This window comes from Eptesicus fuscus, chromosome 10, assembly GCF_027574615.1.
Source record: "Eptesicus fuscus isolate TK198812 chromosome 10, DD_ASM_mEF_20220401, whole genome shotgun sequence".
Taxonomy (NCBI): Eukaryota; Metazoa; Chordata; class Mammalia; order Chiroptera; family Vespertilionidae; genus Eptesicus; species Eptesicus fuscus.
This window is the reverse complement of record NC_072482.1, coordinates 86,997,416-87,245,403: the sequence shown is the minus strand read 5'-3', so window position 1 is coordinate 87,245,403 and position 247,988 is coordinate 86,997,416. Positions and strand designations below refer to the sequence as shown.

Below are 247,988 nucleotides of genomic sequence, written 5' to 3'. Positions count from 1 at the left end.
GGGCCATGTCTCTCTGTTATATGGGTCTCTTTCCGATTTGAGCTGGGCCAAGTCTGTGTATGTTGCCTGGGTCCCGATCTGAGCTGGGCATGGGAAGCACAAAGCAGCCATGGGGCAGGAGACCTCCCTCAGAAGGGGCGAGTGTTCAGGCCCCTGCAATGTTGGGGGGGTGAGGTTCTGTGCCCCACCTCTGTTGACCCCCTTTTTCTCTCCTGATGGCCCCTTGCGACTGTGCCTGTCTTAGGTTGTTCCTCCCTTGAGGAATCTTACCCGTCTTTGACTAACCAGCCATCCTCCGGGGCCAAGCAGGGTGATGTGAGGTTCAGTTCTGTCTCCTTGATAGCCTATGCCCCTATGGCCTCCATGCCCAGCACCTGCCTTGGGATCCCCTCGCCTGCTGGCGGGGCCCTGGCATTGATCACATATCTTGGGGAACCCAGGTGTCTTCTCCAGGGAGGGCCCAGCTCACGCCATTGTGCGAGAGACAGATCCATGGTACCAGCCACCATGAGGCTTCAACCTCAGCATGAACTGAAAACTCAGGCAACAGCTGTGGGAAATTGGATTGTGAGAAGAGGGTCCCTCTTGGCAAAAAGGACCAATATAGGATGCTCAATTGCCTTCCCAAGGGGCCTTCCACACAGTGGAAGGGATTAAATCCTTTCATATCCTTTTTAAATTGCTGCCAATCATTCAAAGAATTAGTTTGTAAGTTTGTTTGGTATATGCTGTTGTAAAATATCAAAAATTATAATGACATTGTAGAATAATATCATGTAAGGATATCCTTTGCTCTAGGCCATGGCAATCCAATTTCAAACTGGCTGTCAATTATTTAGTTACTCTGTTTTGCCATTTTTGGGGCCAAAACCTTCATAACATTTAAAGTATATTTATTAATTTTTATTTGATAAGGCTTTCCATGCAATTTCAAGTATATTAGATCTTTTTTTAAAAGATTTCCTTTAAGAAGAGAGGATAAATTTCTTGTATTACTCCGGGCCCTTGGAGCTTTCCAAGAATCATCTCTGTTAAGACCTTGAAATTTTAACATGGTAAAAAAAACCCATCAAATATATATATATCCGTATATGATTTAAAGATTATAATACTTTTTTATAATTATCTTAATATATCAAATTTAAACTTTTAGAGCTGGCCAGTCAAATATTTTTAGCATGTCTTAGATTAATAACACAATAACACTTTATATTTCTAAGAATAAATACAAGACATAATCAATTAAGAGCTTCAATTCTGTCCTCTAGGTTTCATGCAATGCATACTCAGATCAACATTTCAGTATTATAACAATTCAATACATTTAGATCTTTTAAATTTATCATTTGATTTAGTAAACTTCCAAGTTCTTTTTAAATTTCCAGCCGATAGGCCTGGACCAGCCTCTAAATTTCAAAATGGTCGCAATTTTCCTTTTGGGGAAGTCAAGAAGCAAACTCTCAGCCATTCATATGTAAACTTGACTATCTACTTCCTGCTGTTGCCTCTGGGCGGGAAATTTCAAGAGTTACTTTAGATGTCTTGGGAAACTAGCCTTTATTTCTTTCTCTGGTTCATCTCCGCCATTTTTAAGGCCAAAACAGTCTTGGGTTTTTATTCTGTACACAGCAAAAAGTCAAGTTCAGCTCAAAACTATGCGCACTCGTTTTTAAACTGGCCTTTTCCCTTTACATGTGCACAGAAATCCCAGATGCATTTATGAATTTGTAAAAGCTTTAAGTCATTAGCTGGAAAATAAATAAGGATGGCGAAGATGAGGCCTCTCAAAGTGGCCTTTCCCCCACCTCCTTGTTTCTTCAGGGGAAGTTTCAGTAATGGTCTGGAATCTACTGTTTTTATCTTATTTATTTTTTTCAATTTTTATTGTTATTTTTATTTTTTTAAGGAAAGAAAAAGATTTTTTTAAGATAAAGAATTATTGGCAGTTGCTGAGAAGTTCCTTTTAGACTTTTTCTACCTGGTTACAAGTAGTTTACACATGGAGGCAGAGGAGGTGCAGATGGTATTCTTTGAGACTTGCACCCTTCCATAGACATTCTTAAGCTCTCCTGTGCTGAATCAAGGCCATCACCATTTAAAATAGAATTTTTTTTTTCTGGACTTTTGCTGAGTATTGGTCACACAACTGCTTTCTAACCTTTTCCCAGGTTTCATTAACAAAACTTAAGAAAGAAATCAAGAATCTGACTACGCTTAACAGAGCATAGTTTAAAGCATTTTTGAGGATTACCCACGTTTTACACCCGGTTGATTTAATTTTTACAACAATCCACTCCTTCTTACCTTAAGTCTGTGGTGCGCGCACACTTCTAGGAGCGATCCCCTGCCTCTTGCCTCGCGTTGGGCGTCAATATGCGGGGGCCTGATGCGGTGGAGATCTCCCTTTTCCGTGGCCAGCACGGAGAGAGATGAAACTGGTTCTTGATAGAGGCGTCCAGGGATTGAGAAATAAAGAAATAAAGAGACACAGAAGTAGATGCAAGCTGGGTGCCAGGTGGGTCACTGACCTCCTCTGCTGGAGAGACAGACAACTCCCTGAGCCACGCAGCACATTTATTTATACTCCCATATACAAGGCAGGTTCACTGAAAAACTTAAGATTAAAGGAGCTTGGGAGGGCCCAGGTCTATTTCATTTCCTCTTTTCCTGTGCTAGACTGGTTCCACATCTCAAAGCCCTCTTCCAGAACCTAGACAAAGGTAAGCCAGGAAATAACAACACCTGCGCACTCCTGGGGCGAGGTGCAACTGACATGACTCTGTCAAATATCTTGGGCTTAGTCAACAGCAAGCTAAAGAATGTCCATGTGTCTTCCCAGGGGGCCCTCTACAGCGTGGCAAACGGCAATGGCGGCCGTCAGCCGTCTCTGCCTTTCTGCGTTTCCAAGTCCCCGCATCCCATGCTCCAGCGCAGTAAACACTGATTGCTGGGCGCACCTCTTCAAAAAAGTCACTCTCACTTTCTGACCCGATGGTCGAGATTCCAGCTTCTCCCTGTAGGCATCTGGGTCCCCTGCGTGTCCCCAGAAACTGGAGTTCAGAGTGATCAGGAGCTTGTCTCCCTTCGGGATGAAGATAAGCCAAGCGCCCATTCGCCCGCCACCAGCCAGATTTGTGCGCCTCTGTACCTCAGCTTTTCAGTGTTTGTGCTCCTTTCTCTTCTTAGTTGTAAATCTTCCACTCCGCCAGCTTTCCCATGGTTCTGGGTGGTAGAAGTTTTGTCTTTTAGTTGTATTTTTGAAATTGCTGTGCGAGGCAGCAGTTTAGTTGTTTAACTTTGCTGCCATCTTGGTTCCTCCCTCTATTGCATTTTTAGCTGCCACTACTGTTCTGCAGCTGAGCCCAGCTCCAGAGACAAAGAGGGCAAAAAACTAAAACAACCTCTTCAAATTTTGCCTTCCCTCTACAAAACGCCTGCCTTTGCTTACTCTTTGTGTCAGCTAGTTGTGAGGTTTGTTGTTGTTGTTTTGGTGTTGATCCAGACTTTCTAGATGTTTCCAAAAATGCCAGGACTTCAGTGACAGAGTTTGGTTTTCGCTGTGGCAGGCAGCAGAATCTGGATTTTCAGTTATGATTACTGGTGACTCTTCCGGTAAGGCCCAAGGGCCTGGGCTGAGGGTCCCAGCTGCTTGTGGCAGGCTGACCCCATGACAGGGACTACAGGGATTTCCCAGCAGCTGTTGAGAGTTCTTTATCTCGGGACTCTCCCTGCTCTCCCTCTCAAGGCATCAGGGGCCTGAAACACTTAGCTGGTGGAAGGAAACAGGTCCCTGTGGAGTCTGTGGACTCCAAGTCTGACTGGAAGTCAAAGTGGGGTGCACAGGAGGGGTCCTCTATCACTGCTGGCTGGTCTTTTTAGCCATCTAGGACTCAGCAAGGAGTCATCTGCGGTAACGTTTTGGCAGGGGGTAAGACTCTATGACTTTAATCCCAGTTCCTCAGGGGGAGGGAATCAGTGGCTGTCTGAGAGCTCTGGTCTGTCTGTTCTAAGTGCTCTCTGAGAGCCCTCACCTGTCTGAAATGAAACTTCGGTTACACTTGTTCTTTGCTTGTTTTCTTCTCTTTTGGGGACTTGCTTTGATCATTGCTGTTGTGTAACTCATCTGTTTTGACCTTGTCTTTCTTTAGATTTTTTTCTGTTTTGAAACAAGAGATTTGGTCTTGGTTCCATCAGAGAGTCCATTAGGTCGTATTTAGCTAACTGGTCAATTAAAGTCAATGACAAATCAGAATTGTTTTGCCAATGGTCTGATAAATAGGATACTATCTCTTATGTGCAGAATTTCAGGTTGTTACATGATATAAATTCTACTCTGAGAGACTCTACATTGATGGTTCAAAGAGGGGGAGGGCGAAAGGTCTCACCCCCAAACCCCAACAGTAAAACTCAAAATGATTAAAATAAAGAATGAAATGGTGATTTCTGAGGGGCTGGGAGGTGGAGAAAATGGGGAGATGTTGGTCAAGGGGTACAAACTTTCAGTTATACAATGAGAAGTTCTGATGATTTAGTACACAGCATGGTTACTATAGCTAATACTGTATTTTATACTTGAAATTTGCTCTAAGTGAAAGAGATAGTATTGCATCTGTGACCAAAGGAATTGTTTTAGCTTTCTCATTTCCATGCCAAACAATGATATGGTACATGCAGCAATTAAAAATATTATTAACTATTTTGTTTCCATGGAACTTCCACTGCTTGGTGAAATCTTGTTTTCTAAGATTTTGGAGGTTGTGTCCTATTTTAATAATGATCTGTCCAAACTACTAACTAAAAACAAAATAGATAAAGGGATTTGAAAAAGCCCTGTATAACTGTAATACAATAACTTATTCTTCTTCCTCAACCCACATAATCAATTCATCTTGTCTTTTTATATAGTTTAAGAACTTGAAGATTTCACTTAGAGTTATTGCCGACTGGCCTACTGAGGGACAACAGGAAAAACATCTCAAAAGGTACTTAAACCATTTAGTTCAATAATAATTTGGGTTATAAAATCAGAGGTAGTCTACTCCCTTTGATTTCTACTTTGTAGGTGATGCCACTCTCACAAAAGTGATTATTGTCTTAATTTATGAACATGATGGGAAACAAAAGAAGGCTGAACCTTTTATAAGCTTAAATTCTCTTCAGCTTAAACCTTATATTTTCCCAGTGAAGACTTGTTCATTGGAAGGATTAAAAACCTCCCCTAAAATCAAATTCTATTGCTAGTGGAAACCTGAGAATTATTATCAAAGAGTAGTTCATGTAGGTAACAGATGACTGACAAATGTGAGAAAGGTTCCAGGGAGACGTCAGGGCAGGTGTGAGACATAGTTCAATTATTGTAGAACTAGAGGCCCAGTGCACAAAATTCGTGCACTTGAGAGGGGGGGAGAGTCTCCTCTGCCCAGCCTGCACCTTCTCCAATCCGGGACCCCTTGGGGGATGTCAGACTGCCAATTTAGGCCCCATCCTCAGCCTGATTGCCCCTAACTCCTCCCCTCTCCCCCGCCGGCCTGGTTGCCCCATGCAGCCTGCTGTTGGTCTTTACTATTACTGTGATGGCATCCCAGACAATTTGCATATTCCTCTATTATTAGTATAGATGCAAAAGAGATAGGCTGCATCTTCTATAATGTGTACTAAAAATGCAATATAAAACAGGAGTGGAAGACCATCACTTAGGAAGGACAACCTTGGACATATTAGAAAATGAATTTAAATACACTGTAATTTTATAAAGTTCTTTGAACCTCCCATAGCCATAGCCAGTTTTACATAGGTTGTTTGGAGTAAAAACCTGGGAAAGGAATACCAGCCTTCTGAGATAGGTCTAAACAATGTTAGGAGCCATCCTTCATGCCCAAGGAAGATGTTGCTATAGCTTTCAAATACCTGTTGTTTTATAGTTTCTCCTTTAAGTAAATATAACGACTGGTTACATGCAGCTCTCTTTATTATTGCCACCAGTTTGACTCTTGCTTTGTCTGGAGTAATCACATGTCTATTTCCTAATATCAATAAAGTATTACCTAATTTATTTATTCAAACTGAGCTATCTGTTGACTCCCTAGAGCACTACTCATTGGCCAAAATACACTTGTAGGGAGTATTTATTTCTCAGCAGCACATCATTCCCTGTCATCCATGCAGTCATCCATGCAGAGGTGGATTTGGCTTCATCAGCTGACGTGTAACAGTGAGTAGTGAAAATGTAGACATAGAGCCTCTTTCAAGTCTTACCCTCTCTTCAGCATACAATGTATTTATTTATTTCTCCTCAATTTTCTGGTTTTTTTTTTTCCTTTTCTTTTGGACTCAGGGCAAGAATAGGGAAAACACCTGACATTATTTTTCTTTATACAAGTACTTTCTCTTATATTCATTAAGGAGATACACACAATATATGACTCACCAGTCCCGAGATCCTATATAAAAATGCATCCCACACTCTACTCTTTCCTCCTTGTTTCTGTGACAAAATAGCTTGTTCTCTCTTAAGACTGTGCAAGACATACTAAATATAATAAGTAGTTAAAAGGAGTGATTTTTTAATGTTTTTGTGGACTGCCTGACACCTTTCCTCTTTTCTCCGAATCAAAATTCCTGCAATTGGTGCTTTTTGGTGTGTGTGTCCATGTTATACAGTATAAATTCTTCCTCACCACACTCCAAAGGTTGAGTTATCCATGGGTTTTTCCTGGAAAATTTCATAATAGCAAAGTCATAACAGCACTCCATCTGTCTCTTGAAAGCGCTCTTTGTGATTTATCAGCCAGTCTCCTCTATCCTCAGTTCTCAATAGTTGAGGTTGCCTGGACTTCACCTTGAGTCAGGAAAGCTCTAGCAACTTAGTAGGGCCTTAATTGGATCTTTTAATTGGAGATCAAATAACATCCCACAAAGCCTACTCTGGAGGTTCAGATAAACATTCATTGAAACAGTATTTTGGTACCCCCCGCCCCTTTTTTTTTTTTTTTAAGTGTGATCCACAGGATTGTTAAAACGCAAGTTTCCAGGGCACACTTTCCAGAAATTCTAATCCTATCTGTCTGTTACAGGGCCTAGAATATGAACATTTACCAAAACCCAGGTAATTCTAATGCAAGTGATGTTTCTACTCTAACTCGGCAAAATTCTAACCTCTGACTTTCCTCTATCAGTCAGATGATTTAGATTGTTTGTAAAAGAATTAAATGTTGTTTTTTGACATGCAATTTAGACAAAGCCATATTTGCAACTTTAACAAATTCCTTTTCTAGGTGTGCACAGACATTTTTTAAAAGTACACAGCTAACATATGTGTTGGCTCTACACCCAGTGTTATTAGAATTTCTGAAATTTCCTCATCTATTTAACATTCAAGAATAGATTTCTCTCCCAGTTGGGTGGCTCAGTGGTTGAGCGTCAACCTATGAACCAGGGATCACCGTTTGATTCCTGATCAGGGAATATACCTGGGTAGTGGGCTCAATTCCCGGAAGGGGGCAGGCAGAAGGCAGCTGATCAATGATTCTCTCTCATCATTGATGTTTCTTTCTCTCTTACTTTCTCTCCCTCTTTTAAATCAATATCTATCTATCTATCTATCTATCTATCTATCTATCTATCTATCTATCTATGCTCTCAATAGATATAATAGATTTAACAGGTGGAGTTAATAGAGAAATGCCTAGCTGGTCCAATTTTTGAATAGATATGTCTTTAGACTGTGTGCTTCCTATTTATATTATGACTTTCTTATTTATTTAGGATTTCTGATAAAAATTCAATTGGAAAATGTAATAAAAACCATACAGTATCTTACAACTATATGAGGGTGACATCTCCAAAGTAAAACCAGTTGGTGTTACTCACACAGAGCATATTCCACAATTTATTTGAAATGGCAGACAAATCCCAAAGCCTCTGAAGCTTCTTTCAGGGACAACAGATTATTTCTGTTCCAGGAAGAAAAAAAAAAGTATATTTATTGGAGAATTTCCTATTCTATAGTAATAAAAATATGAAATACTAAGAAACTGTATTAGGTAAAGTGATTGAAGGCATGGGCTCTGTGGCCACATCGTCTGGCATCAAATCCTGCCAGCTCTGCCAGCTGGGCAACCTTGCACCTCCTTTACCTTATTTTCCTCGGTTCTATGTTTGGAATCATGATAATACCTCCCTCATGGGTTTTAGGAAAAGCTGTTTAACCTTTTAGTATCTTAGTTCCTCCTCTTTAAAATAGTGATAAAACTTCTATGAGTGTTTGGGTGCTGTTAAGAGTAAATTTTTATATATTCACTAGAGGCCCAGTGCATGGATTCATGCACTGGGAGGAGGTGAGGCCTCAGCCTGGCCTGCACCCTCTTGTAGTCTGGGACCCTTCAGGGGATGTCCACCTGCTGTGGGGGATCGGACCTTAGCCGGCAGGCAGACATCCCTCTCGCAGTCGGGGGGCTCGCACAGTCCAGGACCCCTCGCTCCTTACCGCCCACCTGCAGTGGAGGCAGGAGAGGCTCCTGCCACCAGTACTGAGCTTGCCACCCATGAGCCCAGCTACTTGCTGAGCGGCACTCCCTGTGTGAGAACTTATTGACCCACAGGGGGAAGCTCCTGGATTGAGAGTCTGCCTCCTGGTGGTCAGTGCACATCATAGCAACTAGTCATTCTGCCGTTCAATCAATTTGCATATTAGGGTTTTATTATATAGGATGCTGTTTAGTATGGCATGGGTTGAGATACATGACATTTAAAAGGTGCTTGACGTCCCTGGGTCCAGGTGAGACCATGTTTCCCTGGATCCGGGTGAGGCCTCATGCACCTAGGCTCGGGTGAGGCCACGTGCCCCTGGGTCTGGGGGAGGCCAAGCGCGCCTGGGTCCGGGTGAGACCATGTGTCCCTGGATCCGGGTGAGGCCTCGTGCACCTAGGCTCGGTTGAGGCCACGTGCCCCTGGGTCTGGGGGAGGCCAAGCGCACCTGGGTCCGGGTGAGACCATGTGTCCCTGGATCCGGGTGAGGCCTCGTACACTTAGGTCCAGGCGAGGCCACGTGCCCCTGGGTCTGAGAGAGGCCACGCACCCCTGGGTCCGGGCGAGACCATGTGTCCCTGGATCCGGGTGAGGCCTTGTGCACCTAGGCCCGGGTGAGGCCACGTGCCCCTGGGTCTGGGAGAGCCCAAGCGTCCCTGGGTCTGGGTGAGACCATGTGTCCCTAGATCCGGGTGAGGCCACGTGCCCCTTAGTCCGGGTGAAGCCATGCCCCTGGGTCCGGCCGAGACCAAACCAGAGGGAGTCGGACCTCCGTTACCACCATTTGTCCACCATCCAGAGCTGAGGGGTCAGTGCTGACATGTACACATAAGGAACAGGTGGACATTGAAATTGGGTCTCAAAAGAACTGTTGGTCCAGAAAGAAACTCACTACAGACTGATCCATCTGCCTGTCAGCATAACTATTATTGCTCGTCTCACATTCAGTTCTCATAAGTATATATCTAGTGACATATGATCTCGCTCATCTAGGGGAAATGATGAACAACATAGACTGAGGAACAAGAACAGAACCAGAAGCAAGGAGGCATCGATCGGACTATCGGGCCTCAGAAGGAGGATAGGGGAGGGTGGGGGGAGGGGGAGAGTTCAACCAAAGGACTTGTGTGCGTGCATATGAGCCTATCCAACGGTTAAGTTCAACAGGGGGTTGGGGCATGCGTGGGGAGGGGGGGCAATGGGAATGGGGGGATGAGGACAAATATGTGACACCTTAATCAATAAAGAAATTAAAAAAAAGGTGCTTGACATATATTGAGCACTCAGCAAGTGTTAGTAATTACTATAAAATACTAAGAAATAGAAAAGAATTTTATTTGTTTTTACTTGTAGGTGAATAAATATGGACAACAAAGACACATATTTGCTGAACTTTAAAGGCTATAATTTTGAATCTTCTTTAATTGATGCTGACTTTCTAGAAAATCTAGATGATTTTGAAATTAGAGATGATGATGTCTTCATAATTACATATCCAAAATCTGGTAAGTTTGGGGAGTGGACTACCTGTTACCAGTTTTCACTCTGGTTTGCTAACACATGTGTACAAATGAGCCCTTTTCCAGACATTACAGTACCCAGCCTACACTGAGAGCACCATTTAGGATTTTTAATAAAGTTAAATAAATCTCAAATTTTTCATATATAAGGTCACTTAAAATGCATATATTGTCATTTTTAAGGCACCTATGAAGGAACCAAATATTGAGCCAAAGCAGATACTAGGTCAAAGCTGACCTGTTGGCTTTCTCTGAGAATGGAAGAAAATATATTAAAAATCCAGCAGGATTTTGGTTAGCAGCATCTCTCAGTCAGAACTAATTCCTAATATGCTTTTCAATTACTCTAATTGCTTTTCTTTCCCTATAATAATGAAATAATTTTAAACTAAAGTAAATTGTTCTCAAATCTTACATTCCCCTTAAAAGCTTATTTTTTATATATGCTTTTTAGAACACAGGGTGATCGGTGTTCTTGAATCAATGTACAAAGTGGTTAATACTGGTCAAAAAATACATTGGAGTCAAAGTCAATGCAAAAGAAATCATTCCTGATTTTCTTGAAAATGCTCCAGTCCCTCCCTTTTACCAATGACTTTGAAATTCAGGACCCTGTTTACTTTCCCCAAATGAGTAATACAATGCCTTTCCCTGGGTTTTTCTACTCTGCAAAATGTGTTGGCACATTTGATATCAGGTGTTTTTTATTTCCCTCCCTTAGATGTTGGTGGTGCCTCAGTTTGCTTAGTTTTAGGTTAAGCAGCCCATAACAATTTTTCCTTTACCCTTAATCCAGCCTAAGTATTTGGCACACCACACACCAGTCCTTAGTCCAACATCCTGGGTTCTTGCTCAGCTTAGAGGGGAGATGAGTGACTCTCCAGGATTCCCCATAAATTTTATCAAACCTACTGTGTCTATTAAATATACTCAATTGAGTAGTAATGATTGCAAGATTATTGACACCTCACATTCTTTTAGAACATTGATTATATATTCATGAACATAGGTGCAAAAACCCTAAATCAAATAAATATAAGCAAAACAAATCTAGCAATGACAAAAAAAAAAACCACAAAAACCTCTGTGACCAAGGTGGCTTTATTTCAAGATTGGTTTAAAAATATATTAATGCAGTTCACCCACATTACTAGAGTATAGAAGAAAGCCTGAATTATCATCTCAACAGGTGCAGAACAAGCATTTAATAAATTCAGCATACATTCCTAAGGGAGACTATTAGCAAACTAGGGAGAAAGTGAACTTCTTTAACCTGATGAATAGAATCTACCAAAACTACCACAGACATCAAATGCAATAGTGAAACATTTAAAATCAAGTATGAGACAAGAATGCCTATCAGCACTGTATTGGGAGGCCTATACAATGTTAAAGAGAAAAGCTGAAAGGGGTCTTGAGCTCTTAAACTGTCTGTATTTCCAAAAGGTAAAGCTTTAAGCAAGACTAAGGAAGGAGGAACAGAGATAGCTGCAGAAAGTCACATGAACAGAATGTACATGAATTACAGGGAACAAAAGAGCTGAAGGATTGAACTAATCACTACTGTCACAACTCTTTTTGAGAAAAAGGGAACTTAGAACACCTAATTTTATCTTTACTAATTTTAATGTAAAATACATAGAAAAAAAGTTGGACACATTTCCTTGGCATAGTGGTTAAAAAGAAAGAAAAAGCTCCGAATAGTTTTGAGATAGATAGTATAATTATTGACATTGTTAATAAAAAATTAATTCAGTGTTGAAAATGAAATTATTTATTTTTACAGGTACCATCTGGACTCAGCAGATATTAAGCTTGATTTATTTTGAGGGACATCGTAATAGAACTGAAGACTTGGCAACGCTTGATAGAGTCCCCTTCTTGGAATACAATATACGCAAAACAGACTTTCTCAACAGACCATCTCCTCGCCTCTTCTGTTCCCACCTCCCATATTATTTGGTACCAAAAGGTCTCAAGCGCAAAAAAGCTAAAGTAAGTCATATAAAGTGCTTACGGACCTTTGGCACAAACAAAAATTCTTTCTTCAAATATTTTTTTCCAGCCCCACTCATCCACAGTCTTTCAAATGTGATAATTATAATCTTTGCTACTGTTTGACACATTAAATATATATGGAATTATAAGTATATACATAAATTGGGTCATCCCACACATTGCTTGTAGTGTGATTATATAGTATACAGCAACATTTCTTTGATGACAGCACATAAAATTCTATTCTTTTTTTATGGTTTAGTAGAATTTATTGTATGGCTCTACAATGCTTAGTGTATTGATGGACAGGTAAGTTGCAGCAAATGTATATATTACATCGCAATACACGTTCTTTTTTCTTTTTTTAATCCTCACCTGAAAATATTTTTCCATTGATTTTTAGGGAGAGTGAAAGAGAGAGGGAAGACAAAGAGAAATATCGATGTGAGAGAAACACATCGATTGGTTGCCTCCTGCATGAGCCTGTACTAGGGTCCAGGCCAGGAGGAAGGAGCCTGCAACTTAGGTACCTGCCCTTGACCAGAATCGAACCCGTGTCCCTTTGGTCCGCATTCCCACACTCTATCCATTGAGCCAAACAGACTAGGGCCAAACTTTTTAGTTTTTAATATCCTACCTAATAATAGACAAATATGCAAATTGACCGCACCTTCGCTATGCCCAAGCCACGCCCACCAGGCAAGCCACGCCCACCAAACAATCAGGACGAGTATGCAAATTACCCCAATAAAGATGGTGGCTAATTTGCATATCAAGACAGCGTAGAAAGAAGCCAAGAGCTGCAGAAGGGAGCAAAGCTGCGGAGAAGCATGCAAGCTGGGGGGAGGAGAAGGGAGGAGCGGAGGTGGGGCCGGAGGAGAAGGGAGAAAAGCAGGCGGGCTGGCAGAGAAGGTGGGGCAGGGGAGAAGGGAGGAGAGCAGGCAGGCTGGCAGAGAAGGCGGGGCGGGGGAGAAGGGAGAAAAGCAGGCAGGCTGGAGGAGAAGGCGGGGTGGGGGAGAAGGGAGGAGCGCAGGCGGGGCTGGGGGACAAGGGAAAAGCAGGCGGTCTGGCGGAGAAGGCAGGGCGGGGGACAAGGGAGGAGAGCAGGCAGGCTGGCAGAGAAGGTGGGGCGGGGGAGAAGGGAGAAAAGCAGGCAGGCTGGAGGAGAAGGCGGGGCGGGGGAGAAGGGAGGAGCGCAGGCGGGGCCGGGGGACAAGGGAAAAGCAGGCGGGCTGGCGGAGAAGGCAGGGTGGGGGACAAGGGAGGAGAGCAGGCAGGCTGGCAGAGAAGGTGGGGCGGGGGAGAAGGGAGAAAAGCAGGCAGGCTGGAGGAGAAGGCGGGGTGGGGGAGAAGAGAGGAGCGCAGGCGGGGCCGGGGGACAAGGGAAAAGCAGGCGGGCTGGCGGAGAAGGCGGGGCAGGGGACAAGGGAGGAGAGCAGGCAGGCTGGCGGAGAAGGCGGGGCGGGGGAGAAGGGAGAAAAGCAGGCAGGCTGGCGGAGAAGGCGGGGCGGGGGAGAAGGGAGGAGCGCAGGCGGGGCCGGGGGACAAGGGAAAAGCAGGCGGGCTGGCGGAGAAGGCAGGGCGGGGGACAAGGGAGGAGAGCAGGCAGGGCGGGGTAGAGTGCAGCAGGAAACCCTATTGCAGGATTTTTCCTGCAATGGGAATGCTAGTAAATTATAAAATGATATCTCAAACTAATCTGAGTTTGCATTTTCCTAATCAGTAATGAGATTAAGTACTTTTTGATATGTTTATTGGCCAAAATTATTTCTTACTAGAGGCCGGGTGCACGAAATTCGAGCACGGAGGGGGGGCATGTCCCTCAGCCCAGCCTGCACCCTCTCCAATCTGGGACCTCTCAAGGGATGTCCGACTGCCCGTTTAGGCCTGAATTTCGGGCCTAAATTAGGGATGTCCGGGATCGGGCCTAAACGGGCAGTCGGACATCCCTCTCACAATCCAGGACTGCTGGCTCCCAAATGATCACCTGCCTGCCTTCCTGATTGCCCCTACCCGTTTCTGCCTGCCAGCCTGATCACCCCCTAACCACTCTGCTGCCAGCCTGATTGATGCCTAACTGCTCCCCAGCCAGCCTGTTTGCCCCCAACTTCCCTCCTCTGCCAGCCTGGTCACCCCTAACTGCCCTCCCCTGCAGGGTTGAACGCCTCCAACTGCCCTCCCTTACAGGCCTGGTGCCTCCCAACTGCCCTCACCTGCTGGCCATCTTGTGGTGGCCATCTTGTGTCCACATGGGGGCAGCCATCTTTGACCACATGGGGGCAGCCATCTTGTGTGTTGGAGTGACAGTCAATTTGCATATTACTCTTTTATTAGATTATTAGATGCTTGAGCATGTGAAATGTCATGTGAATAAAGTTGATTACTTCAACAGTCTTTGTAATAGCAAAAAAAACCCAAAAAACAAAACAAAACAAAAAAATAGTTATAACTTAAATTATCATGAGTAGTAGGCTGGATGAAACAAATTGTTATGTTTTCACATAGTGACATATGTTGGTGTGAAAAAACAACAACAAAAAACCAACAACAACCTGTAAGGACAATGAAGAATTGTTAAAATTGTTTTACTATACCTCCTACAGATTGTTTACGTCTACAGAAACCCCAAGGATGTTATGACTTCATACTTTCATTTCTCAAATATGGTAATCCTGCTTGAAGCTGGGAATGATATGGAACATTTCATGAAAAGGTTTCTAGATGGAAATGGTAACTATGAATTTATGCATTCAACTTTTCATAAGGCCATGTTGCCATCTAGCCAAATTCTCAAACTTGGGGAACATATTTTAAGGAAATAAAGAAGAGCAATGATAGAAGCTGAATGCACACAGTGGTTACTACTCTGTTATCTTAATTTGCCACCCAATGGCTTTTCTATTCTCACCACGACCACTTTGGGGATTGTTATGGTTCCAAAGGCATATTGTTTAAGAAATACGTTGACCAGATCGATCATAAAAGAACCGCAGTGGTGTACCAATTCAAAGTGGATGTAGTTTTTGTGTTCTGTCGTGGACCTGTGGTAGGCCTTATATGGCAGCGATGGAATATTCATTTCAACACTGAGGAGGATAGATTGATGTCAGAGGCTTGTGGAATGTGGAATGGGGGCTCTCACTTATTTATATAATAAAAGGAGAAATAAAGAACGTTTTTCAGGTGGAAGAAGTAAGAAAGTAAGGAGCTCACCTTAAATCTTCACAATTAGTTGTTTGGGCTTCTTCTTTTCTTCACTGCTGCTTTCCCTACATACATAGGAAAGGCAGGTTTCCATTAAAATCATGTCATTGTTTCCCAAAGCACCGTTTTACAAGGTAACACAGATGTCTCGTGGTGGGGGCTCTCCTTTCCTTTCGGAGGACGCCGGAACAGAAAAGAAAGACTCTAGTTTGCTGTTTGGTAAGCGCAACATCTTCACCTTGTCACTTACTAATTTCCCCCCAGTGGTAGGAAGCCGTTGGTTTGATCACATCAGAGGCTGGTATGAGCACCGACATGACTTCAGTATTCTGTTTATGATGTATGAGGAAATGAAAAAGGTAAGAGGCGAAGGTTATTTTTACAAATTGTTTCTTTGAAACCCTCTTTTATTTTGGTTTTAATGACCCACATTTTCCCAGTTTTCTTGGTACCTAACTACTTCTCGTGCTTTTTCCGGGGTTTCTAATCGCCTGCCCCTCCCTTAGCTATTGGCCTCCTCAGGGCTCTCCTCTCACTGCACACAGTCATCTCTGTGGTTCCTTTTCATGCTCCCATCTGTGTCAATAGGGGCAAACTCACAAGACCAGTGATGGAAAAAAGAGCAAAGGCACTTCGAAATGCTGGGGCCAGCCCTGGCCGGTGTGACTAGTTGGTTAGGTGTCATCCGATGCACTGAAGGGTTGCTGGTTCGATTCTGAGGCAGGGCCTGGGTTGCAGGCTTGATCCCTGGTAAGCGGCACGATGTTTCTCTCTCTCTCTATTCCTCTCTCTCTCTAAAAATCAACAAGAATATTAAACAAACAACAAACAAAAACAACCCTGGCATGAGAAGCCACTAAGATTTGGCCAATTAGTCAGAGGTAATTGTGTGCCCAGTGATGCAAGTTCTTTGTGTTTCGTTGTTGTTGTTTTTATTAAAGAGAATCTTGAAATGTAGCTTTCGTGAAAATCACATAATATATGCATGTTGACATCCAATGAAAACTGTCTTAATACATTGTGTAAACCAAACCAAACACATCTGAAGTTCACTATTTTGTGATCTCTGATTATATGTTGACTCACTGCTACATATCTTACTTGCTCATTAATTCAAGATTATAACATGCCTGTTATGTGACAGACCCTAAATAATCAGGCAAAGACAATTGAACCCTTTATTTCTAGAACTTATAATCCAACAGGGAAGACAAGTATTCACTAAGTAGATATATATACTTCAAACCTGTGATAACTGTTATCAAGGAAACGCTCAGGTATGATAGTACCTGAAATATACTGATCTGGTGTAGGTAATAGGCAATTATTTCTGGAAAAGTAACATGACAACTTCAAGCTAATAGATATGAGTTGGCAGAAAAGTGAAAGAGAAGTCTAAGCCAAGGAAAGAGAATGGGCAAATTATCGGAAGCAGTCAGGTGCATGATACCTTGCAAGGAAGAATTTAAAGAGCAAGATGGAGGTAATGAAACATTAAGATAGAGAGGTGTGGAGAAACCAAGATAGTGGCATAGGTAAACACCTGAAATTGCTGCCTCGTACAACCACTTCAAAACTACAACTAAAAGACAAAACGGACATCATCCAGAACCACAGGAAGGCTGGCTGAGTGGAAATTCTACAACTAGAAGTAAAGAGAAAAACACACTGAGACTCAGAAGAGCTGCGGACGTAAAGTGCAGAGTTACAGACGCACGCGTGTGTGGAAAGGGCTGGCAACTGAGGACACGGTTGTCTTTTTCAATCCGGAGGGAGACACAAGCTCCCAACTGCTCTGAACTTCAATTCCGGGCGAGACTCTGGGGACTCAGATTCATACAGGGAGAAACTGAACTGTCTGGCATCGGGTGGAACTTGAGGGCGGCTTTCTCTCAGAGGTGCTTGCAGCAATTACCTAGGGACACTGAGACCCAGGGGCCTCTTAGGGCAGGGCCGACAGTCAGCCATTGCTGTTTGCTCCTGAGACCCCACCCAAGCTGTGCGCAGAGGTTTTTGCATATTAATGGCCTGGACCTTTGAAATCTAAAATTACCTAACAAACTGCAGCTGAGTCAGAGAGACCCAGAACATCCAAAAGAGGGCCAAGTTCCCACAGCAACTTGCATTGCTTCACAGCTGGGCCTCATCTGGGCACCTCCAAAACCCAAACAAAGAAGAAGAATCTTCAGATCTCTCTGTAGCTCCTGTTGGGTGGCCTCAGGCAAAGGCTAAATTAGCACCTCCTTGGAGATCCAAGAGCCAGTGTACCCAGTGGTCAGAGTGGGACCATCCAGATTACAACTCCTCAGATCCATAAGGGACACACCCAGGGGGCAGACTCAGTGAGCACCAAAGCCTCACTGAAGCAAGTCTTGCCTCATAAGGGTGTCTCCAGCACAGAAGTTCTCCCATCGCAGACACAGCTGATCCTCACAGCCAATTGGCCTGGAGGTCAATTTCTCCCAGTGATACCAACAACAATCAAGGCTTAACTACAGCAAGACTGTACACCCAGCCCACAAAGGGGTGCACCAAGAGTGTCCACCTCAGGTAACTGGAGAGGCTGAGCCACTGGGCCCTATAGGACACCTAGCACACAAAACCACTCTATCAACATGGGGAAGCAGCCAAATGCGGAGGCAAAGAAACAGGTCACAAATGAAAGAAATGGAGGATATAGAGTTCAAAACTACAGTTATAAGGTTTTTCAAGAATTTTCTAGAAACCGCTGATAAATTTAGTGAGACCCTCGAGGATATGAAAAAGGACCAACTAGAAATTAAGCATACACTGACTGAAATAAAGAATAATATATAGAGACCCAACAGCAGACTAGAGGATCGCAAAAATCAAGTCAAAGATTTGAAATACAAAGAAGCAAAAAACACCCAACTGGAAAAGCAAAAAGAATCCAAAAATGTGAAGATAGTGTAAGGAGCCTCTGGGACAACTTCAAGCGTACCAACATCAGAATTATGGGGATGCCAGAAGAAGAGAGAGTGCAAGATATTGAAAACCTATTTGAAGAAATAATGACAGAAAACTTCCCCCACCTGGTGAAAGAAATAGACTGACAAGTCCAGGCAGCACAGAGAACCCTGAACAAAAGGAATCCAAGGAGGACCACACCAATACACATCATAATTAAAATGCCAAGTGCAAAAGACAAAGAGAGAATATGAAAAGCAGCAAGAGAAAAACAGTTAGTTACATACAAGGAAGTACCCATATGACTGTCAGCTGATTTCTCAACAGAAACTATGCAGGCCAGACGGGAGTGGCAAGAAATATTCAGAGTGATGAATAGCAAGAACCTACAACCAAGATTACTCTACCCAGCAAAGCTATCATTCAGAATTGAAGGTCAGATAAAGAACTTCACAGATAAGAAAAAGCTAAAGGAGTTCATCACTGCCAAACCAGTATTATATAAAATGCTGAAAGGTATTCTTTAAGAAGAGAAAAAAGAAGAAAAAGATAAAGATAAAAATTATGAACAACAAATACATATCTATCAACAAGTGAATCTAAAAATCAAGTGAATAAAAAATCTGAGGAACAGAATAAATTGGTGAATATAATAGAATTGGGGCAAGAAAGGGAGTGGACTGACAATCCTTGGGGGGAAAGGGGTGTGGGGGGTGCAAGAAGAGTATGGACAAAAATCGTACATCTATGGATGAGGACAGTGGAGGTTGGGTAAGTGCAGGGGGTGGAGTGGGAACTGGGTGGAAGGGAGCTATGGGGAGAAAAAAGAAGAACAACTTTAATAATCTGAACAATAAAGATTATTAAAAAAAAAAAAAGATTGAGAGATGTATTGGAGCCAGATCATGCAAGGTCTGTAGACTTTGTTAGTGATAGTAATTTCTTCATCTATAAAGCAATAATGAGCCCTTTAACAGTTATAAGAAGAATAGCAATATGATAAAATTAGTATCTTTAGAATGTAATCCCCTCTAATGGGTTTAAAAGTGATAATAGTAAATATAGGCAAACTAGTTAGAGACCAGTTTGCTAAAGCACTGTTCATTGTTAGTGTAAATAAATGCAAATAATTTGAGGATGTTGGTTTTGTATCCTACAACTTTGGTTAGTTTTTTAATAGTTCGAATAGTGTGGGGTTGTTGTTTTTGTTTGTTTGCTTTGTTTTGTTTTTGTAGATCTTTAGTGTTTTCTATGTATATAATCATGTCATGTGAACACATAATTTTGTATCTTTATTTAAATTTGGATGCCTTTTTCTTGTCTACTTACTCTGGCTAGGACTTCCAGTATTAGGCTGAATATAAATGGTGAGAACTGGCATTCTTGCCTTGTTCCTGATCATTTGTTGTTGTAGTTGTTAATCCTCACCCAAAGATATGTTTCCATTGGTTTTTAGGGAGAGTGAAAGACAGAGAAAAGAAAAGACAGAGAGACATATTGATGTGAGAGAAACACATTGACCAGGGCCTGGATTGGGGAGGAGCCTCTAATCGTGGTACATGCCCTACTGGAATCAAACCCTGGACCCTTTAGTCTCTAGGCTGAGGCTCTATCCACTGAGCCAAAAAAACTAGGGCTGTTCATCTTTGTATTCCAGGAGTAAATCCCACTTGTTCATAGTGTATAGTTCTTTTAATACTTTACTGAATTTGTTTTGCTAGTACTTTGTTGAGGATTTTTGTATCTTATCTTTCATAAGTAATACTAGAGGCCCGGTGCACGAAATTCGTGCACGGGTGTGTGTGTCCCTCAGCCCAGCCTGCACCCTCTCCAATCTGGGACCCCTCGAGGGATGTCCGACTGCCCGTTTAGGCCAGATCTTGGTAGGGTTGGGCCTAAACGGGCAGTTGGACATCCCTCTCACAATCCAGGACTGCTGGCTCCCAACTGCTCACCTGCCTGCCTTCCTGATTGCCCCTAGCCGCTTCTGCCTGCCAAACTGATCACCCCCTAACCACTCCCCTGCCAGCCTGATTGCCCCTAACTGCCCTCCCCTGCAGGCGTGGTCACCCCCAACTGCCTTCCCCTGCAGGCCTGGTCCCCCCAAACTGCCCTTCCCTGCAGGCTTGGTCGCCCCCAACTTCCCTCCTCTGCTGGCCTGGTCACCCCTAATTGCCCTCCCCTGAAGGCTTGATTACTCCCAACTGCCCTCCCTTGCAGGCCTGGTCCCTCCCAACTGCCCTTCCCTGCTGGCCATCTTGTGGCAGCCATCTTGTATCCATATAGGGGCAGCCATCTTTGACCACATGGGGGCAGCCATCCTGTGTGTTGGAGTGACAGTCAATTTGCATATTACTCTTTTATTAGATAGGGTTTTTTTTGTGTTTTTTTTCCTGTAGTATTCTCATTTGGCTTTGGTATCAGGGTAATGCTGGCCTTATAGAATGAGTTTGGAAGTACTTCCTCCTCTTTGATTTGATTTTTTTGAAGAGTTTGAGGATTGGTATTAATTCTTCTTTAATTTGTGTTTGGTAGAAATAACCAGTGAAGTCACCAAACTTGAACTTTCCTTTTTTGTAGCCATTGTATTTAATTACTTGCTTTACTCTTTCTCTCATGAAATTGTAAATTCTTAACAAGCACAGATAGCATATTATTGTTCCCTTAAACTTCTCCAGCACTTATCACAGTTTCTGAAACACAAGATTCCAAAAAGTGCTAGTTGAATGAGTGAATGGGTGAATGAAAGTGTGTTGTCCTTATAAAATCAAACAGTAGAAAGCTCTAACAACGCTGACAACCAGAGCACTCATTTTCATAGAAGGAATAGGAAAGTAATATATCTTTGTCAAACTTTAGACTTACAGTAAGTCCAATCACCTTCAGTTTTCCAAAATGTAATCAAGATGTTGGGATGTAACTCGTGCATTCTTTGTAAGCTGAATAGTTTCTCATACCCACAATTCTTTCAGGATCTCAGAAGTTCTGTGCTTAAAATCAGCCGTTTTCTTGAGAAAGAACTGAGTGAAGAGGATGTGGAAGCTATTGTGAAACAGTCTACATTTCAGAACATGAAGTCTGATCCAAAAGCAAATTATGATGAGATTCTAAAACATGAAATTGGGAAAAGAACAGATGACGGACGTTTTCTGCGCAAAGGTGATGCTCAGGGGGTTTTAGGAGCAAAAGTGTTGAGAGTTCCGTGATTGCTTGGTCCCTACACTAATTAAGGGTGTGTTTACCGTGTCTTTCTAAGTACTGTCATTGGGACCTGGAGAGAATCAAAGATCTTAACTGCAAATGGCCCTGAAAAGTATCCCAGGACACTAAACAATTTTGTAGTACATAGTCTAACACTTGAACCTAATTAATCAATATTACATTCCTTCCTTTTAGTCTACGTGTCCCTACTCTTTAAAATTGGTTACCAAATCTTACCAGAAGGTGATATATATATGTGACCAGGTCAGCTCCAATTATTGGTTTTCTTTCTCTCTCCTAGAACATTCTAGAAGTAAACCTAACATGTATTTTGTTGTGGGAGTGGGAGTTTGAGTTAGAGTGATTTCCTCATGTATCAGATTTCTTCAGTGTAAAAAGCAGATTAATACTTCAAGAAACCAATATGCTATGAATTCAAGTATTCAATAAAAACATGCAATTAATTTTTATTTTGCTTCTATGACATGCCAGGAATTAAGAATGAATATATCTTCCCCCTGATACTTCTTAATTTCAATTAAAAAATTTTTTTGATCTTTTAATATACATTTTTCTAGAACATAATTTGTATTTCTTTTATTCATATTTTATTCACTAATTTATCCATAACTTAGCATTTTGATGATGGATATTTATTCTTAATTAATGAAGATCTTCTTGAAATTGCTCTTGATATTGCTAATTTTTTTAAAACTGTTTCTTTTTTGTCACATTTACTATCAGCTTTTAAGTCTCATTGCTTAAATAGATAAAGTACAAAGTAATTTTCATGCCCGTGAATAGCTTGCTAACTGTTCCAAATGCCAATGATAATGTTTAACTAAGAAAACTTGATAGTGGAAGATGCCCAATAATCTTCATTTAAAAATTGGCTTAATGACAGTTTCTAACTTCCATCAAGTAAAAAGCAATGACGGCTCTGAACACCCTCTGTGACCTTGGTATTATTACTTGAAAATCTTTGGGTTTCATTTTTTTTTTTTAAATTTTAAAGTATGTTTTTATTGATTTCAGAGAGGAAGGGAGATGGAGGGAGAGATAGAAACATCAATGATGAGAGAGAAGCATTGGTTGGTTGCCTCCTGCATGCCCCACACTGGGGATTGAGCCTGCTACCCAGGCATGTGACCTGACCAGGAATCAAACTGTGACCTCTTGGTTCATAGGTCGACGCCCAACCACTGATCCATGCTGGCCGGGCTTTCTTTTCAATTTTATTTATTTTATCTTTAGCTTTGTATTTATTTATTTTTTATTTTTAAAATTATAGTTGAAATTCAAGATTATTTTGTATTAGTTTCAGCTATGCAGCATAGCGGGTAGACATTTATATAATTTATGAAGTGATCCCCCCAATAATTATAGTACTCACCTGGCACCATCCATAGTTATTACAATATTATTGACCATATTGCCTATACTGTATTTTACATCCCCTGACTATTTTGTAATTACCAGTTTGTACTTCTTAATCCCTTCAGTTTTTTCAATTTTAAAAATGAAGAAATGCTGATATTGTGGAGTTGTGTTAATAATTATATTACATGATAGATATAGTTTGCCAAGTATGGTGCCCAGCATTTAGTTTTTTTATTTTTGGATATATATTTTCTCTTTATTTTATTCTTTCCGCATCTCCATTTATCCGCCCTATCCCATCTTCCACCTCTACCCACCTTCCTCCCTCGAACAATCACCACATTGTTGTCCATGTCCATGAGTTCTTTCTCTTTTTTTTCTCAATCTCTCCACCCCACACTCCCAATAGTTACCTCATACCAGCGTTGTCAGTCTGCTCTCTATGAATCTATTTTGCTTGTTAGTTCAGTTTGTTCATTAAATTCCACATATGAGTGAAATGATATGGTACTTGTATTTCTTTGGTGCCTGGTATTCAGTAAAATATATGAAAAAATTCTAACCTAGTCATCTCTTTTACTCTTGTTATACCATCTCAATAAAGGCTAGAATTTAATGGTAGTGGTTGGTGAAAGCATAATAGCTGAGGATAGTGAACTTTATAAGTGTTTTTAAGTTTGTTTCTTAGTTCATTTCTGTATAAGGGAACATGAAGTATCAAACCCATGGAGAACTAACAGATATTGGGGAGGCTGGCAGAGGAGATTGAAGTGGGTGGGAAGGAACACGTGCCCTGATAGGGCCACTTACTCACCCAGGTGCCCATCGTGTGCTTATTTCTAGGTACCGTTGGAGACTGGAAACATCACTTCACAGTGGAGCAAAATGAAAGATTTGACAAAATATTCCAAAGGAATATGAAAGATTTGCCTTTGAAGTTCATCTGGGATTTAAATGAGGAGTAAAATCAGTGTAAAAGAATTTTAAAAAAATCTACTAACTAGAGAGGCTATTTTAATAGACACATTAATTTGTGCTTCTTATGCAAATGTTAATTATAAAACTTTACTAATAAAAATTGAGTAAACTGTGCTTAGATTAGTTGCCAGGAGTTTGATAAACACTTTGAAATTTCAAAAATTAAAATGATTTAGGAGATAGTCTGCATTGATATCCTGTATTATAAATTGAAAAACAGGAAGCATGTAATAGGAATTATAAATGTTTTGAATTTACTGTAGTGTATATTTTTCTTTACCTACAATTAAGTTTAGTATTAATGAAACATTAAAATGTATTTCATTATTGTAATTAAATATTAATTCTTTGATTTAAAATAATTGTGAATGTTGAAATAGAGAACTCTTATGAAAGCACATGGATCTATTTAATACTTTAACAGATCACTAAAATTTCTTTTTATATATTGATTTTGAGAGAGAGAGAGAGAGAGAGAGAAACATGGATTTGTTGTTCCACTTTTTTATGCATTCATTTGTTGATTCTTGTATGTGCCCTGATGGGGATCTAACCCACAGCCTTGGTGTATCGGGATGATGTTTGAGAGATGTTAGGGAGAAGAGATTTCACATTATAAAATACTCTGTTAATAATAGTAATATTATAATTTAAATTTAAATACTTGTAGGGAGAATTGTCTTGTTGTATATTTACATTTTGTAGTAAATTTAACCAAAAAACTCTGGGTTTACTAAAATCAACGGGCTCACTTCGAGGATCTCTGTAGTTAAGAAAATTTTGAAGAAATACAGTTATTTTCACAGCGAAGTTTATATTCTAGTTTGGATAGCAAGGTAATACCAAATACAAAAGAATACATTTAAAACATAGAACTCACTGGTTGAATTTAAAATACACATCTAAATTAGGTTAAATTGAATTAAATGGCATAATGACTATAGTAGGTGATAAATTCTAAGATGAATTGTACTCTACTAAGAAGTGTTAACATAAAAAATCATTCAAACTTGTAAATAATTTTTTGTGAGTTTATTTGAGCCAAACTGTCGACAATTGCTGGGAAGCAGAACCTCAACGAAGTGAGATAATGCTCCAGGTAATGGGGAGTCATCTCTATTTTTATACATTGCAATCATAGGAGGGACAGATGGGTTACATGAAATCCATTGGTGATAGACTAGAGAGGCGGGAGAAAGCAAAGCAGGGAAACCTCTGGGATTGGATAAAAAGTAAAGTGCTAGTCACATACTTAGGTGGGTGCAGGAACAATGAACATGATAACAATGAAGGAATTTGTGGTATCTGTCCTGGAGCCCAGGCACATTAGTTGTGCCCCAAGGGGTCTGGCAAAAAGGAAGTTACAAGTTACCCAGACATTTCAAGGATATGCTATTATCCATACAAAAAGACAGATAGGCTCAGTTCAGGTAAAGGTTGACTTTGTTAGTGAAAATACTGGCCTAGGGTTTAACTACCCACCACAACTGCTTTTAAAGTTTAATTTCAGACCATCCTTTGTGGTGAGTTTAGGTCTCTGAGTTTGCAAGACCGCCATGCAGGCCTCACCTGAGCTTGTCAGGTTAGCATGTGGCCCCTATATCTAAATGGGATATAATCATTAAATTATCCTTCAAATTTGATGGTATCTTTAAGATTGATTCTTAAAGAACTTAGACTATTTTGAAAATATGGATCTGAACATTTTGCACCTATACTTTTAAGATAGCTTTTTAAAAGAACTTCCTTATATTTGGATGTATCTTCTGACATCTAAATTTTGTTTTTAAAATATCAGATCCATCTCTATCTAAAGACCCCTAAGACATTAGGATCTGTTGCTTAAATGATGTTTGTTTTTGGAGGTAAACATTGATTCTAAGGCCCTTGAAAATGACATTGAAGGAGGGTTTTAGGCACATTCTCAAAGGTAGGCATTTGATATCTCTTTCCTAGCTATTAACTAATCTTACGGGATTCTCTTTGAGATAGGAACTGCCTCTGTGCACATGTATTTTTATATGGGGAGGTTGAGGTTTCTGTTTCTGATATTGGTGCTCAATTGATGATGAACAGGCACACGTTGATCCTGCCCCAGGGAGCTTAAGCAAAATGGGGAACAGTGAAGATTAATACTTAATATTTTAGTGCACTACTGAAATTTAAAATATTACTTAGTATGAAAATGTAGCTGGTTCTGGTCAAAAAGGGTGAGAAATGGGATAATAGCTCTTCTTCTAACTGTGGGAGCTTGAAAAACATTCACTTATTCTCTGGTCCTCAATTTCCTCTGTAAGGTGGGGGTTTTAATATGCAAAATCCATTTTAAAAGGAAAATTAATAAACATGTTCAAAATTGGTCAGTTACCAGCAAAGTTCTTCCCTGGGCTTTGTCTACAAAAGTCGCACATCTTTCCTATTTCACCATATTCCACCTGCCCTACCCAAATCATGTGGAAGAAATAATACGCTATGGAGGTGAGTGCCCTTATCAAAGAGGCCCTGGCAAGCTCACTCGCCCCTTCTGCCATGTGAGGTTACAGTGAGAAGATGGCCAAGGAAGCAGGTTCTCATCAGACATGAATCAGCTGGTATCATGACCTTGGATCTCCCAGCCTTCAGAACTGTGAGAAATAGACGTCTGTGGTTTATAAGCTTCCCAATCCAGGGTATTTTGTTATTGCAGCCTGAATAGACTAAGATATATACTCTATGTTCTGCCATTATTTCATAAAGTCTAATTCGAGAAAAAACAAAAAATTACTTAGCAATGCAGGTAGCATTCCTTCAACTGCAGTTTCACAAATGCTGCCCCGAATTTGCATCTGTAGCAGCAAAACGGCTTCAATTAAAACATTTCTGATTGGCATCTTAGCTCCTTAGCTGTGTGTGTGTGTGTTTTCTGTTTGTTTGTTTGTTTGCTAACTGCTTTGCAGTCCAACTTTTCCCTCTACCCATTCATGCTTCCTTCACTCTGTCACAGCTGTTGTTCCTGAGAGCACTTTGCGTGTCTGCGTACAAATCTCAGTGTGTTTCCTGAGAGAACCTAACTTAAAATATCTCACAAAATGATTTAAATGAAAGCAGCATGATGACCAGTGGCAGAACAGCAATGGTGCAGAACCGGCTGAGAGCAGAGTTTGGGGATAGCTCTAGACTCATGCCCTTGGCTACTCATAGACTCCAAGTGTTGCTAGGGAAGTGGTTCTGCGTGGGGTTAGAAATGTGTAGGAGCATTTTTGCTTGTCACAATATATCAGGGTGGGCAGAAGCCAGAGACACTAGGCATTTTCTCGTGTGAGGACACTTCATGAAAACCTTGTGAATCCTGCATGCATTTCTAATGTTCCTCTGGACATTCATGGCTGTCAAAACCCCATATAACTACATTAGAAAACAGTGTGTGGAAAAACAGAGGTGTGGTGGGTATGATAAGGTTTAGAACTTTTTCTAGAATATAAAGAAATTTGATTAAGCTCCTATAACTGGTGAAGTGCTAAGAGAATCTGAGAAGAGACCTCTGGTCGGGATAAAGAGGCTCCTGAATAGGAAGATCTTGGGAAAGCAAGACCCATATCACCAGCAGTAGTTGCCAGTTTTCATGCAACAGACACCCGTGCTGGAGTCCAGGGGGAATGAGAGGCGTCTTGGTGGAGGTCTGCAAAGCTCAAGGAAACATTGGCCAGATGAGAAGAGCCTCCCCTCACCAACATGTGGACACTAAGCTTCCCTGTCATAGGCCTGTTTGGGAAGGAGAAATTAGAAGATTTGTTGAGTGTTATAATGTAAATCAGCGAGCTAAATATAAGACGCCTTAACAAGCCAAATTAATTAGGAGTCTTTATTATGCCAGCGGGCACAGAGGAATATTGCTTTTCAAATTCTGAGCAAAATATGGAGGAAGCTTTCCCTCTTTATATCTTTCCAGCCCTTTGTCTCCCAAATAAGTGTTTTTCTGGACCTTCTGCAGACTTTACAAAGAGCTCTGTGTAAGTTATTTTTGCAGGCAGCTTGTAACCTTGAGCATAGTACATTTCAGATAACTAATAAACACCTGGCATGAGAGTATGGGAGTATCATCAGCCCCTTACATTAGATGGCTAGCCTGCAAGGTCAGACAGCTAAGTTTATCTTCCCTATTATTCAATCAAGCTAAAAAAACAACTTTAATTTACAGTATAAGGGACTGTCTAAAAATAACAGTTGACTGATAGAACAAGGGATCATCTACAAATAGCAGAGAATTTTAAACAGTAATTTTACAAAATTGAGATTATTACGCTTCAGAGATGGGAGAAATAGCCCTGACAGGAAGTTTCAATTGTCATTAAATTTACTTGTCACTGTTTAACACCAAAAGAGACATGTGATCTTTAATCTATAGGCTTAAATTATTTTTATAGTGAGAAGGAGAATTTGAGAATAAGATGAGATTGGTTGTAGATAATAGAAAAAAATCTTTTCCCCCCACAAACTGCTGAGCAATAAGTGTAATCCTTTTACTGGATTGTACGAGAATTAAGACAGTATAATTAAAACCTTGGCTTGAATTTGAATCAGTGCTAGGAGGCAGATTCTAAGGAACAAATCCTTTAATTAATAGATAAGCATAGAGAATGCTCTATGAAAGACACCTGAGAATATGGAAATCATGTGGGTCCTGCAGTTACACTTCAAGAATATTAAGTGATAGTTATATATATTAAAAAAAGATAGTGTTGAAGCAAGTATTGTTACAGAAAACCGGAGAAGAGCCAAGCAATGCTTAGAGAGATGGAGTTACATTTATTACGCGCGGGTCCAGAAGAAAATGTCTCTCAAATTCTGGGCCCCAACATGGAGGAATTTTCCCTATTTATATGTTTTTACCTTCTTTGTCTCCCAAATATGGGGTGTTTCTGGCCCCCTTTGCAAGTTCTTAAAGAGCCCCTATGTGCTGGGGCCTTGAGACCTCAACCAAAGGCCTGGCTTGGTCCTCTCCAAAGTGGGGGTAGTCTTATTTTCCTTATTATTTCAGCAAGCAAGCATTTACAGAAGCCAAATAGCAGGGTTAAAATTTCAAACAGCACTTTTTATATAAGATGGATGCTTCAGTATGATTTTTTTTTCTTTTTCTCATTCCATATTTTTTATGATGCAAAATTAAGCACATGCCCAAAGCTTGTGTTGTGGTTGTGAATGGGAGAAATGAGATTTATATGAATTTTATTCTGAATTACCATATGATACAAATACATTTTTCCCATTTAATAAGAATTTTTTGTTCATAAGGAGTTAGTCCATTTTGCTAAAGACAGGGTATATTTCTCAGATTGCTTTTTCTAACGAATCCTATATAATAAAAGGCCAATATGCAAATCAATATGCAGAATGACCTATAGCGATGATGCACACTGACCATCAGGGGGCAGATGCTCAACGCAGGAGCTGCCCCCTGGTGGTCAGTGCACTCCCACAGGGGGAGTTCCACTCATCCAGAAGCCGAGCTCACAGCTGGTGAGTGCAGCAGCGGCGATGGGAGCTTCTCCCACCTCCATGGCAGCACTAAGGACCCCTGGGGGATGTCCGCCTGCTGGCTTAGTGGGGAGCGGGCCTAAGCTGGCAGTCAAACATCCCCGGAAGGGTCCCAGACTGCAAGAGAGTGCAGGCCGGGCTGAGGGCCCCCCTCAGTGCATGAATGTTGTGCACTGGGCCTCTAGTATCTAAATAGTATTAAATTTCCATACCTCTTTTAATCATGAAAAGGACACCATTGTCATCTATCAACCAAATTCAGTAAGTTGTCTTTAAAATATACTCACAAGTGCCATCTAGTGGTTAAAGAATCTATTGCATTTTTAGCTGCTACTACTGTTCTGCAGCTGAGCCCAGCTCCAGAGACCAAGAGGGCAAAAACTAAAACAAACAAAACACAGAAAAACTTACCTCACATCCTGGCCACTGCTTCCAATTTTGCCTTCCCTCTACAAAACGCCTGCCTTTGTTTACTCTTGGTGTCAGCTAGTTGTGAGGTTTGTTGTTGTTGTTTTGGTGTTGATCCAGACTTTCCAGATGTTTCCAAAAATGCCAGGACTTCAGTGACAGAGTTTGGTTTTCGCTGTGGCAGGCAGCAGAATCTGGATTTTCAGTTACAATTTCTGGCAACTCTTCTGGGACTGTGTGGACCCCGGTAAGGCCCGAGGGCCTGGGCTGAGGGTCCCAGCTGCTTGTGGCAGGCTGACCCCATGACAGGGACTACAGGGATTTCCCAGCAGCTGTTGAGAGTTCTTTATCTCGGGACTCTCCCTGCTCTCCCTCTCAAGGCATCAGGGGCCTGAAACACTTAGCTGGTGGAAGGAAACAGGTCCCTGTGGAGTCTGTGGACTCCAAGTCTGACTGGAAGTCAAACTGGGGTGCACAGGAGGGGTCCTCTATCACTGCTGGCTGGTCTTTTTAGCCATCTAGGACTCAGCAAGGCGTCATCTGCGGTAACGTTTTGGCAGGGGTAAGACTCTATGACTTTAATCCCAGTTCCTCCGGGGGAGGGAATCAGTTGCTGTCTGAGAGCTCTGGTCTGTCTGTTCTAAGTGCTCTCTGAGAGCCCTCACCTGTCTGAAATGAAACTTTGGTTACAGTTGTTCTTTGCTTGTTTTCTTCTCTTTTGGGGATTTGCTTTGATCATTGCTGTTGTGTAACTCATCTGTTTTGACCTTGTCTTTCTTTAGATTTATTTTTTTTTTCTGTTTTGAAACAAGAGACTTGGTCTTGGTTCCATCATAGTGCCCATTAAGTCATATTTTAGCTAACTGGTCGATTAAAGTCAATGACAAATCGGAATTGTTTTGCCAAAGGTCTGGTAAATAGGATAAGATCTCTTATGTGCAGGATTTCATGTTGTTACATGATAAAAATTCTACTCTGAAGGATCTACATTGATGGTTCAAAGAGGGGGGTAGGGGGAAGGTCTCACCCCCAAACCCCAACAGTAAAACTCAAAATCATTAAAATAAAGAATGAAATGGTGGTTTCTGAGGGGCTGGGAGGTGGAGAAAATGGGGAAATGTTGGTCAAGGGGTACAAACTTTCAGTTATACAATGTTCTGATGATTTAATACACAGCATGGTTACTATAGCTAATACTGGTTACTATAGCTTTGATCAAATTTTATACTTGAAATTTGCTAAGAAAGTATATCTCAAGTCTTCTCACCATAAAACAAGAAAGTGTGACATGCAGGGGGAAAAAGCCGTTAATAAAAACTGACCCAGTACCTATTAAAAATACATTGGAAGGGCTCCATAGCAAATTCGATCTGGCAGAAGAAATCATTAGGGAATGAAAAGATAACTTAATCAAGATAATCCAATCTTAAGAAAAGAAAGACAAAAGAATAAAATAAAATAAAAAACCTGAACATATCTTCAAAGACCTGTGGAAAAAGGAGAAATACGCTACCTCTAGCAGATCAGAATCTAGACAAGTTCCAATACCCAGGTTTCAACAAAACGTACCATATGCCAAGAAACAGTGTCTGAGTTTATCCTGAGACAGTTTCTGTTAACTGCTCTATTTTTTGGCATGTCACACTGCCCTGTTTCTCCTGTTTTGCTTTGCTGTGTTTAATTGTTTGTTATAGTGAGTTCCTAGAATTAATTTTATGGAAGAGTCTGTTTTCCCAGATATATGCAGTCTTTGGTGTCTCCACTAAGTTTTGTGGCTTTTTTAAAAAAAATAAAGTTTTATATTTAAGTCTGAGCCACCATAGCTCAGTGGTTCAGTCAATAATAGGACTAATATTTATATGCTTAAGTATCTTAAGTTTATAAATTTTCTACCTTTTCACTGTTTACAGTTGACATAAAATTTTAAAGTTCAACAACCATAAGTTTTAGTTTACTTTCCTCAAGCTATTTATTTTAATTATTGACTCACATTGTTATTTTTTTTAAATGAATCTTTATTGTTCAGATTACAATTGTTTCTCCTTTTTCCCCACATATCTCCCCAGCACCCAGTTCCCACCCCCCCTCTATCCTTACCTCCCCTCCCGCTGTCCTTGTCCATAGGTGTATGATTTTTGTCCAGTCTCTTCCCATACTCCCCACACAGACACCCCTTTCCCCCTGAGAATTATCAATCCACTCCCATTCTATGCCTGATTCTATTAAGTTCACCAGTTTATTCTGTTCCTCAGATTTTTAATTCACTTGACTTTTAGATTCACTTGTTGATAGATATGTATTTGTTGTTCATAATTTTTATCTTTCTTCTTCTTTTTCCTCTTTTTAAAGAATACCTTTCAGCATTTCATATAATGCTGGTTTGGTGGTGATGAACTCCTTTAGCTTTTTCTTATCTGTGAAGCTCTTTATCTGCCCTTCAATTCTGAATGATAACTTTGCTGGGTAGAGTAGTCTTGGTTGTAGGTTCCTGCTGTTCATCACTTTGAATATTTCTTGCCACTCCCGTCTGGCCTGCATGGTTTCTGTTGAGAAATTAGCTGATAATCAAATGGGAGCTCCCCTGTAGGTAACTAACTGTTTTTCTCTTGCTGCTTTTCATATTCTCTCTTTGTCTTTTGCTCTTGGCATTTTAATTATGATGTGTCTTGGTGTGGTCCTCTTTGGATTCCTTTTGTTTGGGGTTCTGTGCGCTTCCTGGACTTGTAAGTCTATTTCTTTCATCAGGTGGGGGAAGTTTTCAGTCATTATTTCTTCAAATAGGTTTTCAGCATCTTGCTCTCTCTCTTCTTCTGGTACCCCCATAATTCTGATGTTGGTTCGCTTGAAGTTGTCCCAGAGGCTTCTTACACTATCTTCAACTTTCTGAATTCTCTTCTCTTTATGCTTCTCTGGAGGAGTGTCCTTGGCCTCTTTGTATTCCAAATCTTTGAGTTGATTCTTGCAATCCTCTAGTCTGCTTTTGGGTCTCTGTATAATATTTTTTATCTCAGTCAGTGTATGTTTAATTTCTAGTTGGTCCTCATTGAATTTATCGGCCTTTTCCATGAAATTCTTGAAAAACCTTATAACCGTGGTTTTGAACTCTATGTCCAGTCGCTTGTTCTCCTCCATTTCTTTGGTTTGTGATCTGTTTCCTTGCCTTCTCATATTCTCTGCTTCCCTAAGTTGGTAGGGTAGTTTTGTGTACTAGGTGTCCTATTGGTTCAATGGGTCAGCCTCCCAGTTACTTGAGGTGGACACTCTTGGTGTACCCTTGTGTACTGTGTGTTCCCCAGCAGGAGCTACAGCAAGGGCTAGTTTTCTCCTCCTTTGCTTGGGCGGTTTTGGAGCAGTCTGACTGGAGCTGCAGTTGGTTAAGCTGCCACAGAACAGGCCATTTATATGCAAAAGCCACTGTGTGGAGCCGGGGCGGGTTTGTAGAATGTGCGGGGCAGGGCCTCAGGGCGGAGCAGGGTCAGGGCGTCACTAGGCTGGGGCGTGGCCAACGGCGATCGCTGCCGTCAGCCGTCTCTGCCTTCCCGTTTCCAAGTCCCTGTGCCCCGCGCTCCAGCGCAGTAAATAATGATTGCTGGGCGCACCACTGCAAGAAAGTCACTCTCACTTTCTGACCCGATGGCCGAGAGTCCAGCTTCTCCCCGTAGGTGTCTGGGTCCCCTGCGTGTCCCCAGAAACTGGATTTCAGAGTGATCGGGAGCTTATCTCCCTTCAGGTTGAAAAAAAGCTGCGCACCCAGCTGCCCGCCGCCGGCCCAATTCGCGTGCCTCCGTACCTCAGCTTTTCAGCAATTGTGCTACTTTCTCTTCTTAGTTGTAAATCTTCCACTCAGCCAGCTTTCCGTGGTTCTGGGTGGTAGACGTTTTTGTCTTTTAGTTGTATTTTTGAAATTGTTGTGTGAGGCAGCAGATTAGGTGTTTAACTATGCTGCCATCTTGGTTCCTCCTCCAGGGACCTCACATTGTTATTTTTTTTAAATCTTCACCTGAGAATATTTTCCTATTGATTTTTAGGGAGCGTGGAAGAGAGAGGGAAAGGAAAGAGAGAGAAATGTCAATGTGAGAGAAACACATCAATTGGTTGCTGCCTGCATGCGCTGTGACCAGGGCCCAGGCCAGGGAGAAGCCTGCAACTGAGGTACTGCCCTGGACCGGATTTGAACCCGGAACCCTTCAGTCCCACAGGCCGACACTCTATCCACTGAGCAAAACAGGCTAGAACCTCACATGATTCTTTATAATCACTAACATACTGTGTCTTCACTAAATGGGTTATTTATTTATTTTACATTTATAAATCACTGTGAGAAAAAGGCAGTCCGAATACTTGCAAGGTCATATTTCTGTCACATTAAACCCTTATTTTCTCAGCAGTAAATATTTCTCCAATTAAAGAGATTGAAGTCTTCTTTTGGGTCAAATTTTTATTCAGTCAAAAGTGACAATAGAAAAGATGAAACTATAAACTCCAAGCTACTAACTATAGTTCTAAGTAAGAAAGACAAGCTGACTTGGCCTGGTGTAGTGCCTGTAAAATAGGGGTGAGGGAAACGGTGTAAGGAAGAACTCGAGTTGTGTTCCAAATCAGATAGTGTGCCACCTGTCATGTCAGCAGAGGCAGAAGAGTCATTATTTATCTTGGTATATGAGAATAAATATTTGTTATTCAAGAATCTGCAACCGAAGAGAAGCAGCAGTGAAAGTCAAACAAACCAAGTGAATAGAGAGGGAATTTGAACAGGCTGTAGGATATTCATCTTTTGCAGTCATTCTATTTAGAGGACAAACTGACTGGATAGATTGTGTGTCTGTGAAAAAGATGCCACACAGGGGTGTCTCAAGAACGAGCCCCAAAACCTACCACTACCTCTGTGATATAATGGCATAAAGACCTTTCCAACATTTGCCCAATGAGGGTTATAATGGCTGATAAATGGTGATTGGCAGTTAAATGAGTATTACATTTGTGTCAAGAATATTGTAGAATTTGGGAAAACACCTAATCCTTCAAAGTTAATCCATTTACTATTTACAGATATGGCCTTTTCTGCTCATCTTTTCAGTTCTTCACACTACATTTTTTTCTCAATTCTGTTTCATAAGAAACAACACAAAAATCTAAAGGCCCCAATAGTAGTGCTATTGAAGTAAAAACAACTCAGTTCATTGTACTGATGATCTGTGGGCATAAGAGAGTCATGCGTGGGACAGTAAGCAGAAACATCCATGTTTTCTGGAGTTATTCCAAAGCAAGGACTTTGAACCCTACCCCCGGCAGCCCTGAGTATCTTTGAACCATTTATCATCCATTATTTGTGGTCAACCAGTCTATTGTGAGGTCATTATGTCAGTATCAGCCGAACCCCTCCTCTTGGGTGAATTATTGATTCTGAGAGCACTGCTAATTGGTTAATCATTAATGTGGACTAGTTAGTCTTTACCTGTATCTTTCTCCATTGGTAGCAACACCAAGCATGTCAAACTCGTGGCTGGCGGGCCACATGCTTTGTCAGCCTAGAGTTTGACATGTTTGACTTACTCAGATTCAGAGCCAAGTTCAAAAGGGAAACTTTCAGTCAGGGATGTAGGGCAAGTGTGATGATTCTCTGCGTCTGTTAGTGACACTCTGGGTGTTTTGCAGTTCATCTATTGGGATTTATAAATTGTCTTCAATGTTTAATACACCGTCTGCAATAAGCCATGTGCCACATGTTCCTCTTTATATACAAACTAGAGGCCCAATGCAGGAAATTTGTGCAAGGGGCTCGGCCCTCTCAGCTTCCGGCTTTGTCTGGAACAGGCGTCCTCAAACTACGGCCCGTGGGCCACATGTGGGTGTTTTTGCTGTTTTGTTTTTTTACTTCAAAATAAGATATGTGCAGTGTGCATAAGAATTTGTTCACAGTTTTTTTAAAACTATAGTCCGGCCCTCCAACGGTCTGAGGGACAGTGAACTGGCCCCCAGTTTAAAAAGTTTGAGGACCCCTGGTCTGGAAGGTCATCTGGATGGTCGTTCTGCAGTTTGGTCTAATTAGCATATTAGCTCTTCATTATATAGGATTGTTTCTTACACTAAAAGGTTGCTATCTCAGACTGTCATATCCTATAGGAAAGCAAAAATTTTTATCAACTGCATTTTAAGCAAATCCATAACCATACCACTTTTGAATTTTGTCATATTGGACAGCCATTGCTTTACTCTAAATTGCAGGCTGCTAACCAGGTCATATCTTTGAACTAAAAGAGGGTTCGTAGAACTTCAGGGAATTATTAATTAGAAATAATAACAAAAATGTAAAATAGAAGGTGGTACCCCTTCCCAGCATACCTAAGTGAAGGCTTAAGAAAGGGAAATTTAAAAACCTCAGGTCAGGTTTAATATGAGTATGATGTCTCTATATGAGAGATCAAATACTTGAATGAGGTTTTGGAAGACCTCAATATATTTGTCAGGGTCTTTTGAGAACTTTTCTAAATTACTTTTAATTTGTCTTATGTCCCGGGGTGAGAAGGGCATCTGGGGTAAAGTATGACCAGATCCTTTATTTGTCTTAGGGCAAGTTAAGGTCAGCTCAGCCCTAGGCGGGGATGTGGCCTCCACCTCTCCTCTGGTGGATTTTGAGTTGTTATTGCCAGGAGCAAGGGATTAATTTTACAGTTCCTGCCTGTCTTTGGCTTGTCCTCTAGAGTAAAGGAAGTCTGGACATATGGGACTTCTAGCCATTTTTCTTCCTTCCTATAGAAAAGATCTAATTGTAGGTGTTATACTTGAGGCTTCCCTCTGAGCGCAACTCTCCCCATTCGCCAGTTGGTATTGAGGCCAAACCTGAGTGCAGAAAAAAATCAGGCGCTATTTTTTTTTTTTTTTAAGGTTTGTGGGTCAGAATTATTCCAATTTTTGAGGGGCTGTTTTTACGTAGTGTGGGTGACACGCTTCCCACCTGAAAGGAAAAAAATGCACAAGGATGTTTCCTTTATCCATTGTGCTTCACAAAGGACGTCCTGTGTCCACTGTGACTACCCTTGGCAGTGGGGCGTCCCCTCACCTGGCCAAGGCTGGAGGGAGTCCCCACTCTTGTTACAGAAAACCGGAGAAGAACCAAGCAACGCTTAGAGAGATGGAGTTACACTTATTATTGTTGTTGTTGTTGTTGTTGTTGTTATTATTATTATTATTATTACGTGCGGGCCCAGAGGAAAATGTCTCTCAAATTCTGGGCCCCAACATGGAGGAACTTTCCCTATTTATATGTTTTTACCTTCTCTGTCTCCCAAATATGGGGTGTTTGCGGCCCCCTTTGCGAGTTCTTAAAGAGCCCTATGTGCTGGGGCTTTGAGACCTCAGCCAAAGGCTTGGCCTGGCGCCAACACTGATAACTTCATCTGGGGAAGGTTTAATGGCCTCTCTGAAATGGGAGTAGTCTCATTTTCCTTATTATTTAAGCAAGCAAGCATTTACAGAAGCCAAATAGCAGGGTTAAAATTTCAAACAGCAGTTTTTATATAAGATGGATGCTTCACTCCCACTCTAGGAGTGAGGGTTACCTTGCCCACATATGGTCGCAAATAGGCTGCTGGGTGGACTAGCCACACTTACCACCACGGTGACGACCCGAGCTCATGCAGAAGCCGCCTCTTGCCTCCCTAACCTGTGGGGGAAGCGTGCATAACCTGTGTCTGCTCTCAGGCCCCTTGTCTGTGATTACAAGTGCCTGAGGTACCCATTAATGTGTTTGAAGTACCCACTGAACTGGATGGTTAAGAACATACTGAACTTAATTCCCAAGGGGTTTACTCTAGGATGTGGACTTAAGAGAGTTTACACAGTACCTGGAACCCTGGTTTGGCCAGTATCCAGGGATCCGAGGAGAGTACAAACAGCTCCGGTCCCACACCTTGTATGCCCTTGTCGTTAAAGGATTTATTCGCTGCCTGATTTCTGGGGAAAGGATGGAATCTATTTCTAGCCAAGTTTAGTACTTTAAACCTTCTGCTCACTGGCTTAATTCTTTATTTTTACTGAACCTTAATTTCTGCTGTTTTACTTCCAAACCTTGAAAACGCCACCTCAGAGATTTTACCTTCTTTCAAACAGGGCAACTAACTTGGTTGCTTCCTAGAAAAATGCCTGGGAGAGGGACATGCTAGTTGACGGTGCAGGGAACAGTTTAGGTAAAAGGCACACCTTCTTAGTTCTTATTAATGGTGAGAAACATTTCAGTTACTCTGTGAACAACGGTGGAAGAGGTTTTTAAATTTCCCCTTTTTAAGACTGGGGTTCACCTGTATATTTTACTTAGGTATGCTAGCAAGGGGGTACACCTTCTATATACAGTATATCTTTTTGTATTATCTCCAGTTAATAATTCCCTGAAGTTCTACAAGCCCTTATCCAATTCAAACATATGACCTGCTTAGAAGCCTGCAATTTGGAGTAAGTCAGAGTCCTTTTTCTGGGTTTCTCTAAAGACTTAAATGCACCAGAGTAAAGCAACGGCTGTCCAATATGACAAAATTTGAAAAGTGGCATGGTTATAGATTTGTTTAAAATGCAGTTGATAAAAACCTTTACTTTCCTATAAGATACTAGAGGCCCAATGCACGAAATTCGTGCACGGAGCGGGGTGTCCCTCACCCTGGTCTGCACCCTCTCCAATCTGGGACTGCTTGGGGAACCTCCTACTGCCGGTTTAGGCCCCATCCTGCAGTGATGTCAGACATCCCTCTTGCAATCTGGGACTGCTGGCTCCTAACCGCTTGCCTGCCTGCCGGCCTGATCCCTAACTGCTCTCCCTTGCCAGCCTGATCCCCCTAACTGCTCTCCCCTGCTGGCCTGATTCCTAACTGCTCTCCCCTGCCGGCCTGATCCCTAACTGCTCTCCCCTGCTGGCCTGATCTCCCTAACTGCTCTCCCCTGCCGGCCTGATCCCTAACTGCTCTCCTCTGCTGGCCTAATACCCCTAATTGCTCTCCCCTGCCAGCCTGATCACCCCTAACTGCCTCTGCCTTGGCCCCGCCACCATGGCTTTGTCCGGATGTACATCTGGTCTAATTAGCATATTACCCTTTTATTAGTATAGAATAGTGGCCTGGTGCACGGGTGGGGATTGGTCTGCCCTGAAGGGGGTCCCGGATCAGGGTGGGGGTCTCCTTGGGGGGCAGGGCCAGCCTGGGCGAGGGGCCTGGGGCAGTTTACAGGCCAGACACCCCCCCGATTGGGGTGTGGGGGGGTCCCCGCTGGAGGGCAGGGCCGGCCTGGGGGAGGGACTGGGGTGGTTTGCAGGCTGGCCATGCTCCTGATTAGGGTGAGGGTCACCACCGGGGGATGCGGCCAGCCTGAGTGAGGGGCTGAGGGCTGTTTGCAGGCTGGCCACACCCCCATCGGGGTGGGGGTCTCTGCTGGGAGGCATGGCCAGCCTGGGTGAGAGGCTGAGGGCCGTTTGCAGGCTGGCCATGCCCCCATCGGGGTGAGGATCCCCACTGGGGGAGGGGCGGCCTAGGCGAGGGGCTGAGGGCCGTTTGCAGGCTGGTGATGCCCCCAGCTTTGTCAGGATGGACGTCCAGAATATGTCCAGTCTAATTAGCATATTACCCTTTTATTAGTATAGATGGCTCGAGTGTCCTTCTCTGTGGAATTAACCCCTCCTTAGGCGCTGCAAGCCTTTAATTCTGTCTTTACTGAAGCCAGTTGGTAAAAAACACTCGCACTGGGAGTGGAAAGTGGTTGGCTGACTCTGCCTGCCCCATCCCTCGCCTAGAAGCATTCCTTACGATCCTTACTCCCTTTATACTTAGGAGACGGAGGAGTTCGGTGTGGGTTGGATCCGGACTGAGGAGGCAGCAGTCCGACTGGCTGGATGCTATTTGACCTGATATCAAAGAGGGACATATGTAATACTTTCAACAATAAAAATTTATAAAAAGTGAAAAAAAATAAAAAGAATAAAGATTCCCTATAGTTTTCAATTCCCTGAAGATCACCACATACTGAAAGGGGAAAAGGAAACATTGAAAAAGAAAATTACACTGGTTCAGCTCCACAATCATCTCTTCATGAGAAGGCAAGGCTCTCAACCTTACAAAAGTGACTAAAATCTGAAGTTCATTCATAGCCTTATTCTGTAGTCCAATCATGCTAGAATATTTTAGGGAAATTCTGTCTTTTCTTGGCAGGCCCTAAATTAATCAATTGATTCTTTTTCTATGCCAGGTTGATCAAAGAGTGAGACATGAGGCAAAAGGGTTTCTTAACAAAATTTCTTTTGTTTTCTGTTCAATAGAAATTGCTGAACCTGGTTTCTGACCCTTTGCTGGTAATGTTTGACTTTAAAATTTTGCATTAGTTTTCTATTACTGTTGCAAGAAATTACCACAAGCTAAGTGGTTTAAAACCACATAGTTTTATAATCTTACAATTCTGTAGGACAGACGTCCAAAGCACGTCTTGCTGGGATAAAACCAAAGTGTTGGCAGGGCTATATTCACTTCTGGAGGCTCTGGGGGACAGTTTTCCTTGCCTTTTCTGGCATTCAGGGGCCCACCTGCACTCATTGTCTCCTAGCTTCCCACCAGCCAAGATGCATCTCTTTCACCTTCCTTCCTTCATCATGGTTCTTTCTATATTTCTTCCAGTCCAGGCTGGCAGTGTTTCTGCTGGTATAAATCTTTTTCTATAGCTGTATTGAGGAAAAATTAACAAAATTGTATATGTTTAAATATGTGGTATAGTAATTTGATATATGTATACATCATAAAATATTTACCACCTTGTCAAGTTATTAAACATGTTTATCACCTCACATAGTTACTGGGTGTTTTTTTTGTTTGGTGTGAACACTTAAGATCTACTCTCTTAGCAAATTTCAAGTGTACAATACAATATTATTAACCAAAGTAACCATGCTGTGTATTAGATCATCAGAACTTCTCATCATATAACTGAAAGTTTGTACCCTTTGAACAACATCTCCCCATTTTTCCCACCTCCCAATCCATGAGAAACCACTTTTCAATTCTTTTTTTTTTTAAATGATTGGGGGATAAAGACACTTATGTAATACCTTAATCAAAAAAGAAAAAAATATATGTATATAAAGAGGTCATATGCAAATTATCTGGGATGCCATAACGTCATGACCGCTCAGGAGGAGGCTGCACGTGCAGGTGGGCAGGAGGGGACTGCGTGCGAGGTGAAGCAAGCCACGGATGCCACAGTGGCTTGAGCAGGCCTGGAGTGAAGACAGACAGGGGGGCCTGCCAGCCACCGTGCACCAGCAGTCCCACCTCTGTGCGTAAGCTGCAGAAGAAACACCTTTTCTGACCGCTCACTGGCTAAGCTCCTGGTACCCCACTCGCAGTGTTCTTGGTAACTCAGGTAATAAGAATCCAAGAAGGTGATCCAGGGTTTTTCCACCTCACTCCTGGAGGAAGAAACAAAGGTCCACTGCTGGAGGGGGTAAGAAATGTCATATCCTGCCCTAGCCAGTTTGGCTCAGTGGATAGAGCCTCGGCCTGCCAACCGCAGGGTCTGAGTTCGATTCTGATCAAGGGCATGTACCTAGGTTACAGGCTCCTCCTTGGCTGGGACCCAGGTCAGGGCTCATGCAGGAGGCAACCAATCAAAGTGTCCCTCTCACATTGATGTTTCTCTCTCTTTCCCTTTCTCTTACATGCTCTCTAAAACTCAATGGAAAAATATCCTCAGGTGAGGATTAAAAAAGAAAGAAAGAAAGAAAGAAAGAAATGTCATACCCTATGAAAGAGACATCTTGAAAATGCCTAAATAAAGTTGTCATTTTTCCATGGTGAAGGGACTGGAGACCGTGTTGATGAAAACACTTGGCGGCTACGGCGGCCAGCAGTGGCAGCAGCAGCGGGGTGATGGGGGTGGTGCCTTCCCCTGATCAGCCCAGTTACCTCCCGCAGATGGAGGCCACACTGCAGCTTAAGCCCACTCCCCATGGGCACCCAGACTGTGAGAGGGGACAGGCTGGGCTGAGGGACCCACCCCCCCACAGTGCAAGATTTCGTGCACCGGGCCTCTAGCAAATAAATAAATGTTTATACATGTGTGATACCATACAGTATTTGTCTTCCTCTGTCTGGCTTATTTCACTTAGCATAATGCCCCCCAGGTTCATCCATGTTGAAAATGGCAAGATTTTCTTTTTTTTTTTTGGTATGGCTGAATGATATCTATCACATATCACATTTTCTATTGTAATTCATTTGTCAACAGACACCTAGGATGTGTCCAATGACATGTTTTTCATTTCCTTCTGAGCTCACACATTAAATAGTGATGACCTATGAGCTTCCCTTCCACCCTGATCTCCCTCTCATTCTACAGCATCTTAGGAAAGGTGGAAAAATCAAGGTTTATTAACAGTTAATTCCTTGAATGGCCAAGTCTGGAGCGTCCATGACCTCCAAGTGATGAATGTTAAGTCTAATGTTAAGATATAAAGTGATATGCTCCTAATTACCTCAATTCTTCATGTTCTTCAACTATATAAAAAGACAAGATGAATTGATTATGTGGGTTGAGGAAGAAGAATAAGTTATTGTATCACAGTTATACAGGGCTTTTTCAAATCCCTTTTTCTATTTTGTCTTTAATTAGTAGTTTGGACAGACCATTATTGGAATAGGACACAAACTCCAAAATCTTAGAAAACACGATTTCACCAAGCAGTGGAAGATTCCACGGAAACAAAAAGGTTAGTAATATTTTTAATAGTTGCATGTACCATATCATTGTTTGGTATGGAAATTAGAAAGCTAAAACAATTCCTTTGGTCACAGATTTAATATTATCTCTTTCACTTAGAGTTACTGCCAACTGGCCTACTGAGGGACAACAGGAAAAACATTGCAAAAGGCCCCTAAACCATTTAGTTCAATAAAAATTTGGGTTATAAAATCAGAGGTTCTTGGCTGAGCTATTCATTTTAATAAGTAATCTACTCCCTTAGATTTGTACTTTTTAGGCGACGCCACTCTCACAAACGTGATTATTGTATTAATTTATGAACATGATGGGAAACAAAAGAAGGCTCAACCTTTTATAAGCTTAAATTCTCTTCAGGTTAAGCCTTATATTTTCCCAGTGAAGACTTGTTCATTGAAAGGATTAACAACCTCCCCTAGAATCAAAATCTATTGCTAGTGGAAACCTGAGAATTATTATCAAAGAGCAGTTCATGTAGGTAACAGATGACTGACAAATGTGAGAAAGGTTCCAGGGAGACATCAGGGCAGGTGTGAGACATAGTTCAATTATTGTAGAACTAGAGGCCCAGTGCACAAAATTCATGCACTTGGGGGTGGGTGTAGTCCCCTCAGCCCAGCCTTCACACTCTCCAATCCGGGACCCCTCGGGGGATGTCTGACTGCCAATTTAGGCCCGATCCCCAGTCTGATTGCCCCTAACTCCCCGGCCTGGTCGCCCTACGCAGCCTGCTGTTGGTCTTTACTATTACTGTGATGGCATCCCAGACAATTTGCATATTCCTCTATTATTAGTATAGATGCAAGAGAGATAGGCTGCATCTTCTGTAATATGTACTAAAAATGCAATATAAAACAGGAGTGGAAGGCTATCATTTAGGAAGGACAACCCTGGATGTTTTAGAAAATGAATTTAAATACACTGTGATTTTATAAAGTTCTGTGAACCTCTAATGGCCTTAGCCAGTTTTACATATGTTGTTTGGAGTAAAAAACTGGGAAAGGAATACCAGCCTTCTGAGATAGGTCTAAACGATTTGAGGAGCCATCCTTCATGCCCAAGGAAGATGTTGCTATAGCTTTCAAATACCTGTTGTTTTATAGTTTCCAATTTAAGTAAATATGACGACTGGTTACATGCAGCTCTCTTTATTATTGCCACCAGTTTTGACTCTTGCTTTGTCTGGACTAATCACATGTCTATTTCCTAATATCAATAAAGTATTACCTAATTTATTTATTCAAACTGAGCTATCTGTTGACTCCCTAGAGCACTACTCATTGGCCAAAATACACTTGTAGGGAGTATTTATTTCTCAGCAGCACATCATTCCCTGTTATCCATCCAGTTATCTCAGAGGTGGATTTGGCTTCATCAGTTGACGTGTAACAGTGAGTAGTGAAAATGTAGACATAGAGCCTCTTTCAAGTCTTACCCTCTCTTTAGCATACAATGTATTTATTTATTTCTCCTCAATTTTCCGTTTTATTTCTTTTCTTTTGGACTCAGGGCAAGAATAGGGAAAACACATGACATTTCTTTCTTTATACAAGTACTTTCTTCCATATTCATTAAGGAGATACAAACAATATATGACTCACCAGTCCCGAGATCCTATATAAAAATGCATCGCACACTCTACTTTTTCCACCTCGTTTCTGTGACAAAATAGCTTGTTCTCTCTTAAAACTGTGCAAGACATACTAAATATAATAAGTAGTTAAAAGGAGTGATTTTAGAATGTTTTTGTGGACTGCCTGACACTCTTTCCTCTTTTCTCCGAATCAAGAATTCCTGCAGTTGATGCTTTTTGGTGTGTGTGTCCATGTTATACAGTATAAATTCTTCCTCACCACACTCCAAAGGTTGAGTTATCCATGGGTTTTTCCTGGAAAATTTCATAATAGCAAAGTCATAACAGCACTCCATCTATCTCTTGAAAGCGTTCTTTGTGATTTATCAGCCAGTGTCCTCTCTCCTCAGTTCTCAATAGTTGAGGTTGCCTGGACTTCACCTTGAGTCAGGAAAGCTCTAGCAACTTAGTAGGGCCTTAATTGGATCTTTTAATTGGAGATCAAATAACATCTCACAAAGCCATCTCTGGAGGTTGGGATAAACATTCATTGAAACAGTATTTTGCCACCCCCCCCCGCCCGACCCCCCCACCCCACGGCGCCTTTTTTTTTTTTTTTTTTTTGAAGTGTGATACGAAGGATTACAACGCAAATTTCCAGAAATTCTAATCCTGTCACTCTGTTATAGGGCCTAGAATATGAACATTTACCAAAACGCAGGTAATTCTAATGCAAGTGATGTTTCTACTCTTACTCAGCAAAATTCTAACCTTTGAATTTCCTCTATCAGTCAGATGATTTAGATTTTTTTGGTAAAAGAATTAAATGTTTTTTGACATGCAATTTAGACAAAGCCATATTTGCAACTTTAACAAATTCATTTTCTAGGTGTGCACAGACATTTTTAAAAAGTACACAGCTAACATAGGTGTTGGTTCTATACCTAGTGTTATTAGTACTTCTGGGATTCCCTCATCTATTTAACATTCAAGAATAGATTTCTGGCCCAGTTGGGTGGTTCAGTTGTTGAGCGTCAACCTATGAACCAGGGATCACATTTTGATTCCTGCTCAGGGAACATGCCTAGGTTGTGGGCTCAATTCCCAGAAGGGGGCCAGCAGAAGGCAGCTGATCAATGATTCTCTCTCATCATTGATGTTTCTTTCTCTCTTCCTCTCCCTCTTTGAAATCAATATATATATAATAGATTTAACAGGTGGAGTTAATAGAGAAATGCCTAGCTGGTCCAATTTTTGAACAGATATGTCTTTAGAATGTGTGCTTCCTATTTATATTTTGACTTTCTTATTTAGATTTATTTAGGATTTCTCATAAACATTAAATTGGAAAATATAATAAAAGCCATACAGTATCTTACAACTATATGAGGGTGACATCTCCAAAGTAAAACCAGTTGGTGTTACTCACACAGAGCATATTCCACAATTTATTTGAAATGGCAGACAGATCCCAAAGCCTCAGAAGCTTCTTTCAGGGACAACAGATTATTTCTGTGCCAGAAAAAAAAAAAAAAAAAGTACATTTTTGGGGGGAATTTCCTATTTCTACAGTAATAAAAATATGAAATACTAAGAAACTGTATTAGGTAAAGTGATTGAAGGCATGGGCTCTGTGGCCACATAGTCTGGCATCAAATCCTGCCAGCTCTGCCAGCTGGGCAACCTTGCACCTCCTTTACCTTATTTTCCTCGGTTCTATGTTTGGAATCATGATAATACCTCCCTCATGGGGTTTTAGGAAAAGCTGTTTAACCTTTTAGTATCTTAGTTCCTCCTCTTTAAAATAGTGATAAAACCTTTAGGAATGTTCGGGTGCTGTTAAGAGTAAATTTTTATATATGCCCTAGAGCAGTGATCGGCAAGCTGTAGCTCTCGAGCCACATGTGGCTCTTTGGCCCCTTGAGTGTGGCTCTTCCACAAAATACCACGGCCTGGGCGAGTCTATTTTGAAGAAGTGGCGTTAGAAGAAGTTTAAGTTTAAAAAATTTGGCTCTCAAAAGAAATTTCAATCGTTGTACTGTTGATAATCGGCTCTGTTGACTAATGAGTTTGCCAACCACTGCACTAGAGGCCCGGTGCACAGATTCGTGCACTGGGAGAGGGGAGTGGAGGGTCCTCAGCCCGGCCTTCACCCTCTCCCAGTCTGGGACCCGTCGCGGATGTCCGCCTGCCAGGGGGATCAGGCCTAAGCCGGCAGGCAGACAGCCCTCTCACAGTCAAGGGCTCTCAGAGTTTGGGACCCCTCACTCCGTACCGCCCACCTGCAGTGGAGGCAGGAGAGGCTCCTGCCACCGCTGCTGCGCTCACCAGCCTTGAACCCACTTTTTGCTGAGCAGCGCTCTCCCACTGGGAGCACACTGACCCCCAGGGGGCAGCTCCTGCATTGAGCGTCTGCCCCCTGGTGGTCAGTTCGCATCATAGTGACCTGTGGTTTTGTAGTTCAGTTTATGTGCATATTAGGGTTTTATTATATAGGATGCTGTTTAGTATGGCATGGGCTGGGACACATGACATTTAAAAGGTACTTGGCATATATTGAAAACTCAATAAATGTTAGTAATTACTATAAAATAACAAGAAATAGAAAAGAATTTTATTTGTTTTTACTTGTAGGTGAATAAGTATGGACAACAAAGACACATATTTGCTGAACTTTAAAGGCTATAATTTTGAATCTCCTTTAGTTGATGCTGACTTTCTAGAAAATCTAGATGATTTTGAAATTAGAGATGATGATGTCTTCATAATTACATATCCAAAATCTGGTAAGTTTGAGGAGTGGACTACCTGTTACCAGTTTTCACTCTGGTTTGGTAATACATGTGTACAAATGAGCCCTTTTCCAGACATTAACAGTACCAAGCCTACATTGAGAGCACCATTTAGGATTTTTAATAAAGTTAAATAAATCTCAAATTTTTCATATGTAAGGTCATTTAAAATGCATATATTGTCATTTTTTAAGGCACCTATGAAGGAACCAAATACTGAGCCAAAGCAGATACTAGGTCAAAGCTGACCTGTCGGCTTTCTCTGAGAATGGAAGAAAATATATTAAAAATCCAGCAGGATTTTGATTAGCGGCATCTCTCAGTCAGAACTAATTCCTAATGTGCTTTTCAATTACTCTAATTACTTTTATTTCCCTATCATAATGAAATAATTTTAAACTAAAGTAAATTGTTCTCAAATCTTACATTCCCCTTAAAAGCTTAGTTTTTATATGTGCTTTTTAGAACACAGGGTGATTGGTATTCTTGAATCAATGTTGTACAAAGAGGTTAATATTGCCCAAAAATACATTGGAGTCAAAGTCAATACAAAAAAAAATCATTCCTGATTTTCATGAAAATGTTCCAGTCCCTCCCTTTTACCAATGACTTTGAAATTCAGGACCCTGTTTACTTTCCCCAAATGAGTAATACAATGCCTTTCCCTGGATTTTTCTACTCTGCAAAATGTGTTGGCACATTTGATATCAGGTGTTTTTTATTTCCCTCCCTTAGATGTTGGTGGTGCCTCAGTTTGCTTAGTTTTAGGTTAAGCAGCCCATAACAATTTTTCCGTTACCCTTAATCCAGCCTAAGTATTTGGCACACCACACACCAGTCCTTAGTCCAACCTGCTGGGGTCTTGCTCATCTTAGAGGGGAGATGAGTGACTCTCCAGGATTCACCATAAATTTTTTAAAATATACTTTATTGATTTTTTACAGAGAGGAAGGGAGAGGGATAGAGAGTTAGAAACATCGATGAGAGAGAAACATCTATCAGCTGCATCCTGCACCCTCCCCACTGGGGATGTGCCCGCAACCAAGGTACATGCCCTTGACCGGAATTGAACCTGGGACCCTTGAGTCCGCAGGCCGACTCTCTATCCACTGAGCCAAACTGGTTAGGGCCACCATAAACTTTATAAAAGCCTACTGTATCTATTAAATCTACTCAATTGAGTAGCAATGATTGCAAGATTATTGACACCTCACATTCTTTTAGAACATTGATTATATATTCATGAACATAGGTGCAAAAATCCTAAACCAAATAAATATAAGCAAAACAAATCTAGCAATGTCAAAAAAAAGATATCATTGTGACCAAGGTGGCTTTATTTCAAGGTGGTTTAAAAATATATTAATGCAGTTCACCCACATTACTAGAGTATAGAAGAAAGCCTGGATTATCATCTCAACAGGTGCAGAACAAGCATTTAATAAATTCAGCATACATTCCTAAGGGAGACTATTAGCAAACTAGGGAGAAAGTGAACTTCTTTAACCTGATGAATAGAATCTACCAAAACTACCACAGACATCAAATGCAATAGTGAAACATTTAAAATCAAGTATGAGACAAGAATGCCTATCAGCACTGTCATTTAGCACTGTATTGGGAGGCCTATACAACGTTGAAAAGAAAAGCTGAAAGGGGTCTTGAGCTCTTAAACTGTCTGTATTTCCAAAAGGTAAAGCTTTAAGCAAGACTAAGGAAGGAGGAACAGAGATAGCCGCAGAAAGTCACATGAACAGAATGTACATGAATTACAGGGAACAAAAGAGCTGAAGGATTGAACTAATCACTACTGTCACAACTCTTTTTGAGAAAAAGGGAACTTAGAACACCTAATTTTATCTTTACTAATTTTAATGTAAAATACATAGAAGAAAAAGTTGGACACATTTCCTTGGCATATTTAGAGTGGTTAAAAAGAAGGAAAAAGCTCCAAATAGTTTTACAATAGATGGCATAATTATTGACATTATTAATAAAAAATTAATTCAGTGTTGAAAATGAAATTATTTATTTTTACAGGTACCATCTGGACTCAGCAGATATTAAGCTTGATTTATTTTGAGGGACATCGTAATAGAACTGAAGACTTGGCAACGCTTGATAGAGTCCCCTTCTTGGAATACAATATACGCAAAACAGACTTTCTCAAAAGACCATCTCCTCGCCTCTTCTGTTCCCACCTCCCGTATTATTTGGTACCAAAAGGTCTCAAGCGCAAAAAAGCTAAAGTAAGTCATATAAATAGCTTATGGACCTTTGGCACAAACAAAAATACTATCTTCAAATATTTTTCTCTAGCCCTACTCATCCACAGTCTTTCAAATGTGATCATTATAATCTTTGATACTGTTTTACACATAAAATATATATGGAATTATAAGTATATACATAAATTGGGTCATCCCACACATTGCTTGTAGTGTGATTATATAGCATACAGCAACATTTCTTTGATGACAGCACATGAAATTCTATTCCTTTTAGTGGTTTAGTAGAATTTATTGTATGGCTCTACAATGTTTAGTGTATTGATGGACAGGTAAGTTACAGCAAATGTATATATTACATTGCAATATACATTCTTTTTTCTTTTTTTGAATCCTCACCTGAGGATATTTTCCATTGATTTTTAGGGAGAGTGGAAGGGAGAGGGAAGACAGAGAGAAATATCGATGTGAGAAAAACGCATTGATTGGTTGCCTCCTGCATGGGCCCCCACTAGGGTCCAGGCCAGGAGGAGCTTACAGCCGAGGTACCTGCCCTTGACCAGAATCGAACCTGGGACCCTTTGGTCCACAGTCTCATGCTCCATTCACTGAGCCAAACAGACTAGGGCCAAACTCAAGGGTCCCAGGTTCGATTCCGGTCAAGAGCATGTACCTTGGTTGCGGGCACATCCCCAGTAAGGGGGTGTGCAAGAGGCAGCTGATCGATGTTTCTCTCTCATTGATGTTTCTAACTCTCTATACCTCTCTCTTCCTCTCTGTAAAAAATCAATAAAATAAAATAAAAAAAAGAAAGAAATATTTCTGTTTAGGAAATCTTTTCTTCTCTGAGACCAGAAATATATACTTTATTTTTAAGATGTCAAATGTTGCTTTCATATTTAAATCCTTAATCTATTTTTAAATGATTTCTTTTTGGTCTGTGAGGTATGAAGTAAAATTCCAATTTTATACTATACTAGAGGCCCGGTGCACGAAGATTCGTGCACTTCTGGGGGGTCCCTCAGCCTGGCCTGCACCTTCTCAAAATCTGGGACCCCTTTGGTAGAGTCCCTAGGCCTGGCCTGAGATCAGGGCCTATCAGTGCTTTCCTCCCTCCCCCCCCCCCCCCCCCCGGGCTACAGGCAACTGGCCCCAACCCTGCCACTGCCACTGCTTGCCATCTGTGCAGCCCTGCCCCCCTCCCCTGCCAACGGTGTCCTCCCTCTGCAGGCGACAGGCTGGGGTGCATGGCCTGGCTGGCCTGGGCCTCCCTTTTTATTTGCTGGGGGTCAGGGCCAGCCCTGCGAGGGGCCATCTGCCTACCTGATTGCCCCTAGCCACTCGCCTACCTACCTGATCACCCCTAACTGCTGGTCTGCCTACCTGATCACCCCTAACCACTTGCTTGGGGGTGGGGCCAACCCTGCGAGGGGCCATCTGCCTACTTGATCTCCCCTAACCACTTGCCTGTTTACTTGATCATCCGTAACCACTGGTCTGCCTACCTGATCACCCCTAACCCCTTTGCCTGCCTGATTGCCCCTTACAGCTTGCTTGGGGGCGGGCCAGCACTGACTTCTGGTTGGTCAGCCTCTGGTCATTACTCGTCATTATGACCCAGGGATTTTATATATTAGGATGGATAATTATTTGTTTCAACATTACCTGTTAAGTAGTTTTTCCTTTTTTATCTTGGCTTTTTATCAAATGTCACTTAACACTTACAGAGGGTACATTGAAACAGTTCCTTTTTTTAAAATATATATGTTTTTATTGATTTTTTTAACAGAGAGAAAGGGATAGTTAAAAATATAGATCAGCTGCCTCCTGCACACCCCCTACTGGGGATGTGCCTGCAACCAAGGTACATGCCTTTGACCGGAATCGAACCTGGGACCCTTCAGTCTGCAGGCTGATGCTCTCTCCACTGAGCCAAACTGGTTAGGGCTGAAATAGTTTCTATGCAGGGTAATTTGTAATATTAACCAACCTTAAAAATAAATAATTTTACTTTTAGAAATTATTCCTATATGCTTGTGCATGTAAAATATTATGTGAATAAAGTTGATTACTTCAACAGTCTTTGTAATAGCAAAAAAAAAAAAAAAAGGTATAACCTAAATTTCCATGAGTAGTAGGCTGGATGAAACAAATTATTATGCATTCATATAGTGACATGTTGGTGTGAAAAAACAACAACAAAAATAACAACAACCTGTAAGAACAACCAAGAATTGTTAAAATTGTTTTACTATACCTCCTACAGATTGTTTACGTCTACAGAAACCCCAAGGATGTTATGACTTCATACTTTCATTTTTCAAATGTGCTGGTCACACTTGAAGCTGGGAATAATATGGAACATTTCATGAAAAGGTTTCTAGATGGAAATGGTAACTATGAATTTATGCATTCAACTTGTTTATGAGGCCATGTTGCCATGTAGCCAAATTCTCAAACTTGGGGAACGTATTTTAAGGCGATAAAGAAGAGTAATGATAGAAGCTGGATGCACCCAAGTGGTTACTACTCTGTTAGCTTAATTTGCCACCCAATGGCTTTTCTATTCTCACCACGACCACTTTGGGGATTGTTATGGTTCCAAAGGCATATTGTTTAAGAAATACGTTGACCAGATCATAAAAGAACCGCAGTGGTGCACCAATTCAAAGTGGATGCAGTGTTTGTGTTCTGTCGTGGACCTGTGGTAGGCCTTATATGGCAGCGATGGAATATTCATTTCAACACTGAGGAGGATAGATTGATGTCAGAGGCTTGTGGAATGTGGAATTGGGGCTCTCACTTATTTAGATAATAAAAGGAGAAATAAAGAATGTTTTTCAGGTGGAAGAAACAAGAAAGTAAGGAGCTCACCTTAAATCTTCACAATTAGTTGTTTGGGCTTCTTCTTTTCTTCACTGCTGCTTTCCCTACATACATAGGAAAGGCAGGTTTCCATTGAAATCATGTCATTGTTTCCCAAAGCACCGTTTTACAAGGTAACACAGATGTCTCGTGGTGGGGGCTCTCCTTTCCTTTCGGAGGACGCCGGAACAGAAAAGAAAGACTCTAGTTTGCTGTTTGGTAAGCGCAACATCTTCACCTTGTCACTTACTAATTTCCCCCCAGTGGTAGGAAGCCGTTGGTTTGATCACATCAGAGGCTGGTATGAGCACCGACATGACTTCAGTATTCTGTTTATGATGTATGAGGAAATGAAAAAGGTAAGAGGCGAAGGTTATTTTTACAAATTATTTCTTTGAAACCCTCTTTTATTTTGGTTTTAATGAACCACATTTTCCCGGTTTTCTTGGTACCTAACTACTTCTCGTGCCGTTTCAGGGGTTTCTAATGCCTGCCCCTCCCTTAGCTATTGGCCTCCTCAGGGCTCTCCTCTCACTGCACACAGTCATCTCTGTGGTTCCTTTTCATGCTCCCATCTGTGTCAATAGGGGCAAACTCACAAGACCAGTGATGGAAAAAAGAGCAAAGGCACTTCGAAATGCTGGGGCCAGCCCTGGCCGGTGTGACTAGTTGGTTAGGTGTCATCCGATGCACTGAAGGGTTGGTGGTTCGATTCCCAGGCAGGGCCTGGGATGCAGGCTTGATCCCTGGTAGGAGGCACGATGTTTCTCTCCCTCTCTATTCCTCTCTCTCTCTAAAAATCAACAAGAATATTAAACAAATAAAACAAACAACAAACAAAAACAACCCTGGGGCGAGAAGCCACTAAGATTTGGCCAATTAGTCAGAGGTAATTGTGTGCCCAGTGATGCAAGTTCTTTGTGTTTTGTTTTGTTGTTTTTATTAAAGAGAATCTTGAAATGTAGCTTTCATGGAAATCACATAATATTTACATGTTGGCATCCAATGAAAACTGTCTTAATACATTGTGTAAACCAAACCAAACACATTTGAAGTTCACTATTTTGTGATCTCTGATTATATGTTGACTCACTGCTACATATCTTACTTGCTCATTAATTCAAGATTATAACATGCCTGTTATGTGACAGACCCTAAATAATCAGACAAAGACAATTGAACCCTTTATTTATAGAACTTATAGTCCAACAGGGAAGACAAGTATTCACTAAGTAGGTATATATACTTCAAACCTATGATAACTGTTATCAAGGAAAAGTGCAGGTATGATAAAAGATAGTACATGAAATATACTGATTTGGTGTAGGAAATAGGCAAATTATTTCTGGAAAAGTAACATGACAACTTTAAGCTAATAGATACGAGTTTGCAGAGAAGTAAAAGAGAAGTCTAAGCCAAGAAAAGAGAATGTGCAAATTATCTGAAGCAGTCAGGTGCATGATATCTTGGAAGAAGAAGTTAAAGAGCAAGGTGGAGGTAATGATTGAGATTAAGATAGATTGTATAGGAGCCAGACCATGCAAGGTTGGGGAGGGTCCTCTAATCGTGGTACATGCCCTTGACTGGAATCAAACCCTGGACTCTTCAGTGTGTAGGCCGAGGCTCTATCCACTGAGACAAAGCAACTAGGGCTGTTCATCTTTGCATTCCAGGGGTAAATCCCACTTGTTCATACTGTATAGTTCTTTTAATACTTTACTGAATTTGTTTTGCTAGTAATTTGTTGAGGATTTTTGTATCTTATCTTTCATAAATGATATTGGTTTTTATTTTTATTTTCCTGTAGTGTTCTCATTTGGCTTTGGTATCAGGGTAATGCTGGCCTTATAGAATGAGTTTGAAGTATTTCCTCCACTTTGATTTGATTTTTTTGAAGAGTTTGAGGATTGGTATTAATTCTTCTTTAATTTGTGTTTGGTAGAAATAACCAGTGAAGCCACCAAACTTGGACTTTCCTTTTTTTTGTAGCCATTGTATTTAATTACTTGCTTTACTCTTTCTCTCATGAAATTGTAAATTCTTAACAAGCACAGATAGCATATTATTGTTCCCTTAAACTTCTCCAGCACTTATCACAGTTTCTGAAACACAAGATTCCAAAAAGTGCTAGTTGAATGAGTGAATGGGTGAATGAAAGTGTGTTGTCCTTATAAAATCAAACAGTAGAAAGCTCTAACAACGCTGACAACCAGAGCACTCATTTTCATAGAAGGAATAGGAAAGTAATATATCTTTGTCAAACTTTAGACTTACAGTAAGTCCAATCACCTTCGGTTTTCCAAAATGTGATCAAGATGTTGGGATGTAACTCGTGTACTTTGTAAGCTGAATAGTTTCTCATACCCACAATTCTTTCAGGATCTCAGAAGTTCTGTGCTTAAAATCAGCCGTTTTCTTGAGAAAGAACTGAGTGAAGAGGATGTGGAAGCTATTGTGAAACAGTCTACATTTCAGAACATGAAGTCTGATCCAAAAGCAAATTATGAAGAGATTCTAAAACATGAAATTGGGAAAAGAACAGATGACGGACGTTTTCTGCGCAAAGGTGATGCTCAGGGGGTTTTAGGAGCAAAAGTGTTGAGAGTTCCGTGATTGCTTGGTCCCTACACTAATTAAGGGTGTGTTTACTGTGTCTTTCTAAGTACTGTCATTGGGACCTGGAGAGAATCAAAGATCTTAACTGCAAATGGCCCTGAAAAGTATCCCAGGACACTAAACAGTTTTGTAGTACATAGTCTAACACTTGAACCTAATTAATCAATATTACATTCCTTCCTTTTAGTCTACGTGTCCCTACTCTTTAAAATTGCTTAGCAAGTCTTACCTGAAGGTGATGTATAAATGAGACCAGAACAGCTCCAATTATTGGTTTTCTTTATTTCTCCTAGAACATTCTAGAAGTAAACCCAACATGTATTTTGTTGTGGGAGTGGGAATTTGAGTTAATAGTTATTTCCTCATGTATCAAATATCTTCAGTGTAAAAAGTAGTTTAATACTTCATGAAACCAATATGCTATGAATTCAAGTATTCAATAACAACATGCAATTAATTTTTATTTTGCTTCTATGACATGCCAGCAATTAAGAATAAATATATATTCCCCCTGATAATTCTTGATTTCAATTAAAATTTTTTTGATCTTTTAATGAACATTTTTCTAGAACATAATTTGTACTTCATTTATTCATATTTTATCCATTAATTTACCCATAACTTAGCATTTTGATGATGGATATTTATTCTTAATTAATGAAGATCTTCTTGAAATTGCTCTTGATGTTGCTAATTTTTTTAAAGTGTTTCTTTTTTGTCCCATTTATTTTCAGCTTTTAAGTCTCATTGCTTAACTAGATCAAATACAAAGTAATTTTCATGCCCATAAATAGCTTGCTAACTGTTCCAAATGCCAATGATAATGTTTAAATAAGAAAATTTGATAGTGGAAGATGCCCAATAATCTTCATTTAAAAATTGGCTTAATGACAGTTTCTAACTTCCATCAAGTAAAACTGAAGCAATGATAACTCTGAACACCCTCTATGACCTTGATTTCATTACTTGAAAATCTTTGGGTTTCATTTTTTTTTTAATTTTAAAGTATGTTTTTATTGATTTCAGAGAGGAAGGGAGATGGAGGGAGAGATAGAAACATCAATGATGAGAGAGAATCATTGGTTGATTGCCTCCTGCATGCCCCACACTGGGGATTGAGCCTGCTACCCGGGGATGTGACCTGACCGGGAATCAAACTGTGACCTCCTGGTTCATAGGTCGACGCTCAACCACTGAGCCATGCTGGCCGGGCTTTCTTTTCAATTTTATTTATTTATCTTTAGCTTTTTATTTATTTATTTTTACTTTTTAAATTATAGTTGAGATTCAAGATTATTTTATATTAGTTTCAGCTATGCAGCATAGTGGTCAGACATTTATATAATTTATGAAGTGATCCCCCTAATAATTATAGTACTCACCTGGCACCATCCATAGTTATTACAATATTATTGACCATATTGCCTATACTGTATTTTACATCCCATGACTATTTTGTAATGACCAGTTTGTACTTCTTAATCCCTTCAGTTTTTTCAATTTTAAAAATGAAGAAATGCTGATATTGTGGAGTTGTGTTAATAATTATATTACATGATAGATATAGTTTGCCAAGTATGGTGCCCAGCATTTTTTTTTTTAGATATATATTTTTCTCTTTTATTCTTTCCCTATCCTCATTTATCCCTCCTACCCCATCTTCCATCTGTACCCACCTCTCTCCCTTGCACAATCACCACAATGTTGTCCATGTCCATGAGTTCTTTCTCTTTTTTTTCTCAATCTCTCCACCCCACACTCCCAATAGTTACCCCATACCAGAGTTGTCTGTCTTCTCTCTATCTATGAATCTATTTTTCTTGTTAGTTCAGTTTGTTCATTAAATTCCACATATGAGTGAAATGATATGGTACTTGTATTTCTTTGGTGCCTGGTATTCAGTAAAATATATGAAAAAAAATTAAAGCTAGTAACCTATTTTACTCTTGTTATGCCATCTCAATAAAAGACTATAATTTAATGGTAGTGGTTGGAGAAAGCATAATAGCTGAGGATAGTGAACTTTATAAGTGTTTTTAAGTTTGTTTCTTAGTTCATTTCTGTGTAAGGGAACATGAAGTACCAAACCCATGGAGAACTAACAGATATTGGGGAGGCTGGCAGAGGAGGTTAAAGTGGGTGGGAAGGAACGCGTGCCCTGATAGGGCCACTTACTCACCCAGGTGCCCATCGTGTGCTTATTTCTAGGTACCGTTGGAGACTGGAAACATCACTTCACAGTGGAGCAAAATGAAAGATTTGACAAAATATTCCAAAGGAACATGAAAGATTTGCCTTTGAAGTTCATCTGGGATTTAAATGAGGAGTAAAGTCAGTGTAAAAGAATTCTAAAAACATCTACTAACTAGAGAGGCTATTTTAATAGACACATTAATTTGTGCTTCTTATGCAAATGTTAATTATAAAACTTTACTAATAAAAAATGAGTAAACTGTGCTTAGATTAGTTGCCAGGAGTTTGATAAACACTTTGAAATTTCAAAAATTAAAATGATTTAGGAGATAGTCTGCATTATAAATTGAAAAACAGGAAGCATGTAATAAGAATTGTAAATGTTCTGAGTTTTCTGTAGTGTGTATTTTTTCTTTACCTACAATTAAATTTAGTATTAATGAAACATTAAAATGTATTTTATTATTGTAATTAAATATTAATTCTTTGATTTAAAATAATTGTGAATGTTGAAATAGAGAACTCTTACGAAAGCACATGGATCTATTTAATACTTTAACAGATCACTAAAATTTCTTTTAATATATTGATTTTGAGAGAGATATAGAGAGAGAAAGAGAAACATGGATTTGTTGTTCCACTTTTTTATGCATTAATTTGTTGATTCCTGTATGTGCCCTGATGGGGATCTAACCCACAGCCTTGGTGTATCGGGATGATGTTTGAGAGATGTTAGGTAGAAGAGATTATGCATTATAAAATACTCTGTTAATAATAGTAATATTATAATTTAAATTTAAGTACTTGTAGGGAGAATTGTCTTGTTCTATATTTACATTTTGCAGTAAATTTAACCAACAAACACTGGGTTTACTAAAAGCAACGGGCTCACTGCGAGGATCTCTGTGGTTAAGAAAATTTTGAAGAAATACAGTTACTCCGCAGAGAAGTTTATGTTCTAGTTTGGATAGCAAGGTAATACCAAATACAAAAGAATACATTTAAAACATAGAACTCGCTGGTTGAATTTAAAATACACATCTAAATTAGGTTAAATTGAATTAAATGGCATAATGACTATAGTAGGTGATAAATTCTAAGATGAATTGTACTCTACTAAGAAGTATTAACATACAAAACATTCAAACCTGTAATAATTTTTTGTGAGTTTATTTGAGCCAAACTGTCAACAATTGCCGGGAAGCAGAACCCCAACTAAGTGAGATAATGCTCCAGATAATAGGGAGTCATCTCTATTTTTATACATTGCAGTCAAAGGAGGGACAGATGGGTTACATAAAATCCATTGGTGCAGGCTTTCCTGGCCTTGGGCTCGGCGGCACCCAGCGTCCCTGCTAGGGATCAAAGGAGCCGACCCCCAGTGGTTTCCTGCGATCTGTGCAGGCTCCCCGCTGGTGCCCAAGGCCAGGAAAGCCTCCGCCCGAGGCTTTCCCGGCCTTGGGCTGGGCCGCATCCAGTGTCCCTGCTATGGATCGTAGGAGCCGACACCCTGGTCATTGCCTTCGATCCGTGCAGGCTCCCTGCTGGTGGCTGGTGCCCAAGGCCGGGAAAGCCTCCACCCAAGGCTTTCCCAGCTTTGGGCTCCGCCACACCCCATCGTCCCTGCAACGGTTTCCTGGTGGGCGTGGCTTGGTTGATGGGGGTGGCTTGGGCGTAGCGAAGGTGCGGTCAATTTGCATATTTGTCTATTATAAGGTAAGATGAGCCCCAAATACTCGTAGGAATGAAATGCCTTGAAGTTTCATGGAGGGCAACTGCTATAAGCAAGGCAGCTTGCATACTTAATTCAGTAAGTATTCACAATCTTACACAGCACACGTTACAATGTCCATTTTACAGAAGGAAGTAGTGTAATAGCAATTTTTAGGGGTGAAATAGGCAGGTTTAGGGCATTTTTAAAAATTAAGGGTGAGAAACCAGTCGGGAGCAGAAAACCAGGATTACGGGCTTGATTAGGGGAAAGAGACCTGCCGGGCTGTCTCGCAAGGGACAAACAGCAACATGTGCAGAGGTGAACACGCTTTTTGAGGAGAGGAATGGGAAGGAATGGGGTTTAGAGTACTTGGTGTACGCTGATTGGTGGCTTAATGTATGGTCCATAGAGGAACAAGGGCTTAGGGTATTTGGCAGGTGCTGGTTGGTTAGCCAATGTATATGTCCATACAAGGTGCCTGGTTAGGTACTCAGGTATTTCTGGGCTGAAGGTAACTTCATACTCCGCCCACCAGTTGGGGTAAAAGGGAGGATCTATCATTTAGGGAGGATCTATCAAAGGGGACCCATGGAAAAAACACAGAGCTACAGAGTTGCAAAAGGTTACATTTCCTTGAGACAACGGAGTTGGAAGAGGCAGCAGTTACATTTCCATAAGACAAGGGAACTGGGAGTAGCAAAATGTCCATATTTACAAAATGAAGAAGGAGGTAGAAAGCTCAGAGGAACCAGGAGAACAGTGAGGGAGGAGGGCCTCACAGTCCCATGTGAGGTTTGACCTTTGAGCTCAGGAGTTACTGTAGTAACCGAATCAAAGGGGAGTACCCACCAATCAGAGGGGATATGGAGGCACAAAACACAAAAACAAACACACACACACACACACACACACACACACACACACACTGCAGCCTTTATAAACCATGGAAAAAGGAACTAGGTGGGACTCTTTCCCCCTCCCCACTGGGCGTCTGTGCTTGTTCTTCACTTTCCGCCTTTGCTATACCATCTTCTGTGGTTTCATTCTTGGACTCTGATGGACAAAGAGCCCCAGGAAACCACCCTGCCCAGGGAAACACCGCCTATTCCAGTCCCCAAATCCGGGACCAGAGCCGAGCCAGGATTTCACTCAGGGTTGCTTCCATTTGAGGCTGATCAGATTAGCTACGCGTGCCTCACGTTAGCGTAATGGGAGAGGAGGTAAGACAAGAAGGATGTGATTCTGAACTTTTAGAGGAAATGGAAATCCTCTGAAATGGAATGAAATCTAATAAATCCAATCCAATCTATTCCATCTAAATTTAGCGATCAAAAGTCTGGGAGTTAACCAGAAGCGGCCTAAGAATGTAACACATGGGACCAACATGCCATCAAACTAAGGGATTGTAGCTTTGCATGATAAAAGAGGGATCCCATCAAAAACAAGCTGTCTCCCACCAGGAGTTAATTGGGGGGTTGTGGGGGGAAGAGTAGGTGAATGAGATGCTGGGAAAATCCTCCGCGCGGTCCGAGAGCCGTTGGCGGGCGGGGGGGCGCGTGGGCCGGGACGCCTCGGCCCCCGGTGCGCCGCGGGCGAGCTCCCGCCCGCTCTGTGGGTCATGGTGCCCGCTCGCACCGACGTGCCCGCTGCGATCCCCAGAAGCAAAGTGAAATACTCAGCGCTCTCCTGCACTGACGATGGACCCGTGAACCCTCAGGAGGAAACCTCGCCGGCTGAGCGCTGCTGTGAACCCCAAAGATGCCCAGGTGTGGCGAGATCGCGCTTGCTCCAGTTGAAGGAAAGCCCTCCGAAGACCCCTTACAAGGCCATTGCCTGCTTCGCCCTGCAGTTTTTGATGGGCGCCTTCCTCGTGGTCGCCGGCTGCCTCCTGCTGGCCGGCTCCGTCAGCCGAGTGGGACCCGCCCGGGCCGTGGCCGTTCTGATCGTGGGCATCCTGGTGCTGGTGCCCGGGTGCTACCACCTGCTCGTCGCTTGCCAAGCCCATCGAGGCCGCCGTGGCTACTCCTACCAAGACCTTCCGGACTGTGGCGACTAGCGGAGCTTGGAGGCATTTGGCAGCAGCTGTAGAAATCCGTGTCGAAGGGTTAAGGAGTTCTGCAGTTTTGCAGCTACTGGCAAAACGACGGCCAGATTTTATAAGTCCCTGCCCAGAATGTTAAATGAATTTACAATGAGACAAACAGGAAGCCAGGGCGTGCTCTACTTTTATTTTCCTGGCCCTGGCTAAAACCCCGGGCAGATTTGTCCACGTGAATATGAATAATGGAAGACTAGCGATATTAGTTTTACGGGAAAGTAAGAAGTTGTACTGTGGGACAAAAATGTTGCCTCCACCACCCTATTTAGAGCTGAGCACATCTTTGAAATAGTCCTTATTAATATTTTTTTATCTTGTGACGAATGGAAAAATGCAGTCTATCTAATTTCCTATTACCAAGTAATTTATTTGGAAAATTTCCGAGGACCTTATCCCCCACATTTATCTCTAACTTGCATTCTGGATGATCTTGGTAAAATCACATATCGACTTAGGAAAAATAAAAAGAGCACAACACTTGTGTTGTGTGGAGGCCCCATGAGCTTTAAGACAGACTGGCTTTAAATCCAGATGCAAACTTTCTAGCAGTATAAGCTTATACAAGTACCTTAGTACTCTGACATAGAGTTTGGGACCATAATTTGTACTGTTTGGGGTTTCAGTAGGGGTCAAAGTATTTTCTATTAATAACCTGCCACATAGATGTTCCCCAAAGTGTTAATTTCTCACTGTGAAAGAGGCTTCTGCAGAAGACTTCACTCAAAATTAACCAAAGTCACGGTGAGTTGCATCTATTCGCTGGAAGTTAACAAAACCCAAGAGAACTACAGTAGACTGCTCATTTGCAATGTTATAATCTCAGGTTAAATCAGGACACTGGGTTGCTTTTTATTTGTATGAGCCTTTTCCTTTTGAGTCCTATATAGAAATAGGGCAGAAGCTTATATAATTTGAAGGGGTCTCATAAGAAAAAGAATACAAAATGAAGCGCAGGGCATGGCAATGGGCCTGTCCGAGGGTGGGGCACTAAAGCTTAAGTCTCATTAGTTTCGTGATAAATCTGGCTGTGATAGAGGTGAAGAAGGAATCTAGAGAAAAGGACTGAATATGGAATATGTCTACAGTTAAGGCTATGGCTCCAAATGAAAGGTTGCAATTGATAAAGCAGCAGTATTTTCTAGAATAAATGGTATTATCCCATAAAAAGAAATACTTTCTGAAGTGTTGTAAATAAAAATATAGACAGGTTTGTAGAAGATAAAGAAAAGAATGTATTTTCTGAAAAAGAATGTTGGCAATTCATAAAGGAGAAGAAAGATGCTCTCAAGTATGTTATGCCTAGGATGATAAACAAAATGTACCCAAGATAAAAAAGAGTTTGTGGTCTTCCATCAGTGCTATGTTAAGTACCCAGACTCACAATGAATGGGGGGGAAAGTGATAAATGTCTCATTATTAGTTTGAGATCCATCAAACTGTAGTAAAGAACTAGGGATAATATGAGCTGTACCTTGTTTGGGCTCTGATATCACCATCATATCCTCCCTCTTATAAGAACCCTCAGAATACATGGAAAAGTAACTGGTAAAAGTCCACCACATCATTCATGTGAATAATTAGTATTAAAAGTGACTCGGCCATGTAAAAAAAGTGACTTTTTAATATATAGAACAGTTAATCTGTGCAATGTTAGTTAAGGAAGGTCAACCCAGGAATCAAAGATCCAAATAAGGTCAATAGTGTAAACTTCAGTCCAGAGGTGAATCTTACCACAAAGACAAAGAGTATCAGAGCGTCATCATATACGGAAGATATTAAAAATCCAAGCATTGTTTTAATTCCAGACATGGTATACATAGTGTGTATGCTAACTTTACATTTTTAGTTAACCAGGTCACATATCTATCAACCCTCATTGAATTATAAATTATATATATTTTGCTTTATTTTTTATATCCAAAGTTGAGACCAATTTGCTAGAGCATCCTTTTGAGAGAATTAGGTTTCCAAACAGTGCCTGGCAGTTGTCAAATCACAGTTGACTGGCTCACCAAGGCAAGTCACAGGAAATTCCGGGAGAGAGAGAAGACTTCAGCAAAACCCATCTACAGAGAGGCTATTTCAAAGACCGTTCTGATACCTTATTGAGAAAACTTTTGATTTTCTGTCCTTCCAAGAGTGTAGGTAACCATGTCATATTTTGCTCTAGGGTCTTCATGTTTTTAAAAGTAGCCTTTTTCACTATGGATTTCACACCCTCATTAGTCAGCTGTGTTTCAAGAAACTTGCTGATTTTTAGTACAGTGCTTCTAGGCTTCTGAAGTGGTTCAAGTTGATCCCAGATGAATCCCATGATGAAGAGAAGACAATGTACGTACCAGCGTAAAGGCCCACAATGTAACAAATGTGTGAATAAGGACTCTATCAGGCAGGTACTGCTCAAAGATACATGAGTGTTTCTATTTATAGATTAAACAACTTGGGGAAGATGTTCAGGAATCAAGTAGAAACACGAGACAAAACTCTTTTCACTACACATTCCATTCATTTCTGCCTACCACTGTGTTCATGAGGCCTACCCTGACTACCCTATCTGATAATGCAACCTCCCCAGTGTCCCTCCGACACTTCCTCTGATTACTCGTTTTCTACATTACTTTTTTATTTCCAGAACATTTATCACCTTTTAATACACAAAACAATGTGATTATGTACTATATTCATTGTTTAGTGTCTGTCTTTCCCCACTAGTATGTTAGTTCTAGGAAAACAGATTTAAAAAAAAAAAAATCTATTTTGTTCAGTTCTTAGAACGGTACCCGGAATGTAACAGTCACTGGGTAAATTTGTGGATGAAAGAATAAGTTATTGCCTAACTTAAAGGGAAACGTGACGACCTGAGAGTAAATCAAACCTATGTACTAAAAAAAGAAAGACTCATGGACACAGACAGCAGTATGGTGATTGCCAGAGGGAGGGGGGAGGTAGAAGGTAAAGGGGGAATAAGTGATGATGGAAGGAGACTTGACTTGGGGTGGTAAACACACAATACAATACACAGATGATGTATTATAGAATTGTATACCTGAAACCTGTATAATTTTATTAACCAATGCCACCCCAATAAAATCAATTAAAATAAAACAAAAACAAAATAAAGGACTTTCTAATCATTTCACTCATTGATAACCTAAAACAAATTTCTATCTAAAAAGACCTTAGGTAAGTATATTTTAAAAGTATGTTCTCAGTCAGTCTCAAATAGCCATATACTATGTGATTACATTTATTTAACATTCTTGAAATAAAATTGAAGAGATGGAGAACAGATTACTAGTTGCCAGAATTGCGGTGGTGATTACTATACATTTGATAAAATTGCATTGAACTATATACACACACACACATACATGAGTGCTTGTAAAACTGGCGAAGTCTGAATAAGCTCTGGAAACTGTACCAATGTCAATTTCCTGATATGGATCATGTATTATAGTTATGCAAAATGTTACCATGAGGAAGGGAGAGGGAGAGAGAAACTTCAGTGATGAGAGCGAATCATCTGTTGGCTGCCTTCTGCATGCCCCTACTGGGGATTGAGCACAGAACCCAGGCATGTACCCTGACTGGGAATTGAACTGTGACCTCCTGGTTCATAGGTTGATGCTCAACCACTGAGCCACACCAGCTGGGCTAGTGCAGGAATTTTTAAGAGTATTCTCAATTCCCCTCTTTTGTCTCTTATTACATTACTGTCATCATTTAATTTGTCTATAAGCTATATTCATCCAATATATTATAATTCTAGTTTATCTTTTATTTTGTTTTTGGAAGAATTTCAAGAGTTCTAATCCAGGCAATCTGACTTCAAGGAGTCCCTGAACCAGCAGACATTACATGCAACATCTTGCTGTATGCACCCATGTGTATTTTGGGGTAAAGGTCCACAGCTTTTATGAAATTATTGAAGGGTTCTGTGCTTCTCCCACCCAGTTGGGTGTGAGGGGAGATAAATAGTATAATTCTTCCATAAAGTTAGAATTTATGACCAACATGCTGCTAATTGGAAATCATATCAATGCAGTGTCAAATACCAAGTGTTAGTTGGTTTATTTTTTTAAACGAGATACAGTACAAATTAACATTAAAGTATTTAATTAATTTACAGTTTATAGTCAATGCCAGATATGGTCCAATCCTTCTTCATGTTGGAGACCGGATAACATGAGTTAATAGCCATAGTCATGACCTTACATATTGCAAAATTATGAATTCACATTTATATTCTAAATAAGGATTATACTATCAAATGTAGCTTTAAGGTTAATTTGGATTTCAGTTATTACAAAACAGGTAACCCATGAACGCTCTTATTTATATAGGGTCACCTTCTGCATTGCCTTCTTGGAGGTAATATCTGCCTATTCATCTGCAGATTCCATATGAGGGGGAAGAACAAAAGTAGGATTTCTTTGTTTATTCTCCAAAAATTTCCCGGAGTTTGGTTCTTTGGTTCGCGCGATGAGACACCTTTGTCTTCTAAGTGTTAGTCTTGGCCTCTCCTGATCTGCACACTGGAGTCTCATGGTCACCTGTCCCTCAAGATTCTCTCTCTCTCTCTCTCTCTCTCTCTCTCTCTCTCTCTCTCTCTCTCTCACTCACACTCACACACACACACACACACACACACACACGCACGCACACTCTGTAAAGCTCTGTAAATGCACTGTCCCTCTACTAAGGAACAACTCGCCCCTCACTGCGCTGCTGGAATCAATCTATCAGACTTGAAAGAAAATCCTCTGCGCTGGGTCGTGGCTCCCCCTCCTCCGTGCTCTAGGGCCCTACCCTTTCTCAGGTTTCCAGCCACGACTGGGTCGACTGCAGGTCGGATTGGCTGAGCTAGGAAGAGGAGCAGAGGCTCCGCCAAATCACACATCCAGGATTTTCCTCTTTCTTGGTCTCCTCCCTAGAATCCTGGCAACAGGTGAGCTCCATTGCTGCTCCCGGCAGAACCCTGCCCGGGGTTGCTATGGAGATAGGACGCTGCAACTTGCAGAGCAAATAGGACCCAGAAATCGCTTAGCAGACCTCAGCAAAGCGACTGTCCTGCTTTGACTCTTTGCACATCTGCACAATCCCTTTCATCCAGAAGTGTGTTTTTTCCCCCCTTGATTCCTTCTATGGAAGACTCCACTGCCCTGGAGCAAGAAAAAGAAAATCAGGAATCGGGGGAAGAAGGGAGGCCCTGGGACGAAATGACAGCAGGTTCTGCCCAAGATCCTCAGCCTGGATTATCTGAACACCCGGAGTCAGAGCAGGGGCCTGACCCTGGGCCCCAGCCCGGGAGCAGCCCGCCTCGGAGCCCGGCCCGGAGCAGCCCACCTGTGGATGACCTCGCGGGTCCAGGTGCATCCCCACCTTCGCCTCCTCGGGAGCCCTCCTCCTCTCCTCCTCTGGCTCTGTCCGGACAGCACCTTGCTGCACCGTGGCAGTCAGACAAGACCACGAGTGGGATTCCTGAAGCCGGGACACCTCGCCCTGACCACTGGCAACAATCATCTGATAAAGGAGCATCAACTCCTCATCAAACATGCCAGTCAAAGGGGAACGCCTTTCAACAGTTTCAGCAAACGGACAGTCACCTGTATGAGCCGAGGGACGCGAACGGTAACAACTCTAAACAAGAAGACCTGCGATCTGACATTTTTCAGGAGGAAGACTCAGACAGTCAACACCACCTGGATGAGCCTGAGCCTGAGCCTGAAGCGGCCCCCAGCATGCTTGAGATGGCCATTCAGAGTGCTAAGGCTTACCTACTGAAGACCAGTAGCAAGTCAGGCTTAAATCTGTAAGTCCTGGAGGGAAAGAGAGAGAAAAGTATGGCAAAGAAAAGGGGGTGTGAGTATCTCGGGGTGAGAGTGTGTTTCTATGGGGAAATATACTTGAAAAGTCTGTATTAGTATGAGTTAGTGGCTTAATAACTTTGCATCACAGGGCGCAAAATAGGTCATTGGTGGGGATTCTTCTAGCTTCTTTAAAGACCCTCGGCACAGAGAAACAAAACCTAGGAACTGTGGAATCTTGGGTTTGAAAGAGACCAAAGAGATAGCGAAGTCCCAGCGTCTCTTCAGGAAGCTTGTAAAAGTAGCTTTCTGCAGTGAGGGAGCACCTGGCTCTAATATAAGCAGCAAAGTGCTCGCATGGCTTGGTTTTGAGTTCTCACCAGGCCAGTCCTCGGTGACCAGTTATATGTTTTTCTGGAACTATCCTGATGTGAGCATTGAAAGCTCTGCATCTTAAGAAACTCCTAGTCTGGGCAAACCGGGGGGATTAGTCACCATAATTTTAAGGTCTAAAGAATAAAACATTTTAATATTTTCACAAAACTCTACATTGACAATTTAAAATGTTATTTACAAATTACTGTCTTAAACTACAATTTACTTAAGTTTTAGGGATGTGATCTGCTGCTCAATAGTGGATTCTACTTGAATCTCTCATATAAACTATCATCATAATGCCCTGGGTTAAATAACAAGCAGGAATTTACAAACTTGGTTAAAAGTCCAAAAGAATCATTATACATACTGGAGATCTCACTAATTATTTAAAACCCAGTACAAAAACACAAAATGGGGAAGCTTCCTTTACTGATTTTTAAAAATATATATATTTTATTGATTTTTTACAGAGAGGAAGGGAGAGGGATAGAGATTAGAAACATCGATCAGCTGCCTCCTGCACACTCCCTACTGGGGATGTGCCCGCAACCAAGGTACATGCCCTTGACCAGAATCGAACCTGGGACCCTTCAGTCTGCAGGCCAACACTCTATCCACTGAGCCAAAACAGTTAGGGCTACTGATTTTTTTTTATAGTGGACATTGCTTAAGTATCTAACTTTTATTTCATTTCCAAATGCTCAGTCTCTGAGGTAATAAATGAATATCTTAATAGTCTCTGTTTTCTTCTAAGCACTTTAGAGCCAGTCGTTAAAAACTCCTTCCTAAAAATAAACCTCACTCTCTTGTATGCAGACCCTATTTGACATATATTGAGATAACAACAAACAAAAACAAAGACCTAATTTTGACGATGTAAGAACCAAAAGCAGTTGCTGAATGGGAAGTCTATCATTTACACAAACACAAAGCAGCGTATTTGTGATCTCAGAAAGGCCCACTCTACACTGAGGAAGAATGATTTTCAGGGCTGACCTGAGGACAGAGTGGTTTCAAATAATTTCTTGAGAGAAATGATATAAATGGGACACAGCAAGCAAAGGCTCTCAGGGAGGACTTAGCAATTATATTGAAGTGATTTGAAGTAGATTTATCTCCCTGGGGCAGAAGTTGTCACTGAACTAATTATTAGAAATGAAATCGGAGAGATAAAATGCTTAACTGTCAGAGAGAAAATTTGTGCAAGTTTCCTTATTGGTCAGAGGAGTTTCTATCTAATCTGAGAGCACATTGACAGACAATTCAGGTCTTAAATTCACATTGTAAGTCTGGTATTTGAAAAGGCACACTTTCACCATTTTGTATAAAATGTAATGAATTAATGGGAGGTTAGAGGCAGCTTCACTAATACAGTTATGAAATAAAAAGCTAGGACAATGTTGTTGTTTTTTTTGTTTTGTTTTAAAAACATATTTTATTGATTTTTCACAGAGAGGAAGGGAGAGGGACAGAGAGTTAGAAACATCGATGAGAGAGAAACATTGATCAGCTGCCTCTTGCACACCCCCTACTGGGGATGTGCCTGCAACCAAGGCACATGCCCTTGACCGGAATCGAACCCGGGACCCTCCAGTCCGCAGGCCAACGCTCTATCCACTGAGCCAAACCTGTTTCGGCTGGACAATGTTTTTAATAGAACAAAAATGCTGTATTAGATGTGTTACATTTTAATAAAGGTGAATAATATTTATGACCCTTCTCTTTCAGTTGCATGTGGGCAGGGGTTGCAATATGAAATGTATTTCTAATAGGTTTAAAGTACACTGAAGTAGATAATTGGCTTAGGAAATGAAACGGAAGAGCACATATCTTAAGAAAGTCAGTAGGATTTAGAAATCAAATTGGATTTGCCAAGGGTGGGGAAAGGGATGGAAAAGAAGTTAAGGTATAAAAAAAGAAAAAGAAAAATGTTAATCACTTTAAAATATATAACTAAGAGATTTCAATCTCAAAAAAAATGTGAAATGTTCCTGATATAAAATATGTATCTTTCTATAATATGTTTTCCTTTAATATTTTAATTATTCATATCATATTGGAGATATTTTTGAAGGAAAATTCTAGAATAGGTTTTTCTGGCAGTGGAAGTTACCATGTTTATTCACTTAAAATTTCTGAAGGTTTTGAGTTGTTGAAGTTTCCTAAACACCAGCTCCCTGAGTCTGCATGAAATGCTTCTTCAAACACTTTTGACGTGGGTAATACCTGGAATTTTCTCTTTTCGGATAGATATGACCATCTTTCTAATATGCTGACCAGGATCTTAGACGAGCGTCCTGAAAATGCTGTGGACATCATTGAAAATATTAGCCAGGATGTAAAGATGGCACATTTTAGTAAAAAATTAGATACACTCCAAAACGAGAATGAGATGCTTCCCACATATGAAATAGCAGAGAAGCAAAAGGCTCTTTTTCTCCAGGGAAATTTGGAAGGACCTGACCAAGAACTGGAAGACGAAATGGTAAGTCACCTCTGTAAATCTGAATAGTTCAATCCTAAGGTTTGATTTGAGGTGAGTGGGTGTGGCTTTAAATTCATATCAATACTCTCTTCTGGCTCGCTAAATAGCATTTTCAACCTCGTTTGCTCAGTGTAGGAGCTGTGGTGACGTGCACTGACCATTTACAAAGAAACGGCACCACAGACCTGGTGCTCACAAAGCAACACTTGGCTTCCCCCAGGTGGGACACAGGCCCCGCCACCACCCCCGAGCAATAGCCCACCAAATCGCAGGTGATGCTGCCAAGACCCCATGGCACAAAATGTGGCCCACAGCCCAGCCCAGCCCGGAGATGGTGGCTGTGGGTGTGGGGTAATGATGTCACAAAGCAATGCCCGGCTTCCTCTCCCTAGCGACTAGCCTCCTTGCAGTTTCTTCAGCCCAGGAACACGACTTGCCTTATAGCCAGGTGCAAACATTTAACCAAATGTCTGTGAAGCGTTTTCCTGTGCCTCATCTCATTTGATCCTCACAGAAGTCCTGGAGTAGGTAGATAGAAGACTCGGTGGAATCTTATTGTCTTTTCATTAGCTGGAAAATGGAGATTTAGAAAGCTTAGAAACTTGACCTGACTGAAAAGAAGTAAGAAATGATGGACCTTGCCAAAACCGGTTTGGCTCAGTGGATAGAGCGTCAGCCTGCGGACTGAAAGGTCCCAGGTTCGATTCTGGTCAAGGGCATGTACCTTGGTTGTGGGCACATCCCCAGTAGGGGGTGTGCAGGAGGCAGCTGATTGATGTTTCTCTCTCATCGATGTTTCTAACTATCTCTCTCCCTTCCTCTCTGTAAAAAATCAATAAAATATATTAAAAAAAAAGAAAGAAATGATGAACCTTGAAAATGACTTCAGGTTTTGTCACTGCACAGAAAATACTAAAACACTGCTGCAGTTAAATATTTTACCCTTTATTCTCCCTGTGTGATCTACAATAATAATTTGCTTTGTGTTGATATTTACTGCTGTGTTGTTGACAATTACCTGAAAGAGAAGTTGGGGTGCTTCACTGGGCTGGAAAGAGTTTAGCTAAATCAGAAAGCAGGTCTAATTAAGCAAGTTTATTCTATATCTATAAAAGGCTAAGTTGACTGGCACATGCGCGATACATATAAAGCTCTTGCTGGCGCCAATCGCATGCATGTGTTTTGATCTGTCATTGCCGATGGTGAATTTGGTTGACATTTCTATTATAGAGAAAGGGCAAATAATGATATTAAAATATTTCTTCTAGTTAATTTCCTTTCAATGTGCATGAATTTGTGTACCAGGCCACTAGTAAAAATATAATAATGAAAAAGTTTGAATATTCTTAGAATTACCAAAATATGACATAGAGACATGAACTGAGCAACTGCTGTTGATTAGTAAAATATGCGGTATCTGCAGAGAACAGTAGAGCAAAGCACAATAAAATGAGATATACCTGTATAAATATATACATTTACATATGTAAACATTTTCTAAAAAATATATGTGTAGATTGGTTATAGTATATTTTACTATTTCAAGGTAGTAAAGGGGCCACTTAAACATTTTTTATAAACAGGGGATGTTGCATATTTATTTTTCATAATAATTATTAAATTTTCTCTGCCTAAGATATGTACACACAATAAGATTATTATAATGATGAGTGTAAAACACAATGGCAGAAGCTACCTTTATAAGTGAGATGAATGAAATTTGCAAATTAATGAAGTGATCTAAATCTTGAAAGAAATGTCAAAGACATGGTGTGGACAGAAAGTAGAGCTAATATCAAGATGTTTAAAAGGGAAACAGGAAGCAAGCAGGTCTCTTATGGATAACATGTTAACCACAGCATTTGTATTCCCAGGCAGAACCCTCTCTCCCAAATGTAATGGAGTCAGCATTTTATTTTGAACAAGCTGGAGTTGGTTTGGGCACAGATGAGATTTATCGCATATTTCTTGCCCTCAAGCAGCTTACGGACACCCACCCAATCCAAAGATGCCGTTTCTGGGGCAAGATCTTGGGTCGGGAAATGAATTATATTGTAGCTGAAGTGGAATTTCATGAGGGAGAAGATGAAGAGGAGGTGGAAGAGGAAGATGTAACTGATGAGAGGGACAATGGAGAGAGTGAAGGTGAAGATGATGATGAGGATGAATTACCAAGGTCCATTTACAAGGCCCCACAGCCCGTACCGAAAGAAGAAAGCAGAACAGGTGCCAACAGATATGTTTATTTTGTTTGCAATGAACCAGGAAGACCATGGGTGAAGTTACCATCAGTTACACCTGCACAAATTGTTATTGCAAGAAAAATCAAGAAATTTTTCACTGGGCGATTGGATTCTCCCATCATAAGCTACCCACCTTTCCCAGGAAATGAGAGTAATTACCTACGAGCACAAATTGCCAGAATTTCAGCAGGGACCCATGTCAGCCCTTTAGGATTCTATCAGTTTGGTGAAGAGGAAGGAGAGGAGGAGGAAGAAGTAGAAAGTGGGCGAGATAACTTTGAAGAAAACCCTGATTTTGAAGGCATCCAAGTGATTGATCTAGTGGAATCCCTATCCAATTGGGTTCATCATGTACAACATATTCTCCCTCAGGTAGGGGCTTTGCAGTTCTCAATCTATCAGCCAATCAGCACATATTTATTAAATTCAGTTTATAATGCGTACATATATTCAGACTCTAGACAAAGAGGCCATTAAAAATCAAGCAAAAGCACAGAGTACTTAATAATTGCCAAGTAATATAGACCTGGGATCTTCAAACAGATTTTATTTCCAAACAGAAATAAGATAATCATTTCTATGGAGTATTGGACAAATTATTTAAGGATCAAGGTTTTTGTGTGTTGTGAAACTAATTTTGGGAACCGTTTTTAAAAAATTCTATTTCTATAATACATGGAGATTTTATGCCAAGAACAATAAAAAATATAATAAAAATAAAAACAAGCAAACAGTGCTAAATAGCAGCAATATAGCACATATTCTGCTAGGTGCTCTTAATAGCTTTTTATATGCATTACCTCATTTCATAATCATAACTGAATAAAAAGTATCAGACAATAGTGGGGTGAAGACCTGGGGGGTGGGTGTGGGGTGGAAGGGGTCAAAGGGAAAAAAAGGGGGACATCTGTAATACTTTCGACAATAAAGATGTTTTAAAAAATAATATTATCCTTATTTTGCAGACGAGGGAATTGAGGCAGACTTTAGGAAATGTAAAAGAAGTAATATGACTAATAAGCAACAGGGTCAGATGTGAGTAGGCTCCAGAGTTCATCCTTTTAATCACTCATCTGCAGGTAGAAAATCTTTATAATGGATCCAGAGTTCATCCTTTTAATCACTCATCTGCAGGTAGAAAATCTTTATACTTGGACCTACATATGAGATATTCTTATATCTATAGATAAGAGTTAATCAGGTGAGAAATTATAACCCCAAACCTCCATACCTAATCTTATATAATTTTTATTAATGTTACATTATCTCTTTCTTATATATTATTTATTACAAATAAGTAAAATGCACTATTGCTTTTTTTTTTTAAACTAAGGCACTGCTAATTTTAAAATATACCTGTTCTGTAACTTCAAGTAATTGGCAGATTCTTGAAATATATAGTACAATCTTTTGCTTGAAAAAAAACCTAGATCATAATAGCACTTGGTAAATGTATGTTGAATGAATGAATGAATGATTAAATTCCCACACAGTGAAACCTTATGCAGATAATTTCATCAATCCAAATGAATACTCTTATATTTTAAGATCCTCATCTTGCAATATTCATACTCAGGGTCGCTGTAATTGGTTCAACCCTATACAAAAAAGTGAAGAGGAAGAGGAAGAAGATGATGAAGAAAAAGAAGAAGAAAAAGAAGAGCCTGACTACATGGAACAGGAAGTGGGGCCTCCTCTCTTGACCCCAATCTCTGAAGATTTAGGTAATTTTACATAAACTTTATGTTGTTACTGTGTATATTATACTATATATACCTATACTGTGCATATGTATACTATGTAATATTACTATACTACATGCATAGTATACATATATGTATTCACATATGCACATACTACGTATATTTAATTCTATATACACATATACTATATGTGTAATACTACATGTACATATACTATGTAATATTACTAGTATGTATAGAGGGTATACTAGTACATAGTATATATAATGTACTATATGTTTTATATATGGTATATGTGTATATATCCTATCTATACCTAGGTGGTTGTCATGTCCTGACGCCGTGATGCCCTCACGCTGTCACAAGATGGCTGTGTGCAGTGGACGCTGGTCCCAGCATCTCAGCAGCCTCGTCCAGAGGAGGCGGGTCGTTGTGGAGGAGGTGGAGAATCCCTGCCGCCTCGCAAGGAGGAGGCGGGTCCCTGTGGCTGCTCTGCATGGCTTCCACACGGCCCCACATGCGCCGCAGAGGCGGGGACCTCCAGCTCCCGCCTACCTCTTTGGGGCAATCCATTGAGGAGCCCTGGATGGGTGGGCGGGGCCTACATCTTTGGGGCAATCGATCACGGGGCTCCAGCACTGTGAGAGGGCACAGGCCAGGCTCACGAATTTCGTGCACCGGGCCACTAGTGTGTATATAATATACTGTATCTACATGTCTACACACACACACACACACACACACACACACACACTATAGTATATGTGTGGAATAAAGAATGTAGCTGGCCAAACCACCACCGTTCTCTGACAGAAATGAAAGAAGTGCCACACAGGGAGGAAATACGTTGGCTGCAGCTCTTACTGAAATGCTGATAGTTATCTTATGTATCTTTCTTGTCTTGCATTCTGCACACCATGGACAGATGACCATAAACACTTGACATTATTATATAGTGTATAAACACTCAAATTTCATTGCTCCACAATGTTCATAAAATTCCTCCTGGTTTTATGTTAAGTTGCTGGTGTTTAACTTCTCTTTCTATGTCAAATGTGTTTGTGTTTTATGATTTACAAAAATAGCTTCTCTGTTATACAGTATGTCCTTGTCTATGTAGGCATTAAGCTTTTGATTTTCTCACTGATTTATAGAGATCCAGAATACACCACCTTGGACAACACGACTATCTTCAAACCTCATTCCTCAGTATGCTATTGCTGTTCTCAGATCCAACCTTTGGCCTGGAGCCTATGCCTTTTGCAATGGCAAGTAAGTGTCTGACAACTTTCAAAGTTATTATTGTGATTACTTAAGTTCTGGAAAGTGTAAGTTACCCCTGGAATCTTAGGGTATTATTGTTTTAACTCATTTTTAGCAAGATCTATTCAAACTTCTGTATTATACAGTAAAGCATCAAATTTAGAATATTAGAGTAATTTAGACTTCTGCCTTTTCTGAATTATTTAATTAATGAAGCTAAAATATGGTTTTCAATTGAATAATTGATATTCACTCAATTGAAGTCATTCTAAGCAGTGTTTAAATTAGTTTAAATCTCTCATTATTTTTTGTTGGATACCTTGATAAAAGATACTTAAAAATATGTATTATTTAGGCTATCATTTTCAAGAGAACTAGGATGAAGAGGATACTAAATGCCCTCATTTCCTTGTGTGTTATGCTTCCATTTCTTACCTAATAATCCAGCGTTAAAAGCTGAGCTGGAGAGCTGAGCTGCTAAATGTCAGAGTAGTCTTTAACGTAACAACCCAAAAATGAAAAAGAGAGAAAGCACTGTGACAGTATAAGCAAGAGAAAGCACTCGTTTCCTCCCCCACCTCCCGCCCCCTTTCCATTTTTTCCCCAGGGAATGGCACCTGTGGAAGGTCAGGTGGATCAGCACAGATGTGGGTGTCATCTCACTGCCAGAGGAGTCCCTGACATAAGGCTCTTGCAGTTTTATGGACCAGGGCGCCAGGGGAAATGGGGGAGAGCTAGGGAAAAGTAGTGGATACTGAGTGGGGAAGAGTGTTTTTAAGGTTTCCCCTTCTCTCTCCTAACACCTCCCCCCGCCCCATAAGGGGGCCTTAGCAGAGGTACCCTTAGAGCTCTACTGAAGGTCTAGAGACCTAGGAGTGACGGCATCTGAGCTAGGAACGGAAATATGTGAAGAGCATGACAGGCCAGAGGGGCCAGAGTCCTTGACTGCCACTCCCGAGACTGCGCTGACTGCACCAAATTGGAGCTGAGAGAGCAATTGTCCTGTGAGGCATGCCGGGAAAAGCCTTTGTGCTTGCCCATGGTTGGGCGGGGAAAATCACATAGGTCTTCAACCACAAGCCCACTCCTCCCATAGCCAAGCATTTGCTAGGTTGGAAACTTTTAAAAAAATATATTTTCTTTTATTGATTTCATAGAGGAAGAGAGGGAGAGAAACAGTAATAAGAGGGAATCATTGATCAGCTGCCTCCTGCACGCCCCCTACTGGGGACCAAGCCCACAACAGTGCATGTGCCTTGACCAGACTAGGTTGGAAATTTTTAAATTCTTCCTAACTAATGAAAGTAGTAAATCTCCCTCACCCGCCCCGAAAATAATTAAATGATCAAAGGCTATGGTTTGGGTGAAGGGTACATTTTGACAGGGTCAGGCCCCATGGTTTTCTTGACCAGCTTAAGCAGTTCGGATCATAGAAATGCCCTGTGCTGGAAGAATCATTTAGGGGTAGTTCATCTCTAATGCATTTTAAATATATTGCTTTGAAATTATGGGACCATGATATTTTAAGTACTTTATCATTACAGGAGAGGAAGGTCAACTTTTCTTACTAAAAAAAAAAAAAAAAAAAAAAAAAAAAATAACAGAATGACCATCTACACTTTTTTTTAACTTATAGAAAGTTTGAAAATCTCTACATAGGCTGGGGTCATAAATATAGTCCAGACAGCTATGCACCTCCAGTTCCACCATCAGCTAGTCAAGAATACCCCAGTGGACCAGAAATTACAGAAGCGGATGACCCCAGTGTGGAAGAGGAGCAGGCCTTCAGGGCTGCACAGGAAGCCGCGGCGCTTCCAGCCGAGGAAAACGAAGACACCGAGGAAGATGAAGATGATTATGACTAATGAAAATAAAATTGGGTGCTCACTTCAGCAGCATATATACTCAATAAAACTGACCCCGTTTTATAAGACTGATGCATACATACTACTTATGTGGTTCTAATTATATATATTCATGGGCAAAATGCCATTCCCTGAAATTATCAAATTTGGAATTTTATGTTTGGAATTATTATTATGTACTTATAGGAAGATGCTCAATGGATTTTGCAGAGGCTAAATGACATGTTCTACATCACTGTTCTGATAGCCACAACCAATGGAATATGTGCTTCTGTATTTTTTTCAAGTCTCAGGTTTAATTCCTAATATGGTAAACATGAAAATATATAACCCACAAAAGCTTCTTGGGCACTTCAATATATATATATATTTTTTTAAAAGTATATTTTATTGATTTTCTACAGAGAGGAAGGGAGAGGGATAGTCAGAAACATCGATGAGAGAGAAACATCGATCAGCTGCCTCCTGCACACCCCCCACTGGGGACGTGCCCGCAACCAAGGCACATGCCCCTGACCGGAATCGAACCCGGGACCCTTCAGTCCGCAGGCCGACGCTCCATCCACTGAGCCAAACCAGCTTCGGCTTCAATATATTTTTGAGCATCAAGGGGTATCAAGGAAAAAAATATTAAGTTTATAATTCCATCACCTGCTCAAAGCCTTTGGAAACACTCAAATTTTTAACCTTTTTACTTGTTACTTCTTTTTCATTTTTTTTTTTTTTTTTGGTTTAAAGTATTACATGTCTCCCTTTTCCACAATTAACCACCCCCCCTCTCCCCCGACAGGATACTTGTTACTTCTTAAAGAACTTCCTCCGTGTCTTTCATCTTATAGAAATTGGTTTGCAGAGATGGCTTGCTGGGATATTCAGAGACGTCAGAGTAATGTTTTCTATCACTACTTCTCTAAAACTGTATTTTCATTCACTAAAAATGTATTTTTAAGTCCTGTATGTGCTAGGCACCCTGAGGCTACTGACTGGCAGTCTGCAGATTACTGAGCTACAGACACTGCTTATCAAATACTTCGAAGGTGCATTTATTCAGATTGTGCAGTTCAGGAAGCACTTCCAAGAGGCAGAGAACTCAAGGTAGCAAGGTCCTCGGCAGCACCAACTATGTTTTGGGGAAGCCACTCGGGCTAAAAGGAGCGGCACTTTGAGAGATGAGCCTGGAGAGGCAAGCAGGGTCCAGGTTGTGTGGGATGTTCGGATTTTATACATGAACAGGGAAAAGGACTCAACTAGGAAGGGACAAAATCATATTTGTAAGGAACATTTGGCTTCTGTGAGGAAGATGGATGACAGAGAATCAAGACAGGGAGTCCAGTTAGCAGGTTATCTAGGTAAGAAGTAATGATGGCATGAAAAAGGATAACTGCATGGGGATATGAGGGGAAACCTGGTCACTAGTGTGAAGGACAAAATATTAGAAAGGATTATTTCTAGAATTTTCCAACTGGCAATATTATTCATTCTTGGAATGCAACTTTCAGTATTCAATGGTGTAGTGAATATTTATAAAACTTCATTCAAGTACATTCTTGTTCATTTTTCATGGTATAACAGGCAGTTGTTGTTTTTCTTTTTTGTTGTTTAATATCCATTTCCTCATCTACCCCGATTTCCTTTCTAGAAATTGCCTCTGTCCAGGGCATACACCCTGGCATCAGATTCCTCTCGGGAATCTGAATTGTGAGCAGACATTCTTCCTCGGCTCTTGCTATGAATCAGACCACAGTCGAGGAGTTGCCTTGGTTCCAGCAAAGTGCCCTAGTTACCAGGGGATTCTGTGAGCTTCTCTGATCATCTCTCAATGAATTTTCTTCTGCTTCATTTGGCCAGAGTAGGATTCTTTTTTGCAACCTTACACAGCACAGCCAACATGAATCTGAAAGTTTCTTTACTATAGGACACATTAAACACAAGACTCTAAATCTCAGTTGTATAGGTAAGAGTGTGAATATTGAACAAAAGCAAATCCCTCTTTTCAGAGCGACACCTGTTAAATATTAAGTTATTTCTAGGAGGTGAGAAGGGAATTTCATTAAATGTTTTACAACAGAAGAAAACAGAATGTTTTTAATTAAATTTATTGGGGTGACATTGATTAAATTTATTGGGGTGACACTGATTAATATGATATAGATTTCAAGTGTAATTTCTATGATACATGATCTGTATATTACATTGTGTACACAACACCCAAGCATTGGTAAGAATTTGAAAGTAAGACAGCCTGGGATTATGAAAAATTTTCCAGGTAAATTACTAATCTTGCAGTTTCCGCTTCCTCACACACTAATAATAACACTTGTCTCAGAGAACTATTTTGAATATTAAACTAATTAATACATGGAAAATACTAAGCATACCTAACATAAGAATGCAATAAATATAAAATATGACTACAATAGAAAATCATTTCTGAAACATGGGTAAGAAATACAAAACCCACAATGCAAACAAGATATTTTTCTAAATAATTTCTAAACAGTGAATCACTAATGATATATTTAGACATTTTAGAAACTAAAAGTTGAGTATTTAGAGAATTCACAGGTTCATAAGTTGCATTAAGGATTTAACATATGAATTGGGACATGAAGTTCCACACTCACTGAAATGCTTAATTCTTCAAGGAATCTTCTCGGCTGTAAACACTTGAGATGCTTGTCTCCTGGCCTTGAAACAAAATTAAAAAAAAAAATTGTTAATTGTAAGCAGAAATCAATTAGAATACATATTATTCTAATATTTTTAAAAATCTAAAAATAATTTCAAGATAAAGAAAATTTCATAAGTAAAACTACAATTTTGAATTTAAGAAATTAGAAATAAACAATTTAAAATCCAAGCCATAAAAAAAATTAAATAAAATTCCAGATAAAGACTTACAATTTTCTCCTCTGCAGTAAGAATGCCCTCTACTGCCACTATCTGGTACTGTTTATGCTTTAAATTTCCCACAAATTTCCTAAGTTGCTTGAGACTGTTAGCCTCCATGTCTTGCTTCAATAGTTTCTGCATTTCTCGAGACAGACATCCAGGATCAAATACTAGTAAACATAACGTTCGGTTTTTTCTCTCTTCAATTCCAACAACTGTTCGACTATGACCTATCAAAAAATAAAATAACAGCTATACGTATATGATTTACTTACAGCCATACATACAGATATAAATAACTATGTACACACACACACACACACACTGAATACTCTCTCTGCGTATACAGAGTGTGTGCAAATTAGTGTTCAGAATATAAATATAGTTAGTCCCTCTGACATAGTTATCTGACCTCGCTCATTCTTAAGACACAAGCATTCAGTTCTACTTCCTAACTTTCAGTTTTCCTTTGCTCAATTTTAGTTCTCTAAAGGCTTCATTACAAACAATTTTCTACTGTGTCACACATTTTAGTTTTTCTTTCCTAATCCCTTGATCCTTCCTATTCAATGATCTCAACTGAAAGGTTTTGAAAATTACCTACCATAAAACAAAACTCTAATGGTTCTAAAAGGTAAACAAAAATAAATTTATACTATATACTAGAATTTCAAAAGTTAAGCTTTACAGCGTGTATTGCTAAATGATGAAATTCCTAACAATTACTTTTCCTCATTCCTGTCAATTCAGATCACTCATTCAACATTTGTCAAACAGGCCTGTGCAGGGCACTAGTCCAGGAATCAGTGATACAGAGCAAGCAAACCAAACATTCCTGCCTTCATGGAACTCACATCACAATAGGAAGAAATCCTATCTAATAAAAGAGTAATATGCAAATTGACTGCCACTCCAACACACAAGATGGCTGCCCCCATGTGGACACAAGATGGCCTCCACAAGATGGCTGGCAGGGGAGGGCAGTTGTGGGCGATCAGGCCAGCAGGGGAGGCCAGTTAGGGGTGACCAGGCCTGCAGGGGAGGGCAGTTGGGGGCAATCGGGCCAGCAGCGGAGTAGTTAGGTATCAATCAGGCTGGCAGGGGAATGGTTAGAGGGTGATCAGGCTGGCAGACAGAAGTGGTTATGGGCAATCAGGCAAGTGAGCAGTTGGGACCCAGCAGTCCTGGATTGTGAGAAGGATGTCCTACTGTCCGTTTAGGCCTGATCCCAGGCAGTAGGACATACCTCAAGGGGTCCCAGATTGGAGAGGGTGCAGGCTGGGCTGAGGGACGCCCACCCCCCCCTCTCCCCGCCCATGCACGAATTTCGTGCACCGGGCCTCTAGTACTCTATAAGCAAGATAAGTAAGGAAAGTATATACTATACTATATCTAAAAAAATAAAGCAGGGAAAAGGAGTAAGAAATGTCAGTGGTGAGAAGTTGGGATAATGAGATGAACTTTTAGATAAGGTGGAAGACCTGAAAAAAATAAGGGATAAACAATAAAGGAAGAGTGAGCCAGCAGCTCTGAAGATACCAGGGGTATCATCTTTCATTACCCAGGAATAGATGGAAATGAAAATGAAACTATGAAAATCAGACAGGCTACTGTCACCATACACCCCATGATCAGACTTTTAACCTGTCCTAAAGCAAAAGCTAACTCTTTGTCATATAAAGATACACTTGTAAGTTACAGTTATTATCTCTGAGTTGCACTAACCTTGATGTTGCAGATAGATAGGAGGTTTAGATGTACACACTACTTTTGGACCCCCTTCCCTCTCTGTAGAATAATAGTTCAGTATCCATTCAAACAGGCGAGGGTGCGTACCCAAAGGACCAGTTGACTTGTGAAAATCCACAATGCGGCACCTAGAAAAAATGGACAGAATAAATTATTTAGAGAATATTTTAAAAATCATTTTCATCAGTGGAATTAATAATACAAAATAATTCTTAGTTTAAAACTAATTCTATCTTATTTTCCTAAGAAAACAAATGCAAATTTTATTGTTTATATAAAAAACTGTCACTTTATGAGGAAATAAATAACTTCATAATAAAGTTGATGACTGATAATTAAAGTTAAAAAGATTTTCTGACATGCAAAATCTCCATTAATAAATGAGAGTTTTAAAAATCACCTACATAAAAATCCAAGACATAGCCTTTATTCTAAAGCCTCTGAACCTCATTATCAATTAGAAGCCAACTTTTAATTTTAATTCCTCAACAACCATTCACATTTATCAAAAATATCCTGAGTACTTTTTCCTGTCAGCTCTCTCAAATTCCAATAATAAAAAAGAAAAGAATACCTGTAAAAATCAGAAAAACCTGTGTACCCCATCTATACACCTATCTATTGATCTCCTATTTGGCACCAGACTCCGGTTGTGGTATTGTTTCCTCAAGAGGAAGTCAACCTTGAATAAACAAAATTATTTTAACCAGTGTGTACACTTTTCAACAACTATTTTAAAAAGTCAGGTATAAACAAAAGCACTTTAAATACTTTATTTTCACTTTAAAGTAGAGCATAGATATCCTGTCCTTGTGTCTATTGGCAATAAAATCTCCAAACTGTAATGGTTGTCATTTTAACTTCATTAAGTTTAATGTTGGTAACTTTCAAACTGATTAGTACTGAGTTTTAAATGTTGAAATCAAGTTTTGGATAGTTGTTAAAAAGGAGAAATGACTTTTGGGTTAGCAGTTGACTGCGTGTTTATATTTAGGAATGTAAATAGAACCCAACAGAGTATAATTAATAGAGTGCAAAAGGAAGACATTTAAATAACTAGCAAATAAATTCAGGTTCATTAATAAAAAGGCTTTATTCGAAGGAAGACTAAACTATTTCAGGTACCAAGAAAAAGCTGGATACATCAGGTATTTTAGATGGAAATTTTCCTTTTCTTAAAACTTTTATAAACACTCAAACATGATATAGTACATATAATATGAATGTGTGAACAGATTGGCATAAAGAAAAAACGAAAGAAAAAAAAATTTAGAGGACATAAAACTAGTCCCTTCAATTTAAATCGTTCCAGTAAGTTATACACACATTCGTTATTTAAAAAATTTTAAATATATTTAGCAATAAATCTATCAACTAATATGGTACAAATAGTGTAAAACACTGGATAAATTACCTAGGAACAAACATAAAAGAACCTATGGAGTCATGAAGCTTAAGGCAAATTTTCCATTAAAGGTGATCAAAGGCATCTATCTCTGTTTCCTCTTGAAAACCCAACAACAAAATACTGAAGAAGGAAATGACTTAAACACTCAAGGACAAAGAGAATGGGGACGGATAAGAACCGGTCACACAATTCTGAAAAATGGAAAACTGAAAGCTTACAGGCCAAGGTATTGGGGAGAGTAGTAATGGGGACAACAATATGAGATTAATTGGAAGTTTGCATAAAGAAGGCAAATCACTTTTCACTTCCAACACACACACACACACACACACACACACACACACACACACACACACACAGGCAGGAGCTGTAGCAGAAAAGTGGAGAACTCTTCTCTGAATGGCCTCTGAGAAAAGATCTCTTTCTCTATACTAATATTTGAGAGTTCCCCAACCAAATAGCAAGTTTCCACCTAAGACTCCTTAAATGAAGTCTGTTATTCTGCAAACCCCATGCAATCCCACAAAACCTCCAATCAGCTTTTTAGTGCCTCATTCCTCACTCTAGGAATAGACAATTAAGGATTTACAAAAGGTAGAATGCCTTCAAAATGGAAAAGATTAAAATAAATAGATATGGAAAAAGTTAACATGGAGGAAACGAAAGTTTAAGGAACAGAAAGATACAAAGTGTTGGGAAAAAATTTTTGCAACCATATAAGAATAGGAGTCTATGAAACTTTACCCCTTAGAATTAAAAACATGATTGCTAAAGTAACATTTCAATAGAGTAGTTGGGAGATAAAGTTGAGTGAATCTAAACAGTAAAACAGCCCTAACCGGTTTGGCTCAGTGGATAGCGCGTCGGCCTGTGGATTGAAGGGTCCCGAGTTCGATTCCGGCCAAGGGCATGTACCTTAGTTGCGGGCACATCCCCAGTAGGAGGTGTGCAGGAGGCAGCTGATCCATGTTTCTCTCTCATCGATGTTTCTAACTCTCTATCCCTCTCCCTTTCTCTCTGTAAAAAAATCAATAAAATATATTAAAAAATAAACAGTAAATCAAAAAGCAAATATTAAAAAAAAGACATGACCAATAAACTTCCAGTTAACCTCTGAGCTCTTACTACATTCCAATCACAGTTCCAAGCGCTTTATTATTATCTCATTTGATTATCACTATAACTCTATGAAGGAGTTACTATTTATATGTTCCTTTATCAATGGTAGAATTAGGATAGAAATACTCTATAAATAAGATAAATAAGGATACAGACAAATGAAATCACAGAGCAGGTAGATAGGAAAGCTGGAAGCAATTACAGGCATCTGACTCCAAAGTCCAAGCTTTTAAACACTATACTGAGATCTTACAATTCACCATTCCAGATTAGAAAGGAAAAACAAATCCCCACACAATGTATCCAAATCCCACATTCCAGGTGAAATTTCATACTATCAGGGCTAACACAAGATGCAAAAAACTTCCAAATAAAATCAAATCAGCAATAATATTTATACAGTCTTGATGTAAACTCTAATTTAATAAAAGCTGAGATTTACCCATGTTAGAAGGATTGAGAGTGAACAGGTGGGAAATGTAAGGGGAATGCAGTAGACAATGTCTAAAACTGATAAACCAAGAAAAAAAGCATGAAAGCATATTATTTAAAAATGGGAATGACAGCTGCTTCCGATAAAAACTAGAGAATGGAAAGGAGCATGAGATAGGAAATGAATTTATTATTTCATATAAACATTTTAGTGTTAAATTTTAATTTTTAACTACTGCTTTGATAGAAAAACAAAAACAAACAAACCCAGAAACAAAAAACCTCTCAGATGTGACAATAATATCAACTTGGCTTTTTAGGTACATACTTTACCCTTAGGGAGGTCAGAAGTGTATATATTTCACATGCTCCAACCCAGGCCTTAGTTCCCTGTAGCCTGTCATTAAGTTGAGAGGCACCCTGAGGATCAAAACCTTCTCTCCATGCATCTTCAATCATAGACTGAATTTTTGGAATACAAGGAACTGCCATACCTAAAATCATTCAAGCAAACATGTTACATGGCAGTTACTAAAGTACTGAATAATATCATTTAGCAGTACACCATTTACTCTAGAGGAGTCTAAGACAGTTATTGCTGACATCTTTTATTGTATCAGTTTCGCTTCCTCCAACCAGAATTCAGGTTTTTAATGTAAATATCCTAAAGTATTTCTTCCTCAAAGCCATTAAGTGTCCCTACTATACATTATTTCATCTACAGCATGTACTCTAGAGGAGCCTACAACAGTTTGTAAGAGTTATTCTTGACATTTTCTATTGCATCAGTTCCTCTAAATGTAAATATCCAAAATACTTCTTCATTAACCTTTTGCACTCGGATGTCGAGTGTGACGGTTATTAATGTATCAATAATTTGAAATACAAAAAAATCCAAATAAATAAGTTTGTATGAAAAGAAACTCTAGTTTTTTATTCTACTGCCGCGCTTTGTAAAATCTGGGGTATTTAAAAAATTAAATCCCGAGTAGAATAAAGGAATCGAGAAAAAAGCAAGCGAGTGCAAAGGGTTAAAGCTATTAACTGTGCCCACTATATTTTAATTCATCCCATATCATATAAGATGACAAATTCAAAGTACTGTACTTCACATACCTTTCAAGCAATCATCGTAAGTATCATTTTGTAATAATGATGACAGTAGCATTTGGAAATTTCTGTAACCACAACCCCAACCTTTGTCACCAGGAGAGGAATGAAAGTGATCCACTGCTGCAGAAAGCCACACACGCCTGACATCTGGGGCAGCGTTCTGATAATGCTGAGAAAGTGCTTCAATAATCCCTACGGCAGAAGAGAGATTGAGAAGATTTAGAAGAATTAGTTACTTTCCTATGGCTGCCTAATATGTTTCTAATATCAATCTGTCCCTCAAGTGCCACATTTAAATTTTGTCAATTCCATCTCTTTTTTCTTTTTACTGATATAACCTTAGTTCATGTCCCGCTTTGCCATTAAATCAATCACTTCTAAACTTCAAGACAGCTTATCAAAAGGACATAGTATATTTTAGGGCTGTGCTCTGTAATCTTTTACATTTATATTTATTTTAAATTACATGTAAATTAGTGGTTCTTTAGTAACTCTTAAATATATGAACACTTAGAAATTAAAGAATGACACAAATTAAAAACAAATAGACGTTTTAATATTTTCTTACTGTATACCCAATGAATCATATTACACATTTCCTAGGATCTCCTACTTCACATAGAAACCTTTTTACATGGAGACCCTTACAGAAGTATAAGGGGAGAAAGTACAGATTCATTAAATGGTACTAAGATAAATAAGCAATAAGAAATTAAAGTACTGTTATAAAGGGAAAATATTTGATCCATACCTTTTCTTTCTCTTCTCCCTCTTTCTCTCTCACATACACATATGTACAAATAAATTCCAAGTGGATTAAAGTCAAAATATGAAAAGCAATTTTTCATAAAATATATAAATTACAAAAAAAAATCTCAAAGATGGGGGCGTTTCTTAAAAATGACACTTTTACAGTAATTCGAAAGGATATATGTAAGATATGGAAGCAATCCAAGTGCCCATCAACAGATCAGTGGATAAAAAGCTGTGGTACAAATATACAATGGAATATTTCTCAGCCATAAAAAAGAATGAAATCTTACCACTTGTGATAACATGAATGGGCCTGGAGGGTATTATGCTAAGTGAAATAAGTCAGTCAGAGAAAGACAAATACCATATGATTTCACTTGTATGTGGAATCTAAAGAGCAAAATAAATGAACAAAATTGACACAAACCCATGGATACAGAGAACAGACTAATGATAGTCAGAGGGAAAAGGAGTTAGACTCTGAAAAAATTGAAGGGATTGAGAAGTACAAATTGGTAGTTATAAAACAGTCATGGGGATGTAAAGTACATTATAGGGAATATACCAGTAGTCAATAATATTATAATAGGTAGATACTTCAAATATTTGGGAGACCACTTTGTAAAGTATGACTGTCTAACCACTATGCTGTAAACCTAAAACTAATACAAAATAATTTTAAGTATAAACTGTAATTGAAAAATAAAATTTAAAAAATAAACATACCACATATGAAATTTAAAGGCAAAATTATAGACTTGAAGAAGATATTTATACCTCATAAAATCAACAAAGAATTAGAATCCTGATGTACTTGAAGGACTTGCACAAATTAATAAGAAAAAGAAAAACAATCCAACAGAGAAAAGGACAAATGAATGGAATAGGTTAATTCTTGAAGAAACTACCTCAGGAATAAACAAAGAAATGTAAATTATATCATTTCGTGCCCTAAAGGCCAAAATTATATAGTGCCACCATACAAAGTGTGAGTGAGAATACAGATGCAAATGTGGATTTTGACCACTTTGGCAAACAATTCCATAATAACCATAACAAAGTTAAAAAGTTCATTTTCCAAATACAGAGTAAATTAACACAATATAAAAGTGAATTATTTTTAGGTGAACTATTTACTGTAAGAACAGAAGTTTAGAACTTTTAAAACAACACATTTAAAAAAATTATTTGAACACAGTCCCACCTAAACCTATATAAATTGTGGATTATGAAAATTGGGCAACATTCAAGTAATTCTGATTATTACTTCGGTGATACATAGAATATTAAAACCATGATTTTGATGTTTAAGAACTCACCAGAAGTTTTTGTTTTCCCATCATCAATACCAATAGCTAGTGATTCCATCATATCAGCTTTTCTTCTGTGAAATTCAGATGGATGCATTCTTCCACTATTTACTTCTCTCTCCATACTTCGTAGTAGCTGCTGTTTGTACCCTCCAGAATTATCTAAACCATATTGTCGCTATTGAACATAAAACAAATAACTTAATTTTTATGTCCCTTTGCCTCAGTGTGGAAGGAAACTTACCATAATTTCATTTATCTGGAAATGCATTTTGAAACATTTTGGTTTACAGACTTTTATAAAAATCAATTTAAAGATTTTTGTGAAAAATAAATCACACTCATACAAAATCCCTGAATTAGTAAAAGCCTTCTCTATAAACAGCCATCATGGCAAGAGACTTGCTTTTCTTGTAGTAGAGAAGCCTGTTTTCCTACTAAAAGTACAAGGCAGATGCGTTCTGAACATACTGATGATTTTTGCAAGGAAACCTGTTAGTACTTGTTATTTGGTTCCCAAGCTAGTCTGCAAAGGCCTACTTAATTCATAATTCATTCAGGCATTCATTCTACATAGTAAATGAACTATGTTTTTACACAAGGAACAGAGAATCTCAAATAATATGTATAAAACAGCCTTCTTGGAAAAAGTTTCTGATACCTAAACAACTAATTTGCAAAGGGAATAACAAATTCCCCTTAATATTGGAAGCTTTTTGTATTTATAATGTGCAAAATTATGTAAGGCAAGAAGAGTTGTGAAAAGCCAATTTTCTTTTCTCTTCTCAATCCTGGTGGGAAAATATTTTTGCAAGTAAATAAATCACCAATGAGAAAAATAGCCAAAATTAGATATTCTAAGGTGAGAATTAAATTTTCTCTCATATTGCCATGTGTGAGATGCCTGAGAAAAAAGTCAGAGGTCAAATAAGTTTGGGAAAATTATGATCCTATCTCATAAAGAGGAAATATGCTAATTGACCCTCACACTGTCACAAAGACAGTGGCGCCCACAGCCAATAAGGAGGGAATATGCTAACTGACTGCCACACTTTCAAAGATGGTGGCACCCACAGTCACCAGATGGCGGCGTCCAGTCCCCTCAGCCCAGCTGGGGTGCGCCTGCCCCTGGAACCCCCAGAGCCCCCAGTCCCCTCAGCCCCTCAACCCCCAGGGCCGGCCCGAGGCACATGCAAGCCTCAATGGCGGCTTCCCAGCCACCCAGGGCCGCCCGAAGCGCAGGCAAGCCTTGGATGGCGGCCGCCCAGCCACCCAGGGCCGCCGAAGGCTCAGGTAACCAAGGCTGACTGAGGCTTGCGCTGCCGGCAGTAGCAGCAGCAGAGGTGTGATGGGGCGTCACCTTTCCCTGATAGCTGGGTCGCATCCCGCTCCTGAGGGCTCCTGGACTGCAAGAGGGGGCAGGCTGGGCTGAGGAACCCCCCTCCAGTGCATGAATTTTCTAGTATGCACAATAAAAGGATTTGATATGTACTGAAGTATTTAACCTGTTCTTTTATTTTTCAATTGCAGCTTACATTCAATATTATTCTGTATTTATTTCAGGTGTGTAGCATAGTGGTTAGACAACGTATACTTTACAAAGTGTTCCCTCTGATATTTCAAGTACACACATGGCACCATATATTATGAGTATTGGTTTCTTAATTTGCCCCATCAACTTAACCATGGGTTTGAATCCAAGCCTTTCATTTAATACTGCCTGATCCTGAGCAAGTTAAGCTACTAAGCACTATTTGTCTTCATTTGTTAAAAAAAAAAAAAAAAAGAGGTTTAATATAATTTCTCCAGAGAGTTGAGTTGTTGTGAAGAGTTTGGGATATGGTATGTGAGGTGCTTGCCCTAGTACATGACCAGAATGAGTACTTACAAATGGTAGCTGTTAGGAACTATAAAATACATGTTAAAAAATATTTAGTATAATAATGAGGACAAAAGCAATAGGCTGAAGTCTTGACAGCATATCTGAAAATTAAGAATTCTACCAAACCAAAATATTAAAATATATTAGTTATAATTTATGTACCTGTAGCTTCTGAAATTCTTCCCTTTCTTGTCTTGATTCTTCAGATCTCTTTCTGTCTTCTTCTTCTTGAAGGTGGTGAGCCAATTCCAGGTCTCTAGAACATTGGACTCTATCCATGCCTATCAGATATTTTAGTGTTTAGAATAAAATAACTACTGAAATCAAAGCTCATTTATTACATGTTAATATATATATTTTAAAAAGGAGTAAAAGCTATTATTTTGCCATTTGTTCATGCTTATGATGTCACAGAAATTGAAAGTACAAAGTTAGCAGAACTTAAACTACCGTACTTCTGTAAGAGTGTAGCCTCCATTTAAATCACTAACATTCACTGAGTGTTTAGGTTGAGACAAGGACTTTCCATTTATTATCTCATTTGGAACCTTATAACAACCTTAGGAAGATAGGTACTATTATCTTGTGAAAAAACCCAAACTTAGAGAAATTAAGCCACATCCTTCATTTGTGTTCCTTATTAACACAAATCAGATAGATTGGTTTAAAAAAAAATCTGGGAAGGAAATAATAAAGAGCATAAAAATATGTTTGCAAAATACAGGTATCAGATCATACAGGTATTAATTATAGTACAACATCTTGCCCCGTTTCCCCTCTATCCAATGATCCACAGATCCACTAGCTAGTGGCTTCTGGCCAGTATCTTATCTTCTTGATCCCCCAATTTGGTGGTTTAATAATGTATCTGACTATTCTTTCTTTCCTTTCCAATCTCTCAAGCCTCCACTACATCTTCCTATTTGGTCCCCACTTCTATTGTTGGAGATATGCAATTTACAACGGACTTGTAGTGTACTTCTGAGGCTATCTACAGTGATATTAGTATATTCAGACCATATCTTTCTCTCATTACCCATTACAGGCTTACAGAATAATTTATGTACCAATACAAAGCCTATCCATAAACAAAGTAAGAATTATCAGATACTCAGCTCCCGAGGATTATTCTTCCACAATAGTTAGTCAAGAACAGAGTAGAAAACTGTTCCATCTTTTCTACACTAATTCTCATCTTGGGATTAGTCTTGAGTGAGCAGGTAAAGCTGTCTGTCCATGGAGATAACTGACTGGTACTAGGATCAATGACAGTGGGACACTAAGGCCCCTGCATTAACAGGTGGTATCTATGTACCTTAAGAAACTAAAATTCATTAAAATACAATTAGTTTCGCTTAGGGTTTACGTTATATTTTGTTTCAGTAGGACGTGCAACTCATATAGGATATTTCCACTTCTAAGTCACCATAGTGATTACTAAGTAATATCACATTTAAAAAAATAGGGCACAGAGGAAAACTTTCATGTCACTTATAAAACTAGTAAGTGGTAATGTAAAAAGTTGGGCTAGCAGCTAGAAAGACACTTGAAAAACTTTTTAGTCACATAGCTCACATTCTTTTTAAAAATGGTGCTATATGGCAGCATCCTAGTTCACTAACAATTTTGGCTGACCCAATGTTAAATTCAGTTACTTCTAGCTGCTGAAAAAATGGCTTCAACTTACAAATCAAATTGATTTTGAAAACTGCCTAATATTTCATTGTCTTCTAAATATTGGTATTCTGGGGCAAAACCCTGGATCTTCAAAATTTTTCTACCAAAAAACAAAACAAAACAAAACAAAACACTTTTTAGCCCAGCCAGCTTGGCTCAGTGGTTGAGCATTGACCTATAAACAAGGAGGTCACAGTTCGATACCTGGTCAGGGCACATGCCCAGGTTGCGGGCTCAGTCCCCAGTGTGGGGTGTGCAGGAGGCAGTCAATCAATGATTCTTTCTCATCGTTGATGGTTCTATCTCTCTCTCCTCCCTCTCCCTTCCTCTCTGAAATCAATAAAAATATATTAAAATCAAACAAAAAAACCACCCCAACTTCTTTTAAAAAGTTGGAACTAGATTTGAATTCTTTAAAGGGACAGACTTATTTTTGACCAGTATGCTTTTTTTCTCTATATATCACTAATCTAAAAATTAGATATGTGTCCTAGGAAGTGGAAATTAAATAATGACATTCTTATTTTTAAACATATAAACATACCTTGTCTAAAGCTGCTTTCTTCCAAATGCAAGTCAACATGTTCCTGGAGAATATGGTAATTTGTACAGATGAGCCCACACATAGGGCAGTCGTACAATGGTTGATCACAGTCTGTATTAGAGATATAATTCAATTGGTTTTATTTAGAAAACTTTTAGATTTTCACCCCAAGTCAAAGACTGTTTGGTTTCTTGCCAAAAAATTTCTACAACTTGAAATGTCAACTGTTTGAATGTTCCTCCTATGTGAGGGTTTGAAGCCACACTTTAAATGATATAAATTTACAGACATGCTCCAGCATACTCTCTTTTCCTACTTTCATCTTCTTTTAACTGGCACATAAGAGAAAATTTAAAAACAAAAAGGAAAAACTTGATGCAGCATATGCATCCTCAGTTTAGGAAAGAACTTGGAAATGTTAATTATATTATCAGTATGATAATAATAATAATAAAGCTAGAGCCTACCAAGATAAGCTAGAACACTAAGTATTTTTCTTTCAGTTTTGAGATATAACTGACATACAGTGCTGTATAAGTTTAAGGTATACAGCATAATGACCTGAGTTACACATATTGTGAAATGATTACCAAAATAAGTTTAGTTAGTATCCATATCATATAGAAATGAGAAAAAAAATTTTTTCCCCCATGTGATGAGAACTTTTAGGATTTACTCTTACGCTTTAGCAACTTTTAAATACACCATGCAGCAGTGTTAGCTCTAGTCATCATAATGGAGCTAACTGAGCTCATTAAATATAACTGAAAGTTTGTACCTTAGGCCACCTACATCCAATTTCCCCACCATTTACCTCTGCCTCTAGTAATCACAAATTGAATATCTTTTTCTGAGTTTGGTGTTTTATTTTTTAGATTCCATATATAAGTAAGACTGTACAGTATTTGTTTTTTTATGTTTGACTTATTTCACTTAGCATAACGCCATCAAGGTCCACCCAGGTAGATACAAATGGCAGGATTTCCTTTTCATGGCTAATATCCTACTGTATATATATATATATAAGGTGTCCATAAAAAATGTATACACACACTTTGAATAGTTATAAAGGCAGTGTTAAAATACAACTCATGCCCTAGCCGGTTTGACTCAGTGGCTATAGCGTCAGCCCTCAGAGTTAAGGGTCCTGGGTTCGATTCCGATCAAGGACACGTACAGGCTCGATCCTCGGTCAGAGAGCACATGCGGAGGCAACCAATCAATGTGTCTCTCACATAGATGTTTCTTTCCCCTCCCTTCTACTCTCTCTAAAAAATCGATGGAAAAATATCCTCAGGTGAGGATTAACAAGTAAAAGATGTTCATCACATTATTAGAGACTTGCAAATTAAAATAAGATACTACTACACACATTAGAATGGCCAAAATCTGGAACATGGAAAACAAACACCAAATGCTGGCAAGAACTGAAAGTGTGTTTTCTGATCACAATTAAATCAAACTAGAACTCAATAACAAAAAATCAGTCTGAAACAGTCCAGATGCCATTCAGTTGATGTTGTCTTTCTCTTCAGAAAGGTAATAAATGACTCTCTATTCTTTCCCATTATTGTATTGAATTGTATTGTATTGCAAATAAACAATGCTATAGATATAGACTGATTTTTGAAACATGGTTGTAGTAATCTGATTACAAACCAACTTTTAGGGCACCACATGTTAACTGGAACTAACATTAGTTATTATATAAAATGAACACTTTACCTTCTACTGGAGTGTCTAAAAGATTGGCATGATTTGTTTTCACATGAGTTTCCATATCTTGAGTACAATCTTCTATTTTCCCACAGAATGGACATTCAGGAGGACTATACACTGTGTCATAAATTGATCCTTTTATTTTGGATAGGTCACACTGTTTTTCCTTACTTCCCAGGAATTTTCTAGATTCAGTCAAGTTCTCTGAATAAAAGGCTTTATGTTCTAAAGTGCCATCCTTTGGCAGGCCTTGAGCTGAAATTTTTGGGTGATTAGATGCACAGGGTGAATGAATACTTGAAGTAACTTCCATTCTACTCTGCTGGGTGTTGTCCTTCCTGTTATCTGAAGTTCCACAGTGTATGGTATTGATCCTCTCAAAGTTCCTTCCTAATTCGTTTTGTTCAAAATGAGCAGTTTCAATATGGAAACACATTTCATCATAATTCACACCTGACAATTTGCAAAATGGACATATAACTTCATTTTCCATGTGAACAATTAGGAGATGAGCCTTCATGTCCGGTTCTGAGGTTACTGTTTCACCACAAATATCACAAGAAAGCATGGTACATTCGGTAGCTAGAAAAGAACACAATGTTATTTTAAGGTAGAGAACAAGAGTTGAAAACAAAATGCATTTTATAAAATGATTTGGAACAATTAAGTTTATCTAAAACTGGACTATTTAGGTGAAGACATTTTCAATGTACTTACTGTTCTTCAAATACACAAACTTAACAAATCTCAACCAAAATTTCCCTGTGTTTCAATTTAATGAGTCTAATAAAACAAAGGCAATAATAATAATGAAAATTAAAATAATTTTTCAACTATTTCAAAAAGTGCGGTCTGAGGTAGAGAGAAAGTAACATTTATAAAATTGTCAAAAAAACACACACAAATTGTCCAGGGAAGCCCTATCCGGTTTGGCTCAGTGGATAGAGTGTCAGTGGATAGAGTGTCCGCCTGCAGACTGAAGGGTCCCAGGTTGGATTCAGGTCAAGGGCATGTACCTTGGTTTCAGGCACATCCCCAGTAGGGGGTGTGCAGGAGGCAGCTAATGGATGTTTCTCTCTCATCGATGTTTCTAACTCTATCCTTCTCCCTTCCTCTCTATAAAAAAATCAATAAAATATATATTTTTTTAAAAAATTGTCCAGGGGAGATAAATTGGGTAAGAGAAAACAAGGAAGCCTCATCAAGATGTATCTGAATACAGAAACTTTAAAGTTGTTAACAATGGGGAGGGTAAATTAACACATCTTAACAAGGGCAGGTAACAGTTAAAGAGCTGAAGATATCTCAAACTAGTTTAGGCATCATTATTATTCCACATGGAGTAAACCCTAGCTCAGAGATGTCACCACACCAGAAAATGGTTAGCCAGAGTGCTCACCCAGTCAGGCTCCAGAGCTGTACTCTCAATCTGAAGAACAGAAGCCGACTGAGCAGAGTAGAAAAGAGACTGATTCCAGAGTCTAGAGAACTGGATTATAATCTCTGGTTTCATAATTTTAGGGAAAACATCTCACCTCTTGGAGATTAGGTTTATAAAACGAGCTGCACTAAGTCAGCAGTCACTTTTGAGTTCTGTGGACTAATCAAGCACTAGCTACCGACAAGTGGTGATTTTGTTAAGAAGTAACTTTTTGAAAAGCAGCCACCGCCACAACCTTCCTACTACAGACTACTATTCAGCTACGAACTATTGACAGGAAAACAGGAAAAGAAAGATTAAGGAAACTATTCCCATCATTTAAATAAACGTAGTTTTATAAGAACTTCCTAGGCTGTCCTTATTTTTCTCATTTCCCTTCAGACAAGTGAAAACAGTTCCTGATTTTAGAAGGAACCCCCTGCCCCCCACCCCCCTGGAGGGGAAAGAAAGTCACACCCCGAGAGTTTCTCTTCCCGTGGCTGGGACACGGCTGGACACGGAGGCGCTGAACTCCCTTCCATATGGAAACCCGCTTGGGGTGGCAGTGCTGGCGGGCAAGGGGCAGAGGGGCGGCAAGGGCCACGTCTGCCCAGGTTCGCGCCCACGTCCCGAGCCGGGACTCGAAACCAGCTCAGACACCAACCGGGTCAACGCTCTGCGCCTGGGAAATGGAAGTTGGGACCGTCGGTACCTACCTCCGGCCCGGCGACCCGGCCGCGGCCACCCTACCCCAGGCTGGGCTTCCACGTCGGGTCCCGCAGGTGAAACCGGCTGCCCGCAGAGGAGCGTGCGCCGCGTCGATGACCTTTCCCGGCCCGAGAGACGAAGGCGGGTGGCTCTCTCCACCCAGAGATTCACAGTCAACCGAGGAAAGGACCTGCGACTCCAAAAGGTTTCGGTTTCCAGCATCACATTCAAAAAAGCCTTGCCTCGGGTCCACGGAAGGGAGGGACTCCCAGAATGCACCGCTCCACGCCCGGCTGAGTTGTAGTGCATTCTGGGAGTCGTAGTCTTTTCCCACCTCCCCGCAGCGTCCGGACTTCTAACGAAAGGGGAGAGACTGGGCTCTGACGTCTTTCTGAACGAAAGGGCGGGTCCTGGAGCACTGCAGGAGTCCACAGAGTGAGCATGAAAATGCTACCAGATGTCACACTCCAAACTGCGCTCTGCTGGTGGAGGGTAGTTCTTACTTCAATGTTCTTGCTTCAAAGTTACAAGATCACACGTATCTTTTTTTCTATAGTTCTGCCCTTATTTCATTGAACAAATATTTAATGAGCGTCAAAGCATTCTGCTTGGAACTGGAGCTGCAGTAGAAATCAAAATACACAAAAATCCAGGCCATCTGAATCTTACATTATGAGATAGGGAGAAAATGAACAAATAAATAAACTGATCACGGCAAGTGCTGTAAGGGAAATAAAACTGGGTTATAGAAAGGACAAATGTAGGTAGCAAAGGTCTTTCTGAAGAGGTGAGTGTGCTTATGAACAACCTTGTACCAACAGGAGGAAGAGCATTCCAGGCAGAGAAAATGATAAGAAGAAGAAAGCCTCCAAGACTGGAGCAAAAAGAACGTTTTGTGAGCTGAAGTGGTTACAACATGAAGTCAGAGTTGTAGGCAGGGGTCAAATCATGTAGGGTCTTGTAGAAAACTACTGGAGTATTTAAATAGGAGAGTGGCATGATCTGATGATGTACAATATATATTTTAGAAATCATTCTAGGTGCTGAGTAGTTAAACATGGCAAACTGAACATGTACATTTATATACCCTGCCTCTCAAAATCTACTAAAATGACAGTAAAATAATAAAAATAAATGCTAATAAGATTTTAACAAAATTTGGAAGCTAAAAAAAAGGATGAATGAGTAGTAACTAACTTAGCTAAGCACAGAAATTCACTAAAAACAAGTCACTTCATATGCCAGAAGTCTAGAGATGTTCAGAATTAAAGCCCAGATACTTCTAAGAAAGATGTTAAATTTGGGCCTGAAAAGAGGAAAATTTTGCTGAAATTCTGTATAAGGAGCAATTAGAAGGTTATCTCCAGATGTCCTCTATCACGAGGTTGCTAAGTGGCTCCTCTTTCCCTCCCAGACAGAACACTACAGGTTTAGCTTATGAGGAAAATGAACTAGTTAAAAGGACGAGGGTCAAGGTATTGAACTGAAAATGGGAAATAATGAAAGCTAAATACTGAATTATGAGACCCCTAGCCATTTCCTCCCATCACATTCTGATGTCTGACTTATGGCTCCAAGTCAGGAGATTGGAACATTATTCTCCAGGAAAACCATTGGTCCAAGACAAAAGACTTACAAATAATGACTTTTAGAAAATCCTCCAACGAAATACCAAGATCTCATTTATTCTCTCTGTGGGGAGGCCCACAATCAGTGAGTAAACAGGCCCCAATGATACACAGGCTTCCAATGAATGTCTCACTCTTACATATGGATACTCACCAATCACCAGGCATTGGAGTACAGCCTGTGGCAGGAATGATGAGAATCAAAATGATCAAAAAGGAAAAAATAAACTCTGAAGAAACAGAGACAGTGAATACAGGAGGAAAAAATAGTTCAAGGAAACTATAATATTTTCAGAAAGACAAGAAAATATATTTAATCCCTGAATCAAAAATAGGAAATAGCTTTTGGGATTAAGAAAAAAATACAATAGCAGGAATAGAGCGCTGGAGGATAACCTGGAAAACAAGAGCTTCTTAGGGGTAGGAATTGTGTATGTGTGTGTTTAAATCTTGTATATTCTGTGCCTGGTATTGGGTCTGGAAAAGTCCATTTTTCAATACTGTTTGTTGAACGTCAGGATGGTTTACCAGGTTATTCAAAATGCGTTATATTAATTTAGAGTACTTTATCTGGAGTTATTTCATATAACAGTGACTACTGTGTGTGTGTGTGTGTGTGTGTGTGTGTGTGTGTGTGAAAAATCCACAGATGTTATAGAATCCACAAGTTTAAATGGCAAGTTGAAAAGCTTTAAACAAAGGGGAGCATATAGGAATACGCCGATGCAGCTGAAGGAGGAAAGACCCTCTGTGAAGCTCCATGAGGTTAGCATTTTTATCCCCTGTGTATACTGTTGCTGCTCCAATATCTAAAACAATACCTGGCACCCATTAGGCTCCATGAATACTGTGCTGTGGGATGGATGGGGGGATGGATGGAGGGGGAGGGATAAGAGGGAGGGATGGGGAGGAGGGATGGAGGGACGATGGGTGGGTAGGTGGATGGAGGGGGGGGATGGATGGAGGGGGAGGGGTAAGAGGGAGGGATGGGGAGGAGGGATGGAGGGACGATGGGTGGGTAGGTGGATGGATGGGGGGGATGGATGGAGGGGGAGGGGTAAGAGGGAGGGATGGGGAGGAGTGATGGAGGGACGATGGGTGGGTAGGTGGATGGATGGGGGGGATGGATGGAGGGGGAGGGGTAAGAGGGAGGGATGGGGAGGAGGGATGGAGGGACAATGGGTGGGTGGGGGGATGGATGGAGGGGGAGGGGTAAGAGGGAGGGATGGGGAGGAGGGATGGAGGGACGATGGGTGGGTAGGTGGATGGATGGGGGGGATGGATGGAGGGGGAGGGATAAGAGGGAGGGATTGGGAGGAGGGATGGAGGGACGATGGGTGGGTAGGTGGATGGACGGGGGAGATGGATGGAGGGGGAGGGATAAGAAGGAGGGATGGGGAGGAGGGATGGAGGGACGATGGGTGGGTAGGTGGATGGACGGGGGGGGATGGATGGACAGACGAACACATGAGTGAATGATCCACTGAGAACGCGAACGGAGGACCTGGGCAGTAGGACACACTCTGGCCACAGGGACCTCTCGGGTTTAAAATCCCGAAGTCGGAGCAAACGCCGGCTCGTCCTTCGGAGCGTGCGGCGGGTGGCGCGCTCCTCTCCGCCCCGCCGCGGGTCCCCGCGCCCGCCGCGTGCAAGGGCTTCTGGGAGCCGGGCCTCGGGGTCCCGGGGAGGGGGCGCAGGTGGCCGCCATCTTGAGCTGCGAACCCGGCCGCTCCGTTCCACGCTGGGGGCGGAGTGGCGACCCCGCTGTCAGCCGGAGCCGCCGCGCCGCCGGAGCCGGGGAGCCCGGGCGCGGGCAGAGCCCCGGCCCTGGGTAAGTGCACGGACACCGCCGGGTCCCCGGGCCCCTTTGGGAGCCGCTAGGTCCCGGCGCCGCTGTTTCCACGGACCCTTTTCCTGGCGAAGGTTCGGAGCCAGGCCACGCCGGGGTCCTCGCAGGTCCCCGGGGAGACGGCGGCGGGGGCGTGGCGGCCGGCCCTGGGCCTGCGGCTGCGATCCTCCCAGGCTCGTCCCGGGAGGGAGCGCCCGCGGCCCGTTCCCCCCTCCCGCCGCTCGGCCCCGGGTCTCGGGAGTGGCTGGCTCGGCGCGGGGTCTGGCCGGCGTGGCCGCTCCCCCCCGGGACCCGGCGGCTGCCTGTGGCCGGCAGCCGATGGGAGGAACCGTGGGGTCCAGGCTGAGTCCGGCGGCTTCGGCCCTGGGCCCTGCACGTCGCCCCGTCTCGCTCCGCCAGCCGCCCCGCCGCTCGGGCGCGGGTGCCGGGGAGGGCTCGCCCGACGCCGGCCGGCGGCGCGGAGGCTCGGCTGGCCGCTCCGAACGCGAACCTCGAATGGGGTCCCCCCTGATGCGCCGGAGGGGACAGGACCCGAAAGCTGAGGAGCGGGGCGGTGACACCTCCCAAGAGAATGACACGGGCACTCACTCCTTAACTTTTTGAACACGTTAAACAAACACACACACCCACACCTCTGACTTGATGTCTCCATGACAACCCTGGAGGACGCCCATTCTGCAGGAAAGTCACTTACCTCCTGGGTCCATGAGAGGCGGCTGTGTCCGTTAGATCTTTAGGGACCGCTTGTTGGGTGGAGGGCTGTCGGCCCACTCCCCGCTCTGTGCCCGTCCCGTGATGTTACTCGTAGGCACCCACCCCCACCGAGATGGAGGCTTACGGGTACAAGACATGCCGTGTAATAGATGCTAGGACAATGTTAGGTACCAGTTGTTTGCCCAAACTCAACGCAGGCTTTCAAAGAGCTGGGTCAGCAATGAGCTTAGGACGGGAGAAATGCCTCCGTTTTGCAACTTCAGAGTGTCTGAATAGCATTTCTTTTGTGTGTTTGTTTGTTTTCCTCCATTTTTTTTATTAAGGTATTATATGTGTACATATCTTACCATTACTCCCCCCCCACCCCACTCCCATACATGCCCTCACCCCCCAGAGTTTTGCGTCCATTCGTTATGCTTATATGAATGCATACAAGTCCTCCGGTTGATCTCTTATCTCCCCCACCTCTCCCTAACCTTCCCGCTGTAATTGGACAGTCTGTTTGATGCTTTCCTGCCTCTGTGTCTTTTTGTTCATCCGTTTATAATGTTCTTTATTATCCACAAATGAGGGACATCATGTGGAATTTTTCTTTCATTGACTGGCTGATTTCACTTAGCATCATGATGTTCTCCAGTTCCATCCAGGTTGCTGCATGAAGAGCATTTCTTGTATTTGAAATAACTTGTAGGAGACAGCAGCCTTTAAAGCAATAGGATTCAAAATTATTTTCCAGAGAACAAAACAATCCTACTGAATGAGGAACCTTTAGAGATCATTTTGTTTAGACTTTACGTCCTCTTTAAACTGCTGTGAAGACGCAGGCAGGAAGTTGGTACTGTAGGAGAAAAGGGAATCAATGTTATGTCAGTGCTGGAGCTAGATTTTATTTGGTTAACATATTTATGTAAAACAGTTTTAATGTGGTTACCGTCCTAGATTAATGGTCTGTTGTATGTGTTGAGGAGGCACAAGTGATTCAGTTAGATGTGAAGAGAAAATATTAGAACTTTCATTAGTTTACCTTTTAAAACTATTACTTTAAAATTGTTTTCTATTTGTGAATTTTGTAATGGGATAGTTTATTAGGCTAATATTACATGTATATAAATAAATATACTGAGGATGAATGTACAAATACGGGGGGGAGGGGCGAAGTAGGTTTATAGTTGCTTCTATGGAAAATAATACAATAATTAATAAATAATAATACAAGAATAAACTGTTTTTCATACTCACAACTGTAAACCTACTTTTACCCAACCCTGTATTTTTTGTATACATACCGACGTGATCAAAACAGTTTAGAGGTCAAGGGCCTACTTAGATAATGCCTTTTATATAGGAGATAAATATTTTTAATAGGATTATTGTTGTGAACATTTCATTTTGCTAAAATATTTTCTACTTATAGAACATGCAGAGTGGGGCAAAAGTAGGTTTACAGTTGTGAGTATTCGAAACATGAGTTTATTTTGGTAGTATTATTTATTAATTATTGTGTTATTTTCCATATGAACAACTGTAAACCCACTTTTGTCCCACCCTGTATAAGTGTCCACAATAAGCTAAGTACCATACGAGACATCAGACGTGATAATTAGGTCACTGGTAAAGATAGTGGTGGAGCTAGAGGTAGAACAGAATGGGCTGAGGACGCTAGAATGATTTAAAAGGTACTTTGTGTATTTGAATTTAACACATGTATTATGGCAATTAAGGTATATTTATAATCCACCCACATCCCTGTTTATATATTTAATGAATTGATTTCAGAAATAGTGTGTGCACCAACACATATTTGTCATTAGAAACAACTCTTTCAAGCTTTGTTAATAACAATGTTTAGCATTGTTCTTTATTTCACATATAAAAATTCGGTGTCATTAATAAGCACGTAGTCTCTTGGAGGGAAAAAATGGAGATCAGAGTTCATTACTGATCTTCAACACGAGTTATTGAATTATGTATTCTTTACGTTCACTAGGCCTCTAATTATTGAATCAGTTTCCAGATTACAGGAGCCATATGTGTTCTTACCTACCTTTCTAGCTTTATCTCCTGCTCCTTCTTCCATATGTTCTCTTATTCAGGCACACTCATTTTTTTACTGTTTTGTGTTTATGCCAGGCTTCTTCAAGAACTGTCTTTACAGATATTCCCTCTGTTTGAAATGCTTATTCCTTCCCTTTTCTCTTTTCTTCTCCTTTCCTGGGAAATTCTTGTTCATCCTTTAAGAGAGGATAATTGTGAGTACTTTCAGAGCTCCCCAAGGCACAGTTTGCTGCTATGTCTTCTATGTTCTCACAGGGTTTAATGCAGATGTTTTAGTGTATTTTACCTCTTACAATATAATTTGCCAGTTGAATAGTCTACTTCTTCTATATCAGGGATGGCAGATAAATGTCAACTTTTTCTTCTCTGTGTTTACTTCATAAGTGCTAATTGATCACAACATTCTCTCTGGTTGGACATGGGTATATTACTAAAATTTGTCAGACTAATGTTAGAAACAGACATTAATTATCTCATGTTAAATTCAAGTTGAAACCCTGCATTAGACTCGTATTTTAATGTGTAATTCCAGGATAGGTTATAACAGTGGTCGGCAAACTCACTAGTCAATAGAGCCAAATATCAACAGTACAACGATTGAAATTTCTTCTGAGAGCCAAACTTTTTAAACTTAAACTACTTCTAACGCCACTTCTTCAAAATAGACTCGCACAGGTCATGGTATTTTGTGGAAGAGCCACACTCAAGGGGTCAAAGAGCCACATGTGGCTCGCGAGTTTGCCGACCACTGGGTTATAATATCAGTAACTTAGTATTTATTTCAGATATCAAAATATCAATGTGATACTATTATTAAAAAGTATTTATAATTATTTTCCTAAAAGTAAAACTATTACATATATTTCAAATATAAAATTTCATATTTATATAAAATATTTTAAATATGCTTATAAAATGTTTATTAAATGTTAATGTTTAAAATACATTTGTAATAAGACTAATTTCCAAATATACAAACATTTCAGTATTTAAAAAGAACGAATTTTACTTGTAGTAATGAAATCTGGTATTGCAGTCATGACTCAAGTCATGCCGGTGTGGCCTTAGTTCTGAAGCAGTGGCTAAAGGAAGTGAGAGAGCCAGACTGCAGTGAATATGTGAGGTGTGCTTATTGAAGCCTGATGCCACGTTCCACTGGAAATAAGACACTTCATTGCTGGCTATTTCTTGATCTTGCCAGAAGCTGTAATTTAGAAGTTTTTTACCCAACTACTTCATGATTATTTCCTGGCTGACAGTGGTTTTAAAATGCATCCCACTTCAGAAAGGTTGCAATACCAGGGATGGGGCATGCGCCTTAGAATCAGTGAACTTAGGGTAATGACTTTGTGTTTAGGCCAGAATCAGTTATTTGTTTGATAGTTTAGTGCTAAAATATTAGGTCATTTTCCTCAAATTTGATATGGAAGTGCGGGAATGTGTTCTTTGTACATAATTTTCAGAATGGGTTTTATTGGACTATTTAATCTGTGAACCTGAATTTAGTTGCTGTAGGGTAAACATCTCATGTTTGAGAATTATCAGTATCTATTTTTTTCTTTCCTAACCTTAAGATGCCATGGCTTATTCAGGGAAAGATAACTATAGAATGAAAAGTTATAAGAATAAAGCCCTAAATCCCCAAGAGATGCGTAGACGAAGAGAAGAAGAAGGAATACAGCTCCGAAAACAAAAAAGGGAAGAACAGGTAGGTGTTTTAAAATAATTAATTATGCTTAACACAAAAACATTATATGCAGATTTTAGAAGTTGTATTATATTGCTAATTTTTAGATAATTTAAAATGAAAAGTGTTTTAGGAAATTGAATTTAGATAAATCTATTCTTTAATTTACTGGACTTTAGAAATAATATTAGCAAATTCATGAGTCAGAATCCTGTGCTATTTTTAATCACTGATAAGCATAGCTTTTCTGTTTTGTTGATAAATATATTATGTTAAGTATATTTCTACACTAGTGCTAAAGAAATTTTTACTTTTGAGTCTATTTAGATCACTTCCATTTGTCATTGTAAAATTTGCCTCCTAAAAAAACATTAATTATATTAATTTGTTGCTTTTGTGGTTTTCATAGCTTTTGCCCCTAAGTTAATTATAGTCTTTTCCCCAAGCTAATCATACTATTCCTCCTGTAGTTTCATTATCCAAATCTCTTAGCCTTCTCTGTTTGAACTTTGTCTATATGACATAAAGAATTGAAAAATCTTTTAAGAGTACATCTCAACATTTTTCATTCTAAGATATACTTAAATTTAGAAGTATCTATAATAATAAAAGCGTAATATGCTAATTAGACTGGACATCCTTCCGGACGACCTTCCAGATAACCTTCCAGATGAAGCCGCGGTGGGTGGGGGCTTAGGCAGAGGCAGCCGTGGCAGTGGTGGGGGCTGAGGCAGAGGTAGCGACTAAGGCAGAGGCAGCTGCTGGAGTGGCGGGGGCCGAGGCAGAGGCAGCTGTGGCGGCAGCAGGGGCCGAGCCCCTTGCACAAATTTGGCTCAGTGGATAGAGCATTGACCTGCAAACTGAAGAGTCTAGGGTTCAGTTCCCCGTCAAGGGCATGTGCCTTGGTTGCAGGCTCGATTCCTGGCCCCAGTAGGGACATATGCGGGAGACAGTCAATCCATGTGTATCTCTCACATCCATGTTTCTCTCTCTCTATTTCTCCCCCTACCTTTTACTCTTTCTAAAAATCAATGGAAAAATATCCTCAGGTGAGGATTAACAAAACAAACAAACTAACACTTGAAAACGACTAAGAATGAAGAAAATAGAGAAAAAGTCCTGTTTTAGAAATATGATTATGTTTTGACATCTCCCTATATATAGTATCTAGCACAGTCCCTTCTGTATTATAATAGGTATTGAAAAAGAAGAACTCTGTTGAATAAATTATTTGAAAGAGAACTATACAGATTGAAGAAGAGGAGTGTTTATTTAGCTATAAAAAATAACAATTTTTTTACCCTCGATTTTGATTTAGGAAATTTTTTAAAAAAATTTTGATTTAGGAAATGTACCTTTATTTATTTAAAAAAACTTTTTACAAGTCATTTGGTATCTTAAATGACAATTAATAAACCAGGATGAAATAGTAAAGGAACATTATTATGGCGATTTATATCAGTCATTCTTTAAATACCAAAAACATCTGTTATTTTATAATCCTATCTAATAAAGAGGGAATATGCTAATTGACCATCACACCTTCACAAAGATGGTGGCGCCCACAGCCAATAAGGAGGGAATATGCTAATTGACTGCCACACCCTCAAATATGGCGGCGCCCACAGCCACAAGATGGCGGCACCTGGCGATCAGGGGAAGGCAATACCCCCATCACACCTGCTGGAGTGACAGTCGCGCAGCACGCGGGTCCAACCGCTCTGCACGCCTGCCCCAGTTCCCTCAGCCTCCCAGCCGCCCAAGGCTGGCCAAGAGCGCAGGCAAGCCTCAGATGGCGGCTGCCTAGCTGCCCAGGGCTGCCCGAGGCAGCAGCAGAGGTGTGATGGGGGTATTGCCTTCCCCTGATCGCCGGGTCACCTTCCGCCCCTGAGGGCTTCCAGACTGTGAGAGGGGGCAGTCCAGGCTGAGGGACCCCCCTCCAGTGCATGAATTTTCATGCACCAGGCCTCTACTGTTACTGTAAAAGTCAATGCAAGATAAGCTAGAAAGTGAATTCCATCTACCTAAGTGGCCTGTCACATTTCCTTCAGCATGTTAGGGCTTTCAAAACAGACTATTCCTACAGTATCATAAAATCATAGGATTTTATCCTAGTTCAGTCTCTTTACTTGCAGATAAGAAAATTGTAGAGAAATCAAGTGTTGTATTTTCCCCCAAGGTCACAGAGTACTAAAGGCAGATCTTAGAACCAGAATCTGGAATTGTCCTGTCCCCAGATCCAGTGGTTTTAATGTTCAGTAGGCTCCCAAGGACCTTTATCTTTTTTGGCTTTGCATTGGTCTGTGGGGACCAGATGCACACGTGAGTAGATGAGTTGCAAATTCCAAAAGGGACAATTCTAGAGCTCTGGAGAGATGGGGACTAAATGTTCAGTATGTTATTCAAGTGATTGCATGCTCCAGTTATTTCCCAAAATAGTTTAAAATACAAATCTTAAATGCTTTATTTTAAAGAGGCATTAACAAAGTAAGGAAATGGAACGTTCATCTATAATAATAAAAGTGCAGTATGCAAATCGACCGAATGGCCGAACAGCAGAACAACCGTCCGGATGACCACGCTATGATACGCACTGGCGCCAGGCCAGCCAAGGGGGGTGCGATGCAATTGGTGTGGGGCGGGGGGCCCGCCATTGCCTCACGATCGCCCTGCAGAGAGAGGTCTAGGCCACTGGCTGGTGGGGCAATCAGTCAGGGGGGGGCTCTGCGATTGATGGAGGGGGGCTTCACTATTGATCACCCTGTAGAGGGAGGCCCTGCCCACCCGCTGCAGCACAGTGCTGATTGTGGAGCCCCAGCCAGATGGGCGGGCATACCTCTTTGGGATGATCAGTCATGGGCTCCTGGACTGCGAGAGGGTGCAGGCTGGGCTGAAGGACGCCCCCCCCCCCCCAGTGCACAAATTTCATGCACCGGGCCTCTAGTTATTTCATGTTTAGAAAGAAGAATGGAAATACTGTATTTAGGATGACTTTTCTGTTCAATCGTCCACTTCCTAGCTATTCTTCCAGCACTGTAATGCAGAGCACCATCAAAAAGTCATTCCTGTGTCATATTAGTCACATATGTGTACATATAATTTTTGTTATGCTTCATACACAGATGTTCCTAGTTGGTCTTGTTTGCTCTGACTCTCCCAGAAATGGGCAGGAGCAGACAGAAACAACATTGGGACTTTTTGCAAGAGCTGTCAGTTTACAAAACCCGTATTACTTCTCTCTTGCTCTTTTCCCGTGGAAGGTGTTTCTTGCTGCCTTGGCTGCTAGCACTCTGCCCCTCATAGGCTCAACTATTAGGACTAAGGGAGACCAACTGCTCAGTGGAAGAACTGACTGAAGTTCCATTGCAGCCCAGATATTCTACATATCCTGGTTTATAACTTATAAATACAATCCTTCCTATATGCTTCTTTGAAATTGGTAGCCCTGCTGATTCACACCACTAAAGCAGGGACAGTTTGATCAAGATCTTCCCTCAGGCCAAAACCGGTTTGGCTCAGTGGATAGAGCGTCGGTCTGCGGACTGAAAGGTCCCAGGTTCGATTCCGGTCAAGGGCATGTACATTGGTTGCGGGCACATCCCCAGTGGGTGATGTGCAGGAGGCAGCTGGTCGATGTTTCTCTCTCATCGATGTTTCTACCTTTCTATCCGTCTCCCTTCCTCTCTGTAAAAAATCAATAAAATATATTTAAAAAAAAAAAAGAAAAAAAAAAAAAAGATCTTCCCTCAGCTAGCTCACGTCAGTCTGGTTTTGACTTTCAAGCAGAAGAATGTAAAAGAGGGCAAGAGAGGGAAGAAGAGAAATGAAAGGGAAAGGAAGTCAAAGAGAGAAATGGAGAATGGAGTGAGGAAGAAGAAGAGGAGGAGGAAGAAGAGGAGGAGGAGGAGGAAGGGAAGGAAGGAAAGGAAGGAAGGAAGAAAAGTGTTCAAGAGGAGAGAGAGTAGAAGAAAAGGAGAGCAACGAATAAAGCACTGTAATATTTGGGATGGCACAGCATGAAGTTGGTGTGCTGGAATAAAAAGAACCAAGATTTTGGAGCCTGAATAAATGGGTTTTATGTTCAGCTTGACCTTTATTCGATGTTGAACAAACTATAATGTTGAACAAACTAGAGAAATCTGTTGTCTCTCAACTTCTCCATCGGACAGAGAAGGATAAAACACTGCCTATGTTATTTCGTGGGGTTCTTATATGATGAGGTGACCCATGAAATGTACCTTTAAATTTTCCTTAGTGACCTCATCATGTTTCATTCCTTCTCTCTTTTTTTTTCTTAACTTTTAACCTGAGTTAATAAGCATAGGGCCATCTTTTGTTAGAGGAGTTCTCTATTCCTTGTTAATCTGATATGATAACTGTTCATATACCACATTATCTCACCCATGTAATATTTACTTTCTAAGATTTTCTTGGAAAAGTTCTTAGGCATCTCATAATCTAGGGTGGTCATAATGTGCTTTCGCAAATGCTTTAAATTATAAATGTGTATTCTACTCATGAGACTAGCCTTTGATAAGACCTGAGATTGACTCAACACTGTCTAAAGGACAAGAGCTAACCTAGTCCAGAAAGTGTTTAACTTCTCATAGACAATTTAGGTCTTCATGATATAATGATTGGGAAATACTAAAATATTCAGAATTTTAAATAAGATAAAATTATTAGCTTGTTTTTTCACTTACATAAAAAATATAATTCCGTGGGAATTCACTGTTCTATGGAAAACTCAATGTTAGAGTGATTTTTCTTTATTACAGCTGTTTAAACGCAGAAATGTCTCTTTGCCCAGAAGTGATGAATCTATGCCAGAAAGTCCTATCCAGGATCCAGATATCAGTTCCACTGTACCCATTCCAGAGGTAGATATTACAAAAATCTATTTCAAATTATATTTCAGCAGTATTTCAGATCTTATCCACGTAAAGTTTTTAAATGAAATTAATTATATTTTCTTTTCTGTGTTTTAGGACGATGTTATTACCGCAGATATGGTTCAGATGATTTTTTCTAATAATGCTGATCAACAACTAACAGCGACACAGAAATTTAGAAAGCTGCTTTCTAAAGGCAAGAATTGTTTTCAGTATGCTTATTTGATATTATAACATTCTGTAGTACTGTTTTTATTTATGAGGTATTTTTTGAAGTACTTTTCTTTGCTAGAAGAGTCTTGTTCTAAAAATATATTTTTAAATAAAATCAATTTTTTAAACATATTATCAAAGTAACACATGTTGATTATAGAATATTTGCAAATATAAACAAAAAAATTACAGAACAAATATAGAAATCATTATTCCCACTGCCAATTTAAACTCCCATCTTTAGTTTGTACAAGTATTCCTTTCACTATATTCTTAACAGCATGATTATAAAAAAGAAAAAAAGTGCTCATATAATAGTAGCTCATTATGTAGCATTTTTTGAGTACTTAAATTGAGTATTTTTCTTTAATTTTTGACCTTTGTAATTTGCCTGTTATTTGTCCAATTTTATATTGAGTTTATAAAATTTCTTATTAAATAAAAATTTAACCCTTGTGTTTTAATTATGTAATTTATAGAATTAGTAATTCCAGTTATACTGAGTTGTATATATGAATTGATAAAAATTTGGACAATGCTCTTGGCTAGCTGTCTTATCTTCCTAAGAGAGACAGAATTTAGTTACTAGTGAGGAGTAAAAGAAATGTTATTTTCAGGTCAGCATAGATTATAAGACATTGCCTTTGCTTTCTTACTGTAGTTCTTGTTTATAGATACATTTAACTTTTGTTTTCCATTTCTGCCAAGCTAATATAGTTTAGAAATGTTAGGAAATCCTTATATAATCAAGAACGGCTTCCTCTTCCTCAACATACTCCACAATTTTTGGTTTTCAAATGGATTATTTTTTGAATCAGGATAATTAAAAGTATTTTACATTATCATATTCTCTTTAAAGGTTTCTTTTTCATATATGTATTATATTAAAACAAATTAACAGGATTCATTTAGATTTAATTCTGTTTAAGAATGCTAGAATATGCCACCAGTGTTTTTATACCACAACTTCCCCATTGAGTTCTTTAGTTTTAATACTTTATCCTCATTTGCCCTATTCCTCATGGTATTCTGTTTCTTTTAAACTATAGTATCTTTTTCATAGAGCCAATGATTTTTTCTGTTTCTTTATAGTGGGATTATGCTTGCCCAAGTTGGCACATAGCAGGTATTATAGGTGCTTTCTTTTACTGATTGTTTTGAGTTCCTGCCAAATCTTTTAGGCCTAGAAAAATGTTAGATTTACTGTCATTTTACTTGATCCATTACTGTAGGAAATATGGGAAAGGAGCTAGAACTAAAAGAACTCTGATTTAAGTCATAATAGTGACATTTTGCTAGAATATCCTATTTACTGTAACCCTATCATGGCCACTTTTGTAGATGTAAATCACAAGTTGTCCTTTCTTAAATTCCAGTTTTGTAGAAATTTCTCCAAAGCTCTTTGGTCATGGAGGACTCTTAGTTTTAAGTGCTGAAGCAGATAACTGCTATTGTACTTAGGTTTATACTAGAGGCCAGGTGAACGAATTCGTGCACAGGTGGGGTCCCTTGGCCTGGCTGGCGATCAGGGCTGCTCGAGGTTGGCCTGGTGGAGGGGCTGCGGAAGGTTGACCAGCCAGGAAGAGGTGCCATGGGAGGTTGGCTCTGGGAGCGCACTGACCACCAGGGGGCAGCTCCTGCATTAAGCATCTGTCCCCTCGTGGTCAGTGCACATCATAGCGACCAGTTGACCGGTTGTCGGTTGTTTGGTCGCTTAGGCATATATATATATACACACACACACTAGAGGCCCAGTGCACGAAATTCGTGCACTGGGGGGTGTCCCTCAGCCCAGCCTCCACCCTCTCCAACCTGGGACCCCTCGGGGGATATCTGACTGCCACAGGAATCAGGCCTAAACCAGAAGTCGGGCATCCCTCTCACAATCCGGGACTGCTGGCTCCCAACCACTTGCCTGCCTGCCAGCCTGATCACCCCCTAACCACTCCCCTGCCAGCCTGATCGATGCCTAACTGCTCCCCTGCCAGCCGATTGCCCCGAACTGCCCTCCCCTGTCGGTGTGATCTCCCCCAACTGCCCTCCCCTGCAGGCCTGGTTGCCCCCAGCTGCCCTCCCCTGCAGACCTGGTCGCCTCCAACTGCCCTCCCCTGAAGGCCTGGTTGCCCCCAGCTGCTCTCCCCTGCAGGCCTGGTCCCCCCCAACTGCCCTCCCCTGCAGGCCTGGTCCTCCCCAACTGCCCTCCCCTGCTGGCCTGGTCGCCCACAACTACCCTCCCCTGCTGTCCATCTTGTGGCGGCCATTTTTGACCACATGGGGGTGGCCATCTTGTGCGAGGGCGTGAGGGTCAATTTGCATATTACCTATTTATTATATAGGATAGACTAGAGGCCTGGTGCACGGGATTTGTGCACTGGTGGGGTGTGTGGCCTGTGGGGATTGGCCTGCTGTGGGAGCAGCTGCTCATCCCAGTCAGCCGAGTGGCTGTGGACCTGCCCTCTGAGCGGCTGCTCCCGCTGTGGGAGCGCTGCTCATCCTGGTCAGCTGAGCGGCACTCCCACGGTGGGAGCTCACTGATCACCAGCAGGCAGCTCTTGCGTTGAGCATCTGCCCATTGGTGGTCAGTGCGCGTCATAGTGACTGGTTGACTGGTCGTTCTGGTCGTTCTGCTGTTTGGTCGCTGGGCTTTTATTATATAGGATAGGATTGGCATATTCACTAAAGTCTTGTCTATAATAGTTGATCACCTTTGTAAGATAATATAGGCTATTATTCTGTCAATTAATATAATACCAATGTAAGAATTAGTAGTAGTTCATGATACATGTTAGATTAGCTGATGATCCAACTGCACTTTAATTGCTTTCATTTATATGAAAGTAACGATAAAGTTATTTTCCAGGAAGAGACCATATTTATGTTGTTAAATCTCTATCTATCTACCTACCTATCTATCTATATTATATCTATATCTATTATGTCTATTTATCTATGTGTTTATTTCTCTATATATTTAGCTATAACTGACAGTCTCAGTACACACATTTCTCACCCTATAACCAGAAAACACTATGCGTTCTTCCTTCTGTCAACTTCTTCTTTCTCTCCCCTCCAATAAAAAGAGCAAGACAAAATTTTTGTCCCTTTAAAAAAAATAGGAGAGTAAATTTAGAATTTTTTTTTAATAATAAAAGACTAGTGAGGTGAAGGTGGTAACTACCACCATATAATTTTGTTTTAATTTTTAAAGATGAGGGTAAAGACATTAATAATATGTATTGTTTTATCCTGTTGATTTAAAAAATATATATTTTATTGATTTTTTACAGAGAGGAAGAGAGAGGGATAGAGAGTCAGAAACATCGATGAGAGAGAAACATCAATCAGCTGCCTCCTGCACACCCCCCACTGGGGATGTGCCCGCAACCAAGGTACATGCCCTTGACCGGAATCGAACCTGGGACCCTTGAGTCTGCAGGCCGATGCTCTATCCACTGAGCCAAACCGGTTTCGGCTTATCCTGTTGATTTTTTTATAGCTATAATAATAGTTTAACCCTTTGTACTCGCTTTTTTCTCGATTCCTTTATTCTACTCGGGATTTAATTTTTTAAATACCCCAGATTTTACAAAGCGCGGCAGTAGAATAAAAAACTGGAGTTTCTTTTCATACAAACTTATTTATTTGGATTTTTTTATATTTCAAATTATTGATACATTCAAAGAGTAATTTTAATCTCGACATCCGAGTGTAAAAGGTTAAGCTAGGGTCTAGAATTTACATTTTGAAGAATTCAGACTTTTCATTTAGAACACTCAAACAAAACTTTATATTTATGGCTTTACTAACTGCAGAAATTTTGAACAAATGAAAAGGACAGCAAATTTGTAGAAAAAAGAAGAGAAGGGAGAAAGAAGTCCGTTTCTAAATAAACATTTCTTAACAATTGAGAACATGATTTCTAAGATACAACATAATAATAGAGTTTTTTCTATATCATGACAGGATTTATACAGGTCTTTTATGGTTATACTTTATTCTACTGATTAAAAACAATATTTTAACAACTATATATGGGTTATTTATGATTGGAAATGCAGCCAAACACCAGAATTAAGAAGAAAAGGAAGACTCAAAAGTGGAAATGAGGTTTTTTATTCTGTGAATAATAGGTGGACAGATTACTAAGTAATAAACAAATTTGGGTAGTGGGTACAGGGCAAGGGGAAGGTATAAGCAGTGATATTATGAGTTTGGTTTTGGTTATGCTACATTTTAAAGAAGTTGGGAATAAAAAATGGGGCAAAAGACACTTAAAATTTGGTCTAGAATCTAAGAGAGAAGAATTCAGTTAGGGGGGTTAGATTTGTGGATGATCACAAATGAGAATCACAAGTGACAGTTGAATTAACAGGTACATTTTCTAGAAAGAGAATAGATAACGGAGAAAACCAACCCAAAGAAGCATCAACAGAGAAGTTCCTGGAGAAACCTAGGGTCTGCTTTTTGTTGAAGCAAGGGAAAAGAAAGAGTTCTTGGTACTTAGATTGGAGTAACTGAGATATCTTTATTTTAATTTGGAATGTCTTTGTTTTAAAATTTCTTAAGGATTTTATGATTCTCAAAAGCCCTCTGCATTTCATGAAAATTTATCAAGAATTCTAGATAGTCCAATAGCATTTATGTAAATAATAAATAGTACCCTGAGAAAATGAGACATTAGGCAATTCATAGCTAATATGGAGACATCCCTGGAAATGTGGGTATGGTTATAAAGAATTAGTGGGGACATTATTTCTCAGTTGGTATTTTGAGTATTGGATTAAAGTAGCTCCCATGTTATAAAGGTGACCTCCTTAATAGCCTTCAACTTATGAAATTTAAATATTTGTACACATAAATTTATTCATTTATCTATTTTTCATATTTTAAAAAGACTTTATTTGGGGGGGGGGGGCATTGGTTCACAAGACCATACAGGTTTCCGGTGTACAACTCAATAAAACATCATCCGCACACTGCGTCGTGCACCCATTGCCCAAGCATGGTCTCTTTCTGTCCCTGTTTCTCCCCCCTCTGCCCACTCCCACCTACCCTCACCTCCCTTTTTCTAAATTTTCTTGTTATTAGTTATTGAAAAAGAATTTGCTTTGCAGTAAACATTGCAATTATAAGAAATTTGTTTTCTTCAATTATATCGAGCTAGAATTTTAAACTTGGTCAGTGAAAGCTAAGAAAGAGTTATTTTGTGTGCCTGTTAATTGACACAGACACCAGATCATTGTGTCTTTTTGTCTATGTAATAACTTAATTTTTTTTTTAATTTTTAGAACCTAATCCACCAATTGATCAAGTTATTCAGAAACCAGGAGTTGTACAGAGATTTGTGAAATTTCTTGAAAGAAATGAAAATTGTACTTTACAAGTGAGTTCTATAGTTTTTGTTCTTAATTCCTTTCTAGAAATGACATGATTAAAGTTTCTAGTGAAAGCAGCTTCTGCAATACTGAATATATTATAAGCTTCCATGATTACTTGGCAATGAAAGGAAAAGGTGGTATCACTTGTCTTGCCATCGTCATGATTGTCTTCTAGGAACTGTTAGTAATTTTGGAAAAAGTTTATAAAGTCACTCCTAATAACTTAATTGTTACTCCTTAGTTTGCCTGTGGATTTGCAGGTCACTTACTTTTTGTTTGGGAGACATGGATTGAATTTTCTCAGTTGCTTTTGTTATAAATCCATCACATGTAAGTATATACAGATTCTAAGTGAATTGATTTAACTAACTTCTCAGAGGCTCTGCTGCTTAAAGGAGTACCACAGGTCCTGCTTGTGGCCCTGTTAATAGTGAACTCTTTAACCTTGAACAAATCACCTAAATCTCTGGACTTCTAATTATCTTATTTCTTAAGTGAGGAGGTTGGAACTAGATGATCACTAGGGAAACAAAACTACCTTTTGTAGTTCCAAGTTTTCATAAATATACTAGAGGCCGGGTGCACGAAATTCGTGCGTGGGTATGGTCCCTAGGCCTGGCCTGCGATCAGGGTCATCTTCCCCTGCTGCCACAGCTGACCAAGCCCCCTGCCACCACCCACCCCCGGTTCCCTGTTTTCCATCGGGTGATGGAGCCTGCCGGCTGGGGAAAGGGACCCAGAGGTAGTCAGTGTGCCTCATAGTGACTGGTTGAGTGGTGGTTATGGTCGTTCTGCCGTTAGGGTCAATTTGCATATTACCCTTTTATTATATAGGATTTGTCTATTAAGTAGTGTGTCATTAAATTTAAACTGCTTGCTTTAGAACATCTGGCTCTCTAATAGACATTAACCCTTTGCACTCGCTTGCTTTTTTCTTGATTCCTTTATTCTAATGCTAACCGTGTTGAGTCACACTCGTCATCCGAGTGCAAAAGGTTAAGAGTTTTGTGAATTATAAATTCAAATGTGTTCACTTATGGTTCATTAGTTGTAAATTTTTATTATATTCTTCTCAGTTCTTATTTTCCCAGATTGAGAGTTCATTTTTTTAAGTTAAGGTTTATTTTTTTCTGTGAAATCTGATTTCAAATTTAATCTTATTAAATGTAAGGCTGTCCATATCTCAGACTTGACCCACTAAGTCTTTACTTCCACTCTTCTTCCATTCTTTCTTTTTCTGACATTTCTTTGGTGCTTTCATTTACTCTACTTTTATTTTTCTGTAGTTTGAGGCTGCATGGGCATTAACTAATATAGCATCTGGAACTTTTCTGCATACCAAGGTAGTGATTGAAACAGGGGCTGTTCCAATTTTTATCAAACTTCTAAATTCAGAGCATGAAGATGTTCAAGAACAGGTAAGTTTCTATTTGAACTGTTATATTTATTAGATTTTTAATTTTCTCATGAAAGTACCACTGCTGATTATGATTTGAAATTTATTTTTACTAAATTTCCTGTGTATTTCATTTGTTAAAATACAGTGGTTTCCATCATGTCAAATTGGAAAGAAAAATTAACTGTCTCAGGCATCATCCTGATTATTTATAAATATGATCTCAGCTATAGGGAAGTACTATACCCATTTATAAGAGCATACTGAGACCCAGAAAGTTAGTAATTTACCCAAAGTCACAGTGAATGGCTGAACAAAATTTTAAACCTGTGCTGTTCTGACTCCTTATTCTTTGCAAGAACATATATTATTTTGTTGTTTCCTTTTAAGAAATAAATGTTTTATATAATTTTTAGAGAGAGAGTAAGGGAGAGGAATTGGCTGCCATCTGCACACCCCTTACTAGGGATTGAGCCTGCAACCTGACCGGGAACCGAACCCTCGGCCTCTTGGTTCCTGGGTCGATGCTCAAGCACTGAGCCACACTGGTCAGGCTTGTTGTTTCTTTTTAAAAACATTACATGATTTAGAATAGAACCATTTTAAAATAAACTTTATTAATAAATTCTCATAGTTGTTGTACGAGGAAAATTTTAAACATAAAATGTGTACCATCCAAACAAAATAAAATGTCTTGGTATTTTGTTTTAAATGCTTTTAATGCAAATTGATCACATATATATTTATATTTTCCCACTTAACACTAATATTGGGAGCTTATTCTTATGGAATTAATTATATTCAAAGAAAATTTTACTGATTATTCATCCATTCAAGTATGTATCATAATTTATCTACTTTTCAATTATACATTGGAGTTATTTCTAGTTTATTAGTATTATTAATATTGTGATAACATCATTACATATTAGTTTTTATGTGCCTCATAATTATTTTATTAGGGGAAAATGACTTTACCCTGTCAATAGAAAACTTTTTAGAGTTTTTATTTCATATTTCAAAGTTGACCCCCCAAAAAAGTTATACCAATTGATATCCTCACCAACAAAAGATTGAGGATTTCACAGAGGGAAAATGTCGTTATTTTAAAAGGGTTTTCTTAAAAACACATACACAAACTTAGGTCTAAAGTAGATGTTAAAGATATTAACTCATGCTTTTAAACCTTAACTATAAAATTTTCCCAATTGAAAAAGTAACTTATGTCTACTTTTGTGCTTATATGAAGAATTTGACATGAGAATATAATAAAACTAGAGGCCCCTGTGTACAACATTCCCACCACCGCCGCTGCCCTCGCCAGCCGTGAGCCCAGCTTCTGGCTGAGGGGCGCTCCCCCTTTGGGAGTGTGAGAATATAATAAAATGATAATTCACATTTGCATAATTTCTCATCTAATGGAAATTTAACAAATGAAGAATTTGATCTCTTACTACCATTTATTTCTCTTATTAGCTTTACCTAACTTTCTATGCTTTGACTTTCCCTTTTACAAATTCACGTGACTGGATTCCTTGTAATAGGAGCAAACTTCCAGTATATGTAATTGGAAAATTCACTAAATAGATATATTTTGTCTCTTCTTGAAGATTTGGTATTTCTTTATAGAATAGTATAAATGTTTCAGTAGTACGTAAGAAAAAATTTAAAAATGTACTGTCCTTCAGTTTGATTAAATAACGCTTTTAAAGGTTTTGTTTCTTATTGTCCTACTAGCATTTTTAAATTTTTTTGTTAATCCTCACCTGAGGATATTTTTCCATGGATTTTTTTAGAGAGAGTGCAAGGGAAGAGGAGAGACAGAGAGAGAGAAACATCAATGTGAGACACATTGATTGGTTTCCTCCTGCACAGGGGATCAAGCCTGCAACCCAGGTATGTGCCCTTGACTGGAATGGAACCCTGGACTCTTCAGTCCGAGGGCTGATATTCTATTTACTGAGCCAAACCTGCTAGGGCACTGTCATTTTTTTAACATCTGGAAAACTTTGTTCCTTCTGTACTAAAACCTCAGGTTAAGAGGGAGCATCTTATTTAAGATACTGTTATAACAGAATATTTTTCTTTTTCTGAGGCTGTTTGGGCACTTGGTAATATTGCTGGTGACAATGCAGAATGCAGAGATTTTGTTTTGAACTGTGAAATACTTCCACCTCTTTTAGAGTAAGTACTTTAAATTAGTCACAATTGAAGTAATACTACTTTTGGAAAAGAAACTATATTATAACTACATTTTTATGTACTTATAATTAAGTTTTTAAGTAATGTTTTTAAATTTGGCTGTGTTTAGCCATGCCTGTAATAGCTTGAAAGCATTAGAAAAAGTTTTTCAGTTGTATCATATGTCTTTTACTAGTATGTTTTCTTAATCCGTACTTCACAGTGGTCATTGCGTACTTGATGCTTACTGTGTTAAATAATTACTCTACAAAAAAAGGGTATGTAGTAGTATTTTTATTTTATTTTATGTTTCTTTTTTTTATTGTTTAAAGTATTACATATGTCTCCCTTTTCTCCGATTTACCCCCCCTACCCCCCCCCCCCCCCCGCCACTCCTGTCCCCCAGGACAAGCCTCCCACAGCCTCAGTGTCTGTGACCATTGGTTATGCTAATATCTTTTACCCTGCCGCCTGCCTTCTCTCTGAGGTTGGATAGTCTGTTCAGTGTTTCTTAGTCTCTGGATCTATTTTTGTTCTACAGTTTATGTTGTTCATTATATCCCACATATGAGTGAGAGCATGTGATATTTATCTTTCTCTGACTGGCTTATTTTGCTTAGCATAATGCTCTCTAGGTCCATCCATGCTGTTGCAAATGGTAAAAGTTCCTTCTTTTTTATAGCAGCGTAGTATTCCATTGTGTAGATGTACCACCGTTTCTTAATCCACTCATCTGCTGATGGGCACTTAGGCTGTTTCCAAATCTTAGCTATGGTGAATTGTGCTGCTATGAACATAGGGGTGCATATGTCCTTTCTGATTGGTGTTTCTAGTTTCTTGGGATATATTCCCAGAAGTGAGATTACTGGATCGAATGGGAGTTTCCTTTTTAATTTTTTGAGGAAACTCCATACTGTTCTCCACAGTGGCTGCACCAGTCTGCATTCCCACCAGCAGTGCACAAGGGTTCCTTTTGCTCTACATCCTCGCCAGCACTTATCGTTTGTTGATTTTTTTGGATAGCCACTCTGACAGGTGTGAGATGGTACCTCATTGTTGTTTTGATTTGCATCTCTCAGATGATTAGTGACTTTGAGCATGTTTTCATATGTCTCTTGGTCTCCTATATGTCCTCTTACGAAAAGTGTCTACTTAGGTCCTTTGCCCATTTTTTGATTGGATTGTTTATCTTCCTTTTGTTAAGTTGTATGAGTTCCCTGTACATTTTGGAGATTCAAACTCTATCTGAGATAGCATTGGCAAATATGTTCTCCTATGCAGTGGGCTTTCTTGTTGTTTTGATGATGGTTTCTTTTGCTGTGCAGAAGCCTTTTATTTGGATGTAGTCCCATTTGTTTATTTTCTCCTTATTTTCCATTGCCCTAGGAGCTGTATTGGTAAAGATATTGCTACGACATTTGTCTGATATTTTGCTGCCATTGGATTCTTCTAAGATTTTTATGGTTTCCTGTCTTACATTTAAGTCCTTTAACCATTTTGAGTTTATATTTGTGTAGGGTGTAAGTTGGTGATCTAATTTCATTTTTTTTGCATGTATCTGACCAGTTTTCCTAGCCCCATTTATTGAAGAGACTGTCTTGACTCCATTGTGTGCTCTTTCCTCCTTTGTTAAATATTAATTGAGCATATTGGCTTGGGTCGATTTCTGGGTTCTCTGTTCTGTTCCATTGGTCTACTATGTCTGTTCTTCTGGCAGTACCAGGCAGTTTTGAGAACAGTGGCTTTGTAATATAGCTTGATATCTGGTATTGTGATCCCTCCAACTTTGTTCTTCTTTCTCAGTATTGCTGTGGCTATTTGGGGTATTTTTTTATTCCAGATAAATTTTTGGAGAGTTTCTTATAGGTCTGTGAAATATGCTGTTCGTATTTTAATGGGGATTGCATTGAATCTATGAATTGCTCTGGGAAGCATGGACATTTTAGTGATGTTGATTCTACCAATCCATGAACACGGTATGCTCTTCCATTTGTTTATGTCTTCCTCTATATCTTTTTTCAATGTCTTGTAGTTTTCCGAGTACAGGTCTTTTACCTCCTTAGTTAAGTTTATTCCTAGGTATCTTAATTTTTTTGGTGCAATGGTAAATGGGATTGTTTTTTTAGTTTTTCTTTCTGTGAGTTCATTATTGGTGTATAAAAAAACCATAGATTTCTGGGTGTTAATTTTGTATCCTGCTACATTGTCAGATTCATTTATTAAGTCTAGTAGTTTTCTGAAGGAGTCTTTAGGGTTTTCTATGTACAATATCATGTCATCTGCGAATAATGACAGTTTTACTTCTTTTCCAATTTAGATGCCTTTTATTTCTTCTTCTTGTCTGATCGCTATGGCTAGCACTTCTAGTACTGTGTTGAACAGCAGTGGTGAAAGTGAGCGTTCCTGTTCTTAGGGGAAGTGGTTTTAGTTTATGCCCATTGAGTATGATGTTGGCTGTAGATTTGTCATGTAAGGCTTTTATTATGTTGAGGTATGATCCCTCTATTCATACTTTGCTGAGAGTTTTTATCAAGAAAGGGTGTTGGATTTTGTCAAGTGCTTTTTATGCATCGATTGATATGATTACGTGATTTTTGTCTTTAAATTTGTTTATGTGATGTATCACATTTATTGATTTGTGGATATTGTACCATCCTGCATCTCCGGAATAAATCCCAGTTGGTCATGGTGTGTGATCTTTCTAATGTAATGCTGGATCTGATTTGCTAGAATTTTGTTGCGGATTATGTTTACCAGGGATATTGGCCTGTAGTTCTCTTTCGTTGTGGGGTCTTTATCTGGTTTTGGAATTAGGTTAATGCTGGCTTCATAGAAGGAGCTTGGAAGTGTGCCTTTCTCTTGAATTTTTGGAATAGTCTGAGGAGGATAGGTTTTAGTTCTTCTTTTAATGTTTGGTAGAACTCCCCTGTAAAGCCTTCCAGACCAGGGCTTTGTTTGCTGGAAGATTTTTGATAACTGCTTCAATTTCATCTGTAGTTATCTGCCTTTTCAGGTTTTTTTATTCTTCCTGATTGAGTTTTGGAAGTTTGTATTTTTCTAAGAATATGTCCATTTAGTCTAGTTTATCTAGTTTGTTGGAGTAGAGTTGTTAGTAGTATTTTTTTTTTTTTTACAATCCTTTGTATTTCTGTGGGGTCTGTTGTTACTTCACCTCTTTCATTTCTGATTTTCTTTATTTGGGTCCTCTCTCTGTTTCTTGGTGAGCCTGGCTAGATGTTCATCAATCTTGTTTATCCTTTCAAAGAGCCAGCTCTTGGTTTTATTGATCTTTTGTATTTTTTGTAGTAGTTTTTAATACAGTAAAAAATTAAATGTTGCTAAAGCAGGAAATCTTTAATACATGAACAGATGGTGTATTTAGAATGTCATGTTTTTATATTTGATTTTGAAATGTTCATAGAAAAAAAGCAGGTGTGAGTACTTAAAAATTTTTTTTCTTTTTCAAGACTGTTTTAGCTATTTAGTGATCCTTGCAATTCCATATGAATTTGAGGATTAACTTTTCAATATTTACAAAAAGGCAGTTGTCATTTTCATTAAGGATTGCATTGAAACTATAGATTACTTTGGGGAGAATTGCTATCTTAACAATATTAAGTCTTCCATCCATGAAAATGAGAAATCTTTTAATATACAGGAATACTTCATTTTATTGTTCTAATTTTTTTAGTTTCTTAAGATGAGGGTTTAGATTATTAATTTTAGATCATTTTTAATGTAGATGTTTACAGTTATAAATTTCCCTCTGAGCATTGCTTCCACTGAATTCTGTATGTTGTGTTTTCATTATAATTTATCTCAAAGTATTTTATAATCTTGTGAATTTTTTTGTCTCATTGTTTGTTTAAGAGTATGTTACTTAATTTCCACATTTTTATGAATTTTCTGGTTTTCCTTCTATTAGTGATTTTTAGTTTCATTCCTTGTAGTCAAAGAATATACTTTGTATGATTTCAGTCTTTTAAAATATATCAGATTTGCTTTATCAGCTAATAGATGGTATCTCTTGGAGAATGTTCTACATGCACTTGGGAAGAATAGAGTATATGCTGTTATTGAGTGGAGGGTTGTATAAGTTCTGTTATATTTAGTAGGCTTACAGTGTTATCGAAGCCCTCTATTTTCTTATTGATCTTTTATCTAGGTGTTCTATAATTATTAAGAACAGTATATTGAAGTCTCTAACTATAATTGTACAACTATCTATTTCTCCCTTCAATTCTGTCAATTTTTGTTTTGTATATTTTGCATTATTGTAAGATTTTATAAGTTTATGTTTTATATCTTCATGATGGATTGACTTTTTTATCAATATACTAGAGGCCTGGTGCATAGATTCGTGCACTGGATGGGTCCCTCAGTCTGCCTGCGGGGATCGGGCCAATACTGGCTCTCTGACATCCTCCAAGGGGTCCTGGATTGCGAGAGGCTGGTTCTCAGGTGACGCAACCCCAGAATCGGGCTCCCTCCTCTCTGGTTCTGGGTGTGTCACCCAAGAACCATAGCTACCAAGTCACTGCAGCTTGGCAGCTCCTGCTTTGAGCATATGCCCCCTGGTGGTCATTGCACGTCATAGCTACCAGTCGGACAGTTGAACGGTTGGATAGTCACTTAGACTTTTATATATATAGATAATGTTTTTTGTTTCTTAAAACAGTTTTTTTACTTAAAGTTTATTTGTCTGATATTAGTATAGCTACACTAGCTTTGAGTTATTGTTTGCATGAGATATCTTTTCCTATCCTTTCACTTTCAACCTATTGTGTATTAGAATCTGGAGTGTCATGTAGAGTGTATTATAGATGATTCATGGGTTTTTATTTGTTAATTTAAAAAAATGCATTCTGGCAGTGTGATTTAATTTGAGCGTTTAACCCATTTATATTCAATGTAAATCCTTATGAGGAAGGATTTCTGCCTTTTTTGTTGTTGTTTTTTATATGTCTTATATCTTTATTTCCCTCAATTCCTTATTAACTTCCTTTGGTTTAATTGATTTATTTTTAATATACTGTGTGGATTATCTTCTCTTTCCTCTTTCTGTATAATTTTTTTTTCTTCATTTTTAAAATTCTCACCCGAGGATATGTTTTTTATTGATTCCAAAGTGGAACGAAGGGAGAGGGAGAGGGGGCGGGGGGGAGATACATTGATTAGTTGCCTCATGTAAGCTCCCTGACTGGGGATCGAACCCAAAATCTGGGTATGTGCCTTTACTGGGAATTGAACCCTGGAGCCTTTGGTGCATAGGAAGGACACTTCAACTAAACCACACTGGCTAGGACTTTGATTATTTTCTTAATGGTTAATTTGGGAAGTATCATTAACATTTTAAACTTACAACAACTTTGTTTGAATTAATACCAACTTAGTCTCAATCTATATATATAAAAAGGCAGTGACCGTGATGACTGAAATGACCGATGACTGGTCACCATGTGGTGCTAGCAGAGATGCATAGACACAGGTAAAGTCTGTGAGTGAACTAAGAATGAACAAGACAAATGCTTGCCTTCACAGAGCTCGCACTGTAGAAGCTTAGGTCAGGGATGAGAATTCAAAATTGCCACCAGCACAGACCTGAGGTGCCGCTTCTCAGAGCAGCCAGAGATACACCTGGTAACAGACTGGGGGTGTGACTGAAGGGCTGACATGAAAGCGGGGCCATTCTGGATTTCCCAGAGGAGCCAGTGGCTGTCTAGGAGGTGAAGCTTTTGACGCTGACTGCCATAGAAACCGACCAATCAGAACCAAATCAGGGTGAACTGTGAGGAGCCAATGGCTGCCTAGGAGGTGGAGCTTTTGACGCTGACTGGCATAGAAATCGACCAATCAGAACCTAATATGGGTGAACTGTGAAGGCAGAACCTAAGGTAGGGGCTGAGGAGGAGTTTAAGGGCAACAGCTGTTTGGTGTAAGGTGTAAGAAAGCAGTTCAATTTTTTAATAACTGGTTTGGCAGTATAGTGCATATGGCTGGCTATTAGTTCAGATATAGGGGTTATGTATTTTTGTTTGCCAAGAGCATCTCCTCCTGCTGAAAAAGGCTCCCCCACCCCCATTTAAGCAATCCTGTCCTATATAATCTATCTATACTAATAAAAGGGTAATAAGCTAATTAGACTGGGTCAACTGGCCATCTTCCGGATGTCTGACTTCCTTCCGGACAAAGCCATGGTGGTGGGGTCGAGGCAGAGGCAGTTAGGGGCAATCAGGCTGGCAGGGGAGGACAGTTTAGGGCAACCAGGTCAGCAGGGGAGGGCAGTTGGGGGTGACCAGGCTGGCAGGGGAGGGCAGTTGGGGGCATTAGGTAGGCAGGCAGGTGAGTAGTTAGGAGCCAGTGGTCCTGGATTGTGAGAGGGATCCTGGATTGAAGAGGGTGCAGTCTGGCTGAGGGACCCCACCCCCCCCATGCATGAATTTTGTGCACCGGGCCTCTAGTATTATATAAGAACTCCTGTACATCTGTCCTACTTCCTTTAACTTGTTATTGTCACAAATTACATCATTATAAATTGTGTTCCATTAATATAGATTTATAATTATTGCTTTATATATTTGTCTTTAATTCGTATAGAAATAAAGAAAAATTACAATCCAAAAATATGATAGTACATCCTTTTATATTTATGTAATTATTTTTAGCAGTGTTCTTTATTTCTATTTATGGTTTTGAGTTATTGTTTATTGTCCTTTCATTTCAATCTAAATGACTACTTTTACTCTTGCAAAGCAGATCTATTAGTGATGAATTTCTTCAGCTTTTGTTTTTCTGGGTATCGTTTACTTTCTCCTTATTTTTAAAAAATAATTTTGCTGGAGATAGCAATTCTTGGTTGACAGTGTTTTTCTTTTATTATTTTAAATATCTAATTGCATTGCCTCTGACCTCTATGGTTCTTGTTTTATAATATATTTTTACTGATTTCAGAGAGGAAGGGAGAGGAAGGGAGATAGAAACATCAATGATGAGAGAGAATCATTGATCAGCTGCCTCCTGCATGTCCCACACTGGGGATTGAGCTGATGTCACTGCAGAATAAGGATTACAAAAATAGAATATACATAGGTCGACACTCAACCACTGAGCCACAGTGGCCAGGCTGACCTCTATGGTTTTTTTATGAGAAATTAGCTGTTGATCTTAAGGAGAGAGTACCCAATTAGTCAAAGGCGGCAAGTATCTTTCATTAGTTATTCAGGGAACACCCAGACAGGTCAAAACAGGCAAGCACAATTCCTTGAAAACAAAGTCTCCATAGCTCCTTTTGGAACCAGGAATTCATAGTGGGAACTCCAGATTTTGTTTCCAAGGCTGCTGCCAGACTGGGGAGGGGATTGAACAAGTGTAAATTATACTGCTAGAAAGCTCTCCTGCTACATCTCAGCTCTTTCCTGGTTAAAAGTTTTCTTGGTTATTGTAAACTTCTGACTGCCTTTGAGAGTTAGGATAAAGTTGATTTGACAGGATTTGTAAGTTTTTTTCCATATTTCTGGGAAGGTACGGACCCCAGAGTTCCCTTCTCCACCATTTTTGCTGATGTCACTGCAGAATAGGAACTTTTTAAAAAAAACATACTTCTAGCAGCTGGTATATCAAAAATAGTAAGAAGGACAATTTGTTAAAACACACACACATACACCCAATATCTCTTCTCAATACCTTATCTTCATTCAATTTGACCCCACATTCCTTGCTTATTGAATTTGTATAATATATATTCATGGTTAAAAAAAAGTAATCTATTACTCTTTGTAAAGTATAAAGAGACAAGTAAATTAATTTCCCATGGCACCATTTATTCTGAACATGTTTTATGTCTTGTAAGAATCCACTTAGATCATAGATTCAAAAATTTAAAAATAGAGCTATGCTATGTTTACTTTTGTTTCTGGAAATATAATGAATTTTAAAAACTACCTTTTCCTATTTTACCAGCTCATTTTGAAGTCCTTATAAAGAACTAGAGGCCCATTGCATGAAGAGATTCATGCAATAGGCCTTTCTTCCCTTGGCTTCCAGCACTGGTTTTCCTCCGGCACCCGGGATCCAGGCATTTGTTCCGGCTGGAGTCTGCTGCCTTTGCTGCACAGACTCCGGCCAGAGTCTGTCTTCTTCATCTTTACTGCAGACTCCGGCCAGAGTCTGCCATCTTCGTCTTTGCTGCTTCACTGCAGATTCCTATCTTTGTCTTCTCTGCAGACTCCGGAGTCTGCAGTCTTCATCTTCGCCGCGGCCGGAGTACTGCTCCTATAGATCCCTTCACACCCCCCCTCCCCTGCCCTCCCTCCCTCTCATAGCAGGCGTCCTGCCCACGGCTGGCCACTTCGCACCTGGAGCAGCTGGGCGGCTGCCATCTTTGTCCTTCTAATTTGCATATTCACTCCTGATTGGCTGGTGGGTGTAGCGGAGTGATGGTCTATTTGCATGTTTCTCTTTTATTAGTGTAGATATTGAGAATTTTTATGTTATGATAGAATATAGCTAAAGAGGAAAAATGAAAGTAAAGTGACAATTCCTTTTTTTTTTTTCCACCTTGGCAGGTTATTAACAAATTCAAACAGACTTACAACAACCAGAAATGCTGTATGGGCCCTCTCAAATTTATGTAGAGGCAAAAACCCTCCTCCAAACTTTAGTAAGGTATGAGTAAAATACACAAATTAAGGAATCTGTCTATATAAACCTTTAATTCTTTTAATAGATTTTTAGAGATTGAATGGAAATTATTTTAATTTTAATAATTATTTTCCTTATTGATTAGACAGTGTTTGCACATACACAAAATCAAGAGATATATAGTAAAAGGAAGTTTTCCTTTCTACCCCTACCATACCCACGATTGCCTCTCCTCAGGCAGCCACTGTCACTGATGTTTACATATCTTAGAGTTGACTTTAGGAACCTTCTAGTCTACTTCTTGTCATTTAGGAAATTGGAGCCCCACACAAGATTAAGGTAATTCATTCAGGTCCACTGTTATAAAATTAAAGTAACTAGTCCAGAGTGGCTTGTGCTTTCACATTGTACTGTTGATGTCTTAGAATATCTTTATCCCATCTACTAATATTCTGCTAAAATAATAGATTATTTATAAATTCCCAATCCCAGTTGTATTGTTTTCAATAGGATGTTGTTAGAAAGGTAGAATGTGGGTAAATTTTTGGGATACCATCTTACTCCTTTTGAATTCCACATTTCATCTCAAAAAGTAGATTAAACAATTAGCTTTGATTATATATTTTTTCTTTTTTTTGTTTATCTTTATTGTTGAAAGTATTGCAGATGTTCCCTGTTGTCTCCCCATTGACTCCCTCCTCCCTGCTCTCACTCCCTCCTCAGGCCTTCACCACACTCTTGTCTGTGTCCATGGGTTATGCATATATGCATGTAAGTTCTTTGGTTAATCTCTTCCTGCCCACCCCTCCCTTTGAGATTCATCAACCCATTGCCTGCTTCCTTGTCTGGTTCTATTTTGTTCATCAGTTTCTTTTGTTCATTAGATTCCACATATAAGTGAGATCATGTGGCATTTGTCTTTCTCTGACTGGCTTATTTAACTTAGCAAAATTGTACAACCACTATGAAAAACAGTGTGGCGTTTCCTCAAAAAATAAAAAATGAAACTGCCATTTGACCTAGTGATCCCACTTCTAGGACTATATCCTAAGAATCCTGAAACACCAACCACAAGGAATATATGCACCCCTATGTTCATAACAGTGTTATCTACAATAGCTAAGATCTGGAAGTAGTCTAAGTGCCCATCAGTAGATGAGTGGATATTTTTCCACTGATTTTTAGTGTGGAAGGATGAAGGTAGAGAGGGAAGGAAGAAGGGAGAGAGAAAGAAAGAGAGAAAGAGAAACATGGATGTGAGAGAGACATATTGATTGGTTGCATTCTGCAGGCTCCCTGACCAGGGTTGGGGATAGAACCTGCAAACCAGGTACGCGACCTTGACCTCAGTATCCAATAAGTGATCCTTTGGTGTGTGGGTCGATGCTCTAACCACTTAGCAACACCAGCTAGGGCACCTTTCCCTCTTTTAACTGCATGTATGGAGATGAAAAATACAAAGATCTGTGGTACATTTTGTACCACTGCCTTGATTTGTGCTAAGGTGCTGATAGTTTTACCCACCATTGCTTTTGTTACCTTTAATGCAAATGTGAACAAAATGAAAAAGACCTGTTATGTGTTAGTATAATTGTGAAAAAATTTTTGGCATAAAAAACCCCCAAATGTTTCAAGAATCCCTCAGGGGTTCATGAACCCCACTTTAAGACCCTCTGGCCTACAACATTATGTAATATCTAGTTGACTAATTCCCTGTATTTCTCTATCTTTTCCTTGTTTGTGAGAAGATGGTGGAGCAGAAATGTATTTATTTTGCTCTCTTAAAATAGAAATCTGTAGCACTTCATTGTTTTTTTACATAAGTAAAAAGATATATATCAGTTACTCTAGTTTTTTTAATTTAAAAGTTTACAGTTGCTTTTAAGAACTGATTCTCACGTTTCTTTGTTCAAGGAAGAGGAGGTGGTTGGCAAGGGTGAAGGCATGATTGTTGGGGTAGGATCCAGTTGTGCAGATTCTATTTCCTAACTTACAGATGAACATGTCTGTTTTGTAAGTGAACTGATTTCTGTTCCTGGGTCCTAGGGTCATTTTTACAGGAAGGTCCCAGCAGGGAAGATGAGTGTTTTCAGATGATTATAGTGAATGTACTCGCAATCTTTAAAGTAGAGGTGAAGAAAACATCAACCTAAACTATTAGAATGTAAAAAAGCTGTCATCACTTTTTATTTGTGGCATTTAACATAGAACTCTTATCTGAGAAGAGAGACTAAGAGATGTTAGGTTGCTGATTAAAAAAAAAAAAAAACTTCCAAGGAATATAGAATCAATACTGATTATGACAATAAAAAAACCCAACATCTCAGTGCTTACTATGTGCCAGGCATTGTTCTAAGATGCTATATGCATTCTTACTAATTTAACAATATTTGTATTATCCTGGTTTATAAGTGAAGAATTTGGGGTTTAGAGATATTGGGTTATTTGCCCATGCTCACACAGCTAGTGAATAGTGTTTAAACCTAGGTCTCTCTAATTTGAGAGGAAGGATCATAGAATTTATCTAATTCAGCCTCTTCATTTCACAGATTTGAAAACTGAGTCTCGGAGAGATGAAGTGACTTGCTCACCTCACAACTAGTTAGTTTTAGTTTTATGCTAGCAGGATTAAAAATCTCTATTGTCTTATGTATTATTTTAATTGAAGATTTAGGGTTTCAGTACATTAAGAAATGTTGTTTATTAGTGACTTCCATTAAAAAACCCTGCAGACTTCTTTTTGTACTTTTTACACTTTTACTTTTTAACTGATTATTATACATACTCCCAATAATGTATATGCAGTAAGTAAAGTGGGATTCATTTAAGTTGGATCATATTCCATGATCATTACATTAAAAACTTAACGGGAATAGTTTTACTTCTCTCAGTTTTAGTGTGCCATTTTTGGGGTGTGTTTGTGTATGATTTAGACATAGACAGAGGATCCCAAATATGTATTTCATTATTTTTAAATAACTTTAAATTATCAGGTATCTTATTCAGTATACGATTAATAGGGGTCATAATCAGTGTCATGTTTATATCTGATCATAATTTTAAAACAATAGAATGTTTAATTTCTCTACTATTAAATGTTAGTTTTAAAACAAATTTCTATATTTTCCTAAAGAAACTTGGTTTTTAGGTAGAGAAAAATTTTAAATATTGCCTCTTTCTTCCCCAACAGGTTTCACCTTGCTTAAATGTCCTGTCACGATTGTTGTTTAGCAGTGACTCAGATGTATTAGCAGATGTGTGTTGGGCCCTTTCTTATCTCTCTGATGGACCCAACGATAAAATTCAAGCAGTCATCGATTCTGGAGTCTGTCGAAGATTGGTGGAACTTTTGATGTAACTATAATTTATAATTAATAATTACATGATTGTGAGTTTAGCAGTTAGAGTAATGGCCTCTTAAACATCTCGAGAATCATCATCTATGGGAAGAGTTGAAAAGCTACTATAATCCCACTTTGCAGAATAGCTATAATATTGAAAAGTTGACCCTTAAACTTGTGTCTTATATCCTCTAGTTGAGACAATTCATTTTGTTAATGAATTTCATTAGTTTTAAGATTTTAATGAATGAGAGGTACTTAATTCAACAAGTATGTATGAAATGCCTCTTACCTGCTAGAATAAGATACTGAGTATAGAATGTAGTTCCTTCTCTCCCAGAATGAATAATTTAGTTAATTGTTCATTACAATTACTAATCTGTGTAAAAGATCACGTAGTGAAAATTATTTAGTATTTCACTTGTATTAAAGATATGTTTCTCTGTGCTGAGCTATTATCACTACCTTCTTTAAAAAGAACAGATTTTTAAAAAAATATATATTTTATTGATTTTTACAGAGAGGAAGGGAGAGGGATAGTTAGAAACATCGATGAGAGAGAAACATCGATCAGCTGCCTCCTGCATACCCCCTACTGGGGATGTGCCCGCAACCAAGGTACATGCCCTTGACCTGAATCGAACCTGGGACCTTTCAGTCCACAGGCTGATACTCTATCCACTGAGCAAGAACAGGGCAAGAACAGATTTTTGATACAAGGAAGTTAAAAACTTCTAAGAGAACTTATTTTAAAAAGCTATTATAATTTTTCATCCCTTTCTTTTAAAACATGTATTATCTTCCTTTCTTCTTCAGTCAAAAAGCCACTAGGTAAGCCCAAACAAGGTAGATGGCAGAAAGAAGAGAGGTCTGATAAGGGGTTGTGGCTCTAGCATGAAGAAGGTGGGCAGGCAGGTCCAGTGGGGGCATCAGGGCGTATGCTTGAGGATGGCACCAACTAGAATGGAGCAGACAACCAGGCTGGAGCAGGTGGGAGCCAGCACCCTGTGGCATAGCAGCCTAGCTAGATCAGAAGATTGGTCATACAGAGGGGAATTCTGATAATAGGAGCTATCTTATTCTCAGAGAATGGATTTATAAATATGGAAAGGAAGAAAGCCAGGAAAATCTTGTGTGATATTAAATTAGAGTTGGAAATGGACTCTAATGTGAACTCATGGCTTTCAACATTAAAGAGCTAGATCTAGAAACAAATATACTAGTATATGTAATTGCATGTGTGTGTGTGTGTGTGTGTGTGTGTGTGCGCGCGCGCGCACACACACACACACACACACACACACACACACACACGCTTGTCTTAAAGGGCTTGGGAGCCGTGACACATTTATGCTTGTTAGCTGAGCACACCAAATGCCCAGGTTTTTAAACACTGCTCTTCCTTAACAGGAACCAGGATTCTTGGAGAAATAGCTGATTCCAAGGCTGAGACTGATAAAAAAATAAGATATACTCAGAAAGTAATGACTGTTCAAAGAATGCATAAATGTTAAAAGAACATAGAAGTCCACTTAAAGGGACTGGTACTGTTCAAAACTGGGATGATCTGAGCATTGAAATAAATTCATAGTAATATATTAGAACTTACTGAATAAAATAGGAGTCCATGAGTCCCCACTAAAATAATTACATAGGTCAATAGATAGAAAAGGCATGTAGTTGGAATGATAATATTAGAAAATTATCATTTGTAACAATACTAATAATTATTAATAATCCAGACACTAAGCATCAAGAGATGCTAAAACTATTGGTGAAAGTGGGCTAAAGGATGGCATTTTACATAGCCTATAAGTATTTCCTCACAAAATGTGAATTATAAAAGGAAAAAATAGTAATGTCAAAGTGGAGAAATCTAACAGACACCATCTTAATTAAGCAAGCAGAGTTCAGTGCCACTATAATGGAGAAAACAGATACCATATGCTATCCAAAACTATGTAATAAGAAGACTGTAGCATTTTTGTTATCCCAGCCAAAGTATATAACTTTGTCTTAATCATGAGGAAACATTGGACAAAACCAAATCACTGGCTTGTTTTCATAAAAAAGGTCAAGATCAAGAAAATCAAGGAAAAATTAAATAATTGTTTTTAATTAAAGGAGGTTAACAGCTGAGTACCACATGATCCTGGATTAGATTCTTTATTATGGAGGTAATTATGGGATAATTAGTGAAAACTTGAATGGATTCTCTGGGTAAAGAGTATATAGGATTTTTTTGGGTACTATTTTTACAAATTCCTGTAAATTTTAAATTCTTGTGTAGTGTGTAAGTTAATATTTTTATTATTTTAGGCACAATGATTATAAAGTTGTATCACCTGCATTAAGAGCAGTTGGTAATATTGTGACTGGTGATGATATTCAAACACAGGTGAGTTCAGACTTTTTAATAGGATAAACTAACAATTATATAGGCATCTGTAATGTAAGCATATTCTTGATAATAAGTGATCAGACTCAAATACATCTATGTGAAAGTACTATCCTAGAGTTATATTAATATGAAGAAGTATATAATAGGAGTTAGGCTCTTGAGGGATTTGCAATTCAATTGGAGAGAAAAATATATATTAAAACAACATAAATTACCCTAGGTAGTATATGTTTTTTAAGAGCTGATTGGTCAGTAAATGCTATAAAAGTTTAAAGAAAAATCAGTGTACTAAGAAATCATCATAGATTCCACAGAGTTGGAATAAAAGCTAGATCTTAAAAGTAGAGGACATAAGTAGACTAGAAGAGATTTATGTGCCAGGCATGTATGGAGGTATGTTTAAGAGGCATTAAACTTGACTGGAGAAGAAACTGTTAGTGAGAGGATGATTGATTATAAATAATCAATATACTGACTAGAGGCCTGGTGCACGAAATTTGTGCATGGGTAAGGACCCTAGGCCTGGCCAGCGATCAGGGCCGATTGGGGCCTTCCAGCTGCTGGCTGGGGCCTTCCCTTGTTCCACGCCGCCCCCTGGTGGTCATCGCATGTCATAGCCAGCAGTCAAACTCCTGGCCGGTCGAACTCCCGAGGGGGCAATTTGCATATTAGCCTTTTATTATGTAGGATTGAAGACCTAGATTATGAGAATGAAAGGAAAGACAGCAAAGGAACACTTTCCGAATTGTTAAGTAAATATGTGTGTGAGATATCAAAAAAGGTGTGATATCAAGATTGACATCAGATCTGGTATAGATAGTCTTTCTAGTAACTTCAACTCTGTAACACATTATTCTGTTTTGTTTGCCACCATATAGTAAACTTTTTATTCTAATCTATGTGTTTTGTTTTCATTTTAATCTTTAAAAGTTCTATTTATATACCTTAATTATGAAATAATTGATCCTTAGTAATTGATAGTTAAGGAATGTAAAGAACAAAGCAGAATATACTTCTTTACAAAAGAAAAGTGTAAAATTTTAAAAACATATTTTTATTGATTTCAGAGAGGAATGGGAGAGGGAGAGAGATAGAAACATCAGTGATGAGAGAGAATCATTGATCTGCTGCCTTCTGCATGCATGCCCCCTACTGGGGATTGAGCCTGCAACCCAGTTATATGTGCCCTTGATGGGAATTGAACCCAGGACCCTTTAGTCCGTGGGCCGACGCTCTATCCACTGAGCCAAACTGGCCAGGGCTGCTTATTTATTTTAGGGAGAGGCGAAGGGAGAGAGAGAGAGAAATATCGATGTAAGAGAGAACATTGATTGGTTGCCTTCTATACATGTCCTGATTAGGGATCGAACCTAAAACCTTTCAGTATACAGAACGATGCTCCAACCAACTCACACTGGCCAGGATGGAACAGTAACATTTTTAATGAAACTAATAGACTTATTTCTACATGTTAAGGTTTCTTAACAGTTATGGAATTAGTTACTTTCAAGCCGTTTGATGTGTGTGTGTGTGTGTGTGTGTGTGTGTGTGTGTGCGCGCGCTTGTGTGTTTTCCCCATCAATTCATTTGGCAAAACTAGAGGATGGATCCTGACCAGTCACTATATTGTCTTCAAATAGTTATTTCAGTTGAACTCCGAGTGCATTTATAAATTTGAAGGACACAACTCTGAGTGTCTTGCTTATTTTCATTTTAATACTTTGAAAACAGGGCATTTCACTACACCAACACTAGAAAGGTTTTGGCAAAGTGGGATGGTAGAAGACAGCAAGTGCCTAAATTTTACTTTGAGAGGGATTTTTTTCTTAATTTTTTCAGAATGGTTTTTGTATTTCTAAATAATTTATGAGTATATTTTTGTTCAGTTTAGTTTTTTATTTTCTATAAAACTGTTTCCATTTCTAACTTTTGTTTTAGGTGATTTTGAATTGCTCTGCATTACCCTGCCTCTTACACTTACTGAGTAGCCCAAAGGAATCAATCAGGAAAGAAGCCTGTTGGACTGTTTCTAACATTACTGCTGGAAATAGAGCTCAGATTCAGGTAAATGCCTTTCAGATCTGAGAAAACAGGAAGATCTAGAAGTTAGATTGGAAAAAAGTCAACATTTTATCAGTGATGTGTTCTAGTGAGTTACTGAAAAAGATTATTGAAAACTTTTTGAAAATTATTTTAAAGAACATAGCCTTTCCTCCTCTAAAATAATTACTTATAGTATTCTAATTAGCAATTATATATATACACTAGAGGCCCGGTGCACAAAATTTGTGCACGGGGGTAGGGGGAGGAGTGTCCCTCAGCCCAGCCTGCACCCTCTCCAATCTGGGACCCCTTGAGGGATGTCCGACTGCCTGGGATCTGGCCTAAACGGGCGGTCAGACATCCCTCTCACAGTCCAGGACTGCTGGCTCCCAACTGCCCTCCCCTGAAGGCCTGGTCCACCCCCAACTGCCCTTCCCTGCAGGCTGGTCCCCCCGAACTGCTCTCCCCTGCAGGCCTGCCCCCCCAACTGCCCTCCCTTACTGGCCTGGTCTCCCCCAACTACCCTCCTCTGCCGGCCTCCTCTGCTGGCCTGGTCACCCCTAACTTCCCACAACTGTCCCTTTTGCCTCACTTCAATTCAGCTTCCATTTTTAGTCATCAATGCTCGTACCTTAACTAAGATGGTGGCAGATGGAGAAAAGGTTAGCAATCTATACTAATAGATTGTGTGAATGTGGTTGTCTCCCACATGTGCCTGTTATAATGGTTAGGCTTTAAAAAGGGATTGATTTTTGTAAATTTTAAAAAAGTTTGACAATGATCTCAAAACTATTAAATAATGATCTATTAGGACCCTATTAAACTCTTGAGTCAGCAATTACCTGATCCATCATCTGCCTTATGTTTTATCATCTTTAAAATTTAAATTCTGCTAATATATTCTCCAGTCTTGGTTTTGTTTTTCTGTTAATTCTCACCCAAGGATATTTTTCCATTGATTTTTAGGAAGAGTGGAAGGCAGGAGGAGGGACAGAGAGAGAGAGACATTGATGTGAGAGAGACACATCAATTGGTTGTCTCCCATATGTGCCCAGCCAAGGCCAGGGATCGGGCCTGCAACTGAGATACATGCTCTTGACTGGAATCAAACCTGGGATCCTTCAGCCTGAGGGCTGATGCTCTACTCACTGTCCCAAACCGGCCAGGGCTATATTCTCCAGTCTTAAAAAGAAAGTATGTGAACTTTTGTTGAAAGATTAGAAATAAAATATTTCCAAAAAGCCTGCCATTTTAAAGCCATTGAGTTTCAAGATTCATTTTCTTACTAATATGTTTAAAACGATATTTGCATTGATTTTGCTCTATCAATTTTTTCTCTTCAGTCAGTTATAGATGCAAATATTTTTCCTGTTTTGATTGAGATTCTTCAGAAAGCAGAGTTTCGCACCAGAAAAGAAGCAGCTTGGGCTATAACTAATGCAACATCTGGAGGCACCCCAGAACAAATAAAGTATGATACAGATTTTAAAAATTATTTTTAAATGTAAATGAGATATTTACAAATTTAAAAAATACATACTTTTTCTTTGTTTATAAAACGAAAATATTTCTGTCTACTAAGAATTTCTAATGTGAAATGACAGCGTTTGTTATATCAGTTATTTATTTAGAGTGGTTTTAATTTTTTATATAAAATATGATTAACATTCTCTTTGGCAGACTATGAAAAATCAGAATTTAAAAAGCTGAAAAAAATAGTCTGTTAATTTGCAAAATATACTGTCATGGGCATTATATTTATCTTAGATCATTAAAGTCATATACATGTAACTTTATTATATAGAAATGACTAATAAGTTCAAATATCTACTTATTTAAAATATAATTGAAATGGGAAATAGACATTTGTTTATATAATAATGCTCTTCCAATCACTGTTAGCCTTAACTGTAGATTGGATCTTCTATTTTTCTATAGTAGTTTTCTTTTAATCCAGCCCTTTTATTGTTTATTTGCTTCTTTTTTTTACTAACAACGCAAATAGTAGGTACATGGGCTTTGAACTCAGTCTGCCTCCAAATCCTGCTTCTTCAGAAAAGTTGTGACCTTGATAAAGTCATTTGACTTCTCTGATCCACAGTTTCTTCATTTTTAAAATGGATGTAATAATGGATAGTACCTTATAGTGGTATCTTGACAATTAAAAGCAATTTATACGTTTAAAGTGCTTAGCAAGGTATCTAAACATGTTCTATACTAAAATTAGTTGCTATTATTATTTGTATTAATCATAACTTTTATTATCAGATTGATTTCTAAGTTTCTTTTCATCTCGTGCTTTTATTCTTTTTCCCCCCACATAGCAAAGTTCCACTTTGCACTTCTATGAAAGCCTGACTTCCTACAGATTCTTCTTGTTCTGAGGATCCCTCCAAGAAACTCAGGACTTTTTAAGTTTGCGAAGTGACTGTTTAGAAAGTATTTTCTAATGAGTATTCAATTTGTTTCTTAATTTATAAAAGAAGTCAGGCTACTATGCTATTTTACAAATCACAGGATTTTGAAGTCTACCTATTGTGAAATCATTGTTTATTATTGCCTCCTCTCCTGCTCTCTCAGATTCATATCTCTGTATGTTAATGACATTCTTCTCTGCTTTTTATTTTCCATTCCACCTATTTGCTTTAAATCAATATTTCCACTTCATTTGTATCATCAATATAAGCAGTAATAAAACAAGATCTTTCTTTTGTTCTGGCTTGTATTTTTTTATTTTTAATGCTAATGTGATTTTTATCAGCTTTGGGACCCAAAGTTAGTTTGTTCACTAAAACAATTGTATTTTTAAAAAATATATATTTTCCCCATTATGTTTATTATTTTTTAAATTTATTAGTATGAATCAAATATCTAAACGGAGATTATTATTTTTCTAACCATTTCACTATTTCATTTAGTCTACATAAATGGGAAGAGGTCTCTTGATCTCAGATTAAGGTTAGTGTGCATACTGCTAATATTGTGGAGTGTTTAATGTTGCCAGTTGTGTTCAATCATTTCAGTTATTGAGCATCAGGTGCTTTCACATCTTTTATCTCCTTTTACTTCATAATTCTGTGAGATGGTTATTCATTCAACAAATATATTTGATGGGTTACAGTATAGTATATGGCAAGTGAGTGCTCCAGTAAAGGTATGTACATTTAAAAAAAAGGATGGAAACTAACTTTTATTGAATGCCTACTGCATTTCATAGCAACTCTCTGAGTTTGGTACTATTATTATCCCCATTTTAAGATGGGGAAACTGAGGCACAGAGCAGTTAGTCAAAGTCACACATAAGGAGTGAAATTGGGATTTGAGACCAGGCAGTCTGACTTCAGAGCATGTTTATTTTTTTATCTTTGTGTTTAAATGGACTATTTGTCAAGTGAACAAATCAGTTACTTTATTTACATTATAGAAAATGGAACAAGAGCTAGCAAGAACTAGAAAAGAACAAAGCATTTAAAAATGATTAATTTTCATGAACATTATTTATTAAAATTATTCACAACATGGCCTGTTTTGCCCCTAGAAGGCTTCTATGCTTCTGAAACAAAACATATGTTTCAGAACATTAGCTATGGTTATTTTTGTGGAAACTTCCTGAAGTTTTATTTAGATGCCCTCTTCTTTCTCATTTCTACCTCCCAGCTCATCTGACCCTTTAAAAACATAGGCCCACCCTCAAAAACAAACAAGCCTCTAACCTACTTAGTGTTGATGTGCCAGATTATGTATATTTTTGTAATATTTATAATACCATTTATTGCTAATTATGAGAACAGGAGAGTAAAAACATGTTTTCAGGTTTCTATGTAAGTGAATATTTAATTGTTTTTAATTTTTGAGTTAACAGGGATACTTTAATTGTTTATATAACATTTCACTAAAGAATATTTTCATGTTGTTGTCATAAATAATACTTAAGTCTTTTTCAATGTTATTTCTCCCCACCTTTTTTTTTTAATTACTCTGAAGGTATTTGGTAGCTTTAGGCTGCATTAAACCACTTTGTGACCTATTGACTGTTATGGACTCTAAGATAGTCCAAGTGGCTTTAAATGGACTTGAAAATATTTTACGTCTTGGAGAACAAGAATCTAAGCAGAATGGGATGGGTGTTAATCCCTACTGCTCTCTCATTGAAGAAGCATATGGTAAGCAGTCAGTTAAAAACATAATTACATTGATGTAATTGCAGTGCACATGTAGATTTGTGTTCCACGTTTTAACATTTTGGAGAAATCTTAAATTTCTACATAACATAAGTTTTAATAGCCACATAATGTTATATTGAGTGAAGATTGCAGGTTGCTTTAGCCATATTGAGTGCAGTTTTAGCCATATTCTTGCGGTTGATCCCTAGTTTGTTTCCATTTTCTTTACCATTTTACATATGCTAACATAAGCATCTTACTGAATATAATTTTTTCTGTTGAAGTAATATTTTGGGATGAATTTTTAGGAATGCTATTGCTGAGTTCTACGCATAGACTTCTTTTTAAGCTTTTGGTATGTTTTCTATTTTGCTTTCCAAAGGCATGTTACGTGGTGGTGTTACTGACATTGTATGAATCTACTCTGCAACCCCTTGTTTTGATGATTTTGCTGATTTAGCAGATGTAGAATGGTATCAACAAGTTACTTTTATGTGTCTCTTGTTTTATTTCATGTATAAGCTGGTGTGTATTTTCCATGTATTGATGTATTTATTCATCCGAATTGCATGTTTATTATACTTTGTCCAATTACTCATATGTTTCTCCTTTGCTAAAAATTTGAATTAATTTTATTTTACAAGTTGTTTACTTTAATATGGCCCTCTAGATTTTTACCTTTTTATTTTAATAAGACAAATTATGTTCATTTATATTTAATAAATGACTCAATCTAATCTATTCCTTCAAAATTTACAAAGTCATTGTCCCTATAGAGATTTGGTGAATTTTTTTTATTGAATAAATATTCCTTTTTTTTAATGGATTTTTAGAGAGAGAGAAAGGGAGAGGGAGAGTGAGAGAAACATTGATGTGAGAGCAAAACATCAATGTGAGAACAAACAATGATCAGCTGTCTCCTGCACACTGCTTACCTGGGATGGAGCCCACAACCTCAGGCATGTGCCCTGACCAGGAATGGAACCAGCAACCTTTTGGTCCACAGGATGGCGTCCAAGCAACTGATCCACACCTTCCAGGGCTTGGCTAGATATTTCTGATTGGTCTCATTTAACTTAACATTTAACTTAACTCACATGGAATCTATTTTAGGATAAGGAATAAATCTAAGTTGATTATTTTCCTTTTAATATATTTCTATTAAATATTCACTTCTGTCTTAAGTATTGTATGGTGATTATATTATATGGTGATTCAAGCTTTTATGCTTTTTTTTTTATCCTCACCCGAGGATATTTTTCCAGAGAGTGGAAGAGAGAGGGAAAGACAGAGAGAAACATCGATGTGATCGATTGGTTGCCTCCTGCACATACCCTGACCAGAGCCCAGGCTGGGGAGGAGCCTACAACCAAGGCAGGTGCCCTTGACTGAAATCAAACCTGGGACCCTTTGGTCCGCAGACTGATGCTCTATCCACTGAGCCCAAACCACTAGGGTTTAGCTTTTCTTTATGATGACTAGAGGCCCAGTGCATGGATTCGTGCACCGCTGGGGTCCCTTGGCCTGGCCTGCGGGGATCAGGCCAAAACTGGCTCTCCAACATCCCCCTAGGGGTCCCGGATTGTGGGGGAGCAGGCCAGGCTAAGGGAGCCCACTGGTGCATGATCGGGGCTGAGGAGGGACCACAGGAGGGCTTCAGGGCGTGTCTGGCTCGTCTCGCCCAGTCCCGATAGGCTGGACCCCAGCAGCAAGCTAACCTACCAGTCAGTGTCTTCCCCCTGGTGGTCAGTGTGTGTCATAGCGACTGGTTGAAGGATTGAATGAACAGTCAGACACTTAGCATATTAAGCTTTTATTATATAGGATTCTTAAACCAAACCTGGGATATTACTTTATTTTTATTTCAATTTATATAATGTGATTGGTTAAGACATTACATAATTATAAAATATTAATAACTGAATTAAGAATATTTCTTTACTACAGTCATTATCTTGACTCCAAATTATGGAAGAGTTTGGGCCATTCTATGTTTGTGTATAGATATGACTACTTTGCTAATTCTTTCAATCCTGCAATTGGATAAGTGAAGAGGTTTGTCTAATTAAATAAAAAATATTTTCAGCATTACCCAGACCTAAGTGTAGATTTCTTTTTCTTGTGAGCTATAGATTCTCTTATCAAAATGGTCTTTTTCAGTTTCATTTATTTAGGTTGTAAATTATACATTAGCTACATTGGCTTTACAAATAGTACTCTTTTATTATATATTGATACTCTGGCTCATTCTGTGAGAGAATTGTGTTTGCACACATTTTACTTTTTTTGTTTGTTTTGTTGCTTTTCATTTTTGTGCTTTCCATTTAGCATAATTACTCTGGAAAAGACCTGTGGATAACCTAAACTGTCACTTTAAGATTGAGAAACTAAAGTAGAGAGTGCCTAAAATTATTTGGACAAAATCACAAAGCTAGCAGAATGGAATCTGTGATCTTCTTACCCTCAGGCCTGTGTTACTTTCTCTTAAGCACACTACCTCATACTCTCATTTTTGAAGTAAAAAGCATAAGTGTTGACTATCAGTAAGTGCAAAAATTAGATAAAAATAACAGTCCCATTGCCAGTTATTGATTGTTTTTTTGGTTGAAATATACGTTGAAACTTGAGTAACAATTTTATGTGTATATGCTTTGAATAACAGGTCTAGATAAAATTGAATTTCTACAAAGCCATGAAAATCAAGAAATTTACCAAAAGGCTTTTGATCTGATTGAACATTACTTTGGTGAAGAAGACGACGACCCCACCATTGTACCTCAGGTGGATGAAAACCAACAACAGTTTGTATTTCAGCAGCAGGAAGCACCAATGGAAGGGTTTCAACTTTAACTCGGTGGAGGAAAGAATTCACGGCTAAAAAGGGTAGCTTCTGATATCTCCTCTTTGTGACCACGTCAGTAGGAATGTTTGATATGTTCTTATGTAGAATAGAAAAGGAGTTGATGCACTTTTAAAAGCAAACAAAAGTTTCCAGTCAGCTGCAACCTCTCAGAATAGTTTTGTTTTTATTTTGATGTGCCTGTATATATATCTTGTATTATTTTATCTGTTCCTTAATCTATTCATGAGCAATTAAATACATTATGAAGTTATTTAATAACTTAAGCTTGAAAAGGAGAACTTTGGTAAGGTATTACATATGGTTCTAAATTTTTTTCTAGCATTCTAGAAAACTGCATATTAGCAGTCCAGGTAGTTAGAATTGCATTGTGGCAGCAAGTCTGACAGGCCCAATCTCTACTAAATCTACCTCTATCTTGAAGCAAAAACACTTCAGAAGCATTAGTATAAAAGCTAAATTAAAATGTGAAAATAATCTATTACCTTAAATTATAAATCACTGTGCTGGAGGTTATACTTTACAAAAATAAATTACAACAGAAAAAGCTGTAACATTTATTTATAAAACACAGAAGAAATATTGATAATTAAAATGTGGCAATTGTGAAGAGAGAAGCTGTTCTTCATGTTGAGCACATTAAAATGATTACACATTAAATATTTGTGTTCTTAACATATAAATGCTATTGTATTAGCATATTTTATATTTTGACCAAATATGCTACCAGTTTTGAAATAGTGTTTTATAATTTTTCACTCTTTATTTTAAAAAAGCATAATTTTAAGGGATGCCAGCATCAGTCTAAAGTAGTGCTGCATAGCAAAAATAATACTGTATGTAATTCTCTCTCTGATTTTTCAGAGCAGTAATTGAAGTTTCATTTTCTGTGTATTAATGAATTTAGGTACTTGAATGGCGAAATTATCCTGAAGAAGTCACCTTGATATGTGCTAGTTAATATACTTAATGTTTGGACATGAAAATATGATATTTACAAAAATTGATAAGGATTCTTTAGTTGAAATTTGCATTAGGATTTTTTAAATATTCAGTTTCATACTGCTGTGTTATCAATCAGTGTATTACATTACATTTATATCAGATTGGTCAATATAATGTATGTGTTTTATGTGTTAAAGGCAAAACCTCTTCAAACTGAAACTTTTAAAAAAGTTTCAATAGAAAAGTTATATATATTTATGTGTGGATAAATATATATGTATGTGTCTGTGTGTTATTCTCACGGTACTTTACTTGGTAAAGTTTTCTAAGCAGACATGGTACTGTTGAACTCAGCTTTTTCATTTATAGTTATATGCAGGCTATTTACATTTCCAATTATATAACTAAAATACTTATTTAAAAATTAGCTTACAACTGTTTTAAGATGGGAACTGAAGCATTTTTTATATGATTCATAGTCTATTCTGTAAAGAAAGATTTCATTTATAATAGGATTTATAATGTTTCTGCTGGAAATCAGAGGCATGTTACAAGAAGAAAATTATACATGAATACTTTTAAATAGTATGAAACTTTATAAATTATGTATCATGAAATTAAGCTTTTGGCAAGAGACTTAGAGCCTACAACTATAAAGTACACGTTTAAATGGTGTTTAAATGCTGACTTTATCTGCCAAACTTTTTATATTAAGCAGAAGATTGTATTTGTGTCCTTTTTATTGTAGTGGAAGTTATGAAGTTTAGTATAAAAAGTTTCTTTTGCATTATGTATCTTCAAAAGAACAGGGTAGTTATATTAAAGATTAGCAAATTGATGGTGAATTTATGAGATAAACACTTTTTTGTGGTATAGATGATTCTAAGTATAAGGAGACAGGGTATTCCACTCTTTCTATTCAATTGAACTTAATAATGTAGCATAATTCATAAACTAGCCAGCCGTGCCTGCTTTTATCTTGAGGACCCTGTAATCACATCAATAAATCTCTAAGCCAAGACTTTCAAACTAATAGTTCCTATAGAAGGAAAAATTATATATATGTGTGTGCCCATGCACACACATATAGAATGATGTGAGGAGGATTTTAAATTTTTTGCCACGAAAATAAACATATCTCTAAGTACAGATGTGACCATATTTTAAGCATTCAAATACAAAATTATATTTAATTTCATGGACCTGTTATGTGGGTAATTAATTTGATTAGATTTGAATGCAAGAGACAGTAATAGTTGGGATCAGCTATTGGTGTGGTGGTGACTTTATTGAACCAAGACTAGCAAAGACTTTGTTCATAAATTTATTTTTCAATACTACTACTTTTTTCAAATGTACTATTTAAAGTGCTCCAAAATGCGTTTTCATTAATCTTCACTGACCCATAGGGGGGAAAATGTTTTAACTTATTTTCCTAACATCCATTATATTTAAATCTGAGAGAAACTGTACCCCCGCACCCAAAATTAAAACATGTAAAGGGGAACACATGCAAAATTAATGCAGAAATTAATATAATACTTGAAAGAGTCCTTTACATTTATTGTAGTAAATTTGGTGTTTTGTTTTGTCTGAATTTGAATTTTTAATAGTTAATCTATGCAATTGTGCTTACTGTTTTATATTTGTAAGTACTTGAGTCATTGGACTGTTTTTTTGTTTGTTTGTTTTTTTACTTAGTGTCATTTTGTTCTCTTAGTGGTAGCACCGGAACAAGAAAGCAAGAAAAATAAAAAATAAAAAAAATCTATAATAATAAAAGTGTAATATGCTAATTAGACTGGACAGCCGAACGACCTTCCGGACGAAGCAGGAGCTGCGAGGGCCGAGACAAGCCACTGCGGCTGCGAGGGTCGAGCCCCTTGCATGAATTTCATGCATCGGGCCTCTAGTAATAATAATAAAATAAAACCTGCTGGCATAGAAATAACATATCATTTGGTAACTATAAAACCTATTTGCAGTTAAAGCTTGATTTGTTTGATAAAGGACTAAAAGAAGCATTACCTTTGCCTTCATATTTTTCTTCTCTTAAGGAACATTATGGAAAAAATATTATAAAAGTCTTAGTGGATTTTGGTTGCTATTCTAAATTCAGCAATTTGCTGGCTGCTTTGTGAAACTGAAATCCAAGTATTGTTAACCTTTATTAATTTTAGTTCATAGCATTGTTGTTTTATGTAATGTGACATATTAGGAGCCATTGTGCTAGGCTCTAAAAGGGTAATACATCTTTTAAGTTCTGATTGGGGAGTGGGATGAGGCAGGGATATTGTTACCTAACTAAATAAACCAACATTTGAGCAGTATGCAATATTATGAAATGTTACAGCACTATATTAAAAATAATAAAATACTATTTTACAATTGCATTTATATATGTCTATTTCATTTGTTCTTACTTAGATTATATGTGTATTCATAGCACAGCAAAAACAGATGCCCTCATTGATTAAAATTCCATCCACTTTCTAAAACCAATAAGACTTGTTTGTTGTATATCTGATTGAAGCTGTGTGTTGCTTTTATTTTAGAATCTACAAATTTTGCTCTAATAAGGAAAACATCTAATATATTTTTGTATCTCAAGCTATGGCAATTACTGGACATTCACAGGTTTAATTGAGATTTTTCCCTTTTCTGTTATTTAATGCAATACAATGCATTCATCTAAGGAATAAAGTTTTAAACCTAATAAATAGAAATTGGAGCGTTTAACTTTCTTAATGTACTCTGGAACGTAAGGTCACACAGTAGCCAAGCCTAGGCCTCCCTAACCTAGTGCTTTTATCTTCTTTCACCACCATGTTTTTTCATTGCCTGGCTTCATTTCCTTCAGTATTTGAAACTATGTTGACCACAGAGTAGTGAAAGTAATAGGATCAGTTATTTTTAGGGTTGTTCCCAGTAAGGCAGTCTGCAGCTTTAGTGGCAAACGAGTTACTGAAAATGTATGAATGAACAATGTACAGGTCAAAAAATAGACTTCAGTGTGCAGTAGCGTTGTACTGGTCCCTTTATAAAAGGGGAAAAAAGTAAAAAAATTGTTTTCCCTTCACCTTTTTCCCCCATCTTCCTTCTGGCAACCATCAGTTCTCTGTTTTTATGAGTCTGGTTTTGTTTTGTTAGTTTGTTTTTGTATTTTTAGATCCCACATATAAGTGAAATAATATAGTATTTGCCTTTCTCTGAGTTACTTCACTTAGCATTATATTCCTTCCCTAAATCCATCCATGTTGTCACAAATGGCAAGATTTTATATTGCTAGGTAATATTCTACTATATATACAGGTGGGGCAAAAGTAGGTTTACATTTGTGAGTACACAAAACAAAGTTTATTCTTGTATTTATTATTGTATTATTATTTTCCATATGAACAATAGTAAACCTACTTTTGCCCCACCCTGTATTTTAGATATCTTTATTCAACTATTTTTTTAAATTGATTTCAGAGAGGAAGGAAGAGGGAGAGATAGAAACATCAGTGATGAGAGAGAATCAATGATTGGCTGCCTCTTGCATGCCCCTTACTGGGGATCGAGCCCACAACCTGGGCATGTGCCCTTGACTGGAATCGAACCCTGGGCCCCTTCAGTCCACAGGCCGGCGCTCTATCCACTGAGCAAAACCGGCTAGAGCTTTATTAATCTATTTATGGACACCTACCTTGCTTCCATATTTTGGCATTGTAAATAGTGCTGTTAATAATGCTGCAGTGAACATAGGGGCATGTATCTTTTCAAATTAGTGTTTTCATTTTCTTTGGTTAAATGTCCAGCAGTAGAATTGCAGGGTCATATGGTAGTTCTATTTCTAATTTTTTGAAGAACTTCCATACTGTTTTCCATAGTGGCTGTACCAATTTACAATCCCACCAACAGTGACCGAAGGTTCCTTTTTTCCCACATACTCGCCAACACTTGTCACCAAAAAACCCCACAAAACCTAAATATTTTGTCAAATATTCTATTTTATTGTTGCTGATAATAGTGACAATATTCTGATTAACAGTTCATCACTTCGAGTATCATTTAGCCTTAGCCTGTGCAGCCAGCGCAGCTTCTTCACGCCACTTAGCTTTCTTTGCCAGGTTCCAGCTGGTTAAAGATTCATGTCTTTCTACAGCCTGGAAAAAAAAGCAAAGCATTGTACCTGGAAAGAACTTGTATGTTACACATATAGAAGAGGTTTTGTGAAAAGGAGAAAAGTAAAGTAAAACATCTGTCACAATGTCAGAAACGTGCCCCATCCTCTCTTGGTAACCACATACATATATTTTGGATAAAAAAGCAACAAAAATATTAGTTCAAAATAAAGAGAAATGAAAAGAACTCAAAAGGCATGAACTGGAAGGGAATGAGAAGGATTGAAAACAGGATAGAAGGAAATGGTTTCATTGTGGGGGTCATTAGGAAAAAATATTGGCTTCAAGAGCTGTGGGCTTGGAGTTTAACCTCTGTACCAACAGGCAAGTCCAGGATTTGGATCTTGGCATAGAGTTGAGCTAGCAATAAAAAGTTGGAGTTACTAAGAAAAGGTATCCCTACGAAATTACTAAAACATCTCACCAGCCCTGGCCAGTTTGGCTCAGTTGGTAAAGCATCGGCCTGGGAACTGAAGGGTCTCGGGTTCAATTCTGGTCAAGAGCACATGCCCTGGTTGCCTGCTCCATCCACAGTAGGGGGCATGTAGAAGGCAACCAATCAATGATTGTCATCATTGATGTTTCTATTTCTCTCTCCCTCTCCCTTCCTCTCTGAAGTCAATAAAAAAAAAATAAATAAAAATAAAACAGCTTTCACCAGCCAGAGAAATTGGCAAAGAAAGTAGACATTTATCTACTTGGCAAAAACTTATGGGGGTGTATCACCTGTGAAAAGGTAATCAGCATCATAATTAGGAAGTCAGAACTCTAGCTAGAAAATAGATCTGAGGAAATAATTGTCTAAATGCAGCACAGAGATAAAGATACAAAAAATATAATAAAAAAAGAAGAGACATGGAGAATAGAATTAGAAGTTCCAACATACATTCATAATAGGTGGATTGAAAATAGATACACTGAAACTAGAACCTATATTTGAAGTTATGACAGCTTTTTCAGAAGTGAGAAAAGCTATAGGTCCTCAGACGATGAGCATACAATGTTCTTAGCAGAATAACAGTTTGACATTGGTGGATGTCTAAAATGCATCTCACAGTTAATATATCCAAAACAGAGGACTGCCACACCTACCAGTTCTTTCCCCAGCCTTACACATCTCAGCAATGCAGCATCATCTAGTTCAAGGCAGAAACCTGGGCTTTTGGGTTTCTTCCATTTTCTCTCCTCTCTTTGAATTTACCAGAAAGTTCTCTTCTTTGTACCTCCTCAAATATATTTCAAACTAGGGGCCCAGTGCACGAAATTCATGCACAGGGGGTGAGTTCCTCAGCCTGACCTGCACCCTCTCCAATCTGGGAACCCTCAGGGGAGCCCTCTCCAATCCGGGAGTTTCTGTCTGTCTTTGCAATCATATGAGCGAATTGTCTGAGACCCCAACCCAGTTTGGTTTGGTGCTCACAGAATAATAGAGGTCTTTTTTATTTCTTTGCTCCATTGGTAGAGATTTCCTAGACGTTGCAGGATATCCTCCTTTTAATTTTTCCTTGACACTCTGACTTTACTTATGTTTCTCACCTTTGCTTTCCCTCCATCCTCCACCCACAACAGTAACTTGCTCCAGGCTCACTTTGCTCTAGTGTCTAGGAGATCCTGCAACGCATCTGCCACCAAAACTATGATTCCCAGAATTCCTGGTGCTCCCTGCATTCTTGGTTTCTGCTTCCGGTCCAGGGGCTGCAGAAACCAAAAGGACTGGGAACTTCAGCTGTCCCCAGGCCGGGCTGACAGGACTGGACACTTCAGTGGCATCCCCGGAACCCCGGCCACTCGGTGCCTGCTTGCGTGCATGCTGCCCACAGGTCCACCATCTTTGTTGGATTAATTTGCATACTCACTCCTGATTGGCTGTGGGTGTTACAGAGTTATGGTCAATTTACATATTTGTTTATTATTAGTATAGATTGCTAACCTTTTCTCCATCTGCCACAATCTTAGTTAAGGTACTAGCATTAATGACTAAAAATGAAAGCTGAATTGAAACGAGGCAAAAGGGACAGCTGCGAGACCATTTTTGAAGATACTGCAATCAACTAGGCAACAGATGCTGGTTATCTCAGACCAGGCTGATATTAGGAGAGATGGTGAGGAATGGTCCAGTTGTGGATATATTTTAAAGTAGAGCCTGCAGGATTGATGACTTACTCATCAGCACCTGGAAAGATGATAAAATAGTGAGGACCAGGAGAGGCCATTAGAGATGGGGTGGTCAGTGAAACTTTCTCTAAGGAGAATGAGAAGAAGCCATCTATGGCAAGAACAGGGAAAGGAAGGAAAGCCTAGAGAACAGAGTTTGATGTATTAAAAACTAGGGGGGGAAACAATGCAGATGGAGCATAATGAACAAAAAGAATATGGTATGAAACCAGGTGTGTGTGTGTGTGTGTGTGTGTGTGTGTGTGTGTGTGTGTGTGTGTGTGAAGTTCCAATCTGTCGTTTAGGAACGAGAAAATCATCAACGTGGTGGCCAGTCATTTTATCAAGGATAGGTTGAAAACAAGAGATGACCAAATTTCTTTATTTCTATGTTTAAGTGTTCAGCCCTGCAAACATTTAAGAAATGTTCCATTTGATGAGAATAATTTCAAAGCATAAGTTTTTCCCAAGATAAAATAATAAAAATGAATGGACATGAACATCAGTAAGCTTAGAGGCCCTAGTCTATATGTGAATTATTGGACTCAAATACTCTTGAAAACCAGGGAAGTAAAGAAGAACAGAATCATAAGACAAGGCAAAGTTATTCTTCTAAATTAGATTTCTTTAGGCATTGGCTAAACATGCTCAGAGAATGAAGATGTCTGGATCCAAGCAAACTATTCTGTGTGACGTGGCTGTCAAAATCTAGTTCCAACTCTCACTGTGCCAGTAAAACACAACGTTCATAAACAAGAAAGTTATAATCATGCTCTAATGGGCTTATTTTCAGGTGCCACAATGAATAGAGAAACTAATAAACTAGAGGGTGTCCAGAGGAGAGCTCCAAATCGAGGGAAGTTTTAGGGACAGAGTAATTAAGACTGGAGAAGACTCAGGGATGTGTTAGATGTGTGGGGCTGCTCTTTGTGATAAAAAGTGATCAGCATATGGAAGGATTCGGGGGAAGCAAGAGGCAAAATTAGCAAGTAATTAATTAGTTCTTAATTTCTCTCTAGAAACTACATATTGAAGATGGGAAGAAAAAGGCTCAGATACAGGATATAGACAAACTAGTCCGCCTTGGTGATCACTTCCAACGTTTGCATTTCTGGCTACTTCATGATTCTATACAATAGCCAACTGAGTTCAGTGTTTAAGGAATGATCTAGTCTGGATGAAATTCTTGTGAAGATTTTAACAGAAACAAGCTTTTGTCTCTCCTGCTCAGATAGTTAATTTGTTGACTCAAATTTCCATGAAGAAGTTTGTTTCAGTATTCTATATAATAAAAAGCTAATATGCTAATGGTTGTCACACCATCATGCCATAACAACCGATTAGCAGGAGGCTGCGTGCGTGGCAGGTGCACGTGGGTGGGTGGGGCTGCGTGCTCGGCAAGGTGCATGTGGGTGGGCAGGGACTTGATGCTGTGTCCTTCTGGACAAAACCACAGCGGCTGCCTGATGCTCAGGCAAGCCATGGATGGCGGCTGCCGCTGCCCAGGGCCGGCCTAAGGCTCAGGCAAACCGCAGTGGCTGTGAGGTCCAAGGCTCAGGCAGCCATGTGGCTGGCAGTGGCAGCAGCAGAGGCATGATGGGGGTGTCGCCTTCCCCTGAAAGCCAGGTCACTTCCCGCAGAGGGAGGCCAGAGCCAGCAGCAGTGATGGGGGTGGTGCCTTCCCTGATTGGCCACGGGAAGCGGGCCTAAGCCATCAGTAGGATATCCCCTGAGGGCTCCCGGACTGTGAGAGGGGGCAGGCCGGGCTGAGGGACCCCCTCAGTGCATGAATTTTCATGCACCGGGCCTCCAGCAGACAGATAAATGTGGATGGCTCAAAGTGTCTAAGACCAAATTATTCTTACATTGAAAGAACAGCAATAATCCCTAAATTGAGAACAAAGCTCATAAAATACCTTAAAATTTACAGTCTATTTTTCCCCCCATAGTCCGAAGTGAAAACTTGTGGTACTTCTGCCTTTCTTTTATTTTAAAGTCTACCTTTAACTTAAAGAGGTACTCACCCTTTTGGCTGATGCTATCACTGCAAAGCAGGCGATAATTGTGAGTCCAATCATTATGTAACAGGCTTTCACTCGAGCTTTGTTTCTTGCAGCATCTATCATTTCTCGCCTGCATTAAGGTAAGCATTCTGTTAATTATATTAAAGCAATATGATTTTCTGATGGGCGTAATAGATAATGATTTGTAATGTAAACATTCCAAAAGATTTCCCTGAATGCAAATCTAGATGTGAAAGACTTCCTAATGCTATGTCACTGTCTTACCAATTTTAAATTAACAGGTATTTATTTAGGTGTTAACTAAGGTTAGCCACTAGAAGCCAAAATGTAATATTTTCATTTCTAATTGCTCAAAATATAACTACTAGAGATTGTGGCCCGACTCTCCATCCTTTTATTTTTTCCATTGGTGGTGGTGGTGGTGGTGGTGGTGGTGGTGTGTGTGTGTGTGTGTGTGTGTGTGTGTGTGTGTATGGGGGGCAGGGAGGCAGTAAAGCTAAGAATTAAAGTGTCTGTATGCCTGAGTCGTGTTCATTTGGTCCTTGTGTTATTAAGTGGTGTTTGTTTTCAGTTTTAAACAGACTGTTTTTTAAAACTCATTTTCATCATTTTGTTTTTTTTACTGGCCTCCCAATCTCTTCTTGCCACCTCCTATCCTATCCCAAATTAATGAGACTATGATACATTTTGTGAGGATGGCTGTTATCATACTGTTATATTTTATATTTTTGGGAGAATAACTATAGAGGAAAGGTGTTTCCTTCATGGCTTTTGCTTGAAGTTTTCGAAAGAAATTATTAAAATCACAATAATTGTCAAAGAAAAGAGAAAAGATATCTTCATTTCTTATTATCATTCTGAAATGTTATATGCTTACTTGAAAACTGAGTAATCTTATTCATTAATAAAGTTTATGCAAGTTGTCCAAAATTTTAGATGTACTACTCACAAAGTATGTTACAAAAGTAATCTTGCCTGTAGGCTTTTTATATAGAAATCAACTTTAACAATTCATAATAATATGAAGTAGCAGTTTATAATTGCATAAAATTAAAAAGTGGTTCTTGAGAATGTATTCAACAGTATTCTTTCTTATCTAACGCAGTTACATTAAAATTTTTTTTTTCATACAGACAAGATGTAGTTTCTCTTAAAAATGAAAAACTTTTCCACTAGTTGAAGGAGCACAGAAAACCAATATCTGGCCTGTTAACCTTAGATTTTAGGCAGATTAATATAAGTTTTAAGATGTTAGCTGCAAACAGGCGAATATAAAGACATTATTAGATTATATTTGTTGTTGACTATTGTCCAGATGGAACCTAATAGATCTGATCTTTTTCATCCATTCATCTGACTTTCATCTACTATACCAAATTAGTTTAACTCTGAAGGAACAAGAAAAAGTACAGTTATTATTAAATATCGTTAGTGTCTGGTACAAACGTGGTAATTATATGTTCCTTAAGAGCATAAAAAGTGAAAGCTGTTTACACTGTAAGTCTAACAGTTAGCAGAAGTGTATCCCTCCTAAGTAACAATACTTTTAAAAAACTATAGAAAATAGTAAAATGAAAACAATTCAAATATTTTCATGTTTTCAACCCAAAACTATAATACTTTTCATAGGCATCTTGTTCAAACTAAAAGCTAAAATTTCCCTGTTTATAATACTACTTTTAACTGTGATCCTGGGGAAATAAAATTATTTCTGTAAAACGGGTCTCTTTACACCTACAGCTATGTTAATGCCATGCTGAGCCTAGAGTCTTTTGACAAGCATTAATTCACAGTAACACCGGTTCTTTACATTCTTGATTACTTGTTGCAGCACTACAACTCAAAATCCAAAAATAAATAAATACATAAAAAATAGGGTAATGTTTTAGATTTGCTGAAGCTAAATTATGCTTTGGGCTGTCTGCAGTTTGGAGTGTATAAATCTCAGAGAAAAGAAAATGTGTTTTATATTATTAAAAAAAGTCTCTGTGGAAAAGTAAATGCTTAGAACAGATTTCAATTCTATGTTATTTCAAATTCCAAGTCCATTCCTCATTACATAATTTGACCCAAGCAAGGAATCTTTGAGAATTCATTGTTGAGTGAACCTATCCCAACACGTTTTATTTTTTCATTTGATTCTGATGCTTTCGGTAACTAGTAAATTAACAAGCAATAAAAGTGTGGGTAATATGTGCAGAACAAGATGTAGGCCCAGGTTTCAGTCTCCATTCTAACAGGCACTGACCATCTTGCGTAAAGATAATACACAGAACATCTAAAGTCCTTATTTGACATTATAGTTCTAGTATATCTGTCAAATCAGTTTAAACGTATTAGATTGATTTTATTCTTGGTTTCCTTCTTTCCCTTTTTACCCACTCCCTTGCAAAAATGCTGGGAAGTTGTTTGGGCTTTGCATAAACGGAAACTGCAGGGAGAATATTCTGTACAGCCCTGGCTGGTTTGGAATCAATCCTGAGTTGATTCCAGTCAAGGGCAGATGCCCGGGTTGTGGGCTTCATCCCTGGTGGGGGAGTGAGGCAGTCCATCAATGATTCTCTCTCATCACTGATGTTTCCATCTCTCTCTCTCCCTTCCTCTCTGGAATCAATAAAAAAAAATATAAAATATATAAAAAAACCTGATCTTATTTAAAAAAATAATTTTTACAGGTTACATTTACCCTGGGGGTGACGTTGTCAGCTTGTTTTATCACCTACAGAAGCTTTTTGGTGGGTTTGGGATGGCGCAGAGGCCAGCGGGGCTCAGGGGGGTCCTAGCCTGACTGCACCCGCTGCTCGGAGGGGCCTAGAGCCACCACCTCGCCAGGTGTCTCCCCCCCAGAAAGGGAAGCCGCGCGGATGCTGCTTCTCCCCGGAGATTGTCCAGCCCACACCCGGGCCCTGATCCTTCCTGGAGTTTGGCAGGGAGCCGCCAGCCGCCCGGACCCGGGAGCCCGGGCAGCCACCTGGGGTGCCCGCGAGGACTGCGCCTCCTGTTGGGCCTCAGGGCTGGAGCTCGCTGGGGCGGGGGTCCGAGCCTGGGGAGGGGCCCACTAACTCCTGGGTTTTCACCCAGCTTCGGCCATCTCCCTGTAAGCTTCGCTGCCCGCGTACAGTCATGGAACTTGACATCTAGCGGCATCGGGGGGTGGGGGGTGGGTAAACTGCTGGAGGTGGTGGGTGTTCGTGTAAAGCACTGGGCCCTGCGATCGCCTCCGCCCCGGGTGCGCCCAGGTCGGGGAGAGGATGCACCCCGCACCCTCGAGGCCCGGCCGGCCGGCCGGCGTTCCCCCGACGCGCGAAACACGACCCCGCGGCACCGAACACACTCACGGGATCAGAGGCGGGATGTCCTCCATCGCTTTGAAGCGCCCGGTCCACAGCAGGATTTTCTTGTCGAACTGGGAAGGCTTGTGCTCGGCGGGGACCCTGTGAACCTTCCCGGCTGCCCAAGAGAGAGCCACGCACCGCGGGTCAGCGCGCGCCTGCACCCCCCGCCCCGGCTCCTCGCCCGCCCGGCCGCAGCCCTCTCCCTCCGCGGCCATCCCCACCCCTGACTCACCCGGACCCTGGGGCCCAGAGCCGCCGGGGGCCCCGCCGCTAGAGAATCGGGGGAGACCCTGGGGCCGGAGAAGCGCGACCGACCGTCGGGCGGCTTCTCGAGGCGTCCCCGGGGCGCAGCGGAGGATGCGCCCGGGACGGAGGCGCAGGAGGCTCCCGGCGGTCGCGAGCATCGTGCGCCCTGCTCCCCGCCTGCAGCCGCGGGTCTAGCCTGAGCGCCGGCTCCCGCACCCGGTCCCCCTCTCCCCCCCCCCCGCCCCCGCCGCGGCGCCCCCAGGGGAGCGGGCGCAGCTGGAGCCTCTGACGCGCGTCCCCTCGGCTCGCAGTCCCGCCCCCGGCGGCGACCCGGCCCCGGCGCTGCGACCCGGAGCGCACGTTCCCGCTGCGGACGGCCCCGGGGAGCTCTCAGCGCTGAGTTTCCTGCGGCTCCTTTCAAAGGCACGCATTTCTTTGTATTTGGGAAGAAACGTGTTTCCACCCGGTTTTCACCCTTTGGCTCCACGTTTCGGTTTCCAGGAGAATACATCCAACCCCCTCCGTCAAGTGCAGGACACTTCAAATGTTTATCAGATAAGTGTGAGGACATCAGCAACTTCTGATTTTGCAATTAGTTGCTCACCCCCCCCCCCCGCCCCCCAGGCTTTTCCTTTTCTCTAGGCAAAACAACCCCAGTTGTTGCAAAGTTTTCCTCCGCCTCTTCATTTCTCAGTAAGACCACAGACTCTCCAAACTCTCTTCAAAACGAGTCTTTACCTTCCACCTTCTTCCCTCTGCAAAAAGCAGCGAGAATGGAAGGTTCTCTGGGGTCCAAATGGGAGCCAGGGACTCCGAAAAGCGCTGCGGGAAAGCGGAGCACTCTGGAGGCATTTACTCCTGGTCCGGGGACAGCAGACCCAGCCCCTCCGCAGACCAGACGCAGACCAGGTCCGGCTCGCCTTCCTCTTGGGCAGCCTCTGCGATTCCTTTCATACCTACACATTGCCTTACCCTTTCACTTGGATCTCCAGATTGGTTTTTTTTTTCTTGGTAACTAGATTGTCAGGCTCTTGAAGGCAAGATCTCTGCACCTCCAAGTGTCTTTCCCATAATGGTATTTAACAAAAGAAGACAGAGCCATATCTCTGTAAAGAAATATGCGTTTAGAGGAATCATTGTAGAAAGAACATGGGCTTTGAGTGTCAACCTATGAACCAGGAGGTCATGGTTTGATTCTCCGTCAGGGCATATGCCCAGGCTGCAGGCTCGGGGGCATGCAGGAAGCAGCCGATCAATGACTCTCTCATCATTGATGTTTCTCTCTCTCTCTCTCCCGCTCCTTTCCTCTCTGATTTATATACTGTGTGGCCAGATTATTATGATCTCTGAATGCATAATAATCTGGCCACTCAGTGTATATCCTATATAATAAAAGGCTAATATGCAAATTGTCCCCTTGACCAGGAGTTCGACCAGCAGGCAGGCGGGCCAACCGCCCATGTCCCCTCCCCCTGGCCAGGCTGGCTGGTCCCCACCCATGCACGAATTCATGCACGGGGCCTCTAATACACACACACACACACACACACACACACACACACACACACACTCTGAGTGGCCAGATTATTATGCGTTCAGAGATCATAATAATCTGGCCACTCAGCATATATTTTAAAAGAACATGGGCTTTGTCTTCATACCAAGGTTTAAACCCCTGATTTTTGAGTTAAGAGTTGTACAATCATGTGCAAATCATTTAAGTCATTACTCTTGGTCTCATTTGTAAAACAAGGATTTCTGTCTCTAGAGTTCATTCTTGCCATGACTACAAAAAACCTACTATATCCGGCCACCTCTGAGATGGATAGAACAGTGAACAATGTCAAGTAGGGATTAGTAGGAAGGGAAAAAAAAAAAAAAGCAGGATTGAAAAAGAAAAGGATGCAGGGCTGGGGTGGAAGCTATTTAGAAAGGATGATTAGGGGTACCCCTCTAACATGTGCCTGGCCCAAAATAGCACTTCAAAAAACGTTGTGGTTTCTTTCCCTTCACATTTTTTTTTTTGTTTAGCTAGTCCCACAACAAAAAGGCATTTTAATTCATGGAATCTCCTGTAAGGATTCTGTCTTATTCACCACTATGTCCCCAGGAGATAGCTGAAAATTTGGCATTTAGTAGATACTAAATAAGTATTTGTTAAATAAATGAATTCATGCATGCAAGTCTTCAGAAGCCTCCATCTGGGCTAGTTTAAGGAAAGACTGAAATGTGTGACGTGCTACACACGGACTGAGTGAATGCGTGAACGGAGTGAATTCCCGCCTGGCAAAGAATGCTGCCGTACGTAGTATTTGATCGTCTCAGGAGTATGCTACTGGACAACGCTCCTGTTATTCGATTGTGTTTTTTCTTTTAATATTTTATATTTTTGTCATGTCATTGAAAAGTAATAGCCATAGAGCTAGAGAAAAACATCTCTGCCAAACCACCAATCTTTGGTAGTTCACCAAGGAATATGAAATTAGCGAAATAAGTTTATTTCCCTGGAGAGAACAGAATGTCAGGCATCTACACACGATTTTCTATCTCAAGTTTCCTAGCATTGCAGGACATGCAAGAGAATAAGGGCTTATGTCATGAGAGAAAGAACAATTTCCACTCTACTCTATTCCTGATGGGATTAAAATATCACTATTTGGCAGTGTTCCGCATAAAAAAATTACTTCCAGATGCATGAGAGATGTTTTCTTTGGTTCTAAAACTGGAACAAATAATAATAAGAAAGACTCAAATCAACTTCTAATACAAAAAAAAAGCTAATTGTCTCCCTCCCTCGTTTCCTTCCTTCCTTCCTTCCTTCCTTCCTTCCTTCCTTCCTTCCTTCCTTCCTTCCTTCCTTCCTTCCTTCCGGGATAGCACTGAGTGTCCCCTATGTGCTGGGCCACTGTTCAGGCTCTGAGGTTACAGCAGGTAAACACACAAAAATCTTTGCCCCTCACAAAGTTTATTAATCCATGGTGTTTTCAGTTTAACCATTCTGTACTGTATTGTTTTTCAGCCCTACGGCTCATCTGATTTGTATAAGGTATTTTCAGTTTTGTTCCTTCAAGCTTTGTTTTTGATTAGTATGGTTTATGCTTCCATTTCTTACAGTTAATTAGTTACTTCCTAAGATATACTGTTATAACTAGGAATATATTTTAAATAAAGTCATTATGTAGGCTGAGTGGAAAGTGTGGATCATTTTCAAGCTATTACTATTTTTTATTTTTAAAAGCTACTGTGTGCTGGGCAGGAAATGCAAAGATTGCTACGGAGTCTTGCTGGGATATTCCCTCATCAGGAAATGCCTGCTCCTAAAGGAGGGGTTGGGGGGACCTTAACTAACTTGTTTCCCAAACCCTGAGTAGTCTCTCTGTAGGGAAAGTTTTAAAATGACAGTTTACCTGCAGACACAGCTCACAGTGGTCTCCAGTGCTTCGGGCAACTTTATCAGTGGGTGGTCGAGGTGAGGGCCAATTTCTCACTAGGTGCTAAGCATAGGCTTTGTACACCAGCAAAAGCTCAACATGACACCTCAAAAACCATGAATGAGCTCCTACATCAGTTTTTCATGCTATTCTCTTAATTACCATTTTCATTGCTGTAGTTCAGTCTTTTTTAAAAAATATATATTTTATTGTTTTTTTACAGAGAGGAAGAGAGAGGGATAGAGAGTTAGAAACATCAATGAGAGAGAAACATCGATCAGCTGCCTCTTGCACGCCCCCCACTGGGGATGTGCCCACAACCAAGGTACATGCCCTTGACTGGAATTGAACTTGGGACCTTTCAGTCCGCAGGCTGACACTCTATCCACTGAGCCAAACCGGTTTCGGCTGTAGTTCAGTCTTTTATTTTTTCTCAACCATCTATCTATCTATCTATCTATCTATCTATCTATCTATCTATCTATAAAACCCTAATATACAAATAGACCGAATGGCAGACCAACCAAACAACCGGTTGCTATGACGTGAGCTGACCACCAGGGGGTGCATGCAGAACATAGCGGCATCGGCAGCAGGTGGCAGAGCACAGAACATGGCGGACATTGGCTGCGGCAGGATGGTGGAGCAGGTGAGGGGGGTGCCAGACCAAGGTGGGGCGCCAGTCGCTGTCATCGGAGCGAGCCTCTGGTGGTTACTGAAAATTCTTTGCTCCTGCGTGCCGCGATCCTGCCGAGTGCTTGCACCTGCTGCTGGCACTGGAGCCACCGCTCGCACCCACTGCTTCCGCTGGTCCCAATTGCTCCATGCTGTCAGCACGTGCAAGCGGCGGCTGCTGGCCCCAATCCTCCCCCTGGAGTAGCCTCCCCCCTGCTCCTGAAGGGCGATTGGGGCCGGCAGCCACCTCTTGCACCTGCTGCCAGTGATGGCTCACTCACACCCACTGCTGGGACTGGAGCCGTCGCTCGCACCCACTGCCAGCGCCCGGCGCTGGTCCTGATTGCTCAGAGCCATCCGTGGGTTCGAGCAACAGCTGCCAGTCCCGATTACCCTGAGGGCTTCTCCACCTTCCCCTGCTCCTGAGGGGCGATTAGGGCAGCAGCCGCCATTTGCACCTGCTGCTAGAGGCTGCCCCAATCGCTCTGCGCTGTCAGCAGGTGTGAGTGGGGCCAGCACCATCAGCGTGTGGGAGCGGTGGCAGCGGGAATGGGGCTGTTGACAGGCAGGGGACTGGGGGCTGTGGTGGGAGGGGCCAGGTGGGGGTGCGGAGGATGGGCTGAGACCCACACCTGTGCCCACCGCAGCCTCGCGCCCCACAGTTCCTTTCAAGGTGCACAGATTCGTGCACTGGGCCACTAGTCTATAATAATAAAAGTGTAATATGCTAATTAAACTGGACAGCTGAACAACCTTCCGGATGTCCTTCTGGATGACCTTCTGGAAGAAGCCAGGGCTGTGAGGGCCGAGGCAGCTGTGGTGGCTGCGAGGGCCGAGCCCCTTGCATGAATTTCGTGCATCGGGCCTCTAGTAGTATTATAATGACCTTCAAAGTATTTTCGCATCTCTGGTCAATTCTTTCTCCAATCCTTTCTCTGCCTAGCCTCAGAGATAGTTTTACATGGACCAGTAATCATGTAAAACTTTCATGGTGCCAATCTCTTCCCTATTCTATCTCTAACCCTGCACCTCTTACCCCTATCCACAGACTGCAAACACAACTCTGAAAAAAATCATAATGAGGCAGGGAGAACTCTTTCCAAGCCTCCTGCTTTGATATTTTGCACAGTCTGATTCAAAATTTTCTATTTATACAAACTGCCCTCAGTACAGTGAAGGGGGATCTGCAATGGCCCCAGTGGTCAATTTCAAACTCCAAAGTTCCTAGTAACAATCTTGTATGAAAAAGTTAGCATTTTGTGGTCCCAAGAACTAAATCTACAACAGACTTTTCACCCTTGAGGCACAATAATGATTTTACTTGGTTCAAAGCTGCATGTTTCATGGAATTTTATGATGACTTCCTAGTACTTTTCAGCTCCCCATCCACACCACCCTTCACATACATACACATACTCATACGCATATGCATACACATAGGAAAGGGGTCTTGCAAAATTAATCACACCCATTATAAATGTACAATATAATACCTATATATATGGTTACAAATTAAGAAAGCTGTTCTTTTATAAGCGTGATGTGAATGATGCCACCCCAAAGTCCCTTAAGACAATGACCTCTTGTCCTGCATGTGTTTGTACAATTCTTCTGTAGCTTTTTTCAGCTGCTTATCTCTCTCTCTCGGCTTGTGTGGTCATATTTTCTCAGAAATTTGGAACTGACCTATTTAAATGTTGACCCTCTCCACCCCACCCCCTAGGCCTTTACTGTTCTTTTGTCTCTCTTACATCCTTAACAAACATTTGGTTATTTCTCCATAAATATAATACTGTATTTCAGTTGATTTTTTTCCACTTTTATACTTCATTGTAATCATTGACTATGACCTCCAGAACAATGTTTATGAGAAGATGTGATAGTGGATTTTGTCCCTGAATTTAATGGGAATACTTTTAAAGTTTCACCATGAAGTCCAATATGGGTGCTATGGTCTGAATGCTTATATCACCATCTCCTGGCCTTCTCTACCACCAACTTCATATGTTGAAACCCTAACTGCCCCGATAGTGGTATAATGAGGTGGGTCCTTTGGGAGGTCGTTAGGTCATGGAGGTGAAGCCCCCGTGAATGGGAATGGTACCTTTATTGAAAATGCCCAAGAAAGCTCCCTTGTCCCTTCTGTCATGTGAGGTTACAGTAAAAAGATGGCCATTCAGGAATTTAGCATGAGTGGGATTTTAGCAGACTTGGGCTCTGCCAACACCTTGATCTTGGACTTTCAGCCTCTAAAACAATGAGAAATAAATGTTTGATGTTCATAAATCACCCAGTTTAAGACGTTTTTATTATAGCAGCCTGAATGGACTAAGACAAGTGCCTTGAAAGTCTGGGTGGTGTATTAGTTTCCCAGGGCCACCATAACAAATTGTCACAGCGTGCCTTAAAACGATTCCTCTCAGTGCCGGAGGCTAGAAGTTCAAAATCAAGGTGTTGGCAGGACCATGCTTCCTCAAAGGCTCCAGGGAAGAATGCTTCCTTGCCTCGTCTAGCTTCTGGTGGTTTCCAGCATTTCTTCGTGTTCTTGCACCATCCCAATCTCTGCTTCTGTCTGCACATTGCCTTCTCCTCTTGTGTTTACCTCTGTGTCCAAATTCCCTTCTTATAAGTGCACCAGTGATATTGGGTTTAGGGTGCACCTTAACCAAGTATGACAGACTGTATCTTAATCAAATTACATCTGCAAGGATCTCATTTCAAAATAAGGTCACATTCGTAGGTTCCAGATAGATGTGAATTTGGAGTTTAGGTGGGTTACTATTTAACCCAGTATAAGTAAATAGATTTGATTAGGTTAATAATGTTTCTTCTATTCTTAATTTGGAAGGGTATTTTTAAAAGCATAGAAGATAATTAACTTAAAAGAGGTGCTATACTTTTTTTTTTTCAGGTAAAATCAGGATATTACATTAACAGACTTTGAAGGCCCTGGTTAAAAACTGCCTGTTATGTTATATTATTTTTGATAGACTGGTGATTTCATTTAGCCAATAGATTTCTTTAAAAAAAATGTTTAAGATAGTAAAAAAAAATTATTTGATTCTAAGAATGTATCTTTTCATGTCTATTTTTAATTTTCTTATGTTTGGTAAACTAGTAAAATATATATTTTAGTTTAGTGCCTGTATTCATCAGTATTGAACTAAATAAAAACATCAATATTAGTGTTTATCATGAAATTGCTCTACAAGTGTTCCTTGAGGGTCTTAGTTCCAGTTATACAGGGTGGGAAAAGTATGTTTATAGTTGAAATACAATAATTCTGAATAAAAACACAAGAATAAAATGTATTCCACCTACTGACAACTGTAAGCCTACTTTTGCTCATGCCCGTATTATCTATAAGCAAAAAATATGTGTCATTGCCCACCAGGTGGCAGTAGTATTTCAAATTGTTCTACAAACACCGGACAGAATAGGGGTATTCTACTAAATTCATGGAAAATGAAGAGGATGAGTTCTGTCCTTGTTCTCAATTAACTCACAGTCTGTAATTTGGATTCTCAAACACATGTACTTTCTCTCTCTTTTCTTTTTCTTTTGGTAGCTAAAAATTCTAAGTATAGGCTATTCTCAGGTGTCAGAAGAAAAGGTGAAACTACTATGGCTATTTAGCCTGAGCTGCTAATTGGTTATGTGACGTGCCTGAAATCAAATTATGAGCTTAGTGTCATATCCACCACCCCTTCAAAAGTAAATCTAATAGACATTCTATAATAATCTTTTCACTAAAAATAGATTTGGTTTCAGGCATCGAATTTTTATTTCTCAGTCTCCAGACAATTGAAGCTGGCATTTATTTATTAGAAAACAATTGTGCTTTTATGGCATCCAGTTCACATTGATCACATTCACTTTATAGTGTACTTTCGCCCTCACTAGTAGCAATAGAGTTGCAAGGTGATGGGAACACTCTTACTCTTCTCATCTGTAAATTTCAATATACTCCATTAGGTTACTTAAATAAATATTGTTAAAAGAACTTTAAAGGTATCATAAAATTATTCCATATTCATATATCCTGAAAACAAATATTTTTTATTTCTCTATAAAATCTTTATGCACATTTATACAGAATTCTAATTAGAGTACTCATAACATTTCAAAATTTTCACTTTTTAGTTCATAAACCATTTCTATTTTGTGGCCTAATCTTATATTTATCTTTTTAAGTAGCATCTTAATATTTAGTTATAAAGATATATTATATTTTATTTTATTTCTATGGTGGACACAGATTGTTTCTATTTATCTCTATCATTCATTGTCATTCTGTTTTAGAATATTCTTTGTCTTTTTTTTCTATTTTTAATTATATAAAACATGCTTTTCATTGAGATAACACCAAATCAACAAATGGACTGGTTAAGAAATTATTTTTATTTAAATTTTTATTCTGAAATAAAACTTGCTTATTTTCATGAAAGTGCAAACAATTATGAAACATAGAAAGTGAGTCCAATTATGTACTTTTTGTTGTTGTTAATCCTCACCTGAGGATGTTTTCCCATTGATTTTTTTTTTTTTTTTTTTTAGGGAGAATGAAAGAGAGGGGGAAAGACAGAGAGAAACATCGATGTGAGAGAAACACATCGATTGGTTGCCTCCTGCAGGAGCTCTGACCAGGGCCTGGCCTGGGGAGGAGCCTGCAAACAAGGTATGTGCCCTGACAAGAATGGAACCTGGGACCCTTTGGTCCGCAGGCCCATGCTCTATCCACTGAGCCAAACCGGCTAGGGCTCAGTCACATACTCTTGAGGGGGAACCAGTATTATCAGTTAGATACTTCTTTACAATCCGATATATATATTATATTCTGCAACTGGTTTCTATCACTCACAATGAATGGAGGCTCTTTTAATATCTATTCATATAAACTTACCTCAGTTTTTCAAATGGTTGAACAGTCTTTTATTGATCAGATGTCCCATTGTATAGTGGATTCTTTATGGACATTTAAGGTGTTTGAAATTTAAAAATTTTTTTCATTATTGTAAAGAGTGTTACAAAGAACATCCTGAAAAAAAAGATATCTCTGGGGAGTTGACATTTTATTTCTAAGGTCTAAATTCCTAGCAGGGAATTGCTAAGTCAAAGACTGTTCCTTTTTAATTGTAGTAGATATCAACAAATTGCCCCCCCCCCAAGTTGTTCTGAATTATGCTTTCATATACAGTACGTAATTCCTATTCCTCAACTGGTAAATTTAAAAAATTTTGAAGGTCTGAGAATACAGTATCTGGTCTTCCCCCTACCCCCATATCTGGTTTTGATTGATTCACTGGAAAAACAGGTTTATGATTCTCACCTGATAGTTTGATTTGGATGTCTGTAAGATTATTAATAAATCTCTTTAAAAGTTTAAATATTTTAGGTCAAAGCATAAAAAGGTGTCTGTATACAACTCTGGCAAACACTTCTCTTTCTGATTTTCAGTGTACATAAATTTATATGGTCTAGTAGTAGGTAAGGGTGTCTGAACTCATATCAACTCTGCCACCAGATAACCATATGACTTCAGGCAAGACACATAATCTTACTGTTCCTTAATTTCCTCCTTAGTAATAGTTACCTACCTCACAAGATTGTTGTGAAAACAAATAATAACAGTGATGAGGATAGTAATAATATTTTGAATAGTGATTTATAGCTTTCAAAGCACTTTAGTGTGCATTATCTCTTTTGATCTTTATAAAAAACCTTATATGGTAGACAGGGCAAGTATTTTTATCATCATTTTTTCACATAAGGAAACTGTGGCACATTTAAGACTTGGTAACAATAACAAGGACACACTTACATAAGTGTTCCTACAAGGAGCTTCAGGGGAATACTGTGTGCGTAGGGCATTTCTTCTTCCAACATTTCTGAGGACCCCTTTCTCTCTGCTTTTCCCACCCAAACGCCTGTATGCAGTTACAGAGAAAAATTTAATTACCAGAAGATAGAAATGTGTGTGTGATTTAGAAACATAAGCATTATCTGAATACTGAGATCTATTCAACAGTCATTGCTTTTATGCACCAATTCACCCCCCCACGCCCAGTGAAAGTGGGATAGTTTTCTCCTCCCCATCACCACCGAAAGTCTTGGTTGTGCATCTAACCTGTAACTTCTGTTTTCTCAGCTTCCACTTGAATGTCATTACAAGCATTGATTTGGGCCTTGCTAAGCTCATTCTGGGTGAGCTGCACAGCAGGGTTAGGGTTAGCCCCAGCACAGCATGCATGCTGTGTCTTAGAGGGCAGGAAAAGAACTCTCTTTCATGTGCTCAGTAAAGTGATTTGTTATTTTCTCCCTCAACCCTGAGGGTCAAGTAAGGCATATATATTTTTTGAGGCGGGGAGGAGGGGTACTTGAAAGGAAAGGAAAGACATAAACAGAAGAAGCATCAGCTAAAGTTCTAAAACTTGGTTTATACTTAAAAAAAAATCTGATGCAATAAATTCCTTGATTTTTGTCTTGTTTCCCATGAAATGTAAAATCTTAAAGTTGGTTATGAATAGAATGATTAATTTTTCTCTCTAGCTTGTACTATGTCAATAATAAGTAACTCTTTTGGAGTGTTATATTTTCCATGGAATCAGATTTACAGTACAATGTGTATTTCTCATTTGGTGATTAAACACATTCAGCAATTTAACTACATTATTTAGCTCTCTTCCCAGAAAAGGTCCTTTTTAAAAAAAATTTTTTTTAAAATTGATTTCAGAGAGGAAGGGAGAGGGGAGAGAGAGATAGAAACACCAATGATGAGAGAGAATCATTGATCAGCTGTCTTCTGCATGCCCCTGACTGGGGATCAAGCCCGCAACCTGTGCCCTTGTCTGGAACTGAACCCAGGACCCTTCAGTCTGCAGGCTGACACTCTATCCACTGAGCAAAACCAGCTAGGGCAGAAAAGGTCCTTTTTTGTGTGTTCTTTTTGCTTAGTTTTACTTTCTTATTTCTTTAAAATATTTAGGTATTGCCTTTATAATGAAAAAGAGGAAACCCTTTATTCCAAAAAGGGTGAGAAACTCATTTAACTTAGAGTTAATGGAATTTAGGACTTAATTTCTTATGTTGACTAGCCTTTTTTCCTTCTGGAATAATCGTTGAAAGCTATGTAATTGTAGTAAAACTCACAACTCTTATGAAACAAGATTTCTTTTATTGTTCTATTGGCACAACACTGCTGGGATTTCTGTGTTACGTGATCACACCCAAGAATCTGGAAGCTCTCCTACCGCTTTGCTCTCATGTCGATAGGAGAAACTGTTTTCCTATCAACAGAGCAACGAGTCAGTGAAATCTCAAACAGATTACTCATTTTTCAAGGCATTCATGTACACCAGAATATTTTATACCTTAAACAATTTTATGAGAGACTATCACCATATTGTATGTGATTACATTGAGGCTAAGTAGTAAATTAGGATTAACATCTTGTTTTGTTTTTTAACCTTCAGTTCAAGCAAGACCGTGGAAGGTCTTGCTCAGCAAGGTAGGAGAATTTCACATAAGTCTGAAGGCAATAGGAAGTTATTAAATTTTTCTGAATAGAAGAATGATAGTATTGGAGCTAACTAGAGAAGGATTGGTCTGTGATTATATAGTCTTTGTATTGGAAGGGGAATCCTGGAGTCTGTCACTCATTTGGGATCTTCCCGCAACAGAGGTATGAAGCCATAAGAGCCTACATTAGTGATGATAATAATGGCAGCAGAGAGGAAAGAGCAGCTGAGAGAGCTGTTACTAAAGAAGAGTTAACTTTCACTGCACAATGGTGAGCACACTAGAATGTAAACTCACTGAGAGGAGAGAACTTGTCTGTCTCTTATCATTTTTACATTTCCTATTCATAGGATTATGCCCGGTACATGGTAGACCCTTGATAAATATTAGTTGAATGAATTAAAATAAAAACAAGTAAATGCAGTAAAGTGTAGTGGGTGCTGTGGCAGAGACAGAGAGGAAGGCTTGAATTGTACCTGGTGGATTAGCTGGAGTGCTCCAGGAGCATGAGGGGTGGAGAGGACGCCAGAGCAGAGAGAAGAGGCAGGCTGTGAGATGTGAAGCAGCGGGGTATGGGTAGGGACAATCGCCAGCACTTGGCCATTTCTCATGGGTAATGTGCCAAGCAGGATGGGGTTGCTGGACTTGAAGAGTCTTAAACATCAGGATAAGGAGTTTGGACTTATTGCGGGTTTTGAAGCAACTGGGTAACAAATAGAAGTTGATATGTTATATAAAAATATCTAGTGGAAATGAGTGGGAGGTTTAGTGAGATCTCTCTGTTTAGAATGAAACATTGAGAGACTAGAGTCAAATTAGAAGGCTATTTAACAATCTATGAAAAAGGTGATGCAGGCTAGATTAAAGAAGCAGTCAAAGGGATCGAGATCATGGGGAGGTTTTGAGAACATGCAGGCGTTAGAAAATACAAGTCAGATGTTGAATGAAAGGTGTAGCAGGGTGAAGGAGGTAGTGGCATCAAGAATGGATAGGATGAATCCCAGGGTTCCACCTAGTCCAAAGGTGGCATAACATGCTGAGAAATGGAAAAAAGGAGGAGGAGTTGGGAGAAGAAAATAATGAAATCAATATTAGACATGTTGACTTCGAAGTGTTAGAGGAACAAGCAGATGGGTTGGTTAGAGAGTAACCTGGACCATGTAGCTTTGGGAGGTGTTTGGGTCAAAGTTAAGACAGGAAGTTGGCCCTGGCCATGGCTCAGTTGTTTGGACATCCTCCCGTGCACCAAAAGGTTGCTGTTTTGATTCTCAGCCACAGCACATGCCTGGGTTGCAGGCTTGAGCCCCTGGTGGGAGCATGCAGGAGGCAGCTGATCGATGTTTTGCTCTCACATTGATGTTTTTCTCTCTGTGTCCCTCTCCCTTCTTCTCTCTAAAAATCAAGAAAAATATTTCAATGATATTTTTTAAAAATTACTTTATTGATTAAGGTATCACATATTTGTCCTCATCCCCCCCATTCCCATCCCAAACCCCGCCCCACGCATGCCCCCACCCCCCTGTTGTCCATGATCACTGGTTAGGCTCATATGCAAGCACACAAGTCCTTTGGTTGATCTATCTCAATGATCTATCTTTAAAAAATACATGAATTTAAATAATATTGTAGCAAGAGGTATGTTGACAGAAAAGAGATTTAGATTGAGACTAGAAGTCTGTGGAATACCCACATTTAAAAGTCAAGTAGAGGAAGACATACCAGCAACAGAGACCAAAACTCAATGGTCAGGGATGTCAGAGTAGGACCAAAAGAGCATTTGCATCTGATTGAAGAATTTTGATAATTGAAAGCTTTAAAATACCATGGAAATGAAGAAAAAATTTAAGAACGAGGAATTATACCACAAATGTCATTAAGATTCAAGGGTGATGAATATTTAAAAATGGCCATTGAATTTGACAGGTAAAAAGTCACAGGTAACTTTTCTGTGAACTATTTTAGCAGAGTGATGTAACTAGGAGCCTGTTTTCAGCGGGTTCGGGACTAGCGGGTCACAAGTCAAGAAGGGCACTATCCTTTCAAACACTTAAGTTGTGGAAAGGAGGGGGTAGGTAAGGAGAATATCAGCATTGGAGTCATTGTCATTTTGTGTGTTTATCTGTTTTATAAGGATGGGAGTGATGTGAACGTGGCTTCCAAATCTTTATCACCAGCCCTGATCTATCCCCTGACCTCAGAGTCTTATATTCATATGAATGTTCGATACATTTTGAAATTATTTCAGTCACTACACATTCAATATTTCATCTTCCACTCTTAACCAAGTCTTCTGCCTGTATTCCATGTCACCCTTCAATAAACCAAACTAGAAGCCTATATGTTATCCTTCACCAACTACTTCAAATAAACGGCCACCTCCTATACAGCTTGATTACATATACATATGTATTCTCCTTTCTATTCCTGGGATAGATCCTAAACCTTCCTCAGCTAGACTCCATTCTCTATCCTGCATCAGAGTGCTCTTCCTAACATGGACCTTGGAACCTATCATCTTTCTACCAGATACTTTTATGGCCACCTTCTACCCACATGGTGAAGACCTAGGCTCCTGATAAAAGAACTCCAGTCTTTGGCATTCATTTATGACCAAAATGACTGCATTTCCCTGAATATACCTTCTCAAAATTACTGCATTTCCCTGAACATGCCTTCTCAACATCCTTTCTGCTGCTGCTCCCGCTTTCCCCCTTTATCTGGAACAGCTTTCTGTACTTTTTGATTAGCAAACTCCTATTCATCTTTCAGGACTTCATTTATATATTATATCCTTTATTTGGACTTCTTTGTAACCCTCCTATCATCTCCCAGGGTGGCTAAGTGTCCCTTCACTAAACTGTTACAGTGCCATACGCATATTACAATCACAGAATTCTCATACTGAATTGGAGATGTCTACATGTGACTGTCTTCTCCTGGATTTTGAGCTCCTTGGAGTCAGAAATGATGCCTTGATTTTCGTATTCCTTTGTATATAGCGTATCAGCTGGCACATGATAACTGTTCAAATGCTTGTTCACCTGGACTGAGCAGGGGGCGTTGGGAGGGAAAGATGCTCAAGAGACAAGGAGAGAACCCTACAAAGAGGTTTGAAAGCATGGGTAGAGGAGAGAATAAGGATGCTATCTTGTGGGCTAGTTTTGAACAGAAGAGCCATCTTTAACTGTGTGCTTAAGGGGAAGGAGGTAAAGATGGAAGCAGATGGAAGTGGTACGAAATAAAGTGAGTTTCAGGTTGAGGGACCTACTTTCTTTGTTAAACAAGCGGTTGGAAAGCGGGGTGGTGTTCAATCAAAACTTGGTGAAAATAGCGGCAGTGAAGACACACGTAGAACACATTTGCTCGGAAAGTAAATGCTCATCCTACATGCAAAGAACCGAGAAACATTTATTCTGCAACATGCAACCTCTTAGGACTCATTCATATGCTTGCAATTCGTTTCCGAGGCCGAGTTTTAGGTGCCCCTGGAACATTCTCGTTGCATACGTGCGCAAATGCTTGTGTCTGGAGCTCTCTGCCCTTGGGCCAGGCTGCAGGCTGGCCACCGGAGCCGGGGTGGGTGGCTGTGCTGTTGCTGTTGGTGGAGTCCAGGGAAACATGGCTCGTGGCCAGGCTGCCCGCACTGTGGGAAGAGTAACTATACACCGTCTGGAGAAAGGCCGATTTTGTGTTAGTGTCTTGCTTACAAAGAATAACATAGCATTTGGGGAAGAACGTGCAACACAGGATCCCGTAGTTGGATATTAAAATAACGATAATCTCCACAGCTGGCAAATATTTGCCAGATGTGGTGGCATACACGGGGATGAATGTGATCCAAGCTATGAAGTAAATGAGCATGCCAAATGTGATGAACTTGGCTTCATTGTAATTCTCAGGTAACTTCCTGCCTTTGAAGGCAAATAGGAAGCAAACGAAGGCCAGGATGGCAATGTAGCCCAGCATAGTGCCAAAGGCCAGGACGGACCCCTCCTCACACTCCAGGATAATGACTCTGGGCAAGGACACGTTCACTTCCACCGCAGGGGCTGCAAAGACCAGCCAGAGGGTGCAGATGGCCACCTGGATGCCTGTGCAAGTGAGGATGATGGGGATCGGCCTATAGAGGCACTTCAGGAAGTTCTGTAACTGGGGGTCGAAGCTGAAGGCAAGCAGAATTTTCAGGGACTTGGTCAAAATGCAGGAGACGCAGAGAGTAAAGCTCACCCCAAACAGCGTCTGCCGGGTTCTACACGTGAAGTCCTGTGGCTCTCCCACGAAGAAGCCGGTGCTGGCAAAATTGAGGACGTGGCAGAGGAGGATCACGTAGCAGACCGTTAATCCCCCAGATGACTTCACCACGGGCGTGTTCAGGTTCCTGGTAAATATTATGCCCACGGCCAGAACAAACACGATTCCCAGCAGGGACAGTGCCAGGAGCAGGATGGCCAGGGCATCACTCCAGCTGAGATACTCCACTTCCTTTTCAAAGCACGTGGTGCTCTTCGCCGGGGCCCAGTGAGTTTCGTTGTCGCATGAAAGGCAGTGATCCATGTCTGAGAGACAGAGGAGATGCGGTTACATTGCAAACATTTAAACGAGGTGATTATTTTTATAAATATATATTTTATTGACTTTTTTTACAGAGAGGAAGGGAGAGGGAGAGAGAGTTAGAAGCATCAATGAGAGAGAAACATCAATCATCTGCCCCTTGCACACCCCCTACTGGGGATGTGCCCGCAACCAAGGTACATGCCCCTGACCAGAATCGAACCTGGGACCCTTGAGTCCGCAGGCTGACGCTCTATCCACTGAGCCAAACCGGTTCAGGCAATAAATGAGGTGATTGTCCAGCATTCTACAAATAGAGTTCTTCTCAGCCATAGATGGGACTAGAACATGGATATAGATAATGGTCACAATGGTTACTTATTAAAATAAAGCCTGCACAGAACCCAAAGAAGGGGAGAGAGTACAGATGAAGGTGAGGGAAAAGGAAGAAAGGAAGAAAAAAAAAAAGCCAGCTAGGCTGTGGGGTTTTAGGAAATTATTATACTCAAGAGAGATTTTAGTCTGCTGTGAACTTGCTATTATAGGTGGCTGTTCAGGGGACTCTGTTGAGAATAAAAGCTTTAGAATCAGACATGTCCTCAAGTCCCGTTCTCTGTCACCTGTGAGTCCTGTAATAGTGAACAAGCGAATTGAATTTCCCGAGCCTATTTGCAGTTCTCTTCATAAAAACCGACTCTGCCTCATTGGGGTGCTGCCTTCAGTGAGATTATAGATAGGAGATGCTTCGTGTGGAGCATAGCAGGCCGTAGACACTGTGGTGGGAGCTGCTATTGTCAAAGAGGCTGCAGTTCTTTCAGAATCAGAGACAGTGTGGCTGGGTCACCCCAACCAAAGCGAGATAACACAAGATTGTAATCCATGACAGTTGATAAGAGTTAAAGTTTATTTTCCCGGGGAGGGGGGTGCGGGGGGGGGGTGAGTGGCATTGAGCCTCTCGCTCGCAGTGATAAGGTTGGAAATGGTTTATGTTGATTCTGACTGCAGGTGCAGCACTGATAGTTGATAGCGTGGAGTTTCTGGGAGTGTGATTGCATTTGCTCCCCATTTCCACCCCTAATGAAGGGGTCCCAGCTACTTCTAAAAAGCCTTGCTGTGAGCATCCATCTGCTTACACTCCACAGTGCCCACTCAGCGTTACACAGCACCTGGGTTCTCTCCCTCCTTAACCTCAAAGTCAGGTTGTGTTTCTGTTGATAAACTCTACATTCCCGGCCTCCTCCTCTTACCAAATCCGATTCCCTTTCTGCCCTGTCTTTCCTTTCCCATTGCTGCCCGTGTCTGCCATTTTATTCATTCGGCCAACATGTATTGGCCTCGCCTGTGTACAAGGCTGTGCACTGGAGACGTCAAGAGGAACAGGAGATGGTATCCTTTCAGATTAGCCTACATCCTTGCTGTTCCTCCAAAGTTGTGCTCAGTGTTTTACACTTGTTCTTGGAAGCAACTTGCCCTGGTTAGCAAAAGACAACCCAGATTGTATCCTGAAAGACTTTGTGCGTCTTTATGAGAAATAAATGCTATGTACTCTCTTGGTGTTTTTATTTATCCCACTTGGCAAACAGTTGTAGATACTTTTTTGCCTGGGAACCCGCCCCCCCCTTACCTAATTATTTATGCAGCACAGCCCATTCCAGTTTGGGATAAATGGGATTTTTGTAAAACAATGACAGAACATGGATATTAGAATGTTTACATTGGGATGCTTCTCGTCTTGGAGCCAATTAGAAAAAAAAGAATAAGCATTCGGGAGCTATTCTGGCTCTGGGGTTCTCAGCTTTTATAGGACAAATAGGAATGCTTCTGTTAAGGGAATGTGATGCTTTTATTTATTTATTTATTTATTTTACAATATATTTTTATTGATTTCAGAGACGAAAGGAAAAGGGAGAGAAAGATAGAAACATCAATGATGAAAGAATCACTGATACATGCCCCACACTGGGGATGGAGCCTGCAACCTGGGCATGTGCCCTTGACGGGAATCGAACCTGGGACCAGTCAGTCCTCAGGTCATACACTCTATCCACTGAGCCAAACCAGCTAGGGCAGGAATATGATGCTTTTAAAGCAGGCTTGACTCCAGGGAAAGTGCTGATAGCTCCTTTCAGGGTTCCGAAGGCTACTGACCTCACTCCTGTTCTCTAATATGTGTATATTGCTCTGATGTTGTCAAATTGTTAACAGGTTTGGCAAAATGATCAGTTAGTAGCATCTAATCTCTGTCAATAGTTCACCCCCTTGTCTCACAGAAGGTTCTTCTTCAGGCTTCACTGTTGTCTCTGGGTAAGAATAATGAGATCTCCCGGGTAAGCAAACCTCTGTATCTACATAGATTTCTATTATGCTTGGCTTAGATAATTCAGTATTAGTTATTTATAGCTATTGTGCCCCAACTGCAAGTCGGCATATCAGTGTGGGAGATACATGGATAAAAATGGACAGAGGACATGCACTGTTTTAAGAAGTGCAGGAGAGGAATCCAGTTGAGGGGATGTCATTTTCCCTTGCATGTGAAGTTACTTTCACATCCTTATTGTGTATTGGTTGCATGTCTGCTGATATAATAGAGCAGATTCCAAAGATAAGATGAAATTTCACAGCTATTTTATCTAGGAGAGAGGCATGAGATGCTCCCCCCCCCCCACAAATGAAAGAATAATCCAAAATGGGATTCATATAAACAAAATATCAGCCTAAGAGAAATGGTCTAGGCATGTCACTGCCCAGGTTGCAGAGACTGTAATTACCCGTCTGGTTACTGTAGTGATTTTCAGGGCAGTTCACACACTCATAGCAGCAGGTATGCTGACTTCTGGTGGTTTTCTTCATCTGCCCAGGACTGCATTCCTTGGAGCATTTCGATTGAATTTGCTGCAAAATGAAAAGAAATCCCAAATAGATTTTTTTTAAAAAAGATTTATTTTCACTAACTTGGACTTAATTTAAAGATATACTTACTAAATAGTATTTTGGTCTTTAAAAAAATAGTATCGTTGGATTGTGTTGTGATCTGGAGGAATGTGAATAAGTCTAAAAAAAATGGAAAATAGATAGTAAAACTACCTTATAGGTCTTCCAGAGCAAACCTTTAATCTGAAGTGCCCACACTCCCGGAGGATGCTCGGCTACAACCACAGGACTTCACCTGAGACAAGCTGGGCATCATTACAGGGATAAAAGTGAAACCTTTCTTCCCAGCAACATGGCCCTTTGTATGCCCCACATAAGAGAGAGCAAAGGCATGATAGCTTGGGGATGTCAATAGATTTGAGATTATCTGATGTCTTAGACTATGGGTTCGGCTGAGTTATCACAAATGCTGATAGCCCAACTAGCCTGCATATTGACAAGAGGATCTTGAAATCTGACCTAATTGATCTCAGGTTTTATTTGTTTTTGCTACCTTCTTGAAATACTTCTGAGTGTTCCTTGAAATATCTGTGGGTGTTTCCTTCAGAAAGGCAAACTGGTCTCTCTCTCTCTTTTATTTTTTACTAGAGGCCCGGTGCACGAAATTTGTGCACGGAGGGGGATTGTCCCTCAGCCCAGCCTGTACCCTCTCCAATCTGGAACCCCTCAAGGGATGTCCGACTGCCTGTTTAGGCCCGATCCCTGGGATCGGGCCTAAACGGGCAGTCGGACATCCCTCTCACAATCCAGGACTGCTGGCTCCCAACTGCTTGCCTGCCTGCCTTCCTGATTGCCCCTAACCGCTTCTGCCTGCCAGCCTGATCACCCCCTAACCACTCTGCTGCCAGCCTGTTTGCCCCCAACTTCCCTCCTCTGCCGGCCTGGTCACCCCTAACTGCCCTCTCCTGCAGGGTTGATCACCTCCAACTGCCCTCCCTTGCAGGCCTGGTCCTTCTCAACTGCCCTCCCTTGCAGGCCGGGTGCCTCCCAACTGCCCTCTCCTGTTGGCCATCTTGTGGTGGCCATCTTGTGTCCACATGGGGGCAGGATCTTTGACCACATGGGGGCAGCTATATTGTGTGTTGCAGTGATAATCAATCTGCATAGTACTCTTTTATTAGATAGGATAGAGGCCTGGTACAGGGGTGGGGGCCAGCTGGTTTGCCCTGAAGGGTGTCCCTGATCAGGGAGGGGTTCCCTTGGGGCGTGGGGCAGCCTGAGTGAGGGGCCTGTGGTGGTTTGCAGGTGGGCCACGCCCCCTGGCAACGCAAGCGGAGGCCCTGGTATCTGGAATTTATTTACCTTCTACAATTGAAACTTTGTAGCCTGGAGTAGAGCCAAGCCTGGGGCTCCCTCCGAGGCCCGCAGGCCATTTGTGTTGGGGTTATAATTGAAACTTTGTTGCCTTAATTGGGTGGGCCCGGCCAGGGTGTGCAGAAAGCTTTGCTTCCCCTGTTGCCGGTGGCAACCCTGGCCTGCTCTCTCAAGCTCCATTCTGCTGCCATTTGTTTGAATTTGTTTACCTTCTATAATTGAAACTTTGTAGCTTGAGTGGAGGCTTAGGCCTGCAACGGCTGGCAGAAAGCTTGGCTTCCTCTGTTACCTAGGAAACCTTGCTCTCTGTGGCTGTAGCCACCTTGGTTTGGGTTAATTTGCATACTTGCTCTGATTGAATGGTGGGCGTGGTTTGTGGGTGTGTCGGAGGTATGGTCAATTTGCATATTTGTCTATTATTAGATAGGATTAATCCTCACTGGAGGATATTTTTTTCCATTGCTTATTTTAAGAGAGAGTGGAAGGGAAGCAGGGAGAGCAAGAACGAGAGAGAGGTGTGAGAGAAATACATCAATTGGTTGCCTCCTGGGGCCTAGGATAGAAGCTGCAGCCCAGGTGCATGTCCTTGACTGGGAATCGACCCTTTGGTGTGTGGGCTGATGCTCTAACCATTGAGCACTGGCTAGGGCAGATGGTTACATTTTAGGAAAGACAGAAAGAAAATAAGAAAGTGAACCACACTTTCAGAGAGAGAGAGAGAGAGAGGGAGAGAGAGAGAGAGAGAGAGAGAGAGAGAGGAATTGAGGGTGTGTACAAGGAACAAAACCACAAGTTAGCTATGGAATTTAAGGAAAGAAGTTGGGGACAATGGATAGGCTCACTGGAGGCCCTGGTGGTGGGGTCAAGGACTTTTGCAACTGAGGTACCAATTAATTTGAGTGCTACAAAGCAACCTACAGCACAATTACCTTAAGATTCCTGAACTCTTTTTTTGTTTCCTGGTCTGTGATGATAAAGACATCATTCTTCAAGTCATATTGTGCCATCTTGGTGATAGTCATGTGGCCATTGACCTCCTTCCAGAACACAACATCATATCCAGTATTCATATCCCCATGGGCATCAAAATGAAATGACTTTCCTCCATCCGTGAATTTCACATTTTTCAGCACCTCTAGTAACTATAAAAAAGAATAGAAACAAACACTATAGAAATATTGTAAGTGTATCCATTATATCAATCTTAAAATTGTAACACTGCCTTACAAGGAACATTATCTACAAATTAGAAAAAAGACATCTCGAATCAGTGAGTGTGGTAACTAGATGCAAAGGTTCTTACCTATTGGGCAACAATTTGAGAACTCTAGCCTCATTTCTGCCAAAGTCTTGCTCTGTGAATTTGAGAAGCAAGTTAATGTTTATGGCTGGTAGCTTCTCTAGACCATGACATTGAAATCTGAGCATATTCATTTTTCCACATTGCAGAATTTCAGGATGGGTCCTCTGGGGCAGATGCCTGGACTCGAACTCTGGTTCCATATCTAATTAGTGGTGTGATGCCAATAGTTACAATTTTTCTTAGGCCTCAGCTTCTCCATTTGTAAGAGGAAGTAAATGAAACCTACCGGTACCTTCTAGGGTTTTTGGAAGGATTAAATATAATTTTGAATGTAAAGAGTGCCCACTATCTGGCACAGAGTAAGGGTTAATAAAGGCTGTTTTAATACCTATTAATACCTGTCATTAATTAATGAGGACAATATGCAAACAAATAAAAGTATTGAGTCTATCAACTAACAATGTCATCTGACATTTATCTATTACTTGCTAATACTCAAATCTGTGATACCGTTTTACTTCGTAACAACTTGGTGAAGCATGCTGAACACGGATTATCTTCCTCTTTTCTTATATGAGGACCCCTAGCCAAGGGGCAAAGGGAGTTATCTGAGGACATCTTGACTTTCATTATATGGTCTTTCCATTGCACCTAATAATATATTAATTCAAAGTCTTCTCACTGTTTTTTCTCTCTGACTCCAAAGTATTCACCAATGTGCCACCTGTCACTATGAAAGGTAGCAAAAGGCACCTTTTCTTTCTAGAATCACAGTTGGCCTGGGTCTTGGCCCCGTCTGAGCGGGTAATTCAAGCCAGTCGTTGTCCCGCTCACCTCCCCAAAATAAAGGCTGAGGGGACCGAGCTACACACCTGGGAGGTGGCCAGTAACAGCAGCACCCTGCTCTGGGGCATGTACTGAGTAGCACCCCCATCAGAGAAGTTTGGTTGATGGGTGCCGGTAAGGGAATGGCTAATGTCCACCTAAGTCCATACTTTGTAAGCCACGTGGGAGGTTTGGATCTTATTATCTCAACTCTGCTTCAGTGATTGAGTGCAGAGTACAGTGACTTCTAAATTCCATTTAATATATTAATATTAAATAATTTTTTTAACTTGAGGGGATAGAAATGCAATGAAAAATTACTTTTTTTTTTTAAACCAATTTGTTCAGTGAATACAATGCAACTAGGACAGGAAACATGTTACTGACAAATGAGGCAGCCATGTTGGGCTTGTGCTTCAGAGGAAGCACACTGAGCACGGGGGAAGAAAGCAGGTTGCAGGTCTGGCTCCTCTGTTAACTTGATATATAATCACGGCTAAGTAAGTAGCCTCTGTGAACACACCAGGCCCGCTCATTATCTAGGTCTGTGATGCCACGTGGCCTTTGTTAGGTGCAAAAGCTATGAAACGAGGCAAAAATTATTCTATTTGAATAGAATTATTCTTATTTTATTCCATCTCAGTTAATTGTTTATGAATGTTTCTTACCTTCATTTTTTTTTTTTTTGTCAATAGAATATAAAAAAAATCAAGTTGTATTTTAAGGAAAATATATTAGCTGTGACAGTCATTTCAATGACCAAATGTCACTTTAGTAAAATCTCTAAGTATATTGATTTTATTACACATTCCCACAGATTTCATAGTTCACGTAATGACCGTAATTTCATCAGTGTTACATTTAAATAGCAGGATATTAGATTTAACCTGGTGAAATTAACAAAAAAAAATCCTATTCTAGCAATTTTGTGGAAGAAAAAAATGGAGGGAACAAAAATAAAAGAATAAGTGAGGGTCTATTGTCAAGATTCCCACCTCTGCCTGTATGTTGATTTTTTTTTTTCAGTTCCTTCCTTAAGCAAAACACACACCTAAGCCCCAGTAACTCAGTTCTTTAGGGAGCATATCCTTTTCCACTCTTGTGTTTGAACTATAATTTCCACCTGTTTTTTCCCTGCATTTAATTAGGTTTCACAGGGTAAAGTTCTGACACATACACATTCTGTAAATAATGATAACATTGTATGATGTAAATAAGTGCAATTCTGTGCTTGTTCTTATAGGAAAGCGGGTGGAGGCAAATAACACAGTGCATTTTATTCCTTGTTAAATATGATAGAACATTTGCACTGCAGTGTTGTACATTAACACTCCAGTTATTAATCTATTAAATGCCTTTTTCCACCAATTATGTATTTATTTTTCATCAAGACTCTGAAATTCACTATAAATCGACACTACAAAATGTAGAGAGTAGGATTTGCATATCCATTATTAGCTAATTCACCTCTGTGCCTTTGAGAACACAAGTCCAGGAGGTCACACCCGATAAGCTGGTGTAGTTGATGTTTTCCATTTCCCTAAGGGCTCTGATGCTTCACTCTCTCTCCACAATAAGCTGTGCTTATGAAACGGAGGTATCTATGTGAGTAGACCACAGAACAGCAGAGGAAGCAGCCTTGTACCTCCGATACCAACCTATGTTTTTTTTCTTTTGTGAAGTTTTCTGTGGTGGAGCACAAAGCCCACTGGACTAAAGCTGGGGCAGGTTCACTCCTAGCTACATGGGTGACCATGGACCAGACCCTACTGCCGAGGTCCCCTCCGTCTCTAAACTATTGTGTCAGTCACCAGAAACGCTTCCTCTTGTCACTTCTTTCAGATGGAGTGGGAAGATATGAGTCCTGTGGCCCTACACTAATATAAAAATTAAAGATGATAAAATTTTAGTACAGTAAGACCTAAAATTTTACAGTTATTATTTTTGTTATCACTCCAAAATCACTCTCTTATTTGAACGTGTCTCTCCTGATGTCTGGACTAATAGCCTACCGCCATTGCTATGGAGGATGTCTCATAAGTTCTTCAAAGTCAACATCTCCAAAATGCAATGCTTACTATTTCCTCCTCTGATCAGACCTCCCCTCTTCTCTGTGTTTCCACCTCAACAAATGGCACCAGTTGCTCACATGTTTGACTCATTTGTAGCATCTGTACTTCCATCTATCATCCTTTATATGCAGTTTCTCTCCAAATGCTCTCTTCATTCTTCCCCTTAAATATTCATGTACAGGGTGGGAGAAAAGTACGTTGACAGTTATGAGTATGCAAAACTAGAGTTGATGCTTGTATTATTATTTATTAATTATTTTATTATTTCCATAACAACAACTGTAGACCTACTTTTGCCTCACCCTGTATATGTTTCTCCATCCCCGTTGTCATACTGTAGTACAAAGCATCCCTATTTTAGCCTGGATTGCCACATTGGTCTTTTCCCCACCCCTAATGGTTTGATTGTATGCCTCACTAGAGAACTTTAGGGAGAAAATTGTCTTAGTTTCTATAATATTTTTAGCACTAAGCACAATGTCTAGAACATTGAGATATCCAACCAATATTCGCTAAATAAGTGTATTTATAGAAGTTTGATTATTAGACATTTCCTCATGGAAGTAAGGATTATCCTCAAATATTGGGAAAAATGAAATTCTTTAAAGTGATTTGAAATCTAAAATCATTCAAAAACTATTATTTAAATGTTAGTGAATTTTGCCAGTGGGAAAATAATCTTTAGGAATGTATCTTTGATTAGTGACCTTACATGTTGCTGATTTTTAAAGTTTAATGTCTATGGAACTTCCCTCATAAAAAGACAACATTATTTGCATTATTTGTCCTACTGAATATGGCACAGACATAGGTCACTCACATCATGATCAAAGGATCCTCTCTTCTTCCTTTCCAATCTGTTTCTGTTTGTTTCTAGATAAACAGACTCCCTGCGACATAAAGGACAACCCCAGGCTTCTAGTGTTTAAATAAAACATTTTAGCAGATTTTGTTTAGATTATACTATCTCCAGTCTTTTCCTCAGAAGATTTGAGATTTAATCCTGATGTAAAATATATTCCCAGACCTTTAGAGGATGAATAGCTCTTGCTATTTGTATTTCTCTTTCCTTATGAGGCTTTTTATGTTGTGATTTCATTATGATGTCCACTTAATTTATAGTTTTTTCCAATCCCTTATTAAACATTTTATACTAAAAAGAGTATATTTTCAAACAGGCATCTTAAAATTACTAGGTATATATATTTTAAAGCGAGTTCTAATTTGAAAAATATCCTAATTTCTAATCTTACTTCTTTATTAGGTTTTGTGCTTTGCATTTCCAAGGTGAAAACTAGTTTTAAAATGGACAATTTAAAACACCCTATGACCATCACATGATCCACCCAAATGTAAGCTGATCACCTCAGACTCTGGAGCTGGTGTTTGTGGGTGTTTAAAATAAAAATTACAAAAGTAGAAATAACCTGTCCTGGATTCCCACTTGTAAGAACAGAAGAATTGAGCTTTATTCCCAAATTTAAAACAAATATATTTTAGGAACATGATTCTGCTTCAAGGCTTTGAATACATAATACTGAGGAATTTGTTTTTGATGAGTTAAATTTATCATCAGAAAGCAGCAATTTGCTTTTAAATGACTTGTTCATGGGCATTTAAAAAACAGAATAGAAAAATTTTCACGAAATAGGGCCACATTAAGCTTGTGTTTCTACAAACTAATCAAAGAGAAGAAAGGGAAAGGCGTCCTTTACACACAATTAGTGATTCATTTTAAATGGAGATATCATAGGAACTGTTATGATTGACCTAAAACATTCATTTGAAGAAGACTGCAGTTTTAGAGAGACTGCCCTAAGTCAGAGTCATAATTGGAGGTTTTGGGACTATACGTCACCAGCGACATCATGAAAAGTAGAGGGCGTGGAATCAGATGACCCAGACTAGAATCATATTTCTGGCACTTCCTAGCTTAGTTTTCTCATCCATAATATTTAGTAACGATAAAAAGAATCATTAAGCATGCCTGGTCTATCTTGCATTTGTTAAGAGCATGAAAAAAGTACCGTATTTTCTGGCGTATAAGACGACTTTTTAACCCAGGAAAATCTTATACGCCCAGTTGTCTTATATGCCGGAAAATACGGTAATCCTTATGAAGCCTTGAGAAACTCTAGATCAGCTACAAATCCATAAACTCCAGGAAAATAGCACTATCAACAGAATCTTCTTGAAAAATAAAAGAACACAACTTTTGCGGGTCAGAGTAGGAAGTAAAGGTAAAATAACTCTATTATCTTCAGGAACAAAAAGCAATGGGTAGAAATCCAGGTTACTCAAACACGGAAGGTGTTGACTAATAAGAGGAATACTAAGAGCGTTTCTTATAACTGCAAATTAAAGCAATGAAAGAAATGGAGGAAATTGTGGTAGGGGAATTTTCTTGGGTATGTGAGTTAGTACCTCCCACGGTTGAAAGGCGTTGGGGTTCTTACAGTCTCGAGCTTGGCACAGATCCCGCAGGGCATGAGCAAGGGCAAACACAGCGAGCTGAATACTGTGAACAAGTCCTGGCTCCGTGTACTCCCAAAGGAAGTCATTTCTCAGGGAGAAGTTCCTGTCTGTATCCTTGTTAGCCGTGTAGGCCAAAGTCCCCTGAGAATGGTTGAAAATGCATTGACTCAAATCACTGTCTTGGACAGAAGCACAGGCAGACAAGAGCATGGCGTATTCATTTAAGGGTTTGTTATGATCACTGGGGAACATATGCAGATTTTGAAGAAAGGACTGGAAAGAGGACACATTCCCTTTTCTAAAGGTAAACCCTACAACTTTGCCAATCCTTTTAATGTTAGGAATGGTGGTGATCTTGATGGCTGTTGACCAGTTATCACTAGCAATCCAGACCTTATTTATATTCCTTTCGATGGCTTTACTGAAGAGACTGAAAACATGGAATTGCCTCAGAAATACCACAATGACATTAACGTGGGCTTCTGCTGTGATTTTCTCCAGTGTCTGGTTGATCCTGATCTCAATGGTGTTATCTGAGAGGAAGGCTGGGAGGACTTCTTTGAAGGCGATGCACACATTATTTGCCATGGTCTGAAGTACAAAAGTGCTGAGAGCCAGTCGTCCGTAGTCATCATCTGTGGTGATGATGCCAATCCAGTTCCATCCAGATTTCTGAATCAGGTGGGCCATGGCTTTAGTTTGGTAGAAGTCACTGGGCACAGTTCGTAAAAATGAAGGAAAGCGAATTTTGTCACTTAGGATTTCTGCCGTTGATTCATAACTCACCTGGAAATTGACAAGAATATTTTAGTTATGGTGCATGAAAAGAGCTCCAGACGGCTGTTCCTAGTCCGTGTTGCTTGACTCTGAGTAATGATGCAAGAACTTAGTGCAGGGCTCTCTAAAATCTGGTTCTTCAGAGACCCCTTTCTTACCTCCTGGTTCTTGGTTTGCGTTACAGAGAGAGCTGTAGTGCCACAGTCTGCTCAAAGCTTTCTCATCGTACTCAGAACAAATGCAAATCATATCACAGTTTACAAGATGCTACATGACCTGGCCTTTGCCTCTCTCCGTAAACGCATTTCTTACCATGCTCCTTTCTGCTCACCTGATCTAGCCATTTTAGTCTCTGGACATGTTAACATTGTACATGCTGATCTTTTTTTTTTTTTTTAGCCTAGATACTCTCCTTCCCTCCTCTATCTGCCCTTGGCTGCCCCTTCTCATTCTAGTTTTCAGCTAAACATTATCTCTTTGAGAAGTCCTTCTTGACCTCCATTCCCCCTTCCTTCTCACTCTCCTGTTTTCTTCATAGCACCTGACTGATACTATTTCAGAAACAAGGCCGTGGAGGTCCTCAAAGGTTTGTGTCTGGTCCAAATCATGCTGAAAACACTCAGAAACTAGACAGACTGAGAAGTGACTACTCCCTTCGTGCTTTGTCCGCTATCTGATCCATATAGGAAACATCCTCTCTTGGACTAGGACAGTGGTAGGCAAACTGCGGCTCGTGAGCCACATGCAGCTCTTTGGCCCCTTGAGTGTGGCTCTTCCACAAAACACCACGGCCTGGGCGAGTCTATTTTGAAGAAGTGGCGTTAGAAGAAGTTTAAGTTTAAAAAATTTGGCTCTCAAAAGCAATTTCAATCGTTGTACTGTTGATATTTGGCTCTGTTGACTAATGAGTTTGCCAACCACTGGACTATGAGAAAGGAACGTTAAAGTAAAAGCAACTTCCTAACTAGTTTCCCAAATTACCCCGACCTTTCATAATAAAAAGTACAATCAAAACCAATGGAGGGAGGTGGAACAAAACCTACCTGTGGCATGAGCTGTAAACTCAATATCCTGGAGACAGCCATGCTTATTTCTGAGTAGCCAGCCCCGATGACAGCCTTAACCCTTGGCATGTAGCTGGAATAGTTGCACTTGAACTCCACAATTTCTCTGGAGCAGTTGAACTTAGAAAGAAACCTCAGAGCAGCTGCCATTGCCACGGTCACTTCGGTACAAGTGTCATAGATTTCGTACCCCAGTTTGACTCCAGATAATAATGTTGAATTATTGATCATCTCGATGCTGTGTATCAGAGCAAGAGTTTGCAGAAACATTGCTATTTCAAACCTGTTGAGAAAGAAGCATGTTTTGAAATCAGAAATTAACTTTTCTACAGACATGATGATATCTCATTTTATCCACATCTCAGCCTTGTAATAGTTTCTGGATCAATGAAACTTACCTTTTGAAGGGGCTAAACTTTATTTAAAAATAATTTTTGATGGAAACCTTTCTAAAAAGATATATAGAAACCCAGCCCAGCCAGCGTGGCTCAATGGTTGAGCGTTGACCTATGAACCAGGAGGTCACTATTTGATTCCTGGTCAGGGCGCATGCCTAGGTTGCAGGCTCCATCTCCAGTAAGGGGCATAAGGGAGGCAGCTGATTGATGATTCTCTCTCATCATTGATATTTCTATCTCTCTCCCCCTCTCCCTTCCTCTCTGAAATCAGTAAGAAAATATTTTTTAAAAAGGACCCCATAGTTTCTCAAGTGAATTCTGTGGAATAGGATTTAACCTTTTCTTAATGAATTTTGGGATAATTTTGAGCACTCAGTTTAGTATTCTGCAGTATGAAGATGTGTTTGATTTTTCCTTTTTTGAATGTAACGTCAGCACTTTATTGCTGTCCGAGCACCTGTGTTTTAGATTCACAAGCCTATATTTTAATTTTCTGATTATAATCTGTTGTGGCCGAAAATCAGATTAATAAGGTTCTTAAAAATAAACCTACAAACAGTCTCTGAATAAAAGCCAAGTAGCCTTCTCCTGGCCAAAGTACACTATTTTGGCTCCAAGGGATAGCTATTTCCTGTTTCAGAGGGCTTTTCCAATTGACTTCTAGGTGTGTGATTATTCCAGAGCACTGAGTTGTTTGATTACGTATTTACTGTTACGTTTATTTCATCCTTTGCCATATACAAAAGGTTGCCAACAGAACCTAAAACATAGTAAGGGTTCAATAATGTTCTTAAATGAATAAGAGGGGATATTATTGTTCATGGTTTTGCTCTTCTAAAGTTTCCTCTTAATTAATTGAGATATAACAAAATAAATAAAATTATTTGAATAACATTTTTTGTCCTTGTGGATTATCTAAATGTGAAGCTTGACAAGTTTAGAGTAAGTTTTTAATTTAAAGAAAGATACAAAGGAGAAAGGTTAAAGCAATGAATTATCTGCCAATTAAAATGTATAATATTTTCAGAGTACCCACATGTTAGCTCCATGAGCATCAGAACCTCCTTGGTGTATTCACCCCAGTATATCCAGTGTCTAGAACTGGGCCTCAGTGACATAGGCATTTAATAAATAGTTGTTTAATGGTGAATGAATATTTCTCTCAAGGAGTGACAATAGGTGAAAGGATGTTTAATTTAGTGATTTTTTTCCCTGGAATAAGTTTGCTTTTTAGATCAAATAATTCTTTAGTGTTTTCCATTCTTAATTATTAGCCTATAATTGTGGGCCTCAAACCTGTAGTCCTTCTTTGGGTACCAATTTAGTGCTCTGAAAAAAATCTTCATTAATTATTTTGGAGTGTTCCCCGGTATTCTTGATAATCAACTATTATGATAACAGTAGCTCAACATGCCCAGCTTCTGAGTAGAATGCCAGGAAGGAATCTCATTGTGCTGTGGGATCACATTCAATCTGAAATCATTCTTAGAGGGCTTGGTAGATACTTTTTTAAAAATGTAAGTATAGTTGGCATACAATATTAAGTACTTTTTGATAAAGAAAGAAAAAGGGGTGGGAAAATGAGATTAAATTTACACAAAAACATCAAGATTGGGATGTTAGGGTTAAAAGGAAGCATGGGGATCAGATTGCCATAGCTACAAAAGCTTATGCCACCTGCATCCTTAGAGGTTACCCAGGCCCTTATTTTACAGACTAGTGGCCCGGTGCACGAAATTTGTGGAGGGAGGTCCCTCAGCCTGGCCTGCACCCTCTCCAATCTGGGATCCCTCTCGCAATCCAGAACCGCCGGCTCCTAAGCGCTCACCTGCCTGCCTGCCTGATGCCCCTAACTGCTCTCCCACCTACCTGATGCCCCTAACTGCTCCCCTGCTGGCCTGATGGCCCTAACTGCTCTCCCCTCCTGGCCTGATCCCCCTAACTGCCTATCTGCTCTCCCCTCCTGGGCTAAACACCCTAACTGCCTATGTGCTCTCCCTTCCTCTCTGCGCCATCAGACCCCAGTGCAGGAGTGCTGAGAGCTCTCTGCCGAGGCCCTGCCCCCATCCTGATGCCCTCCTTCTGGGCTGGATGGCACTGTGGGCCTGTGTGTGCCTCCAAGGGGGGGGGGCGCCCCTGGCGGCAGCCTCATGTCCTGCTGGCTCAAGTTCCTGCCCCCATCCCCGCCCAGCAGCTCCTACCTGTGCGTGCCTCCATTGGGAGCAGCCTCTGCCTTCCCAGGCAGTGTGACCTTATTGCTGGGCAGGCCTGCGCGCACCTGCGCTGGGGGCTGAAGTCCCCGTCCCTGTCCCTGTCCCCGCCCACCAGCTCCTGCCTGTTGACAGGTCTTGACTGGGACACCCTTAGGACCAATTAGCATATTACCTCTTTTTATATAGAGATGAGAACATTGGAAACTGGAACTCAAAGAGTTTAAGTGATTGGCCTAAGTCTACAAAATTAGTTTGCCCCCAAACTGAAATTAGAATTCAAATATCCTGCTCTCCTTAAAGAAAATCTATTTGTAACATCCTCTACCCCACTTTACTTTTCCGTATTAAACTGTGCCTGTTGTCTTTTCTATAAACATGTAAAGTGTTTAACAAGGAAGGAACACTTTGGGTTGAGGAAGGGCCTTAATTTATCATTAAACAATTAGATTAAAAAACAATGAAATAAATGCAGTGTTGACAAAAATATTAATATATAGAAAAATTTTAAATCCTATTTTAAACTAAGGATTAAGTAACAGATCCATGTTTAAAACAAAAACCATGTTGTGAATGATAGAAATGTAAACATGTTAAGTATATTTGTGATGGACAGACTACAGTGTCTTCTTGGTTTTCTTCAACTGACTTCTGGGATTTTTTTTTCCAGGCAAAACATATATAAACTTATTAATAAAAAACATTCATTGCTTCTGCACTTGGAGGCTAGTTATATACATAGCACTGATAACATCTCTCTTTTAAGGAAGCATAGTAAGACTATGACAACTTAAAAACATGAGAGTTTAAATTTTATTAAAACAGGTTAGATGTCAATACAAGTACACATTTGCATACCTGGTCTCTCTGTGTAACCTTGAAATTTAATTGTGTTCTTTAAGGCTTTACTCACCCAACACATTTCTGGATTTCTGGTCGTCTGGGATAACCTTCTGAGGGCAGCATTTTTTCATGAATGGCGAACAAACCTCCAATCATGATATGTCCCGGAGAAGTGGCCGCCACAAAGTCATCAGGGGTCTGGCAGGGCTGGGAAGGAGCAAGAATAATCACAAAGCAGGTAATCAGCACAATCAGTAATGCCATGTTTCTAACTCATTTGCTCACTTCATGCACGTTCTCAGGAAACAGTAAGCTCACAGAGTAGAGTGCCAACAACATGTAGCTATTTTACCTGTAAACACCATGGAAGGTATAGGACAGTGGCAAGGGCCAGAAACACTCAGTATGCAGATACTTGCTGAAAGTCAAAACAGCTCTTCACCAATAAGAGCACATCAGACTTCCTAACACTCCTTTGGGGGAGATGTGTCACAGCAGGAGTGCCTGGGAAAGTGGATAGAAACACAAGGACACTTTCGTATTTCCAGGGGTGTCATATTCAAGGCACAAAAGCGTCAATGCAGTTCATAAACTGTTTAAGTAGCATCCTGCTTTTATCTTCTTGAAAAGGCTCTATTTAAAAAATGAAATTCAGTTAAGTTTAGGTATTTACATGTTTACATGTAAGAGGAATAAATCGTTTTTTTGTAGTGATGGGCAAAACTAAAAACAAGGTGAAACTTGTCTGACATAGTGTTTTGCTTTGAAAAGCAAGTTCTGCCGTGGGTCATTGACATGCCCACAATTTGTGGATTTGATTTTTATAAATTTAAACCTGGTTTCAGGCTATATGTTCTTAAAAGCTTAGGAATCTGACCTAACATGATTTTATGGATATAATTTAGAATTTATAGAGGATAGATAAACCTTAGTAACTTGGGCTCCATTAAGAAAAAGTTTAAAATTCTAAACTTTACCCTTTAAAATAAATCTTTTTCAAATATTGGATTACTAAGGAATAATACCATGAGCAAGCAGTTCCAAATCCAGATATCCAGTTTTGTTTTATGGGTAGCAGACACATTTAAAGGAATTTCAGAAAATAAAGGAGTACAGTGATTACTCTGCTATTTTTCATCATCCAAATTAGCCCTCGTTTCTTTGCCATGTGGAGTTATGCAACAGAAGAGTGGAGAAGTTCTACTTCTTCACACAGTGTCAAGTGTTTCCTCGGTCTTACCATTTTCACCAGCGGCCGGATTTCCTCTTAGGACCCAAACAGGTTAAGTCTAGTTGCCCAGAAAGTTTAATAAACATACATGAGTGTAAAGACTCTTCAAATATTTTGCACTTGCATTTTACCTGACTTTTACTGATTTCAGAGAGGAAGAGAGAGGGAGAGATAGAAACTTTAATGATGAGAATCATGGATCAGCTGCCTCCTGCATGCCCCACAATGGGGATCAAGCCCACAACCCAGGCATGTGCCCTGACTGGGCACTGTGACCTCCTAGTTCATAGGTCGATGCTCAACCACTGAGCCACACCGGCCAGGCACATTTTACCCGTTTTAGTCTTAATATTAACTTTTGTGTATCTGTGCATGTGTGCAATTGGATAAATTTATGTTTTTATGTTTTGTAGTGAAGGATATTTTGCTCAGATAACCTTCAAGGTCTTCTGTAATTATAAGCATAAAGGTGAGCTCTGGTAAAGAGATACTAAAAAATAAGACATTAAGATAATTGTTCAGCCCTGGCTGATTTGACTCAGTGGATGGAGCATCAGCCTGCGGACTGAAGGGCCCTGGGTTCAGTTCCGGTCAAGGGCACATGCCTGGGTTTCGGACTTGATCCCCAGTGGGGGTGTGTGTGGAAGTCAGCCAATCAATGATTGTCTCTCATCATTGATGTTTCTGTCTCTCTCTCCCTCTCCCTTCCTCTCTGAAATCAATAAAAATATGTTAAAAAAAGATAATTGTTCAGCAAAAGTATATAATAGGTATTAAGCAAAATATGATCCTCATGTGACCATATTGCTCAGACCCGACTTTTATTTGAAAAATCAGTGACAAAAGTTATACCAAGTGATCTCTCTTACGTTACAATTTTAACAATATTTAGGGTCTTTGTTATCTGACAAAACTTAAAGGTAAACCACATGTTCTTACTTTAATCAATATAATTTAAGTTGGAAATGTATTTGTATAAGGCAACCTTCTGGAGGTAGGAAAGAAGGTTTAGAAAGCCCTTGTCTTGTAAAATTCAGTGTCATGTGACATAAAGGGTTAAGCTTTGGTTCAGACCCGGGTGGCTTGGTCTACCACTTAGCCTGTGATCATTGCTGAGTTACTTAACTTTTCTGAACAACAATTCTCTCATTTATTAAATAGGTCAAGTACTCATATCCCATACGGTGTTTTGAGACTTGCTGAATCGGTTTGTAAAGCTGCTATACCCTGGTAGGCACTCAATAATTAGCTCCTGTCTTATTAGGGCTGCTATAGCAAAAATAATCTGGTGGCACGTAAACCACAAACACTTATTTATCTGGAAAGAATACAAACATTTGTTTCACTGGGAAGTTCAAGATACTTTGCTGGCAGATTCGATGTCTGGTGAGGGCCCACTTTCTCACACATGCCTGGCTGTTCGCTAGAAACCTCACATGGTGGATGGTACAAGGGCGCCTTCTCTGCCTGCTTTTATGACACTAATCCCGTTTACGAGGGCTCTGTCCTCTCATATGCATAACCCCTGGACACAGACAAAAGTGGGGTGGAGGCCTGGGGAGGGATGGAAGTGGGGAGGAGGGTCAATGGGAAAGAAAGGAGACAACTGTAATACTTTTCAACAATAAAGATAAATAAAAAAGACAGAAAAAAAACATATAATCAAAGCTAATTGTTTGATCTACTTTTTGAGATGAAATGTGGAATTAAACTTAGAATAAAAAAAAAGAAAGAAAGAAAAAGAGGGCTCTGCCCTCAGGACCTATTCAGTTCTTCCCCTCCTACTATGGTGCCTTTAGGAGGACACCAACATTCCAAACATAGCAGCTCCTCCTTCCCGTTCCCAAACCCAGACTGAAGGTTATGAATTCTTAAATTTGGTGTGCTTTCTACAGTTGATGAAATCATTGTTCAGAGCTCTTTCTCAAACACCATGAATGCATGCCCGGTAGAAACGATGTTGTCTGTAATAGCATCAGTGGCTGGTTATTGTTCTCCTAGAATGTAAATCCATAATTGGGTTAAACTTGAGGGAAGATACAGAATACATTAATTACTTCAGAATTCCACTGGACACATTATCTTCATTGTGGTAGTTTTTATTATTATCAAGATTTAATTTTGAACTGGGGACAGAATTTTTAGCCATAATTTAGACTCTATGGTAGTACATGTTTTCTGCTATTTAAAAACTCTTAAAAATGACAATAACTGTTACTAATCCAAAAATGAGTGTTTTTTTTTTTTTTCATTTCTACCTTAAACAACCGTTTCTGGAAGATAAAAACTCAAAGAAATTTTGAGAGATACATTTCTGATGGCCTTAGCTCCTTTTGATCTCAAGTTACAATACTTCTTTGTTACTATCTTTATGTGATGAGGTATCTGATTAATATTATTTGAAGGGAATAGTACAGAAGGGATATCACTTCTAAATAACTCTTATAAAAACACCTTCGTTCTGCTTGGACCATTACAGTATGGGTGTGTAATAGCCGAGTAAGGATGCTTGGTCATATTGTTATTACTTTGCAGCACTAGCCATGGGATGACCGCCCCCCCCTCCCTCATCCATGATGAAAGACTTCAATGAAGACTGGGCCAGGCTGAAAATGGCTCTGGGACCAGAGGCACAGAATGCAGCATCGGCACTCTAGGAAACTTTTAAGCCAGCGGGGCTTGCCACCTATCATCTTTAGCACCGAGCTTTCCTTCCTGGTCTGAGTTTCCCATCCATCCTCCCCAACTCCACACCCCTCTTTCAGACTTCAGTACCTTTTTTTACTAACGATGGCACCACAAAGTTGTTTTCAGCATAATCCGCATTTTCAATGGGATTTTAAAGACAGAACCATCTTCAAAATTAAATGAATCCACTGAAACGATAAGATGTCACTTATGTGCAAGAGGCGGTGGGAGAGGTACAGCATGGCAGGGGCTCCTGGGCAACCTTTGGGCCACCCCACCCCAGCAGCTGACTGCTCTGCCTGACACGGAGCCAGCCAGGCAGAACAGGTCAGAGTGCTGACTCTGAAACTGAAGAAGCAGCCAACATGATGTTATGAAGGTAGGCGCCAACATCTACAGCCTAGGGGGGGAAACAAACAGAGTTTAGGAATGTGCTCTGATCCAGCAGTCCACATTGTCAATTTCCTATAGTTTAGTTTTCTTTTCTTTTTTTTTTTTTTGGTCTGGGCTGCACAAATATTTATTTAGCTATACTTGGGTGTATAGCTAAGTAATGTCATTTAGTTGGTTTTTAAATATATCAATAAGATCGGGAAAGTCAAAACAGCTGAAAGTCAAAACTAATTGTTAGACAAATGAATGAATATATTGGGACAGCACAGAGGTGGTGATTACAGCTTTGGCTGCCCTTAGCTGAGTGGATGTAGCTTTAGGAACCTGCAGCACTTTGAGGAACTCGGAAAGCTCATTTGGTGAAGACCACTCACAAACTAAAAGCAGAAACTCCAAGATCACACTGCGTTTCTCCAGAATGAAGATATGTTTGGGGAATCAGTGATACCTGCTTCCCTGTTGATTCATTCTCTGCTCTCTGCTTCTAATGAGGTGGAATAGTAAGCACCTGGCTGATTGTAGACCCAACAGACTGTTCACTACCGACTTATTTGTTTTCAACATACTTCATCAGGTTCACAGTTCATGTGAGTGTCACATGTCTGTGTTTTAAAGAGAAATAACTTTTTATATGTGCCACACATGCAGCTCTTAGTAAATAATAAGTAACTGGACAACAAACTCAGAAACTATGTCATATGAGCAGGTTATCAGTAAAAAGATTGCAAGATTGCTCAGGAATAGGAATACTTGCACTTATAGGTTCCATATCAACATAGGCAAAAGTAAGAGGTTGGCAAGTTTGAGTAGGAATCAGGACATTGTGTAAGAGACAAGAGGTTGGCAATTTTGAATAAGAATCAGGACATTGTGTAAGAGACAAGATTTGAGATTCCAGACAATCAACAGGTTTAATCCCTCAAACAAAGGCAGACAAATTTGTTTGGACCAGATCAGTGAATTATTGCAGATCTGGCTGCTTCAGTTGAAAGTTTTTTTTTTTTTTTTTTCAGAGTTTACTTGTAGGAGAGATAATAGAGCTATTGAAAACAAATAGATAGAAGAAGACAGTGTAACAGGTAACTAATTTAGAAAGATAACAATTCTATTTATGACTGCCGTGTAGAATCCTAGTTGGTTGGTTAGCTTCAGTGGATCAGTAGTTTCATTTAGCTCTTTGAATCTATCAATGTATCCTCAAATACTGTAGAAATAAGTGCATTTAATTCTTTATATCTGTAAAGTAGAAAATAAGAGTTGGAAGCAAATGAACCATAAATATATTTGTGCTGAATAGACTAATATCAGGTTTCCTGAGTTACTATCATAGGTAAACTGATTGTGTAGCATTCAGTGATTTGGGGAACTGTAGAGAGAACGTGGATCATTTATACTCACAATTCTATTCTAGGCTTGCTTTATCTAAATTAGCTTCAGGCAGTTACCTGACAATCTATCAAAGTTATTTTTCATTTGCTTGTAGATACTTTTCTTTACTGGGAAAGAAGTATATTAAACCATGCCTATAGTATAGTCATATTCAATAAATACTTATTGAGTGTCTACTCTGTGTCTGGCACTATTCTAGGTGCTGGAAAACAGAAGTGAACAAAACAGGAAAGAAAACTTCATACCTAGAGAACTTGATATTGTAATGGGGGAGACAGACAATTACATAAAATATATGTTTTATAATATATTAGCTATTAAGAGGTTTAAAGAATAATAAAGCGGTGAAGTGGTCAGGCAAGTGGTCAGTTAAGGCCTTGCACAGAAAATGACATTTGAGCTAAGACTTAAAGAAGGTGAGGGACAGAACTGGGTGGATGTGGGAGGGAAGAGTGAACCAGGCAGACAGGAGTCCAAAGGCCTGAAGAGGGAGCACGCCAGAGCAGCGAGGAGGCCATGCATTTGAGTAAAGGGGGAGAGTAGTAAGAGGTGAATTAGAGAAACGATAGGGGACCGTGACAGGAGGGCCTTGCGAGTCATTGTAAGGACCTTGGTTTTTCCTCTGAAATGGGAAGTTATTGCAAGGTTTGGGGCAATAGAGTGATATATTCTGATTTACATGTTTGAAGGATCACTTCATCTCTGTATTGAGATTAGATTAGAGGCCTGTTGGTAGCTATAGAGGGTAAAATTTGAAGTTGATACAAATTCTAGAAAACTATACATTATTTCTCAATATTTTTGTCTTGTTATCTTTATTCTAGGATACTCAGACAAAATGGGATAAAAGATAAAATGCAAACTGTTCGTCCTTTCTCTAAGTATGTAGTAAATATTACTTTTAATGAGGTGTGGTTGCAACATTTATTTTTAACTTCATGGTTCTGTCTTTGTGTTTACCTAACAGTAACAACATATATCTATCTTGGAAAATGCAAAAGATCAAAGGCTTTCTCCTCCATTTCTCTTCATAGATAGAAAAGGGACAAGAAAAGAATGATAGTGGACATTTTCCACTTTTGAACTCTGTTACTATCTTTTAGTGTATTTTCACATTTCATTTTCACGGTTAGTTTAAAATCTCTATACTTTGCTTTAGTAAACAAGGAATGATGAAAGCATTTTCTTGTGATTATGAAGTAAACAAAAAACTCAACTCCACTTAAGAAAAAAATCCCACGATATACAAGAAAAACAAAACACTGATGAGCTATAATTTCAGTGAATTGACAGCATGCTAGCTAGCAAAAGCAAGGGATCTGGTGACTTGCTATTTGGGTGCCAGGAACCTCTGAGAATTTTATGGAAGCTACTAGAGGAAGAGAAAAGGTGTTTCCCAAACTTCCTGAAGATATGAATAGCTGTTCTTTGATAAAAGAATTGTTTATATAAATAAAATTGGAAACACTGGGTTAATTTAAGTAGCCAGATTATTTATTACTCATTCCCAGGTCTCAAACTTTATTCAGCCTAGAGAGATATAGCCATATGGAGATATCTTTATGAAGTGCATGTTCTAAGTGTTTTGTCCATTTAAAAATGGCTATTCACTCTTTTTGTTACTGATTTGAAGTTCTTTATGAATTCTGCTAGACGTACAAGTTAAAAATTCTTTCTAACACTCTGTATCTTGTCTTCTCAAACCCCTCTCTATTCTTATTCCCTAAAGTGTCAGAGAAAAAACAGTGCCCCATTCAGGTCAGAATGACTAGTACAGAGAGAGAATTTCATGGATAAGGCAGGAAAACACTGTTCTGTTTTTTTGTTGCTAAAGTGTCAGGTTCCATACATGCCAACAAAACCCTGCAAAAGCCTGAAGTTGCATTTTCAAAGGAGTGAGTTAAATGTTGTCGTGTTGGCACCGGGGGAGATATAATTTGCTAGTTTCATTATGATAACATGGACAAGTCATCAATTAGATACTTAAATTGAGGTGGGACCAACAGTGCACATGTTGAAGTTAGTTTCTCTTTAAAAAAAAATCAGTAAATGAATTTTGATACCTTATCAGGTAAATGAGAAACAAAACATGAGAGTTAACCAGACCTGAATTAAAATTCTGCCTCTGCCACCCAGTAGTTGAATGACTATTAACTAACCAAGTAACTTAATATTTCAGTTCCCTTGTTTAAAAATTGGGCAAATAATACTGACCTCCTAAGACTGCTATGAAGATTAAAGAATACCCAGTCTGGAAAGGACCGAGCTTAGCACCTGGAGGCAGTAGTTGTTTAATAGTTGTTTATTAATAAAAGGAGGGTACGTACAGTCAGGCTCTACTCCAGTATTTTCAGCATGTGGGTCAGACACAGGCACTTGTTCATCATTTATATTTTGTAATCTACTCTTTTTTTAAAAAAAATATTTTATAGATTTTTTATAGAGAGGAAGAGAGAGGGATAGAGAGTCGGAAACATCGATGAGAGAGAAACATTGATCAGCTGCCTCATGCACACCTCCTACTGGGGATGTGCCTGCAACCAAGGCACATGCCCCTGACCGGAATCGAACCTGGGACCTTTCAGTCTGCAGGCTGATGCTCTATCCACTGAGCCAAACCGGTTAGGGCTGTAATCTACCCTTAAAGCACTGAGTCCAAAAATGAGATGAGACATTGATTTAGAGTCTACCAGGCAGCTCAGAGGCAGGAGGCTGAAATGTTGAACCTGTGCAGTGAGAGGGCCTTTCTCCAGCATCCTGAGTTCACATTCTAGGCTGAATCCACTCATTTTTATAGCTACTTTGAAGCCTTTAAAATTATTTATAATTTTTGAAAATATTTTCCATTACAAAAAGACTATGTAATATAATAGGGCAAATGTTTACTCATAGGCCACTTGTTTGTTTTTTTCAAGTCAGAAACAGGTCTTGTGACAACCTAGAAAAATATTGTTCAACATCCCCACCTACTGGTGACTCTGAATAATATTATTGAATTAGTGAAAGATCTGAAAATTCCTAGTTTTAAAGATATAATGTACTACTAATAATGGTAATGATTAGCGTGTACTGAGCACTGACTACATGTGGGGGTCCTTTTCAAGAGCTTTATCGATATGGTAAATCACAGGATAATAAACGATGCTTTGGATTGAGTGAATATAGCATAAGGAAGAAATAATTTTAAACATTATCACTGGGCGAGAGAACAAATCATTGACTCAATCTAAAGCACTGGGTCCACATTATCTTCTGTCTGAGAATTGCAACGGCCTCCTAAATGGCCTCTCTGCCTCCAGTTTCCCCCCCAAGCTGTCCATTCTGCATTGTGATAGGGAGGGAGCTGCATTTCCTACCGGGCTTTCCACACAGCTACCCATACACAGAGCACTTCATGCCTACTGCTCACTCAATGAAGCAACGAAACATCATATCCTTCCATTTCCTGGTGCAAAGAATGTTCATAAAACATTGGGAGGTCATGAATTTGAATACGATCACTTTACAAAGTTAACTTTTGAATTATCTATGACATGTATTCATATTTCTACAAATTTGAATGAGTACCAATTTTTCTAGCTTAATAATTTGGATTCAGTCTCATCCAAGTGATGATGATATAATTGTAAGTCTAACATATACATATCGTGGGCACATGGGATTATTTTTTCCCTCTGTGGGCTTGTAATTATTAATACCCCGGAACAGGGTCAGAATAGAACTCATCCCACCATGACCCTGACTTTACTAAACTCTTTCTTTTAACTTTAATCACTTCCTGTCTCAACTTTGGCAATTTCCTTTTTTTTTTAAATGGTCTTTCTCAATCCTGTTATTTCTAACATTAAGTGAATGCTGGAGGCAGCTGGCAATCCATAGATTATTTAATGGAAACTGGTCATAGGAGAATTTTCCATTAGTTTAATTTTTCTTATATGGTTCACTAGCAAGTCATATAATGATCTTGATAATTGACCTTATATCTCTGGAGAGACCAATTAACATTTATGTCTCTCACGTCTCCTTTCAAATTGAACTCATAGTTAGAAATAGGTAACCAACTACTCTTTCAATGTGACTTAAGTTATAAATTAGCAGTTATAATAGCTATGCTGTAAGGATGAAGTGGTTATTTATTCAGTTCATAAAATTAACAATTAGTTCACATTTACTGTAAGTTTGTGAATAAGCTTAATGTGCACTTTGGTTTTACATCTGATTTTATGTTGCCCTGATTGCCAATGAGTTGTTTCTGGAGACGTGAGCAAACAAAAATTACAAATCAATCAACCCAAAATGTGTAATCACGTGTAATTATTTGCTTTCCACGTTAGTGTAAATGTTACTATAGTTTACTTTTAGTACTGTGTGCCATTTAATTTTAAGTTGATATATTATTTTCAAAGTTATACTAGTATATTCTGATTTATTTTAATATCTTCAATTAGTATTGAAAGATATATTGCTAAAATTCAACATGGTTTGACCTATGTATATTGGAAACTCACATTTTTAGTATTAAAGAATTTAGAAAAATGATCAATAAGCATTTTTATTAGTAATAATAATTTGATGTTTTTAACTATTTTTGGTTTTATAAAAGTTACTATGAAAGTCACTTTTTGACTCCTCTATCCCTTATTGTTGCCTTCTCCCCACTTTATTTTTTTAACCTGAAATGTATGATTGTTTTTAAAATATATTTTTATTGATTTCAGAGAGGAAGGGAGAGGGAGAGAGAGAGAGATAGAAACATCAATGATGAGAGAGAATCATTGATCGACTACCTCCTGCATTCCCCACACTGGGAATCAGATAGAGCCCACAACCCTGACTGGAAGCGAACCTAACTGGGAATTGAACCATGACCTCCTGGTTCATATGTTGGTGCTCAACCACTGAGCCATGCCAGCTGGGCTGATTTTTTTTTTTTTTTAGGATGGAATATGATCAGCAAATAATTTTGATTTAAGGATAAAAATGGATTCTATTGCCTTTCTCTATATTTTTCATTTTCTTATTTTATATTTATATTCTATTTTTTAATTTTCCATGTAGTAATAAAAATTCTCTTAAAATTTCACTTCACATCGTCACAAATGGCTAACTGGAAACACAAGATATGTAAATTATATATGCTTTCTAATGCAACAATTATTTATTTCCTTCGAATGTAAATAACATACAATAATCAAGAAAAATATTCTACATATAATGCCATATTCACCTAATAGTATTTACTGATTGTGTAAATGGAGGCTATCCCAAATGCTTCTTTACAAGGAGCAGGAGAATGACCCAGCAACTTCCTGGTGGAAGCCTTCTTGGTATGCAAAGTAGAGAAACAAAACCAGTGCCCAGGCTTGGCTAAGAGCACGTAGTGCTGAGCACATGAACAGAGAAGTGGTGGATGTTCCTTGGAGCACGTTCCCAACAGGGTGACCCCAAGACGATGGCATTGATCCCTTATCTCCTTTGGGGTGTTCAGCATCTTTGGTAGGCTTACCCCTTCCTGTGAGCAGACTCATGTGTTTACCCCAGTGGGCTGGTCTAACATTATCCTTCATGACCTACATGTACCATGGCACAAAAATCCAAACCAGGAAAGCACTGTTGAGACCATTGAGAGCCTGTGATCACATTCTCATTCTTCCTCCTGCCCTCCACACTCCCCCCTCCTCCTTCCTTTAACTCTCTCCTCCACACTGCCTTTCGGATTGAGCCAATGCTACGTCATGATTCACCTGAAAGCATCCTTTATTGCATCCCTAAGATATTAGACTATGGCTGGGACACATCTCCCCTCACGCCTTCTACAAGCCAATTTTTTTTTTGTCTTGATGTGAGACATATTATACATTTGTGATGCAATATTGATAAAATTTATTTCAAGTGATTCTCTGGTTCTGAGGTGTGTATTGCACATATCACATGTATTTCAGGTAATTCTGTTGCAGATAGTACAACTTTAAGAACTACCATTTTAATCCTTGCATTAGATATAACCAAGTAGCTCTTCTCTTGACTTAATATTTACTTACTTATTATACTACTAGAGGCTGGATGCACGAAATTCCTGCAAGGGGCTCGGCCCCTGGAAGGTCGTCCGGAAGGACGTCCGGTCTAATTAGCATATTATGCTCTTATTATTATAGATTCAATGGTTTTCTATCCTCTACTGGCACCCAGAAGCCATATGTTGTGGAAAGAGTAGCATTTACTCAGCTCCTCCAATTGATAAACTGTTCTGAAGAGATGATATATTGGGTTCAAAGCTATCAAGCACAGTGAGAGATGAGAAATAAATGCACTGTACATACAGTCTTAGAACCACAGCCTGGAGTTAGGAGGCATAGTTATCCATTACACTCAGTCACAAGTCACATAATAGTGATTTAAGCAAAACTAATCTTGTGTAGTTTGAGGAAATTACATGAGTTCTAAAAAGAGTTATTGATTTCAATATTGTATTTAAAAGGCAATGTATTCATCAAAATTTACTAATGATTATTAGTCAAATTAGTATATACAGCAAAGTGATTGTAATCAGTACATTCACAAGTCATTTTTATAAAATACAAAAAGTTGGAAGGCTGAGAATAAGTAAATGCTAAAGTCTTTAATTTTCAAGGAACAGGAATTGTAAGTAAAGGAACTATTTAGAGTACATTTCACCACTGTACAATGATATACAGTTGTACACTGAAAAGAAAAACAGGTTTGGAGCCAGTTATTGATTTCAAAAAATAAGGGCAAACTTAGGATAAATCATGCATGCTACTTTAAATTTTAAATGATCTAATTTATTCTATATCATTTCTGATAGTAGATAAAACTTGACTAAAATTCATACTTACAACATATCTCTTAATTTCAATTATTGCCTCATTATGATAGGAATGTTAGGACTAAAAAGCATTCTGTTGCTGGTTCTCCCAAATGAACACTGACATGACATGAAGCAGTTGTTTTGTCTTCATCTTGTAAACTACATATTATGCTTTGAAATTAAATGCTAGAAAAAAATAGCATATTTTGTTACATAATTTGTTTTCTGAAACAATAGACACCTCAGCTCAAGGCCACTAGGAAAATAGGTGGTGTACATAATACTGTAAGTAAAATGTTAAAAAATGAAGAAGAGTGTAGCCCTTAAACATGTTTAATTTATTTGGAGGATCAAGGGTTCAGACTCGGAATACCTTACTGTTTACACCCATAGTGTGTGTCTCTGTGCGGACACTTCATTTCAAACAGCAGAATTCTCTGGGTTTGGGTGTGGAAGGAGAGATATGCCTGGGAAAATGACATGCCACCTACAGGCAGAAACTCTCAGGTGCTGTTTCAGAGTGGACTGGGACACTCCCAAGTTTCTCCCCAAAATGGGATGTATATGTGTATCTGCAGGTGTAAATCTACCTGTGTGAATTCCTTAAGAAGTCAAATAGAAAATAAAGTACATATAATCTACTTATATACAGACTTATAAGGTAACGATTATTTTTCACCTGGTGTGTACTATTGCATTTGATCTGTATACGAACCCTTTAAAGCAAGTTATATTCTTCAAAATCTCCCTCACCTTTGAGTTCTAGTCTTCTTCATCTAAAAACACACAAACAAAAAATCCCATCAAAAATTAAAAATCACTTTAGCCAGTTTGGCTCAGTGGATAGAGCTTTGGCCTGCAGACTGAAGGGTCCCGCATTTGATTCTGGTCAAAGGCACATGCCTGAGTTTCGGGCTCCATCCCAGTAGGGGGCGCACAGGAAGCAGCCAATCAATGATTCTCTCTCATCTTTGATGTTTCTATCTCTCCCTCTCCACTCTTCTCTGAAATCAATAAAAATATATTTTAAAAAAATTAAAAATTGCTCCACACTCACTCTCCAAAAAACTGCTTTTCTCACTTGCTACTACTACTACGATGTCTCTAAAAGTTCAACCAACTTTTTTTTGATATGTAAAGTTGTCACCAATCCATTATTGCATCAGTTAGTTTTTGCTGTGTAACAAGCCACCCAAGATTAAAATAGCTTAAAACAACCATCATTTATTAGTACGCAGTTCTGTGGGGTCAGCAATTTGGGTTGAGCTCAGCTGGGCTGGGTTTCACCAGGACTCCCCATGCAGCTGCACTCAGCTAGCAAGTCAGCTTGAGTCTGGTTATTTTAAAGTGGCTTCATGTACATCACTCACCCATCTGGCAGTTGGTTCTAGCTTTTGATTAATTCTGGCTGTCAGCTGGAGTGATGGGTTTGATGACTCTAGCAAATTAACCCAGGCTTGGCCACATGGTGGTGGTCTCAGGGTTTCTAGCATCGGCAAGAGAAGCAAAGCCCCAGCATATAAGTACTTTTCAAGCCTCTGCTTGCATGTTTGCTAATAACTAAATTCAGAGTCAACATAGGAGGGGATTACCCAAAGGCATGGGTGTAGGGTGCCTGAATCATGGGGGACCAATACTGCAACAGATCTATCACAGTCACTGTGTATGCATCCTCTGTATGTCTTGAATCACTGCTTTCTTTTTGCCTTCATTGCAATTGCCCTAGTTCAAGCCTTCATTTTATCAATCCACAACCCACTCATTCTTTATGATGTTTTCTTCCTAAAACCTCTCAATGATTTGTTGTTGTTAGTTATAATAAAGCATACATTTCTTAGCTTGAACAAGCCCCTCAAGATCTGACCTTACCAACATGTCCCATGATGGTCCTTATCCTTCAGTCTCACCCAACTACTGACTTTTCCAACTGGCCACGTTCTTTCTTGCCTTTGTTCTGTACATTCTGTTCCTTTTGTCTCCCACCTGTTGAATGCATACCAGTCCTTCAAGACTAGTTCAAATGTTGCATTCTCTGTGAAGCCTTCTGCCTGCCCTCCTTGGACCCAGGCTGCCCTTGAATCCCTAGGTCATGATAATTTACTTTTGGTTACATGGAGGAGAGAATGGAGGGCTGCCACTACTTTCCATTCATTTTTATAACAAATATTTACTAGGTATTTACTATATACTAGCTGCTGTTTAATATAAATATTTAATACTAGAGGCCCGGTGCACGAATTTGTGCACCAGTGGGGTCCCTTGGCCTGGCCTGCTGGATCTGGCCGAAACTGGCTCTCCAGCATCCCCCGAGGGGTCCCGGATTGCGAGAGGGTGTAGGCCAGGCAGAGGGACCCCACTGGTGCACAGTCGGGGATGGGGAGGGACACGGGAGGTTGCCCAGCCAGGGAGGGACCATAGGAGGGCTCCAGGGCGTGTCCGGCTCATCTCACTCAGTCCCGATCAGCCGGACCCCAGCAGCAAGCTCACATACTGGTCAGAGCATCTACCCCCTGGTGGTCAGTGCACATCATATCGAGCAGTTGAGCAGCCTTAGCATATCATTAGCATATTATGCTTTGATTGGTTGAATGGATGACTGGACACTTAGCATATTAGGCTTTTATTATATAGGATTTAATTTGATTTGCAAGTTATAGTTTTGCTACTTACTACATGTATTTATTATAACTTTATATAAGAAGCAGTTCTCAAATACACATAAAACAATACATTATTTGCTTTTGTACATGGACTAACCTAATCTATTTTCTTTCTTCACTATTGCAAACATACAAGTAGTTTTATATTAATCTAAAAAAGATCATTAGCCCTAGCTGGTTTGGCTCAGTGGATAGAGCCTTGGCCTGCAGACTGAAGGGTCCTAGGTTCTATTCCAGTCAAGGGCACATGCCTGAGTTGTAAGCTCAATCCCCAGTAGTGGGGCATGCAGGAGGCAGCCTATCAATGATTCTCTCTCATCACTGATGTTTCTATCTCTCTTGCCCTCTCCCTTCCTCTCTGAAATCAATAAAAATATATTTTAAAAAAGACCATTAAAACATCTTTTATTGGAAATGGAGAGAGAGGTCAGTAGTTATTTACATGTGAAGGACAAAGGTTACTGGAGACAGTGAATGTCAAGGTTGAATAAAATAACTTTCAATAAAAAGTAGAGTGAATAACTAGGGAAGTGAATATTAAAATATTTTATTTGTACTCTCTCCATTTTTAACAGTAATAACATTGTAATTAAGAAACACATATATTCCTTAGCTTTAAGATATCTTATGTGTACATTTGTATCCTTAGACTTATGTAAATATTTTGTATTTACAAACAATTATATGGCAAATTTTATTAAAGATAAAAAACTTATTCTGCTTTCAAAATTTTATTTTGAAACAATTTTAATCTAGAGAAAAGAGAGTAATATAACAAGCACCTATTTGCTACTGAACAACAAATAAACTTATTATCATCAGCCACTCATTGGGGTGTATAGTATGGAAAGTTACAAAGCAAGAAGATATCTCATCACAGCCCTAAAAAATGTCTAGACACTTGAATGGGCTTAATAATACTTTCTCAACAGAGACGCTTCTGGTCTTGGGCCGAGTTATTAGCTCTGGACCCCAATTCAAGCTGAAGTCCCTTTTCTAAGCTTAAGACACACCCACCCCTGTCTTTGTAATGATTGTGATAAAAAATGTTATTCATGAAACTGGTAGCTGTTTGGCAACAACTATAGTGAGTTCTGGCCCAGTCAGAGATACTAGTTGAGCAGTTATTTTATTTTTTTATTATATTTTTATTGATTTCAGAGAGGAAGGGAGAGGGAGAGAGAGATAGAAACATCAATGATGAGAAAGAATCATTGATTGGCTGCCTCCTGCACACCCCACACTGGGGATTAAGCCTGCAACCCTCACTCCTGCCCTGATAGGGAATGGAACCATGACCTCCTGGTTCATAGGTCAAAGCTCAACCACTGAGCCAAACCGGTTAGGGCTTGAGCAGTTATTTTAGACAGAAAGTGCTTCTTCTGTTCCTGGATAGTCCCTAACGGCTGCAATCTGGGAAATAACTTTTCCATTCCATGCAAGACTTGCTCATTTGTCACAGGTGATGCTGATTCTTCCTTTAAGCAACATTAGTACTTGCCATTCACTGAACCCAGCTGCTGGAAGGACCAGGCAAGCAGAGAGCCTTTGACAGAGAGGTCATGCCTTTCTCAACAAGTAGTAAGCTTCAGGCCATACCACCCTGAACACATCCCATCTGGTCGTCAACGAGTGGTGCTAAAAAGTGGGAAAGGTTTAAATATACCCGTAACCTTGGCTGTTTGGGCAAGATAATGCTCTTCAGTGGCAATCAGGCAGCACCCACCCCACATCTCTCCTGATTTCTCCATCTTAAAGAGAGCACACGCTATCATTTTCAACACACAGGACTCTCTTGCCACTTTGGATTGGAGATGAAATACGTATTGCAATTTCATTTTCACTTTAGCAAATGTCCATTGTACTGCTCAGAGCTATAAGATATGAGGAATCCGCAGGGACCCGGTTACAGAACAAAATGCTGTAAATGGGAGCGAATGAACCTCCAGGAAAGCGAAGGCCTGGGATTCTGAGCCCTGGAGCACCCAGCAGGTCGGTCTGGACTCCTGGGATGCAATGGAGTCTGTCCCCAAGCCACGGAGAAGAGCCCTCACCAACCCCTGGGATGGGCCCGGAGTGAGTAAGCCCCGGCCCAGGCGGGGCATCACTGGACGGCGCCCTGGGGTCCCCCTCTCCCAGGCCTGGGCTCACAGTCCAGGCGGCCAGGCTGGCGCATCCTTTACGTCGCCTGAGAGTAGGGATGGGGACAGCGGCTCTCTCCCCAGAGAAGTCAGCGGAGCGTTCTCTGGCCTTTCCGGGTTGGCTGTGAAGAGTGTCCGCGGGGTCCAGTGCCAGCTGAGAGGGAGGGAGGGAGGAGGGGGAGGAGATGCAGGGAATGGGACTCCCTGGCTCCGGCGAGCGGGCGCAGGTGAGGAAGCGAGCTCGGAGTGGAGCATCCGCCTGGACCGCAGGCTGGTGGGGAGAGGCGCGCCCCTCGGCCACCCGGTGCCCAGGGCGATCTGAGCTGTACCTGGGCCAAGCCTTCGTCCTCCACGGCGCCGGGGGATCCCAGCCTGCGCCCCCCGCCCCGCAGCCCGGTTCCCAGCCCCGCCCCGCCCCGCCCCGCCCCCGGCGGGAGGTTCCGCGGGAGCCGGCGGAGCGGCGGTGCCCAGGGCTCCCGCCGCCAGGAGGATGGCCAAGATCCCGGAGCTGGAAGACGCCTTCCCGCAGGCACAGCCTTCGCCCCCCGGTTCCGCGGAGGCCCGGGACGAGTGCTGCGTGCAGCTCCTGAGCAAGGGCTTGCTCGGTTACCCCGAGGAGAGGGCGTACCTGGCGGCCGAGGCGCAGCCGGGCGGCGCGCGGGGCGGCGGGGAGAAGGAGGAGGACGCGGAGCTGCGGGCCGGAGTGAAATCAGGTGCGTGCCCGCTCCCTCCGGGATGCAATCGGGACCAGGAGGCTGCATCCATAAAAGGCATCCGATAGTAGAAACAAACACGCCGCAAACGCACAGACACGCAGAATGTTCTGTTCGGGTCTTTGCATTTCCCTCCAGGAAAATCTTAGTTAACTTGACAGGAAGGGACTTCCCGTAGGTTTTCTCCCGGCCCCCCCCCCCGCCCCCAAAGCCACCCCCGTTTGACGCAAAGGCGCATTAAGAGACTGGCTAATTTTACATTCTGATTTTCTTTCTCACCTTTTCAATTTGCGATCAGAAATGCATTTAAGCAATGGTAACTTTTCCTCTGAAGAAGAGGATTCGGACAGTCACGAAAGCAGAGCCAGAGCGGCGGACCCACACCTGTCTCAGAAGAAAACCATCACGCAGATCATGAAGGACAAGAAGAAGCAGACCCAGCTCACCCTGCAGTGGTAAGCCTCGCCCACAGCGGTACTCAGCACCTGTTGCCTTTTCAAAGTCAGCATCTTCAGAACCTTTGCTTTTCTCATTCTGCCTCTCCCTCAAACTTTTTTTGTGGAAAGTTTAAAAGACAAATTCGGAAACGTACCCAATTTCTTCCCCCCCCCCCCCCGAATATTTGGCATAGAGACATCGTCTGGTACCCATGAAAAATGATGTGCAATACAAATAAAAACCGCCGTCACTTTGCTCATTATTGACTAAAACTAGAATTTATTCGGATGTAAGCAGTAATGAATGCTTTTATGACTTATTTGCTTAACACGGAATCAGTTTGCTCCTTATATGTTTGTTATTTGGTAGCTTTGTGATTATAAAACACGACTCTTAAAAACAGTTTGAAAGGATGAAGGATCTTAACATTGCCTTTATCCGTAAGAGGGCAAATTAAAAAAAAGAAGGCAAATTAAAAACTATCTATTGGCCATAAGAGGAAATGCATTTGAACTAGAACACATAGAAAAATCAGTTAAGATATTGTGCTATAACTTAAACAAATGTTCAACTATTTTTATAGCACTTGTCATATATGATTTATTATAGTGAAATATCACAAATTGGATTTTGTGGAAAATCTTTTAAAACCAACAATTTATCAGTAGGCTTTCTCTGTAAAGAACATTTTGTAATATTGATCTAAAAGAAAAGAGGGATTTAAAGTAAAATATAATATTAAACTTCCTCTCATAGTGTGAAGAAATAGGAGTATAAATTTTCTCCCAAATTCCAAGTAATAAGCAAGTAAGTAAAAAAGTCTATTCACTGATTAGTTACATATTCTGTTTTTATGTAAAGTATTATCTAAATCTTAGAAAAATACAAAAAACCCAGTATAAAAAACTAATACAATTTTATTTTTATTTATTATAACACTGAATTATAGTCTTATATACTAACTTTTTATAATTATATATTTCAACCCCTTGAAATATTTGAAATATAAACCAATAATCTTCTAAAGTTATGGCTTAACTATTGAAGCTGATGTCACACTTACTGGTTAAGACCAGAGCAGTAAATAATTGAGCTGATAATCTGAAATATTTGGGACACAACTATTTTCATTAGGAGAATTGGGACAAAAATGTTTTGATTTCAGATATATTGTGGAGGTCTTTTGAATGATCACTTCCACTTTTTTTTCAGTTCAAATTGAGTGAATGGAAACAAACTTGGGTTTTTATTTTATAAATATGAATGCATTATGATTTTTAAAAAGTTATACTCCAAATCAACCTTGTATGCATGTCTAGGATTACTCCGTAATTTGAAGACAAAAGCAATGCCTACAACATCAAAACAGCCAGGGGGAAAGTAGGCATCCTATGCATGTCATTAATATACAATTTTTAAATAGTTGAGTGTTTCTCAGTGATTTTCATATTTTTTGAAACTATAAAATCCTGTCATTTTATTTAAATTTTCCACACCCTTTCTCCAAAAATGTGTTATATATATATATTTTAAAAACTAAGTGAGCTATTTGTATTTTGCGATTATATTGGGAATGGTAAAAGTTAGAACTGAAAGTGAAAGTGAAAAATCTGGCTGAGTAACTCAGATTTTCATTGTCAACTAGGTGTTTGATTTTATGTGTGCAAATCTTTGTTTTCGGTTCTTATTTTTCTTCTTTATAGCAAAATAGATGTCTGATGCTTTATCTGCTTAAGGAATATATCCTTTACCTTTTATCTCCTGTACCTTGGGGAATATGTAAATCAGAGATATTAAAAAGTTCCACCCAATTTTAATCTGAATGTATGCTCTATATTGCATTGTTCCCATATAGTAATAATTATGACTTTACTATACATAAAATGGGTAAGTTTTAGCCAAAATCACCTACTGAATTGTTAGAAAAACTAGAAATAGAATCTACAAGTTCTGATTTCTTGATTGCTGTTCAGATATTTGTAACCCTTAAATATATTTCATTACATTTATATAAATTGTATTTAATTGCAATTATAGATGTCCAAGTTAAATAGAATTATCTCTATATTTTCAAAGTTTGTATTATATTTATAACATAGAGGTGCATTTGTCATATTTGTAGGTATCTATAGGGAATTGCATAATGTTTCAAGTGTGCAGAATGGTTTAGGTAATTATAGTACTGCTCACAGCTAAAAGGTGTGGGATAGAAATAGTTCAGTACCATTTCGGAGTTGAGTGAAATGAGTTTATTCTTAGTATTTCCCAAATAAATGCATCACCATGCTTCCCTAACTATGTGGGGTTCAGAACTAATTTTTGAATGAAAGTATGGCATTTGCCATCCTGAAGCCTGGCAGCCCTTTAGCATTGGTAACGTTCTTTTAAAAAAACCATCTTCAACTTTGCCATTAATATTTGTATATCCCAGAGCAAACCCTGATGAACAGTGAGGATTTACATAGAAGTAAGACCTGTTCTTTGAGGTGTGGGTCATGCAGGAGTGGTTTTATGTTAGCCCTTACGCTATACCCACACTAGCAGACGTGCATTGGGATTTTTGCTCTTCTGACATCAATCCTGTGATCTGATTTTGAGTAATATCCTGAGTAAAGGAAGTCTGCTTATGTCTATTCATGAACTCATTTGCATAAAATCTCTATTCAAAATGGGCATCACATCAATATGAAAGGGGCATGGAAAGGAGCAGCAAACAGAATGTTTGATCTTACTTTTTGCCTTTTTCCTTAGGCTTGAAGAGAATTACATTGTATGTGAAGGAGTTTGCTTACCACGGTGCATCCTTTATGCACACTATTTAGATTTCTGCAGGAAAGAGAAATTGGAGCCAGCCTGTGCAGCCACCTTTGGAAAGGTAAGTGACACACATTGGCTATACTACCTTACAATTAAAGTTATGTCAGGCAGACAGCGTGGAAACAAATTTATCTGAACAAGTTTTCATACAGAATATTAAGCAATTTGTCTCTCAAGCATAAACGAAGTCTCTTAAGAGCTGTGTCTGGAACTACTATATATTTTACTTTGACTTTACATACGATATGTTGTATCTTGAACTATATGTTTTACCTTGCACTACTATATATTTTGAATATTAGAACCCTGGCTATCAGAACACTTAACTCGTTCTTAAAGGAAACTCCAGTTGAGCAGTGACATTTCCCTTCTATGAGGGATATATTAAAGAGTGTGGTCTGACCTGTATCGAGAAGCAAAATTAAGTAGAAGTGACAAGTATCTTGTCAATGCAATTGGTGATTATGTTTATTATTTAGCTATTCTGAGTATATGAGTTTTTAATACATTTTTATTCTATTACATAAATAGTTCTCTTAATTCTCCATTTCACTTTGAGTATGTTTACACCACAGACTCCAAGGTGTGATGGGATTGGTTAAATTTCTCTCATTTATAAACATTTCTTTCGACCCAAACTATATAATGAGAATGAGATTCTATAGAACTGACATTACTATATTTCTATATGTTGATCTCATTTTGAGAATAAGGAAACGCTATCAATATCTTGGGAAAGTCTTGTTCTTTGAAATTCTTATCATGCTCTATTGTCCAAGAACCTAGGAAATCCCCCCAAAAAACTGTAGGAAGCTTAGTTAAGGCACAAACATTGCATCTTATATAAACTGAAATCCAAATTCTATCCTGTAGAGGGACTCATTGTCCAGAAAATAATGATACTATGGTCCAGCTTCTCCATTTTAAAAAATAAAATGATTTATTACCTTATTTTAAAAATCTGTTTATGAGGGATAGTATGATATGGTGCATGTGATCCAGTGATTTAGGTTTTAGCCTAGACTGTGAATAATTTGTTGTGAGACCTTCTGAAAAGTAATTAACTTCTTCAAAAGTTCCCTCTTTCTATAACATAAGGAGGATGGATAAGACAATTTTTAATGTCCATTTTAGCATTATTATTTTATGAGTCCACCTTATGGCAGTAGTTCTTAGTTTGGGGAGTCATGAAACACCTTGAGAATCTGATTAAAAATTACAAAACCATTTCCCAAGAAATTAACACAGACATAAAGTTTGCCATGGAGTCCTTAGGAGATCATGTATGGATCTCCTATAATCCAGATTAAAACTCCTGCTTTATGTAGAAGAGATTTTTGTTCTTTAATCAGATGCTAATTTTTAAAGCGAATTTAGAGATAGGAACACAGTCAAGCAGAAAGAGTTTCATGTATTTTTTTTTCAGGGTTGGAGATGGATATTTAATTATTGGTAAACCTCTGGGTAGAATTATGATGAGAAACCTAAATCTTTCCACTAGGTAGATAAAATAATAATTGCCTTGGTAGCAACATCAAGTAAAAGCACATATTGGTATGATCTGCCTTGGAAATGGAAATAATTTCCAAAGAGGACAATCTCATAAAAAAGTACCTTCCTGCCTCTGCTCATGTATTATTGCTTATCAATATGTGTATGATATTCCTTTTCCAGACTAAATATTTACTTGAAGTTGAACGTTTACTTTTTAGAATTAGCCATGGGTGATTTGCAATTGAATCACACACTTTCTGAAAACTAAAGTAATTGACTTTCTTTTTAGACAATTCGCCAGAAATTTCCCCTCTTAACGACAAGACGTCTTGGAACAAGAGGCCATTCAAAGTAAGATACATCAATAAACACATATCACACCTGTACATATGCTACCTTGTGCATGATGATTGACACAATGTAAAATAAGTATTGTCTTTATTGGTGAATAGAACCAGGCATTTTCTTCTTGATGAGACAGACTTTTAACACCTGTAAGAACTAAAAAGAAAAATAAGTGGGTTTAGGATGTTTATTTAAAAAGCCAAATTTACACAGAGAAATCATAATATTTTTTTCTGATGGAAAAATTTAAATGAATCATTTTCATAATTTTAAAACCACTCCTGAAGGCACCGGTGTCAGGAAAGGGAAATGTATGTAGCTCAATAAGTGACCAAATGGAATTCATGCTTCTAAAGAGCAAAGCCGAAGCCAGGGGTTGAAGCATGGTTCAGGTTCTTTCTCTGGTTTTCTTTCAGATAATTTCTTAGGCTCCCTTCTTTCCCCTTGAAGACAAATAGCATGCCCAAATGACCTCCTTGGTCATCTCTTAGTATAAATAGGAACATAAAATAAGGTGTCATATAGTCCCTCTCTTGGTAACTTTAGCTATATATTTTTTCTCTTGTGGCAATTTTTGTAGAACCCACAGTTATAGGTTATTGTCCATCAGTTATTTACTCTTCAATTTTTACTTTTTTCCTTTCCTTCTGCCTAAAAACACATCCAGATCTCCTTTATGTTGATAAAAATAAAATGATCTCAAACGTACTATATTACTCTTCCTAATTACTGTTATTCTTTTTATCTTTGCTAGTTCCTTTTTAAAAAATTTTTTTAAATTCTCACCTGAGGATATGTTCTTATTGACTTTTTTAGAGAAAGAGGAAGGGAGAGGGAAAGAGACAGAAACACTGATTGGTTCCCTTCCGTGGATCGAATCCACAATCTACGTATGTGTCTGGATGGGGAATAGAACCCATGACCCTTTGGTGCACAGGACTACACCCCAACCAACTGAGCCACACCAACTGAGCCACACTGGCCAGGACTCTTTGCTGTTTCTTGAAAGAGCAGCTACCTGCTCACTTCCCCTAGTGTGAATCACGTCTCTGTTCCAATCCATTTCTTTACTAGCATTTGGGCAAAACCACAATGGCTTACTTTTTACTATTACTCATTTCCCTTGGCACCTGGAAATACATACATAAATACATACATAAAACTTGCTCGATGGCTTCTATCACAGCCCTGCCACGTCCTCTTCCTTCCCCTACCTCATTTTCTAGTGCACTGGCACCTTTTCTGCCCTAACATCTAATTCAGCACTGTCCAATGAAAAACAATGCAGCTGCATAGCTTTAAAAAATTGTAGTGGCCACATTAAAAAACAAGTAGAATTGCTTTTAATGTTTTAATCTAACATATCCAGAACATTTGATTACCATGTGATCAAAATAAAAATCATTAATGACATACTTTATGTTCTTTTTTTTTTCTATTAAGTTTTTGAGATCCAGTGTGTATTTGACATTTACAGCACATCTCAACTCAGACTAGTCACATTGCAAGTGGTCAATACCCACATGTGACTCGTGGCAACCCTATTGTCTAACTCAGTCTTAGTCCCTTGCCAAAAAAGAGGTCCTATTTTTGGACTTCTCTTAAATCTGTCTTGTTTCTCACTTTAATAACCTGGTCTTGACTCAGTTCTTCCAGTCTGTTCAATACAATTTTTTTCTAAATTGACCTTCTAACGTTCAGATTTAATCATGCCTCTCTCGTGCTCAGAAACTTTCAACAGCTCATCATTTCTACTATGAAAGACAAATTTTTCTCCCTTTGACATTAAAGGTCCATTATGAATTAGTCCCAATCCATTTTCCTATCTTATAATCTATTTCTCTTTTCTCAGCATGCAGCCTATGCTTTCCCCAAATTATTGTCCTACTACCCATTGCTTCACCCTCAACTGTCTCTTCCTTTTTAGGCTGTCTTCCTCCATTGCAACGACCTTTTCCTTATGGGCATATTCACATATTATCCATTTAAAAGCATGTCCCATGAACTTCCTCTTCTTCAGGATCTTTTCTTAGCCTCTTGATTTGTTGTAGGTTCTTTCTTTGTACTCTCATAGCAATCTATTGGAACCTATCTTAATGTGAAATTAACTTATTTCTTCCCCTCAACAGATAGTATTTTGAGGATAGAGACTTTGTCTCATTTATACTCATATTTTATCTGTTGTCTAATACATAGTAGATTATCCATTAGTATTCATGTAATTGATTCCAATTAATGTTAACAGTATTGTGGCCTGAGAAGGAGAAATAAATGCCGGATTGAAAGATATATTAGCTTTTTCCTTCTGACCAAGTCAGCTTTTATTCAAAGTTGACTCAATTTATCTGGCTGATATCTATTGAATTTGATTTCTACTGAATTGTGTGTGGAAGAAAGATCAGTTTGTGTTTGAAGTAGATAGATAATAAAAAAGAGGCAAAGCAATGCTGAGAAATCCTCTTCCTAGGGCCTACAGAGGGCAGGCAGGCAGGCTGCAGAGAAAGTCAATTAATCCTAGAAGGAGCCTTTAGGATTAGGGATGAATCATTAACCCTGTCCTTTGTGACACTCGGAGACTCCGGTGTTTAGGTTTATGTAACAATACGTGGTGACTTCAGGCAATTTGTTTGATATCTAAGAGCAGACATGCCCAAGAACAAAGCATTAGCAATTTGAATTTTCTTCTACCTTCCTGATGTGCCATTTGCTTGTTATAACTTGTTATTATATATTTGGTATTTTTATATCATGGGAAAATGAAATTTTCCATATGTAAACTAAGGATGTTGAAAGATATGGCAAAATGTAGAGTTTGTGTATCTTATAATTGGTAATGTTTCGATGTAATTATTCTTAGCCAGGTAGTTTTCTTGTTTTTATATATTTCTAAGAAATACCCCTTCTATTTTAATTTTAGGAGATAGCACATATCAAAAGGCAGCATTTCCTAGTGGTTAGGAGCATGAGGTTTAAAGTTGGACAAATCTTAGCTTTAATTTCATACTTTCATATAAAGCTGTATAACTCTAGATGAATTGTTCAGCTTTTCATCAGTAAGTTAAAAATATCTACCTCATAGGTTTCTTTTGAAGATTAAATAAAGTATAGGAATGAATATGTTTTCAACCTTTCTATTCTTAATGATATGAAATTAAGAACTCAATGTATCAAAATATCAGCAATGCAGTTAAAGTTATTATTTATTGAGCAACACACACACACACACACACACACACACACACACACACACACACTGTAATCCTTGCAATGACAATACAAGATTGGAATTCCTGTGTTTTACAAATCAGGAAACTGCAGTCAAGATTATTGACTTGCTCAAGCCCACACAGATACTATAAAATAACAATATTGGCATGTAAGTCAAGGTTTATTTGGCTCTACAGCTTGTGCTTTGTCAGCTAGTAAAGCCTACCTCTTTCTGATGTCAGTCATATCAACAAAACAATTGTTTAATTGAACTTTTGTTTTTTTTAAGTTTTTTTTTCTGATCTAAGTTTTAAAATTTTATTTTTTATTGTACTTTCATTATTTTTATTGGATTCTTTCTCAAAGAGCTAACATTTTCTCAAGCTTCAATCATAAGGCATTTTAAATTATTTTATATTTATTGAAATATATTTATATTTTATGTAAAAGTAAATCTGTAGTACAAACACAGTTTTGCTTTCTGCTTCTAATTTTGTCCTAAACATTCCTATATATTGGTATATTATCTTTACAATCATCATTTCTAATGACTGTTTAATAATTCAAAAATTTACATTTTATGAAAGATATTATTATGTCTCTAGAAATATGAACAAATGATGAACCAGAAATATAAATGAAGATGTAAACATATTTTGGAAAAACAGGAATTTATAATTTCTCCCAGTTTTACTAGTAATTTTGTAAAATTTATTTTATTGAGTATTTAGCATAATACCCTAAATATACTATTACTGAATATTTATTTATATTATTTCAAAATATAAGTAAGTTGGGTATTAATTTATTTGAACCTTTGTGGATTATATATTAGAATATATTAATGATGGTCATTTAAAAATATAAGTTCTCAATTTTTTACAAATTCTTATGGAATATGCTATATTATGGCCAATTATTTCATTTGGGTCTGTCAGACATAATTTATTTTAGATGATGATTAACCTAAAAGATTCTTCTATATTGTGGGCACAAGATGAACCATTTCTAAAACTGTCCTTACATGCTTTTAGGGTCCATGGAACAATGTCACTTTCCAGACTTTACTGGTCCATGGATGGAATCCAAAAGTCTGGGAAACACTGATATATGGTGACAAAGAGATGGTTAATAGAGTTTAAAAAATAGGAGTGAATTCGGTGTTTATTTTCAAGTTCTGTTTCCCTAAGTTCTGACATAACTGTGTTATAAAAATGGTTAATCCTGCCCTAGCCGGTTTGGCTCAGTGGATAGAGCATTGGCCTGTGGATCGAAGGGTCCAGGGTCCATTCCCAGTCAAGGGCAGGTACCTCGGTTGCAGGCTCCTCCCCTGCCCCTGCCCTGGTCAGGGCACGTGCAGGCAACCAATGGATGTGTTTCTCTCACACCGATATTTCTCTCTGTCTCTCTTTCCTTCTCTAACAACAACAACAAAAAATCAATGGAAAAAATATCCTCGGGTGAGGATTAAAAAAAAGAAAAAAAAGGTCAGTCCTCACAACTCACCTTTATGCAGGTGCTACTCTTTCCCTCATCAAAAGTTAAAAGATGTGAACAGTTTAACTAAATAAAATGAATAAAAAATTTATCCAACCAAAAGAAAGAGAGGAAATATTTAAAACAAACAGATGCGTTAAAAACAACAAAAACAAATGGACAGAATCACTATGTAGAGCCCACTGTCAAAATTAGGAACAATTGAAATGGATTCCAGTGGCCAGTCGGATGTTCCTCATAAGAAGCCATTGCTGCCAAAGGTTATGGAAAAGGGTCTCAGGTTAGAAAGCCTCACCCTGGCCTCAGGCATCTAACCTAAGTGTGTTTTTAGGACAAAGCCAGTCTAGTTGAAGGGCACATTAGCATCTCAGCCCTCCATCCCTTCCTTCACTCTTACCGCCAAGAAAACCAATAATCCCAATAGATTCTTCCCATTCTCAACACTAAGATAAAAACTGACTTCGCTTTTGCGCTTTTTCTTCTCTTTGATTTGCAACCGATGCCAAAAATATATCCCTGATTATTTTTCTTTGAAACCTTTTTAAATGTAGATTTTGAATAAATAAAAATAAAACAAGAGTCTATAGGTACAAAAGAGTAATGAAAAGTATTGCTTATTTTATGTGCAAGTGTATTGTATCAAGAATGAGCAATCATTCATATTTATATTGATGTATAAAGCATGGTGTTAAACAAGAGTTTTTGAGATTCAAAGAATAGTAAGATAGAATACATGGTGTCAAAAAACATCCACTATTAATATTTATATATACGATAAGCATTTTACTGAGTATCCTGAAGCTGACTAGGCCCTAGAGATACAGTTCTGAGTAAAAAGAGCCCATATCCCACCCTTGCTTGGAATGACTCAGAGGAGTAAGGAAGAACACAGTTGAGTAGATTTCATGCAAAGGTAGACTGTTTGATTTGAAGTTACATTTTAATTTCTTATAGACTTTGATCAGTTGAATCTTGGTTTTCAGACATGATGGACAAAAGCTATTATCTTATTTATTAGTGGTGATTTAGTGGGCTAATAAAACTGATATGGCAGCTGCTCTTATCATAGTAAGTTATTGCAAGTCCCTGACCAGCTTAATCCCATCATTTCCTTATCAGTTATCATTGTGTAGTGTAAACGAACATCAGGGCTACTTGCTCAGTGGGAACATATGTTTCAGGAATTCTATATAATGACTGAAATGGAAAAGAAGAAATATAGGTGTAGGTATAAATAGATCAGCAAATGAAGAAAAGTATTAGACGCAATGTAAATATTCTAGTAGTAAAAAAACAAAGCAGCAATAATTGCATTTGTCCTATTAATATATTGTATATTTTAGAACACATTAACTTTAAAATGTAGACATAAAAACTAATGAATAATTGTTTATTTCTAATATAAGGCTAAGGACAGTTGATGCTAATGAATGAGTACAACTTTGTTAGTTCGCAAAGACTACTTGGGTTATGAAAACATTTTCTTTAAGAAATTAGCTAATCATACCAGGATTTTAGGGCATTTATTATTTATCTTCTTTATTAAAAATTGATAAAAAAAAGCATTTAGAGAAAGAACTATGGAATGTTTGGGAATCTTTATTCGGAGTAACCTATAGAATAGGCATCAGGTAGTGGTATATAAATTAAAACAGTGAAAACTTCACCTTTTTATTTAATGTGCACCAGCATATGTTTTTGTTATGCTAGAATATTTCTGGCAAATATTTCCTAGCAAGTTTATTTTAGGGAAAAGTATTAACAACAAAATAGTGCTACAAAATGTTGCAAGAGGAAAAATCCATGTAAACGTTGCATGAAATGGCTCTTCCCACTTTTATGAGGTTTGCTTTTAGCTGCTAGGAGGACAGAGAGTTGCTCATTTGTTATCTCTTCTCTGTTCTCAAAGACACTGAATCATCACTCGCATCATAACATGTAACTATTTAGACTAAAAGGAAGATTAAAGGAGGAAAATTATATTATCAGCTCCAGAAAAAAAACTGGTTATGAAACGTGCTAAAGCATTACAATGGTCATTGCAAAAGAGATATTTATATTCCTAATGACATTCTTACCACCTAAATACACTGATTCCATGCTCTTTATACACATTGTTAGGTATACAACATTTGTTCAACCCCTGGTAAACTGGAAATACACAGTGCTAGGAGGAGGTTGTTGAAAACTATTGGCTGTAAGATAATTTGTGTTTTATCAGTTTCTAAATTTTTAGCAAGGAACATTGATTCAACCAATAAATGAGATTTTTTTTTTCCTTTACAGTAATGTCTAATGGGAACACAATGAAAGAAAAGATACAATTCTCTTCCTCCAAATCTTATAATTTAGTAGGGGAGGTAAGCCATGGGTGTTTACACATACCAATGGTATGAAGTATAAAGCTACATGGGATGACCATAAGAGGAGTTCAAAGGAAAGAGAAATTAGTTTTACCAGAGAACAGGCAAAGCTTCATGCATTAATGCCATGCCTTGAGGCATGGGTAAGAAATGAGGCATGAAGGAAGAATATTGCCAATGGAGAGAGAGCTCAGCAAAGTGAAGGCCCCAAGGTAGGAAAGCACGAGTTATCTATGGAGAACAAGTGGTTCTGATAGCAATAAATAGGGTTATACGGTCTCAGTCGTAGAATTACAGGAGTTAGGAGATTTACTTCATTATTTTAGAAAAGAAATTCTCCCATCTCTACCAAATTTTAAATTGTGCTCAGATTTTAAGTATATGATGCTATATGCATGCCTTTTATTGACAAATCTCTTTATTGCTGAGGTCAGAAAAGGGGCCCTGGGACTTAGAACCTTACTTGTCCACTTCCAACTCAGACTGTGATGCTAAGAAATGAAATTAAATATGGTTACACTGGCATCCCCTTGTTCTCTTCTATCTCGTCCCTTCCCTGATCTTGGATGAATGCAAATTGAAATGGTAGGTAACCAATAGGCAGTGGTGCTGCATGGATAGGAGAGGGAGACTGAAAGCAGAGGTTATCAGGCTGTGGCCGCCCTCACTAAACACCCACTATTCGACTGGCTTCTGTACAACATTTGTAGTCTTTGCACTTAGGGGTGTAATACGCCAGGAGTCTTCAGTTTAGGAGAATATGCTACAACTTGAGACTAGATAAGATCCTGTACTTACCTGTGGCTCAGGATTCATAGACACGTTTATAACTAATTCTTCGTAACACTTACATTCTGTGACTCCTCTTTCCATTGATTCATGACATAGTTTCCCCCCACCCCCCATTGTTGCACAAAAGTTTGAAGTGAAAATGATAGTGAATTGGGCTTCTCATTCCACATGAGGAACAACTTTTAAAGGGTCACAGGCTTCATATATATTCCTATGCATGATATCAAGGACTTCCTCACATGTAATGTCATTCTGTTTTCTCTATCTAACAGATACGCTACAAAGGAAACCTACCATTTTTTTATTCAGTTGATTAAGTTCAAATTGAGTAGAGCCATTTGCAAATAGATACATTCTATGTATATACTTAGAGTCAATGCATACATTTACAAATTTAAGTGCCTACAATTACTTTGTTTTTTGCTTTGAAACCTAACTTTTTAAAGGTTTGAAAGGAATTGGCAGTAGGTGATTTTTTTTGTCTATAATTATCAAGTCAAGAGCCAAAAGTACATTTTAAATATATTTAAAACATAAGTAGGATTAGTTACCATCAAAGAGGGATTTAGCGTATTAAGATGTTACTTGAAAAAAAAAATCAGGAAAGGAAGGTGATCAATGGGTTGCAGTGCTTACTTGAGCTTTATTTCAGTTATACGTTAGTATCCTTTTTCCTTCCATCAACTCCTGCATTAACACACAGCTGGTTCCTGTCCTTGTTCTAGGTATCATTATTATGGGATTGGCATCAAAGAAAGCAGTGCATATTACCACTCCGTTTATTCTGGAAAAGGCCTGACAAGGTAGAATTCTAATACTTTCAAACAAATTCTCTGCCTTTCTTTAAATATGCATGATATCTATTGAATAGAATGACTTACTCATTTTACTTATAAAATATTTTCTTTTAAGCATCAGGCCTTAATTACAATTTCGTATGGACATTTACTGTGATGTGGTCTAGATTACTGCACAATTTATATAATTTACAATCATTAATGACAAATTAATGGTGAAACAGGTGTTCCAGAGAGATGAACAACAACAACAACAACAACAAATCAGGGAAGCAGAATTGCTTTTAAATTAGTATTGATTCATAAGGCTGAATCTGTTTTCAGGCTGGATTCAGTAAAAAGAAAAGCAGGAATTGTAAGTGTGTTTTTCTTTTGCTAAGAGACAAACCTGTTTGAATATCGATGTGCTTGACCAGTACCTTACACATACGAAAAGTTTATTACAATTGTCTCCAATCACATATGTCCTGACTACCAGCTTACCTTAGTAAGATAAAACTACTCACCTTTTTGAGTCTCTGTGAAAAGAAAAACACAAATGAATGTAAAGAACACATTTGCTCTGATCTTCCATTAACTCTCAGGAGGAGGTAATTCACAAGTGAAATGATATTCAGTGAAACCCGTGATATATACAATTATTATTTTTTAAATTCTAGTGCTCAGAATAATTAAATCTACATCTGAGATTGCCTTGGTGACTTATCAATAATTGCTCTTAGCTCTCAAAGAATGAATAATTTTTAAAAGTAAAGTATCCTATGGAAAAAAATAAATCTAGTCACCTGAGTCTTACTAAGATGAACTCAGATATTACAAAGGACATAATGGAGGCTTACTAGCCACTACCTACTCATTTTAAAGTGCAATTATAGCCAGAACACACATAAATATTTAATATCAAGTATTTTTTGTTTGCCTCAAATCTTACCAGACTTCCCTACATATTCTTAATTTTACGTTTCCTTAGTAGACTTATTTTTTAAGTTGAAAAATATGTTTGGATCTCTTTGAACATCAAATAAATTTCTCCATCCAGATTTATTTCACTAATCATAGTATGCTATTTTGTAGGTTTTCTGCATTTTCTTGATAACTATAACTATATATGTATATTTTTAACTAATGGAAAATATACTGATTTTTAAGGTTTTCTGGAAGCAAGCTTAAGAATGAGGTAAGAATTACTTTCATTTCTTCTGTTTTACATTTGCTGTAATATGTATTGCAAACCGAGCAGTAAGTGTTAATCATCCTTGTTGGCAAATATAGAAATGAATGTTATTTATTAGGAGCTCCTTGAATAACTTGATGTTGTCAGACAGAGCTAAGTTATACCTGAGGCAGCTAATGGTTCCTTGCATGGACCTACTGAACAACTTCCAATTAACCTAGGAGAGGTGGTTTTTCAATTATCCATTCCTAACATCAGATGTTTAAGCTATTGCAAAAAGAGACCATTACTGATCAAAGACATTTCCATTTAAAAGTAAACAGAAAGCCTAATGCTAAGGATATGGAAAGAATTGCTATTTGGAATATACCTGTTTAGACAAAACCTTTAATAGTTATCGAGAAGCCCAAATGTTATGTTATGGTTTGTTTCAATATTATGGTTTGTTTTAACCACTTGTGTGTGTGTGTGTATGTATGTATATATATATGTATTAGCACTATGCTGACCACTTCTTCAATGAGGGGGGCTGTGGATGGTGGAGGTGGGAGCTAGGGAGAAAGGGCACATTATACCATCCCCCCTCACTTTATCCCTAGACTTCCCTCCTCCTACCAGCCCCCAACCAAGCCACAGATGAGCAAACTGACTTTATCTAAATGAGTTAGACTACCATTAGGGACTGCATGGCTAATTAAGCACATGATAAGGCCTTCATTATCAAGTTAACTAAAAAAGAGGTGCCACTGAACTAAGGGCACATGACACTGTGTTGGGTGGTAAATCTGGACCTGAGGTAAATTGTAGCTCCATTAGTTTGGTGAAATGATGCAAGCATATTATCTTAAGAAAAAAATATAAAGCCCTAATCTTCTGAAATGACCAATTTCTTCCCACCAGTGTTTTTAATGCATTTAATGGCTAGTTATATAATAAAATGCTCTAGGTTGCTCTCTTTATCAATGAAATAATAGCTCTTTATTAGATGAACAATTGTGAAAGTGCAAGCATATTGACTTAGAAATATACTTCAGTTGACTGAAGTTTATGTCAACAGGGAATTTAAGTAACTTCTCTCAGGTGTTTTTCTACCACTTTGGTAGAGCTGGTGTGCTAGCAAACTGTCAGCTGATATAGCACGTGTATGGCAGGCCTTGCTTTATAGAATAACAGGAAAATGTACCTCAAGTCTTCTGTTTCATCCTCAGAAGAGTACATGACAAATTCAGGTGTACATTTTGTCGATAAAGTGAAAATAAATGATTTTGGTTAGGCTATATAGCCTATTTTTCTAAACATACCTGAAGCAATAACAGAGTGCCATTATGATAATGATTACAGACATGAACACCATTAAGGATTTTCTAAAGGCTCGAACTACACTAGATACTTAAAAAAATAATTAAATATTTGTTTAACAAAATTGAAATAAAAAATATTTTGTACTTAAGGTGACCATCATAGTTTGCTCAGGACCCAAGACTTTCAATGTAAGTCATTTGAACATTAATACTTATTAATGTTCATATTTCTGGTGACTTGAACATGAATAACTGTGAGGTAGGGAAAATAGATGTTAACATTGCTAGTTTACAACTGAGGACATTGAGGCTAAGAGATACATTTGCTTTCTAAAATATTCTCAGTAAAGTTCTATTTTTTAAAACCCATGGTCAAGATATTAATAGATATATGGAGTTACAGAGACTAGGGAACAAAATAGTGAGTGGATAGATTTGACCCTTTACATTGTAGCAGGAAAATATATCTTAAGTGATTATAAAGGGTGTCATGGTAGTTAACATAGTTGAAGTGGTTAAGGATATTTCCCAGAGGAAGTGACATTTAAGGAAATAACTGAGAAGAAGTGGGAATTTGGAGGAGGAGTGCAGTAAGGGAAGGGAGTTGAAAAGTGGTCTATACAGCTGGAACAGCACAGATTAGGGTTTCTCAGACTTGGTATTATTTACATTTGGGGCCAAATAATTATGTGTTGTGGGGAATGTCCTGTGCTCTGTAGGATGTTTAGCAGCATCACGGTGTTAGGACAAGAAAGAGGACTTAGATATTTAGTTTAATAGTGACTGAAGCCAGGGTAATGGATAAAAATGTCTAGAAATAAATGAGAAGAGAAGAGGTTATAAGAAGAGTTGTGAAAAGTGAGTTAGAAGAAAACGTCAACAAGATAACTGAAGAAAATTTAGAGAGCTAAGAGGAGGAGAATATTGTGGCAGAGAGCTCAGAGAAAAAAAATTGCTTCCAATAAAAGGGAATGGCTACTACTATGAAATGGCGCTAAAAGGTCATCAAGACACAGATTGGAAAATATCAATGTGACTAGTTAAGTGGAGATAATGACTTCAGGGAGAGCATTTTCAGTGGAGAGCTGGGTTTGATTTGTTTATAAAATGAGGGGGAAGCCTGACCAGCATGGCTCAGTGGTTCAGCATTGACCTATGAACCAGGAGATCATGGTTCTATTCCTGGTCAGGGCACATGCCCAGGTTGCGGGCTCGATCCCCCATGGGGGACATGCAGGAGGCAGCCAATCAATGATTCTCTCTCATCATTGATCTCTCTCTCTCTCTCTCTCTCTCTCTCTCTCTCTCTCTCTCTCCATCTCTCTCTTCCTCTCTCTCTCTCTCCCTCTTCCTTACCCTCTTCCTTCATTTCTGAATCAATAAAAATATACTTTAAAAAATGAGTGGGAAGTGGTATATTGAATGTAGAAAATTTAGTCATGTTGAGGGTGATACTTGGGGAAGGACTTGAAATTTAGTTTTGAGGAACAATTAGACAATCATTCTAATGTTGGTAAAACACATCTGGTAAGAGTAGACACCGTAGCCGAAACCGGTTTGGCTCAGTGGATAGAGCGTTGGCCTGCGGACTCAAGGGTCCCAGGTTCGATTCCTGTCAAGGGCATGTACCTTGGTTGCGGGCACATCCCCAGTAGGGGGTGTGCAAGAGGCAGCTGATCCATGTTTCTCTCTCATCGATGTTTCTAACTCTCTATCACTCTCTCTTCCTCTCTGTAAAAAATCAATAAAATATATTTTAAAAAAAAAGAGTAGACACCGTAGATATGAAAGACAGGGAGGGGAAAGTTGAGAGCACAAGGTCACTGCAGGTGGGCCTGGACGAACTTCAGAGTGGAGGAAGTGGCCCGGAGAAGGAACACTTCATTCATTGAAACTGGAGGGTGGAAAGGGTAAGTTCAGATGCAAGTAGATTTGCAGATTTTGTGGCAGAAACTGAGGTAGTTTGGTGGCTTCAGACTTCTCTCTGAGGAATTAGTCAGTGGTCAGTTAGGTCATCTGCAGTGAGTGAAAATAATAGGAAAAAAGAGTTTGAAGAGTTTAAAGGAAGTCCCAGCTCTTCCCAATTAGGATGCCCAGAGGGAATGTAGCCCTAAGGCATTCATTGTATGTAAGGAATGAACTTTTTCATGCTTATGGAATGGTACTAGTTAAGTGCAGATTAAAGAAGAGCATTTTCATCATCACAGAAAGTTCTATAGAACAGTACTGTTTGGGAATATGTAAAGTAATCAATTCAAAAATAATAAGACAACTCAATATAAATATAGTAAAGTATATGAACAGGCAGGTCCCACAAGATAAAAAGAATGACTGATGCATAATATGTTGTTCATAGTGTCCATTCTGAATGATCAGGTTCCAGAACATGTGGCCCATAATATTTTGGATACCATTTTTGCCAATAAACATATGAAAAGTGCTCAATTTAAACTTTTAACTAGAGAAATGCAAATTAAAACTGTGAGTAATTATTTAACTATTATTGGAATAAGAGCAATTAAAAAGTCTAAAAATACAGTTTTGAGAATGTGGAGGAAAGGAACTCTCATAAACAGTATTAGGGACAATAACTAGTAAAATTGAAGGTGCACATACCTTATAACTGCATTCCTAGAGAAACCTTCACACTGTGCACAGGAGGCATGTCTGAGGATGTTCATAAAAGTATTGTTTATAATCTCAGAATATTAAAAATTAAATGGCCATTATGATATAATGGGAAAACATGTTTTATATATATTTAAATGAGAGAACGCTATACTTCTTTGGAAAGGAGTGAACTATAGCTGTAAGAGCCAAATTAGATTAATTTTAAAAACCTAAAGTTGAGTGAAAAAAGCTTATTGAACTTAGAAGGATACATACTTTTTTGTACCATTTTTAAAGTAATAGTACTTATTGCTTAAGAATATTTACATATGAAGTAAATCTTAGAGATTTGAATAGGAATGATAATAACCAAATCCAGAACATTAATTATTTCTTTGAGGAAGGAAGGGAAAGAGATTAGAGAGAGCTATAGAAGCTGCTTTAACATTTCAAATGTCTAATGTCTTAATCAAGGTGGTGAGTACATGGGTATTTATTAATTTTTAATCTATACTTTTTAAAAAGTTTTAAATACTTCTTAGTATAAAAGCAAACAAAATCAACAAAAGCAAAACAAAAAGGAAAGAGGATGGTAAGAGTAATTATCAGTCAGTGGTATGAATTTTAATAGTTTTAAGTTTTTATTCATAAATGTAGTGCTTCAAATTTTATTGTGTCTTAACCAGCTAAAGTACTGATTGGCCATTATTTCTTAAGGAAAAAGTCCCTTACTACCTCAATTTCTGCCATTTCATACATTTCAACCAGGAAGTTTCCCTGATAGCTTGAGTTTCCTTCTCCTTAACATCAACTATTCATGGCCAGTTCAACAACTTTGTACCAAGATAAATAACAAATCCTTCCTTCTTGGTATATGCTCTTCAAATATTTGTAGAGTGTTATCATGCTCTCTTTTAGTCATCACTTAGCCAAACTGTGCAGCTGAATTCCTTTAATCTTTCCTCATAAATCAGACCCTCTTGCCTTCTAATCATATGGTTTCTTTTCGGTAGGTTCCTTCTTATTTTCTTTTGGAAATAAGATTTTTAAAATAGTTTACTCAAGAGTACTGAAGTCATCAGTTGACAAAAAAAAAAAAAAATTCAGATCTCTGCAGCTGGCCTATGATCTGGCACCTCCTAGAACCATTAAAATAGCAAACACATTCCTGGAATCAAAATTATTATATTTTACTTTCTATGCCAATTTATCAATCCTTCTTTTTTCTGTTCCATGTTTTGGACAGATATTATTTGACTTTATAACAACTTTGACACAATTGTTAACAGATTCAAACAAATTAAATTTTAAGCCCATTTCCTTGAGCACTCTTTTTTTTAAAAAAAAATCTTTACTATTGAACATATTACATATGTCCCCCTCCCCCCCCACTGCACTCTTGATATTCCACACAATTGATAGCTTCTATTACACAAAACTATTATCAACATGAGAGCTTTAAATAAATATTAAAATAGAACATATATTTTGTTCCTTAATATGTGTTTCTTTAATACTCTAAAATTTTTATTGGGAAATGTAATATTATTCGCAACACACGCGCACACACACACACACACACAATTTAAAAAATAGTCATAAGATTAAAAACTGAAGATGTACCTCATAGCTTAAAAGAGAGAAGTCCTCTGTGTGCCCCACCCCAATCATTTCCCTCCCCCTGACACCAAAAGTTTCTGCTCTCCAGAATTTGGTCTTAATCGCTCCTTTGTTTTTCCTTAAAGTTTACCACTATGAATGAATACCTAAACATGTGGTGATAATTGCATAACAATCTGAATGTACTTAATACTGTTGAATTGTATACTTAAAAAATGATTAAGATAGTAAATTTTACGTATTGTTTATTATTGTCCAGCTTATTATCACCAATGTACTGTTTATTATTTTCCCTTCATAGAAATGGATTCATTTTTTTCTGTGGCTTTCTGGTTTCACTCAACATTAGGTTTTGTGATTCATCATTGTTAATACATGTAGTTCTAGTACCTTTATTTGTACTGCTGTATAGTATTACATTGTATAAAAATATCATATCACAATGCATTTATTTATTCCATTGTTGGTGGAAATTTTTGCTTGAAAAACAATATTTCTATGAATAATTTTCAAGTACACATGTGCAGGAGTGAAATTCTGTGTTGTAAATAATTTCTTGCTGTTGGTGACATAACTCAGCATTCTATAGTATCTTTTGATGAATGTAATTTAAAAATTCTATTCTTAGTGGGGGTTTTTAAATATATATTGTGTGTTAAAATTTGTATATATTCCAGATCATAAATATATTTTTCTACATATTATTCTAAAAGTATAAAGTTACTCTTAACATTTAATTCGTATTTCATCTATAATTGTCGCACAATGATTACCATTATCCATTTCCATAACTAAAGGTTAACAGGGCTAAAACCCAAAATCAGATAGAGATGTGTTTTCCCCTAGAGATTCTAAAGAACAAATATCTGAACTTAGGGTTGGGGGAAGGTTGAGGTGAGAAAGTCCAGAATACTGGTTTGGGGGTTAGAAGACTTAGAATCTAATCTAAATTCTACTGCTAATTATCTCTGAGACTGAATAATTAAATTAACTTATCTCATTTATTTAATTCATAAATGAGGAAGCTGGGTTTGGCAATTCTTTATTCTCTCAGAGTTATAATAATTTCAATAGTTCTAAAAGTAGACCTTTCAAAATTTATGCTCTTAAGCAAATGTGAACTAAAGATCTCTAAAAGTTGTGAAAACTAGAAAATGTTCAAAACTAAAATCCAGAGTAATAGGAAATTTATCCTGACTATGAAACTGTTTATGGTTTGGAAACAATAATTCTGCTGACATGTCTTGTTTATTCAGTTACACAATTTAAACAGTTTACCTAAATCTTGAATTTCCCATGGGTTTTAGGACAAAGCATGAAATTTTATGGGTTCCTATTTTATTATAATTGTATTTTTAATAATGACTTTATTTCTTTTCATTTTTCTAAATTATAGGGTGGCTTCACTCGTAAATATTCACTTAGCTCAAAAACTGGAACACTTCTTCCAGAATTCCCCAGTGCTCAACACCTTGTGTACCAAGGATGCATTTCTAAAGAAAAGGTATCAATGAAAGCTACTTCTCTATTGATTTTCTGATATGTTGGTTCCATATCTCACTTTGCTAGGAATCTCATGCCACTTGCAGGAAGCAGTCAGAAATCTGCATACTCAAACACAATGGACTGATTTATAGAAGGGACAAGTGTTTACTAACATCGATCAAACACTTTCCAATTAATTATTTACCATCTCCATGATAGTACATAATCAGAAGTTGGTAAAATAAACATTACAAGACTAAAGATTGTTTTTTATTTAAAACTCAGTACAAAGGAAGAAAATACCAGAATGCATCTATCACATGCAGGTTTTAAATCATAAGCTTTGTTTGGGATGAACTCCATTTAATTTCGGTAAAGAGTTATCAAGCACTTCTCCAGAACAGAATCTGTTCCTAGCACTGAATGCAAGGCCATGCACAATTCTAAAATTCTTGGTTCTCTGACAGTTGCAAGTTTTTTTGAAAGTTAAGGAAGAAAAATTTTTCATAGGATTCAGTTTGTAAATAATCTTCAACATGATTTTTTCCCAGTGTTTATGTAATAAAATGTGTGGCTAAATCTTCCTCTATTTCTGAATTTCTGAAGTCATTTTTGTATACCTACTAGCTGACTAATAGCAGGATCTATTTTTAAATCAGGGCACAATTTCTACATTCTTTTTAAAACTAGAGTTCATTTTTCATTAGCATTTGAGGAAAAGACCTTTGGTCATATTTTGAGGTGCAAAGATAGAGAAATATGATGAACTAATGCCCAATTGTATTACTGTAGAAACCAGAAATGAAAACAACACATGAATAAGAAAACTATCGGTAGACAGGTAGACAAGCACAGTAACTTCTGGGGTTCCTTCTGATGACACATACTCTGCCAGTTAAGAATAGGTGAAGTATTGAAGGTTATTCTCAAATGCCGATTCCACGCAAATCTCCTCAAGTGTGTCCACTTCCTACTGTTCTCCTCTCCCATCCTTTTTACCTTATAGATGTAATGTGTGATATTATGACTTCAGATTTAAGGTAGCTCCTGTAAATGTTAACATGTGGCAGTTTGTGGGGGAACCTGTGGAAATCAGTGGCACCTCAGGGAGCACAGTTCTTTGGGGGAGGGTGTGGTTGAGCGCCTTTGAGGAGAGGATTCCTACATATTGTCAAGACTTTACTGTGTAAATATACCTGATGAGAGAGAAAGGTGGGGAGAGAGCAACAAAGGAAAAAGAGAAGCGAGGAACATATTCCAATAGTTTATTTCAGTTTCTCTGCTGGCCTCCAAGGAATTCCTCACCTGTCAACTTGAAAAACTGGTCTGTAGATCATTATCTCAGCCAGGTAGCAAGGTGCTTACATAACCCCTGGTTTCTAAGTCATTCCCATTGGTCCCCATCGTGAGCACCAGGGACTAGCACTCATTTTGTCCCTGAGGGTCCTGAGCCCCGCCTTTCACCTTCTTCACCGGTAGCCAAGTTCCCCAGATAACTTTACAGTTCCTAGAAAGAGGGGTGGATGGAAGCTCAGCACCTGCTTTCTTGAGACAGAAAGGATGGGACTGCCCAGTGAGAAGTTGACTGAGGGGTGTTAGCTGAAGCTGAGGGACCTGATTTCTGCCTCAGCATACTGTCACTCAAGGCAGTTGCTACCCCCCATCACATTCTCACTGACTTTACTGGAGATAAAACTTGCCTTTGTTTCTGCATCTATTCTCAGAAAATCGAGCAAAATTATGTTTATAAAGAATGCAAAGTATAATACAATGAGAATTTATTGTCCTAAGACAGTGGTCGGCAAACTCATTAGTCAACAGAGTGGCAAACCACAGCTCGCAAGCCGCATGTGGCTCGCGAGCAGCAGTTTGCCAACCATTGTCCTAAGACTATCTATAATAATAAAAGTATAATATGTTAATTAGACTGGACAGCCTAATGACCTTCTGGACATCATTCTGGACATCCTTCTGGACAAAGCCGTGGTGGTGGGGGCCGAGGCAGAGGTGGTTAGGGGTGATCAGGCAGGCAGGCGAGCAGTTAGGGGTGATCAGGCAGGCAGGCAGAGTGGTTTGGGGTGATGAGGCAGGCAAGCAGGTGAGTAGTTAGGAGCCAGTGGTCCCGGATTATGAGAGGGATGTCCAAGTGCCAGTTTAGGCCCCATCCTGCAGGGAGCTCTGTGGGATTAGGCCTAAACTGGCAGTTGGACATCCCCTGAGGGGTACCAGATTGCAAGAGGGTGCAGGCCGGGCTGAGGGACCTCCTGCCCCTGTGCACAAATTTTGTGCACCAGGCCTCTAGTATAAATATAAAATAAACAAATGAAGTACCAATAATAAGATTAAAATTTTGATGATTTGTGTAGAATAAATTTGACACAAATAAATGGCAATACTTATGAAGATAAAAGCTTACTTGTACTTTCATAGTTTCCAGGGCTCAGATGATTATTTTTTGACATCAGTTATGAATTCCCTTCTATCTTTCATGCTAACCCATCTAAAAATAAAATACTATTGCCAAAACTTATTATTGCATGACTCAATTACATAAATGGTGACATCTCCTGCTCGAGGTGTCCCATAGTCAGCATACCTCCTTGGAGGGAGATTGGTAATTTGCATGTCATCTTTATACAGTTTGAGCTAACCCCCCAAAATGTGTGCTGTCACTGGGCTGCAGGGATCAAAGTTGGAGAGCAAAGGATTAGATAGGAAATCCCCATCACTGTCACCACCCTAGATACTATGGTATAAAAATAGCTAATAGCGCTCAATTTATTAACATGTATTATGGATTACTCCAACCACTTTCCATGTGTTAATTCATCTAGTCCTTATGACGATCCAATTTGATTTTTATTGTTATCATTATCTCCACTTTACAGATGAGGAAGTAAAAACACACACATGTTAAGAAGCTTGCCCAACGTCACATAGTAAGTGGCAGATTAGAATTGACATTCAAATCTAGGTAGTCTGTGGGCAAAGTTCACACCTTTAACCTCTAAGCCATGCTCCTGTCCACATAAACTACACAACTGGTAACAGTAGGGACATTTCTAGCTTATCAAATGGTTTTGAATTTGAATATTTGTAAGTTGCTAGAATATTATCTAGTTCTAATCCATTCCAAATTTTAGATTATGTTTAAAACTTTATGCAATGTAAATATCTGTGGTAACATGGAAATAGAGACTTTTCATGATAGACACTCAATACCCAAACTTTTTTGGGGTGAAGGAATCATTTGATATTATTACTAATTTTAGGTAATATTTAGTAAAGTGTTACTATGGACCAAGCACTGTTCTATGTGCATCACATCTTACTTCATCTTCTTAACACCATATAAGTGATATGTTATTACTACTCCACATCAAGACAAAAGCCTGAGGTTCAGAGACTGGGAAACATGTGCAAAGTCACACCTGGTAAGAAGTGCCGTGGTGCTGGGCTCTCAGGTTTAACTGACTCAAGAACCGAACCTGGAAACCACTGCACCACACTGCCCAAGCACCCACTTAATAAAACTTAAAATTGAAGAGTTGGTGTGTTTTACCATTTCACACTTAATTCTCCAATCAAAGGTAATTTTCTTATTAAGCAGAAAGTCACAATGTTGCCTTGGCCAGTATGTCTCTGCAATCACCCTTATCACTGTTTTATGGTACTGTTCTATGATTATGTAGTGCTTGCCTTTCTCCCTTCACAAGGCAGTAAGCTCCCTGAAATAAGACTTTTTCCTTTATTTTTGATTCCTCAGCATTGAGCACAATGCCTGGTATATGACAGGAGCTTAATAAATGTGTGTTGAATGAATGAACAAATGAAGGCAGTGTTGAAAGGATTCTGTGGTTAAGCTTTTTCTTCCTTTAAATAGGTAGATACCCTCATAATGATGTACAAAACTCACTGCCAGTGCATCCTGGACAATGCAATTAATGGGAACTTTGAAGAGGTAAGAGTGACAAAAAATGCTTTGCTGTCCATACTAGAAATACGTTCTTGTTCTGTTCTTTATATGAGTTGAAGCAAAAATCGTAATGTACATAATGTTTGCTCTGCAACTAGATCCAGCATTTCTTGTTACACTTTTGGCAAGGGATGCCTGATCATCTCCTTCCCCTGCTTGAAAACCCTGTTATCATTGACATTTTCTGTGTTTGCGACTCAATTCTTTATAAGGTAAGCTCTTTGGGCTCTTTTAAACACTAACTACTAGTATATATTTCTTTTAAGAGCATTCTATCTACATTTCTGCAATATATTTTCAATAAATTTGTTATTTCTGGCTGGAGGAACACCATTAATTTTTTTCTGATGAGAAAGCAAGCAGTTTAATAGTGTATGTTTAATAGTATATGTATTTTAATTTAAATTTACATGAAACCAAAATCAATTTTTTATTTATAGCTAAGAATAGTTCTAAATGCGGCATACTAATACATGGACACTTAGTTAATTTTTATTAACTGTTCAAGGTGTTTTCAGATTAAATAACAATGTGGGTTTTTTTTTTTCATAATGTCAGTGTTTTGGGAAAGAGCAGAATTAAGCACTCTCCCAGAACTAATAACTTGAAAAATCTTTAAACTATCTAGCTTTAATGCATTCATGTCATTTTTGTTCTCAAACCAAGTAAGAGTCCCCCCGTGTCTACAGAAAGATCACAAAGACATCCTGAACAAAGACAGGAGGAGCCAGTTGGCCTTCTAGCCAAACATTTAGCAGGAAGGGGGCGAGGCTAGTACCCCACAGTCTGTTCTCTCCTTAGAGGAGCAGCAAGGTCCAAGCCGAGGGAGAAAACTATATTGAAATCTGCGTACGTTAAAAGTACATTTTCTACATTTACCTATTAAATTGTCATTAAAAAATAATCGGAGTTAGCAAGAAAACCCAAGCCAGCGCCTTGTTAAGCATTAAGGAAAAAAAAAATCCTTCTAAGTTAGTTGCAGAGAAATGAAGCAGAAGCTAAATGGACTCAGTCCAGAAGCACCTCTGCAGACCAGGAACTGACAGGTGGGCTTGAGGCTGAATGAGACGCCTGTAGTTTCATCCTCTGTCCAGCTCTCCCTCATCACAGGATGAGAGAATGGAGGAGTAAGTGGAGGATATTCTCTACCTTTAGTTCAAGTTACAGAAGGACAGAGGAGAGTGAGGATTGTCTTATTTTGGGAGATTGAATAAGAATATTGCTATTTTGAAGGAAAAGATTTAGTTTGCACTGACTAGTTGTCTGCAATATTTAAGACGTGAGAGAGTAACCAGGAAGGGGAGGGAAGGTGGTTCCAAGAGCGGGTCTAAGAAAAGACCTGGCGCTCAGGCGCGCACACTGACCAGTAGGATAAAGCTGTATGGATGTCATTCAGCACCTCCAAGAATATCCTTTAAGTATCTTCCCCCACCTCAAACGTCTCTTTCTTGGAGTCCAACACAAAGATCCTGAGTTTCTCTGGAAATGAACCAAGTTTCTCTTCTTCACAGAGTACTCAGGGAGGCACAGTGAACACTGAACATGTAAGATGAGCTTCTGTGAGATCCTCACCCCCCTTTAGAGAGTGGTCCCAGCTCTAGCCACTGACACAGTCTGGCAAGACAATCCATTAAGAACTAACACACCGAGCATAGACAATGCCGTGTGTTGTGCTGTCTCATGCTCAGGGAATGTGTGTGTCTTGCTGGTAGGCTACACAGGCCTTTGTGGATTAGTGTCTACCCACACGTTGAACTTTCTTCTCCTGTGGACCTCTTGGTGCTCTTCTCCAGGCTGGCCCACTAAGTTTATTCGTCAGCCTAGTGGATCTGCACAGCTCCTATCCTATCTGGTTTCACAACCTCCTTTTTTCGTCATAGTTTATCCTGACCTGGAATCAGCACTAATTTCTCCTGCTGTGACTTTGCATCTCATACATCTGTAGGGCTCCGTCTAGCCCTTTCTGTTTGGTACTCGTTCTGTTCTTATAATTAGCTCCCTGTACCCGCTATGTTAGTGTCACCTGCTTAACCTAGTAATTGCAATGTTTTTAGATATTCCCCTCCCCCTGCCTTTTAAACACACACACACACACACACACACACACGCGCACACACACACACACACACACACACCCACACACACACACACACCCCTCATGCATGCATTGCTTTCAGAGATAAAAGTCTAAGTTTCAGAAATGAATTAACATGTTATTCTCTTGAAAGCTAGGAATAAAAGCAATTGACAAATAATGTCTTTCTACAGAAATACTAAGTGAGAATTTATAACTCTCTTTTGCTGTGATTAAGGTTCTTACAGACGTACTCATTCCTGCAACAATGCAAGAAATGCCTGAAAGGTAGGTTCAGTCAATAATACACACAATAAGCCTGAAAGAAACTATATATTTACCCCTAAGTTTGCAAGTAATTAATGTTCATTGTGGAGAATGAAAAACATGTGTAATTACATTTTAAAAAATTACTCATAATCTCACCATCTTCTTAATGTCTTAATTATTATCTCACAGACTGCTTTCTAGGAATAACTGTAAATATGTACATTTTAAAAAGTAAAACCATAGTATACATACTGTGGCAGTATACAGTGAAAAGTTTTCATATCAACAATACAGATCAACATTATCTTTTCAAATGGTTGCAGAGGTTTCTAGCATCGAAAAATCACTATACTTTCTTTATTGAACCAATTACTTATCAATTGGAGCTTTTTGAACCCAATTCCAAGTAGCAATTATGATCCTAAATTCACAAATGCAGAAGCCAGGAGCAGAGAGAAGTTAGTTTATTATTTTGTATTTATTTAATTTATTTGCTTGTTATTTATTTAGAGTCAGCCTATATTTTAATTGAAGTCTGTTTAACCCCAAACTATCTACTCTTTTTCCTGTACCATGTCTCAGTCCTCAACTTAAGCGCCACCCCAAATATATTTAAATCTGTTTTATTTATATATAATTGGTAGATTATTAAATGATTTTTAAAATTTTTATATGTTCTCATAGTATAAACACAACCAACATTTGCAATTTTGAAATAGGGTCCTCTAATGAGCACATTTTTGATAATTTATCCCAGAGTTATATTTGGATTATAATAATATGCTACTAGAAACTAATAATACATATCTGAAATGATGTCACTTCCAATGTGATGGGCTCTCAAGAAGCTAAAATATGAGAAATCAAGTGCACACTTACATTTCCCAGAAATATTTTATAGAAAATGATTGAATCATGAGTTAATATTGATAATTATTTATTAAACACTGTGCATGACAAGCTTTAATCTAAGCACTTTCCATGAATTATCCTATCTAATAAAAGAGTAATATGCAAATTGACCATCACTCCAACACACAAGATGGCTGCCCCCATGTGGTTAAAGATGGCTGCTCCCATGTGGACACAAGATGGCCATGACAAGATGGCCAGTGGTGGAGGGCGGTTGGGAGGGACCAGGCCTGCAAGGGAGGGCAGTTGGGGGGGACCAGGCCTGCAGGGGAGGGCAGTTAGGGGTGACCAGGCCTGCAGGGGAGGGCAGTTAGGGGCAATCAGGCTGTCAGGGGAGTGGTTAGGGGGTGATCAGGCTGGCAGGCAGAAGTGGTTAGGGGCAATCAGGAAGGCAAGCAGGCAAGCAGTTGGGAGCCAGCTGTCCTGGATTGTGAGAGGGATGTCCGACTGCCCATTTAGGCCCGATCCTACCTGGATCGGGCCTAAATGGGCAGTCGGACATCCCTTGAAGGGTCCCAGATTGGAGAGGGTGCAGGCTGGGCTGAGGGAAACACCCCCCCATGCACAAATTTCGTGCACCAGGCCTCTAGTTTCACATAATTCTCATCATAATCTTGTGGCATGGATACTGTTCTTATTTGCACTCAACAGAAGAGGAAACTGCAGCTTGAGGAGACTGAGTATATTGAGCAAGATGATAAATGCCAGCCATAGGCTGACTTCAAAAGTCATGTTCTTGGAATCATACAATAATTGTACACCTCATTAAACTACATTTATTTAATGCCTTTGAACAACTTAGCATTTAACACATTGGTGTGGTGTTTTTTCTTTTGTAGCTTATTAGCAGACATAAGAAATTTTGCTAAAAATTGGGAACAGTGGGTTGTTTCATCCTTGGAAAACTTGCCAGAAGCTCTGACTGACAAGAAAATACCTATTGTGCGAAGATTTGTATCCTCTCTGAAACGACAAACATCTTTCTTGCATCTTGCTCAGGTATGTTAGCAAGCCGAGGGTACTGAGTCATCAACTCAAACATGTACCTTCTAATAGTAAAGACGGAGGGAATTCCAGAGTGTGGAGAGTATGTGAACAGGAGTTAAATGCGTTGTGAGATTCTAGAACAGAGGAAGGACATTAGTGGAAAAACTGATAAAATTTGAATTATTTCTATAGAGTAGTTAATAGTGCCATACCAAGGTTAATGTCCTGATTTGGGTAATATACAATGGTTATGTAAGATGTAATATTAGGAGAAGCTAGATAGACAGCATATGGAAATACAGTTGGCCCTTTGTATACATGGGTTCAACAACAGTAGATACTGAGGATAGTTGTACTCTGCACTAACTTTGAAAGTTTGTTATAAATTTATAATTACTTCAAAATAAAAGTAAAAACATAATTCAAATGCAATGTAAAATGTAAAACTCTTATTTGCCACATGAATCTAAGTAACAAAAATTAAGTTTGAAAGAAATGAGCCCATGTGATATTTAATGTTGTAAAACCCACAAAACCAACACATTTTAAAACTGCCTTCTAATTTGGCTTTCTTAATAGAGGAGAAAACAGCAATTTTAAAATTAGACTACATGTTTGTATATTTTTATGTGTTTTTAAAAATATGTATTTTTATTGATTTCAGAGAGGAAGGGAGAGGGAGAGAGTGATAGAAACATTAATGATGAGAGTGAATCCTTGATCATCTGCCTCCTGCATGCCCCAACTGGGGATCGAGCCCACAACCCGGGGAATGTGTCCTTAACTGGAATTGAACCCGGGACCCTTCAATCCACAGGCCGATGCTCTATCCATTGAGCCAAACCATCTAGGGCATGTTTATATATTGTTAAAGTATACTTTTCCTCTTCTCAAATGCTTTAAGAAGGTTTCTAGCTCCCTAAATTTTAAAAGACTAGTTTGGGGGTGGGGTGGAGGTGAAAGTGGGCATAGAGGGGGTAAAGGGTGATGGAAAAAATAAAATAAGAAAAAAAATAACAAAGAGAGACCAGCTTGGAATAATTCCAGATAAGAAACATAATATCATAAAATCCTTATTTTATAACTATGAATTAAAAAATTCATTTTCAAAGTCCAAAATAGTTTTCAAACTTTTAACAGAGATGATCATGAGTCTCAGTTATTGCTTTTTAGTTTTAAAGTAAGAAAACACTTATGATACTTTTTCCTGAAGGAAATGTTTCTCTAGAAGCTAAAACTTTCCTTTAGATAGACTATCACTAATGTAGTTTAGTGATTTAAAAAACCCCACAAAAACCTTTTCTGTGCAGATTGCCAGACCCGCTCTCTTTGACCAGCATGTCGTGAATTCTATGGTATCGGATATTGAAAAGGTTGACTTGAATAGTATTGGATCTCAAGCCCTTCTCACCATCTCGGGCAGCACAGACACTGACTCTGATATCTACACTGAACGTAAGTCTTCTCTCTGCTGAGCAGGGTTTTCCAGCGTTGGCACTATTGACATCTTAAACTGGATAACTCTTTGTTGGGGGGCTGTCCTGTGCATTGTGGGATATTTAGCAGCACCCCTGGCCTCTACCCACTACACTTGATTCCAGTAGCAGCTTTCCCCCAGTTGTGATAACACAGAGATGTCTCCAGACATTGCCAAATATTCTTCCCTTGGAGCACAAAAATCCTATCTGTTGGAGAATCCTGTTTTTTTAAAAACATTTTAAATTAAAAAAGTTTTCTCTATTTAAAAACAGTTGCACTGACTCATTGTGGAAAACCTGGAAAATTTAGAAAATATTAAGAGGAAAATAAAAGTTATCCATAATCTTATTGCCTAGATATTACCAAAATAGAAATAATCTGGAAATAATCAAAATGGTCTTGAGTTTTGTGAATTTTCTTCCAGTTTTACATTACAAGCATCCACATTTCCATGTATTTAACACTCTTGGCATCTATGGCATATGATGCATATAAAAATGTTATCTCTGCACAATACTGTTTTTCAAAGCAGAGAATCCCTGATCAGGTTTGGACCACCTGACCGAGTTTACCAAGCCAGTATGTGTGTCTAGACAACCCAGCTCGGTTTCCAAGGGATAACAACAACCTTCTATTTCTCCCTTCATTTCTTTCTGAAAAGACAAAAAAAAAAAAAATGCAGCCTTGTATAGGCTATAGCATCAATAATAGATTGCTCTCTGGGGATGGTTCAACCTCAACCCTGCTTTCTGTTCCTTAATATAAAATTATATTACCCTTTGAGACTCAGTAAACCTCGAACTCTTTAATAAAATGATAATTTTAAAGTGGCCCTTTAAGTTTTACGTGATAAAAGATTATTAATGTAAGAGGCTCAGCCTTCAGCGCAGAATTGAAATTTTGCTAAAAATAAAGAATATTGCATAAGCAAGAAATCAATAAGCCTAGTTCATCCTTTAGCTTTCAACTAAGCCATTGCATTTAATGAAAACATTGGATTCAAAATGAGTAGTCAACTATATTGACAACTTACTCTTCCCTAGTATAAACATACTTATATAATATCTAAACCTATATTTCAATACATACCAAGATCACTTATTAAAATTTTGAAGAGTAAAGTACCAAGGAATTTTGTTATTGTTTTCAAGATATGAAATGAATTCATTTAACACAGGTAACTTAATCTCCCTGTCTGTCCCTCTTATTATATAATATTGTTAATGATCCCTAGTTTTAGGTTTTCTCATGGGTCCAATGTAGAGTGCAATATTCTGCTTTTTTCCCCCTTTTATACATGATAGATGACTCTATCACGGTGTTCCAAGAACTGAAAGATCTCCTTAAGAAGAATGCCACCGTGGAGGCTTTTATTGAATGGTTGGATACTGTGGTAGAGCAGAGAGTAATTAAGGTACTTTTCAATAATCAATGCTAAACTGGCTGTAATTTCTTACTGCTGGGGGTGGGGTGACAGTCTGTGTGTAAAAATGCTTTGAAGAGTTTTGAAGCCCTACAAATAAGGCAGCCCGAATAGCAAAATTAGGAATATGCCAGATTTGAGAGCACTGGGCATGGATTTGATTCTATTGATCCTTTCTTGACTAAGGACTACAAGACAGACACTATAGTAGTCTCTCTTTAACCACAATTTTGCTTTTCGTGGTTTCAGTTACCTCAGGTCAACAAGCGGTCTGAAAATATTAAATGGAAAATTCCAGAAATAAACAATTCACAAGTTTTAATTCTTCACTGAGTAGCATGATGAAATCTCTCACCATCCCACTCCGTCCTGACAGGACGTGACTCTTCCCTTTCTTCAGCTACCCATGCTGTACCTGCTCCCTGCTTGTGAGTCACTTAGTAGCTGACTGGGTTAGCAGATCCACTGTTGGTAACCCTTATTTTCTTAATAATAGCCCCGAAGTTCAAGAGTAGTGATACTGGCAATTTGGATATGCCAAAGAGAAGTGTGAAGTTTTTCCTTTAATTGAAAACTTGAGTAGAATACAATAAGATATTTTGAAAGAAAGGGAGAGAAGGAAAGAGAGAGAGAGACCACATTTACATGACTTAGTACAATTTATTGTTATAATTGTGAATTTTATTATTGTTGTTAATTTTTACTGCACTTAATTTATAAATTAAACTTTCTTATAGGTATGTGTGTATAGGAAAATCTTAGTATATATAGGATTTGGTACTATCCACAGTTTCAAGCATCCACTGTGGGTCTTGGAATATATCTCCTTTGAATAAGGAGGTGGTGGTGGTGGGGGGCTACTATAGGCCTTCCCTATCAGTCAATAGAGTTATAGATGAATAACATCAGTAGTGAAAGATAAACTTAGAAACTGGAAAGATTCTGGCCCTTTTCTAAAAAGCAAGTTTCCATAAATGCTGGCAGAAATATGGTTTTAAGTATTTACATTTTTTTTTAAATTCCAAGAGCTCAGTATTTTGTGTTTTCCATGTGGTTTCTTCAACTCTTTCTGTTAACCTTCAAGTCATCCATCATGAAAACAGGACAATGAGAACAAATATATCCATCACTGGTCGGTGTTAGCCATTCCATATCAAGGAAACTAGTTATAGTGTAGGGACTTTTTTATCCTAGAAGGAAAACAGATTATCATGCAGGACCAGAGAAGTCAGAGTTAATCATTCACAGAAATATACCACCCTTCCTTCACAGTTCACCTCCCGTTCTGTCAAAATAAAATAAGAGATAAAATATTTTGTAAATTATTTCATTTTGTTGTTCAATTCTATTAGGTAACAAAACCCTACAGAACAAACATCTATTAACCTTAAAAACTGTAGGAAAGACAATGAGAATCCCTGGACAGATCATTTCATTTGATGAAACAAATGGCACGCATGCCATCTGTCCATTTGTCAGACAGGTTATCTACCTCTTGGGTCGTATGTAGGGTCCATGTACTAATGAGATGACAGATTTTATAGTTCCATTTTATTCTTTTACTTTCTAGACCAGCAAACAAAATGGAAGATCATTAAAGAAGAGGGCTCAAGACTTCCTGCTGAAGTGGAGCTTTTTTGGTGCTCGAGTAATGCATAATCTCACCTTGAACAATGCATCCAGTTTTGGTATCCTATGTGCTCTATTCAACTCTTCTTAAATGAATTACATCATTTGTTCCCAGTCACATTTGCATCAGTTTTTCAACATGTGGCATTGTCACTTCTCAAACCATATCTGAATATTAAGCCCGTAGAGACTAGTAGTTATGAACCTGGGTTTTAGAGTCAGATCACATGTGGAGTTCAGTCTTAACACTTCTCTCTGGCTTGGGCTTTACTCAAGTTCTCTGCTCATCATAGAAAAAGGAGAATATTCCTTTCATTGAGGTATATAGGCACTTGAGTGATATATATATATATATATATATATATATACACACACACACACACACACACACACACACACACACATACACACACACTAAGTGGCCAGATTATTATGATCTCTGAACGCATAATAATCTGGCCACTCAGTGTACATCCTATATAATAAAAGGCTAATATGCAAATTGTCCCCTCGACCAGGAGTTCGACCAGCAGGCAGGCCGGCCAACTGCCCATGTCCCCTCTCCCTGGCCAGGCTGGCCGGACCCCACACATGCACGAATTCATGCACCGGGCCTCTAATGTATACTGAGTGGCCAGAGTATTATGCGTTCAGAGATCATAATACTCTGGCCACTCAGTGTGTATGTGTGTGTGTGTGTGTGTGTGTGTGTGTGTGTGTGTGTATGTCATACCTTCATTACATTCCATAATGCTTGGATAAATGCTTTTTATTAAACAAGCAAATAAACGGTAATCCATGCATTATTTTCCAAAGGCACTACTCATTGTGATATGGCAAATTTTTACATATTTTTCAGGAACCCACATAGCTGCACTTCAGGAAGTAGAGAGCAGCTTAGAAGACATGCTCTCATGTTTCTGAACCACCTTTCCTGCTATGTGATATGTGAAGCAAATTGAGTAAAGCTAGCCCTTTAAAAAAGGAAACACCTTCTTTTTCCTAAAAATATTATCTTAGTTTATTGTTATAAACTAAGATAATATTTTTAGGAAAAAGAAGGTGTTTAAAAATAAATAATCTACTCTGTTCATGCCAGAGTGGATTATTTGTTTTTTTTTTAAATATATTTTTTATTGATTTCAGAGAGGAAGAGAGAGAGAGAGTGAGAGAGAGAGAGAGAGAGAGAGAGAGAGAGAGAGAACTATATCTTAGTTTATTGTTATAAAGCTAACTACAGTACTTATTTACATTATAAAATAGCTTATAATGAACTAAGTTGTTTTTATTTAATTTTCAATGGAATTAAATAAAATCAGTGAACTTGTATTGAGGGATGAATGAAATGTAGTGAGTTTATTATTTTAACTATCCTGCTAACATTTAAGTTTTCTTAAAATATGCAACATTGAATCCTGAAGTTTTCGTGTGGAAAAAAAAAGACTTTTTTTTGGGAAATCTGTTGAATAGTGGAAAAAAGTTTAAGGTTTTCCAGAACAGCTTCTACATGCAAATTACTCTTTTCCTTTTTCAAATCAAAGAGCATTTTGTTTCAGGCTCTAAAGACATCTTCTTACTTGATACTTTTTCCAGACTATGTTGGCCATTATCTAATTATTTAGTACAAAGTAAACAGAAATAGAGCAGAATAGAGCTTATTCTCCCCAGGTTAAAGCTTATCACACTCCAATGTGTGCCCTCTTAAAGCATAAAGCATGTCTCACTTTCATCCGTATTTTCCTTTGATGTAATTAGTGGCCAAAGAGCTGCCAGGACAGTACACACAGTGAGCTGGGCAGGCGGGACACAGAAAGATTAGAGACCCAGGTTAAGCATGTTGGTCTTAGCAGGTCATTTAAAGTCCAACAAGTATTTGTTTATTTCAGTTGCTCCTTGTAAAGTATTGCGAGATGGTCACCAAGATAACTTGACTTCTCCCTTTTTCTCTTTCCTTCTCTTTCTCCCCCTTATTTCATCTCACAACGCCCTCTACCCATTCCCCATCCATAAACAAGGCTCTTTCCATTTGATCCGCATGCTTCTTGATGAATACATCCTCCTGGCCATGGAGACCCAGTTTAACAATGACAAAGAGCAGGAGTTACAGAATTTATTGGACAAGTATATGAAAAATTCAGGTAACTTAAAATGTGCACCTTGTTCTGCATATTTCTTTGTGTAAACCGAAGTTCAAGCATTTGTAAGCACACATGTTAAGTGGGTTTATACCAGCCTCAGAGTTTACCCCAAACATGTCACTGCTAACACAGTATACTGATATTAATGTAGTCCTGTTTTTTCTAGGGACTACTCTTTTCCATAGAGTATTCAAAGTACTTTCCTGAAACTCTGAAGGAAACAAAGTCAATGTTCTTAACTTTTGAAACTTTAGATAAGATTGGAGAGATGACTATAATAAAACAAAACAAAACAGTGTAATTCAAGACAATACATGTAGTATACCACCTTATAAATGGCGTAGAAATAAGTTCTCTAGTAGTTTAGAGAAGGAAGAGAACACATCTACTTGGAATGTGATGAATTGTATTTTGAAGACTGTTCATGCCAGAGTGGATTATTTATTTATTTATTTTAAATATATTTTTATTGATTTCAGAGAGAGAGAGAGAGAGAGAGCGAGAGAGAGAGAGAGAGAGAGAGACATCAATGATGAGAGAGAATCATTGATCGGCTGCCTCCTACATGCCCCACACTAGGGATGGAGCCCAAAACCCGGGCATGTGCCCTGACTGGGAATTGAACCGTGACCTCCTGGTTCATAGGTTGGCACTTAACCACTGAGCCACGCCGGCCGGGCCATAGCAGATTATTTTTATTGCTGTTCAGAACCCACCTATACCCACAAGCATACAGTTAACTAAAACAAGCACACGGCCAAGAGCCCGCTTTGTTTCCCATTTCTCACGAGCTTCCAGATTTCTGATACAACTCTAAAATGTTTTCAGTTTCTTTTACTTGGGCTCCTCTACTGGGAATATGGGGATGATGTTAACTTCCCCCTTTTTTAAACCATTCCAGATGCAAGTAAAGCCGCCTTCACTGCTTCTCCGAGTTCATGCTTTCTGGCAAACCGTAATAAGGCGAGTGCTGTTGCCAGTGACGCTGTGAAGAATGAAAGCCACGTGGAAACAACCTATCTTCCTCTGTTATCCAGTCAACCTGGAGGCTTAACCTCTGCTCTGCACCCATTCCCTGCGGGGAATGCAGACAGCATGCCGCTCACAGGTACCCTGGGAAACAGCCGAGAGAACCACCTAGGCTTCCGTATTCATCACAGGGGCTCTGCCTTTGTTTTCTTGAAATTGGTAACCTCCAGGCATCCCAAGAATAAAAAAAAGCTTACCTTCACTGACTTTTAATAATGGTTTATCAGATTTCTATGATTTTCAGCATTTGTTACTCACGTTTTTAGCAATGCTATTGTTAACATAGGCATCCCACTTTGACACACTGTCTTACTTATACCAGAAGTATACATAATTAGTTATCTTCATTTGGTGGAAGAAAAATTAGATTAAGTGTGCATAAAATCCTTAAGATGCTTTGAGAGTAAAAAAAAAAGGGGGGGGGCTGATATTTATTTTTGGCTTTCAAGGAGACTTTATTTCTCCTCCATTAAAAAGTGGATTTAGCCATTTTAGCATAACCATTATAATTTTCCTCTTTGGTCTGGGGTACCTTTTGTATCAATCTGGATGTCTAGTGGCTTGAATTAGCTACTAGATAATTTCTTAAGTCTTTGTATTGCTTTATGTCTTTTTTGAAATCCTTTTACATTCATTACTTCGTTAAACACACAGACTTTCAAACCCAGAAGAGCCTTATAGTTCAAGGGCTTAATTCCACCAGTGGGAAATTGGAGGCCTAGGGAGTCGATGGCATTTATAACTCATTGTTCATCAGCGTGATGTTTTGAACTGGCTGCTTTAAAGCCATGTCATTTAGACTTTATTGCCCTTTTCTTTTACCCTAAAAACCAAACCACTTAACATTCAGCTTGTTTTTTAATTATAGAAAAGTGAGAACAGCAGGCCCATTCCCAAGCTTGAGCTCTAACCATCGTTATACCCGTGGAAGCATGAAGCCTCAGACTTTCTTCCATAGTCACTAACTCCAAAAGTCTCCACTGCTGTGAAATATGCATGTATTGTGATGGTGTTTTTAAAAACCTAAATATTTGGTGTTCCCCAGTTTTGTTGTTTTGAGAGAGTAGGAATGAACCAAGTTGGGAAAAGGTATTATAATAAATCTTTTGAATATATTTTTTTAAAGAAGTGGCCCATCTATTTTAATCTGCCATTAGTGAATACTTGGGTAACTTTTTTTTCAGGTCAAATGGAGCTTTCCCAGAGTTCTGGTCATCTGATGACACCACCCACCTCTCCAGCCATGGCCAGTCGAGGAAGTGTCATTAACCAAGGTCCAATGGCAGGGAGACCCCCAAGTGTGGGTCCCGTACTGTCAGCCCCGCCACACTGCTCAGCGTACCCAGAGCCCATTTATCCTACTCTTCCTCAAGCCAACCATGACTTTTACGGGACCAACGCTAACTATCAGACTGTGTTTAGGGCACAGCCTCACCCCCCGTCAGGACTCTATCCTCATCGCCCGGAGCATGGTCGGTGCATGGCCTGGAGTGACCAACAGCTTTCCAGAGATTTCTTCAGCGGCAGCTGTGCTGGGTCTCCCTTCAATTCCCGGCCACCGTCCAGCTATGGACCATCCCCACACAGCCAGGATTCACACAGCATGCAGTTTTTAAATACAGGAAGCTTCAATTTCCTGAGCAATGCAGGGGCTGCCAGCTGCCCAGGAGCAACACTGCCTCCTAATTCACCTAATGGTATTACCATTTTTAAAGCTTCCCTGGCTTTTGAGAGGGCAATAAGACAAACCAGACACTGAGTTCCACCTCTGCTGAGTAGCATGTCATCCCATGTAAACCTCCTGAAGATCATGGAATCTTAGGCATTTGGAGCTAATTTCTGCTGCGTATAAGCATATCCTTAGTTCTTGTGGTTTTCTTAAAATTTTACATGCCACCTGTGATGAAAAAATATTATGTCAAACCATATGTCTGAGACCAACCTTAATAGCTCCAGAGAAGAATGCTTTGTTCTTTGAAAACATTTTTAATGAATATTTTTTCCCAGAGAACTAGCAGCAGATCTTAAAGATTAGAACCAAAACTATGCCCTGTTAGGCTGATAAAATGCTTTAAGGAGCTAGAAAGATCTGTGGACTCCTTCAGCCACCAAGCTAAGCTCTATGTATAGACAGTTCTGGTGCTTCTCTCCTAAGCATAGGCCAGTTCTTCTTCCAGAAATAGGAATCTATCAATGAAATCGGTATTTGATAAGTAGTGTAATTTTTGTGAGAAGCTAATAGTGCTTTTTTCATTCATGGAAGGATCTTGATAATTTAGATAAGGGAAGTATTAGAGAGATGTAATTAGATCTCTAAATTAATAATAAGATAACTCATGTATTTTTTTTTAAATAAAAAAACAGCATTGTGAACCATTCCATATATAGGTAGAAACCCAACTCTATGGTAAATGTAGATGTGAATCTAATATTTACAATATGATATCTTTAGGCTCTATCCTCTCATCTTGTCCCTCTTTGCCTTCCTGAAATATTCTTTGTAATAAGTTAACCGTCCGTTCTCGACATTTTCTGTTATAGGCTACTATGGAAGCAATGTAAACTACCCAGAGTCTCATAGACTTGGATCGATGGTGAATCAGCACGTTTCCGTCATCAGCAGTGTTCGCTCACTGCCTTCCTACAGTGACATCCACGATCCACTTAACATTTTAGATGACAGTAGTAGAAAGCAGACGAGCTCATTTTATGCAGACACATCACCTTCAGTTGCATGTCGAACTCCAGTAGTAGGTAAATTATTTTAGTAGCTCTTGAAGATATTTTCAAAAGTTGTTAACCTCGTGTATGCAGTATTACTTTGGAGGGTGACTGTTGAGGTGAACTGGGCACTCATGTTCCTACAGTTGATTTGTCACTTTGGATCTGATGACATAGATAGATAGATAGATAGATAGATAGATAGATAGACAGAAGATATAGAGATGGAAATAAAGATAAAGATAGAGAAATATTAATCCTCACCTGGATATTTTTTCCTTTGATTTTTTTAGAGAGTGGGAGGGAAGAAGGGGGAGAGAGAGAAACATCAATGTGAGAGAGTCATAACAATTGGTTGCCTTCCGCAGGGCAACACTTTAACCCCTGAGCAACACCAGTCAGGGCTGACGTTATATTTTCGTATCTGCAAGTAACAGTTTACTATTTCTCAATATGTATGTCACTACTGCTGAAACCTACTGCTAGATCTGTTAATATTTTCTTTAAAAAATATACTTTATTGATTTTTTACAGAGAGGAAGGGAGAGGGATAGAGAGTTAGAAACATGGATGAGAGAGAAACATCGATCAGCTGCCTCCTGCACACCCCCTACTGGGGATGTGCCCGCAACCAAGGTACATGCCCTTGACCGGAATCGAACCGGGGACCTTTCAGTCCGCAGGCCGACACTCTATCCACTGAGCCAAACCAGTTTTGGCATAGATCTGTTAATATTTTCACATAACATACATGAGAGCTGGCATCTATTATGTATGCAAAAATGAATATAACCTATCAAAGGCAGTCTAGGTTTTATGAGAGTAATAATTATATCTTTTTCTCACTCTCTTGTTCATGGTTGGACCCAGAGGCAATGCTAATAGGTATCTCCATCAGTACCCTAAAACTATTCCAAGTTTAAAAAATTGGTAGCTTGTGGTGGAGATTACTATCATTTTCTCAATTGTATGTAAAAGGGGTTAGATACCTCTGTAGAAAATGTTTCTATATGTATTGTTCTATAACATACAGTTTAAGTAAAAATGAGCAAAATGGTGTGTTTTCCATGAAGTCCCGTAGCATCTTCTCCCACCCAGGTTGCTGTACCTAAAAAAAAATCTTGAAATTTGAATTAGATGTATTACCAGCACCCAGCAAAGTGTCTGCCACATAGTAGGAACTCAAGAAATCAGAGTTGAAAAAGGAGCAAAACATACACATTTAGTTTCTAAAATTACTAATAAGGTATCACAGGATAAGTATATATTCATGTGAGTATCAGGGCAGGGTGTTAATGCTTACATGAGATGGTTGAAACCTTCTAATGGAATGGATTTCAGACTAGTGTAAGTAAAGGGCATTAGCACCCAACTGGAGCATAAGGCAAAATGAGATAAATTCTATCTCTCCCCACTCAGTGTGCTTTTCTAATAATTCAATAGGAAGTGCTTCTTCCCTTCCTGTGACCATCACAGCTGTTCCCTGAGCAGAGTCTAGTAGCTCATCTCATGTTATCTGCAGATGGTCATTGCTTCTAGGTTACTCTAATGAAGCAGAAAATTCCACTTCAGGAAGTTTCCTCACTGTGAGACTAAAATGTACCGTGTTGCTATTGTTACTATTAGTTCTGTTTACTTGTAGAGATAGTGGTAGCTTTGATGGAACATAGCTTAGGTGTCAGATGGATTCTAAACTCTAGTTGTCAGGGCTGGCTTACAAGTAAGTTGCATACAGGGCTTTAGGGTGAAAAGAGGGAATAGAATAACTAAGGCATGCAAGTGGCGTTATAACCTACCTTATGTCAACTGAGTTTTAAATCTTGGTTTTTGGTGACAGAGAAGATGGTAGTTAGAACTATTAAAAAAATAACAGTAAGCCCTGGCTAGTTTGGCTCAGTGGATAGAGTGTGAGCCCACGGACTGAAGGGTCCTGGGTTCGATTCCAGTCAAGGGCACATACCTCAGTTGTAGGCTCGATCCCCAGCCCTGGTCAGGGTGCATGCGGGAGGCAAGCAATCCATGTGTGTGTCTCACATGAATGTTTCTCTCTCTCTCTGTCTCTCCCCATCCCTTCCATTTTCTCTAAAAATCAATGGAAAAATATCCTTGAGTGAGGATTGACAACAACAAATAAAAGCAATTAGAATACAGCAACCATAAATAAAAGAAATGTAGTGTTAGTGAGCCAGTTATTCTGATTTTTTTTAGAACCTACTATGTGCCAAACCTCATTCTAGGTGTGAGGATATGGTAGTAATCAGGCCAGAATTCCTGCCCGTAAGAAGTTTACATCTTAGTAAGCTCAGGGGAGGCAAAGCAATGAATATATATACAAATACATTGAAAAATAATTTCAATTATTCTGAAGTCAATTAAATAGGGTAAAATGACAAATAGTGATGGAGGAGCTGCTTCTAGATAAGGTGGTTGTAAAAGGAAACCGGAGGCGGAAACATTGGCGTGGAAAGCTGAGTGATAAGGAGGCAATGACATGCAGGTCTGAGGGAGCACTAGGCAAAAGGAACAGCAGTGCATAGTCTCTGAAACGGGAACAATATTGGGAAGTTCAATGTGCAGAAAGAAGGCCTGTGTTTCGAACATGGTGACTGAAGAAGAGAATGGAGTAGAATAAATCGGAAGGCAGACAAATCCCCACGGGGTTTATGAACCAGGGTGAGGAATCTGGGTTTTGTTCTAAGAATAATGGGAAGTCATTGTAACATTTGAAAAGAGTGAACAAGCTGATGTATTGTTCAGCGAGATTATCCCGGCTCTCTCTGCAGGGTAAGAGGATGGGGCAAAGGGGAGGGTCACAAGATTTATTAGGAGGTTGCTATGTTGGTCCGGGTTAGAGAAGATGGTGTTTTGAACTCCAATTGTGAAGGTGCAGGTGGAAAGAGGAGGTGTATTAGGTATATCTTTTGGAGGTAGAGTTATGTGAATTTAAGTTTGGTATTGAGTTTTCATTGTGAACTGTATAGGAAGGTAAATTCTGGAAGAATAGTGAGGGGGCGGGGAATGGAAGAAAATAAGGGATGGCTTTGAGAAACCATACACACTCAAATTTGGTATAGAGATGTGTGCTGAATGCAACAATAAACAAAGAGGCGTAAAGTGAGTGGCACTTGCAGGGAAAATAAATGTCAGTTTTCAATGGCTGATTCTATTTTCCTTTACAGCATCCAGCTTGCAAACCCCAATTCCTTCCTCTTCATCCCAGTGTATGTATGGAACCTCCAATCAGTATCCAGCTCAAGAAACCCTGGACTCCCACGGAGCAAATGGGAGAGAAATGGTGTCCTCTTTGCCACCCATCAACACTGTGTTCATGGGAACAGCAGCCGGAGGCACTTAAACCAACAATATTGGGTGGGGGTTAAACTCTGAAAATCCCTACTGCTAAATGCTATTCTCTCAGACTCTCATCAGAGTAGACAGTGGGCTATGTGGTGTCAGGACATGGTTTTTCAAGTCACTAGGACAAAACGGTGGACAACTCCCTAGTAAATGGAGATTCTTGCGGCGTTTGTTTTGCACACCAATTGTTTAAAATGTGATCTCATTATTAATCAAAGTTTCAAATGTTATCAAATGGAACCGGTGGAGCTTTGAAGATGCCAACATTTCAACTATGAAGATTGAATGTTTCACTAATTTATTGAAAATCTGTGTGCTGTTTCACATTTTTGGTTTCTAAGAAAGAGAAAAGTTTATTTAA

General features: G+C 39.2%; 9 protein-coding genes across 13 annotated transcripts; 6 read left to right on the top strand and 3 right to left on the bottom strand.

Annotated features, from left to right (window-relative positions):
• The first annotated feature begins 9,889 nt into the window (after positions 1 to 9,889).
• LOC129150566 (amine sulfotransferase-like) lies at positions 9,890 to 23,768 on the top strand. The gene is made up of 6 exons (XM_054722379.1): positions 9,890 to 10,031; positions 11,833 to 12,041; positions 14,648 to 14,774; positions 15,513 to 15,607; positions 21,149 to 21,335; positions 23,601 to 23,768. Exons 1-6 carry the CDS (start codon positions 9,890 to 9,892, stop codon positions 23,720 to 23,722), a joined length of 882 nt encoding a protein of 293 aa, XP_054578354.1. The 3' UTR covers positions 23,723 to 23,768.
• A 22,850-nt stretch (positions 23,769 to 46,618) lies between these two features.
• LOC129150572 (amine sulfotransferase-like) lies at positions 46,619 to 56,851 on the top strand. The gene is made up of 6 exons (XM_054722389.1): positions 46,619 to 46,760; positions 48,807 to 49,015; positions 51,261 to 51,387; positions 52,124 to 52,218; positions 54,239 to 54,425; positions 56,684 to 56,851. Exons 1-6 carry the CDS (start codon positions 46,619 to 46,621, stop codon positions 56,803 to 56,805), a joined length of 882 nt encoding a protein of 293 aa, XP_054578364.1. The 3' UTR covers positions 56,806 to 56,851.
• A 3,134-nt stretch (positions 56,852 to 59,985) lies between these two features.
• Positions 59,986 to 60,589, top strand: LOC129150582 (transmembrane protein 230-like). The gene has a single exon (XM_054722439.1). The coding sequence runs from the start codon at positions 60,001 to 60,003 to the stop codon at positions 60,436 to 60,438; it is 438 nt and encodes a 145-aa protein (XP_054578414.1). The 5' UTR covers positions 59,986 to 60,000; the 3' UTR covers positions 60,439 to 60,589.
• A 5,035-nt stretch (positions 60,590 to 65,624) lies between these two features.
• On the top strand, positions 65,625 to 76,292 carry RSPH4A (radial spoke head component 4A). Of its 2 annotated transcripts, XM_008139034.3 has the most exons (6): positions 65,625 to 66,292; positions 68,916 to 69,150; positions 71,025 to 71,765; positions 72,970 to 73,117; positions 74,251 to 74,368; positions 75,996 to 76,292. In XM_008139034.3, exons 1-6 carry the CDS (start codon positions 65,625 to 65,627, stop codon positions 76,222 to 76,224), a joined length of 2,139 nt encoding a protein of 712 aa, XP_008137256.2. In that variant the 3' UTR covers positions 76,225 to 76,292. The 2 variants fall into 2 exon arrangements, with proteins under 2 accessions (XP_008137256.2, XP_008137263.2); XM_008139041.3 differs by lacking the exon at positions 72,970 to 73,117 and having other exon boundaries at positions 75,996 to 76,083.
• ZUP1 (zinc finger containing ubiquitin peptidase 1) lies at positions 69,669 to 95,195 on the bottom strand. Of its 2 annotated transcripts, XM_054722503.1 has the most exons (11): positions 94,959 to 95,195; positions 92,829 to 93,404; positions 91,104 to 91,214; positions 89,045 to 89,163; positions 87,010 to 87,178; positions 84,941 to 85,129; positions 84,153 to 84,318; positions 80,842 to 80,993; positions 79,126 to 79,346; positions 78,849 to 78,912; positions 69,669 to 69,720 (listed from the first exon to the last, which is right to left on the bottom strand). In XM_054722503.1, exons 1-10 carry the CDS (start codon positions 95,170 to 95,172, stop codon positions 78,865 to 78,867), a joined length of 1,965 nt encoding a protein of 654 aa, XP_054578478.1. In that variant the 5' UTR covers positions 95,173 to 95,195; the 3' UTR covers positions 69,669 to 69,720; positions 78,849 to 78,864. The 2 variants fall into 2 exon arrangements, with proteins under 2 accessions (XP_054578478.1, XP_027999344.2); XM_028143543.2 differs by lacking the exon at positions 69,669 to 69,720 and having other exon boundaries at positions 78,326 to 78,912.
• A 7,580-nt stretch (positions 95,196 to 102,775) lies between these two features.
• KPNA5 (karyopherin subunit alpha 5) lies at positions 102,776 to 143,684 on the top strand. The gene is made up of 14 exons (XM_008139003.3): positions 102,776 to 102,904; positions 107,662 to 107,763; positions 107,872 to 107,971; positions 113,277 to 113,371; positions 114,653 to 114,784; positions 116,858 to 116,946; positions 125,508 to 125,607; positions 128,774 to 128,937; positions 131,244 to 131,322; positions 133,264 to 133,389; positions 134,712 to 134,839; positions 137,353 to 137,531; positions 140,194 to 140,414; positions 143,038 to 143,684. The coding sequence occupies exons 1-13, from the start codon at positions 102,776 to 102,778 to the stop codon at positions 140,379 to 140,381; spliced, it is 1,611 nt and encodes a 536-aa protein (XP_008137225.2). The 3' UTR covers positions 140,382 to 140,414; positions 143,038 to 143,684.
• Positions 143,685 to 145,333: 1,649 nt separating this feature from the next.
• FAM162B (family with sequence similarity 162 member B) lies at positions 145,334 to 153,478 on the bottom strand. Its single transcript, XM_028143516.2, has 4 exons — positions 153,248 to 153,478; positions 153,019 to 153,130; positions 149,681 to 149,789; positions 145,334 to 145,484 (listed from the first exon to the last, which is right to left on the bottom strand). The coding sequence occupies exons 1-4, from the start codon at positions 153,417 to 153,419 to the stop codon at positions 145,386 to 145,388; spliced, it is 492 nt and encodes a 163-aa protein (XP_027999317.1). The 5' UTR covers positions 153,420 to 153,478; the 3' UTR covers positions 145,334 to 145,385.
• Positions 153,479 to 168,326: 14,848 nt separating this feature from the next.
• GPRC6A (G protein-coupled receptor class C group 6 member A) lies at positions 168,327 to 185,912 on the bottom strand. 3 transcript variants are annotated; one of them, XM_028142048.2, is made up of 6 exons: positions 185,719 to 185,912; positions 182,177 to 182,480; positions 180,306 to 181,142; positions 174,611 to 174,823; positions 172,205 to 172,328; positions 168,327 to 169,441 (listed from the first exon to the last, which is right to left on the bottom strand). In XM_028142048.2, exons 1-6 carry the CDS (start codon positions 185,910 to 185,912, stop codon positions 168,327 to 168,329), a joined length of 2,787 nt encoding a protein of 928 aa, XP_027997849.2. The 3 variants fall into 3 exon arrangements, with proteins under 3 accessions (XP_027997849.2, XP_054578407.1, XP_054578406.1); XM_054722432.1 differs by having other exon boundaries at positions 180,831 to 181,142; XM_054722431.1 differs by lacking the exon at positions 174,611 to 174,823.
• A 17,557-nt stretch (positions 185,913 to 203,469) lies between these two features.
• Positions 203,470 to 247,625, top strand: RFX6 (regulatory factor X6). The gene is made up of 19 exons (XM_008138973.3): positions 203,470 to 203,692; positions 203,991 to 204,147; positions 206,882 to 207,005; positions 208,731 to 208,792; positions 217,371 to 217,448; positions 218,592 to 218,619; positions 225,544 to 225,651; positions 229,516 to 229,593; positions 229,707 to 229,820; positions 231,921 to 231,970; positions 233,704 to 233,863; positions 235,162 to 235,306; positions 236,635 to 236,744; positions 238,324 to 238,441; positions 240,398 to 240,520; positions 241,422 to 241,628; positions 242,734 to 243,246; positions 244,091 to 244,303; positions 247,450 to 247,625. The coding sequence occupies exons 1-19, from the start codon at positions 203,470 to 203,472 to the stop codon at positions 247,623 to 247,625; spliced, it is 2,787 nt and encodes a 928-aa protein (XP_008137195.2).
• The last annotated feature ends 363 nt before the right edge of the window (positions 247,626 to 247,988 follow it).

Bases quoted from the DNA above. Each gene is read 5' to 3' on its own strand.
- LOC129150566 (XM_054722379.1), top strand. From the start codon at position 9,890: ATGGACAACAAAGACACATATTTGCTGAACTTTAAAGGCTATAATTTT. The intron at 12,042-14,647 runs GTAAGTCATATA...TACCTCCTACAG, and splicing joins TCAAGCGCAAAAAAGCTAAA to ATTGTTTACGTCTACAGAAA. The intron at 15,608-21,148 runs GTAAGAGGCGAA...CAATTCTTTCAG, and splicing joins TGTATGAGGAAATGAAAAAG to GATCTCAGAAGTTCTGTGCT.
- LOC129150572 (XM_054722389.1), top strand. From the start codon at position 46,619: ATGGACAACAAAGACACATATTTGCTGAACTTTAAAGGCTATAATTTT. The intron at 46,761-48,806 runs GTAAGTTTGAGG...TTATTTTTACAG, and splicing joins AATTACATATCCAAAATCTG to GTACCATCTGGACTCAGCAG. The intron at 51,388-52,123 runs GTAACTATGAAT...ATTTCCCCCCAG, and splicing joins AAGGTTTCTAGATGGAAATG to TGGTAGGAAGCCGTTGGTTT.
- LOC129150582 (XM_054722439.1), top strand. From the start codon at position 60,001: ATGGTGCCCGCTCGCACCGACGTGCCCGCTGCGATCCCCAGAAGCAAA.
- RSPH4A (XM_008139034.3), top strand. From the start codon at position 65,625: ATGGAAGACTCCACTGCCCTGGAGCAAGAAAAAGAAAATCAGGAATCG. The intron at 69,151-71,024 runs GTAAGTCACCTC...TTGTATTCCCAG, and splicing joins AAGAACTGGAAGACGAAATG to GCAGAACCCTCTCTCCCAAA. The intron at 71,766-72,969 runs GTAGGGGCTTTG...ATTCATACTCAG, and splicing joins TACAACATATTCTCCCTCAG to GGTCGCTGTAATTGGTTCAA.
- ZUP1 (XM_054722503.1), bottom strand. From the start codon at position 95,172: ATGCTGGAAACCGAAACCTTTTGGAGTCGCAGGTCCTTTCCTCGGTTG. The intron at 84,319-84,940 runs GTATGTGAAGTA...GAATGATTTTAG, and splicing joins TTACGATGATTGCTTGAAAG to GTATGGCAGTTCCTTGTATT. The intron at 78,913-79,125 runs GTAAGTCTTTAT...TTTTGTTTCAAG, and splicing joins TTACTGCAGAGGAGAAAATT to GCCAGGAGACAAGCATCTCA.
- KPNA5 (XM_008139003.3), top strand. From the start codon at position 102,776: ATGGCTTATTCAGGGAAAGATAACTATAGAATGAAAAGTTATAAGAAT. The intron at 114,785-116,857 runs GTAAGTTTCTAT...TCTTTTTCTGAG, and splicing joins ATGAAGATGTTCAAGAACAG to GCTGTTTGGGCACTTGGTAA. The intron at 133,390-134,711 runs GTAAATGCCTTT...TTTTCTCTTCAG, and splicing joins GAAATAGAGCTCAGATTCAG to TCAGTTATAGATGCAAATAT.
- FAM162B (XM_028143516.2), bottom strand. From the start codon at position 153,419: ATGCTCGCGACCGCCGGGAGCCTCCTGCGCCTCCGTCCCGGGCGCATC. The intron at 153,131-153,247 runs GTGAGTCAGGGG...TCTCTTGGGCAG, and splicing joins CTCTGGGCCCCAGGGTCCGG to CCGGGAAGGTTCACAGGGTC. The intron at 145,485-149,680 runs GTGAGTACCTCT...TTTTTTTTCCAG, and splicing joins TGATAGCATCAGCCAAAAGG to GCTGTAGAAAGACATGAATC.
- GPRC6A (XM_028142048.2), bottom strand. From the start codon at position 185,912: ATGGCATTACTGATTGTGCTGATTACCTGCTTTGTGATTATTCTTGCT. The intron at 182,481-185,718 runs GTGAGTAAAGCC...CTTTCTCAACAG, and splicing joins GAAATCCAGAAATGTGTTGG to GTTTGAAATAGCAATGTTTC. The intron at 169,442-172,204 runs GTAATTACAGTC...TCTGTCTCTCAG, and splicing joins TCACTACAGTAACCAGACGG to ACATGGATCACTGCCTTTCA.
- RFX6 (XM_008138973.3), top strand. From the start codon at position 203,470: ATGGCCAAGATCCCGGAGCTGGAAGACGCCTTCCCGCAGGCACAGCCT. The intron at 218,620-225,543 runs GTAAGAATTACT...TCTAAATTATAG, and splicing joins GAAGCAAGCTTAAGAATGAG to GGTGGCTTCACTCGTAAATA. The intron at 243,247-244,090 runs GTATTACCATTT...TTTCTGTTATAG, and splicing joins GCCTCCTAATTCACCTAATG to GCTACTATGGAAGCAATGTA.